Here is a 287,362-nt window from a genome sequence, read left to right as displayed (position 1 = left end):
ATATGTATAAAGAACATTCAAAATATCCACGCCTTCTAAATACAAACACACATTCATATACTCTTCTCTCTATATCAAGGATCATTATTTGATTTTTTGAAATATAATAAAAGCTTGTTGGTGTATTCCTTTCTGTATTTATTTTTTAATTGAAGGCAAATTGCTTTACTATGTTGTATTGGTTTCTTCCATACAACAATGCAAATCAGCCATAATTATACATATATCCCGTCCCTCATGAGCCTCCCTCCACTCCCCCCATCCCACCCCTCTAGGTCATCACAGAGCACCAAGTTGGGTTCCCTGTGTTATGTAGCAACCTCTCACTGGCTATCTATTTCACACATGATGACAGAGGCGCCTGATGGGCTACAGTCTCTAGGGTGGTAAATAGTAAGACATGACTGAGCATACATGCACAGTGTATGCATTAATATGTTGATGCTACTTTCCGCATTCGTCCCACTGTCTCCTTGCCCTACTGTGTCCACAAGTCCATTCTGTACATGTGCGTCTCCATTTTATCCCTGCAAATAGGTTCATCAATACCATTTTTCCTGACTCCATACACATGCTTCAGTATACAATATTTGTTTCTTTTTCTGACTTACTTCGTTCTGTATAACAGGCTCTAGGTTCATCCACCTCACTAGAACTGACTCAGATTCATGCCTTTTTATGGCTAATATTCCACTGTATATATGTAACGCATCTTCTTTATGCATTCATCTGTTGATGGACATCCAGATTGCTCCCATGTCCTGGCTATTGTACATAGTGCTGCAGTGAACACTGGGGTACATGGTCTTTCAGAATTGTGGTTCTCTCAGGGTATATGCCCAGTAGTGGGATTGCTGGGTCATATGGTAGATTTATTCCTCACACTCATATATTCTGCTCCCAGATGTATTCCCTAAGGAAAAAAATCTTAAATTTAAAAAAAAAATTGTGCACAAGGATACTATTCATAATAAAATAGATTAGATACAACTTAAATTCTCATAGTAGGAAATATTCACGAGAGTTACAGAACATCAAGAATATTCTAAGCAATTCCATGTCAATGAAAGAAAACATGGATATACAGGTCTTAACTAAAATCTCCTGTGTATCTCTTGCTAGCTGGGGATTTTGACAAAAGTTCTTGGTCTTCTATTAGCTTTTGAGAACGACAAAGTAGGCCTTGCTAGGCAAAGTAGGCCCTATAATGAAAACAAGTAGATCAACAGCTTAATGAGATATGGGTAACACCATAAACTCTTGGTACTTAAGGTGTTCAGTTCAGTTCAGTTGCTCAGTCATGTCTGACTCTTTGTGACCATATGAACTGCAGCATGCCAGCCTTTCCTGTTCATCACCAACTCCTGTTTGCTCAAACTCATGTCCATCAAGTTGGTGATGCCATCCAACTATTGGTCCCTTCTCCTCCTGCCTTCAATCTTTCCCAACATCAGGGTCTTTTCAAATGAGTCAGCCCTTCGCAGCAGGTGGCCAAAGTATTGGAGTTTCAGCTTCACTATCAGATCTTTAGGTTGGACTGGTTGGATCTCCTTGCAGTCCAAGGGACTCTCAAGAGTCTTCTCCAACACCACAGTTCAACAGCATCAATTCATTGGTGCTCAGCTTGCTTTATAGTCCAACTCTCCCATCCATACATGACTACTGGAAAAACCATAGCCTTGACGAGAACTTTGTGGCAAAGCAATGTCTCTGGTTTTTAATATGCTGTCTAGGTTGGTCGTAACTTCCATCCAAGGAGTAAGCGTCTTTTAATTTCATGGCTGCAATCACCATCTGCAGTGATTTTGGAGCCCCAAAAAATAAAGTCAGCCACTGTTTCTCCATTTATTTGCCATGAAGTGATGGGACTAGATGCCATGATCTTAGTTTTCTGAATGTTGAGCTTTAAGCCAACTTTTTCACTCTACTCTTTCACTTCATCAAGAGGTTCTTTAGTTCTTCTTCACTTTCTGCCATAAGGGTGGTGTCAACTGCATATCTGAGGTTATTGATATTTCTCCCAGCAATCTTGATTCCAGCTTGTGCTTCCTTCAGCCCAGCATTTCTCATGATGTACTCTGCATAGAAGTTAAATAAGCAGGGTGACAATATACAGCCTTGATGTACTCCTTTTCCTATTTGGAACCAGCCTGTTGTTCCATGTCCAGTTCTAACTGTTGCTTCCTGACCTACATACAGGTTTCGCAAGAGGCAAGTCATGTGGTCTGGGATTCCCATCTCTTTCAGAATTTTCCAAAGTTTATTGTGATCCACACAAAGGCTTTAGCATAGTCAATAAAGCAGAAATAGATGTTTTTCTGGAACTCACTTGCTTTTTCAATGATCCAATGAATGTTGGCAATTTGATCTCTGGTTCCTCTGCCTTTTTGAAAACCAGCTTGAACATCTGGAAGTTCATAGTTCATGTATTGCTGAAGCCTGGCTTGGAGAATTTTGAACATTACTTTACCAGTGTGTGAGATGCGTGCAACTGTGTGGTAGTTTGAGCATTCTTTATCATTGCCTTTCTTTGGGATTGGAATGAAAACTGACCTTTTCCAGTCCTGTGGCCACTGCTGAGTTTTCCAAATTTGCTGACATATTGAGTGCAGCACTTTCAGAGCATCTTTTAGGATTTGAAATAGCTCAACTGGAATTTCATCACCTCCACTAGCTTTGTTTGTAGTGATGCTTCCTAAGGCCACTTGACTTCACATTCCAGGATGTCTGGCTCTAGGTGAGTGATCACACCCTCGTAATTAACTGGGTCATGAAGATCTTTTTTGTACAGTTCTTCTGTGTATTCTTGCCACCTCTTCTTAATATCTTCTGCTTCTGTCAGGTCCATACCATTTCTGTTCTTTATTGAGCCCATCTTTGCATGAAATGTTCCCTTAGTATCTCTAAAAAGATATCCTTTTCATTATAGGGGACTGGAATGCAAAAGTAGGAGGTCAGGAAACACCTGGAGTAACAGGCAAATTTGGCCTTGGAGTACAGAATGAAGCATGGCAAAGGCTGATAGAGTTTTGCCAAGAGAATGCACTGGTCATAGCTAACACCCTCTTCCAACAACACAAGGGAAGACTCTACACATGGACATCACCAGATGGTCAACACTGAAATCAGATTGATTATATTCTTTGCAGCCAAAGATGGAGAGGCTCTATACAGTCAGCAAAAACAAGACTGGGAGCCAACTGTTGCTCAGATCATGAACTCTTTATTGTCAAATTCAGACTTAAATTGAAGAAAGTGGGGAAAACCACTAAACCATTCAGGTATGACCTAAATCAAATCCCTTATGATTATACAGTGGAAATGACAAATAAATTTAAGGGACTAGATCTGATAGACAGAATGCCTGATGAACTATGGATGGAGGTTCGTGACATTGTACAGGAGACAGGGATCAAGACCATCCCCAGGAAAAAGAAATGCAAGAAAGCAAAATGGCTGTCTGAGGAGGCCTTACAAATAGCTGTTAAAAGAAGAGAAGTGAAAAGCAAAGGAGAAAAGGAAAGATATAACCATTTGAATACAAAGTTCCAAAGAATCGCAAGGAGAGATAAGAAAGCCTTTCTCGGTGATCAAAACCGTCGGTTCTTCTTTATAGTCCAAAAGCTTTCTTTATAGTCCAACTCTCACATCCATACATGACTACTGGAAAAACCATAGCCTTGACAAGATGGACCTTTGTCAGCAAAGTAATGTCTCTGCTTTTTAATATGCTGTCTAGGTTTGCCATAGCTTTTCTTCCAAGCAGCAAGCATCTTTTAATTTCATAGCTGCAGTCACCATCTGCAGTGATTTTGGAGACCCAAAAAATAAAGTCAGCCACTGTTTCCTCTGTTTCCCCATCTATTTGCCATGAAGTGATGGGCCCAGATGCCATGATCTTAGTTTTCTGAATGTTGAGTTTTAAACCAGCGTTTTCACTCTCCTCTTTCACTTTCATCAAGAGGCTTTTTAGTTCCTCTTCACTTTCTGCCATAAGGGTGGTATCATCTATGTATCTGAGGTTATTGATATTTCTCCTGGCAATCTTGATTCCAGCTTGTGCTTCATCCAACCCGATATTTCACATGATGTATTCTTCATATTAGTTATTATATACAACACACAATGTATTAGAGTGATACGTTTCCTCAGCTCAGATTCTATAGCAGAAGAGAGAAAGTGAGGGAAATACTAAACTATCTTTCAAGCCCCTTGAAAGATTATAATCTGAGATTAAGTTTTCAGCCAAATAGACCTTCAAATAGTGAAACCTGGACCTTTGGTGGTCTGACAAGGGGTCAGGACAAGGCAACCATAGCAGTTTCCAGACCCACAATGGCTGACATGGACAATGGCTGATAGAGCTGGACTTTTAAGGCATAAAATCCACTAACCTGTGGGGACCAAAATGAACTTTGCCCTCAGGAGTCTTTGTATCTCCTGTGGTACCCACAAAGCCCAATGTCAAAGCTATTCCTTTCATAGATTGAAAAGGCCATTGTCAAAACCATCCTCTTTGTATGCATTCCATGTGTTGATCTACTCCATCATCTTTTAGTTGAGCCAAAAAATGTAGTGCCACTGACTGCAAAGACCTTTTTTTAAAATGTACTTATATCAAAAGGTAAATACAAATTCTCCAGTCCCTCTTTTTTTCTTTGCTAGCATGGACAAGGTCAGTAGGCAGCTTCATGCTGAGGGTAAGACAGAAAAGGGCATACTATGTTTAGAGGAAAAAATAATGGTGATAATGTTGGTGTCTGGCCAGGGTGTGCTATAGGGACATATCTTCCCTGATAAGAGAAAGAGGAAGCTTCCTTTCACTAAAGAGAGTCAACGTTAAAGAGGGCAGTGGGAGAAGATGTGGGACTCCAAAGGCAGGAAATAATTTAAAAGGAACTTACTCATAGAGTTAGGCTTAAAGTAAGAATTACTCTCAAAGGAAATGTATGGTGTCATAATTCTGCCTAAAGCTGTCTGGATAACAGTTTAGGAAACCTGCTTCCTCTCTCTTCCTCTAAATCTTGGAGAACAGAGAATTTAATGTCACTGGAGGTGATGGGAGGGGAAGTAGTAGAGATACCAAAACCCCTGGAGCCAGCTTTCCATTTCCCTGGAACTAAAGGTAGCATCAACTCCTACTTTTTACACTTCTTTCCATTAACACAGGTTCTGGCCCAGGCCATGTGAGAATCATCAAGACTCTCCCCATCCCTTGAAAGACTCTGAAACTCCAGCAGAGGAAGTGTGGAAGAGTAAGTGTAAAAGGAGCATCTGTAAAGCTACAGAAGTTATTCTCCCAAAAGTAAGAACCCCTTTTAATCTGTCCCCATTTTAGAAAATTAAAATATTCTAACACTAATAAAAAGTAGCCAACTTTATAGAAAAAAAAAAAAAAACACCTGAAGGTTTTGAGTTTTGTAGGAATGGCAACCCAGTCATTGTGTTAGTTTAAAAATTCTACTTTGTCTAACCTAGTAAGGGGAAAAGATGGCCTGATTAGGTTTCAACTGTTTTCATTTCTGGGGCTCATGTTCTCATAATAGTTCAAATTGAGTAGAAAAATCAGAATATCATAACATTTTAGAGCTAAATAGGCCTGGGAGATCATTCATTCCTTTTCATTTTATGGCAGAGAAATTTCAGAAAGGATAAATGGCTCAAATGTAGGAAGCCAAAAAGTAGTGAGAGAAGCAGTAAGTATATATAATCCATAAAATGAAAATCAGATGAGATGAAATCTGGAGTTTATTATAGAAATTGTCATTACACTTAACCATATTTTCTCTGCTGTTTTGGGTATGTGTTTGTTGTCTCTGATTCTGTTGGTTAGGAATGGAACAAAGTTTTTCAAAATTACTGCTACACTGGAAATCTACAAAAATGGGGACTAGACTATTTTGGGACCATTGTTCAGAAGTGCATTTAACTTAGAAATGGTTACCATGGAGATAAGCACATGGTGTGTGACTCTATAGGTTTCCAGTTGCAGTCTTTTATGCTGCTGAGACATAAAGAGCCAGTATACACACATAGATGCACACGAGCCCATGCACACAGGCACACTGAATTTAATTGTTCCTCTCTTTCTGTAACATAATATTAGATTGATGCAAATGTAATTTTGCAATTTCAGATCGTGAGTTTTAAATCATTATCAGGCTCAAACACATCTTTATTAATCAAAATAGGAGCCATTACACTCAACACATTTTTGCCAGTGAGAAATAAGTTCGTTTTTTCCTGTAGTATAAAAATCTGTGCTTCGTTCTATGCACTCTTGGAAAGCATTTTCTGCCTCCTGCTGGTTGTGGAGGCATTTTCTCTGGAAAAAGTTATTGAGATGGTTGAAGAAGTGATCTCATTTGATGAGAGGTCAGGTGAATATGGCAGATAAGACGAAACTTCGTAGCCTAATTTGTTCAACTTTTGCAGCGTTGGCTGTGCCATGTGTGGCCAGGCATTGTCATGGAGAAGAATTGGGCCCTTTCTGTTGACCAATGCCAGTTTCAGGTGTGGCAGTTTTGGGTGCATCTTATCGATTTGCTGAGCATACTTCTCAGATGTAATGGTTTCGCTGGGATTCAGAAAGCTGTAGTGGATCAGAGTGGCAGCAGACCACAAAACAGTGACCATGACCTTTTTTTGGTGCAAGTTTGCCTTTCAGAAGTGCTTTGGAGCTTCTTCTTGGTCTAGCATCTGGCTTTAGGAAGTGTTTTGGAGCTTCTTCTTGGTCCAGCAACTTGGTAATCACTGGTTGTCACATAAAATCCACTTTTTGTCATGTCACAATCTGATCAAGAAATGGTTCATTGTTGTTGTGTAGAATAAGAAGACACTTTAAAACGATGTATTTTTTTTTTTTTTGATTTGCAGTCAGTTCATGACGCACCCACTTATCAAGCTTTTTCACCTTCCCAATTTGCTTCAAATGCAGAATAACCATAGAATAGCGACGTTAAGTTCTTTGGCAACTTCTTGTGTACTTATAAGAGGATCAGCTTCGATGACCCTCTCATTTGGTCGTTGTTCACTTCCAAAGCCCAGTCTCTGTGCTCCTCATCTTCAAGACTCTTGTCTCCTTTGCAAAACTTCCTGAACCACCACTGTACTGTATGTTCCTAGCAGTTCCTGAACCAAGTGCATTGTTGATATTGCAAGTTGTCTCCACTGCTTTATGACCCATTTTGAACTCTAATAAAAAAAATCACTCGAATTTGCTATTTGTCTAACATCATTTCCATAGTCTAAAATACATACATAAAAAGTTTAAAATATAACCCAGTGCTCTATTATAAACAGAATGGCACAAAAGTTGCATAAAAGTGGGAGGAATACGCATACAAAATAAACAGCAAATAATGTCATTAGCAAAAAAACAATAAAGAGACATACTCACTAAAATGACGTATAACGTAACCACATTTATTTAAGAATGTATGCCGACATCACTCAGCAAAGTTCAGCAATGCAAAACAGCAGTGATTTTTGCACCAAGCTAATAATAAAATTTCATACAGGGAACTTCACCAGCAGTCCAGTGGTTAGGACGCCATGTTTCCAGTGCAGGTGGTTCGAGTTTGATACCTGATCAGGGAACTAGAATCACATGTGTGTGGCCAAGAAAAAAAATTCCATGCAATGCTGATCTCCAGTGATGGAAGAATTTGAAACTTCTATACGTATTAAAAAAGGAATATTGTACAATGATATGAAAATTACTTTTAAAAAACATTGTAAGGTAGCCTAAACCAAGCTTAAAGACTAATAACACACTTAACAAGTAAATAGGATATACATCTTAGAAGTCACTACTCTTTAAAGTGGAAATATAAAAACAAGAACATTAAAAAAGATAGAGTGTATTACAAAAGATTCTTGTTACTTTCCCAAAATTTTCAACAATGTTAGGCAATTGCCTAGTGCTTCTCTGTCTACCTCTATCTTGTCAGCTATGTAATTTCTTTTTTTTTTTTCCTTTTATTTAGTTTCCTTTACCTTTTCTTCAAGAAATATATATGTTTTAAGATGCTTAAATTCCTGAGAGACTGACCACTTTCAGAGGATTACAAAGGAATAAATTTTGATTAAAATTTTCTTTTATTTATTTTTAAATTTTTTTTATAGTGGACATTTTCAAAACCCCCACAATATGTATCCATCAACCAACTTTGATACTTAAACCATATAGTGAATTTCATTACCCAGCTTCCTGCATTATTTTACTTTATGATTCTGTTCAGTTGCTCAGTCATGTCTGACTGTTTGCGACCCCATGGATGGCAGCATACCTGGCTTCCTTGTCCATCACTAACTCCCGAAGTTCACTCAAACTTGTGTCCATTGACTCAGTGATGCCATCCAACCAACTGATCCTCTGTCGTCCCCATCTCCTTCTGCCTTCAATCTTTCCCAGCATCAGGGTCTTTTCAAGTGAGTTAGCTCTTTGCATCAGTTGGCCAAAGTATTGGAGTTTCAGCTTCAACATCAGTCCTTCCAATGAACACACAGGATTGGTCTCCTTTAGGATGGTCTGGTTGGATCTCCTTACAGTCTAAGGGACTCTCAAGAGTCTTCTCCAACACCACAGTTCAAAAGCATCAATTCTTCGGTGCTCAGCTTTCTTTACAGTCCAACTGTCACATCCATACATGACTACTGGAAAAACCATATCCTTGACTAGACGGACCTTTGTTGGCAAGTAATGTCTCTGCTTTTGAATATGCTATCTAGGTTGGTCATAACTTTCCTTCCAAGGACTAAGTGTCTTTTAATTTCATGGCTGCAATCACCATCTGCAGTGATTTTGGAGCCCCCAAAAATAAAGTCTGACACTGTTTCCACTGTTTTCCCATCTATTTCCCATGAAGTGATGGAACCAGATGCCATGATCTTCATTTTCTGAATGTTGAGCTTTAAGCCAACTTTTTCACTCTCCTCTTTCACTTTCATCAAGAGGTTCTTTAGTTCTTCTTCACTTTCTGCCATTAGGGTGGTGTCATCTGCATAGCTGAGGTTATTGATATTTCTCCCGGCAATCTTGATTCCAGCTTGTGCTTCTTCCAGCCCCGTATTTCTCATGATGTACTCTGGATGTAAGTTAAATAAGCAGGGTGACAATATACAGCCTTGATGCACTCCTTTTCCTATTTGGAACCAGTCTGTTGTTCCATGTCCACTTCTAACTGTTGCTTCCTGACCTGCATACAGATTTCTCGGGAGGCAGGTCAGGTGGTCTGGTATGCCATCTCTTGAAGAATTTTCCACAGTTTGTTGTGATCCACACAGTCAAAGGCTTTGGCATAGTCAAAAAAGCAGAAATAGATGTTTTACTGGAACCCTCTTGCTTTTTCGATGATCCAGCGGATGTTGGTAATTTGATCTCTGGTTCCTCTGCCTTTTCTAAAACCAGCTTGAACATCTGGAAGTTCATGTACTGATGAAGCCTGGCTTGGAGAATTTTGAGCATTACTTTGCTAGCTTGTGAGATGAGTGCAATTGTGTGGTAGTTTTTCCTCTGTAAAGAGCAATATTGCATAGGAACCTGGAATGTTAGGTCTATGAATCAAGGCAAATTGGAAGTGCTCAAACAGGAGATGGCAAGGAATCAGTGAACTAAAATGGACTGGAATGGGTGAATTTAACTCAAATGACCATTATATCTACCACTGTGGGCAGGAATCCCTTAGAAGAAATGCAGTAGTCATCATGGTCAACAAAAGAGTCTGAAATGCAGTACTTGGATGGAATCTCAAAAACGACAGAATGATCTCTGTTCGTTGCCAAGGCAAACCATTAAATATCATGGTGATCCAAGCCTATGCCCCAACTGAAGAAGCTGAAATTGAACAGTTCTATGAAGACCTACAACCTTTTAGAACAAACACCCAAAAAGCATGTCCTTTTCATTATAGGGGACTGGAATGCAAAAGTAGGAAGTCAAGAAACACCTGGGGTAACAGACAAATTTGGCCTGGGAGTACGGAATGAAGCAGGGCAAAGACTAATAGAGTTTTGCCAAGAGAATGCACTGTTCATAGCAAACACCCTCTTCCAACAACACAAGAGAAGACTCTATACATGGACATCACCAGATGGTCAACACTGAAATCAGATTGATTATATTCTTTGCAGTCAAAGATGGAGAAACTCTATACAGTCAGCAAAAACAAGACCGGGAGCTGACTGTGGCTCAGATCATGAACTCCTTATTGCCAAATTCAACTTAAATTGAAGAAAGTGGCAAATAACACTAGACCATTCAAGTATGACCTAAATCAAATCCTTATGATTATACAGTGGAAGTGAGAAATAGATTTAAGGGCCTAGATCTGATAGATAGAGTGCCTGATGAACAATGGACGGAGGTTCGTGACATTGTACAGGAGACAGGGATCAAGACCATCCCCATGGAAAAGAAATGCAAGAAAGTAAAATGGGTGTCTGAGGAGGCCTTAGCTGTGAAAAGAAGAGAGGCAAAAAAGCAAAGGAGCAAAGGAAAGATATAAGCATCTGAATGCAGAGTTCCAAAGAATAGCAAGGAGAGATAAGAAAGCCTTCCTCAGCGATCAATGCAAAGAAATAGAGGAAAACAACAGAATGGGAAAGACTAGAGATCTCTTCAAGAGAATTAGAGATACCAAAGGAACATTTCATGCAAAGATGGGCTCAATAAAGGACAGAAATGGTATAGACCTAACAGAAGCAGAAGATATTAAGAAGAGGTGGCAAGAATACACAGAAGAACTGTACAAAAAAGATCTTCACGACCCAGATAATCACGATGGTGTGATCACTCACCTAGAGCCAGACATCCTGGAATGTGAAGTCAAGTGGCCTTAGGAAGCATCACTACAAACAAAGCTAGTGGAGGTGATGGAATTCCAGTTGAGCTATTTCAAATACTGAAAGATGATACTGTGAAAGTGCTACACTCAATATGCCAGCAAATTTGGAAAACTCAGCAGTGGCCACAGGACTGGAAAAGGTCAGTTTTCATTCCAATCCCAAAGAAAGGCAATGCCAAAGAATGCTCAATCTACCGCACAATTGCACCTCACAGGCTAGTAGAGTAATGCTCAAAATTCTCCAAGCCAGGCTTCATCAGTACATGAACTTCCAGATGTTCAAGCTGGTTTTAGAAAAGGCAGAGGAACCAGAGATCAAATTACCAACATCCGCTGGATCATCGAAAAAGCAAGAGGGTTCCAGTAAAACATCTATTTCTGCTTTTTTGACTATGCCAAAGCCTTTGACTGTGTGGATCACAACAAACTGTGGAAAATTCTTCAAGAGATGGCATACCAGACCACCTGACCTGCCTCCCGAGAAATCTGTATGCAGGTCAGGAAGCAACAGTTAGAAGTGGACATGGAACAACAGACTGGTTCCAAATAGGAAAAGGAGTGCATCAAGGCTGTATATTGTCACCCTGCTTATTTAACTTACATCCAGAGTACATCATGAGAAATACGGGGCTGGAAGAAGCACAAGCTGGAATCAAGATTGCCGGGAGAAATATCAATAACCTCAGCTATGCAGATGACACCACCCTAATGGCAGAAAGTGAAGAAGAACTAAAGAACCTCTTGATGAAAGTGAAAGAGGAGAGTGAAAAAGTTGGCTTAAAGCTCAACATTCAGAAAATGAAGATCATGGCATCTGGTTCCATCACTTCATGGGAAATAGATGGGAAAACAGTGGAAACAGTGTCAGACTTTATTTTTGGGGGCTCCAAAATCACTGCAGATGGTGATTGCAGCCATGAAATTAAAAGACACTTAGTCCTTGGAAGGAAAGTTATGACCAACCTAGATAGCATATTCAAAAGCAGAAACATTATTTTGCCAACAAAGGTCCGTCTAGTCAAGGATATAGTTTTCCCAGTGGTCTTGTATGGATGTGAGAGTTGGACTATGAAGAAAGCTGAGCACTGAAGAATTGATGCTTTTGAACTGTGGTGTTGGAGAAGACTCTTGAGAGTCCCTTGGACTGCAAGGAGATCCAACGAGTCCATCCTAAAGGAGACCAATCCTGTGTGTTCATTGGAAGGACTGATGTTGAAGCTGAAACTCCAATACTTTGGCCAACTGATGCAAAGAGCTAACTCACTTGAAAAGACCCTGTTGCTGGGAAAGATTGAAGGCAGGAGGAGAAAGGGATAACAAAGGATGAGACGGTTGGGTGGCATCACAGACTCAATGGACATGAATTTGAGCAAGCTCCAGGAGTTGCTAATGGACAGGGAAGCCTGACATGCTGTAGTCCATGGGGTCGCAAATTGTTGTACATGACTGAGCGACTGAACTGAACTGAGTACTTATTTAATAATGTATTTAAATGAAATTCAGGTCTTTGAAAATCTAAAGTATTTACACCCTTGTCTTTTAAATAAAAAGTATCAAGACTTAACTATCACAGAATGAGATACCTATCCAAAACCAGAAAAAATTATCTTTCACTCTATGCAGTCTCATCCCAAAGTAATATAATTTTGAATACCCATTATTTACAAGAGTCCACTATTTGCACGATGTGGTGATTTCAGTTTCTACTATTCATCATCATAGAATATCTCTAGGGATTTGTTGTTCAACCTCTCATTCATGTCCGATTCTTTTATACCCCATGGACTGCAGCATGCCAGGCTTCCCTGTCCTACAGCATCTCCTGGAGATTGCTCAAATTCATGTCCATTCAGTTGGTGATTCCATCCAACCATTTCATTCTCTGTTGTCCTTTTCTCCTCTTGCCTTCAATCTTTCCCAGCATCAGGGTCTTTTCAAATGAGTCAGTTCTTTGCATGAGGTGGCCAAAGTATTGGAGTTTCAGCTTCAGTATCAGTCCTTCCAATGAATATTCAGAATTGATCTCCTATAAGATTGACTGGTTTGATCTCCTTGCAGTCCAAGGGGACTCTCAAGAGTCTTCACCATCACCACAGTTCAAAAGCATCAATTTTTTGGTGCTCAGCCTTTTTTATAGTCCAACTCTCACATCCATGCATGAGTACTAGAAAAACCATAGCTTTGACTATATGGATCTTTGTTGGCAAAGTAATGTCTTTGCTTTTTAATATGCTGTCAAGGTTTGTCATAGCTTTTCTTCCAAGGAGCAAGCATCTTTTAATTTCATGCCTGCAGTCACCATCTGCAGTAATTTTGGAACCCAAGGATATAAAGTCTGTCACTGTTTCCATTGTTTCCCCATCTGTTTGCCCTGAAGTGATAAGGAGTAGTGGTGGTTTCCAGTTAAACAGTTGCCATCTTAGATCCGTCTATCTCTAGGGATTTTTCCAGAGAAATACATATTCTTTAGGAGCATTTCTAGGGGTAAAAAGTTACTTGAAACCCCTGACTCTATTGAGAGAGGATTGAAGATAAATATATAAGACATGTCATTTTGCTTTGGACCAATTAGTCATCCCTTCCCTTATGGCTCAGCAGTACAGGATCCACCTAGAATGCAGGAGATGCAGGAGACATGGGTTCGATCCTTGGGTCGGGAAGATCCCCTGGAAGAGGAAATGGCAACCCACTCCAGTATTCTTGCCTGAAGAATCCCATGGATAGAGGAGCCTGGTGGGCTATGGTCCATGGTCTAAAAAGTGTTGGACATAACTGAGCACGTACGCAATTAGTTATCCAACTAAATGCTGACACTGAGATACATTTTGAGGGTGAAGTTCCACTGCTTTCTAATACATCCATCAAAAGTCACTCAGTCGGTCCAACTCCTTGTGACCCCATGAACTATACAGTCCATGGAATTCTCCAGACAAGAATACTGGAGTGGGTAGACTTTTCCTTCTCCAGGGGATCGAACCCACAGGGAAGAAGAAATTCTTCCCTGGAATCGAACCCTGGAGAAGAAATTCTCAACCCACTCCAGGATTCTTGCCTGGGACATCCCATGGACAGAGGAGCCTGGTGGGCTATAGGCCATAGGGTCGCAAAGAGTTGGACACAACTGAAGTGACCTAGCATGCATGCATGCATTTTTGTAATTAATGTAATTAAATAAGTTTAAAGGAGAATAAATTCTTGGCAGAAAGTGAAGAGGTCAACATTCCTTGAGGTTCCACTATGGAATGGAATTTTCTGTCATTGACAACCTAGCAATTTTCTAAATGCAACCTCTGTCTGCCTCCACTTCCAGTCTATTAAATTCCTTTAATCTCTCTAATTTGCCAGTTGTCCCCACCACTTTACTGAAGCTCTTCTACATAAAATCATTAGTTGATTTTGTTTTATCATGTCAAGTTTTCTCTTCTTGGGTCTCTGTGTCCTGGCTTCTCTGTAATTTTTTATATCATTGAACAACATTTCTTTAAAAACTGTTTAACCTTTGATAATATGGCACAGGTTTTCTACAGGCCTCTATAACTTATCTGCTTGCTTTTTAGGTCCCCAAGATTTATCCCCCAGAATTTTGTCCTTGGCTGGGTTTTCTTTAAATGGACTCCTTTGATAAATTCATTTCTTGTCGTTCAATCATCACTTCTACATGAATGATCTCATCACAACGCAGATATTCTCTCTTTGCTCACTTACTCATTTGCATATGAAATACTTATTAAGTTCTTACATTATGGAAGGCACTAAGTAAATAAATTATGTTCCTCAACACTGTAGAAAAATATAGATCATAGCTCTCACAAGACTAGCTAGAAACTGTCAGGTCATCTTTGATGAGCCCCTTACTTCAATTCCTATATTTATTCTTTCAATAACTTTCATTTATTTTTAAAAAGTACCTTTTGAGTGATCTGTTTTTTGTATGGGCTTCCATGGTGGCTCAGAGGTTAAAGCATCTGCCTGCAATGTGGGAGACCTGGGTTCGATCCCTGGGTCAGGAAGATCCCCTGGAGAAGGAAATGGTAACCCACTCCAGTATTCTTGCTTGGAGAATCCCATGGACATAGGATCCTTGTGGGCTATAGTCCATGGGATCGCAAATGTTAACACGTCCCTAATGGGTTATTATCTTTGCTTCTTAATTGGTCATTTGACAATTTTTATTTTCTGACCAAATTTTCTTCAGCCTATATAGTAATATTTCTTATCATATCACTCTTACTCTTCATAAACACAAAAAGCCCCAAAATTTCCATCTGGTTTGTGAGGCATCCATAATCTAAAACTACCATACTGTGTAAATTTTATTCCTAAGAAGTCCCTTTCTTAAACAGCTAGAAAGTTCCCCCTGAAACATATATCCTTATCACTTCTGTGTTTTTGCTAATACTAGTTCTCTTATTCTGTGATTTCATTTTTCTCTGCTGATGTTTTTTCCCTCCCAAATGGAACTGTTAACTCTTGGATATCAAGACCAATTTTTAGTTGTTGTTGAATTTTATCTATTCTGAAATACACATGCTTTCATATTATTAACTTATCTGAAATAAAGATACATCTTAATTAACATCAACAATGTCATAAACCTTGTAAAAATATGATTGGCAGTACTTCTTTCCTGGTGGTACATGAAATAATGGTGTGTCTTATAATCAATGGTATTTTAAATTTAATGAAATACCATTTTGGGGTAACCTCACAGTCCTTGGTGAAATATTAAGCTCATTGCAGATACTCCATAAATGGCTGTTGGTTAATTTATTTCCTGGTTATAAAGCTCTGAACCACAAAAGTGGCTGCACTAATTTACATGTCCAGCTTGTTAGTAATTTCAAAAATAAAAACAAAAAAAAAATTTTTTTGCAGTGAAGGTAGGTAGAAAATATAAAAAAGAATGAGAAACTGTGTGGCACCTACTTTAAAAAAAAGAGGCTATCACAAAAGATTGAAATTTAAATTTCTGAATTACACCCCAGGCCCTTTTGTTTCAGGGTTTGGGAAAAAACCTCACTTTGTTTTGTGCTACATGAGATCCTTAAATATTACCACAGACATGCAAATATTAATATCTGAAAGGAAATATAGAAAATTCCTGCTTCTGTTTTGTTGCTTCTTTTGCTTTATTACTATAACCATGCATATATAAGCAAATGATGTTTTATAATCAAAATGCTCCAATAACAAATTCATGTGAGATATTGTATTCATAAAGAAAATTTGCATTCAAACCTGTTTTAATTGGTCTTTAAAAAAATTTAAAAAACTTCCCTGGTGGTAGAGTGGGTAAGAATCCACTTGCCAATGCAGGTTAGATTCCTGGTCCTGGAAGATTTCACATGCCTAGGAGCAACTAAACCCATGCACTGCAACTCTGAAACCCACGAGCCGGAACTACTGAGCCTGATTGATGCAACTATGGGAGCTTGTGCCACTAGAGCCTTTCTTTTGCAACGAGACGCCGTTGCAGTGAAAAGTCTGCACGCCGTAACTAGAGTAGTCCCCACTCTCCACAACTAGAGAAAGTCTACTCGCAGCAATGAAGACCCAGCAAAGCCAAAAATAAATAAATAATTTAAAAAGATTGCAAAGTGAGCAGTGTTATAAGAGGAATTTGATTTTTTTCTGTATTCATTTCAGGCTGTCTCTGTGTTCTCAGTGAAATGCAGAACTAAGACTATTAACTCAAGCCAAAATGGTATGCCAACTGGACTTCCGATTATTTATACATATTTTTATCTATATAAATCATATCTGAGTAAATGAAAATTAGATATTTCCATAGCAATCTTATTATGAAATATGTCACAAGGTGTATATGTGTGGGATAAAGGTGGGCCTTGGGATCAAATAGGCCTGAGATTGAGTACAAGAGCCACTGCTTACTAGCTGTTTGCATTTCAATTATAGTTGTCCCTTGATCAATGCGTGGTTAGGGGCACTAAGCCACGAACCACTAAGAATCTGAGTGTAACTTTACAGTCAGCCCTCCATATCCATAAGATCCGTATCTGGGGATTCAGCCAACCTAGAGTTGTGTAGTACTGTGGTCCAGTAATCATTAACAAAGATCTGTGTATAAGGGAGCTCATGTAGTTCAAACCTGTATTGTTGAGCAGTCAACTGTGCTTTATCCAAAAGTGAGATTCTTGTGATGTCCAGAGATAATACTAGAAAAATGCATAGCATTTGGCATAGACACTTTAAATCTGTTAGGAGAGAGAAATTATATGGTGGACATGGCAACAAATTCCAGAATATATTCAATCCACACTTCCCCCCTTTCCCCATACCCTTTAATTCTTATAAGAACATGCTCCCTCTTCCAGAACAATCCTTTATCAAACCTTTATCAACCAATCCTTATCAAATCTCAGCATAAGCAATGCCTCTCCTGTGTGTGGAACGCTGCCCACTTCCTCTTGCCTGGGTTTTCTAACCTTTTGTTTCTTCTTTCTCTCCTGCCAGAACTCCAACTCCTCTGCCCACAGGCTAGCTTAATGAAAAGGAATCTTTCCCTTAAAGGACTTTTTAGATAACCATATAATACAGTAGAACAAGCACTAGATACTAAGTTAAGGGTGGCTCAGATGGTAAAGAGTCTGTCTACAATGCGGGAGACCTGGGTTCAGTCCCTGGCTGGGGTAGATCTCCTGGAAAAGGAAATGGCAACCCACTCCAGTATTCTTGCCTGGAAAATGGGAGGAGCCTTGTAGGCTACAGTCCATGGGGTCGCAAAGAGTCGGAGATGACTGGGCTCCTTCACTTAAGGGACCAGGGACCACAAGTGATGACATTGGGCAAATAAGTTTACTTCTTGGGCTGTACTGTACTGTAAGTCACTTCAGTCGTGTCTGACTCTGTCCGACCCCATAGACGGCAGCCCACCAGACTCCCCCATCCCTGGAATTCTCCAGGCAAGAACACTGGAGTGGGTTGCCATTTCCTTCTCCAATGCATGAAAGTGAAAAGTGAAAGTGAAAGTTGCTCAGTCGTGTCCGACTCTTCGGGACCCCATGGACTGCAGCCCACCAGGCTCCTCCGTCCATGGGATTTTCCAGGCAAGAGTACTGGAGTGGGGTGCCATTGCCTTCTCTGACTTCTTGGGCTACTCTTCTGTAAAACAGTTGAGTGGCACAGTGTCTAAGCATCCAATGATACTAACATGTTAGTATTACAGTATTATCAGCAGAGACTGCAGCTATCAATGTGTAGTTGACACTTCTACTCATCCATTACAGAATGATGTGGTACAAAGTATATGGGTTTTTGAGTAAGATGGAACTGTGTTCAGCCATTCTTGCTACTAGACGCTAACAAACAAACCCAAACTCTGTGTCCAAAGGCTAGTCTTTACCTTGCACATTAAATGCCCTTCTCTGTAAAAATGTGGTCTATATTGCTGCCCTCACAGAGTTGTCATGAAGCAATGTTTGTATAGTGCTGGGAAATGGCATGTGTTCTCGTTGAGGAGGGTTTTAATCTAGTGTAAGAGCTTGGTCTTCATGTCACTCAACACTGTCAGCAGCATGTGACACAGCTGATCACACTGTCCTCCTTGAAACGCTTTATTTGTACTTTCAAAACTGTCTATCTTTCGTTTTTTCCTGCCTCCAAGATCTCTCTATCTTAGTCTCCTTTGTTGAATCCTTCTCATCTTCTTGACCTTTAAATGAGGGCATAAGTCTGGCTTCTCTATCAACCTTTGTAACTATATCATCTCATTCAGTGTTATGGTTTTAATGGCGTCTTAAAGCTATGAAGTCAAGTGGGCCTTAGAAAGCATCACTACGAACAAAGCTAGTGGAGGTGATGGAATTCCAGTTGAGCTATTTCAAATCCTGAAAGATGATGCTGTGAAAGTGCTACACTCAATATGCCAGCAAATTTGGAAAACTCAGCAGTGGCCACAGGGCTGGAAAAGGTCAGTTTTCATTCCAATCTCAAGGAAAGGCAATGCCAAAAAATGCTCAAACTACTGCACCATTGCACTCATCTGATACGCTAGTAAAGTAATGCTCAAAATTCTCCAAGCCAGGCTTCAGCAATATGTGAACTGTAAACTTCCAAATGTTCAAGCTGGTTTTAAAAAAGGCAGAGGAACCAGAGATCAAATTGCTAACATCCGCTGGATCATTGAAAAAGCAAGAGAGTTCCAGAAAAACATCTATTTCTGCTTTATTGACTATGACAAAGCCTTTGACTGTGTGGATCACAATAAACTGTGGAAAATTCTGAAAGACATGGGAATACCAGACCACCTGACTTGCCTCTTGAGAAACCTATATGCAGGTCAGGAAGCAACAGTTAGAACTGGACATGGAACAACAGACTGGTTCCAAATAGGAAAAGGAGTACATCAAGGCTGTATATTGTCACCCTGCTTATTTATCTTATATGCAGAGTACATCATGAGAAACGCTGGACTGGAAGAAGCACAAGCTGGAATCAAGATTGCTGGGAGAAATAGCAATCACCTCAGATATGCAGATGACACCACCCTTATGGCAGAAAGTGAAGAGGAACTCAAAAGCCTCTTGATGAAAGTGAAAGTGGAGAATGAAAAAGTTGGCTTAAAGCTCAACATTCAGAAAACGAAGATCATGGCATCTGGTCCCATCACTTCATGGGAAATAGATGGGGGAACAGTGGAAACAGTGTCAGACTTTATTTTTTGGGGCTCAAAATCACTGCAGATGGTGACTGCAGCCATGAAATTAAAAGATGCTTACTCCTTGGAAGGAAAGTTATGACCAACCTAGATAGCATATTCAAAAGCAGAGACATTACTTTGCCAACAAAGGTCCGTCTAGTCAAGGCTATGGTTTTTCCTGTGGCCATGTATGGATGTGAGAGTTGGACTGTGAAGAAAGCTGAGCACCAAAGAATTGATGTTTTTGAACTGTGGTGTTGGAGAAGACTCTTGAGAGTCCCTTGGACTGCAAGGAGATCCAACCAGTCCATTCTGAAGGAGATCAGCCCTGGGATTTCTTTGGAAGGAATGATGCTAAAGCTGAAACTCCAGTACTTTGGCCACCTTATGCAAAGAGTTGACTCATTGGAAAAGACTCTGATGCTGGGAGGGATTATGGGCAGGAGGAAAACGGGACAACAGAGGATGAGACGGCTGGATGGCATCACTGACTTGATGGACGTGAGTCTGAGTGAACTCTGGGAGTTGGTGATGGACAGGGAGGCCTGGCATACTGCGATTCATGGGGTTGCAAAGAGTCGGACACGACTGAGTGACTGAACTGAACTGAACTAAAGCTGATTACTCCAAAATTTCCATCTCCAGCTGAGATCTCTTCTATGAAGTCCAGATTCACATGTGTGGCTTCCCACTTGACATTTCCATTTGGTAGAGTAATAGGCATATTAAACTTAACATGTCCCAAAATGAACTTTTCATCTCCACACCATTCCTTTCTCGGTAAATGGCAGATCTACTTTTCAGTTGCTTAGGCCAAAAAACTTTAAAATTATCCTAATCTTTCCCATATCAGTCTACTACTAAAGTCTCTTGGCTCAGCTCTCATATATATCTAGCATCTGACTGTGTCTTCCCTCCCCATCTACAGCCATTCTAGCCCTAGGAACTGTTGTCTTCCATCTGAGTCATTGTAACAGCCTCCTAAAAAACCTCCCTTCTTGCATGTTGCCCCTACTCCTCCTCACAGCCACCAGAAAGATCATCCTTTTACAGCATAAGCTAGCATGTCACTTTATCACAGACTGGGTCCCTGGAAGCAGATTGAGGTAGTGTTTACCATGCAGGACTTTTTAAAGGAGTGCTTTTGGGATCAACATTTGTAGAAGGGACCGGAAGGATCAGGCTTCAGCAGAAGTCAATAGGTTATGCAGGCCCAGTGATAGTCTTGGCCAACCACATGTTGGTCTTTCAAGCCAGAAGGGCTCTTCAGAGTTGTCTCAAGTTGGGCTAAGATAGCCAGGTCTTTATGTTCCCTCACCAGTCAGTCTTGGTTGTGGTCTGTTCCATGAAGACTACAAGTTCAGGCAAGGCAGCCCTCTGTAGCCAAGGCAGTCCTGAAGGGGTCATTACCAGTCAGCCAGTAGCACTTCCAGACAGCAGGTACTCACTGAAGGGGGATTTGAGTAGTACAATGCAGGTTCCGCCACTCCTCTGTTCTCTCTTGTGGCTCTCCGTCTCACTCAGAATCAGATCCAATGTCTTCGCTCTTTCTTTCTACCCTCCTCTCCTCTTTCAACGTTTCTCTTCGTTCACTCTCTAAAGCCACACTTGCCACCCAGCAATTCCTTAAACTTCTCATCAGTACACTCCTGTCTTGGCACTTGTTCCTTCTACCTGCAGAGCTCTTCAATTAGGTATCTACAGGGCTAGCTCCTGCACTTCATTCAAGTCTCTACTCAAATTTCACTTTATCAGAGGAGCATTCTTTCACCAACCTGTAGCAAATAGCACACTGCCCTTTCCTTCTGTTACCTTATTTCACTTAGTTTCTCTTTTTAACTCTTATTTCATAACCCAACATAGTTATAGTTTATTTATTTACTATCTGTCCATCTGCTCCCTCCATTTGGAAATGAGTTCCATAAAAGAGGGGACTTTGTTTTTCTTTATTGCTATATTCCCAGGGACCACAACAGTGCCTGGCACATTGTAACTGCTTGATGAATATTTATTAACACAGTTACTTGAGGGGCAGTGCAGTATTCCATAGTAAACAAGAGCTAAGGCATTGGACTGAAACAAACCTAAATTTTACTTGTGGGTCTAAACTTATGATCTGTGAAATGTAGGATAAATTATTTGCAATCTCTGCATTTGAGCTCCCTCAGCTGTAAAATGTGGGTAATTATAATACAATGGCTACATAATAAATTTGGGGTGAGTCAAATGGGATAAGGTGTGTAAAGTACCTGACATACAACATTAAGAATTTAAAAATTGCTTATAAGCACAGGACCTAGCATCTAGTGTGCTCAATACTTGGTATTTTTTTAAATCACTTCATGATAAATACATGGAATAATATGTGGTCAGAGTAGTTTATGATAAACACATACTTGTTTCAGTTCAGTTCAGTTCAGTTGCTCAGTCGTGTCCGACTCTTTGAGACCCCATGAATTGCAGCACGCCAGGCCTCCCTGTCCATCACCAACTCCCGGAGTTCACTCAGACTCACGTCCATCGAGTCAGTGATGCCATCCAGCCATCTCATCCTCTGTCGTCTCCTTCTTCTCCTGCCCCAAATCCCTCCTAGCATCAGAGTCTTTTCCAATGAGTCAACTCTTCGCATGAGGTGGCCAAAGTACTGGAGTTTCAGCCTCAGCATCAGTCCTTCCAATGAACACCCAGGACTGATCTCCTTCAGAATAGACTGGTTGGATCTCCTTGCAATCCAAGGGACTCTCAAGAGTCTTCTCCAACACCACAGTTCAAAAGCATCAATTCTTCGGTGCTCAGCTTTCTTCACAGTCCAACTCTCACATCCATACATGACCACTGGAAAAACCATAGCCTTGACTAGACGGACCTTTGTTGGCAAAGTAATGTCTTTTCAATATGCTATCTAGGTTGGTCATAACTTTCCTTCCAAGGAGTAAGCGTCTTTTAATTTCATGGCTGCAATCACCATCTGAAGTGATTTTGGAGGCCAAAAAAATGAAGTCTGACACTGTTTCCACTGTTTCCCCATCTATTTCCCATGAAGTGATGGGACCGGATGCCATGATCTTAAGTTTTCTGAATGTTGAGCTTTAAGCCAGCTTTTTCACTCTCTTCTTTCACTTTCATCAAGAGGCTTTTGAGTTCCTCTTCACTTTCTGCCATAAGGGTGGTGTCATCTGCATATCTGAGGTGATTGATATTTCTCCCAGCAATCTTGATTCCAGCTTGTGTTTCTTCCAGTCCAGCGTTTCTCATGATGTACTCTGCATATAAGATAAATAAGCAGGGTGACAATATACAGCCTTGATATGCTCCTTTTCTTATTTGGAACCAGTCTGTTGTTCCATGTCCACTTCTAACTGTTGCTTCCAGACCTGCATATAGTTTCTCAAGAGGCAGGTCAGGTGGTCTGGTATTCCCATGTCTTTCAGAATTTTCCACAGTTTATTGTGATCCACACAGTCAAAGGCTTTGGCATAGTCAATAAAGCAGAAATAGATATTTGTCTGGAACTTTCTTGCTTTTTCCATGATCCAAGGAATGTTGGCAATTTGATCTCTGGTTCCCCTGCCTTTTCTAAAACCAGCTTGAACATCTGGAAGTTCATGGTTCACGTATTGCTGACGCCTGGCTTGGAGAATTTTGAGCATTTCTTTACTAGCATGTGAGATGAGTGCAATTGTGTGGTAGTTTGAGCATTCTTTGGCATTGCCTTTCTTTGGGATTGGAATGAAAACTGACCTTTTCCAGTCCTGTGGCCACTGCTGAGTTTTCCAAATTTGCTGGCATATTGAGTGCAGCACTTTCACAGCATCATCTTTCAGGATTTGAAATAGCTCAACTGGAATTCCATCACCTCCACTAGCTTTGTTCATAGTGATGCTTTCTAAGGCCCACTTGACTTCACATTCCAGGATGTCTGGCTCAAGGTGAGTGATCACACCATCGTGATTATCTGGGTCGTGAAGATCTTTTTTGTACAGTTCTTCTGTGTATTCTTGCCACCTCTTCTTAATATCTTCTGCTTCTGTTAGGTCCATCCCATTTCTGTCCTTTATTGTGCCCATCTTTGCATGAAATGTTCCCTTGGTATCTCTAATTTTCTTGAAGAGATCTCTAGTCTTTCCCATTCTGTTGTTTTCCTCTATTTCTTTGCATTAATCGCTGAGGAAGGCTTTCTTATCTCTCCTTGCTATTCTTTGGAACTCTGAATTCAGATGCTTATATCTTTCTTTTTCTCCTTTGCTTGTTTAAATGATGCTAAAAAGTTCTTGAGTTTTTCATTTTAGAGTGCTGAGTAGCTAGCTGGGGCTAATATCTCACTCTTGTTAATAGGGAGAAATTTGGTTTAAATCAATCTCAAGAACAACAAAAATTTCAATATTTGGTGTTGTGAAAAAGTGTTCTTTAAGCGCAACTTTGTCACTTTATACATAAATTTATACGCTATGTCTAAGTCCATTTAAAGTTGCATTGTCTTTTAGGTGGGCTGAGCAAAGTTTCTATTTAAAGGAATCGGGATTTCTTGAGAAAAACAAATCATTCTTTTGTAATCCATTCTGTATTATTAGAATATAATATATTCTAATTCTCTATATATAATATAGAGAATTCTAATTCTATATATAATTCTATTGTTAGAATATTCTGTATTATTAGAATAATGATTCTAATTAAAGAATCATTCTATAATTATTGTTTTGTAAACGTGGATATTTGCATCACCAATTTCTGAAACTACGTATGAAAAGACTGTTGCAATGCTTCTTATAAAGAGTGTATATTTATTGCATGAAGGCTTCTTCAGCAGTTTTACTGATAACGAAAATGCAGGCGAGAAGTCAGGGGGAAAATGTATTAGGCTCTTGTTTATCTTGTTTATATACAATTAGATAATTAAAAAGAAAAAATTACTTTTGCAAATTTTATTTAAATTATTACTAGTCTACACAACAGTTTTTCTTTCTTTCTTTTTTTTTTTTAAATCGAGTAAATGTTACTCTTGGCAGTAACAGCAGAAAGAAAAGGTGTGAACACAGAAAGCGAAGACTAACTTTCAACGTCTGCTGTAGCCCCCCGGCGGAGAAGGCAATGGCAGTCCACTCCAGTACTCTTGCCTGGAAAATCCCATGGACGGAGGAGCCTGGTAGGCTGCAGTCTATGGGGTCGCTAAGAGTCGGACACGACTGAGCGACTTCACTTTCCCTTTTCACTTTCATGCATTGGAGAAGGAAATGGCAACCCACTCCCGTGTTCTTGCCTGGAGAATCCCAGGGACGGGGGAGCCTGGTGGGCTGCCATCTATGGGGTCGTACAGAGTCGGACACGACTGAAGCGACTTAGCAGCAGCAGCAGCAGCTGCAGGGATAGCATTGTTTTCCGCTAAACAGGAAGGAGAAACAGCATCCAATCGGCATGCCTTTCTCAATGGCCAATCAAACTTCTCCTTACATTGCGGCGCTGGGAAAAACGGAGCCGGGCTTTCTCGTCTCCAGGCGAGTGTCAGCTAGTGTTACCTGCAGGGCCGTGTGCCCATGAGGTTGTTTTTGTTACCCGAACACTAAGGGACGCTAAGTTCGGTCCATCACTGTGCTAGCTGGATTTGCTTGTATTTGTTCCTAGCCACTGCTCAGGTAATGCACTCCCTTAACCAGGAAATTAAGGCATTCTCCCGGAATAATCTCAGGAAGCAGTGCACCAGGGTGACAACGCTGACTGGAAAGAAAATTATAGAAACATGGAAAGATGCCAGGATTCATGTTGTGGAAGAAGTAGAGCCAAGCGGCGGGGGAGGTTGTGGCTATGTGCAGGACCTTAGCTTGGACTTGAAAGTTGGTGTTATTAAGCCATGGTTGCTCCTGGGTGAGTATATTTGATTTGCCGCTAAATCGTTGAGTTCTTTTAACCATATTACTTCTCATTTTTCTTTCTAGTATATAGTAGTCTGTCCTATCACCTAAAAGTGCCAGAAAATTGAAATGTTTCCTTTTCTGGATTTGGAACTTCCCCTAGCTGCCTGGGACTGTTTCTGCCACACTATGAACCTAAGAGGCATGGATTCTAGTAGCGCATAGCAGCTGGTATTTGAATTTTAGAAAAGCGTTTTTCCTGTTTTTTCTAACTTGTCTGGAGGACAACACATTGATGGTGTACTTTATTGGATTATGAAAGGATATAGCCGTAAAAGATTATCAAAGTAAAAATAATGCTTTTATTAGGCAAGACTACAAGTGATGAAGGTTAAAGTTGTAGAAAAGTTAATGCTTGAAGAGACAAGTGCTTGTTTGCCTGCCCTGGGGTTGCAGCTATATGGAGTGCATGCCTCCTGTGGCCACATCTATTCTTGGTGTCTGTTTTTGGACTGTTAAGAAGGTGGATTGTTATTTTATAGCTATGAGTCTGATGGTTTGTGGTTTCTTGTATTATGATAAATAGAGATTCCCTGCACAACGCATAATTTACAAATAGCAAATGAAGCACAGATATGAATGTGCAAACTTGTTAACTTGGCACAAATATGATGCAGTGTTCTTAAAAAATAGTCAACAGTGTTTTAAGTAGGTTTGAATAATTTTTCATTTATGAATAGAGAAATTAAGACTTGGAAAAATCAATGATTTTTCAATATTTATATAGCCAAGCCTCTCTTGTGTAAAAAGAACACTGAACTGGGAGTCAGAAATAGCCAGTGAGATGCTGTGTGATGTGCACACTCCTTTTAAAAGCTCTGTGAAACAGAGATCATCAGCTCCATTTTTCAGATTGGAATTGAACTTAACAATTCGTTAAATAACTTGCACAGCTCAAGTCTGGTAACACTCCTGCTCTCTATCATTAACGTATACTGCCTCAGAGAGTCCAGGCTTTCAGCCTCACTCTTCCTACTCTACTTATAGTAGATGAGCTAGTGCAAGTTATTAATTCTCTCTAGTCCTCCAAGAACGGAGAAGGCAATGGCACCCCACTCCAGTACTCTTGCTTGGAAAATCCCATGGACGGAGGACCCTGGTGGGCTGCAGTCCATGGGGTCGCTGAGAGTCGGACACGGCTGAGCGACTTCACTTTCACTTTTCACTTTCACGCATTGGAAAACGCAGTGGCAACCCACTCCAGCGTTCTTGCCTGGAGAATCCCAGGGACAGCGGAGCCTGATGGGCTGCTGTCTATGGGGTTGCACAGAGTCAGACATGACTGAAGCGACTTAGCAGCAGCAGCAGCAGCAGCAGTCCTCCAATAAACCATCTGTAAAGCTGAAGTAAGGATATCTGCTTATCTTATAGGGTTGTCCTAAAGTTGTTGCAAAAGTTTTTTGAAACATATCAGTTGCAGTATACATTTGAGTTGCTTACTGTAGTCTGTATTGTGTGCATTGTTACATGACTTGTCTTTAAATTCACCAAATAAACATGTCCAGTTAGTTTCTGCAGTGCAGTGAAAAATTGAGTGGGTTATTTAGTTAGTCTGAAAATTTCACCCAGGATTTGCACACTGTTTCTAGGAAAGGAAATATACCCAGGCACATTTTTTGGTTATTTGGCTTCTATTGTACTAATAATGGTTTAAAATAATTATGGTAGAATTTTAAAATATCATTCACTCTTTCAGAGTCTTCATGAACTTTGCTTATTTTTTAAATCTAGACTTATCCAAAGCGGGCTGATCAAGGTAGTATTCTAAGACTGGCATTGGAATCTTACCAGGATCTTGAATGAGTGGTGGGAGAGACTTCTGAAACTAGTCCTTACATGGTCTCCTCTTTGGATCAGGACGTGAGATATTTTCATCAGGTACAACCTCCTTTCTTGGGAGAAGGAGATGGTTACAAGAGAGGGAGACGGTTACAAATAACTTATTCCTGAGGGACCTATGGATGATTACATTTAAAGTTTTTCCAGGTGAATGATACAGGAGTTGTTTCTGCTGCTGCTAAGTCACTTCAGTCCTGTGCGACTCTGTGCGACCCCATAGACAGCAGCCCACCAGGCTCCCCCGTCCCTGGGATTCTCCAGGCAAGAACACGGGAGTGGGTTGCCATTTCCTTCTCCAATGCATGAAAGTGAAAAGTGAAAGTGAAGTCACTCAGTCGTGTCCGACTCTCAGCGACCCCATGGACTGCAGCCCACCAGGCTCCTCCGTCCATGGGATTTTCCAGGCAAGAGTACTGGAGTGGGGTGCCATTGCCTTCTCCTGGGGTTGTTTCTAGGTTGCTTCAAAGAACTTCCTTTTCTCGTCAAAGCAACACAGCTCCCACCTAGCACTACATGAAATTAAATATTGTTTTGGGTGATGGATAAAGAAGGTGGAAAGCTGTACAAATATGATCTGTCCTTTTCAGTTTGCTCATAAATTCACCCAAGCTCCTGCATTTCAAAAATCTTACATAGGCCCTTGAAATACCTAACAGGTTGATAAAAGATCATAGTATTTTTGTCCTTGGTTTTGCAAATTATATTTTTATAACAAATCTCACTAGGACTTTTCTTAAATCCAACTTGATTTGTAAAAGTGGAAAAATCCATTTCTCTTGGGTAGTTTTAAAAGGTACACTTACTTCTTGCTATGTCCATCTTGTTGTTGCTGCTGCTGCTGCTAAGTTGCTTCAGTCGTGTCCTACTCTGTGTGACCCCATAGACGGCAGCCCACCAGGCTCCCCCTTCCCTGGGATTCTCCAGGCAAGAACACTGGAGTGGGTTGCCATTTCCTTCTCCAATGCATGAAAGTGAAAAGTGAAAGTGAAGTCCCTCAGTTGTGTCCGACCCTCAGCGACCCCATGGACTGCAGCCTACCAGGCTCCTCCATCCATGGGATTTTCCAGGCAAGAGTACTAGAGTTGGGTGCCATTGCCTTCTCCCATCCATCTTGTTACAAAGTCCCAAAAGATGACATTTTGAGATCTTTGCTTCAATTCTAGGTGAAAATTTGGGAATCCTTTATAAGGTTATAAGGGTTTCCTTGGTGGCTCAGATGGTAAAGAATCTACCTGCCCTGCCAGAGACCCGGTTTGATCCCTGGTTCGGGAAGATCCCCTGGAGAAGGAAATACAGTCCACTCCAGTTTTCTTGCTACAGTGCATGGGGTTGCAAAGAGTCAGACATGACTGAGTGACTAACACATAAGATTATAGAGGATTTCTAATATCTAGAAAACTCAGTATTTTTAGAAGGCAGAAAATACATTAAATTTGTAAAGCTCTTTATTTTGTAAAATTCTTTCATGAATTTTATTTTACCTTATCATTATAGAAATTTATGCTCCTGTTTCTATCCATTTATGAACATTCACTCCTACAAATTTCCCCAAAACATTTCTCTTTAGAATATTATTTATTTCCCTTTTCAGTAATGTAATAATATCTTTTTGGTTTGTTTCAGTAATAATTATTTTTGTCTATTTCTGTGATGATGAAAATAGAGATTTGTAAATTAAGACATGCTACATCAGAATTTATGCAATATTTGGTATTTTCATTAAAAACAGAAACAATTCTAGAGATCTTACATAGCCTGTTTTTTATGATACATAATGATTGCAAAACACTGAACTTGTTAGAAGTCCCAGCTCCAATAGCATGTAATGTGCTTTCTAAATCAGTTACTTCATCTATAATATTTCCATAATAATTTCTTACAACAGAAAAAAGACAAGAAAAGAAAGAAACATGCATGAATGAAACTCTTTTTTTTCTACCCTCAACTGTCATTATTGTATTTCTTGAAGCTGGATATTTTCATTATTTCCATTAAATACATATACACCCCACACAGAATGAGTTAGTCATTTTCCAGAATTGGTTGTTACATTTTGAAAATGATTACTTGAACCCATTTTTCCTCCTGGAGATGAATAGGACTTCCTACAGAAAACTGAGAAATTATTTTTAAATTATGAGGTACTTCAAATATGTAAAAAATTACAGACTCTAGCAATTACATATCTACCATTAACAAATGTTAATATTTTGATAGGCTAAGTCTTCAGTAGAATGAAGTTGAATGTAGATTCAGTAAGCAGCCTATGAGCTTTGTATTACCAAGAGAACATTGGCCACCCAGCATATTGCTGACCTTCCAGCTACCTAAAATCACATGGTGGAAGCTGGCGGATTTCCCACACAGTTAAAGTGAATAAATGTTTTCTATAGAAATGGAACCTAATTCAGGAAAGTAAAATACTTGAAAACTTTAAACAATAAATGCCCTATTTTTTCAGTTGTGTAACTCATTTTATTTTAACTAGTTATTCTCCTGTATAAACTTGCTTATTAATTAGAGTCATTTTTCAAATGTAGGAGATCTGGAAAGCCAACTTTCACAGGGAGCAACTGGAAAAGGGTACAGCCCTAGCTGTGCATGGAGCGTGGGTGGAACTCTGTAGACCAGCAGTGTTTGCTCTAAGCTACTGAGTGTTCCCGGACGAGCTGGCACTAAAGCATTTTGTGGATGTCTTTTTTAATATTCTTTTCTTCAGTTACAAAAGAAATAGATACTTACTGTAAAAAGTACACGTGAGCATGAAGAAAAAAGTCACCTATAATCTTACTGTAACCTTTTGTTCTATATACTTCCTGCCCATTTTTAAGCATATACATCGTTTTTGTTTTTACAGAAATGATTGATGTTTTGTAACCTGCTTTTATCACCTAATATATTGAAAATATATTTCCATGCAATAAATATTCTTCTACATTTCTCATTTCAAAGGGCCGTATATATTTTCATGGGATCTTCATCAAAAATATTCATCCGGTAAATACTTTTGGATTCTGAAATCCCACTTCTAGGAATTTTTCCTAGAAGTTCTGGATATTGCAAAGATTAGCTATTAGGATGTTCTTCACAGTATTGTTGGTAATACAAAATAAACCCCACAAAAACAAAACAAACAAAAATTGACCCAAACCCAATGCCCAGTTTTTCTAGGAACAATTCCTAGAAGTGGGATTTCAGAGTCCAAAAGTATTTACAGGATGAATATTTTTTGATGAATATTCCTGAATTATCTTTCAAAGAGTTGGACTCAGATGCTCCCAAGGTGTATTTCTTAAAATAATAACTAACACAATTGTTACAAAATTCAGATTAAAAGTCAGGATAATTATTTTTATGTTCAAGGTGATGTGATTTATTTCTTATAGGGTCACAAGATGCTGCTCATGATCTGGATACATTGAAAAGACTCAAGGTAAAAAGAAGTGCTTCAGGAGTGTTCCAAGTTATTTACTGCAGCACTGTTTATAATAGCAAATTATTGAAAGCAACCCACATTTCCATTAGTAGGGAATTGGTTAAATGAACAATGACAGAATGCTTTATAGCTTTTAAAAAACACACACAACAGTCTTTAAATACTGATATGAAAGGATCTTAAGGACATTTTTAAACGGGGCCAAAAATCCCCACAGTGTTGCCTTTGTGTAAGAAAGAGAATAAATAAAATATTTGATATAAATATCTGTCTTATAAGATATAAATATCTTTTAAAAATACCCTAAAAGAATATATAAGAAATGGATAAAGGTAGTTACCATATAGGTGGGCGATAATGGAGTGGAGGACAGGTTGAAGAGCAAGACCTCTTAATTTTTTAAATAAGGTTTTGATTTTTGAATGACTTCAAAAAATAAAATTTTGGTATTGCCTAAATGTGAGGTTTAAGTGAGTTAACCTGTGTGCTTAGCACATACTAAGTACTCAATGAAGGGGCTGTTCTTATCATTCCTATTTTAAAGGGCATCCCAAGGTCAACCATTTAAAGGACCTCTGAAACTTCATTTTGGAAGTATGCTTGATTACTGGAAAGGTTTTAGGTTAGGTCCCCACCACCACATCTTGGGCTTCCCTGGTGGCTCAGATGGCAAAGAATCTGCTGCAGTGCAGGAGACCTGGGTTTGATCCCTGGGTTGGAAGATCCTGTGGTGGAGGGCGTGGCAACCCACTCTAGTATTCTTGCCTGTAGAATTCTATGGACAGTGGAGTCTGGCGGGCTACAGTCCATGGGGTCGCAAAGACTGGGACATGACTGGTGGACTTCCAGCACCACCACCATGACCTGTGACTTAGTACGGTTCTTTTCAAGCAGGATCATTGAATCAATACACATATGAATTGCATTTCCAAGCAGCTAAACTACCTAGACATTGGATGGTTTAATAGCCCACAATATTTGTAAAGCACTTTTACCTTTCAGCAAGTTTCCCCAAGATTCTCATTTTGCCATCTTCATAATCCTGTGATAGATAGGAAAGCTGTATAGATACAGATATATTCTGTAAGTGGTCAGGCCTCATTTTTGATCTTTGGGGGATGTAGAATATAGTTCTAAAGACAGGGCAAACACATCCGTATCATACAACGTTGGAAAATCTATTATGTAATTAAAGGCAGAGTCATATAGCCCTGGCCAGAGGTACTCTTGGAGTGGGAGGGTAACTTGACATAGCCTGAGAGGCCTTCACCAGGGAAAGCAGAAGGATGTTTCAGACAGTATTTTCTAAAAATGTTCTTCCCTTCTGTCTAGAATTCTCCCATCTCTCCTCTTGAGCAGATTAGAGGTTTTTTCCTGTTGTTTTCCTCCACGAGGCAGTTAGGTTTGTAAATAGCTTATGGCTCTCTCTTCATGAGGTCTAGTTCCCTGAATATCTTAATCAATACTCTTTGGGCTGTGGACCACAGAAACCTGAGCAAGGAAGGAGAATGCATATGATGATCTCAGGGTGGGGGGACGAGGGCGGGGGGAGCTCTTTGGAACCTGGGAGGAGAGTGGCTGTGCCAGAGAATAGAAGGCCATCCGCTGGCACATGGCCCCTCTCTGCACATCTGCTCTTCTCATTTGAAAGCAGGGATCTGTCAGCTTCTCAGAACACTTAACACAAAATGGCTGTCTTAAAGCTCTTGAGTTTATGGATTATTCTGTCTCGTACACCTCTTTCTAAATATCTTAGATCAGTCTGGCTTAAGTCAGGTGTCCACCAGAATCCAATTCGCTGTGTTGGGGGAAGGAGCAAGGCACTGCCAGAGCCACACCTGTGAGGATAGTGGGGGCAGGAAAGGCAGAATCTGATCCATTTAGCCTTTGGATTCTCTTAACAAACTTCCCACATGGCTTCTTCCATTTGCTTGGTGGACTCCAGGAAAGGAGCTTGAATGCATAGATGGAGGAGGAGGTTGCTCACATGTGCCATTTGAAAGCAAATCTTTCACGATCATCCCACCTTTCAACCAGACTAATTCATCAGAATTTCTGGGTTTGAGACCCTGTGGCATTGGTGCTTTTTAAAACCTCACTGAGTGAACAATTACCTTGAAACCAAACCCAGTGCCCTGTGGTGTGACTTGCCGTCCAAGTCCAGAAGCAGCAAGAGAATCCAGAACTCAGGGTGTGCCTATTGAACTTTTAAAAAGCTCACTGGATAGTTCTAGTGTGTAGCCACACTTGAGAACGACTGTACTTACAAAGAATACAAAAAAAAAGTAGGGAAATAATTATTGAAAGGGAAGTTATTGCTACTAATGCAAGTCCCTTACTTTAATTTTTTTATGGACATTAATTGATTTATTCAATGGATATTTTAAGTACTTTCTGTGTGAAGTTTCCTGTTCACTCACAATGCTTACTTATAAAAGTGAGTAGGCTAAATATGGTCCCTACCCTGGTGGAGTTTCCAGTACAATGTGGGAGATGAACTCTCGGTGATAAGGGCTATTGTAAGGCACAGAGAGGGTACTATAGGAGTATACGGGCTTCCCTGGGGGCTCAGTGTTAAAGAACCTGCCTGCCAAGCAGATGTGGGTTTGATCCCTGGGTTGGGAAGATCCCCTAGAGAAGGAAATGGCAACCTACTCCAGCCTTCTTGTCTGGGACATCCCATGAACAGAGGAGCCTGGTGGGCTACAGTCCATCCGGCTCACAAAAGAGTCAGACATGACATGGCGACTAAACAACAATAACAGCAAATATAAGTGTGTAGAAATAGCACTTCTGGTAAGGGAGGAGGCAGAGAAGGCTCCCTGAAGGACGTGTTATTCAAGTGTGCATGTGTTCAGTCGTGTCTGACTTTTGTGTGAGTCCTTGGACTGTCGCCCAGCAGACTCCTCTGTCCATGGAATTTTCCAGGCAGGAATACTGGAGTGGGTTGCCATTTCCTCCTCCAGGGGATCTTCCCGACCCAGGGATTGAACCTACGTCTCTGGCATTTCCTTCATTGCAGGCAGATTCTTTACCACTGAGCCACCTGGGAAGCCCAAGTGAGTCATGCTTAAATTACGTATTGTTACAGATCTCAACATCTCAATTTAATTAACCTAATTAATTAACCTAAGTAACCTAATTAGGTTTAATTTTATTAAAACATAATTTTTGAGGTTTAATTAACCTAATTCATGTGAATTTTTTAAAATTATCTTTTTTTTTCTTTTAAGGTGACTCATATTCTCAATGTTGCATATGGAGTTGAAAATGCTTTCCTCAATGACTTTATTTATAAGAATATTTCTATATTGGATCTGCCTGAGACCAATATCCTGTCTTATTTTCCAGAATGTTTTGAATTTATTGAAGAAGCAAAAATGAAGGTAAGTTTGGTACTGATTCACAGTTGCTCAAGAACAGAAATTTTAAAATATTGGTCCATTATCCACTTCTTTCTGTAATGAATATGTAAGAACTATTATGAAATTTCCCTTTCAACAATATTTCATTAATTCCTTTAATTATTCAGTCCTCCAGTTGCTCTTCTTCCAATGATGTACTTATTTTTATTTTCTTGCATTTATTTACTATTACTATTTTGACTGCATTGGGTCAGGACTGTGGCATAGGGGTTTTTCTTGCAGCCTGTGGGCTTCCCTCTAGCTTGGGCTCCAGAGTGCTTGGCTCTGTAGTTGTGTGCAGACTCCAGAGCGCATATGCTCTGTGTTTTGTGGCACTCAGACTCTCTAGTTGAGGAGCACAGGCTCAGTAGTTGTGGCACCTGGGCTTCGTGGCCCCACAGCACGTGGGATCTTTGTTGTAACCGGGGATCAAACCCACATCCCCTTCACTGGAAGGCAGATTCTTAACTACTGGACCACCAGGGAAGCCCCTATTTTTTAACTTTGATTTCTCATCTTCCTATGTCTTCCTAAGAAATGTTAGGATTTAAAATTTTCTGCTCAACTGTGTTGGCCAAAAAGTTTGTTTGGGTTTTTCCGTAACATCTTACAGAAAAATCCGAATGACCTTTTTGGCCAGCCCGATGCTAAGGTTCCTTTTGATCGTCTCTCACCATCTGCCCTCTGACCACTTTGCAAGGTAATCAGGTGAACTCTGGAACAGAGGCTGCTCTGGTCCTTAGTGTGGTTATGAAGATGAATATCACCAAGATTGTTTGAAATGCTGATCAAAAGCTGTCCATTGGTTCTCTGACTTGAGAAGACCCACAGAAAATACAATACTTGAATCTTGGTACTAGATCCAAGGGAACACTCTGACGGGCAGGGCTTCTAGGTTGGCTTTACCAATTATTATGCCTTGACATTATATCATTTTTAGTCAATATATAATTCTTATAAAATTTATGTGAGATAAATAGATGGGAATGTAGAAGCTCTTATAGAGAAAAGTTAACTGTCATGGAGCACTTGGCAATAAACTATAGTTAACATTATAGCTTAATTAAATTCTAATGATTTTCCTTCTACCTTATCTCCTTGCCTTTCTCTGTTTCTTCCTTTCATTTAGTAATATTTATTGAGTGCCTTATGTGCCCAACACTGTTCTAGATACCTTCCTCTAGATTGCTGGAAAAATATTAAACTATTCAACCTTATTTAATAGTAGATATTTGGATTAAAAAAAAAGGAAGAGGTTTTCTAATTCAAAGCCTGATATTGGCCACTCTTTTAGCTTGTGAAAAATTATATAGATCCTAGATTGTCACATGCCAGTGTACCAGCTAATAGTGTTAGGAATAAAAGTGATAATATTTCTGTGTTAGCTGTTTTTCTAAGGAGATGTATAATATGCCTTAGATGGTAATGGAAAAATGTAAACATTATTCATACTTATATTCATATTAGACATATTAGATGTGTCATATTAGACATTAAACATATACATGTTTCAAGTAAAAAGTGAAAGGGATAATAGTTAATTAAAGTGGTCCTTAGTTTGGGTTTCTTAGAAAACAGAACCTGAGGCAAGGATTTAGAGCTGATGCTTCATTTGAGAGGTGCAGTCCCTAGGCAGTGAGAGTGAGAAGAAAGGGAAGTGATTCAGAAAAGGATGAGAAGCAATGTAAGATGATGTTTTTACCCTGCTGAGCACAGCTTCACAATGAGCTGATAGCAAAATAGCTGGTTCCTTGGCAAGGTGGTACCCAAGACGTCCCCAGGCAGGGAATCCAAAGACACTGCACCTCAATACAGATTTTGGGAAAGAGAGAATTAAGAGAGAGAATTTACCTGCCTGGCTCTCTGTCAGCTCCTGTTTCCCATTGGTCAGAGTTTACGCATGGAGAGGTAAATACCCCCACAACTCCAGGTTACAGCACCCCGCTTTTTCAGCAGCCACCTTGAAGCCCTGTGGTGTGACTTGCCATCCAAGTTCAGAAGCAGCAAGTGAATCCAGAACTCAGGGTGTACCGGTCTATGCAGAGACTGACATGGGGGAAGAGCCAGGTATTCTTAGGCAAGCAGAACTCAGTAGGCCTACGGGAAATAGTCAGCCACAGAGGTGGCAGCTGAGGTGGAACAGCTGAGGGTCCATGAGATGATGGCATCAGGGGAATCTGAGGAGATGCCTGAAGTGTTTCTGCTGTAAGATATATCTGAATTCTGTAATATGTTCTGATTTCTCAAGCCTTATGTGTTTTACTGGAACCTTAGCCTCAGCCATAAATTTCCTTACCCTGGAAGCTCTTTATTGTTTAGATAATGCACGTTTAACTTTAGCAAAAGAATTCTTGAATTTTCTTCATTCTATTTTTTTTTCCCTAGAAGAAATCTCTTCATGATTTTGCCTGTTGTATATTCAGGCATTATTAAATGCAATTACTCTGTGAGTTGCCTATTTCAGAACTCCCTTTCTAGGCCCTCGTTTGTTGTTTTCATCTTTTCACAAAAGCTGCCAAATAGGATGTCTTCCATTTCCCCATGTCTTTTCTCATTTTTCCCTGTAGTTATAAAACCCTGTTTGTTTGGTTTCTCTGTCTTTCCTGTATCTCTGCCTAATGTGTTATCTGCCAGGCTTATGCCCAAAGGGACAGAAATACACATGACATGGTAGTAGTAAGATAACCTCCATAGGTTCAAGAGTTCTTTTACTTGAGTATTTACTTGATCCCCTTTTTTATGTGCAGAAGATTTTGTTTGTTAGTACGAACTGTGTATTTGATATTCCACATTTACTTCATTATTTATAAGATGTGATTTTTAAAACATGTAAGTAGTTTATAACATTGGAAAAATATAGATAAGTAAAAATTAAGATCACCCATTTTCACCAATACATATAACCACTTGTAGTATTTTAATGTATTTTTCTATATATCAAAAGACTTATTTTTTAAAAAAGATCTGAACTTGATCTGTCAAAATATATGAGTTCCTTATTCTGAGAAGATAGAAGGGATGTATATTGCTGCCTTTAAGGAGCTGGCAATCTAATTGAAAAGCTATTAATAACAACATGAGAACAAAGCAAGCTACATAAAATGGAAATACTATAATTCTTATCTGCCCATTGCAAAATGGTGATATGATTTTTTTAAGAAAATGTTTTCTCAAAATGCATAACAAACTTTTTTTGCTTAGCAGACATTTATGGAATACCTACTATGTGCCAAAAATTGCGCTAAGTACTGGGCATAAAAAGATGTCTTGGATATTCTTCCTGCCCTCCTCTCATGCAGAGAGACAGGCTTCTTAGAAGCCATGGTTAGCTGGACCAATGAGAGGAAAAACCCTTTTAAGCACAGGACAACAGCAAATGCAAAAGAAAAATTGCTTTATAAATTATTTAATTGTCATTACTTTGAATTCTGGAAAGGGGATATGAAACTAGTAGTTTCTTTGGAAATACTTTCAAGGGCAGTATGATACTCAAGGAATAAGAGGTAAATAAGTAAATTCAAAGGCTGTAGAAACTAACAGAAAAGTATCTGTTACATAAAGAATGTAAGAGAGAAGAAAATACTAACATTATTAAATAATAGCTAAAACTGATTACACTGTAAGACTAAAGCTAGTTTCATTTTCAAAAGCATATATATATAGATCATAAAATAGTGATAACTGATACAACGTCAGAAAACACTAAAAATTATTCTGGAGGGTATTTCTTATTAATGTTATGAGCCCAAGTTTTTTTGGAAAATCTAATTTGTTTTGCGTTAAAAGAAGTTCATTAATAGTGGGACTTCCCTGGTGATCCAGTGGCTAAGACTCCGAGCTCCCACTGCAGGGGTCCCTGGTTTGATCCCTGGTCAGGGAACTGGAGCCCACATGCCACAAGAAATGATTAAAGATACTGCCAGCTGCAAATAAGACATGATGCAACCAAATAAATAAATAAATATTATTTTTAAAAAAGAAGTTCATTAGCAGTGTCCATTGGTTACTGTAATATGATTTTAAAATGTCTTAAGTCTTATTAAAAAGAGCCATTGTACAAAGTGAGAAAAGTTCTGTATATGCATAGTGAATATTTTTGTTTTGCTTTTCTTGTGCAGAAACAGTATCTGGAAATGACTCTGAAATATATAAATATAAACAATTAAAATTGTCTTTTTGATACAAGAATTTTTAAAATATTAACTAATCTTATGAGTCATTTTTCTTTCTTGAAGTGAGACACATTTGCTACACTTGTTATAATAGACTTAGGAAAGGCATTTTGCAATGGATTTATGCATCTAAGAACTACCTTGTAAAATAATCTAATAAGCCATGAACACAGCATTGTTGATGTATGCTTTGGGCAGAGAGTTTTCAGTTGTCAGATTTCTTCTCCCCTTCTCTGTTCCCATGTTGTTTGTGTTGTACGAAAAGAAAAATCAAGAAATGAAGTAACTAAAATGCCTGGTTCTGCAGGGTGTGCTCACCATTCACTACGTTTCATTAAAATCATTAACTTTTAAAAGGCCTGAGATAAGCCAACCTGTATCAGTGCTGATCCATCAGATATATCACATTCATTATTAATGCAATATTACCCCCATCAGCATTGGTCTTGCACTGTGTCCCTTTTCACTTGTAAAGTATCATTTGCAAGTTACCTGAAACGTTTTGCATTTATTGACCTCATGCTGGTGTCTAAATTACCTTTTCCACTTCATGTTGTCATGAGCTATTTGAGTCAACATTTTACTGCCTCATAAGTTTAACTATTTTTTTAGGTCATTTCCCTCCAGAATAAAATAGATCCAAAGGAAGAACATTTTTTCCTTACTGATCATTTTATAGATAGATTTCTAAGCCAGTGATACTAATTTCTTTATTGGAACAGTATATGTACCTAATATGTACATGAGCTTTCTGTGTAGTTTATGATTGTGGTTTTATTTATATTTCCACATATATTTTCTCTGATTTTTCTCTTATTTATAGGCCTGTGGCTACTAAATTACTAGACTTTTATGTGTACTTTACTAGATTACTTCAGGGTAATAAAAGATAATTTCAGAATTCCAAATATATCATCAAAGCATTTCAAACTTGGGAGGTGGGAAAAGAAGGTGTTGATTAATTGATTGATTTTTTTCCCCATTCATTCCCTACAGTGCATTGGTTTCTGATGATTGAATAAATTGAGTCAAATAAATTGATAAAGTGAATATTTTTATTTTATAGTTTTTAAATAGTATAAGATTTCAGTACAACTTTTCTTAAATAAATAATGAAGATTTTTGTTTGGTTTTATTATAGGATGGAGTGGTTCTTGTTCATTGTAATGCAGGAGTTTCCAGGGCTGCTGCAATTATAATAGGCTTCCTAATGAATTCTGAAGAAATCTCGTTTACCAGTGCTTTTTCTTTGGTGAAAAATGCAAGGCCTTCCATATGTCCCAATGCTGGCTTTCTGGAGCAGCTTCGTACATATCAAGGGGGCAAAGAAAGCAATAAATGTGACAAACTACAGGAATTAGAAGAAGCAACAGTTCCTGAGTTACATTATAGCCAATGATGGACAACTGTACTTTCTGAGTTGGTCTCTGGAGCCACCTTCCCTCCTTTTTTGGAGAATAAACTAGTAGAAAGCTCCTTTCCTCATGCTTTTTTTTCAAGTGGAAATAGAGGTCAATTGATCGTCCTAAACTAGAGTATAAATAAATTTTTCAATTATATCATGTTTTCTTTAGTATTATAATGTGGGATTGAATGCTTTGATTTGCTAAGGGAAAATAACAATGTATTACCAATAATTGATTTCTGTAGAAAGAAAAGGTTTGCATTTAACATCTATATTAAAGCATGAAAGATTAAATTAGTTGATTAAAACTTCTGGTAGTTTTCTATGCCAGCAACTATTTCCATGAAAGAAAAAACATGAAGTGCTATTTGATTTACTACTTCAGAAGAAGGCAAATTTCTTTGTGAAGAATTTAAGATGAAAAAACAATACCTTAAACCTCCCCAAAAAGGTAACCAAAATCTGAAGATTTACACAATACCTATGTAGTAGTTACATTATTCACAAAATTTTTATTTCCTTTTATGAACATGCACCCACTTTTCATTTTGATTTTTAAATTATATTCCATGTTTATTTTTAAACATTTTTGTGTAGCTGTGCTCTCTTACATTATTGTGAGCGTATGGTTCTTTAATTAGGTGCTAGTCTCTTACACTGTGTACGTTTTATTCTGGGTTCCTAGCATTCTGTTTTTGGATTCCATGTCATAATTTTCTGAACTCCTTGAATCTGTAGGAAAGTGTTTCAAACTGAAGAATCATTTTTAAAATGTGGTCTGTTTTCTAGTTTGGTATTCTTCTTAGGGAACATATTTTTAAGGAAAGAACACTTACGGTTTTGTAAGAAGTTTTGAATACATTTTTAGAAAGCCCAAAGTCATTTACAGTTTTATTTCTGGCCAGAGGCTTTGAATGGTTTCTTTTTTTTTTTAATTAAGTCTCCATGTTGGCAAGGCTAAGCTCTGTTCATTATGAATTTGCTTAAAGATATGCTTTGAATTATTCAGAATAAAATCCACTTAAAATTAATGATAATAATTAAGATAGAGTTTAAGAGCTTTCAAGTAGATTTGCATGACTTAGAAAATGTCATTGCCCTGTAGATTTTAGTAAGAAAATCCTGAGCTTTCCTTAGATACACATTAGAGAGCAAGCATTTTCCTATACATAAATTGGAAAGTGCACATTGAACACATCTGTGCATTTGAAAAAGCAGGCTTTCTTATGCAGGCAGGAGCAAAAAGTAGAAGCGATAAATGCAAATTATGTTTTAAGATTGCTTATAGCCTGACAAGATGTCATCGTGTGCAAAGCTATGAACTTTCCATCTGTTAAGAAGCAGCCTAAGTATAATCAACCTACAGTAAGCTGTCTGAAGCCTGAAGACAGAATCCTCTTAAATATGAGACTGGTGTATAATATTGTCTTTATAGTTAATATTGCTGAGGATTTGCTGGATAAACCTTGTCTGGTCGCATGTAAGTATTTATTTAAACACATTTTCCTTTGTTATTGTTATTTAGTTTTCAGCCATTAAATGTTGTAAACATGAAGCCTTAAATAGAAACTTATTTCTTATGGATAGTTTATTTTTGTCTGTAGTTATATGTTGTTGCCTGTAGTGATCTGGTTACAGTGCAAACATGTATATTCTGGCACATCTACAGAAGGGCATTGAGCATCAATTTTGTTTTCTTTTAAATGGTAGTAGTTTGCTGTATCTAAAATAAATCAGTGAAGGGAATTCAGTCTTTTAAATGAGGGGTATTATGTAAGGCAATGATAGGTTATACATGTAACATGTTTATTTGGCTTCCCATGAGTTTGTCACTCTGTCATACCTAGTTATTTACAAAAAGGAGCTTTATTACTATGATTCTCTATTCCACATATTATAGAAAAAGTGAAAGTGTTAGTTGCTCAGTCGTGTCCGACTCTTTGCGACCACGTGGACTGTAGCCCACTAGGCTCCTCTGCCCATGGAATTCTCCAGGCAAGAATACTGGAGTGGGTAGCCATTTCCTTTCCGGGGGATGTTCCCAACACAGGGATTAGACCTGGGTCTCCTGCACTGCAGGCAGATTCTTTACTATCTGAGCCACGAGGGAATCCCTCACATATTATGAACAGATCTTAAATATACATCTGTTTTGAGGGAGTGACAAAACTATTTCAAGGACTTTGTGCCTCTATTTTAAAACAGATTTTCCTATTTTAGAAAGTCTCCTTCAAAGGTAAATTCTCCAAAGACTCTGGAATGTAGCAAGTATAAATCATAGTATTGTCCTTTTATCTTACACAATAAACTGGGTGAGTTAACACCTTTACAAGCAAACCCACAATGCATTAAAAAAACAAAAACAAAAAACAAATGTAGTGCAAGGAATTATTTGATTTTTCCAGCTGACCCTAAGTAGTTGATCTTTCTGCCCAAAGCCTCCTGAACATATTTAGTTACCTGTAGTTATTTAAGACTTTAAAGCAGAAGATTTTAAGGTTTTATATTCTTATGTTACATGCAATGGTATTTACAATGAACACATTTTTGGTTTGTCTTCATTGATAAAACAGTTTAAACTTTTCTACTTCAAGTGAAACTTTAACTTACTGTTTTGTATCCATATTTATAATGTGCCCTTTATTGTTTCTGGGTATTGATATACTTTAATAAAAATAATAAATTTACTATTTCTCCCATTAGTATCTTTATTTCTTTGAGGTTATTTGTTTTAAAAGACTTATTTGCCATCAAATTCTGGATTAAAAAAAATCTCGTTGGCAAAATACTGAGTTAGACGTTTTAGAATATAAATTAGTTTAAAGGTCTGTGGAAATTTGATACTCCAGCCACCTCAAGAAGTGAAAAGCTAAAGTCAGTTCTTGTAATTGGCATTACTGTGGGTAAATTGGCAGTGAAAATTCAATAGCATATCTTAGTACTATAAGTCAAGAGAAGATGCTAAATTACTCTCAGATTAAACTGAGATTTATGTTCTTAGTAAAACCTTCTCTGACCACCTTATTTCAAGTGGCTCGCATCCTTAGCACTTCTATCTACCTTTCCCTGTTTTATTTACTGTATATCCCTAATTGTCACCAAAATTGTATATATTTTTCTTTATTTTGTTGCTTTTCCCATCAAAACCTGGGCTCCCCATGAGGGCAGAGATTTTTACTATGTTGTTTGTCTGACCAGTGTGTACCCCGTAACAGGCACTCAAACAGTTCTTGTCAGAAAGAGAGATGGGGGGAAGGAAGGAAAAGAATTGATGCATGTTGCTGTGCCAGCTTAACAGTGCCCACTGCAGGTCATCATTCGCGCCCTGGCAAGTGAGCTGCAGTGTACATCTGCAGCCGTGTCAGACAGTGCCTGAGAATGACAGCAGGAAACGCTAGTAATGGGTCTGAAACAGGGCCGCGTAGGACCCTACACAACAGAACACATGAGTGTCCTTTTTAATTTCGGAATAATTTACTTTCTCTTTTTTGGCCATGCTCACAGCTTACAGGCTCTTAGTTCCCTGATCAGGGATTGAACCCGTGCCCCCTGCAATAGAAGAATGGAGTCCCGACCACTGGACCACCAGGAAATTCCCGCAATAATTTTGTACCAAAGTTATTTAGAAATTAAAAAGTTGATCAAACATTCAGCAAGAGTATCCAGGATATGGTATTTTGCTTTCACTCAAGATATGAAAGAAGAATGGCTTATGTGCCAATTATCCATTTATTGTCTCAGCTCCGACTCCACTCATAATTGTGTCTATAAAAAGGAAGATGGGCATTTACATACCTTTCTCTTGACGGTGGCTGTGATGTGGAGCTTTGTCAGTAGAAGGTGCTGTGTGTTGGAGAGCCCTTTCAGGAGGAAGGGTCATTTCTACTGGGCTTGGTGTGCTTTCAAGGCAGGCTGCTGCATATCAGATAGCCTCCAACAGTGCTCACAGCTTCTCTGCCACCTCGTTAGTCTTGGGATCCAGGCTTCTTCAGCACCCAGTGGCAGCAGCTTTCCCGGGTAATTCCCTGGGGTGGTTTTATAGCAGGGCTTCCCTGGTGGCTCAGCTGGTAAAGAATTCACCTGCAATGGGAGACCTGGGTTCGATCCCTGGGTTGGAAAGATCCCCTGGAGAAGGGAAAGGCTACCCACTCCAGTATTCTGGCCTGGAGAATTCCATGGACTATATAGTCCATGGGGTTGCAAAGGGTCGGACACGACTGAGTGACGTGAAATACCTCCCTGTTGACAGCTTTGCTTGGCATCCTAGAGGGTGCATTTCCAGAAAGTTCTTCCATATCTCTGCCATTCTGTGAGCCATGGCTTCACTCTGCAACAAGATCCAGATTTCAACCCTGGGAGACTTTTTCCTTAAACACTTCCCCAGTGGTGGTGACTGTTCTTTATATCCGCTCTTCCCACGCTATTGTTTAGAGCACTTTACTTCTTCCTTTCCAACCAATCCCTCATTACTCCAACCTTTTTATAGTTAATAAACTTTTATATTAAACTTTCCCACTCTTATTGTGTGGTGTATCTCCTGATGGACCTAGGCTGTCTAGCCTATAATTTACAGTCAATTATTTTCATAATTGTCCTTGTGGAGTGTTTCTGGTAGCAGGTCAAGCTATGTTACAGCCATGCACCTTATGATAATAAAGGCTCAAATGGAAATTAATGTTGTAGGAATATTTTTTGAGAGAATACTTCTGTGAATATAAACAGTGTTCTGTGTAAGGGTATAAGCACAATGACCTGATTTTGCTAATGCTTCTTGTCTACAGAGTGGTGAATTCTTCAAAGTTAAAAAGAAAGCACATAAATAGTGTAATTTGCTATTGCTCTTATGTTTTCACCCAGTCTTCCCATTTGTATATCATACCAGGAGGAGAGGAAATTGCTTTCAGTGCTTGAACTGAATTCTCACTGCCCTCTTTGAATAGTCCAGTTGTACTAATAAATTTGTGAATCCACTTACTAATAGTTGTAATTACTGCTAATGCAACTTCATGAACTCAGGGGGTAAATGAAGATAGCTAATGTCTCACCACTAGTGATGTGTGTGTGTGTGATGTCTATACACACACACACATATATATATATTTATTTTTTTGTAATAGCAAATGCTTTTATAAGTGCTCACAAACAAAAAGTTCCCTACATTTTCTCTAGAATTGGCACACAGCTTAGTATGTATAAGTAATAGCATTACTATGTATAAGTTTTAACATTCTCCCTTTCTTCTTAAAAAAAAAATCTGGTATAATAATTGCCTGTCTTCAATTTTATGACACTCTCACAGCATGTCTTAAATATAACTGATCTTGCTTTGAGAATATCACTAGCAGATTTTCCTAGTATTTCTTCAATATAAAAAAATGATTTTTTTTTTTCACATTCAGGGACTCCCCTGCATGTCAAATACTGTGCTAGGTGCTAGGGATATAATGATAAGCAAAACAGTAAAAAATCCTTGCCCGCATCGAGCTTGCATTCAATGTAACACCACTGTATAATAACAGACACATCTACACTCATCACTCAGCCTTCTGCTGGTTGGATTTTCTTCTGTTTTGACATTTCTGAACCATGGAGGTCTTTCTTTACTAAGGAGAGGTGGGCAAATGACCAAGGGCAGAATTTTCTAAGAGTCTCCTAACACAACCGATCCTGGTTCTGCTGAAGTAAGTAGAAGCCTTAAGAAGAAACACAAAAACTCCTCCTCACCAGCATCTACCTACAATAATAACATTAATTAATAATAATTACCAAAGTTTAAAGAGAACAATTTCCTAGTAATCACCAGAAAAAAATTGACTACAGGTATCAATTATATACTCTTTCTATTACAGAAAAGAGCCCTAAAATATTTTAAAAACTTTCTTCCCCAATGTGCAGTTTTGATCAAGCTACAGACCCATACACACATATTCCTTTATAGGCAGTGAATGTGTTTTATAACTGACTTTCAAAACACCTATAATCTTTTAAAATATTAATCAAGCTGATAATTACAGAAATAAGAGTTGATACTCTTTTACTATTCTGTCAAGGTATGGAGTCCTTGGATGACCATATCTGTATGGGTAAACTGTTAATTAACCATCCTCACAAGAAAGTTGAAAGAATTAGTAATTTAATGTTTATAAACTTTTTTTGTTTCTTTGGAAGATATTGCAATTATTATTACAATAGGATTAAGTTTCAGATACTAAAGAAGTTGCAGTAATAGCACTTAGCTTAATACTAAGTATTCAATTTAAATAAAAAATTGAAGTAGATTTCCAAATGATGAGTAGCCTAGAAATAAAATTTTCTCATTATATAGTCCATATCCTTAGGATAGATTAAGCACTTACTTGTATCTCAAGAGGGTTTTCTTTTTCAGGAAGTACTAATATCTTCTACAATTCTCATTAATTCCAGACAAAAGAAGCATTTGTTAAAACTTTGTTTAAGAAGTACATTTGCTTTTCAGTGGAGTTAAGAAATTGGGAAATCAATAGAATTCAGTTCTGTGGTCTTTTCCTACTCAGTGAGAATGAGCAGCTGTGGACCTTGTTCACAAGTGATGCAGAAGCTACCCAACTGCTGCAGTTTGGCTCCTTGACATTTCATATTCTTGGTGCTGTTGAGGTTAACGCCACTCAGATCAGTTAACAATTGGTCTTCCCTTGCAAAACTTTAGACTTCCCTGGTGGCTCAGATGGTAAAGCATCTGCCTACAATGCGGGAGACCTGGCTTCAATCCTTGGGTCGGGAAGATCTCCTGGAGAAGGAAACGGCAACCCACTCCAGTATTCTCACCTGGAAAATCCCATGGACGGAGGAACATCGTAGGCTACAGTCCATGGGGGTCACAAAGAGTCGGACACGACTGAGTGACTTCACTTTGCAAAACTTTGGTCTTTTATTACCTGTAACTTGATATCATCTCCCCTAATCAATGGCTCTACAATTGAATTGTATGAAAATGTGTTTTCTAAAACTGTAAAGTGCTATACTACTAGTATTATTGTTTTGTTATTTCGAATTAGGAAACATTTTTTAGTCATTCTGGACATTCTTCAGATGCTGCTGTGCTTTTTCTGTAAAATATTTGTTGGCAGTACAGGATATGTTGATCCTCCTGTATAACACAGCCTTCCCTGATTCTGTAGCAAAGAGAAAACTAGCCCTCTCCTAGCCCATAATTCAGGGTGTGTCAGTATTACATGTGTATCTACAAAATTATAGAAATGAAAGAAAGATTAGTGTTTTCCAGGGGTTAAGAAGGTGGTTGCAGCCTAGGGAAGTAGGTGTGGTTATAAAAAGGCAAGGGGAAAGATGCTGGTCAAAATGTAAATATATCAACATTGAGTATCCTAGTTGTGACATTGTACTATAGTTTGGCAAGATGTTACCACTGAGGGAAACCAGGTAAAGGGTACATAGCATCTCTCTACATTATTTTTTACTTCCTGTGAATCCACAAACATCTCAAGATAACAGAGTTTAATTTAATAAAACCATTAACAAAAACCTCCAAGTACCCAACTTCATGAAGCTTACAACTTAGCTGAGGGGAATAGATAATTTTAGAATTATAGAAGTATATATTTCAAATCATAATTTGTCAAGTTAAAAGGGAACGCTCCCCTGAGTGATGTTTGAGATAAGTGCTGAAAGATAAGTAGGTGTTGAAGATCTTCCAGAACTGAGAGAACAAGGCATGTAAAGACCCAGGGGTGAGAAAAAGCATGACATATTGAAATGATGGGAAGAAGAATTTTGGTCTTTTAAGAGCAGTAGATGGGATGGAAAAAATTTGAGCAGGAGAGCAACTTGCTCTGAATGTTATTTTTAAAAGCTCACTTCAGCTGTGCTGTGGAGTGTGGATTAAGGAGGGTAAGACTAACCAGGAAGCTAAATCCATGTATCAGATGGTAAAGCTGGGATTTGGTGAAGGCAGCAAAAATGCAAAGAAGTGGATGCACTTGAAAGGTATTTAGGAGCTATTATTCACAGGATAGGATTGGTGTTGAAAGGATTGGTGTTTAAAGACCATGTCAAGATTTCATTCTTTAGGAACTAGATAGCTGGTGGGGCCATTCTCTGAGATAAATAATTAAATTTTACAGAAAAGATAGTAAGTTTGGCTTTTTCTATTTTATTTTGAAGTGCCTTTGAGATATTAAAGTGTAGATGTCCTATGCTGCTGCTGCTGCTGCTAAGTCGCTTCAGTCGTGTCCGACCCTGTGCGACCCCATAGACGGCAGCGCACCAGGCTCCCCCGTCCCTGGGATTCTCTAGGCAAGAACACTGGAGTGGGTTGCCATTTCCTTCTCTAATGCAGCAAAGTGAAAAGTGAAAGTGAAATCGCTCAGTCGTGCCCAACTCTTCGTGACCCCATGGACTGCAGCCCACCAGGCTCCTCTGTCCATGGGATTTTCCAGGCAAGAGTACTGGAGTGGGGTGCCATTGCCTTCTCTGTAGATGTCCTATAGGCAATTGTATATGTAATTTTGGATGTCAGAGAATGATTTGGGTTGGTGATATAAATTGAGAGTCATTAGGACAATGGAGAAGAAGGCAATGGCACCCCACTCCAGTACTCTTGCCTGGAAAATCCCATGGACGGAGGAGCCTGGTAGGCTGCAGTCCATGGGGTCGTTAGGAGTCGGACACGACTGAGCGACTTCACTTTCATTTTTCACTTTCATGCATTGGAGAAGGAAATGGCAACCCACTCCAGTATTCTTGCCTGGAGAATCCCAGGGACGGGGGAGCCTGGTGGGCTGCCATCTATGGGGTCACACAGAGTCGGACACGACTGAAGTGGCTTAGCAGCAGCAGCAGCAGCAGGACAATGGATGTGAATACTAATACAGAGAAAGAGTTTAGAGTAAGACCAGACCAGAAGATTGAGCCTTGGGAACATTTCTGGGGTAGATAGGGAAGGATAAGCTAAGAAAAGAAACTTAGCCACATGGTCAGAGAGGTAGGAGAGAAAGCAAGAGAGTCAAAGAAATTAGGGAGAATTTCAAAGAATGTTTACTGTGAACTAATGCTGCTAAAAGTTATATGAGATATAAAATAACAATGTCTTGGATTTAGCCTTATGGAGGTCTTTGGTGATGTTGGCAAGAGTTGTTTGGTAAATTAATGGGGGAAGAAGCCAAATAAGCTTATTAAAAGCTATGTAGTAGGCTGAGTGACATAGAAGAGCATTAGGATACATTTCAGTTATTGAATATATATTATATATTGAATATTGAATTGAATATTGAATGATATTATATATCACTGAGTGAATAAGTCAATACATTGTAGCTACTATAATTCCCACTAATCAGATTAAAAAATTAAGTCCTAGAGTTGTTAATGTCATATAACTATTAAGTATTTTTATTAAGTCAAGATTTGCACCTCTCCTCAACAAAATGCTACTTCTCTAAATGAAGACATTATCAAGTAGGAAAAGAGTAATTTTGTCATTGATTTTTCACTCTCATTTATTCACATAAACTGGGAGAGAATGTTTGATCTTTGAACACCCTTGTACTGTGCTTGTGCTTAGTCGCTCAGTTGTGTCCAACTCTTTGCAACCCCATGGACTGTAGCCCACCAGGCTTCATCTATCCATGGGGATTCTCCAGGCCAGAATACTGGAGTGGGTAGCTTTTCCCTTCTCCAGTGGATATTCCCAACCCAGGAATCAAACTGGGGTCTCCTGCATTGCAGGCGGATTCTTTACCGTCTGAGCCACCAAGGAAGCCCAAGAATACTGGAGTGGGTAGCCTATCCCTTCTCCTTATTGCTTTAAAAAAAGAATTTAACTTGGGAAAATGTCAAAATACACACAATTAGAGAATACTATAATCAATTGGCCATCAATAATTATCAACTCATGGCTTTTCTTGTTTAAAGGATTTGTTGAACTATCTTCATCCTACACTGCTTCTGCCCTTACTTATTACAGAGGATTATTTCAAGGAAACTCCCAGACAAAGCTTCTTCTAAAGTAAATCCTATTTTTTTCAGTATCATCCATTTTTCCTGCTAAAACTTCCATGGGGCTTTATAAAAATAATTTATAACACCTGAAAGTTATGTTTTTTTAGAACAGTTTTACATTCATAGCAAAACTGAACAATAGGTGTGGAGATGTCCCACATACCTTCTGCCCTCACATATGTTTAGCCTCCTCTTTTATCAACATCTCCCACCAGAGTGTACATTTGTTGTAAGTGGTGAAACTACATTGAAACATCATTCAGTTCGGTTCAATTCAGTTCAGTCACTCAGTCCATGAATCTTTGCAACCCCATGAATCGCAGCATGCCAGGCCTCCCTGTCCATCACCAACTCACGGAGTTCATCCAGACTCACGTCCATCGAGTCAGTGACGCCATCCAGCCACCTCATCCTCTGTCGTCCCCTTCTCCTCCTGCCCCCAATCCCTCCCAGCATCAGAGTCTTTTCCAATGAGTCAACTCTTCACATGAGGTGGCCAAAGTACTGGAGTTTCAGCTTTAGCATCATTCCTTCCAAAGAAATCCGAGGGCTGATCTCCTTCAGAATGGACTGGTTGGATCTCCTTGCAGTCCAAGGGACTCTCAAGAGTCTTCTCCAACACCACAGTTCAAAAGCATCAATTCTTCGGCGCTCAGCTTTCTTCACAGTCCAACTTTCACATTCATACATGACCACAGGAAAAACCATAGTTATCACCCCCCCGAATCCATAGTTTACATTACTTTGGATTCACACTTGGTGTTCTACATTCTTTGGGTTTGACAAACTTACAATAACATGTATCCACCATGATAATATCATACAAAATAGTCTCACTGCCCTGAAAATCCTGTGTTCTGCCTATTCACCACTCTCTCCTATAGTTATATGTAAGTTTTGATGTTGTCTTTTTACTTCCAACAGGTGTTAGTGAGTGAATGAGTGAAAGTCTCTTAGTGGTGTCCAACTCTTTGTGACCACATGGACTATAGAGTCTGTGGAATTCTCCAGGCCAGAACACTGGAGTGGGTAGCTTTTTCCATCTCCAGGGGATATTCCCAACCCAGGGATCGAATCTAGGTTTCCCACATTGCAGGTGGATTCTTTACCAGCTGAGCCACGAGGGAAGCCCCTACAGGTGTTAAGAACTATCTAATCGGTTAAAAGACAAGTGAGTCAGCTAAACTGATATCTCTTTTGATGTTTGGCTACCCTCTTTCTGCCAGTTGTTTACTATAATGAAATCAGAAAACACTGGTAAGTTTCCAAATATAATCTTGATTTTAATTTGTAAAGATGTAGCTTTGGCCATTACTGTTTATAGTGATCAGACAATGCAAATAACAACTAATTGATTTGCATTTTTTTTCTGGACAAAATCCCTACGTCTTAAACACCACAAAGCTCTTTTGGAGATCACTCGTCCCTGGGCCCTATGAAATCATGGTCTCTCCATATGCTTTATGTGACATCACAATCTACGTCATGGCCTGTCCATGCTACACCAGCTGCCAGAAGCTCAGATGATGGGAACATGAGTGCGACAATGTTGCCTCTCTTGGCTCTCTTTTCAAAGGTGACAAACTCTATTCTTTCCCTAAATTCTTACCAAAGGTGGATATCATTTTTCTTTGCTTCAGTGTCAAAATTCTTTGCTTTTATTTTTAAAGTAGACTAGGAGTGGGATTTAATAATTTAGGTTTATATACAAACATTGCATATTAAATGACATTTATAAATAGGTCGATGAGTATTCAGTGTGTATGATAGACACACAGTAGTTTGGCTGCAAATACATCAAATATATTGAAAATTAATACATTTTGAGACTTCATGTCTCAAATACATTTCTGACTTTTAAAAAATTTGTGTTTAGAAGAAAGTTGAAATGTATATAGCTGGAAACTAATCTTCAGATTGGACTCTCTGTAGCTGTAGGGATTTCACCCAAGTGCTTCAGGGGTTATTTGAAGGTGATAATTGACAGCTGAGGGGGCAAGAATCCTGAGTTAGTGGGACTTGCACTTTTCCTGTTTTTTTTTCTTCCCCTCAACCAGAGTGGGTCTGTTGTATGTATTAAGTATCTGCCCAAAACCTTGTTAAATGAAAGAGTATTCCATATAAGTCTGAAAATCAATGATCTACAAAAATAACACTTTGATGGAATCATATGTCACTGGAAGGCAGCATTCAGAGAACCACAAATCCAGAATAGAAAAAAGGAACAGGTGTTCCACTTTGGCATTTTATTTACCATGTTCAGAAAAGAAAGTAGGAAAGCAAGTATTGCAATTAAGATAATAATATCCATGTACAGAAGACTATGATGAACATGCAGTATTTCTAAAGATTGTAGTTTAACAAGAAACATAAAAAGTAAAATTGTGCTATACAATGGTATTCATTCAAGATAACCCATTTTATCTCATTTTATAGAAATTTCATTTTACCAAAAAAGGATAAACAGAACTACAAATAGGTCTTCAATTTACAATATGTATAATAAGCACTTCTGATAGAATTAATGTGTAAAATTATTATTTTAAACATTTTAAAACATGAAAATTGCATCAAATAAGTTATATCAGATAATTACACTTATTTATATAGAGTTTGTCATTAAAATTTGTTCATTCATTTACTTTTTCAACAGTTTTATTGGAAAGTGATAGAAAAACAGAATAGAAAATATTACGATCCTGTCCTCAAGAAAATTCATCTAGTAGGGCTGAAAAGAAAACTTAAAAAACAAAAACAAGTATATTGTAGCAAATGAGTTGCAGAAATGATGTGTTATACATTTTGAGATGAAACGATTAGCTGGCAGGGCTGGAGCAAGTTTCACAGGAATTTGTAAATTGCGGTGGAAAGCGAAGAGACGCTGAACAGGGGTACTGCTGTGAGCAAGGAGTATAATGTGAAGATCTTTCACAAAATGTTGAAACACTTGCAAAGGGGAATAATGGGAGAATTGATTGGAGCAGAAAGCTAGGGTGAGAGAGTGAAGAGACTGTTTTGAAACTGAGGTTCTCAACCACGCCTGGTGAAGGTAGGGTGACAATATATATTCCTTTTAGGGTGCCTGTTGAATCAGCAAAAGAGATGCTCCTACTGTCCTGTCTTAGTTTGTTTGGGCTCTTTGCTTCCCTGGTGGCTCGATGGTAAAGAATCTGCCTTCAATGCAGGAGGCATGGGTTTGATCTCTGGGCTGGGAAGTTCCCCTGGAGAAGGGAATGGCTACCCACTCCAGTATTCTTGTCTGAAAAATTCCAAGGACAGAGGAGCCTGGCAGGCTACAGTCCACGGGGTTTCAAAGAGTCGGACATGACTGAAGTGACTCAGCACACACACAAAATACCATAGACTGGGGGGAACGTACAAACAACAGAAATTTATTTCTTCAAAGTTCTGGAGGCTGGGAAGTCCAAGATCAAGATATGGCAGATTTGGTGTCAAGTGGGAGCCTGCTTCCTGGCTTACAGACAGCATCTTATTGCTCTATGCTTACATGACCAAAGGGATTGGGGAGCTCTCTGGATGGTTTCTTGTGTAAGAGCGCTAATCTCATTCATGAGGACTTAACCCTCATGACCTAACCACTTCCCAAAGTTCCCAGCTCCCAAATAACATCATACTGGGTGTTAGGATTTCCAACAAATGAACTATGGGAACACAAATATTCAATCTATAGCAATTTCCACCCCCAAAGGATTCTGATTTTCTTCTTGTTGCCTGGGTGAGAATGTATACAGTGTAATGGGAGACACTATTGGCTGGCATGTGCTGCACATGTGAAGCTTGTGAAGTTGAAGAAAAGGAGGCTACTGTAGGGAGTGGGAAGTCAGTGAGAGTTTTGGACAGCCGACTAGTGTGTACAAGGATGGGAGCATTGGATAGTGGTGTTTGGTGGGAGAGATTGAAGGCATGGCGTTCTTAAGAGTTGACTGCAATTGTCTAGGCATTGAGGAGAGAGAAAGAATAGGACTTGGTATCTGAATGTCTGATGGAAGGGAAAATGGAAGCCAGAAAAAGCAAAACGGACCAGGCACTAATGTACTAAGCATATTGTTATTGTTAAGTCACTAAGTCGTGTTCGAATTTTTTGCACTCCCATGGACTGTAGCCTGCCAGGCTCCTTTGTCCATGGGATTTCCCAGGCAAGAATACTGGAGTGGGTTGCCACTTCCTTCTCCAGGAGATCTTCCTGACCCATGGATTAATCCCACCTCTCTTATGTCTCTTGCCTTGGCAGGCAGATTCTTTACCATTGAGCCAACAGGGAAGCCCATACTAAGCTATAACCACCTTTCAAAGTAGGTATTGTTTCTATTTTACAATCTAAAGAGATTTAATACAAATCGAAGTAATACAGGATTTAAGTGTATCAGTTGGACTTTGAATAAATGTCTGTATCATTTTAGACTCTAACATACTGTGATTTTGAATTTCTAAGAGGTCAGTAGAAAAAGGGACAACTGGAATGGGGCTGGTTTTAGGGTAACATGAGTTTATTTTTGAGGCTTGGTGTGCTGGTAGATTGTTCATCAAGCATCTGGGAAAGTATCAGTTGGCTTTAGAGAGAGCTGGGGTTAACAATATTGGATTTTTTTTTTTTTTTTGCATAGACATGACAATTCACGAGGACTCCCAGAGAGAACATAAAGAATTTAAGAAGAGAGGGGACAAAGTCTTGACTATTAATAATATGTCCAGGTTAGAATAAAGTAGGATCAGGTATAGAAAAACCAGAAAAAGATTAGAAAGTTATGGGATAAAATAGGAAGTGTAGCCTCACCAAAAACATGGACAACACTGTCTAGACAAAAAGATGGTCAAAGCTGTTGACTACTGCAGATATCAAGAAGACAGGCTTAATCTGCCCACAAGGAGAAAAATAGCTGGGGATCAGTAGTTTCATAAGATTTACATAGTAGCCAGTATGTAATGAATTAAACAATAAATGTTGAAGTTAGGGAGATAGATCATCTATGAAAATCTGTAGGCTCTAATTTTGAGATCTTGAGAAAAGGAGAGAAAATGTGAGAGAAATTAGTGCATGGTAGCTAGGAGAAAGAGAAAAGACATAGGAAAGTTTCTATGAGAGGGACAAGTAGGCATCTTTATAACTTGATAAGGAAAGAGACAGTTAAAGGGTAGAAGACTGAAAAGCAACTGAAGGAAAGTGGGTTTCTTAAAGGAAAGAAAGAGTTTTAATTTGAAGAATACTAAAAATAGTAAATAATACCTATAATCTACTACTAAAAGTTATATAGGGTAAAATAAGGGCCCTTCTTAAATCCCCTGATTTACAAACCCCTCTCTCATTCTACCTTCCCTGTTAATACTTTGAAGGAATGTTTTCTAGATTTTTCCTTTATTTAAATAAGCATCTCTGTCTCTGTCTCTTTGCATCTGTTCTCAGATGTATACTTTTTGTTAAGTTAAAATGAAATGATGCTATATAATGTTTTCAAATTGCCTTTTTCACATCAACCATGGAGATTTTTCTAGATCAATACATACAGTCACATATCCAATCCATTTTATTCTTTTTAACAGGTGCATGATGTTCTTTTATTTAGCTAGATCATAATTTATATTGAAATCCCTTCATTGATGAACTTTTCTTGGTACCTTTTTTCTAGAAAGGGAATCGCTGGGTGTGGTGGCCTGAATAGAGCCTCCAAAGATATTCACATTTTAATCTCTGGAATCTATGAATGTTACTTTATAGACATGATTATTAACTTAATCACCACAACTGGTTACCACCGTGGGAAGATTATCTTGGATTGTCTGAGTAGCCCTAAATGTGATTACAAAGGTCCTTATAAAATGGATGCAGAGGGGGATTTTACTATACAAGAAAAAGACCATGTGATGACAGAAGCAGAGAAGCAGTGTCAGAGGTAGAAGATGCTATGCCTCTGGCTTTGAAGCAGGAGGACAGGGCCAAAAGCTAAGTACATAATATATGGTTAGCCTTCAGAAGTTAGAAAAGCAAGGAAACAGATTCTCCCTTGGAGCCTCTTGAAGAAACCAGTCTTGTTGACACTTTGGTTTTCGTCCTATAACAATCATTTTGGATCTCTGGCCACTAGAACTATAAAATATAAATTTGTGTTGGTTTAAGCCATGAAGTTTGTAGTAATTCAGTATGACTGCATCTGAACATGATTACATCTGCAAAGACCCTATTTCCAAATAAGGTCACATTCATATGTATTGGAGGTTAGGATCTTAACATTTATTTTGGGGGAGAGAGTTCAACCCATACATAACATCTGTTAAGAAAAAGTCACTTCATCTGTAAGTGGTTTTAAGCTTTGATTTCTGGAAACTTGTCATTTGATGCTGGAATTGTTATTGCTGCTGCTGCTGCTAAGTTGCTTCAGTCGTGTCTGACTCTGTGCGACCCCAGAGATGGCAGCCCACCAGGCTCCCCCATCCCTGGGATTCTCCAGGCAAGAACACTGGAGTGGGTTGCCATTTCCTTCTCCAATGCATGAAAGTGAAAAGTGAAAGTGAAGGTGCTCAGTCGTGTCCGACTCCTAGGGACCCCATGGACTGCAGCCCACCAGGCTCCTCCGTCCATGGGATTTTCCAGGCAAGAGAACTGGAGTGGGGTGCCATTGCCTTCTCCGGAAATTGTTATTACCTCTACCCAAATTAGAAAAATCCTGGCTGGATTTGGGATTTCAGGAAAACCCCAGAGGAAATAGGGAGGATGGTGAGTATTTGCAGGATAGTGAGTTTGGTATGGATCAAAGAGCATCTCAGAATATACACATGTAGCATATGACTTTAATAAAATTAGTAAGTGAGCAAAACTAAACAACACATTTTTTTCCTTTTATTTCCTTTTATTTAAAAAATTTTTATTTTATACTATAGTTGATTAACAATGTGTGTTAATTTCAGATGTACAGCCAAGTGATTCAGTTATACATGTACATATATGAATTCCTTTTCAAATTCTTTCCTCATTTCAGTTATTACAGTGTTGAGCAGAATTCCCTGTGTTACACAGTAGGTCCTTGTTGGGTATCTGTTTTAAAACTAGCAGTGTGATGTGTCAGTCCTAAATTCCCAATTTATCGCTCCTCCCTATCCTCTCCCCTTGTTAATCATAAGTTCTCTATTTTTGTTTTGTAAATGAGTTCATTTGTATCATTTTTTTATTCTGCATATAAGCTATATCATATTTGTCTTTCTTAGTCTGATTTACTTCACTCACTATGATAATCTCCAGGTCCATTCATGTTGCTGCAAATGGCTAAACAACTTATTTTCACACACACATATTGATAAATACAAGGTGTTTGTGTGCGTGCTCTTCAAATAATATCTAAAGAAAAGCAGCACAGCCACTCTAGTGTTGCCTGGAGAATCCCAGGGAAGGGGGAGCCTGGTGGGCTGCCGTCTATGGGGTCGCACAAAGTCAGACACGACTGAAGCGATTTAGCAGCAGCAGCAAACTCTCGCTAACTATGGAAGCGTTACAGTAACTTGTGTTACTATACGACTCAAGCACCAACAAATCAGGAGGCTCTACAGTTGAGCAAGGAAGTCCCGGAATCACAACTTCCACGTTGTTTCATCACTTTACCAGAGAAATTCTTCCCGCCCAAGTAGTCCGAGAAGACTGCTGCCCTATGCCAAAATTGCAGCGCCGGCGCCACAACAGATACAGCGCATGTCCGGAAGTCACGCAATCCCATAAGGTAGCGCGGCCCCACCCGTGGGGAGAGTTTCCGCCATTTTTGAAAATCAGGAAAGTCCGGGGGTGAATACCGCTGCTGCTGTGATGGCAGCCTTTGCCGTGGAACCCCAGGCGCCCACGTTGGGTGAGTAAAAAACTGCTTTTCCTCGCTGGCACTGCGATGCACACTGTAAGCTTGGAAGCGGGCACGCTGAGAGACAGTAATCGTAGGGTCTCGTCTGCTAATTTCAAGCCGCAAAGAGCTAGCCCTTTGGCTCGCCCCCAGGTTCCAAGTCCGCCCCCTTCTCTAGGCGTCGCCACCCTGTAGCTACCAAGGGGGCTCCGGGACGCTGCGGGCTCCGAGGAAGTCGAAGAAACGGCGGTCTTGTGGTGACTAAGCCGCTTGGTATACTCCCCACAAGCCGGATCCAGACCTGTCCATACCTGAGACTTCGCCGGCACGGCAGACGCTATGCTGGGTTCCCGGATCCTGTGAAGCGTTGGTGGGAAGGTCGTCACCTGTGAACACGTGGGTGGGCGGTGCCCTGGAGCGTGGTCACCTTTCACGGCTGCTCGGTCACCTAGGCTTCTCGTTACTGCTTGATTCCAACTCCTCCCGGGATTCGCAAAAGGAATGTGTTGTTAATGGAAACTTGAGTTGTTCGATATTTAATTAACCAGGTGATGGCAACCATTGAGATATTCCCTTAATAGGAAGCCATGAGTTCGCTTCATTTTCTTTATCTTGGGAAATCACTCTATTGTAGAGGATCTTTTTCTCTACAGTACATTCCTCTACATTACGGTCACGTAGTGATTCCAGCCAGTCCATTCTAAAGATCAGTCCTGGGTGTTCTTTGGAAGGAATGATGCTAAAGCTGAAACTCCAGTACTTTGGCCACCTGATGCGAAGAGTTGACTCATTGGAAAAGACTCTGTTGCTGGGAGGGATTGGGGGCAGGAGGAAAAGGGAACGACAGAGGATGAGATGGCAGGATGGCATCACCGACTCGATGGACGAGGGTTTGGGTGAACTCCGGGAGTTGGTGATGGACAGGGAGGCCTGGCGTGCTGCAATTCATGGGGTCGCAAAGAGTCGGACACGACTGAGCAACTGAACTGAACTGAATGATTAAAAAAAATCATTTCCGTTATATAATGGGGGCATTAAAAAAAATCTTGCGTGTCAGCCTTGGATGTCGATTATTGTGTGTATGTGTCGGTTGAGTTGTGGGTTTTGTGAGAACCGTGGAATAGCTTAAAACAGAAAAGAAACCATCTAGTATAATAGAGATGTATTTGAAAATCGCTAAGAGTCGGACACGACTGTGCGACTTCCCTTTCACTTTTCACTTTCATGCATTGGAGAAGGAAATGGCAACCCACTCCAGTGTTCTTGCCTGCAGAATCCCAGGGATGGGGGAGCCTGGTAGGAGGCCGTCTATGGGGTTGCACAGAGTCGGACACGACTGAAGTGACTTAGCAGCAGCACCTAATGGAACACTAAAACTATGGTTACTTCGACAAACAATGCTAGCTGAGTAAGACACACCACTTAACATTTTAGGAGTAGAGACTCGGAAATGGAAATTTAAGACTTGAGGATCCAACAATATAACTTTTTAAGGAAAATTAGTCTGAGGGCTCGGTGGTTAGTGACAGTTTAGTTAAGAGTCCTTTGGCTCTCCTCACTCTGGTTATTTCTGTTGTATCACAATATGTATTTAGATGTGTCAAAAGTTTTTGGACTTAATTTTTAGTATACTTGCTGCTGTTGTTTAGTCGCTGAGTCATGTCTGACTCTTTTTCGACCCCATGAAAGGTTCTTCTATCCATGGGATTTCCCAGGCAAGAATCCTGGAGTGGGTCGCCATTTCCTCCTCGAGGGAATTTTCCCGAGCCAGGGATCCATCCTGTGTTTCCTGCCTTGGCAGGCGATTCTTTACCACTTAGCCACTTAGGAAGCCCATATATGTGTTTTTTTTGTTTTCTTTTGGGGCTGGGAGATGGTACCTAAAACTTTGTACTTTGAGTTTATAAATATATGTTCATAATATGCTTTTGTTTAGACTTTTGATTTGATTTTAGTATTATGTTCTTTGGAAATATGTAGTAGTACCATGGTAACATAGTAACTAGCACTTTGAAGTAATTACAATGTAATACAGCTCTTCACACCTGTTTCAGTATTTGCTTTCTTTTCCTTTTTCATGTGCTTGCATTGTTACTATCAAGGTCTGCTATAATGAGAAATAAGAGGAAGAGTAATTAATTGACAGCATTTGGATAGTACTAAACACAATTTTGAGGCAGTTAAAATTACAGTGTAGTTAATAAAGGCTGTATAAAATATCAAGTGTTTAAACTTTCTGAGTTCCATAAATCACAAATCAGCTTTGTCAGATAATTGAAAAATTAAATTTTCATAAGCAGAAATTGCAAATTCTACATGTACACAGTAGGTTTTGGATTTTAAGGTACTATTAGAATAATAATTGTAATAACTAATATTTGTGAGTACTCATTGTATATTAGGCACTTGAGTTAAGTGCTTTATTTGCTATCTTTCTAATCAAAGCTGGGTGCTGTGATTATGTCCATCTTTCTGAAAAACTTGAAACCAGGTCTCTTGACTCCAGAGCTCATGTTCTCCTTACTGTGCTATTTTGTTTTGAAATTAGAGGAAGTTATAGCTTCCTTATTTTCATAGTTGGAATAATAATATTACCTAGCCTATAAATTGTGAAAAATAATTTTGAATGGATCATCATGAAGTATCAGTTCTCCTCTTAATTGGTGTTCTGTTAGGGAGACTTACTGATTATTCCTAACTTTAAAATGAATGGTTTTAAAAAATTACCCAAAGCATGCTTCTTAGTCGGTATGCTGCCATCACTGTTACTTCATACGTGCTTTAATGTGTGCAGAATTACACTTTTACTACAGAAATGACGTGGTTTTTGTGTATGGGGAAAGAAAAATGGGACATACAGCTAAATCTGTTGTGTCTAATTTGCTTAGACTTTATGTTGGTAGTGTATCCTGTCCTTGTTTTTGGTTGTTACATAGTAGAAACTGCCAGAAATGGAAAGAAGTTGTTCTGTATGTAGTAGGGATTTTTTTTTTTTTTTAGTCAATAAGCAAAAATTTAAAAATAAATGTTGATTCTTAAATCTATGAAATAATGTAAACGTCTGTCAAATATTATTTTGTTAATGCAAAATATTTTCATATTTTTCTGGAAAAAATTTTATGATTTTTAAAATAATTTAACTGTGGTTCTGTAATATTTAACAATTTTTAATAAATTCTCAAAATTGTGTATACTGGTCCTTGTATCTTTTTGTTACCTATTATTACATTGAAGTCCTTTCTCTGTATTTTATTTTCTGATTCATTTAGGATCTGAACCAATGATGCTGGGTTCACCCACGTCTCCAAAGCCAGGGGTTAATGCCCAGTTCTTACCTGGATTTTTAATGGGGGATTTGCCAGCTCCAGTGACTCCACAACCTCGGTCAATTAGTGGCCCTTCCATAGGAGTAATGGAAATGAGATCACCTTTACTTGCAGGTAGGTAAATGTTTGGGCTTCCCTGGTGGCTCAGCCATAAAGAAACTGCCTGCCAATGCAGGAGATGCGGGTTGGATCCCTGGGTGGGGAAGATCCCCTGGAGAAGGAAGTGGCAACCCACTCCAGTATTCTTGCCTTGGAAATCCCATGGACAGAGGAGTCTGGCAGCCTACAGTCCATGGGGTCTCAAAAGAGTTGGACATGACTTAGTAACTAGATGACAACAAAGGTAAATTGCTTAGTGTAGTTTTAAGTACTATCAGTACATGTACTAGAATTTTAAAAAGAAGAGTGAGGCAGCTTTCACCTTCGTCACCTAAAATTATTGAAACAGGTGTAAGCAATGTAATTTACTTTAATTCTAAGAATCCCTAAAAATATGCATACTGCATTATGTTCAATCTAGCATTGATTGTAACACCATTAAGAACCACTAGGAAAGAAAAGCACTAAATATGATACACCATTTGCCATTTTTTTGTTAATTATTCCTATTTCAGAGATGTTAAAGTGTGTTTGGGTGGGGGAGGGGAATATGGTCATTCAGCTTCAGCTGGATTCAGTTTAAAAAACTTGTCTTAATATAATAACAGCAAATATTCAGTCAAAAGAAATATAATTTGTAAATTTGTAGATATGAATTTGACTTCTAGTGTTAGTGAGTTAAGATTCTCACTCACTGTGTTTAGTGAAAGGACTTACTCCACAAACTATGCTCTGCAGTTGCCAGCACAAAATATTGTTACGTAAACAAAACATCTAATACAGGACTCTTTTAGCAAACAAATATTTTAAGAGATAATTTGGAAATTTTGACCATGAGTAGTGAGAGCTACAGAAATGGTTGAATTCCAAATGTGAGCTAATAAGTGTTTTAGTAGATGTTTAAATGGAAATTCTTTCTTTAATTGTCCTTAAGGTATTATTGGGCTTCCCAGGTGGCGCTAGTGGTAAAGAACCCACCTGCCAGTGCAGAAGATGTAAGAGACTTGGGTTTGATCTCTGGGTAGGGAAGATCCACTGGAGGCGGGCATGGCAACCCACTCCAGTATTCTTGCCTGTAGGATCCCATGGACAGAGGAGCCTGGTGGGCTACAGTCCATAGGGTGGCAAAGAGTCAGACACTACTGAAGCAACTTAGCGTGCCTGCATGTGAGGTGTTATTTGTGTTAAAGTGGTTTATAATTTTTTTTTTTTTTTAAGATTTATCAGGGAGAATTATCATAAGTTATAACTGAAGTGCTTCAGTTAGAAACATTATCTTGGACAGATTATTTATTTTTACATATTTCAAGTGTGTTATTTTATTGTTGTAGCTACCATATATTAAGTATTTATGAGCCAGGGAGTATCCTAAGCATTTTATATGTTATCTTATTCTTTTATCAGTCTTAAAGAGTAGTTGGTACTGTCTCTGTTTCTTAAAGGAGTAAACTGAGGCTAGATGCGGTACAGAGCTTGCTGGAGCTCGCTGGTTAGTGACCACAGGCAGTTAAAGATTGGGCCGGTCTCGTTCATTAGCCTGTGCTCTGGTGTGCACGGCTTTTGCTGCACTGTCTTGACTCGGACATTAGTCTTACAGAAGATGTGGGCTGCTCTACTACTTGACACTGATGATTCTCTGACCTAAGAAGGCCTCTTTGTGGCCCCCAAAGTTGATCCTTTTCCTGTATGTTTATTATGTACTTTAATAAATTTTTACTGTGAGAAACATGGGAATTTGACAGTCAAATTCCACATTAAAATATTATATTTTTTCAGGTATATACAAACTAGAGCTGTTTAGTATTCTACTTTCAAGTGAGAAATAGGATTAAATTTGATATTGAATTGTTAAGCATTTTGTAGAGAAAACAAAAGTTGTACGCATTCACTAAAAACTAACATTTCTATATAGTCCTTGTTCTGGAACCTTTTGTTCAAAGGGCAATCTGTGGATCACCAATATTGGCATCACTGGCAGCTTGTTAGAAATTCATAATCTCAGGCTCCATCCCACACGGTCTGAGACAAAACCTGAATTTTAACAAGATGCCCAAGTGACTCTGTGTATTAAGGTTTGAAAAACACTGGGAGACAGGAGTTTAAGCCTTATTTTAAAAATACTAAAGGATCTTACCAGATAGATGGAAGATTTCTTTGTTTTCTCACCTGACTATGCTGTTTGTACATTGTTAGGTGGATCACCACCACAGCCAGTTGTACCAGCTCATAAAGATAAAAGTGGAGCTCCGCCAGTTAGAAGTATATATGATGACATTTCCAGCCCAGGACTTGGATCAACACCTTTAACTTCAAGAAGACAGGTGATACACATATCCTCATTTATGGCCATGCATACTCATTTCATGTTTTCATGTGGTTATACAGTGAGGGTCAGTAATTTGAAATGTTTCCCTGAAGTCTGTTTTAGTATAACTCTGTTGCATAGGAATAAGCATTAGGGACAGGTACCATAGAGTCTACTGTTTACTCTATGGTACACCGTCAGTGGTTGTTTAAAAGTTCAATATACATAGTTTTGTGACAGAACAAATGAAGATCCAGGATTTTATCCAGATCTCAGGTACCTTGTGATGATTTGAGGTCATTATTTTTAGGGATGGTTTATTAGTATAAGATTGATGCTCTTTGGAAGGAAAGTTATGACCAACCTAGATAGCATATTCAAAAGCAGAGACATTACTTTGCCAGCAAAGGTACTTCTAGTCAAGGCTATCGTTTTTCTAGTGGTCATGTATGGATGTGAGAGTTGGACTGTGAAGAAAGCTGAGTGCCAAAGAATTGATGCTTTTGAAGTGTGGTGTTGGAGAAGACTCTTGAGAGTCCTTTGGACTGCAAGGAGATCCAACCAGTCCATCCTAAAGGAGATTAGTCCTGGGTGTTCTTTGGAAGGAATAATGCTGAAGCTGAAACTCCAGTACTTTGGCCACCTCATGCGAAGAGTTGACTTATTGGAAAAGACTCTGATGCTGGGAGGGATTGGGGGCAGGAGGAGAAGGGGACGAGAGAGGATGAGATGGCTGGATGGCATCAGTGACTCGATGGACGTGAGTCTGAGTGAACTCCGGGAGTTGGTGATGGACAGGGAGGCCTGGCGTGCTGCAATTCATGGGGTCGCAGAGAGTCGGCTATGACTGAGTGACTGAACTGAACTGAATACTCTTTTAGAGCTGTTCACTGTTTACTTATTTTACTAAAAATGCTTCCTTCTGCATGTTTTTGAGTGATGGCCTAGTCCGTTCCTGTAGGTGTTCTGATGGTGATGTTAAATCTTGGCTGGTGTGGATGTAGGTGTTCTGCCAGTGTCACTTTCAGTTATGGATTGCAAGGTAGAGATTCTCTGTTTTGATGGGACTGATAGCACAAAAAAGTGTCTAATACTTATGAAGTGCCTGTAGTGTACATGCCCTGATCTCATGTATTATTCATTTAATCCTCACAATGACCCTGGGATGAATGACTCTCTTAGGAGCTTTATCTCATCACTGAGGAAACTAGGACACCAAAAGCCCAAGGCAGCCAGTCTGGTTGAGCCAGATTTTAAACCCAGGGAATATTGACTCTAGAGCCAGTGTTGACAAGAACGATGCTGTGCTAATACTACTATGATTAGTCTTGGTTGTCAGTTGAAAGGTAGTATTGATTTTTGTTTTAAGTAGCAAGTTTAGGAGCTTTTATAGTCAAAAGTTTTCTCTCCTATTACTGTTATGCTTAGTAGGATACAGAAACAAAATGTTTCAGCTGAACTGGTAAGTTCGTTGTATAAAGATACTTCTGCTGTTTGATTTGGAGGAATATTAAAGGCCTTTCTTTAAATCAAATATAGTATATTTATTGGCAAGTTTAAGAAAAGTAGAAAAATCTTTCAGTAAATTTTGATTATAGGCTTGATACACCTGGCTTACTGGGCCTATTTGTAAAGCAAAGCAAAGTTAATTCATTGTGTTAAACAGAATACTTTCTCTTACCAACACTTGCACACCTGCCCTCCTGTCCAGTGTAGTAGCTACTGGCCAAGTGTGGCTGTCGATGCTTGAAATGTGGCTAGTCCTGTAATTAACTGAGATGTTGTTTTGTGGAAAGTTTTAAATCCTTCATTTTAGGTTAGAAGGATTGGTTAAGAAAAGAAGCCATTCATCACACACACAATAAACAGTTTCAATTCTTAATAAAGGCTTATTTGATTAATTTCAATATACTGCCACTAAGAGAAAAGAAATAGAAACAACAGAGAAAAGTAACTGCATACATATCACCAAACTGGGCCGAAACCCACATCCAGACTTGAATAGTGTTGGGAAGTCCAGAGTAACAGCAGTCTGGAGTCCCTTTTAGGGAAAAGAGTCCTGGGCGGTGTGTCCATTCCACGGGTGAGGTTTTTGGGGACTCCTGCTTATAGTTCCAAGCTGCAAAATAATACCATCATCCATTTGTGTGCAAAAATGCAGCTCTGGTTTTTAAGTTTTACATTGCTGTTTCTTTTACCTTATGAGTCATAAGACTTCTTAGACCTTGGGAGGCTGGCTAGGCCTCCAGGGGCTCAAGAAATTACAAATGCCACTCCCTTTCTTATCTAAAGTGCCAGTTGATTTGTTGGTAACAGTTGGTGTGCTTGCTGGCAAGCACATAGCTTGGCATGGTCAGAAGTCAGTCAGAGGCCTGCTCTCCAGCTTCTGAAGCCTGAACAAGACTCCCTCCATTTTATTTATAATTTCCCTAACAGATATACATGCCTACTCTAGAACAGTTACTCGGTGTGGTTTGTGTTGTGTTTGGACAGTATTGTGATAAACTTAACTAAGTCCAGAACATTCTGTTGTATTTTTCTAAAGGTTGATAGATAAATCTGATGTTTAATTTGGTATGAGGACCTCTGGCTTATAAGTTTATGCCACCTTTCATTACTCCTCTGATAATACCTGGAAAGAAAGGGAGTTTATAGTTACTGCTATGTTCAAAATGTTTAAAAATCTTGTGAGCCATAATTTGTAGAGAAAGCTTTTGACTTGAAAGTTGCTAAGAATATTATTAAAGTCCAAATTAGTTTAACCCCCTGAGACTTTGGTCAGCCTCTCTCTCCTCATAAGTTCTCATTAAGAATTGAACAATGAATTTGTATCTCCTTTTAATAATCTCTTGACATTTGGTCTGGTTGTTGGGTAATAACCAGATTTTAGATTTTCTTACTTTAATCAGAATCTATTAAAAAAATTTCTCTCTGTTTACTTCTAGAGAAAGAGCCTTTCTCATTCTTGATTAGCTATTATTGTTTTCTATTTTGTTTATAGAAAGATTTTTCAACTACTTGAATCTTTAATTTTCTCAGATTTAAAGGAACTAGTTTTTGTTACTTTTTACTAGTAGAGACAGAGATACGCAGTTGTTTACTGTGTAGACTGATTTGAATGTATACTATTTCATGGTTTGTAAGTGTCAATTTAGAAATACAATTTTGCCAACTTTCTGTTTTTCAGTTTGAACTTTGATGATTTGAAGAATCACCATTATATCTGTTATTTCAAATACTGTATTTTAGGTACTAAAAACAAATAGCAGTGTTACTGTTAATAAAAATAGTGTCTTTTTACCTAGTTCAGCTTTTCTTATTTTAAACATTATAATATGCCAACGAGTCTGCCTTTTTAGATTAGTAGTGTTCAACTTAAAAAAAAAAATCAACAACAAAACAAGCAAACTTAGAAAGTACTCTTCAATTGTGAGCTAATAAGAGGCGTTGCCAGTACCTGGTAGACATTCAGTTGTCTGTTGAATGAAGTTCTTCAACATTTATTGTGTTTATTTTATGGTTAGAAGTTTGCACTTGACCTGAACACTTTCTTCTGTTTTCGCTTAGGCAAACATTTCAGTAATGCAGAGTCCCCTCGTTGGAGTTGTGACAGCTACTCCTGGAACAGGTAAGCAATGCCTTTCAATACCAGTGGCAGTGTTTTACTCTTTGAATGAAGATAGTAAGACCTTTGTTGGTAATTGCCAAAATTTTGTCTTATTTTTCAAACTTGGAGACTTTCTCAAATGTCAGTAACTTTCTTTAGGAAGGAAATATTTGTATATTGGTTCTTTTCTGAACTTACAGATAAGGTTATGATATTCTACTGAAAAGCATTAAGAATTAAAAAAAATTATGTATTAGTGTCTCCTGAATTGTTAAAACTGTAATTAAAAAAAAAGTTGCAATTGGAAAGAAGAGGAATGCAGACCGAATAATAAAGATGTTTTGAGAGATATTAATGCATAGCTGTAATGAATGTCATTGACTATAAATAGCCATTGATTATATCTCGTTTTTCTTTAAGATTAATGGTATTTCTGTCACTGTCAGCATCATCATAAGCACAGCTTTTCCAACATATTTATGTATTTATATTTATAATCTATCAAATGTTCATTCAGCAAATACTTGGCATACAATCATGTGCCAGGCCCTGGGAAACTGAAAAAAATAGATAATCTTTGCCTTTATGGAGCTTACATTTACTTATGAAATTTACATTTATAAGTAAAGTAAATAGTTTGTTAGAAGGTAGTATATTTTGTGGAGGAAAATTAAGCAGCAAAGGGAAGTAGGAGATAAGGGCTTATATAACTAAGGTAGCGTATTAGTTTTCTTTTGCTGCCGTAATATATTACCATAAACTTAAAAGTGGTTTAAATGATTCAGTGTATTATTTTTACAGTTCTGGAGGTGAGAAATCTGAAATGGGTCTCAATGGGCTAAAATCAAGGCATTGGTAGCCCATGTTAATTTATGGAGGCTCTGGGGAAGAATCCGTTTTCTGCCTTTTCCATCTTCTAGAGGCTGCCCACATTTCTTTCTGGTCCTCTTCCTCCATCTTTAAAGCAAGCAACATTGTATCTTTCTGATCATTCTGCTTCATGTCAAGTCTTGCTCTTTCTCTTTTAAGAACCCTGGTGAAGACTTCCAGCCCTTCTGCATAGTCAGGATAATCTCCCTATTGTAATGTCATCTGATTAGCAATATTAACATCTGCAGTCCTAATTTTCCTTTACCATGTAATGTAAGATTCCTAGGTTTTAGGGATAAGGACATGGACATCTGGGGTGGGAGGGCGTTATTCTGCTTACTACAAATAGTTATGGAAAACTAACATTTGCTCAAAAATGTTTAGGGAAAGTTTTCTAAACAGAGGAAGAAGCAAGTACAAAGGCACTGAGGTGGGATTGTGTCTGGAGTGTTCAAATATGTGTCAAGAAGTTAGTGTGAAATGGAGTGAGGGAGGGGTAAATAATAGGAGATGAGGCCAGAGAGGTAATGGGGGTTATTGTATTAATAGCACTTGGTCTTTACCCAGAAAAGGTAGAAAAAAATAGGATGAGACTGCCCCTGTGATGTGAATAGACTTTGGAGTAAGGGACAAGGTGGAAGCAAGGAGATCAGATAGTTGGCTACTACCTTAACCCAGGTGAGAGATGGGGGTGGCTTAGACATAAAACAGGACAGGAAAGGAGGAAAAGAGAAGCAACAGCAGAAACAGATGAAAGAAGGAATAGCAAGACAGTAGATTTAAATGAACTGAATGGACAATTACATAAACGAAATGTGCTAAACACCCCTGTTTAAAGGCAAAATGGTTGACAAAGTAATACCCAGTGACAAACAGATCTTTTTATCCTCCAGATCTTGATTTCTTCAAGCAGTGTGTGAGCCATCACTGGCAGTGTTCTTTAAAGTATAGATTTCTACTACTGGTTTGTCCAATGCTATTTCTACCATGTTCCTCCAAGTTCTTCCAGCCTCCACCCACTGCCCTATTCTAACGGTATGTCCACACTTAGAGGTATTACAGCAGCATTCTACTTGGTACCAGAATCTGTATTTTTAAAAAACTTTTGCTGTAACAAATTATCACAAACTTAATGGCTTAAAACAACACACGTTTATTATCTCATAGTTTCTGTGGTCAGATGTCTCGGGCAGAGCTTGGTTCTTTAGAGCTCAGATGTTAGCAGGGCTCTGTTCTTTTCTGGAAACTGTGGATGAATCTGCATCCAGGTCGTTGGCCAAATTCAGTTGCATTCAGTTGGAGGACTGAAGTCTCTGTTTCTTTACCAGCTGTCGCCAGAGGTTATTTTCAGTGTCTAGAGGCTGCCCTCGTTCTTTGGCTTCTGGTTTTCTTTCTGTCTTCAAAAGCTGCAATGGCAGATCAAGTCTTTTTATATGCTTTGAGTCTCTCTGACCTCTCTGTTCTCTTGTAGTTCTGATATGACTTTTCTGCCATCTGCTGCTGTTAAGGGATCATTTGATTCCTTTGGTTCATTGCAGTAGTCCACAGTAGTTCTTTATTTTAAGATGAGCTGATAAATAACCTAATTCTATCTGTAAAATCCCTTCACAGCAATACTTGGATTAGAGTTTGGTTGAATTACCAATCAATAAAACTGGGGGACAGAAACTTTGGGGTGATGACTTTAGATTTCTATCACATATCATGGTGAAAAATCGAGGATGTCACCTCTATTTCAGTTACATACTTGAGGTGAAATGTTGTAGGGGAATTAGGTCAGGTTTTAGCTGTCTTAATCTGATCAAACAAATAGGTAGGTGGCAGTGCTTTGTTGTGTGATGATGCCTTGCTACTTGACTGTTCGCTGTAATAGTGACTGTATGGCTGAGTCAGTAAACGACTCCAGAGACTTTGGAAATGCAAAAGCATGTAATTTAAGTAATGTGTTATATGTTTTAAAGCATTTCTTAGTTGTCTAAAAACATACATTATAATATTCTTACTGCTGTCGTGTAGAAGAGTACAGGGTTAAAGCTAATTAAACTTCCTTTTGTTAATCTATTTTTTCTAATACTGTAACTTTTATGAGTTTCTTGTGATTTTAGAAACCATATGTGAAAATATAAAAACTGTGATAGGAAAATATCCCTGTCATAAAATTGGCCACTGGGAGCCACAGCTGCTTCTCCTTTAAGTTTAAAGAATTTATGTATAGAAAGTCTTAATGGGACATAAGTGAAAAAGAATGCTTCTTCTTGAAAAAGAATACTTTTGAAAACATGTTGTAGGCATGAGGACTATGATGCATGGTTGATACTAAACAAGAAATTGAATAAAAGAGTTGAAAAAATTGAGGAAGAATATGTAGACTTTTCGATTTTTAAACTCTTACATTTAATGTTAAATACATGAAAACTTCTATAATTTGTAAATTTTAACTTTCGGAGGTTGACAGCTTTTATAAAGAGACATCACAGGACTTAATGGTATGAATTGCTGGTTTATGCTGAGGTCTTTCGGAGAAGGCACTGGCACCCCACTCCAGTACTCTTGCCTGGAATATCCCATGGATGGAGGAGCCTGGTAGGCTGCAGTCCATGGGGCTGCTAAGAGTCGGACACGACTGAGCGACTTTCCTTTCACTTTTCACTTTCATGCATTGGAGAAGGCAATGGCAACCCACTCCAGTGTTCTTGCCTGGAGAATCCCAGGGAGCCTGGTGGGCTGCCGTCTATGGGGTCGCACGGGGTCGGACACGACTGAAGTGACTTAGCATGGCATTGTATACATGAGTTTACAGTTCCGGGAGTTGGTGATGGACAGGGAGGCCTGGCATGTTGCAGTCCATGAGGTTGCAAAGAATCGGACATGACTGAGCGACTGAACTGAACTGAACTGAACTTGTATCTAATAAGGAGATTTTGGTTAGTTTTTAACTCTCTGCTGCTGCTGCTGCTGCTAAGTCACTTCAGTCGTGTCCAACTCTGTGCGACCCCAGACACGGCAGCCCACCAGGCTCCCCCAACCCTGGGATTCTCCAGGCAAGAACACTGGAGTGGGTTGCCATTTCCTTCTCCAATGCATGGAAGTGAAAAGTGAAAGTGAAGTCGCTCAGTCGTGTCCGACTCTTAGTGACCCCATGGACTGCAGCTTACCAGGCTCCTCCATCTATGGGATTTTCCAGGCAAGAGTACTGGAGTGGGGTGCCATTGCCTTCTCCGTTTAATTCTATAACTGAGGTTAAAAATCTCTTTTAAAATATTATTTCTGGTGCAGGAAAACCTTGGTCATACAACAAAGTAGGTAATCAAGATTAAAGAATTTCAGAAACTTTTTAATCATTATGGCCTCTGGTAAAGAATACTGAATGTTTGCCCTATCTTTCCCCATCCTCACAGATCAGTTTTCTTCTGCTGCTATTTAAGTGTTCCTCTATTTTTCATCCTATTTTTAATTAAAAAATTTTTTTTCTTGAGAAGTTCTTTCATTTACTTGTCAGCCTTTGCAAGTAGTACAGCATTTATATGAACTGAGCTAAAATCCTTATTTGTGTTAGCATACTGTTAACAGATTAAGTATGATGTTTAGATTATAGCCATTTTTGGCTGCTTTTGTTGATGCCAGGAACTCAGAATTCTAATAGTGTTCCTAGAAGAGCAGATAAAGGACTAATTTTTCTGTGAGTAGCTTTTCCCTGACACTTCTTTGTCTGATCTGGGTTAGCTGTTCCTTGAGTGTGAGCCTGTAGAACTCTCTCTGGTAGGCTCTTATCTTACTCCATTACTGGGTTATGATCTTTAGGACAGAGATTCCTTCTATATACCTTCATTGTTTACCTATCACAGACCTGGGTATAAAGGGACATCAGTAAATGTTGGTTGACTGAATGGATTGATGGATGTAAGTTGTAGTGAGTTGAATGGTGGCCCCCAAAATGACATGTTCACATTCTAACTCCTGGAACCTTTTTGTGGCCAAAACATATTAATTTAAGGATCTTGAGAGGGGTATCTCTCAAGGAGAGTAGACAGTTAAGGAGAGAGGAAAAGAGGGGAAGATAATCCTGGTTATTACCTGGATGCAAGTGTGCCCTAAATCCAATCACAGGTTTTCTTAGAGAAATTTGGCACAGAGAAATTTGGCACAGACAGGAGAGATAATACAGAGGAGAAGGTGATATGAAGTGAGGCAAACATTGAAGTATTGTAGCATGAAACTAAATAAATTTTAGTGATTAATTTTAAAAAGTTAATGCCACAGGCAGAAAAATGGTCCCCCAAAGATGTCTGTGTCCTAATAATACCCAGGAGTTGTGAATATGTTACATTTACATGGTAAAGAGAAATTAAGGATGCTATGGAATTGAGATTGCTAATCATCTCATCTTACACAAGAAGATTATGCTGGACTAATAGAGTGAACCCAGCAGAATCACAAAGGTCCTTAAATGGCGAGGACCTTTGTGTTCTCTAACACAAAAGTCACCAGCGTCTCTGGAAGCTACAGGAGCCAGCAGGCAAGGAATTCTTTGATTGCTGGCCTTCAGCAGGTGTTAGACTCTGCTGAAAACTTGTTCTTAGACTTTTGGTTTCCAGAACTTTAAGAGAGAATAAATTTCTTCTGTTTTAAGCCACTCAGTCTGTGGTAGTTTGTTACAGTAGACAGAGGAAACTCCTATATGTATATAGTCTTTTGAGGCAATGACATCCCACACTGATGATTGGAATATTTGTGTCCAACTTGGTGTGGCATAGTTTTTCTTTCATATATTGAGTAAAATTAGCCTTAATCTAGATTATATTAGTTTCTTATTGCTGCTGACACAGATTATCACAGATTATAGTGGTTTCAAGTAACTCATTTATTATTTCAAAATTCTGGAATTCAGAAATCTGGAATAGGTCTCAGTGGGCTAAAGTCAGAGTATTAGTAGGACTCCATTCTTTTGTGGAGGTGCTAGGGGAGAATCTTGTTTTCTTCTCTTTTCCAGCTTTTAGAACTGCCCATATGTCTTGGCTCATGCATTTTTACCAACTTCAAAGCCTGCAGTGGTTAGTTGAGCCTTTATTTCACATCATTTGTTTCCCCTTGTAATTTAAGGACCTTTGTGATTCTGTTGGGTTCATTCTATTAGTCCAGCATAATCTTCTTGTGTAAGATGAGATGATTAGCAATCTTAATTCCATAGCATCCTTAATTTCTCTTTACCATGTAAATGTAACATATTCACAACTCCTGGGTATTAGGACACAGACATCTTTGGGGGACCATTTTTCTGCCTGTGGCATTAACTTTTTAAAATTAATCACCAAAATTTATTTAGTTTCATGGCAAAATAGTCATAGTACCATTGATTGGTCTCTAATTTTAGTGGGATAATATCTTATGTTTTAGTCAAAGTAATAATTGCAGATTGTTTAAAAATAGCACATAGTACTTAGATGCAGTACTATAATGAAATGCTGCAGTCTTTAGCTTTATTCCTCCAGAACTAGCATGTCCAGATCTTAGAGCTATTCCTTTTGGAATTTAGCTTCCCTTACCTGAGTAAGTTGCTGTATTAGCTATCTGTTGTCACTATGACATATTACCACAAGTTCAGTGACTTACAACAGTTTGGATTTATTTTCTTGTAGTTCTAGAAGTCAGAAGTCCAAAGTCAGTTTCATTGAGCTACAGTCAAGGTGTTGGTAAGACTGGTTACCTCTGGAGGCCCTAGAGAGGATCCATTCCCCTGCTTTTTGGTTTTGTGTTTTCCAGTTTCTAGTGGTTACCTATATTCTTTGGTTTGTGGTCCCTTCTTTCAACTTAAAAGTGTACTGTATCACTCCAGTCTTTTTCCATCATCACATTACATCTCTTGTGAGGACACTGGTGGATGTATTGGGGGTCCACCTGAATAATCTTCGATAGTGTTCCCATCTCAGGATCCTTAATCCTAAATGCATAATCTCTTTTGCTATGTGTTCTGGGGATTAGGATGTAGCCATCCTGGAGGGCCATTACTTAGTTGGCTGTATATAATTATATTGCTAATTCTTGATTTTCATTTTTAAAGTTGCTATATTTATCTTAAGGTAATTGAAGATAATTATCTCCCCTGCATTATCTGAATATAATTGAAATATATCAAACTTTATTCCTTTGTCAGTGTTTTATATTACTATGATTATATAAGTGCTGTTTAGTGTTGCATCAAGTAGTATATTATAATTTATCCTTCCTGTAAAATTTTAATTTTTCTTAATAGTTGTTTCTTTTTTCCATTTGTCTAATTTTCTATGTGCCATTTGCTTCCTTTAAGCAACTGTTCTGCTGCTGTGTCTTTTTAAAAATGCTCATAGTTTCATTTTTGTTTGTTTTAAACTGAGAACTTCTAATTCTCAGCTTCTCTTCTGGCTGTTTCCTATATTAGCTTGATGTACAGCTCTTATCTCAGGATTTGCCTTAGCAAGTTTCTAGAGTTGCTCTATTTTTCCTAGTTAACATGTTTTCTTAGTTTATTATCTCATTTTGGTGAAGGACATATTTGAGTACCTTTCTAGGAAAACTTACATGGGAAATAAACTTTAAGACCTTGAGTTTGAAATGCTTTTTACCTTCCTTGTAAGTGGGTTGCTTGTTTGGCCAAGTATAGAGTTCTAGATTGGAATTTTGGAGGCATCATTCCTTTGTCTTCTGGCTTCCAGTGTTCTGCAGAAGTCAGACACAGTGATGGTTCCTAAGCTGTTGTAGGGGCTTGGTTTCAAAAAATTTAAGGTCTCTGTATGGTTAGTGTTTTCAGTTTCACAAATCTGCCTTGGTCTGGGACTTTATCTTTCTGGGGAGTTGGTGGATCCTTTAAATCAAGACACTTAGCCTGGGTTTTGGCAAACTTCCTTATATTTGATAATAGCTTTCCCACTGTTTTCTGTGTTCTCTATCTCTCTGGAATTTCTTCTGTTTGTGAGTGCTGCTGAGATTTCTAAGTTTCTACTTTTTCTATGTTAGAGTGTCTTGTATATCTGTATTATACTTTCTGAAAGATGTCCATAATCTCAATTTCCAGTGCATCTAATAATTTATTTTGATATTTTAATATTCAATGATCTTTTTTGCTGCTGTTCTCTTAAAGTATTTAAAATGTAGCATCCTGTCTTGTTTCATGGTTAAAATAACTTACCAGTGAAGTTCACGTTGGACTTTTATTCCTGTTCATACTGTTTCCTTCTAGATCTTTTTTTTTTTCCTCTCTCCTTTTTCTTTCTTTTTTTTTTAACTCTTATACCTTTTCTTAGTGAAGACATATATATTGAATGAGGCACTAAATAGCTACTTGGAGTCTGTGTGTGTGTGTGTGTGTGTGTTGACAATGGTAGGAAGGGGGAAATTAGTGGAGAGAGGTTATTCTGCCTCTTTTTGGGCTTTGCTGTAGGAGCATTGGACAGTTAGATAAATTTTTGTTGGAAAAATATCTGATTTCAGTATATATAGGTCCTTTCTCTTAAATTTCCCAAAGAAAAATTCTTTAATATTCGGTATTAATGTCTAAGCTGCTGTTCTGAATATAGAAAGGGAGAAGTCTTCTTTTCAATATGCAGATTTTCACTTAGTCTCTTACATAGTTATTCTCCACTGTGACTGGGACCCACCTGCTGCTGCTGCTGCTAAGTCACTTCAGTCATGTCCAACTCTGTGCGATCCCATAGACGGCAGCCGACCAGGCTCCCCCATCCCTGGAATTTTCCAGGCAAGAGTACTGGAGTGGGGTGCCATAGTCCTGAGGTATTGACGTTTCTTTTCCTTGGGGACTAACACCTTGGTGTTTTGGGGGTGGAGTAGCTGCACAAGATGAGGAAGGCCTTGCCTTTTCATCCCTTATTATATACTCTCTTAAACTAGTTTTCCTTGATTTCAACCAGGAGTCTGTTTCACACCTTCTGTGGTCTCCAAAACCTTGGACTTTCCAGAGTGATTGTCATTAGGTACCTGACAAATGCTGGAGATGAATATTGGTGTTCAGTTCATCGTACTATTTTGGATATTGTTATATTCATCTGGGTACAATGCGTTTGTCAAACTGCAAGTCTGAGCATACAGTCCCTGCAAGACTGCTGTATCTTCAGGTGCTGACTGTAAGTTTAGGGGTCCCCAGGGCCACTTTCATTTCAGACTTGCTGGCTGCAAATTCAGGCTTTCCCAAGCCCACTTGAAGGTCTGATAATTCACTAGACAGATTGAGGATCCACTGAAAGTGCAATGCTTACAGTTAGTTTTATTATAGAAAAGATACAGATTAGAACCTTCTAAAGAAAGATCTATGTAGGCTGAAGTCTGGGACTGTTCCAAGCAAGAGCCGTGACGTGTTATCCTCTTGGCATTGACACATGCAGTATGCCCAGAGTATTGGCAAGCAGGGAAGCTCATGGAGCCTCCATGCCTTGAGTTTCCATTGGAGTTTCATCACATAAAAATGATTGCATCATCGATCAAGTGGCTAAACTCAATCTCCATCCCTTCTTCTGCCCAGAGGTGACCTTTAACATGGGTCTTTATGGGTGGTCATTATGGCATGACCGACTTCACTAAAAGTCACCTTGTTAGCATGAACTGTCAGGCTCACTTGAGGTTGAGGGGCCTGCCACAAATAACAGAAACGCTCTCCTGGCTGGGGAAATTTCCTAGGGTGTAGGGGTTATCTCCCGGGAACCTGGAAAGGCCAAACATCTCTTTGGACTGAGACCAAATTCTTTGTGTATGTTGTGCTACATTGTTTCATGCTAAGAAGGTAGCAGCACTGCCAGGGACCTCTTTTTCTCCCAAGTTTCATATCCCATGTATCTATTTAAAATTTCCCACTCTTTCTGTCTCTTATTTTCATTTAGGTTAGTGGTCTGTTTTGAAATAATGGAATCTGGTCTTTCATTGAAGACATTTTCATAAAAGGTAGTAAGTTCTTTTGCCTTCCACTTCCAGTCTGATCTTAAGACTGAGTAATGATTTACCAAGGGAGACACAATTTGATGTGGTTTGATAGGCACACTTTTTCATTATACAAAGCATTGCTTGCAGGTACCAGAAGTCTGATTGAAAGGAAGAAGTAAAATTACTGGACCAATGAAACAGTAACAAGGTGGGGGGCAATTATGCTAAAGTTATGTACATAGTTTTATATTATGTATAAGTGATTTATGTTTTTCAGAGTAGTTGATGAGGCAAAAATTAGATTGCTTATTTGAGACTTAATTTTGATTTATTTTTAAAGGTCATAATGGTTGTCTTATTTTATCCTTCATTTAATTTCTTCCTTGAAGGTTATATATATGATATAGCAAAGCTAAATTGTACCTTCTTAATGGTAATACAGGACATAAAATTTTTGAATTGGCTTTAGATTTTATACTAAAATGCCTTTTTACTATCTCTTTTATTGTGTTAAAGGCATGTCTTTGTAGTAAGAACTAAACTTATTTAAGGTTATCTTTTGTTTTCTACTCTGGAAAAGTGTTAGGGATTCCTCCCAATAGTTTATTTAGGTCTTCCCTGCCTGTAGTACTCTAGGGAGTATGTTGGAGGCAGAGGGTAAGGGAGGGGTGATATTTAACAAATCAGTTCTATGTGGTATATCCTTTCACTAATCAATTCTGTGTGGTGCATTCCTAAAATCTCATGTGATTGTTGAGAGCCTGCGAGGGCCAGGGAGCCATGGCAGAATGGATCGGGTTAGAGCCCCCATTAATCTTAATCATTCCATTTTTTGACCCTGTTCTATTTGCTTTCTTGTTCTTATACCCCACTCCTCACCCCACCCCCCCAGTCGGTAAAGAATCTGCCTGCAATGCTGGAGACCTGGGTTCGATTCCCCGGTCGGGAATATCCCCTGGAGAAGGAAATGGCAACCCACTCCAGTATTCTTGCCTGGAGAATCCCATGGACGGAGGAGCCTGGCGGGCTCCAGTCAATGGGGTCGCAAGAGTCGGACACGACTGAGTGCACTGTCTCTTTGTGTGCTTCTTCATATTTCCTAGCAGGAAAGTTGATAAGTTGATTAGCTCACTTATTAAAGTAGGGTGTCTCATTTTAAATCAGGCTTATTTTAGAAATATTTTATTTTTTTATTTTTTATTTTTTTCAATATTTTATACCTATTAAATGCCTCTGTGATGAGGAAGAAAAGAAGAATTGCTAGGAAAAAGAAAAGTTACCAAATGTATTTTAGCATCCTGTGCAGTTTAACATTCTTTAAGTTATTTACTTTGTATTGTCTCTCTTAAGCATGAATTTAATTTTAAAATTAGGCACATCTATAGACTGAACCATGTAATATACTAGAATTCCATGTCCTTCTTGGATATCCTTTTGTTTTCTCTAGAGTTAATAATAACTGTTCCATACCTTCTTTTGCTTGATTACTGTTGTAAAAATATTTAAATATTTGTCAAGTTTCTGGTTGCTAAATTGTTTTTAGCCTGATTTCTTGACAACTGAACATAAGAGAATCAGTTTTGAGCATCTCTTATTTTCTAGTAGGGGCTAGTATAGTGTTTTGATTAAATAGATTTCTTAATTAGCCTAGCAGATCTGAGGTGATCTGAAATTATTTACTTTTTTCCATAAGGAAAGGCTATATTAATGTGTTAAATTAGATTAATTCTGGTTTCTAAACTTGAGTCCAGATGATGTAAGGGAATTCAAGTTGCATGGCATAAAGAATTAAGAACTTTGAAATTTGTAAATGGTCATATTTTTCCTCTTTAGTTAAATCACATTGTTACATTGCAGTTTTTACTTTATTGATGCCTTTGACTTTTAATTCTGTTGAGGCTGTAGTTTTGGTTTAATACTGCTTGGAGGCGAGAGAATGGAGATCATTCTTGGAAGTCTTATTTTAGATTTGGCTCTGAATATGTTTGTGCTGTTGATGTAAAATAATAATTGTACCAAGTACATCATTCATAGTATTGAATTTATATCTTGTTAAAATAGTTAACTTTTGTGAGTTCTTATCTTTCTAATGTTCCATTTGATTCTTGAAGTAACGTTTAAGTCTACTGTTCCAGGTTAATTGATGGATATAATATAATAGAGGGAAACTAACATTACAGAATTATTGAGCTATCATTGACAGTCAAGTTTAAATTGTATACTATGTGCTGATTTGCTACACTGATATATTACAAAATGATCCTAGTGTTTGCTGACACTTCATCATATTACTTAATTACCATTTCTTTTTTTTTTTTTGTGGTGAGAAAACTCTATTCTCTTAGCAGCTTTTAAGTATGTAATCTGGTATTATTAGTGATAATCAGCATGCTGTACTTAAATCCCCAGAGCTTATTCAACTGTACCCTTTGACCAGAACAACTCCCCTTATCCCCTATCCCCAAGTCCCTGGTAACCACTGCTGTGAGTTCTGCGCTTTTACACTCCCATATAAATGGGGTGATACAGTATTGGTCTGACTTCTTTCACTTACCATCTTGAATGTCATGCACTCAAGGTCCATCCATATTGTCGCAAATGGCAGGACTTCGTTCTTTTAAATGGCTGACTGACATTTCGTTGGACTTACGTAGCACATCTTTATCCATCTATCTACTGATGGACCTTTATTTTGTATCCGTATCTTGGCTGTTGTGAATAGTGCTTCAGTGAACATGGGAGTGTAGATATCTGAGATCCTGCTTTCATTTTCCTGGGCTATATGCTCAGAAGTGGGATTGCTGGATCATATGTAGCTCTATTTTTAATTTTTTTGAGAACCCTCTATACTGTTTTTCATAGTGTGTGTACCAACTTGTATTCCCACCAGCAGTGTATAAGGATTCCCTTTTCTCTAAGTCCTTATCCTTATCTCTCTTTTTTTTTTTAAATGATAGCCATTGATGAATAGCCATGAGATATCTCATTCTGGTTTTGATATGCATTTTCCTAATGATTAGTGATATTGAGCACCTGTCTTTGTACCTGTGGACATTTGTATGTCTTTGGGAAAATGTCTGTTGAGTTCCTCTTTCCATTTTTTTTTTTTAATTGGATTGGTTTTGTTTTGTTTGCTTTTTGCTGTTGAATTGTATGAGTTCCTTATGTATTTTGGAATATGTATCTGCATATGTATTCCTTATCACTCTTCTCTGCATTATGATTTTTTTCTTACAGGATTTTGTTTTCTAACATACTAGGTATTTGCTTGTCTCTCTTCCATGAGAATTTAAGCTCTGTTAGAGATTTTTTTTCCTCCCTTTGGTCTAACTTGGTCACTTTTTGTATCTTTAATACCTGGAATGTCCTTAGCATACATTTAAAGTCTCTGCTTCTCAGAAATAAGTGGTCTTAATAGGACAGAACTTCTGAAATAAAATGAACATGTAAAGTGTTTAGCTTGACATATTGGACATGAAGCACTCATTAATTGTAGTTGTTGAAGGATAAGAAAAGAAAAAATAGAATCAGACATTTCAGATAGAAATATCCTGAATAAGAGAAAACTGCATTCACATCTTAGGGACTAGGGTAGTACTGTTTAGGAGCACACTGGAAAAATAAGGTTGGAAGTATATCGATGCTTTTGAATTGTGGTGTTGGAGAAGACTTTTGAGAGTCCCTTGGACCTCAAGGAGATCCAACCAGTCCATCCTAAGGGAAATCGGTCATGGGTGTTCATTGGAAGGACTGATGTTGAAGCTGAAACTCCAATACTTTGGCCACTTGATGCAAAGAGCTGACTCATTGGAAAAGACCCTGATGCTGGGAAAGATTGAGGGCAGGAGGAGAAGGGGATGACAGAGGATGAGATGGTTGGATGGCATCACTGACTCGATGGACATGGGTTTGGGTGGACTCCGGGAGTTGGTGATAGACAGGGAGGCCTGGCATACCTCCTTCATGGGGTCACTGAGCAGATATGACTGAGTGACTGAACTGAACTGAACTGATATTGTGGAGACCAAGGTATTTGGATTTTGTACTGTCTAATGAGAAGTAATAGAGTATTTTTAAGGCAGAGGTGCCATAACGAAAGTGGTGGGTTTGGAAGATGAGTCCAACAGAAGTCCTTGAGGTTGACTGGAGATCCTTCTGGTGTAGGTTTAACTGGAAATTAATAAAACATTTAGAAATTTGTAATAAATATATTTGCAAAGTCATAAGTTACACTCAAATTTTAATGGTTTCCTCTCATTGTATCAGTTCAGTTCACTTCAGTCGCTCAGTCATGTCCAACTCTTTGTGACCCCATGAATCACAGCACGCCAGGCCTCCCTGTCCATCACCAACTCCCGGGGTTCACCCAGACTCAAGTCCATCGAGTCAGTGATGCCATCCAGCCATCTCATCCTCTGTCGTCCCCTTCTCCTCCTGCCCCCAATCCCTCCCAGCATCAGAGTCTTTCCCGATGAGTCAACTCTTCGCATGAGGTGGCCAAAGTACTGGAGTTTCAGCTTTAACATCATTCCTTCCAAAGAAATCCCAGGGCTGATCTCCTTCAGAATAATTATGATTTGGGTACAGTGTATATTTTGAATTATTTATGGAATTGCCAACTTTTGATATACTTTTCCATTTAAAACTAAAACTTTCATTTAAAATAAACCAAAATGTTTATATTGGTAACTAACTTACTAAATATACTAATATAGGGCAAAGTGTGTTTAGTCCTGCAAACATTGGTCAACCCCGAAAGACAACGTTATCTCCTGCCCAGTTGGATCCTTTTTATACTCAAGGAGATTCTCTGACATCTGAAGATCACCTTGATGACACTTGGGTGACTGTGTTCGGGTAAGGTTTCTAGATAATTTACCTTTAAAGCAACAACGTTTTCTAATGAATATTATCAAATATATTTAAAAAAACTAAAATAGTTGCACAGCAGATACTCATTTCTCTACCTAGATTCACCTAAATTCATCTTTTTTGTTATTGTTGGTACATTTCAGGGTAAGTTGCAGACATCAATATATATCACCTTGACATTTCTTCTCTTCTTCTCTTGACATTTCTTTCCCTTCTCCGGGGGATCTTCCCAACCCAGGCATCGAACCCAGGTCTCCCGCATTGCAGGCAGGTTCTTTACCAGCTGAGCCACAAGGGAAGCCCTTGACATTTCAGCATGTATATTGCTTTTTGATTTTTAATAGTTTTTCCATCATTTTTCTGTTTGCCTTTTCTTAAATTATTTTCTCTTCAGCATATTTGCTGAATATTGGAAGCGGGTTGAACCACTAGACTTAGAAAGCCCCTTCCTTTGTTGAAATTGTGTCTGTGTTTATATTGGACTTTACCAGTTTTGAACTAACAGGTTGAATTGTATTTGTATATATATGCATACTATGTCACAGGATTGGTACTTACTAACTCTAGAATATCGAACATTAATAGAAACTGTGCATGACAGTCCTGGATGCATTTGAATAGGTTTTTAGATCCAGAAAAAGTACTTTAAGGCATCTTAGAAATCATACTGCATCATGAACAGATGAAAAACTGAAGGGGTAGACAGATTAAGTGATTTACTCAGAGACTTTATATCTAGTTATCAGTAAAGCTTCAGCAAAAACCCAGGTTTTTTATTTTCAGGCTGTGATTGTTTATACAGTACTACGTAAGGTTCGTTTCTGAAAGTGTGATGTCCTACTGTTGCTGGACCTTAATTACTATACTTAGTTTTGGGGTGAAAAATACAAAAACCTAAGAGCTTGAAGGAAGAACAGTGCACACAGTATTAGTGTACTTTATTCAGTGTATTTAAATTCAGAGGGATGTGTAAGATTATAGTGAAGTTTTCCTTCTTACCTTTTCCCCGACAGCTACAGTTTTTCTCCTTGTGAGGTAGTTACTGCCACCTGTTTTTTGTGTCACCTTCCAGAGAGAGTTGTTGTTGCTGATTCTGTTTAGGTAAAAAGCAGGGTCATATTGCTCTTCCTTGTTCTCCAGAAAGCCCACACTCAGCCCTACGTCCATAGCCACTGGGCTGACTGCTGCTGCTTTTTTTTTTTCTGTGTTTGTGTTTAAATTTTTGTATTCTCTCATGAAGTGCTTGTCTGTCTGTTTTTGAATGTATCTGTCCACTCAAGTGTCTTCTTCAAGTTTAGTAGTAATGGTGTCACTTTTAGGCTTCCTCAGTAGTTGGGTAAATTAATTGAAGTATTATACTTCTGTAAGTCCTTCATTTTTAAGACTTATCCTTTCCCACCCATATATTTTCTGTTGCTTTTATATTTTAGTAACCCTGCTTATGAGTTTAATTGCAAGAACGGAAACATTTTCTTCTAAGGGATAAAATATCATCTTTTGGTTATAGGGAAGTGCAGCTAAAAAGTACAGCTAAAATACATTATATATGTTCTTCCTTTGATAATTTGACTTTTTCCTTCTGACTCAGGGTCATCATGAAATAACATTTATTGTTTTAGGGTAATGATTTTTTAAAAAAAATTTAATTGGAGGACTGTTTCTTAACAGTGTTGGGTTTGTTTCTGCCGTACAATGGCTGAATCAGCCATAAGTATACATTTTTCCCCTCCCTCTTGAGTAGGGTGATTCTTTGACAGAATATTGGACTGTTTCTCCTCAGAGTGGTCCTAGACTCTTAGATTTATGTTTTATTCCTCAAGTGCAGACATTGTTTCTCTGGTTTTGATATTTTTTTAGTCCTGCTTTGCAGTCACCCTGACTTTTTTGTTGTTTTCTTTGGAGTTAGAAACCTTATATCCAAACTTACATCACATAAAATAAATTTCCAATCTTGAATGCAGTATTTTAGTCACATAGATTTTAATATGTGAAGTTTCTTATTTATTTTTATGACTCACATTTTTTCCTTTAGGTTTCTAATTCAAGCTCCAGATAATTGAAGTTATTGGTTAAGGAAACTCCAGTTTTTCAAGTTGCAAATAGCTGTATTATTTGAACTATCAAAGTTATATCTCATTGTGTTAGTCAAGGCATTCAGCACTTTATGAAGAAGAAAGTAAAAATCACTTAGAATTTTCCATACAGAGATAAGGCCATTTAAAATTTTGGTAGCCATCTTTTTAATTGATTGTTTACCATTGATTCTGGTTCTGAGTTTTTGTTTCAGGAACACATATTTGAGTTTTCAGGTGGTGCTTAATATGTATCGATATGACTCTGTATAATGTAAAGTTCTTTGCTCTATAATAACCATAGTAGTATATTTCCACCCCCCCGCAACAAGCATGTATGCACATACATATACCCACGTAAAGTAAGTTATATGCAGAACTGTGACTTGAATTTTAGAAATTTCAGGGGTGGAATTTGGAGATGGAAAAAAGTAGCTGAGTCAGAACTAATTTTAACATAATTTGCTTTTGGGTGATGGGCAAATGAATAGATTTAACTAATAATAGAGGAAAGCAGAATGATCAAGGGTCTCTTATTAATGTACTAGACAGCTGGGGGGAGTTTATCTTGAAACACTTGTAAGTTAATTTGCATTCAGCATTATTGAAGTTGATTGGGCAAGTTTTTTTTCCCTAGGTTTCCTCAGGCATCTGCTTCCTATATATTATTACAATTTGCACAATATGGGAATATCTTAAAACATGTGGTAAGTCTTAATTCTTTTCAGTTCAAGATTTAAGCTGAGGAAAGATAACCTGTGAATTTGCTGCTGAATGTCTTAAAAGTTTTTCTTTCTTTTTTAAAATTTTCAAAGGATATATCTGTTGGAGTCTGACAGGCTGGAAGTTGCATAGTATTTGATAAAAAGAGATAGAGAAGATAAATGAGAGTTTCAGGCTCCCCCCCTTTTAAAAATAGTTACCAGTCTCTTAAAAAAGATTATGACAAATTTTCCAAATTGAGCTTGTTTTATTGGGGTAAACGAAAGGATATTTCTAACTTTGAGTTCTTAGAGTTTCTTTAGTTTTACAGAGAGCTTTTTTTTTCTTTAAATTACCTTGCACAGTAAATTATAAATAACAAATCTTTTCTTTGTTGCTACAGATTGACTTGTTTAATTCCTACAAAAAAATCAAATCGATGAATACAGTTTAAAAAAAATTTCATAGCAAGTGTAGATAAGACCTTTTTGTAAGAAACAGTTATCTTTTGAGAATTACTTTGCTTGTAGAGAATATTTGCCACATATTCTTTATATAAGAGATTTAAGAATTAGAGATACTGAAATTGTTTAAATAGAATTTTTGTTGAATTCTAGTATACAGCTTTTTACAGGGCATCAGATAAAAAGTAGAAGCAGATTTATTTTTGTATGTTTCTGTTTTCTAATAGAAAATTTGAATTTTATATACTTTATATTTTAATTTAAGAGAAAACTTCATTTTTTGCAGATGTCTAACACAGGAAATTGGATGCATATTCGTTATCAATCTAAACTGCAAGCCCGGAAAGCCTTAAGCAAAGATGGAAGAATTTTTGGAGAATCTATCATGATTGGTGTAAAACCATGTATAGATAAAGTAAGTTATTGCTGATGTAAGGAAAACAGCTTAATTTATCTGAAGAACACAGAACTAAGTACTAACATTGGTGGTGGGTCACTTTGCTTCACTGTGCTGCTTTTGTTTAGTTTTTGAAAATGTGATCGATGATGTTATAGCACTCTTTGATGATAAGTCAATGATATTTAGTCACAATGTTCTAGACATAATATATCCTAACCCCTTCACTCTGTAGGTAGTCAAGAGGTCTTAGGTAACTTACCCAGGGTTGTTAAGGTGAGGCCTACATTCTAGGTCTTTTAACCCATTCCCTTTTTTGTGCAAAGCAACGTCAGATTCAAGTACTTTAAAGGAGTGGTGCTATTTCAGAATGAACTATTCCATAGGAATGGTGAAAAGTGAAAGTGAAGTCGCTCAGTTGTGTCTGACTCTTTGCAACCCTGTGGACTGTAGCCCACCAGGCTCCTCCGTCCATGGGATTCTCCAGGCAAGAATACTGGAGTGGGTTGCCGTTTTCTTCTCCAGGTGATCTTCCAACCCAGGGATTGAACCCGGGTCTCCTGCATTGGAGGCAGACGCTTTAACCTCTGAGCCACCAGGGAAGCCATTGAACGGTAACTGAGGGTTACCTTTTGAAAGACTGAAGCTTTTTTTTTAATGTAATATCAAATAGATTTATTTACATGTATATTTTTTAAAACTTCGTAAAAAATATATTTATTTATTTGGCTGTTCCAAGTCTTGGTTGCAGCATGTGGGATCTAGTTGCCACACCAGAGATTGAACCTGAGTCTTCTGCATTTGCAGTGCAGAGTGTAGCCACTGAACCACCAGGGAAGTTCCTAACTTTTTGTTTTATATTGAAATATAGTTGATTAACAATATTGTGATAGTTTCAGGTATACAGCAAAGTGATTCAGTTATACATACACATGTATTTGTTCTTTTTCAAATTCTTTGCACATTTAAATTGTTACATAATATTGAGCGGCGTTCCCTATGTTATATAGTAGGTCCGTCCATGTTGATTGTCCATTTAAAATATATCAGTGTGGTTATGTCAGTCTCCGTAACGATCCCTTCTGCCCATCCTTATCCCAGCAACCATAAGTTGATTCTCTAAGTCTGTGAGTATCTTTCTGTTTTCTAAGTTCATTTGTATCTTTTAAAATTCCATTTATAGGTGATACCATTTGATATTTATCTTTCTCTATGTGACTTACTTAGTATGACAATCTCAAGGGGTGTCTGTGTTGCTGTAAATGGCATTATTACATCATTTTTAATGGCTGAGTAATACTTCATTGTATATATATGTCACATCTCTATCCATTCCTCTGTCAGTGGACGTTTAGGTTGCTTCCATGTCTTGGCTGTTGTAAGGTGAAGCTCTTTTATTAGTCATTTCTGTTTTAAAATATTTAAATAATACTAAATGTTTATATGGGGCTTCCCTCATGGCTCAATTAGTAAAGAATCTGTGTTCAGTGCAGGAGATCCAGGTTCGATCTCTGGGTCAGAAAGATCCCCCTGGAGAAGGGAAAGGCTACCCATTCTTGTATTCTTGCCTGGAGAATTCCATGGACAGAGGAGCTTGGTGGGCTATCGTCCATGGAGTTGCACTGAGTTGGACGTGACTGAGTGACTCACATATACACAAACAGACGTATATTTATATACTTTTAAATAAACTGAGTACACTTTAAACTTTTCTTTGTAAAAAGATCATGATTTTCTTGTAAAATCATGATCATCTTTAATATATGTGAACTTCTACCTACCAGGCACTGTGCTTGATACTTATATATATACATTAGTGCATGAATTAGACATGGCTCCTGTTATTATAATCTAGGATTGCTGAGTAGTTGTATAATTATTACATTGTGCTGTAACAGATCATCGTAGAGGCTAGAGGAAAATTTGGGGTTACTGGGTATAAAATAGCACTGGACTTTGATCCCCCACCCATCTCTACTTCCCCCAAAATTCTCTTGTCTTTCTTACTGATTTCATAGTGTTTGTTGCTGCTGCTGCTGCTGCTGCTGCTAAGTTGCTTCAGTCGTGTCTGACTCTGTGCAACCCCATAGACGGCAGCCCACCAGGCTTCCCCGTCCCTGGGATTCTCCAGGCAAGAACACTGGAGTGGGTTGCCATTTCCTTCTCCAATGCATGAAAGTGAAAAGTGAAAGTGTAGGCGCTCAGTCGTGTCCGACTCTTAGCGACCCCATGGACTGCAGCCAACCAGGCTCCTCTGTCCATGGGATTTTCTAGGCAAAAGTACTGGAGTGGGGTGCCATTGCCTTCTCCATAGTGTTTGTTAGGAGAGTCTTACTCTTGAGAGTTGATAGTAGATATTTGAGGTCATTCAAGTGAGATTTCTGTTTGAGCATTAGACCTCATGCTAGCTAAGAAGCAGGTATTGTTTTATCAAGTCTAAAATTATTTGAAAGGTGAATTAGATCAAATAAAGTATGCTTCTTTTAATGATGTTTTGTTTGGACGTAGTAGTGAATAAGATGTATTATGTTAGTAAACAGAAGTTCTTTCTTTCTCCAGAGCGTCATGGAAAACAGTGACAGGTGTGCTTTGTCATCTCCATCTCTCGCCTTCACACCACCAATCAAAACCTTAGGTACACCGACCCAGCCTGGAAGTGCTCCTCGGATTTCTACCATGAGACCTCTGGCTACAGCATACAAAGCTTCTACTAGTGACTATCAGGTATTTTAAGGATTGGATAAAGAACATACTTTAAAGGCTGCAGTACATAGTGTGTTTGTTTAACTTTTTCATTGGGTTGATTTGTATGCAATTAAATGCCATTAAATATTTCCTATTGAAGTTGATTACCTTGATGAAACCAATAAACTTTGTGTTTTTAAATTTTCTATTTTACAAATTACAGTTTTGGCCAGTGGAAATTTATCTTGAATTAAAAAAAAAAATCTTTATCATTTTAAAAAACATTTTGAGAGTTGTTATTTTAGTTTTTTCTAAGTTACGTTTGCATACATAAAAAGTTTCTTGTGGACATCTCTGGCGTGAGAGAATGTTAAAACTCTATTAGTTGATAACTAAATCTGATGGTATCACACATGAAGAACCTTAGATTGGAAGTAGTTTTGGTGATCAAAAGAAAACATTGCCTAGCTCCCATTTCAAAACTTACCATTTCAAAAAAGCTTAAAGGAAAAGTTCATTATGTTTATTGAAGAATACTAGAAATATTATGACTCTCATTCAGTATATAATTATCTCCTGCTTAATTAGCCAGGGGTTCTAAACTTGCCCAGCTACAGAGACAAGTCCTAAGACAGCAAATAAGACACTTTAGTAGAGCAGTTGGACTTCCCTTGAAATTTGGGAATCATTCTAGAACTGGCTTAATTTTTCCTTTTAGTTTTTTTTTTCTTTTAATCATCATTTTAAAGTCCTCATCTCCTGTAGCTTTAGTGTTTGTTCATTTTACTAATTGGGCAGCAGATGCACCTTGCTTCGCCAAAGGAGTATAATTTTGCCATTCTTAAAAGCATATGGATCTTCTAACTAAGCCTGTGTTTTAATCTTTAATTATACAATTCAGTGCTACAAATCCATTTTAGTGTTTGGTAGTTTAAAATTAGCTGTTAACTGTAGAATGGACTCTGACACTAAAACCATAACTGTACAATTTTACGTATGTGTGTTTTTTTGATAGGTGATTTCTGACAGACAAACACCAAAAAAAGATGAAAGTCTTGTATCCAAAGCAATGGAATACATGTTTGGCTGGTAGTGTAGGAAGAGCTGAGCCGCCAGCTACAAAGGGGAAGACTGCCACACTAAAACAGAGTTCGCGGGGTGCTGCTGGAACTCTTCGGTTAGTTATATAACCACTCTCGACAGCCTCGTACAGCTGCCTCATACTTCCTTTGGAAGCTTTTTTCTTTAAGAATATAGCAAATTGTAGCTCGCACTTTAAAAGATGCTTGAGATACATTTTAAAGAAACAAATCCCTGTATAGAAGATTTGGGGCTTTCTGTGATAGTGCGTGATTAACTGCAAAAACTCATTGATTACTGTAAGTTATATAATTGAGTTTGCAGTGAGCCTTTGTAGTCTTCATAAGTTGGTGAGGTGAATTTCATGAAGGGTAACTGTATAGCTGCTTCTAACAAGACACAAAGATTATAATTAACAGTTTGAATTAGGGTCTTTTATTAATTTAGATAGTATTTAATATTTTAATTATCCTTGTTTATATTGTCCTGTCCTGGGTGATCATCTTTCAGTCTTGTAAAGCCAATGCAATCTTTTAAAAAACCTGAAGTTTCTTGATAATAAACTTGTCAATTATATGTATTGAGCAGTTTTTGAGAGTGATTATTAATTAGTACAAAAAGTTTGAAGTCTTTGCAGAAATAGAGAAAATATGTCAGGAACCTTCATCTGCCTATAATCCAGCTTTAATAACCACGTAACCACTACTATTTTGCCATGCTAGTTTAATCTCACTCTTTTTGTTTAAAGTATATCTGAGATGTGATTTTAAATACTTGAGGTTATATCAAAGAAAGAATATTTCCATATGTAATTACCATGTCAGTATCTCACCTAAAAGAAGAATAATTTTTTAAGTTCTAATATGTAGTCCTTAAAAAAAGTTTTCCAGTTGTTTGAAAAATTTGTTTGAATTTTACAGTTGGTTGGTTTGAGTCACTATTGAGACCACGTCTACACAGTGTATTTGGTTTTGTCTTTGGAGTGTCTTCAAGTTTAAATCAGAGTTTCCTTGCTCTTCTCCACTGTTCAGTACACCTTGACTTGTTCAAAGTACCATGTGAGTTGCCTCTGTAGAGTCCCACAGACAGAATTTGATCGGTAGTTTTTTTGTTTTACTTATTCTATCATTTGTCCCATATCCTAGAAGTTGTATCTGCTGCTGCTAAGTCGCTTCAGTCGTGTCCGACTCTGTGCGACCCCAGAGATGGCAGCCCACCAGGCTTCCCCGTCCCTGGGATTCTCCAGGCAAGAACACTGGAATGGGTTGCCATTACCTTCTCCAATGCATGAAAGTGAAAAGTGAAAGTGAAGTCGCTCAGTTGTGTCCGACTCTAGCGACCCCTTGGACTGCAGCCAACCAGGCTCCTCCGTCCATGGGATTTTCCAGGCAAAAGTACTGGAGTGGGGTGCCATTGCCTTCTCTGGAAGTTGTATCCAGGGAAGGTTAATTAGATTCTGATCTCATTTTTTTGAGCAAGAATACTTGATGGTAGTATGGGATACTTTATGTTAAACCAGGGGACATTTAGTTCTGGTTGTCCCACTTTTAATAATCCTGAGGTTGGTCATTGGGCACGTGGGCAAAAGCCAGACACTATTGTTGGAAAGGTCGCCATTAACTTTTTATATAACATTTTAAAAAGCATGCATTAATGATACTTGTATGAACCAGTTATTTCATTAAGGTTTGTAAAATGATGCTTTTCTTTCATTCCTATTGCATTTGTTAGCTGTAATTCTTTTCATATGGAATGACTTTGGGCCATTTGGTTATCATGAAATACATTCATGTCAGGATGCCAGGATAAATATTTAATTTGTTTCCTTTATCAGTTTTCAGAGTAATTTTTGGTACCCTGGCAACCTCCACTGCTGTTCTGAGTTAAAAAAACAAAGTTTTTTTTATCCTTTTGTATCACTATGTACTTACGGCTTTAAGTTTTTTTTTTTTTTAATTCATTGTTTGAATTGCTTGCAGACATTGTCTTACTCAAATTATCCTCCTTGGCCAGTGAAAACCTCAAGCTGGCACTATGTAAAAAGGAGGTTTTAATTGACATAATATTTCACTACAGAACATGTATCTAGGTAGTCTGCATATTTCTTTATATAAAGAGTAACTAAAATAACACATTGTGTGGAAGGTTTTGATACCCTTTTTAAATTGCAGCAAACTACTGTGAAGACACCACCCTTATGGCAGAAAATGAAGAGGAACTAAAAAGCCTCTTGATGAAAGTGAAAGAGGAGAGGGAAAAAGTTGGCTTAAAGCTCAACATTCAGAAAACGAGGATCTGGTCCCGTCACTTCATGGGAAATAGATGGGGAAACAGTGGAAACAGTGTCAGACTTTATTTTTTTGGGCTCCAAAATCACTGCAGATAGTGATTGCAGCCATGAAATTAAAAGATGCTTACTCCTTGGAAGGAAAGTTAAGACCAACCTAGATAGTATATTGAAAAGCAGAGATATTACTTTGCCAACAAAGGTCCGTCTAGTCAAGGCTGTGGTTTTTCCAGTGGTCATGTATGGATGTGAGAGTTGGACTGTGAAGAAAGCTGAGTGCTGAAGAATTGATGCTTTTGAACTGTGGTGTTGGAGAAGACTCTTGAGAGTCCCTTGGACTGCAAGGAGATCCAACCAGTCCATCCTAAAGGAGATCAGTCCTGGGTGTTCATTGGAAGGACTGATGCTGAAGCTGAAACTCCAATACTTTGGCCACCTCATGCGAAGAGTTGACTCATTGGAAAAGACTCTGATGCTGGGAGGATTGGGGGCAGGAGGAGAAGGGGACGACAGAGGATGAGATGGCTGGATGGCATCACCAGCTTGATGGACATGAGTTTGAGTGGACTCCGGGAGTTGGTGATGGACAGGGAGGCCTGGTGTGCTGTGATTCATGGGGTCGCAAAGAGTCGGACATAACTGAACTGAACTGAACTGTGAAGACTTGTTTAATTATCTGAGATGAAGTGATACTAAAGAATATACTGGGATGGATGAAAATCATTTATCATTACATTTATTATAAAGTACATTTTATCTGAAACTTTAAAAATCTTTTCCAACTTAAAATAGGATTGTGTTTTATATCCTGTCTCATTACATACAGAACTCAGTTATTCAAGGTAGAACTGGATACTTCTCGCATTAAAACTTCTGGATTTGTAATGAGTTACATTTTTGTAAAAGGGCTGTAGATTTTTGTTTTGAGAGGGCATTTTATTTTCATAGACCTCTGTGGAGCATGAAGTTTGGTTTCTAACTAAAAATATTTGTTTGCTATGTTTGAGTTTGTTCTTTTTACCCAGTATTGTCTCTGACCTTTCTTCGTATATATCACATCATTTATTTAAAGAGAGCCAGGAAATAGATGACATATATGAGTATGTGTGTGTGTGCAGAGTTGTTGGATGTTTTTGCAGATGAACTGTGGTTTTATTGTTGTTTAGTCTCTTAAGTTGTGTCCACCTTCTTGCGACCCCATTGACTGCAGCACACCAGTCTTTCCTCTCCCTCACCATATCCCAGAGTTTGCCTGAGTGCATGTGCATTGAATCAGTGATGCTGTCCAGCCATCTCATCTTCTCTTTTTGCCTTTGGTCTTTTCCAGCAATAGGGTCTTTTCCAGTGAGTTGGCTGTTGGCGCATCAGGTGGCCAAAGTGTTGGTGCTTCAGCTTCAGCGTCAGGCCTTCCAGTTAGTATTCAGGGTTGATTTCCTTTAGGATTGACTGGTTTGATCCCCATGCTGTCCAAGTGACTCTCCAGAGTCTTCACCCGCATCACAATTCAAAAGCATTAATTCTTCGGCGGTCAGCCATCTTCATGGTCCAACTCTCACATCTGTACGTGACTGCTGGAAAAATCATAACTTTGGCTGTATGGACCTTTGTCAATAGAGTGGTGTCTTTGCTTTTTAATACTCTGTCTAGGTTTGTCATAGTCTTCCTTCCAAGAAGCAAGCGTCTTCTAATTTCATGGCTGCAGCGATTTCATCCACAGTGATTTTGGAGCCGTAGAAGAGAAATCTGTCACTGCTTCCGCTTTTCCCCCATCTGTTTGCCATGAAGTGAAGGAACCGGATGCCATGACTTTAGATTGTTGAATGTTGAGTTTTAAGCCAGTTTTTTCACTCTCCTTCACCCTCATCAAGAGGCTCTTTAATTCTTCTTCACTTTGCCATTAGAGTGGTATCGTTTGCATATCTGAGGTTATTATTTCTCCTGGCAATCTTGATTCCAGCTTGTAACTCATCTGGTCCAGCATTTCACGTGACGTACTCTGCATATAAGTTTAAATAAACAGGGTGACAGTATACAGCCTTGACGTACTCCTTTCCCAGTTTTGAACCAGTCAGTTGTTGTATGTAAGGTTCTTACTTTGCTACTTGACCTGCATACAGGTTTCTCTGGAGACAGGTAGGATGGTCTGGTATTCCCATCTCTTTAAGAATTTTACACAGTTTGTTGTGATCCACACAGGCAAAGGCTTTCATATAGTCAATGAAGCAAATGTTTTTCTGACATTCCCGTGCTTTCTCTATGATCCAGCAAATGTTGACAGTTTGATATCTGGCTCCTCTGCCTTCTTCTAAACCCAGCTTATACACCTGGACGTTCTTGATTCAAGTACTGCTGAAGCCTAGCTTGAAGGATTTTGAACATAACCTTACCATGGCAAGTGAGTGCAGTTGTCTGGTAGTTTGAACATTCTTTAGCCCTGCCCTTCTTTGGAATTAGGATGAAAACTGACCTTTTCCAGCCCTGTGACCACTGCTGTGTTTTCCAAATTTGCTCACATATTCAGTGTAGCACTTTCATAGCATCATCTTTTAGTCTTTTAAATAACTCAGCTGGAATTCTGTCACCTCCACTAGCTTTACGGCTAGTGATGCTTCCTAAGGTCCACTTGACCTCACACTCCAGGATGTCTGGCTGTAGGTGAGTGATCACACCATCATGGTTATCTGGGTCATCAAAACCTTTTTTGTACAGTTCTTCTGTGTGAGAACTCTCCACTATGATCCGTCTGTCTTGGCTGACTCTGCATGGCATGGCTCATAGCTTTATTGAGTTACACAAACCCCCCCTTTGCCACGACAAGGCAGTGATCCATGAAGGGAATGGTTTTATTACTATTTTTTGACAATAAGAGTGAAAAAATGTAGAAATCTGTTTAGGAGCTTAAGTTCTACAAAGAAACCAATCTTGGTTAAAAAGATAGTAATTTGTAGCTTCCAAGTTTGCAGTTAAATCCCCTCATTCCTTTCTGAAATGTTTTTTCCTTTTTTCCCCAAATGTCTTAATTAGGTTTCATAGAGTGTTGTAAAACTAAGGAGTACTTTCCCTTCCATTTTTCCTGTTGTTACCTGATCTTAACTTTTTTAATGTTCTTACCATTCATTTGTCAAATGTTTACTAAGTGTTTGTCTTATTCATTATGCTAGTTGCTGGAGATTGAGCAGCAATAAGGCATAGGACTTTGATGTTTTTCCCCCGAGATTCAAGATGATTAATTTATTTAGTGTTCCCTCTACTCCCTTGCCATTTTCACTCTTGTTTACCCAAAGTTTGGGCTTCCCAGGTGGCACAGTGGTAAAGAGACCTTTTGCCAATGCAGAAGCAAGAGACACGGTTTCATCCCTGGACCAGGAAGATCCCCTGGAGTAGGAAACGCAACCCACTCTAGTATTCTTGCCTGGAAAATTCCATGGACAGAGGAGACTTGGGGGCTACAGTCCATAGAGTTGCGAAGAGTCAGACGTGACTGAGCACGCACACACGCACCCCGAGTTTCCCTTGTTTATACTTCTTTAGTCTCACTACTTGTATTGGTTCTCCATCCCCCTCATCTTTTCCCACACTATGAAGAAAGAATAATAGAAAAAATAGAATACTAGAAAAAACCAAACTGTTCTGTTGCATTGTGATTTTTAAATCAAAGTTTAAGTTTGATGTACAGCTTATCTTTTAACTTGCATGTAAAATAAAGGTTATGGCCATTGACAAATCTTGAGCTAGATGACATTGTATTTTGATTTTTTCTTTTTTTCCTTTTCAGTTTTGTGTTTTCTAACTCATCTGTGTTTCACATGTCCAGAGTAACTTACATGGCAAATGCTCCACATACTTCTTTCCTTCTATTCATAGTTCTAGACACTTTCATGTTATGACACTAGGGAGAAAAGTGGGTCTCTGTTTCTCCAATATCCTGTGAATTGGTTGGCAATAGCTATGTGATGTAGGCATGAAGACACTCCTGTGATTTACACAGTTAACCTTAAATATAAATACTCTTAAATCTCAAGTACTTTCCAAACATTTTTAAAAAATCTCAATATGTAGGAAAAGACTAAGCGTAAAATACACTAGTACATTGTAGGTTCAGTCAGACTTGAAAAGGGTTGAGATTTCTATGTGATGTAGAAATCTGAAGTTAAAGTTCTTAGTAAGCTTGTACGACTTCTGGAAGTTAATGAAGCAAAAGTGTAGGTATTGTGACTCAGAGATTCAGCTTTGGAAGTTCACCTCACATTAGTAAATAAGTTGAACCAAAATTATTTTAGCTTAAAATTTTACTAGGTTGTTAAAAAGTAATGTCATGATGTAAGGTGAAAATAATCCCTCTGACATTTTTAAATAGCTTTCCAAAGTGGGTATCTGACTATCTTGGTCTAATACTCATTTTCTTGACTCAGTGTTCTTATATTAATTTCAGTAAAAATGCTGATAGCCTATACAGTTCAAATTACTATAATACTAGCTGGGTGATTAAAAGGTAGTGTTTAAAAAAAAAAAAAATAAATAAAAGGTAGTGTTTAAAGTTACTGGAATTTGCTTTTTATAATGATTGCCGCCGCCAAGTCGCTTCAGTCGTGTCTGACTCTGTGCGACCCCACGGTCTGCAGCCTACCAGGCCCCTCCGTCCATGGGATTCTCCAGGCAAGAACACTGGAGTGGGTTGCCATTTCCTTCTCCAATGCATGAAAGTGGGAAGTGAAAGTGAAGTCACTCAGTCGTGTCTGACTCTTAGGGACCCCATGGACTGCAGCCTACCAGGCTCCTCCATCCATGGGATTTGCCAGGCAAGAGTACTGGAGTGGGGTGCCATTGCCTTCTCCCTTTATAATGATTAAAAGCATAGATTTTGGAGTGAGACTATTTTTAACTCTTGTGCTTGTCTGATAACTATATAACCTTGAATAAGTTATTTAACATTTTTTGTGCCTCAGCCTCATCATGTATAAAATGATGATAGTATATTCATCATTGGATTGTTAGATTAAATGTGATTTACATGTAAATCACTTAGAATAGCATCTGGCATGCACTATGCATCCATTAAACATTAACTATTAATAGTTAATATGCTTGCTAATTAGTCTCATTAAAAAAATGAGTATGTGATAGATTAAAGATGGCTGCAAATTTTTGACATTCCTCCCTATTGAGCCACAGGATCTAGTTCTCCTTCCTGTGTGTGTGTATGTATGTGTTTAACTGATATAATACAGTGATATAATACAGTTTAACTGATATAATACCATAATAATGGTATGCCAGGCCCAGAACTAGCCTACTAGAAGATCAGCAACTTCCACCTTGGTCTCTTGAACTCCTGATCTCCCAGGTGAGAAGACCCATTATCCCGTGGGAGAGATATGGAAAGGGCCTGAGACTGCATGGAATGGGAGAGGGACTTAGCTCTCAACAAAGCCTTCTGTTGACAAGGCACCAAGTATGCCAGTGAGGGTGTCACAGACTCTTAGCATAGCCTAGCTGCCAGCTCAGAATCACCAGGAGCGCATTCATATCGTGAAACAGGAGAATTACCCATCCAAGACTTGTATGAATTCCTGAATTCACAAGATCGTGAGATATAAGAGTAAATGGTGGTGGTTTCAAGCTACTAAGCTTAAGGGAGGTAGGTTATGGAGCAGTTGAAGCAGAAGGTAAGAACACATTACACATGTCTTGCCTAAAATCACATAGATATATAGTGATAGCAATTGGACAGAAACTCAGATCCTTTAGAGCACAGTGTTGTGGAATTATAGTGTATTTTCTTTAAAACTCAAGATTATTTGATTTTTAAATCATTTAAGATGCATTGGAGTTGAGAAGTGTTTTAACGAATGTCCTAGATTCCAGTTGGTGGTTGTAAAAGAAGCTATTATGTAATAGAATATTTAAAAAGAAAGTATTAAAAACTATACATGAGTTATTTTTAGTCATAAAGTTTCTTAAGAATTTACAATATATAAAGCATCAACTCAGCATAAATTTTATCACTGCACACATTTAATTGTGAATATTTAAACATCATTAAAGTTTGATAAATTCTTCATTTAAATGTTATACATTCTGTTTGTGCCAGCAGTTACTATCTAGGGTTAGGCTTCCCTCGTGGCTCAGCTGGTAAAGAATCCGCCTGCAGTGGAGAAAGACCTTGGTTCGATCCCTGGGTTGGGAAGATTCCCCTGGAGAAGGTAAAGGCTGCGCACTCCGGTATTCTGGCCTGGAGAATTCCATGGATTCTGTAGTCCATGGGGTCTCAAAGAGTCGGACACGACTGAGCAACTTTCATTCATTTATTCATTCATTAAGGCAGAGGGAAATTTGGGGCACAAAGGCATCTCTTGCCCAGAGGACACATATGGATGGTTTAGCTCCAAGATTCTGCAGTTTGAGAACTCTCAGGGCAGAGTATTCTGGAGTAGAGACCCTGACACTGGGAAGAGACTCAAAACCTTTTTCTGAGGTGTGTCAGTGAAACAAGTGTTTTTGGAGCCTTTGGGTCATATCTTAAATGATCAGGTTATTGATTAATCAGTAAAGATACTTTTATAAATTTAAGCCATCTGTCTCTTCCTGGCTCTTTCTTGTAAGTAGCTAAGTCTTGCAGAAGTAGTTTTTGAAGTGTAATTTCAAGTGGAATTAACTGGTTTTTGAAGACATCCACTCGTGTTCCTATTACTTCAGAAAAATGTTTAACTCAAACTGGGGATGTGCCTCCACCTTGTGGTGACTGTTTGAAGTGTCCAAAATGAAAAAGTTTTAGAGTAAACCTGAGGTAAAAAGGCATTGCTGTATTCAAGCTTTTGGAACTAATGACAACTTTTTTACATCTTTGTTTCTTTTTGCCTTTTTTGTTTGTTTTTTTGTGTACTTGGTGTTAGTCTTACTGTATCTTTACTTTTATCACAAAAGATCAAAAGTATTTTTTAAAGGGAATGGACATTTATAAATAAGTCATTTTTTCCCAGAATTTTCTTTTGAGCTAGAATAAAAGAAATATTGATCTTAATGAATTAAAATATGAAAACACTGAGTAATGTCATTGGTTTAAAAAGGATAAATTGGTTAGGATCAAGAGAGATAATTCATTATTTCAGGCAGCTCTATGGCAGTTCACTTAACCTACAAAAAGAACATAGAACACGTACGTGTAATCCCATCCATCCATCAATATTTGGAAAACTTCGTTCAACTACCAATTCAAGTAATACTTATTGAGTTCCCAGTGTCTACTACAGGGCTTCCCCGGTGGCACAGGAGTTGCAGGTTTTATCCCTGGGTGGGGAAGATCTCCTGGAGTAGGAAATGGCAACCCGTTCCCAGCATTCTTGCCTGGGAAATTCTGTGGACAGAGGAGTTGGGTGGGCTACAGTCCAGGGGGTCGCAAAAAGGGGGGGTTGAGCTGGACACGTCTCAGCAACTAAACAACAACGTGTTTAATCAGTAGTAGCCTTGGGTTACATCAGAGGGATAAAGATGCTCTTGTGGAACTAATACTCCAGCGGAAAGAGACAACAGGAAATAATCATAGTAAATAAGTTACAGTTCAGTTGCTCAGTTGTGTCTGACTCTGCAACCCCATGGACTGCAGCACGCCAGGCTTACTGTCCATCACCAACTCCCAGAGCTTATTCAAACTCATGTCCATCAAGTTGGTGATGCCATCCAACCATCTCATCCTTGGTCATCCCCCTTCTCCTGCCTTCAATGTTTCCCAGCATCAGGCTCTTTTCCAGTGAGTCAGTTCTTTGTATCAGGTAGCCAAAGTATTGGAGTTTCAGCTTCAGCATCAGTCTTTCCAATGAACATTCAGGACTGATTTCCTTTAGGATGGACTGGTTGGATCTCCTTGCAGTCCAAGGGACTCTCAAAAGTCTTCTCTAACACCACAGTTCAAAAGCATCAATTCTTTGGGGCCTCAGCTTTCTTTATAGTCCAACTCTCACATCCATACATGACCACTGGAAAAACCATAGCTTTGACTAGACGGACGTTTGTTGGCAAAGTAATGTCTCTGCTTTTGAATATGCTGTCTAGGTTGGTCATAACTTTCCTTCCAAGGAGCAAGCGTCTTTTTTAATTTCATGGCTCAGTCACCATCTGCAGTGATTTTGGAGCCCCAAAAGATAAAGTCGGTCACTGTTTCCATTGTTTCCCATCTATTTGCTATGAAGTGATGGGACCAGATGCCATGATCTTAGTTTTCTGAATGTTGAGTTTTAAGCCAACTTTTTCACTTTCCTCTTTCACTTTCATCAAGAGGCTCTTTAGTTCCTCTTCGTTTTCTGCCATAAGGGTGGTGTCATCTGCATATTTGAGGTTATTGATATTTCTCCTGGGAATCTTGATTCCAGCTTGTGCTTCATCCAGCCCAGCGTTTCTCATAATGTACTCTGTGTATAAGTTAAATAATCAGGATGACAATATACAGCCTACTTCATATACTCCTAAAGGGTAATAGGTGTTATATGGGGTAAAAAAAAACAAACACTGGCACTCATGGTAGACCTCATTAAGAAGGTGAGATTTGAGCAAAGACTTGACAGGGATGAGATTTCTAGATGAATCTGGGGAAGAGCTTCAGCCAGAGGGAACAAAAAGGACAAAGGCAGGAATTGTGTGTTCAAGGAAGGTAGGGTTGCATGAGCAGGGGAAGACTAATAGAAAAAACGATCAGAGGTAGTGGAGCCTCGGATCACATAGAATCTTAGAGACCTTGATAAGGGCTTTCCCTTTTCTCTTTGTGGTAGACACTATAGTGGTCCCCAGAGACATGGTGTCCTGGTCCCCAGAGTGTGGGAGTCTGCTACTTACATGGCAAGGGGGCTATGCAGATGTGATTAAGGATATGGACCTTGACAATAGGTAAACATGAAAAGATACTGAACATCACTAATCAAAAGCAAATCAAAACCACAGTGAGATACCACCTCACACCTGTTAGAATGGCTATTATGAAGAAGACAAAAAATGTCAAGCATCGGCAAGGATGTGGATTAAAGAAAATCCTTGTGCATCCTTGGGAGGAGTGGAAATGGGTGCAGCCATCGTGGAAAACGGTATGGAGTTCCCCCCAAATTAAAAACAGAACTGCCATGTGATCCAGCAGTCCTACTTACGGTTATTTATTTGAAGACAACAAAAACACTAACCTGAAATATATGCACATCTATTTATTGCAGCATTATTTATAATAGCCATGATGTGGAAACGACGTGTGTCCATTGACATATGAATGGGTCAAGAAATGATGGGGGGTTATATATGTATATGGTGGAATATTATTCAGCCATGTGGCTCAGCTGTTAAAGAATCTGCCTGCAATGCAGCAGGCCTGGGTTTGATCCCTGGGTTGGGAAGATCCCCTGGAGAAGGGAAAGGCTAACCACTCCGGTATTCTGGCCTGGAGAATTCCATGGACTGTATAGTCCATGGGGTTGCAAAGAGTTGGACACGACTGAGTGACTTTCACTTTCTTTTCATGACAAGTGAAATCTTGCCATTTGTGGCACTATGGATAGAACTTGAGGGCAGTATGCTAAACGAAGTAAGTTGGATGGGGAAGACAAATAATGTATAATCTCACTTACATGCGGAATGTTAAATGAAACCAAACAAACAAGCTCACGGCCTAAGAGAACAGATTGGTGGTTGCCAGAGGTGGGGTGTGGGGGAACAAAATGAGTGGAAGGAGTCACAAGATACTGTACAAACTTCCAGGTATAAAATAAGTCATGGAGTGTAATGAACAGCATGGAGTTAATAATACTGTATTGCATATATGAAAGTAGCTGAGAGAGTAGATCTTAAATGTTACCACAAGAAAAATAATTTTAACCATGTGTAGTGATGGATGTTACCTCGGCTTATTATTGTGATCCTTTTCTATTACATACAGCTATCAAGTCATTGTTACACACATGAAACTAATAAAATGTTATATGTCAATCTTCAATTAAAAAAATTTTTGTAATTGAAGTATAGTTGCTTTACAATGTGTTTACAATGTATTAGTTCCAGGTGTACAACAAAGCGATTCAGATATAACTCTATATATGAGAGAGATACTGATATATTTTCAGATTCTTGTAGGTTGTTACAAAATATTGAATATAGTCCCCTGTGCTGGGCAGTAGGTCCTTGCTGGTTATCTGTTTTGTATATATAGTAGTCTGTCTGTGCCTTAGTCGTTCGGTTGGTCCAACTCAGTGCAACCCCATGGATTATAGCCTGCCAGGCTCCTCTGTCCATGAAATTCTCCAGGCAAGAATACTAGAGTGAGTTGCCATTCCCTTCGTCAGGAGATCCCAAACTCCTAATATATCCCTCCCTCCCCTTTTCCCCTTTAATCATCAGTTCAATTGCTCAGTCATGTTCGACTCCTTGCGACCCCATGGAATGCAGTATGCTGGCTTCCCTGTCGATCACCGGCTCCCAGAGCTTGCTCAAACTGATATCCATCAAGTTGGTGATGCCATCCAACCATCTCATCCCCTTAATCATATCTCAATTTTAAAAAGTAAGCAAGCAAGCAAGCAAAGAAAAGGGTATGGGCCTTGAGTTGGGAAGAGTATATTGGTTACTCAGGTGGACCCAATTTAATCAGCCCTGAGACTGCTCAGAGGATCCCCTCCTCCTCCCAAGTCAGAAATAGAGCTTCTGAGAAGAGCTGCCAGCTGACAGCAAGCAATTGGAGACAGTCCTACAATTGCTGAATTCTGGAATCAGCCAGAATGGGTAAGAAAACATTCTCTCCTGAAACCTTGGAAAAGGAACGCATCTCTGCTAACTTCTGGATTTTGGCCTTTTAAGACAGACTCATTTGAGCTCTCTGGACTTCTGACCTGTTGGATCTGTGAGTTAATAAATGTGCACTGTTTTAAGCTGCTAAATTTGTGATAATTTGATTTGACAGTAACAGAAAACAGCAATTGAATCCTTTCTAGTAGAGGAGTATTATGATAGGATTTGCGTCCTTTTTACTAATTATGCAAATTTCTGTGCTCTCTTGACACAATACAAGTAGTTTTTATACAGTTAATCTCTCACTAAAGTTAATCACCTTCTGACTTTGGTAGTTGAAAGCTGAGTAATTTATATCCTTAACAGCAGATACTGTTTTGACAGTTTGAAAAGCCTTTTTACATTTTCTTAATTTCAGCTTTAATAGATATTTCTTTTTCAAGAAGTCCAGATTAATATGATCTGGAACATTTAAATAATTTAAAGTTACTTTGTTCTCTGGGAAAAATGACACTATCTGTAGCAGTCAGGCTTGAATTGTCTCTGAAGCCAGTATTTACCGCTTCCTTTTTAGCCTCTTTTTTGCATTTTTTTCTTCCCATAAAGTAAGTCCTTAATAAAACTGAAGTTACTAAAGAGTAAAAAAGGAATAAAAAGCTATTAAGATTGTCTTTAAACGGCTGTCTCAATATTTCTTAAAATTTGGATGTATTTTCCATAGCATTCCACATTGGCTGTCTCAAGCAGAAGCAGCATATGCATTTTTTGAGTCAATTCTCAGTAAATAACTCTTCTAAGTTTGTATAGAATAATAGCTTACTAAAACCTAGTTAATTTGAGGCACCACATTTCAGCTCGGAACCACAGAGTTTCTCCATCAGCTATGGATAAGAAATTGTAGTTCTAAGGAAAACCTCTAGGCCAACATGCAGAAAGGCCCAAAATGGGACTTGGCAGTTACTCCCAGAATGTTCTTGCAAAGAGATTTCCTCAAAATCATCTGTATTCAGTATATTAATACTATACATATTGATGGAAACTAGTCCTCTATTGTGCTTTTGTGTTTCAAAATAATTGAACAACTCTGCACTAGGAGGACACTAGCTTTAAAAAATCATTTTGAAGTGGTAGAACTATAGTGAGTAAACATTCTTAGGGACAAACTCCCATCTCTCTGGAGAAGAAAGAATTTAATCCTCTTTCTTTGTGGTGAAGTGCTGGGCACAGTGGATATTACTACTTCCACAGCTTTATAAAGTAAAAAATATGAAGTTACTTTACTAAGTTTCGTTTATGCATTGTAAATTGAACCAAACATTAGGCAATTTGTTCTCTTAAGGGTCAATAAAGCCTGGTCACACTGAATCTTTAGCGTAATACAGTTTCTCCTGGCAGCAAGTTTCTGTTCCTACTGAAGCCCTAACTCCAATGTAACACTGTCAGATTTAAGTTTTGAAATAATATTTATTATAATATTTGAAATATTAATGATCAGTATTATGATTCATTTAGGAAAGAGAAGTTAGTACTTTGCATTAGTGAAAACCAAGGATACTGAGGGCTTTAATGTGAAATTTAAAGTAAACTTATTCATAATGAGTTAAGAAGCTGCATTCTGAGATTTTGGGGGACCCAAACTCTAGTCAGACCTAGAACATTCCACTTCTGCAAATTAAGACTTTATTATTAGATTGCCCTTCTAATTCAGTCCTAAGAACACTATGATCAATTACCTATGCCAAAGGTATAGATTTATTTCAAGTTATTCTGATTAATGCTTTGACTTTACTACCGTTTATGGCAACCACATCAGCCTGTTTTTGAAATTAAGTATTGCGACTTGGTCACTGTCACTCTGCTACTGTCCCTATTGAATTCAAGGAGCCCGGTTCAATGGCAGCAGTTCCTCTGTCTTTTCTGGCCTGCAAAGAACAGCCACCTCAGAGCTTTGAAGATGCTGGGGTACCCCTCATGAATGTTTATTACATGGTCTTGGTGAAAGGAGTGTCCTTGGGACTCTTCAGGAGATATACAGAGTTGGGGCATAGATGAGCAAGTCTAACATGATGAATTCATTCTAGCATCCAATCTATCTAAGCCTTTGGTATCTTCCTCTTCCAGATTTTCCAGAGTATTATCTGGGGACCCTTTGGGGTTGCTGAGAGCCTTGTTTAGTATCTGTGAACTCAAAAAACTTTTTTCATAATAATACATTATTTTGCCTTTTCCATTCTTACGTGAGAACTCTAGAGTTTTTCAGAGGATAAATAATATGTGATGATAATATCTCTATGATGGCTAATGGAATATGTGGTTGTGTGTTCTTGTGTTCTAAATTTGGTGACAGGGGACTTCTCAGTGTTTTCTAAGGGTGTAAAGAGGTCCTGAGACTAAAAAGTATGAGAACCAATGCACTATAATCTCTCAAGGAAGTTCTCATTTCAACTTTATTTAGAGTGAGCTACCTTTGATTTCATAGATTTTTCTCAGTTGTATTTTTAATTGTACTGATTTCTGCCCTAATATTTAGTTTTTTATTCATTTTCTTTAGTTTTTTTTTTTTCCTGGTTTCTTAAGATAGACCTTAAGTCATTGGTTTCAGATATTTCTTCTTTTCTAATTTAGACACTTGATACCATACATTTTTCTTTAAGTATTGCTTTAATGGTATTCTATGCATTTAAAAATGTTGGATTTTAATTTTCATGTAGTTCAAAATATTTAAAAATTTCTCTCAAGATTTCTTCTTTGACTTATTTATTTAGAACTGTGTTGTTTACTTACCATATATTTGAGGATTTTCCAAACTCCTTCCTATTGATTTCTAGATAGTTCTGTTATGATTTGAAAATGTAATTTTATGATTTGTGTTCTTAAGATTAGATCTACCTGTGGCGGATTCATTTTGATATTTGGCAAAACTAACACAATTTTGTAAAGTTTAAAAATAAAATAAAATTAAAAAAAAAAAGATTAGATCTTATTTGTTTTATGGCCTTGAAGATGATCTGTCTTGTTGTATGTTTCATATACATTGGAAATAATTGGGAATAGACCATATATTAGAATGTTTCAGAATAATACAAAAAAAAAATGGTGTATGCAGTGGTAGATAGATAACAAAAGAGCCCAATTATTCACCTTATATCCCCTTTGGAATGTGACTTTGCAGTTTCTTGCATCACAGAGTGAGGTCCATTTCTCCACTCTTTGAATCTGGGATGGTTTAGTGAGTTGCTTTGACCAATGGAGTCAATGGAAATGATAGTGTAAAAGTCCTAAGTCTAGGCCAACCCTTGCACTCTTCTTTCTCTCTCTTGCAATAATCCTGCCATCACCATAAAAGCAAGCCTAGGTTAGCCTAGTGGAGCATGAGAGAGCAGGTGGAACAAAGTTGAGACCTTCCAGGTATTTTGAATCCACTCAAGTTTGGCCCAGATCAGCAGAGCTGCCTGGCTAACCCTAGCTGATGACAGGGATCTGAGTGAAGTGGGCTAAGACCTGACTGCCCAGCTGACTGACAGGAGAGACAGAAATGGTTGTTATTTAAGATTCTAAGTTTGGGGGATAGTTTATTAAACTGCATGTGATAATTGATAATTGACACATGGCCCAGGTTTAAACTTAGTTACTCAAAACATGTTTACATGAAAACACGTAAAAAAAGAGTTACAGACTCAGGTAATTAAATTCAAAGTACAGTATTACAACTTTTGTGGCGACAGAAGTTCATAGTTCTTCACAAAGGCACATCTCTCCCTCATTCTACCTTTGATTACCTGCATCCATAAAAAAAAAAAATCCTATTCAGTAATGCTTTTAGACAGAAACAAATGAAAGACTGTTTAGTCTAATGATTCAGTGTGCGCACTCTGGGGATAGAGTCTGCCACCCACGATCTCTATGATCTTGAGAGATGATACTAGTGCCTACCACATGGAGCTGTTGAAAGGGTGAAATGAATGAATGGTTATTAAGTGCTTAGAAGAGTGCACGGCAAGTAGTAAATACAGCTGACCCTTGAACAAGAAGGACTTATACTATGTTGGTCCACTTATACTCAAATTTTCTTCCACTAAATGCATACTAGAGCAGGATGCCAATCTGAGGTTGGGTTAAATCTGTGGATGCGGAACTGTGGATACTGAGGGTTCGCTGAAAAGTTATACCTCATCTACTGCGTGGAGGGTTGGTGCCCTTAACCCTGAGGGTCAACTGTATTACAAAAATAAACGTTAAGCAAGTTATTCTTAGTTTCATTAAATGCAGACATCCTATTACTGGGAAATTACAAAGCTTATGCACTTAAATTACTTCATAAAGAAGTCAGTCTTCAAGAGTAATTTTATCAGTAAGTTTGATATATCTACTATGCTTGAAATATTTTATTCTATTCCCAGTCACAGCACTCAAAATGCTACTGAGACTCACTTGCTGGTAGAGAGTGCGGAGCAGGCAGTAGAAAAGTAATAGCACTTACGGGTCAGTTCACAGAGCAAATGTACCTTCTGTTAAATGTTCCAAAGAAGGCTTTCTGGAGTGATTTTAGAATATAAAAGTTTGAGGTTAGCAATTCTGTGACTATGAAAAAAAAAAAGCCCCTGAACTCCTTGCAGCTTTAAAAACATTCTTAAGATTTTAGCTTTGGTTTTTTTGCTGGGCATAATGCTAATTATATTACCATTCAATTGTAAGGCCCTTTTCTTCCTGCTAAAAATAGTGATATTTGAGGCTCCTAAAATAGTTATTTACATTTATATTAAGCTTGATAGATGCTGCTTTAATTTTTTTATTTTTTAAAACCACAGTTTGTGTTAAAGAGATTTTTCTAAAGTGTGAAAAAATATTTTTATAGGGATTGCACTGTCAAAGGTCAGAAGGAAATATAGTATAACTATGTTCTGTAGGTATATGTCTATATTTGTACTTTGGTTCTTTCCGAAAAGCATTTGAAGTAACTTCTAAAAATATACTATTACAGGATGAAAATTATTTAGAGGGAACACCAATTGAAGAACGTAAAAGGAAATTGTTTCTTCCTTTCGTGTATTCCTTTCTTTTTCTTTGCTTTTCTGTTTAAGAATATTTTTGTATGGAGTAGAAAATCAGATATTATAGAAAAGTTGATAACACCAAATTTATAATAAGGAGACTATATATTCTAAGAAGTTGCTGACCCATTTGGAGGTTGAAGCAAAGCAGAATTTTCAGGACTAGAAAGTCATCAATAGATATGATATAATGTCATATCATATATTAATATCTATCTAATACACAGTTAACTCCAATTTATTGATTACTTTTTGGGATGAAATAGAGCAAAAGGCTTGAGGAATTCTGTGGTCTCCTTGATGTAGAATGTATAGAACTCATCTGTACAGTGTACATATTTCTAGTTACAGCACTGAGTTATGTTTTCCAAATGTAAAATCTCCTTAAGGCAGTGCTGGACAGAAACTAATTAACTCCATATGCTGAGAAACTGAAGCAAAAAAAGGGTATTTATTTAATTAGACTTGAGTCACAAAAAAAACTTTTAATTTTTATCTTTCAATAAAGACTATATAAATGATTTCACAGTAAATATTTTAGAAAATTTTAAAATGAATATTTAAATGGTCTCACACCTAAGAAATCAAAAGCAAATAAATTTGTAGGAAAAAAGAATGTTGGAACGGTTGTTTCCTAATCTGTTTAATGCAATTAGTTCTTGAAGAAGTTAAAAGTCCAACTAGGAAGGATTTTGAAATTCTAGACAAAGTACTTGAAGAAAATAAGCACAGGAAAACATATGCAGGTAGACTGTAGTGATCATTATAACAGCTACCACGTAGTATCACAGTATACCATAAGTATCACAGATTTAAGAACTTCTGGTCTGGCTCCTGATTTGTAAGGATGGAAGTAGTATTATAGACTGATGAGTACGGAGGGCTCAGAGCATCTGAAATAGTCCATAAGACACAGCCTAATAGGGGGAACAGAAACTTTATAACCAATTGGGATATATGATTCAGTTCAGTTCAGTTCAGTCACTCAGTCGTGTCCAACTCTTTGCAACCCCATGAATTGCAGCACGCCAGGCCTCCCTGTCCATCACCAACTCCCGGAGTTCACTCAAACTCATGTCCATCGAGTCAGTGATGCCATCCAGCCATCTCATCCTCTGTCGTCCCCTTCTCCTCCTGCCCCCAACCCCTCCCAGCATCAGAGTATTTTCCAATGAGTCAACTCTTTGCATGAGGTGGCCAAAGTGCTGGAGTTTCAGCTTTAGCATCAGTCCTACCAAAGAACACCCAGGACTGATCTCCTTCAGAATGGACTGGTTGGATCTCCTGGCAGTCCAAGGGACTCTCAAGAGTCTTCTCCAACACCACAGTTCAAAGCATCAATTCTTTGGCACTCAGCCTTCTTCACAGTCCAACTCTCACATCCATACATGACCACAGGGAAAACCATAGCCTTGTCTAGACGGACCTTTGTTGGCAAAGTAATGTCTCTGCTTTTGAATATGCTATCTAGGTTGGTCATAACTTTCTTTCCAAGAAGTAAGCGTCTTTTAATTTCATGGCTGCAATCACCATCTGCAGTGATTTTGGAGCCCCCAAAATAAAGTCTGACACTGTTTCCACTGTTTCCCCATCTATTTCCCATGAAGTGATGGGACCAGATGCCATGATCTTCATTTTCTGAATGTTGAGCTTTAAGCCAACTTTTTCACTCTCCACTTTCACTTTCATCAAGAGGCTTTTTAGTTCCTCTTCACTTTCTGCCATAAGGGTGGTGTCGTCTGCATATCTGAGGTTATTGATATTTCTCCCGGCAATCTTGATTCCAACTTGTGCTTCTTCCAGCCCAGCGTTTCTCATGATGTACTCTGCATATAAGATAAATAAGCAGGGTGACAATATACAGCCTTGACGAACTCCTTTTCCTATTTGGAACCAGTCTGTTGTTGCATGTCAGTTCTAACTGTTGCTTCCTGACTTGCATATAGGTTTCTCAAGAGGCAGTCAGGTGGTCTGGGATTCCCATCTCTTTCAGAATTTTCCACAGTTTATTGTGATCTACACAGCAAAGGCTTTGGCATAGTCAATAAAGCAGAAATAGATGTTTTTCTGGAACTCTCTTGCTTTTTCCATGATCCAGCGGATGTTGGCAATTTGGTCTCTGGTTCCTCTGCCTTTTCTAAAACCAGCTTGAACATCTGGAAGTTCACGGTTCACGTATTGCTGAAGCCTGGCTTGGAGAATTTTGAGCATTACTTTACTAGTGTGTGAGATGAGTGCAATTGTGCGGTAGTTTGAGCATTCTTTGGCATTGCCTTTCTTTGGGATTGGAATGAAAACTGACCTTTTCCAGTCCTGTGGCCACTGCTGAGTTTTCCAAATTTGCTCTCATATTGAGTGCAGCACTTTCACAACATCATCTTTCAGGATTTGAAATAGCTCGACTGGAATTCCATCACCTCCACTAGCTTTGTTCATAGTGATGCTTTCTAAGGCCCACTTGACTTCACATTCCAGGATGTCTGACACCATCGTGATTATCTGGGTTGTGAAGATCTTTTTTGTACAGTCCTGTGTATTCTTGCCACCTCTTCTTAATATCTTCTGCTTCTGTTGGGTCCATACGATTTCTATCCTTTATCGAGCCCATCTTTGCATGAAATGTTCCCTTGGTATTTTCTTGAAGAGATCTCTAGTCTTTCCCATTCTGTGGAAGGTTGAGAAGAATTTTGTTTGGCAGTATTCTTGGGGACTGATCTCTTAAGAAAAGAAGCCATCATGGAATACAAATCTATAATCCTAAGAGGTTGGTAAGAAGGATCAGAATTTGAAAAGATACAGACACTGTGAAGACAGTTTAATAATAGCCATGTGTGTGGCACTTCAGGAGGAGAGAGAAATGTTAAGAAGAATTTTAGGCAACATGCTGTGTGATGTGTTATGTAAAACTTACCTGGTAAGTGCCCCTTTCAGGAAAATCATGGTAAATACATAATTCTCAAGGCTCATGCAATACTTGGGTTTTTTGTTGTTGTTGTTGTTTGTTTCTTGGTTGATAAGCATGGCTTCATGGAAGCCCCATTATACTTTATGTGTCTATAACCTTTTACCTAGGGTTATCCAGAATATTTCCTTTTAAAGGAACTGTTCTTCCTTCTAAAAACTCAACATGCACATCAAAAATTCTCTAGGAAATGAAAAAATTTTATCCAAAGTTTGGAGATAAGAATACAATATTAATTCATTTTTTAAAAAGAGAGAGTAGATCAGTGTCTCTTATAGATACCTGCTGCCTGACACTTAATATCTAACTCCTTTTTATGGGCATACTGTTTGTTACGGAAATAATACAAACCAAATTCTTGTAGTTTTCTAGGTAACTGATATCATAACCTTCTCTATTTTAAAAAAGTGGAATCTACTTCATCACCCTGTACTTACCAGTGTAATGAAGTATATTCAATAATGTTCTCATATCCTTCACCATCCACAGTTGTAGATTGAGTAGTATTGGAGAAGAAGTTCCTGGGGTCTAATAGAGAGGCATATTGTAGACTATTAGTCATGGTATATGACAAAGCTCTCAGAAGCCAACTGAAATATAACAAGTGGCAAGCAAAATCTTCATCATTATTTGGTAATTGCAGTAAGAAGCATCTTTCTTACTTACTTAATTTTCAAGGCTACCTAAAATCATGCCAAAGTAAGGATCAGTGGTAGTTATTGCCCTGAAATACCAGCACAGCCCTACAGCTCCCTTTCTGTAACATGTTTTATTATGCCTCCCTTACAGGGGTTTGGCTTCCCTGGTGGCTCAGACAGTAAAGAACCTGCCTACAATGCAGGAGACTTGGGTTCAATCCCTGGGTCAGGAAGATTCCCTGGAGAAGGAAATGGCAACCCACTCCAGTATTCTTGCCTAGAGACTTCTGTGGACAGAGGAACCTGGAGGGCCACAGTTCAGGGGGTCACAAAGAATCGGACATGACTGAGTGATTAACACTTTACTTTTACTTAACAAAATAAACAAAGCCCTAATTGTAAAAATGGGATAGAAGCCAACAAAAAATATATATTAATATGCAATGCACGTGTATTTCAGTATGTAAATCCAAGAACACAAGCACACTGGAAGACATGATGACACCATGAGGGGCTTGCACATACACAGAAAAGCGTGCCGAGTGCCCTAGCTAAGGAGGCAGATTGTGTTGTACTGGTAAACTGAGCAAGCATGCCTGACGATAGTATAATTTTCCAAAATGATAAGCAATTCTTGGTTAAGTGCCAGATAAAAATACTACATGTTTTGCTTGATTTTCTTAGTGCCTTCTATGTGATCTTTGATAAAAGAATGCAAAAAATACTTTGTATTTACATATAAAAATGGAATTAGTTTCTGGGCCCAAGTAATTATAAACAGGTTTTTACCTACAAAAATCTTGATTTTTTTTTTTTTTTTGACATTTCATAATTTGTGCAGTCCTGGTCCTCATATTGTGGTGTATCTGGTATGTCTAAAGGCCACTAGCATCCCTCCCAATTATTTTGACAACCAAAAACATTCCAGTCAGTTAGCTAACTGACATATTCACTAACTACCTAGTAACTACTGAAAAATAGTCCTGTCTCGGTTGAAAACGTTGGTAGGAAGAGGATAGATACAACAATTACTTGTAGATCTGTCTCCCACAAACAATAGGCTCCTCTTGGTGGTTTTAACCATTACTTTTCTTGTTTTGACTTTTTCATAGGCTAGGTCTTTAAATATTGCATCCTCCATACATAGCTAATTTCTGAAACCTTCTAATAAAACCCCATCCCCTGGAAGTGTTTGTGAAAAAGTGTATTTATTTATGGGTGCGCTGGGTCTTCGTTGCTGTACGTGGCTTTCTCTGGTTGAGGGGACTGAGGGTTAGTCTTCATTGGAATGCACGAGCTTCTCATTGAGGCGGCTTCTCGTTGCAGAACATGGATTCTGAGGTGCGCGGGCGCAGTAGCTGAGGTGCACAGCCCCAGCTACCCTATGGCATGTGGAGTCCTCCCAGACCAGGGATTGAACTAGTGTGCCCTGCAGGGGCATTAGTCCAGGTGGACTTTCAACCACTGGACCACCAGGGGAGTTTTAAGTGAAAAGGTTTCATAGATAACTAGTCATAAAATAAAACTTGAGTGTGATAGGCAGAAAAATGGCCCCCCAAAATGTCCATGTCCTAACCCCTAGAATCTATGATTATGCTACCTTACCTGGTAAAGGGGACCTTGCAGATGTGATAGAATTAGGGATTTCAATTATTCTGGATTATCTGGTTGGTCCCAATGTAATTGCAAAGGCAGTAATAAGTGAAAGGGGGAGGCAGGAATGTGAAGAGTTAGAGTCAGAGATTGAAGATGCGGTGCAGCTGGCACTGAAGATAGAAGGAGGGGCCCTGACCAATGCAAGGTGGTCTCTAGCAGCTGCAATAGGCAAACAAATATTCCCCCGGAAATTTCATAATAAACATAGTCCTGCTGACACCTTGATTTTAGCCCAGTAAGACCCATTTTCTACTTCTGACTTCTGGAATTGTAAGATAGTAATTTTGTGCTAAGTCATATACTCACTGATTCCCTTAACCTCCAAGTCGAACAGCTGCGTCCATACCCATAGCTGTTTGAGTTGCTGAGTAGTTCACATCAGTTGGACTTTCACTGTTTGTTGGGATTCAGCACTAGTTCTAAACTGAATAGGCAAGTCAAATACAATGGTATTATGTATTTCTTTTCTGAAGCAGGTATACCTAAGAATGAGAAATATGGGCTGCTCTTGTCCCTCGTTTCTAGTTACAGCTATTAGGAAATATTCAAGCATAATTTGAACAAAGTGACAGTTTTCTGTATAGGCAGACTTTATTAATAGCATTCAAATTAGCATCATTAGTTTAGGGACTGTTTTATTTAACTGTATCCTCAGTCCCTCACAGAGTACATAGCATTGAGTAGATTTTGAACGAATGAAAGGGTGTTACTTATAGCTTGTCAGAGAATTACTTACCTTCTAGTACCTCAGCACATCACAAACTTATTTCTCTGAAATTATTTAATGCCCTTCTCTAGGGTTTAGAGAGAATAAATATAACACCAATCAATTTGAACAATATGATTTATTTACAGTCCTTAATTTGCTGGTAGGTCTCCTTATCTGATTTTTCTTTTCCTTTGATCCTCTGCTTTTCTCCATTTTTCCTTTTCTGCTTGAAAAATGACCGATTCTTAGGGCTGCAAACACTTCCTCTTAGTAGTTGATTTTAAAGCACGAGTATTACTAGAAAAATTCCACTAATGAGATATAACATTAAAAAACTACAGTAAAATATAAAATCTGGGGTTGTTATAGCCATAATATTATTGTTTCTCCTGCTATACAATTTAAAAGTTGTTTGTTCATTATAAAAATTTATATTTCTACCTTGCCTTTCAATACCATCTACCTAACCTTCAATGTATTTGTAGTTTGGCTTAGAAAAGTCCATGTTCCCCCATCATAAAAACACATTTAGTGCAAATGAATTGACTCCTTTCTTCATACAGCAACTCTGTATGATTAATGAATTAGTCTATTAAACTTGGAATTGAAGAGGAACAATCAATGGAGTAAATATTTTTGATCCATTAGGTACAACATTAACTTTCAAGCAAGCCTCTTTGGTGAAGCTATATTTTCATATAATGTTTTCAGTGTGTTATTTGATAAGAAGAAAAGTTCTCAGTAAGGTCGTGGTACGTAACTATTAATAAGCATTGAAGTCCTAACAACATTGGCTGTCAAACCTGATGTATTAATGTGAATTAAGAAGGTTTTCTTCTCCTAAGAAGAAAACAGATTGTCATAGGTTAAACAATGATCAGCAAAACAAAGGCAATGTCAGCTTGATAGAAAGCCTTCAATTTAGAGGAGTGACCTTTAAAAGGGAATGCATAAATAATCTCAGCATAATCACTTGATGCAGTATTTTGGGTTTACAGTTTATGTTGCAATAAAGCATATCTATTGATTTGATTTTTAAAAATTTTGCCCTTCAGGAAATCACCTCAGATTTTAAAATTAAAGCAAAAGACAGTAATGACCACAAAATATGAATAACCAAAACAATCACAGAATGAAATACTGGTTTGAAAAAGTCACCCTTTAAAGACATCGTGGAAAGTCAAAGTATTTTCAACTCGGCTCCAAATTACACAGAGCAAGTAGAAAATAGTTGTTGGTATGGAGCTACTAAACCTATATATTTTTATTTTATTTTAGTTTTTTGGCTATGATGTGCAGTATGCAGGTTATTAGTTTCTTGACCAGAGAGGGAACCTGCGCCCCCTGCACTGGCAGCATGGAGTCTTAAGCACTGGACCACCAGGGTATTTTTATCTTTAGTAATCCCTAGTTCCAAGTTGATCCATGGCTTCTGTTACTTAGAATTGTGCAAAGAGGACTAATATAACATTTTATTTTATAAAATAGCAAAAATAACCCTTCTTCCATTCAGACTGAGCATTAGATTTAGTACCCCAAAGGAAAGGAGAATGTTAAAAGTGGAAGCCTGTTTGTTCTCGTTCTAGAACATGTGGAAAAGACCTATATCTGACTTATTTTCTCCAGGCTGATAAATTTGTAAGAAAGCAAAAAAAAAAAAAAGTAGCTTTTGTTTATTGTTACAACAAGCATGTAATGCTTTTGTAGTAAAATATGCAAATGAATACACAGATAACTAAGAAAATAGGCAGAGACTTGCTTTTCTGGTCACATGAAACATTTACAGGGACATGAAAGTTACCTAAGTTTTGGTTTGCTAATGTGGCAACCAATTTGATATTTATTTTAACATGCTGTTTCTCAAATAACTTCAGCTTAAAATATCCAGTATGTCAAGGTGCCATATTTGGGGGTAGCATGTCCTGAGCCCTGTCAGAGACATTTCAACTCTGGAGGCTTTCTATCCCATTTAACCAGTTAGGAGACCACACTTCTTATCCCAACTAACTAGCTGGTTGAATTAACAAGTCAGTCTCTCTGTATCTTGTTTGCTTATCCATGAAAACACAGAAGTAAATTACATGATCTATACAAGACTCCGACCTTAAAAAAAAATTTATGAAATAAAAATATGCATCTTCAAAATTAACTTCTAGCTCAGAGAGTGTTTCTGTTTTCTTGTCAGTTAACTTTTTAAAAAATATATAGTGTTCTTTAGAATGAAACTACTGGATATTAAAATTCCAATTGTATTTTTAAGGAGGGACTATATACCTTACCGAAATACATATATTATATACATATTTTTTGGCCTCAGGTTGTTAGCTTGTTGAGTTTGAATTTTCTATTATGCTTTTGAACACTCCTCAATTTTACATATACCCTTTGTATTTCAATAAAATTAAACTAAATGTATGTCACTTTGCATGTAGGAACGAACAAGCAAATAAACAGTATATAGCCACATATTTCAGTAGATTAAACTGAGCTGAAATTATCCTTCATGCTGGCACTATAATAGGCTATTGATCTCAGATTGCATTTTTCTGTTTCTCTATAATTGAATTTTGTTCACAAATGAAAGAGTGTGTTCATTTTCAGGTTGCATTTAGTGAAATAAAAACTGCATCTGGGATCAGTTTTATCATGTGCTCAGTGGAAGACTAAGCCTTTCATTGAATTCAGTATGGAACATTGTGACTATTAAAAAAAAGTATACCACCTCCTTGGAAGACATTTTTTTCCAAAAAAGCTAACATTTAAATCTTCATTGTTTTAAAAAATTCTGCATAATTATACCCATACATCAGACTAGATGCAAAACTACAGAACTTTTTCCTATGAGTGAAAACTGATATGATGCAATTACATAAATTAACCCATTTATAGGAACTAAAAGAAATTTAAACTAAAGAAGATAAGACAATTTAAAAACAAAAGGATCTTCAAGTAGAGAATAGTTGTTTGCCAAAACTAGAGGTGATTTTCTGACTTAGGCTAGACCTTCCTTTGGAAATTTTTAATATTAATGAGTTGGAAATTTTAGGAAGAGATAGAGAGAGAGATCATTCTGTTGTTTTTGAGATTGCACCTAAGTACTGCATTTTGAATTCTTTTGTTGACTCTGAGGGCTACTCCATTTCTTCTAAAAGATTCTTGCCTACAGTAGTAGATATAATGGTCACCTGAATTAAATTCACCCATTCCAGTCCATTTTAGTTCACTGATTTCTTAAATGTCGATGTTCGCTCTTGCCATCTCCTGTTTGAACATTTCCAATTTACCTTGACTCATGGAACATTCCAGGTTCCTATGCAATATTCCAGGTTCCTATGTATCAGACTTGACTCCCATCAGCAGTCACATCCACAACTGGGCACTGTTTTCACTTTGACTCTGTCTCTTCATTGTTTCTGGAGTTATTTCTCCACTCTTCTGCAGTAGCATATTGACACCTACCGACCTGGGGAGTTCATCTTTCAGTGTCATATCTTTTTGCCTTTTCATACTGTTCATGGGGTTCTCAGGCAACAATGCTGAAGTGGTTTGCCATTCCCTTCTCCAGTGGACCATGTTTTGTCAGAACTCTCCACCATGACCCATCTGTCTTGGGTGGCCCTACATGGCATGGCTCATAGTTTCATTGAGTTAGACAAGGCTGTGGTCCATGTGATCAGTTTGATTAGTTTTCTCTAATTGTGGTTTTCAGTCTGTCTGCCCTCTGAGGGATAAGGATAAGAGGCTTATGGAAGCTTCCTGATGGGAGAGACTGCTGTGGGGAAAACTGGGTCTTGTTCTGATGGGTGGAAGCCATGCTCAGTAAATCTTTACTACATGATCAGTAAATCTTTAAATCTGTGTGGATCAAAACAAACTGGAAAGTCCTTCAAGAGATGGGAATACCAGACCACCTTAACTGCCTCCTGAGAAATTTGTATGCAGATGAAGAAGCAACAGTTAGAACCAGACATGAAACAGCGAACTGGTTCCAAATTGGGAAAGGAGTACACAAGGCTGTATATTGTCACCCTGCTTATTTAACTTATATGCACAGTACATCATGCAAAATGCCAGGCTGGATGAAGCACAAGCTGAAATCAAGATTGCTGGACAGTGAAGAGATGGAGTCACAGTGAAAACAATGCCTAGTTGTGGATATGATTGGGAGAAATATCAGTAACCTCAGTTATGCAGATGATACCATCCTTATGGCAGAAAGTGAAGAGGAACTGAAGAGCCTCTTGATGAAAGTGAAAGAGAAGAGTGAAAAAGCTGGCTTAAAACTCAACATTCAAAAAACTGAGATCATGGCATCTGGTCCCATCACTTCATGGCAAATAGATGGGGAAACAGTGGAAACACTGACAGACTCTATTTTCTTGTGCTCCAAAATCACTGCAGTTGGTGACTGCAGCCATGAAATTAAAGGACACTTGCTCTTTAGAAGAAAAGCTATGACCAACCTGGACAGCATATTAAAAAACAGAGATATTACTTTGCTGACAAAGTTCTGAATAGTCAAAGCTGTGGTTTTTCCAGGAGCCATGTATGGATGTGAGAGTTGGACTATAAAGAAAGCTGAGCACAGAAGGATTGATGCTTTTGAACTGTGGTGTTGGAGGAGAATCTTGAGAGTCCCTTGGACTGCAAGGAGATCCAACCAGTCCATCATAAAGAAAATCAGCCCTGAATATTCATTGGAAGGACTGATGTTGAAGCTGAAACTCCAATACTTTGGCCACCTGATGCAAAGAACTGACTCATTGGAAAAGAGCCTGATGCTGGGAAAGATTGAAGGTGGGAGGAGAAGGGAGCAACAGAGAATGAGATGGTTGGATTGCATCACAGACTCGATGGACGTGAGTTTGAATAAGCTCAGGGAGTTGGCGATGGACAGGGAGGCCTGGCATGCTGCAGTCCATGGGGTCGCAAAGAATCAGACATGACTGAGCAACTGAACTGAACTGAAGAGATATCATTTAAAGACATTTCCATGTTCTTTATTCTTTATCACTTGAGATGCTTCCAGTTATATTCAGAGATTAGCCACACCACTTTCAGTCCTTTATTTGAAAGTGACAGTCTTCAACTGTGCATCATGTCCTGGGTCTCAAAGCTCTTCATTTGTTCTTTGGTGATTGTGTGCAGATAACAGAGGGTCTAATTTTCATCCCATGGCCTTGTAGGGGACACAATTACTGTTGAAACAAAGTGGGAACGTTTCTGACCCTTTCTGAACTTTCTTTTGGTGGGAAAGGGGAGACATGTGCCACTGGTGAAATTCAGTGACAGCATTCTCTCAGGACTCGCTGTTCAGGCCTCTGGGAAAGCTTCCCTACTTCTCTTGCCCAAAGTCCTGGAAGCAAAATGCTGGCAAGATGGTGTGTTGTGGTGATGTTCACATTAGAAAGAACACAGCTTCAGGGCATGGAGAGAATGTGAACAGAGGAAACACAAGAGAAGAAAGATGAATGAACTGAGCAGATCCTTCCTAGCGGAGAGCATGAACACTGTAGTGCCATTTCCTTGTCTCACCTTGTGTTCCAGCGTGTGGGATTGGAAGTACTCATGAGTTAGTATTCTCAGTGGCTGCACGTGGTGGCTGAGGAATATTTTGGAGTGGTAAACAATTTGTTTTATTCTTAAATTTTATGCTTCTTTGTTTAGATACAACATGTATTAAGTTGATACCACATTGACAACTAGATGGCTAGTGAAGGCGAACATTGGGAATTTTTTTTTCCTAAAGTATTTAATAATATTAATAAATGTTTTAAAAGTTAAATCTATTGACATTAAATAATTTCTATTAAAATTAACCCATTAGTGTGGGCTTCCCTCATAGCTCAGTTGGTAAAGAATCCACTGCAATGCAGGATGCCTTTTAAATTTAAGAAATAGTTTTGCATATTTTAAGATGAAAATAAACTATAAGATATATGAGGAATAATTTAATTTTTTAACATTTACTTTAACTCACATTTTAATACAAATATATCCACATTTGAGGGGCTTCCCTGATAGCTTGGTTGGTAAAGAATCTGCCTGCAATGCAGGCGACCCTGGTTTGATTCCTGGTCGGGAAGATCCACTGGAGAAGGGATAGGCTACCCACTCCAGCATTCTAGGGCTCCTCTTGTGGCTCAGATGGTAAAGAATCCGTCTGCAATGCAGGAGACCTGGGTTCACTCCCTGGGTTGGGAAGACCCCCCAGAGAAGGGAAAGGCTACCCACTTGAATATTCTGGCCTGGAGAATTCCATGGACTGTATAGTCGATGGGGTCACAAAGAGTCAGACATGACTGAGCGACTTTAACTCCCTCACTCATCTACAATTGAATCCTTTGAAAACAATTATATTTACTTTTTAATTCTTTAAATCACTGGGGATCAACCAGTACATCAAGATTGTGATAAAAATAGAAAAAAAGTGGAATTTTACTTTTTAAACACGTCACTTGAAAGTGAAGCTCAGGAAAGAAGAAAATGGTAGGGGGTGGGGGGCAGGAAGAGAAAATTTACAAAGAGACAAGACAGGTTGCTTAAAATTTTAAAAGCTAGAAATGAAAAGTTTCCTTTGAGCATGACCTATGTAAAAATCATGAATAAGATTATAACTTTTTGTTTAATGACAATTTAATTATTGGTCAAAGCAAGGCAAATGAGAAAGAAAATTATCCCCATCAAACCCACAGTTTGAATAGGTTGTATGAAATCCCGAAACTTCATATTCTTAAATAAAGAAGGTTTTAATTACTGGTTAAAATGATGAGTATATATGTTAGCTTCTAGTTGTACTCATGCCCTGGTTCCTCCTGTGAAGGATGGATCTTTCTATCTCTTCCATTCTCTCTAAACTCATTCCTTTCAGGCTTTTGTCCCCACAGCTTCTCTGAAACTACACTAGACAAGGTTACTAACGTCTGGCACCTTTTCAATTCCATGGTCAGTACTCAGTCCTCGTCTTACTTGATTTTGTTGTTGTTGTTCATTTGCTCAGGTCATCTCCAACTTTTTGCAACCCCATGGACTGCAGCATACCAGGCTTCCCTGTCCTTTACTATCTCCCAGAGTTTGCTCAAACTCATGTCCATGGAGTTGGTGATGCCATCCAACCATCTCATCCTCTGTCCCCACCTTCTCTTCCTGCCTTCAGTCTTTCTCAGCATCAGGGTCTTTTCCAGTGAGTCAGCTCTTTGCATCCAGTGGTCAAAGTATTGTAGCTTCAGTTTCAGCATCAGTCCTTCCAGCTTACTTGATTTAACAGCAACTAATACAGCAGAGCAGTCACTCGTCTCCCCTTGATACATGTTTATTCTCTCCTAGGACAGCATACTTTCTTATTTTCATTTTATCTTATTGGTTACTCCTTCTCAGTCCCTTTTTCTCTCTGTCTTCTTAATGCTGAAGTGCCCAGTGCTCAATCTTAGGCCATCTCATCTGTGTCTGCTCTCAGTCCTTAGGTGAGCTCATCTATTCTCATGCTTTGAAACATCATTTTTGCTGACAACTTTCAAATTTATATCTTCTCTCCAGCTTTTCCCCTAACTTCATGTTCAAATATTCAACAGCTTAATTGACATCTCTCCTGAAGATATTTGATATATCATGTTTAAAATGTCTAAACTGAACTGCTCATGCTAACCCCCAAAGTTGTTCCCTTTGCAGTTCTATATGTTAATGAATGATAACTCTATTCTTCTGGTTGCTCAGGCCAAGTGACTTGTAGTCAGCTTTTGACTTCACTCATTCTCTCATAGTCCTCATTTTATTCATCTCTTAGTAAATCCTGCTAGCTCTATTTTCAAAATATATCAAGAATCCCACGAAATCCTTTTATTACCGTTGCTCTGCCTTGTTCTACCCCATCATCTTTCACTGCGTTAGTCTCCTAACCAGTCTCCTGTTTCTACCCTTTATTCTTTCGTGTGTGTGTGTGTGTGTGTGTGTGTGTGTGGCGGTGGGGTGGGGAGGATGGTTGTTCAGTCATGTGTACTGTTTGTGACCCCACGGACTGTAGCCACCAGGCTCCTCTGTCTATGTAATTTTCCAGGCAAGCATACTGGACCGGATAGCTATTTCCTTCTCCAGGGGTTCTTCCTGATCGAGGGATCAAACCTACGTCTCTGGCATCTCCTGTGTTGGCAGATGGATTCATTACCACTGTGCCACCTGGGAAGTCTCTTTCTTAGTCTTATTTTTAAGTGCTTTCTTTAGTACCAGACATCCACTTAATTTAAAGCACTTAATCCTGAGACTTGTATAACCAATTTGAACTTTTTGAAGGATATATGCAAGCTTCATGAACATGGCCTCCATTATTCATTCATTTGACAAATATTTTTTTCTTGAGTTTATATTAAGGGACAGGCCTTTTGTTTAGTCCTGGGAATATAAGCATAAATAAAACATAGCTGCAGTCGAGAGAAAATTACAGTTGAATAGAAAGGAAAAGACAGCAAACATCTCTCTTTACTATGAGAGATGGCATAGGGTGGGTAATTAGTTTGGATTTAGACATGTTAAATTAAGGGTGCTTTTGGGATATTCAAGTAGAGATAAGTGGGTCTGGAGTTTATGAGAGAGGTTTGTATTATTGTCACATAGGAAATGAATAAGGTCACTCAGGAAGAATGTGGAAAAAGGAGATTGAGTCTAATTTTGTAAAACATTTATAATGGGAGGGAAAGAATATAGGGAATGTTTCTTTGGACATTGGGTAGTATTGGGCGTCTCAGGTTGCTGTGAAATTATTGCTTTGGTCACTGGAATGTGAACAGAAATGATGTGTATCACTTCTGGGGAGGAGCTTTAAGAGGCAATACAGGAGTCAGCTGGTTCCTTTTCCCTTGTCCTGATGATTATAAAATGCTTTGAGCTGAAGCCTCTGTCACCCTGATCCCCTGAATGATTATCAGTATCAAAGTTCCTTAAGAGTGGTCCCAGACTTGCAGCGTAATCGAGGGAGACACTTTTGTTGGGTGCACCAGTGTTTTGTTCGTTACAACTCATAACCTTTTGTATCCTAATGATTCAGAGAGGGCCGTAAGAAAGAGAGATTTTCAAGGAGATTCAAGAAGAAAAATATGGAAAAATTTTCAAGAAGATAAAGACATCAAATGCTTCATCACCAGACAGAGATTGAAAAGTGTTCATTTGATTTGGCATTTAGGAGGTCATTTGCAATTTTAGTAAGTTATGCAATGTGAAAGAAACAGTGTCTTTCAAATGACAACCAAAGGGAGAAAATCCAGATCTGAACTGCAGAAAGAGTGAGGCTCTTACTACCACCATTTCCTTGCCTCTCATTTACTTTGCCAACATCAGTAATTGCTTATGAGTCTACCAATTTCTCCTTACCATTTCCCTGATCACTTTGAACTTACATACCACCCTCCTCCTTCCATCTTTCCCTTCTACCCGTCTCTGTTGGGGCCCTTTAGATTCTGTGATAACTTCCTCCATTCTTTCTTAGTAGAACTTCTTACAAGGAAAGCATATAGTTTTAATTGGCACTTTTTCACCTCTTCAGCCTATTGCAAATTGACTTTTGACCTCATTGATTTAGTGAAATGGCTCATGGCAAGGAAATTTTTCATAAAAACCATATATAATTAGTTTTTAAACTTCCTGCATAAATCTCTTTAATTTTATATTATGACACAGTACACAATTATTCGCTGAGTAGTTCATCTCCTCTTAGCCAAAGAGAAAATTGAAACTGTCAGTCAAACTGTATGGAATAAGAAATAACATTTTTATTAGCAGTAAACAGAATCTTGTACAATAAAAGTATTTTTGTGTCACTTGAAATATTACCTTTGGTTGCAAGTTTTGAAAGTATTCAAGGTATTTTCTGTTCTTATTTATTTTAGTTGGGATTTTGATTGCAGGCAGCTTGCTTTTTATTTTTTTTCCTCCTGCCTTACAGTCACGATACTTGAGCACATATATAATGAAGCCTTGTTCAATTTGAGACTTCTCTATACTAATGCAATAACATTACAAAGATTTTGTTCATTTAATCCTCAAACAACTTTTTTGAAGGGTTTTTATTTCCCCCCTATTTACAGATGAAGAAATGAAAACTCAGAGAGGAAGATAAATTACCATAGTTACATTGCCACAGCTTATGAGTGTGTGTTTGCTCAAGTCTGGGTCTTCTGATTCTGAATTTAGAGCTGTTTTTACTATCCTCAGCTGCTTAGATGTAGTAGGAGTACATAATTAACAACATAGATACAGTAACAATTCAAAGGAAACTAATTTTTTAAATGGACATTTTTATTCAAAGATGGCAAGACCATACATTTCTCCTAATTTATTTTGTCAAGATCTTATATATTGAATGAGTTTAGATATTAGATGAGTTTAGGTTGGCAGTAAAGAACTGTTGTGCACTTTTGTAGATATTCTTTTGTATCATTCTTCTCTGAACAGACATGGTTACACTGTCTTTAACATAGAAATGGATGTTTTGATACTCTTTTTTGTTTGTTTTTGTTTGATACTCTTCAGCAATGAGAAGAGGTTAAAGAAGTTTGGGTAGAACTAGTAATTGGATATGATTGTTATCTTAAATATAGCCACCAGACTGTTGATTTAAGTTTTGGTCTGTCCTAAAATATTCATGACAAAATTTTGTCAGCATCTCTGGCTCTTTTATCTGTGTCTATGAATCTTCCCTGGTGGCTCAGAGGATAAAGTGTCTGCCTGCAATGCAGGAGACCCAGGTTCGATCCCTGGGTTGGGAAGATCCCCTGGAGAAGGAAATGGCAACCCACTCCAGTATTCTTGCCTGGAGAATCCCATGGACAGAGGAGCCTGGTGGGCTACAGTCCACGGGGTCTCAAAGAGTCGAACACGACTGAGTGACTTTACACACACACACACACACACACACACACACACGAATCTTCAAAACAATACTCTGTCTGTAAGGCTGATATGTATATGATTAACATCTAGGCTCTCAAGATAATTTTAAAAATTAAAGGAATAGATATGTGAACACTAGATTCAAAAACATTTCTTTACTTTTTGCACTTCAAATTTATATTAATAAAAGCCTCAAAGGCAACCTCCTTGAGAATATGCACACTCTTACTGGAAACACTCCAGACAATAAGATTAACATTTATTGCTGACTCAGCAAGAAAAGAAATTCAGAGAATTTGGTTCTAGAAGGGAGGTAGAACAAACAAACAGGATGAGCAATCATTTGCTGAAATAAATAGAATTGTTTAGTTTCAGGCATGTTTAAATTGAGAATGACAGAGGTTTTCTTCCAGGAGCTAAGAGCATGATCAAAAACCTGGAGCTAAAAGCATATTATGTGGAAAACAGTGAAGGCACCTGCTTCTCTACAGGAGGTCGACAGGTACGGTAAGGCCAGGTTGTAGGGGCTGCTGTAGGTGTTAGAATGCATGCTGAATGCAGCAAAGAACTTTTTCTGTTCAAAGACATTTCTTTCTCTGTTTTATAGAGATGTAATTGACATACAGCACTAGTGATATTATAATATCATTGAACCACAGTTCAAAAGCATATGTATTGATTCATTGATATTTATATGTGCATTGTTGTATAAAACAAAATGTTTGCCACAATAAACTTAGGTAACATCCATCACCTCACATAGTTACACAGTATTTTGCTTGTGATGAAAACTGTTAGAATCTATTCTCTTCAGTTCAGTTCAGTCGCTCAGTCGTGTCCGACTCTTTGTGACCCCATGAATCAGAGCACACCAGGCCTCCCTATCCATCACCAGCTCCCAGAGTTCACTCAAGCTCATATCTATCGAGTCGGTGATGTCATCCAGCCATTTCATCCTCTGTCATCCCCTTCTCCTCCTGCCCCCAATCCCTCCCAGCATCAGAGTATTTTTCAATGAGTCAACTCTTGGCATGAGGTGGCCAAAGTACTGGAGTTTCAACTTTAGCATCATTCCTTCCAAAGAAATCCCAGGGCTGATCTCCTTCAGAATGGACTGGTTGGATTTCCTTGCAGTCCAAGTGACTCTCAAGAGTCTTCTCCAACACCACAGTTCAAAAGCATCAATTCTTCAGTGCTCAGCCTTCTTCATAGTCCAACTCTCACATCCATACATGACCACTGGAAAAACCATAGCCTTGACTAGACGGACCTTTGTTGGCAAAGTAATGTCTCTGCTTTTCAATATGCTATCTAGGTTGGTCATAACTTTTCTTCCAAGGAGTAAGCATCTTTTAATTTCATGGCTTCAGTCACCATCTGCAGTGATTTTGGAGCCCCCCAAAAATAGTCTGACACTGTTTCCACTGTTTCCCCATCTATTTCCCATGAAGTGATGGGACCGGATGCCATGATCTTCATTTTCTGAATGCTGAGCTTTAAGCCAACCTTTCCTCTTTCACTTTCATCAAGAGGCTTTTTAGTTCCTCTTCACTTTCTGCCATAAGGGTGGTGTTATCTGCATATCTGAGGTTATTGATATTTCTCCTGGCAATCTTGATTCCAGCTTGTGCTTCTATTCTCTTAGCATCTGTCAAAAAATGATTGAGTATCGTTAATTATAGTCATCATGTTGTATATTACATCTGTTGGGCCTGGTTTTGAAATTTGGAAGGAAGTAACCAGACTCAAGAAGCTTAGCTTCTTTTACTGTTTTACAAAGTTTTGGTTTCATAGACTAGTGAAGTTCCTAAAAGAATTCATGAGGACTAGCATATAGTTGTCAAGTATTTATTTACCTATGGAAGGATGTTTAAAAAAATCACCATATTTTTATCTTCACTATTTCAGAAAAGAATTGAATTTTAACCTCAAATTATAGGTAGGAAGGGCAAGAGTGTCCTTCCAGAGTAAAGGACAGAACATTAAAAATGAATAATCTTGGTGTTATTAAAGACTTACTTACTGCATTGTCCTTATTTTCTCATTTCCTCTTTCACCAGTGATTCTTTGTCATGTACTTGCATGACTCCTCAGATCGATGGCTGAGATTTACTGAGCTAGGAGAATATTGTAATTATTCAGGCATAAGATGATAAGAACCGGGGAAAGGAGCAGAAAGAACAAGTGAAGGGAAGGAAGATGACAGTGAGAGAATGTCAGTACTGGTGACAGGCTGATGTAGGAGAGAAAGGGAGAGGGTGAAAGATGCCTGCCATACTGCACTGTGCCCTGATAATTTTTATAGTCACATGGTGTGTAACATTGCCCTAATTAATCTCGTAAGATATCTTTTGGAATGGCATAGCAACCGATTGATGTCTTGCTGTTGTCTTCATCAAGACTAGAAATGCAATTTGCTTGACATATGAAGATCATGTTTTTATTGGTGATTGATGAGTTAAAATATTTCTCCATCTACAGGCAAACTGATCTTGAGTAAGATTTTAAAGGAGGAAAGAAAGTTTATTTTAAAGGAGGTTAGAAAGCTACCTTGATGAACCACCATCAGATAGTCATATCAAGATTTCACAGGTTTTTTTAAAAAACAATAACCAGGATTCTTAACGTTTAATACTGATGTTTTGTTCTTGAGTCTTGAGACTGGCCATTTAGCAATTGCCAGGTTTTAGTGCTGTAGTTGAGGAGTTTCTGATTCTTCTTCTTTTTTAATGGGATGATGCTGTGATATAAGAAGAGGTATAAGAGTAGTGATATTTATAGAAAAAGAGCAAAGATGCTTTGTGACTTTGGAAATTATATTTCAAGGTTACTCACAAGAGGATACCTTGTTTAGGAAAGAAGGTTTTTTGTTTTTTTTTTTCTTTAGAGGAGGAAATGTGTTCAGAAATAGTTAATGGCAACTGTGTTATTTACTGGATGTTGATCTACAGCATTAATTTAAGATGTACTTTATCTATGATTCTAGACTTCTTTTAAATGTCAAAATCTGGAAAGGCTGAACTGGCTCACTCCACTGCTACATAATAGCTAGTATTGTCTTTGCTGCAGGGCATTTAAAATGAAATTTTGAGGTACATTGAAAAAAGTCACCAGTTCACTTACTATACAATATCTTGGAATGTGAATATCTGAAAGAAAAAAATTCAATAAATGGAGTTACTTGCTGGAATTCACAACACAATAACTAGAAAAGTTTTGCAGCTTTGATCATAAAAGAAATGAGTTGTTTAATTTTATCCTTAAGTGCTGGTACACAGTTTCAGCACCCAGTAAGAAGTCTGCATGCATTTAAATAGCTTAAAACAATTATTAAAAGAAAGTTGCTAGAAATAAATAGCATTTATATAAAAAGGAGACCAAGTTCAAAGTGCTACTGCTTTAAAATTTAAAAGAAGAAGAAATTCGAGTTCAGAACAGGATGTAGGATTTAGTAACAATTAAAGTAATTTCAGTCCCTTAGTTCCTTTGTGATAGCTATGTTCATCATTTAATTATTTTACAAAGAAAGGAATAGAAATGTTACTTGTGATTCTTATCAACACTTGTGACTGAAAACTTTGTTATGTGTTGTAAATACTTATGGCCCCAAATAGCTATTTGATTTACAGTTTAAGTATTGAAATATAATGAAATAGTTTCTACTGTGTTTGTAATCACTGCAAGAACAGTATGAATCATCTTTCAAATAAAAATACTTCCTTTCTTGACCTTTCCCAAAGATGTTTCAAAGTACAAGAATGCCACTTTTTTTGGTCTGATGTCCCCAGACCTTTATTCATCATCTTGAAGGTGATTATTTTCTTAGTTGATCCTAGCCTTGCCAACGAATTCTATCTAGAGATTTAAATATATTATTAACTTAGAAAATAAATTTCAAGCTACTCATGCTGTTTTACCTAGAATTATTACATTATTAAGAGTAAATATCTTATTAAACTCAATAGGGAGCCAGAAAGTGAATAAACAAGATTTATTTCTAAAGGAGGTACCTGAGTGTATATAAAATAACTAACCAAAAAATTAAAGTTAATAAAACGGGGCAGCTAAACCATATAAGTCAACAAAATTTATATTGAAAAGACCTTGTAAATATTAACTTCAATTTTCCTAGATTGCAATATGGAATTGCTATTATCTGAAGTCAAAACAAAACATGTGAGATGCCTGACATTTCAGCAGAGTTTGTGTGTGTCCTGAACCAGCTACACTTTTTGAGACACCATTCCAAGTGCTCATATTTACTAGCCCTTTAATCCTCAGAGCACCACCTTGGTTTGGAAGCTCTAGCTATACCCATCTTCTAGATGAGAGAAGTAAAATGTAGAGCTCCAAATGGACAAATACTGCTTGGCAACTGTGTGGTCTTGGGTTTGAGTCGTGTTACCTATTGCAAGTATCTCATGATTTCTTCTCATCCCCTGTACTCCTTCTGTCACCAAGTACTATAATTTCATTATTTTTTCATATCGTTCTATCTTCTCCTTTTTTGGGGTTCTTGCTATCTACACCTGAATAACCATCATATTATGGTCTAATAGTTTAGTAAATCTAAGACATCATTCTGAGGGCTTGAGAGGATTTGTGATAAAATTTTAGCACCCATCCTCTTAGCCTATTAATCCAGTTCTGGGTTTCAAAAAATGGTTTGACTCTTTGTGACCCCATGGACTGTAGCCCACCAGGCTCCTCTGTCCATGGAATTCTCCAGGCAAGAATACTGGAGTGGGTTGCCATTTCCTTCTCCAGGGATCTTCCCAACCCAGAGATCAAACCTGGGTCTCCCACATTGCAGGCAGATTCCTGACCATCTGAGTCGCCAGGGAAGCCCTCTTAGACAAAAGCTATTATTTATATACTGTCATAGGAGCCACTATTTGTAGTCACTTTTAAAAATTATTAGAGTATCGTTGTTTTACAATGTTGCATTAGTTTCTGCTGTACAACAAAGGGAATTACCTATATGTATAATCTGTCTTTTGTCACTTTAATTCACAGGCCTCAGATACTGAACCTAAGAGGGTAGAGGGAAAATTTTTTTTCTTCTCTTTAATAGTGTTAGACGAGCTCTAGCTGTATGAACAAGCAGAGTTATGGCTCTTGCTTCTTTGATAAAGAGATGAGGGCTTGCCAGCTCTGGCCTCTTGCTTGAAACCATTAGTTTGAGATGTCAGTTTGCATTGCATTAAATTTCTGTGCTATGCTACATGGACTCTTTTGCCAGAACTTTCCAGCCTTTCACTGTTTGCTTCTCTCCTTTGCCTAACAGGAACATATGGTTACTTAAATCTAAGTTAATCTAAATTGGCTAGTGGCTATCCTATTGGACAGTCCAGATATTGAACACGTCCATCACTGCAGGAAGTTCTGTTGTCTAGCACTGCCTTAGTTTGTTGCTAAAGTACTTGAATTGTGAGTAGACATAACAACATCACCTCTCAGCCTTGTGTTCCGTTGGCTGTATTGCTTTCTTGACATCTAAATGAAATTTACAGGCAAATAGGCTCAGCTAATGGAGCAATAATCCATATTTAATTGTCATATGCTTTTGAAAGATAGTGAAAAGGGTGAAGTATTAACTACCTGTATAAAGCACTAAGGAACAGGAGCTACTTGGCTTAGCTATGAAGAAGGAGGAGATGATGTTAGTATAGTGTTCAGAGGAAAGGGAAATCAGCTGTAGTGATGTCATGCCAGGGTTGAGTTGGCTTACTCTGGCTGGCCAGGTGAGTGTGCTTTTCCTCCCATGCCATTCCTGACCTCCCCAGTGAAAGAGATTTCTGAGATAAAATAATAATAGTTGCTCAGTATATGAGATTGATCTGTGAATTGTGTGGTTGATAGTGCTAGTTGAAGTTACTAATTGCTATTGCTATTGCTAAGTCGCTTCAGTCGTGTCCGACTCTGTGCGACTCCATGACGGCAGCCCATCATGTTCTACCGTCCCTGGGATTTTCCAAGCAAGAACACTGGAGCAGGTTGCCATTTCCTTCTCCAATGCATGAAAGTGAAAAGTGAAAGTGAAATCGCTCAGTCGTGTCCGACTCTTAGCGACCCCATGGACTGCAGCCTACCAGGCTCCTCCGCCCATGGGATTTTCCAGGCAAGAGTACTGGAGTGGGGTGCCATGAAGTTACTAATAGATGAGGCTAAATATAGCAAAAATTATATATCTTTTGTTTTGTAGAGCTTTCTTAAAAAAAGTCATAGTTGAGGTTAGAGAGGTTAAGTCTGTGGTATTTATATTTCCTCTAGCAAACTCTCAAAGAAAGATAAACTCAGTTCAGTTCAGTTCAGTTGCTCAGTCGTGTTTGACTCTTTGTGACCCCATGAACTGCAGCATGCCAGGCCTCTCTGTCCATCACCAACTCCCAGAGTTTACCCAAACTCATGTCCATTGAGTTGCTGATGCCATCCAGCCATCTCATCCTCTGTTGTCCCCTTCTTCTCCTGCCCCAATCCCTCCCAGCATCAGGGTCTTTTCCAATGGGTCAACTCTTTGTGTGAGGTGGCCAAAGTATTGGAGTTTCAGCTTCAGCATCTGGTAGTTAAATAATCCTAAGGGTTAGATTACATGAGCAGTCCAACCTGCTTTAAGTAAGCATTTAAGCAATTCTTGTTAAACAAATAATCTATTTTACATTTATAACTCTATTCAGATTTGCCCCCATAATGAATGTTCAGCCAATAACTTTTCACCCACCATGATGACTCTTGAAAGTGATACCATTTTGATCAAATGATTCTTCTTTTTTCCTGCTAAAGTGACTTGTTCACCAAAAGATACATTAAATAAATCTACTATGAAAAGTGACATTTAAACATTATAGTATCTTTGCCACACTGTGGACGATACAGTCCATGGAATTCTCCAGGCCAGAAGACTGGAGTGGGTAGGTGTTCCCTTCTCCAGGGGATCTTCCCAAACCAGGGATCGAACCCAGGCCTCCACATTGCAGGTGGATTCTTTACCAGCTGAGCCCCAAGGCAAGCTTTATATAGTTTATAAAACTATAAAGAGTGACATTTCAACAGTATGGTATCAGGCAAAGACACATTCGGCAATTTACTTGACATAATTTCTGGGTAGAGTTTATCATACAAAGCATATTTCAATCGCCTGCCAATAATGGACGAGTCCAAAACATTTTGCTTTGTGTGTGTAGGGGAGGGGAAAATATCTTTCCCCTCTAACCTCCTAGGTTCTCTCTGGCTGGGGCCCTGACTGGCGAAAGATAGATTAACAAAAGGAAAGCATACAAGTTTGTTTAACTTCCTTATGAAGCCTCCCATGTCATGTAAAGCTCATGTTTTAGGTGATACGGGAAGCTTCATAAGAATATGAAGACCTAAGTGAAGTGAAGTGGCTCAGTCGTGTCCGACTCTTTGTGACCCCATGGACAGTAGCCTAATAGGCTCCTTTGTCCATGGGATTTTCCAGGCAAGAATGCTGGAGTGGGTTGCCTTTTCCTTCTCCAGGAGATCTTTCCGACCCAGGGATTGAACCCGGGTCTCCCTCATTGTAGGCAGACGCTTTACCATCTGAGCCAAAGGATATACATGATATCAAAGGATATATATGAAGACCTAAAGATATGGTTAAATCTGAATACTTTTATACTAGATTTGAAGAAGGAAATGGCAACCCACTCCAGTATTCCTGCCAGGAGAATCTCATGGACAGAGGAGTCTGGTGGGCTACAGTCCATGGGGTCACCAGGAGTCGGACATGACTTAGTGACTACACACACATACTAGGTTAGATGAAGAGTGGGAAGTTATGAAAACTGTGTTAGGACAAAGGGTATGAGCTAAGGCTATAAACTGGGGGAAATTAGCAAGGCCTGTCCATTCACATTCCTCTCCAGGTCCTTCCAGCTTTAGGGATAATGGTGATTCTTTCCTCAGGGTTTGCGGGGACACCTCTCACATGATGGTTACAAGACCTGGCTCAGGAGAGAAAAGATCCGAGAGTCCTTTCTGCACTTGGCATTTCTCAGATTCCTTTAGTTTAAAACAACCTGCCAAGGCACTGATTTTGGTGTAGTGTGTTCTGAATTCCATTGTGTGCGTCTATAAGGAGGGAGATGAAGATGTAGTATCTTCTATGCATCTTTAGTCTGTTATGCCCTCCCAACCATAGCCTATACTTTGCCCCAAAGGTGTTTTCTTTTTTTTTTTGGCATATGGCTTTTGCAGTTTAAGTGCAAAAAATAATCGTCAGCCTCCAGATCTGAAAAATTGATGAAGAAAATATTTTAGAAATAAGAGAAAAGGACAAGTACAGTAGCACTGCATTTTATATACAAGTTGTATTTGTTTACCTTCATGTTGCTGTTCATTACTAATATAAACTTGTTTTCTTCAACTGATATATTTTTCTAGCTGTGAAAATTGAGTATCTTGTGTTGAGATGAAACACATCACAACTTTCCCATTAAATTTAATGGGAACACATTTAAGAAAAGTTTAAAAGCTCGTAACGGCAGGGTTTTCAAGCACTAATGAACATCACTAAGCAGGGGATAGGTGTACTTGAAAAGCAGCACTTTGACTGGGACACGCAGTGACTGCTAAGCCCTGTAGAAGATCCTGCAGTTTGAGGCGCCACACTGTAAATGAGAAGTCTGGACAGTTTTGTTATCATTTCTGCCTAATATTTATCTAGGTTGGATTCTTTTGCCATAAAGCTGTCAAACTTTCCACTCTGCTTTTCTATTTGCCTCTTTGAATGGGCTCCACAAGAGCTAGCGGTATCACCAGCCTTTGCTAAATTAACATTATTCTCGCTGCAATTCACTAGCATTTATGAAATAATTCAGATGGTTGAGATTCTATTTTCCCCCCACATTTAAAATTGTTTACTGCAAATCTTTGCTTTATGTTATTTAGTCATAAAAAGTTTTGCTTTAAGCTATTTTCTTTCTCAAGAAATCTTTAATAAAGCACCAAAATACTGTTGAAAAACCCTTAGCTATTCCTCATCTCATTGTTTTTTAACATCTTATTTCTTGGAATTACATAGGGCAATTTAGATAGTATAAAACTATATATAACTTTTTCCCAAGTTATATATAGTAGTAAAAAGTTATACGCAGTGTTTCCCAAGTTATATGCAGTGGTAAAAAGAATCCTGCCAATGCAGGAAACATAAGAGATGTGGATTTGATCCTGGATTGGGAAAATCCCCTGGAGTAGGAAATGGCAACCCCCTCCAGTATTCTTATCTGGAAATTCCATGCATAAAAGGAGCCTGGCGGGCTACAGTCCACAGAGTTGCAAAGAGTGGGACAAGACTTAGCAACTGAACAACAAGAACAACATAGCTGTAACTATATATGTATATATATTTTCTTTCTAAAATGTTTGGGCCATATTTTTAATACTGCGTTAAAAAATCCTGTTTAGTGCTTCTGATGTATGTGAATATATCTCAGTAAATCTGGTTTCCTGAGCTAAGTTTTGAGGGCCAAATAACTTGATAAGCTTTCATTGTAGGTGGATATGAAATGTGCTGTGTTTCTTCATAAGTACTCTTCCTGTGTGCAATGGAAAAATCTTCTATTAGGACTAGTGGTCATTTTATTGTGGTCATATATTTGTACCTCTAAATATTCTCAGGGAGAGGAAGACAAAGAGAATATCAAATTATCTCATTCAGTTACTTATTTGATGGAGGAAGAAAGTTAAATTTAATGACTAATAAGATATACATGGCTTCCTGGTCATAGATTGTTGAATAGCAATTTTTAGGTTTAAAATGTGAGACATTATTAATCTCATCATAAATGATTTTAATCAGTGATTGTATCATTGGACAAAATAAACCTTTAATAAATATTAACATTGATTTGTACAAAAATATATTATTTGGGCTTCCCTGATAGCTCAGCTGGTAAAGAATCTGCCTGCAATGCAGGAGACCCCAGTTTGATTCCTGGGTTGGGAAGATCCCCTGGAGAAGGGATAGACTACCCACTGTAGTATTCTTGGGCTTCTCTGGTGGCTCAGACAGTAAAAGAATCCATCTGCAATGCGGGAGACCTGGGTTTGATCCCTGGATTGGAAAGATTCCCCAGAGAAGGGCACGGCAACCTACTCCAGTATTCTTGCATAACAGAGGAGCCTGGTGGGCTACAGTCCATGGGGTCACAGAGTCGGACACGACTGAGCAGCTAAGCACAGCACAGCACATGTATTATCTACTTTAATAAGCATTTTATTTATTGAATTTATGTATATAATGATGTGAAAGACATTGATATAAAAACTGAGTTGTGAATATCCTGTGTCATATCACCATAAATATAATTGTTTAGGTATCAAACATGTGTCTTAAAGTAGTTTCAATAGATTTATTTTTGATATTAATTTTTGCTTATTAGCCTTTTAAAGTATAACAGCTTGGATTTTTAAGTATTTAGGCCATGCCAACATGAGCTAACTACTCAAGCAAGAATGAAAAATACTTTGGTTTATATCTGGATAACTTTAGACCAAACACATCCATTAGTAGGGAAAAGTTTTTTCAACCTAAACTTTCTTCTCTCCCCTGTTTTTAGGGCTTACACTGGCTGAATTGTCTGTTTAGTTTCTACATTCATTCATTTATTGTCATTATATTGTGCATTCAGAAAAATATTAACTGTCTGATTAATCCTGTGTAAAATCTCTAATATTTCTTAAATTTGTGAATTACAATTTTTCTGAATTAGCTCCTTTAAAAATTCAAGTTCATTCATTAACAATTCTTAATAAATCATTATAATTAACTGCAGTGCAATTCTATGCTAAGGAAAATATTTTATTTGGATAAAATATTTACTCAAATTTTTGTCATAAATTAAATATTTACAATGAAGTCTGTGTGTTCTTAGTCACTCTTAGTCACTCAGTCATGTCTGACTGTTTGCGACTCTATGGACTATAGTCCACCAGGCTCCTCTGTCCATGAGAATTCTCCACGCAAGAATACTGGAGTGGGTTGCCATGTCCTCCTCCAGGGGATCTTCCCAACCCAGGGATCAAACCCAGGTCTCCTGCATTGCAGGTGGATTCTTTACCATTTAAGCCATTGGGGAACCCCAAGAATACTGAAGTGGGTAGCCTATCCTTTCTCCAGGGGATCTTCCTGACCCAGGAATTGAACCAGGGTCTCCTGCATTGCAGGCAGATTCTTTACCAACTGAGCTACCAGGGAAGCCCATAATGAAGTATACAATATATTATTATCCAAACAAATAGAAAATTCACAGCTTATTGAATACTCAGTATAACCTGATATTTTAAAAATAGAATTATGTCATTTCCATTGCTGTTTCCTTAAAAATATTTGAATTACCATGATGCATCATAAGGAGGATATGAATATCTTCTTTAAGGGTTAAAAAAATCAGGAGTCTATTGCCTGTCATCTATAGAATAAAGTAAAAATGGGAGTGGGGATTTGACTTTGAGTTAAGATGGATTATGTGTTAGTCACTGTGCTTTAGAGAATGAACCTCAACAGCCCTTTGAGGTAATTATTATCTCCATTTTACACAGGAGAAAATAGAAGTTCAGTGTAGTTAACTAATTTGCTTAAAGTCACACAGTTAGTAAATGGCGGAATCAGCATTTGAACATGGTATATCTCATACCAATTTTTTATACTGTAGGGGAGCAAAATCTGCCACCCTGAAGTGTTTCTTTGGCACTGAGGACTAATTTAGGTTGATTATTTTTAAGACCACAAAGACTCAGGAAAAACATTTAACCTTCCCCCCAACTGCCTGAAAGAATGTAGATAGAGGACCTGTTTCAGGAAGGGCCTATCAGCTTCAGTTCAGTTCAGTTCAGTCACTCAGTCGTGTCTGACTCTGCGACCCCATGAATCGCAGCACGCCAGGCCTCCCTGTCCATCACCAACTCCCGGAGTTCACCCAGACTCACGTCCATCGAGTCAGTGATGCCATCCAGCCATCTCATCCTCTATCGTGCCCTTCTCCTCCTGCCCCCAATCCCTCCCAGGATCAGAATCTTTTCTAAGGAGTCAACTCTTCGCATGAGCTGGCCAAAGTACTGGAGTTTCAGCTTTAGCGTCATTCCTTCCAAAGAAATCCCAGGGCTGATCTCCTTCAGAATGGACTGGTTGGATCTCCTTGCAGTCCAAGGGACTCTCAAGAGTCTTCTCCAACACCACAGTTCAAAAGCATCAATTCTTAGGCGTTCAGCCTTCTTCACAGTCCAACTCTCACATCCATACATGACCACTGGAAAAACCATAGCCTTGACTGAACAGACCTTTGTTGGCAAAGTAATGTCTCTGCTTTTCAATATGCTATCTAGGTTGGTCATAACTTTTCTTCCAAGGAGTAAGCGTCTTTTAATTTCATGGGTGCAATCACCATCTGCAGTGATTTTGGAGACCCCAAAATAAAGTCTGACACTGTCTCCACTGTTTCCCCATCTATTTCCCATGAAGTGATGGGACCAGATGCCATGATCTTCGTTTTCTGAATGTTGAGTTTTAAGCCAACTTTTTCACTCTCTTCTTTCACCTTCATCAAGAGGCTTTTTAGTTCCTCTTCATTTTCTGCCATAAGGGTGATGTCATCTGCATATCTGCCTATCACCTTACATAAGTGTAATATCAACTAGGTGTGGTAAGGGCTTTCCTGGTTGCTCAGCTGGTAAAGAATCCACCTGCCAATGCAGGAGATGCAAGAGAGAGACTCTGGTTCAATTCTTGCCTGGAAAATCCCATGGACAGAGGAGCCTGGTGGGCTATAGTCTTTGGGGTCACAAAGAGCCAGACATTACCAAGTGCAGACGCACATATGAGGTAGGAGAGACCAGGGGAACCTGCAGTCTATTTTTCAAAATTTCTCTCTGTGACAAATTTCTCTTCATAGTGTCTGGACACCCAAAAACATTTGTTTACCAAACATTTGCTTTTCCAAACATTTGTTTACCAAACATTTGTGAATTACCTTCTTCTCTTTTGAAGTATCAGACTAACTACCCTCAATATCATCTTTTGTCTTTAGTTGAAGATGGTATTTAAGGCAAGAGTTTTGGCCATTTTGGTGAGTTACTCAGTTTTCCTGGGTCTCTTGTATGTATACATGATTTTAAACTTTTGTGCCCTGGCACCACAGTCCTTTATGTCTCAACACGGAGAAGAATTCCGCAAGAGCAAAGTGGTAAACAAGAAGTGATTTATTAGAATAGGGTGCGTGTGAGGCTTAGAAGTGGGTGAGAAATGCCAGCACCCAGAGAACTTAGTGGGCTACAGTTTTATAATCAGAGGAAGAGAGAGGGGCGGGGGAAGATCTTTATTTTTCTCAAGTAGCAGTCAAAATGTTTCTATCATCTGCTCCTCCTCCAGGTAGGGCAGGGAAGTTTACTTGGCTCTGTATGGTCAGGCTGGGACTGTCATACAGCACTTTGGAAAAATATTTTCAGGTTTCAGTAACAATTGAGGGTCTTTCATTTTGAAAAGGCACCTTTCCATAAGCGATTGTTTTTTGTGTGCACAGTCTATTTTGGGGGTTGTTAACTTATTGAACTCATCGAGCAGGATGTGGGTATTATGCCTCCTTTGTTTTATTGTTTTGGGGCATGTCCAGTGCTCCTGTTGCATGGCTTTGTTGCTAAGCAAGCTTGCTTGGTTTTGTGTTAAGCAAAGCTGCTTTCTCAACTAATCTTTAACTTACAGGAGTTTCCCACATTTTTTCTTCTTACAATCCCCTAGTGGGATTAGCTATTTAATCACCTATTTGGACTATTTTATTCTGTCTCTATCACTAGCAAAGGCTTTTTTCACCACACTTCAGTGAAGACATTTGGAGAATTAAACAGATCCTATGCAATGTAAAATCTGAAACAAGGTCTGGATGATTTAATGGAACTCATTTTGTTTATCTGTTGAATAATACAATACTACTACTACTAGAAATTAGGATTTACTGAGCTCTTTAGAATACTGAATATCTTCTGTCATTATTTCTCATTTAATCTTTACAACAATCTATGAATTTCCCTATGTTGGAAATGAAGAAATTTAGTTATTTAGACAGTAGGAAACTTCATACAACTGGAAGAGCTAAGTTTTGAATAAAAAACTATGGCTCTAAAGTTCTTGCAAGTAATCATGAAACCTCAGTCAGTTCAGTTCAGTCGCTTAGTTGTGTCTGACTCTTTGTGACCCCATAGACTGCAGCACGCCAGCCTTCCTTGTCCATCACCAACTCCCAGAGCTTGCTCAAACTCCTGTCCATTGAGTTGGTGATGCCATCCAACCATCTCATCCTGTGCCGTCCCCTTATCCTCCTTCTTTCAATCTTTCCCAGCATCGGGGTCTTTCCAATGAGTCAGTTCTTCACATCAGGTGGCCAAAGTTTTGGAGCTTCAGCTTCAGCATCAGTCCTTCCAATGAATATTTAGGACTGATTTCATTTAGGATGGACTGGTTGGATCTCCTTGCAGTCCAAGGGACTCTCAAGAGTCTCCTCCAACACCACAGTTCAAAAGCATCAATTCTTCAGCTTTCAGCTTTCTTTATAGTCCGACTCTCACATCCGTACATGACTACTGGAAAAACCATAGCTTTGACTATTTGGACCTTTGTAGGCAAAGTAATGTCTCTGCTTTTGAATATGCTGTCTAGGTTGGTCTTAGCTTTTCTTCCGAGGAGCAAGCGTCTTTTAATTTCATGGCTGCATTCACCAACTGCAGTGATTCTGGAGCCCAAGAAAATAAAATTTCTCACTGTTTCCATTGTTTCCCCATCTATTTGCCATGACTTGATGAGACCAGATGCCATGATCTCAGTTTTTTGAATGTTGAGTTTAAACCAGCTTTTTCACTCTCCTCTTTCACTTTCATCAAGAGGCTTTTTAGTTCCTCTTTCTTGCATAAGGGTGGTATCATCTGTGTATCTGAGGTTATTGATATTTCTCCCAGCAATCTTGATTCCAGCTTGTGTTTCATCTAGGATTTGCAATGATGTACTCTGCATATAACTTAAATAAGCAGGGTGACAATATACAGCCTTGATGTACTCCTTTCCCGATTTTAAACCAGTCTGTTGTTCCATGTCCAGTTCTAACTGTTGTTTCTTGATCTGCATACAGATTTCTCAGGAGGCAGGTAAGGTGGTCTGATATTCCCATCTCTTAAAGAATTTTCCACAGTTTGTTGTGATCTACACAAAGGCATTGGCGTAATCCATAAAGCAGAAATAGATGTTTTTCTGAAACAATACTCCATTTTTAACCACGAAACATACTCTTTTTAGCAAGTGAGGATTTTAATACTGTGATTGGATTGAAGAGTTGTAAAAGGACTAAGGAGATTAAAAATATTGCTGTACTTGCTCTTACAGTCTCATTAATCAACAATCTAAAATAACGATAAGGGAACTGAATCCTCAACTGTTTTTCATTCGAGCCAAGTCAGTGAGGGTACCTTTTCCAAAAACTACCTGAGAAAGTCAAAAGGAGATGGATGAGTAACAAAGGACAACCTAAAACCAGATTTCATTTTGACAATGCTCTGAGTAATGCTTAATAGCTTTCTGTTGGTCGTACGGCTATGAACAAAATCCTTACCAGGACCTCCAAGTCTATGTATTTTCTAGCCTCTGATTTTTTCACCATCTTCTAGTTCTTAAACTGCTCACGTGTTCTCTATCAGGAAATTTTGCACATTCTGTTCCCTCTGTCTGAATTCAACATGGTACACTTAGAAACTCACATTTCAGTCAGTACTGTTCTGTATGCCTGTCAGTTCTATGCAAGGCAATGAGAGAGATATGCGGTACAGTAACATAGATTTTTGTCTCAGATTAATTAAAATCTTGTCAAAAGTATGTGTAAACATCTTAAAAATGAATTAAAGACAAAATAATAATTCTGGGAACTAATATTAATAGACGGAATATCACAAGGTACTTTGTGATTTGATGTCCAATAAATAGTATTAATAGTACTAATAAATAGTACCAGTCAATCCTAAAGGAAATCAACCCTGAATATTTATTGGAAGGACTGATGCTGAACTGAAACTCCAATACTTTGGCCACCTGATACGAAGAGCTGACTCACTGGAAAGGACCATGATGCTGGGAAAGATTGAAGGCAGGAGGAAAAGGGGACGACAGAGGATGAGATGGTTGGATGGCATCACCAACTCAAAGGACATGAGTTTGAGCAAACTCTGAGAGATGGCGAAGGACAGGGAAACCTGGCATGCTGCAGTCCATGGGGTTGCAAAGAGTCGGACATGACTGAGCAACTGAGAAATAACAACAAATAGTACTATGCTTCCCTGGTAGCTCAGAGGGTAAAGAATCTGCCTGCAATGCAGAAGACCCTGGTACAACTCTTAGGAATACCAGTTTGGTAGTCTCGAGTTTCTTGAACTCTCACAAAGTAAAAGGTCACAGTAGCCTACTTCACAGTCGTACAAGTTTGAATAAGATCCAGTTGGTGACTGGCCCTAGTTCTTCTTCTGTGGGTGGAAGGAGTGTGAAACTAAGTAGGAAATGTGACTGGGAAATTGCGGTGGATGGTTCCAAGTCCCCAGTTTTCTCCCCATAATAGACTGATAGAACCGGCATGAACTTACTAGAAGATTCTTTGAATCCCTGCCACTGTCTTGGAAATTCCAGATAGTCAGAGCTGTCCCTGTTCATAATTTAGCATGAGTTTACCCCTACCTGCAAGGTGGTGCCAAAGGATACTGAGATTAGAAGATTTTGATGTGCGCAATTAGGCTAATAGGACTCTTGTATGGCTAGCTTTACAGGTTTACACATTTCATTAACCATTACTGTAATGTAACCCATATTTTATGTTTGATTTTTTGATACCAGTTATTGCATTATGTCAGTATGATTTTCATTTTTAGTTAAATTAAACTGATGTGTTTGTTGCAAAGATCAAACGAGATAATCAGTGTAAAGCACTGTGATACAGCCTAACACACAGAAAACACAACTCAGAAATTGTTGGTTATTATATTATTAGTAATGTTTGAATATCTGGTTCAAAGAACATTTATAAGTGATGCTAGTTGAAATATTTAACAACTGCTATGGCATGGACACTGGGCAGTCAGGACAAATATGGCCCAAAGCATTAACCCATTATTCTCTCATCATAGGAGGTTCTTGGGGTCCCATGAGAGAGGTTGAATGGTTGGAGAATTTAAGGGGGACACCTGGAGATTCAAGCCAATGATTCAAATGGCATAAAATGATTTCAGTATTTTAAATAGCTACATTTTACATTTGATATATATTACAAAGAATATGAAAATATGTCTTTTCTTTCTCACCTTAGTTTTGGTATGGCACATTTTTATTTCTACCTTGGCCAACTGTACCTGGCTAGTCATGTATCTCAAGTTTGAAGAATGTTCACATTCGTTTCTCTTTAATTTAAAAAATCATTTTGAAATACTTTAATACTTTTAAAAAGTTTCAAAAATAGAACACAAAATTCCCATATATCTTTTCAGGTACTCCAAATGTTAGCATTTTATATACTGCTGTATAATTATAAAACCTGACAATTAACATTGATATAATACTAATATCTAATCTAAGGGCCTCTGAAAAGTTTCATCAACTAGATAATAGTATTATCATGGTCTTGACAGTTTTTAAGCATTGGCGAGTTATTTTATAGATTGTCACTCAAGTTGGGTTGTCCTGATCTTCCTCATGATTTATAGTCAGTGATGCATTTTTGGCAAGAGTATCACAGAAACATTTTTGTGTTCTTAGTGCATCACATCAGGAGGCAAATGACGACAATTTGTCCCATTATGCCTGAACTCAAATTATATCACCTAATTAAGGTGGTGTCTGCCAGCTTTCTCCTCCACAAAGTAACTATTTTGTTTCCATTTTTGAAAAGATATTTTGAGACTAGGTAAACGTCTTCTTTTTCACACATTTTTTGCTCACAGTTTTAGTATCAGTTGATAATTCTTGACTGAAAAAAATTTTACTGTGGTATTTTACAAATGGTGATTTCCATTTTCTTTGTACTTATAGTAACTGGAATTCTACTTTAAAGAAGGGCTTTCTCTTGTATTCTATTTATTCATTACTTATTTATATATGTCTGTCCTTGTGGATTCTTATTTTATTCTGTTGATTATAATCCATTTACTGCGCAAGCGCAGGAGGGCCTAGAGGAGCTATCCCACGTTGAAGGTCAGGAAGGGAGGCAGTGAGGAGATATCCCTCATCCAAGGTAAGGAGCACGGGCTGTCTTTGCTAGAGTAGCCATGAAGAGATACCCCACGCCCAAGGTAAGAGAAACACAAGTAAGACGGTAGGTGTTGCAAAAGGACATCAGAGGGCAGACACACTGAAACCATACTCACAGAAAACTAGTCAATCTAATCACATGGACCACAGCCTTGTCTAACTCAATGAAACTAAGCCATGCCCATGGGGCAACCCAAGATGGTCGGGTCATGGTGGAGAGATCTGACAGAATGTGGTCCACTGGAGAAGGGAATGGCAAACCACTTCAGTAGTCTTGCCTTGAGAACCCCATGAACAGTACGAAAAGGAAAAATGATAGGATACTGAAGGAGGAACTCCCCAGGTCAGTAGGTGCCCAATATGCTACTGGAGATCAGTGGAGAAATAACTCCAGAAATAAAGAAGGGATGGAGCCAAAGCAAAAACAATACCCAGCTGTGGATGCGACTGGTGATAGAAGCAAGGTCCAATGCTGTAAAGAGCAATATTGCATAGGAACCTGGAATGTCAGGTCCTTGAATCAAGGCAAATTGGAAGTGGTCAAACAAGAGATGGCAAGAGTGAATGTCGACATTCTAGGAATCAGCGAACTAAAATGGACTGGAATGGGTGAATTTAACTCAGCTGACCATTATATCTACTACTGCGGCCAGGAACCTCTCAGAAGAAATGGAGTGGCCATCATGGTTAACAAGAGAGTCCGAAAGCAGTACTTGGATGCAGTCTCAAAAACGACAGAATGATCTCTGTTCATTTCCAAGGCAAACCATTCAATATCACAGTAATCCAAGTCTATGCCCCAACCAGTAATGCTGAAGAAGCTGAAGTTGAACGGTTCTATGAAGACCTATAAGACCTTTTAGAACTAACACCCCAAAAAGATGTTCTTTTCATTATAGGGGACTGGAATGCAAAAGTAGGAAGTCAAGAAACACCTGGAGTAACAGGCAAATTTGGCCTTGGAATACGGAATGAAGCAGGGCAAAGACTAATAGAGTTTTGCCAAGAGAATGCACTGGTCATAGCAAACACCCTCTTCCAACAACACAAGAGAAGACTCTCCACATGGACATCACCAGATGGTCAACACCGAAATCAGATTGATTATATTCTTTGCAGCCAAAGATGGAGAAGCTCTATACAGTCAGCAAAAACAAGACCAGGAGCTGACTGTGGCTCAGACCATGAACTCCTTATTGCCAAATTCAGACTTAAATTGAAGAAAGTAGGGAAAACCACTAGACCATTCAGGTATGACCTAAATCAAATCCCTTATGATTATACAGTAGAAGTGAGAAATAGATTTAAGGGCCTAGATCTGATAGATAGAGTGCCTGATGAACTATGGAATGAGGTTTGTGACATTGTACAGGAGACAGGGATAAGACCATCCCCATGGAAAAGAAATGCAGAAAGGCAAAATGGCTGTCTGGGGAGGCCTTACAAATAGCTGTGAAAAGAAGAGAAGTGAAAAGCAAAGGAGCAAAGGAAAGATATAAGCATCTGAATGCAGAGTTCCAAAGAATAGCAAAAAGAAATAAGAAAGCTTTCTTCAGCCATCAATGCAAAGAAATAGAGGAAAACAACAGAATGGGAAAGACTAGAGATCTCTTCAAGAAAATCAGAGATACCAAAGGAACATTTCATGCAAAGATGGGCTCAATAAAGGACAGAAATGGTATGGACCTAACAGAAGTAGAAGATATTAAGAAAAGGTGGCAAGAATACACAGAAGAACTGTACAAAAAAGATCTTCATGACCCAGATAATCACGATGGTGTAATCACTGACCTAGAGCCAGACATCCTGGAATGTGAAGTCAAGTGGGCCTTAGAAAGCATCACTACAAACAAAGCTAGTGGAGGTGATGGAATTCCAGTTGAGCTCTTTCAAATCCTGAAAGATGATGCTGTGAAAGTGCTGCACTCAATATGCCAGCAAATTTGGAAAACTCAGCAGTGGCCATAGGACTGGAAAAGGTAAGTTTTCATTTCAATCCCAAAGAAAGGCAATGCCAAAGAATGCTCAAACTACTGCACCATTGCACTCATCTCACACGCTAGTAAAGTAATGCTCCAAATTCTCTAAGCCAGGCTTCAGCAACATGTGAACCGTGAACTTCCTGATGTTCAAGCTGGTTTTAGAAAAGGCAGAGGAACCAGAGATCAAATTGCCAACATCCGCTGGATCATGGAAAAAGCAAGAGAGTTCCAGAAAAACATCTATTTCTGCTTTATTGACTATGCCAAAGCCTTTGCTGTGTGGATCACAATAAACTGTGGAAAATTCTGAAAGAGATGGGAACACCAGACCACCTGATCTGCCTTTTGAGAAACCTGTATGCAGGTCAGGAAGCAACAGTTAGAACTGGACATGGAACAACAGACTGGTTCCAAATAGGAAAAGGAGTTCGTCAAGGCTGTATATTGTCACCCTGCATATTTAACTTATATGCAGAGTACATCATGAGAAACGCTGGACTGGAAGAAGCACAAGCTGGAATCAAGATTGCTGGGAGAAATATCAATAACCTCAGATATGCAGATGACACGACCCTTATGGCAGAAAGTGAAGAGGAACTAAAAAGCCTCTTGATGAAAGTGAAAGAGGAGAGTGAAAAATTTGGCTTAAAGCTCAACATTCAGAAAACGAAGATCATTGCATCTGGTCCCATCACTTCATGGGAAATAGATGGGGGAACAGTGGAAACAGTGTCAGACTTTATTTTTTTGGGCTCCAAAATCATTGCAGATGGTGACTGCAGCCATGAAATTAAAAGATGCTTACTCCTTGGAAGGAAAGTTATGACCAACCTAGATAGCATATTCAAAAGCAGAGACATTACTTTGCCAACAAAGTTACATCTAGTCAAGGCTATGGTTTTTCCTGTGGTCATGTATGGATGTGAGAGTTGGACTGTGAAGAAGGCTGAGTGCCAAAGAATTGATGCTTTTGAACTGTGGTGTTGGAGAAGACTCTTGAGAGTCCCTTGGACTGCAAGGAGATCCAACCAGTCCATCCTGAAGGAGATCAGCCCTGGGATTTCTTTGGAAGGAATGATGCTAAAGCTGAAACTCCAGTACTTTGGCCACCTCATGCGAAGAGTTGGAAAAGACTCTGATGCTGGGAGGGATTGGGGGCAAGAGGAGAAGGGGACGACAGAGGATGAGATGGCTGGATGGCATCACTGACTCGATGGACGTGAGTCTGGGTGAACTCCGGGAGTTGGTGATGGACAGGGAGGCCTGGCGTGCTGCGATTCATGGGGTCACAAAGAGTCGGACACGACTGAGTGACTGAACTGAACTGAACTGAACTGATCATTATTTAGGCTGTTAAATTTTGCTCATTACCCATAGGGATTGGTTCCTAGATCCTGACACGTTGTCCTTTCTGTTTTGCATGTGTGTGTGCATGTGTATAGTTCCTTTCTTTCTGGAACGTCAAGATATTCTGGGCCAGTACTTTCACTAACCCAGCCCTAGAATCAATTGTTTCTCCAGAGTCCAGGTTGTTTTTTCTGAAGAATAGCATTTATTTGGGTTGGCCAAAAAGTCCACTCAGGTTTTTCATTTTCATCTTAGAGAAAAACCCAAATGAAAATTTTGGTCAGCCCCATAAAAACCAAGATCTGGGCACTAGGAGTGTGTATTGGTACTGGAATATCATTGCTTTTAGACCTTCTAAATGGACAGAGTTAGGAAAGTATACATACACACCCAAGTTTGTTTATCTGTCTGTCTATCTCTGTTTATCTATCTGCCTATCTATGGTGGTTGTTCAGTTGCTAAGCCATATGCAACTTTTGGCAACCCCATGGACTGCAGCATACCAGGCTTCTTGCTGGAGTTTGTGCAAACTCATGTCCATTGAGTCTATGGTGCCATCCAACCATCTCATCCTCTATTGCCCCCTTCTACCTTAAAAATAATAAATTTATATTAATACCTCCAGGTCCAGTATAATACCATTTGATCATTCTAGCCTTCCCTCTTTCCTTATTTGTAGCTCTATTCTCTATTCAGGAAGGAACATGGCCTTCATTATTCATAATATATTTATGGATTTGCTTGATACTGGAATACTTAAAAGTAGTTTCTGAATTGCTAATCCATACCCCTGTGTAAACAAGGCAACTTATTTGAGAGTGATATTGGAATATTGTTTTCAGAGTTTATGGTCAAAATACTGTTTTTCCAAAGTTACATGTTAGTTTTTTCTGTTCTGCTTTCATATGGTTATGCTATTCATTGGTAATACAGTTAAGATTATCTGTTTCTGTCTGCATTCAATTTTAATTATTAGTACTTGTTGATTTTAATTATTTATTAATTGAGAAATGTAAACATTTGAAGTGATTCTAAAAGTCAAACTGTAAAATAGATAAACTCAGGAAAGTATCATTTTTCTTACACATTCTGTTTTTATTTTTAAATGCATTTTACCCCAATTTCACTTATTCCTTGTGTGCAGCCAACCTCGTTAGACTCTGGTTTAACGTCCTGTGTTTTATTTTGCACAGTTGGGTAGATATATATGTGGGTTTCTCTTTCCTCGTCTTTCTTACAGGAAAGTAGCATACAATAGAGTCTTCTGTACCGTGCCATTTTTCACTTAACAACATATCTGGGAAATCATTTGTATCAACACATAGAGACTCTTCCCAATTTTAATAGCTGCATAATACTCCTTTGTGTCAATGTTCCATAGTTTATTATAGTTATGTTCTATGTATGGACATATGGGATGTTTTCAATATTTTGCAACTGAAAATGGAACTGAGTAGAATAACTGTCTGTACTTGCATTTCTATTTCTCAGTCTTTTAAAAGAAAAAAGTATCTGGCCTCTAGTATTTACTTACATTTCTATAATGTTACAAAAATATGTACTCTATCTATAAGAGTAGGCAGACTCTTTCAGTTCTTGTAGCACTAACCCAGCTGCAAAATCATAACAAATTTATACATTAAATATCAATCAATCCATAAAAGCAAATAAAATTCAAAGTAGCAATACTATTTAATATGATATGATAGAGGGTGATGTTTATCTGAAATTGAATCATATTTTATAAGAAGAATTTTGGTAATGATGGAAATAGTGTCATATATAGTTGATGACTCACTTCTATTTCTTTTCTGTGTACTGAGAAACTTCATTCATATAATACCTTTGTGATTCCATTTATCTTCACTTGACATCAATTTGATATCGTGTTCACTTGTGTTCCTGTAGTTTTGGTGTATAACAACTAAAGCTATAAATTTTCTGCCTTAGAATATGTATTTTCATATCAAAATCCTGTCATTTTATCAAATACTTTATCCTCTAATTGTATAAAATTCTTTCAATTGTGAACTATCATTACAAGAATAAAAATTTGACTTTGTAGCTAGTAAAATAATTTAGTTCAATGCAGAGTTAAAAGCGGGATGATTTCATTCTCACATGAAGACTTGCCAACTTTATGGCAGCCAAACATCAACTCATTAAATGTTAAGTATTGCTATTTCTGCTTCTCGAATGTTGGTGAAAAATTTCCCACTACAAATGCCTAGAAATGCTTGAGAAAATAGAGCAAATATTTAAAAAATATGCTTGGATGGACTTAAAAGAGTGTAAGGAGGAAATCCTCAGGTGCCAGAGGAAATAGGAGTATAAGCATCAGAGAGAAAGGTAGAGACATGGACAGTGAGAGCCTGGAGGAGGTCTTGGGCCAGGTAGCAACTGGAGGCTTGGGTGTGAGAACCTACATACGGATGTGAGGATAGGCATCGGGCTCTGGAGCTAGAGAGTTGGAGGTAGGACCCATGCATAATTCCCTATTGACAAGTTATATTGCAAGAGTAAGGTCAAAAACATCCATCTATTAGGATGGAGGCTGAAGGAAATAAAAATGAAGATTTCCTCTTCTATATTTGGTCGGGAGAGAACCAAATATAAATTTCGTATGAGAAATTTAAACCTGGGACTAGTTTTCAAATGGATTTGGAATTTAAATTATAGTACCCTGATTGTTTAGAAAATTCTAAACTGAGAAACTAACATAAAAATGTATCCCCAGCACAAAGGCAGATATTTATATCAATGGAAAGGACAGAAAGCCCAGAAATAAACCCATATGCTGATGGTCAGTTAATCTATGACAAAAGAGGCAAGAATGTACACTGGAGAAAAGAGAGTCTCTTCAGTAAGTGGTGCTGGGGAAACTGTACAGCTCCATGTCAAAGAATGAAGTTAGAACATTCTCTAACACACAAAAATAAACTAAAAATGTATTAAAGACTTAAATGTAAGTCTGGACACTATAAAATTCTTAGAGGGAAACAGGCAGAACACTCTCTGACATAAATCACAGAAATATCTTTTGGGATCCATCTCCTAGAGTAATGGAAATGAAAATAAAAATAAACAAATGGGACCTAATTAAACGCATAAGCTTTTGCACAGCAAAGGAAACCACAAACAAAATGAAAAGATAACCTACAGAATGGGGGAAAATATTTGCAAGTGATGCAACTGACAAGGGATTAATTTCCAAAAATATACAAATAGTTCCTACAACTCAAAATGAAAAAAAACTAACAACCCAAACAAAGAATGGGCAGAAGATATAAATAGACATTTCTCTAAAAAAGACACAAAGATGGCCAAAAGGTACATGAGAAAAATGCTCAACATTGCTAATTATTAGAGAAATACAAATCAAAACGACCATGAGGTATCACGTCACACCAGTCACAATGGCCATCATTAAAAAATCTACAAATTATAAATGCTGGAGAGTGTGAAGAAAAGGGAACCCTCTTAACCCTATTGGTGGGGATGTAAACTGGTGCAGCCACTATGGAAAACAGTATGGAGTTTCCTTAAAAAGCTAGAAATAGAGTTATTATATGATAATACAATACCATTCCTGGGCAAGTGTCGGAAGAAAATCATAATTCTAAAAGATACTTGCATTGCAGTGTTCATTGTAAATAGCCAAGACATGGAAGCAACCTGAATGTCTGTTGACAGAGGAATTGATAAAGAAGATGTGGTACGTATATGTGTTGGAATATTACTCAGCCACTAAAAAGAATGAAACCATGCTATTTGCAGCAATATGGATGGAAATTGTCATACTGAGTGAAATAAGTCAGACACAGACAAGTATCATATGATATCACTTTTAGATGGAATTAAAAAAAAGGATACAAAGGAACTTATTTACAAAATAGAAATTGACTCACAAATAAAACAAGCTATGGTTACCAAAGGGGAAAATGGGGGAGGGATATATTAAGAGTTTGGGATTAACATAAATACTACTATAAAATAGGTATCGAACAAGAACCTACTGTGTGGCACAGGGAACTGTACTCAATGTTTTGTAATAATCTACAAGAGAAAAGAATCTGAAAAAGAATATGCATACACAGACACACACACACACACACACACACACACACATAACTGAATCATTAAGCTGCATAAGCTGTAGCACAACAAAACTGAGAAAACAGAGAGAAGGCTTAAGTCATACTTGGACCAAAAGCAGAACATAACTATAGATTTATCAGAGATTGAAAAAGCCCTCAGGGAAGGGAACCAGAATAGAAAGAGACACATGTACCCCAAGGTTCACTGCAGCACTGTTTACAACAGCTGGGACATGGAAGCAGCCTAGATGTCGCAGATGAATGGATAAGGATATTCTGGCACATATACACAAGGCACTATTACTCAGCTATAAAAAAGAATGTATTTGAGGCAGTTCTAATGAGGTGGATGAAACTGGACCCTATTATACAGAGTGAAGTAAGCCAGAAAGAGAAACACCAATACAGTATATTCATGCTTATATATGGAATTTAGAAAGACAGTAACAATGATGTCTACACGCAAGACAGCAACAGAGACAGATGTAAAGAACAGACTTTTGGACTCTGTGGGAGAAGGCGAGGGTGGGATGATTTGAGAGAATAGCACTGAAATGTGTATATTACCATATATAAAACAGATGACCAGTGCAAGTTTGATACCTGAAGCAGGGTATTCAAAGACGGTGCTCTGGGACAACCCAGAGGGATGGGGTAGGGAGGGAAGTGGGAGGGAGGTTCAGGATCGGGGGACACAGTAATACCCATGGCTGACTCATGTCTATGTATGGCCCAAACCACCACAATATTGTAATTAGCCTTCATTTGAAATAAAGTTAAAAAAAAAAACCCAAAAACCAAGGGAAAACCATACGTAAATATATACTACTGAATTGGAAAAGGTAAAAAAAAATGGACAATTTTGTAGGAAATTTGCTTATAAAAGTACAAAAAATTATAAACATAAACTGTCAAACAAGAAACGGAATCAGTAGTTAAAAATTTACAACATACACACATTCAACAATGCACATTCATCTAAGTACATATTGTTTAACAAGCAAATTTTAACCATCTTTCACAGAAAAAATAATCTCTAATTTTAGGAATTTTTCAAAAATTTTCTAAATGTAAGTCTCTTTAAGTCACTTTATGGGGAGAAGGCAATGGCACCCCACTCCAGTACTCTTGCCTGGAGAATCCTATGGGCGGATGAGCCTGGTAGGCTGCAGTCCATGGGGTCTCGAAGAGTGGGACACGACTGAGCGACTTCACTTTCACTTTTCACTTTCATGCATTGGAGAAGGAAATGGCAACCCACTCCAGTGTTCTTGCCTGGAGGATCCCAGGGACGGAGGAGCCTGGTGGGCTGCCGTCTATGGGGTTGCACAGATTCGGACAGGACTGAAGCGACTTAGCAGCAGCAGCAGCAAGTCACTTTATGATGCTAATATACCTTGACTAAAAATGCTGAAAAAAATTAAAAAGAAATATTATAGGACCATTTCCTTTATGAACACAAAGCTAATTTCTAAATGTAATATTGGCAAAAATAATTTAACGATGAATAAATAAGTCATAGACATCTTTCTCTAATGATAATCATAATAGCTAATATTTATTGGATACTTTTGGTGAATGTTTATTACAATGCTCTGAAGGAAACTAAGTTTCAGAAGAGTTACATAACACGTCCAAAGTTATAACTAGTATTAGAGCAGCATCACTATAAACTCAAGGACTCTACACTTTCCATTTGATTTATCAGATCAGATCAGATCAGTCACTCAGTCATGTCCGACTCTTTTCGACACCATGAATCGCAGCACACCAGGCCTCCCTGTCCATCACCAACTCCCAGAGTTCACTCAGACTCACGTCCATCGAGTCAGTGATGCCATCCAGCCATCTCATCCTGTCATCCCCTTCTCCTCTTGCCCCCAATCCCTCCCAGCATCAGAGTCTTTTCCAATGAGTCAGCTCTTCACATGAGGTGGCCAAAGTACTGGAGTTTCAGCTTTAGCATCATCCTTCCAAAGAACACCCAGGGCTGATCTCCTTCAGAATGGACTGGTTGGATCTCCTTGCAGTCCAAGGGACTCTCAAGAGTCTTCTCCAACACTACAGTTCAAAAGCATCAATTCTTCGGCGCTCAGCCTTCTTCACAGTCCAACTCTCACATCCATACTTGACCACAGGAAAAACCATAGCCTTGACTAGACGAGCCTTTGTTGGCAAAGTAATGTCTCTGCTTTTGAATATGCTATCTAGGTTGGTCATAACTTTCCTTCCAAGGAATAAGCGTCTTTTAATTTCATGGCTGCAGTTACCATCTGCAGTGATTTTGGAGCTCAGAAAAATAAAGTCTGACGCTGTTTCCACTGTTCCCCCATCTATTTCCCATGAAGTGATGGGACTGGATGCCATGAGCTTCGTTTTCTGAATGTTGAGCTTTAAGGCAACTTTTTTACTCTCCACTTTCACCTTCATCAAGAAGCTTTTTAGTTCCTTTTCACTTTCTGCCATAAGGGTGGTGTCATCTGCATATCTGAGGTTATTGATATTTCTCCCGGCAATCTTGATTTCAGCTTGTGTTTCTTCCAGTCCAGCATTTCTCATGATGTACTCTGCATATAGGTTAAGTAAACAGGGTGACAATATACAGCCTTGACGTACTCCTTTTCCTATTTGGAACCAGTCTGTTGTCCCATGTCCAGTTCTAACTGTTGCTTCCTGACCTGCATACAAATTTTTCAAGAGGCAGATCAGGTGGTCTGGTATTCCCATCTCTTTCAGAATTTTCCACAGTTTATTGTGATCCACACAGCAAAGGCTTTGGCGTAGTCAAGAAAGCAGAAATAGATGTTTTTCTGGAACTCGCTTGCTTTTTCCATGATCCAGCGGATGTTGGCAATTTGATCTCTGGTTCCTCTGCCTTTTCTAAAACCAGCTTGAACATCAGGAAGTTCACGGTTCATGTATTGCTGAAGCCTGGCTTGGAGAATTTTGAGCATTACTTTACTAGCGTGTGAGATGAGTGCAATTGTGTGGTAGTTTGAGCATTCTTTGGCATTGCCTTTCTTTGGGATTGGAATGAAAATTGACCTTTTCCAGTCCTGTGGCCACTGCTGAGTTTTCCAAATTTGCTGGCATATTGAGTGCAGCACTTTCACAGCATCATCTTTCAGGATTTGGAATAGCTCAACTGAAATTCCATCACCTCCACTAGCTTTGCTCGTAGTGATGCTTTCTAAGGCCCACTTGACTTCACATTCCAGGATGTCTGGCTCTAGGTCAGTGATCACACCATCGTGATTATCTGGGTCGTGAAGATCTTTTTTTTTTTTTTTCATTTTTTTTTTCATTTTATTTTATTTTTAAACTTTACATAACTGTATTAGTTTTGCCAAATATCAAAATGAATCTTTTTTGTACAGTTTTGTGTATTCTTGCCATCTCTTCTTGATATCTTCTGCTTCTGTTAGGTTCATGCCATTTCTGTCCTTTATCGTGCCCATCTTTGCATGAAATGTTCCTTTGGTATCTCTGATTTTCTTGAAGAGATCTCTAGTCTTTCCCATTCTGTTGTTTTTGTCTATTTCTTTGCATATATAAATTTGATATTATAAATTTATACTATTGCATACATCTATAGAATCTCTATATTTATAGTATTTCAGAGTTGGCTTACTTAAATATTTCTAGTGGTTGGATAATAGGTTATTGCCCAGCTTTTCTATCGTATGTTGAGAGCTCACTTCCTCTCTCTCTACCACATGAGGGCACTATACGAAAAGACGGTCTTCTGTAAACCAGGAAGTGTGCCTTCACTCGACACCAGTTCTGTTGGCACCTTGATCTTGGACTTCAGAGCCCAGGGCCTCCAGAGAAGTGAATGCTTGTTTAAATCACCTAATTTATGGTAGTTTGTTTAGCAGCCCGAAGTGAATAAGACAGCCATTAACTGTCTGATTACTCTCAAAAAAGACTGCAGTGACTTAGAGTGACCCTTTTTTAAATGAGCAAAATTTAAGAGCTGTACAAAAATGTACAGATATTAAGATCTGCAGATGTCCAAATATAATTGGCTACCTGGCTCTGAGAAATCTTAGATTGGTAAATGTATTTGTATATATAGGCTCTGATGTGACTTTTTCTTAAAGAGTGATAAGAACAGAATCAGTTTTGTAACTCCTTTCTATAATTTTCTTATATTTTTCCTACTGAGCAAAGATTTCAGAAATAATGAAAATAGGCTATTATAAATGTAAATTATTTTTACGTGGCATACCATGGATATACGAGAGCTTTGTATCTGCTATTGCACTTTCAGTAATCACATATTTTCTTTTTAATTGCCTTTGCTATTATTATTTGTCCTAGAAGAGACATTTTCAAATGAATTGCTTAATGATATAATTAATAAATAATAAAAATTAATAAAACTTTCAAATATGAAAAAATAGGAAAAATAGTTCAATAAAATCCTATACCCATTACTTAGATTACCAGAATTTTGCCATATTTGCTTTATTTTCCTCTCTTTTCCGTCTTTCTTTATTGATTTAGTTTAAGGCAGATTCCAAATATAATATCAATTGAGACATATAAACTTTTGTATTCACTTGTTAAATAAGAGATATTTTCCTATAGTTTCATTTTCAAAATTAACAACAATTTAAAAAATTAATTTCACCCAATGTGCAGTTCATAATTACATTTCTCTAACTTTTAAAGGTCTCTTTACACATTTTAAAATTTGATGGTTGTTTACCTTCAGTCTTTTTTCATATAAAGCAATCTCCTCATTAGCTTTTTCTCCCATGCCATTGACTCTTAAGAGCCTGACTGATCACCTAGATTCTGAATTTGTCTCTCTTCACTTTTTTTAATGTTACAATTGTTCCTCCTTTCTTACATGTATTCACTGTGAGTGAAAGTTCTAGTGTTTAAGTAAATTCACATTCAACTGTTTTTGGGCAGACTACTTCTAGATGATCTATGTGATTTTATCACACCGCATCTGGAGGCATGATGTCAGGGTGCCCATACATGCTGTAAGACTGAGAGTTTTTATAAGTGTCTGGTAGTGACAGCCTGATGCCTCCCACTGAAAAGCTCACCATCAACTTGTTACTTAAAGGTTTCATTCATTGATGAAAATTATCTAAATCAGTGACTTCATTTGGGTTATGAAATGGTGATATTCTAATGTTATCATTTCTTTGACATGTATTAGCTGGAATTCTTCTGTAAAGACAAAATTTCTCTTCTGACTGAGTAGAACCATTCATGAATACTTCAATCAAGTATAGAAGAAAACATAATTTAATACTTTTTATTTATATGGATGTTTATTTCAATGTCTATATTTATATTCTGATTCAATATTTAGACTCATGATGGAGTCCTGGAGACTTACTTTATCATGTATTCAATTACACATTAACATTAGAATTGGAAATATGTATTAAAATGCTACCCAGTCTTGCCACATGGTGTTTTCCTCTAATGCTGTTTTTAGGATTGTTCTAACTTTTTGCAAATCCATTGTTTTTCCCCTCTAAGATGCAAGGTAAAAAGCAATTATCCTTAGCTTATTGCCATACGCTTATACAAAGGGTTAGGAAAATCAGATACATGGGTTAGCTGAGCATCTGTCATTCTTCTGATTTGCTTACCAGCTGTCTCCTCGGGAGGCAACTGTCCAGCATCTTTAAAGCACTGCTGCTCCTAAAGCACCTCTGTTAACAGATGGTGGCTTGAGGGATCTCATAGTTCATCATTAAATGTGGATGTCAAAAACTTCTGAACATGTTGGGAGGAAATTGTTTAATTTTTTCTATTCTTAGGTGCTATCTCAGTTAAAAAAAAATAAAGTGTTGTAGGATAGTATTAAGGACATCTGAGGGAAAGAAGTGTGAAAAGTATGTCAGACACCTGTTAAGGGACCTGATTTTATGATTCCAGCAAGTGCTATTATTCATCCCTTCCATATCTACTGTCAAATTTTGAAGAACCTTCCCCATTCCTTGGTGTCACCAATATCCTTAAAACAGGTGAATGGCAGAAAATGCAAAACCTGAAATTATACTTAGGGAAACAGACTAATCCAAATTGAGGAAATTCTACAAAGTAATTGGCCTATAATTTTTAAAACTGTTAAATTCATGAAGATCGAGGAAAGTCAAAAGAACTGTTCCAAAGTAAGGGATGCCGAAGAGAAATGACAGCTAAGTGCAATGATTCAGGATCGAATCCTTTTATATAACTGGACAGCTGATAAAATTCCAGTGAGGTCTCTTGATTAGGGATATAAGAAAATTCTTTGTACTATTCTTGCACCTTATCAGTAAGTTTGAAAATATTACAAATAACAAGTAAAAACTTGAATAAAATAATAAAAATAGATTTAAAGAAAAAAAAAACAGGTGAATGTATGTGTTTGAAATCATTCCAAGACTGCCTTGGATAAATGATATTTTAGATAGGATAATATTTTACATGAGTGTTCTTGGGGGCTCAGATGATAAAAAATCTGCCTAAAAAATGCAGGAGATTTGGGTTTGATCCCTAGGTTGGGAAGATCCCCTGGAGAAGAGAATGGCCACCCATTCCAATATTCTTGCCTAGAGAATTCCATGGACAGAGCAGCCTGGCAGGCTACAGTCCATGAGACTGCAGAGTTAGACATGACTGAGCGACTAACACACACACACACACACACACAAACACAGTGTCTTTCAAAAACTTTTAAATGCTGGGCAGCTAATTGCCAAAAGTCAAGTGAATGACATTTTAAGAAGTTAAATGCTACCAGATAAATAAAAGGCTTTAAAATGAAAGTTCATGGCTATTAACAGAATTTCTTACTTTTGAGGCAATGTCTGTTCTTCCTAATTCAGGCTCAGCAATACCAACCATTTGTGGATTTTTGAGTATGTCAGGCATTTTCTTGTCTCATGGCCTTTATTTCCTGAACTTGCAATGATTCTTTTTCCAAGACATAATTTTGTTCCAGATTTTACTTCAGTTAAGTGTTACCTCTTTAGAGAAACTTTCCCTGCATTCTGTCATGGTCTGTACCATTACCCTGCTTTACTATTCTTCCCAGCACTTGAAATTCTTGTTTATCAAATGCCTTTTCCATGAGAATGTGAGTTCCACAAAAATGTGCTGTATTCCAAGACCTGGAACCTAGCCAGGCTGAATTGTTTTGGTTCTGAGTTATAGAAAATGCAGTCAAGAGAGCCTCAACTATAAGGGTGTATACTGATATGTTAAAAGAAGCCTCAGTGTGACTGTCATGGGGGAGTGGCCTCTCAGAACTTTTTCTCCATATCTATGCTGCCATCTTTGGTGTGTTATTCTTTTGCCCTTATATTTTTTGATTCTTGGACATAAGATGGAAGACTCAGTTCCACGTGTTATGTTTTGAGTCTGGGCTGAATGAAGAGGAAAAGGGTGATACTAGCAACATTTGTCACTTTCTTGAGGCAACAGAGTTGTTCATAAACTCCCCCGGTGGCTTTTGCTTATATCTCATTGAATAGAACCATGTCAGATGGCCACTCTTAGCTGAAAGGGAGTCTGAAAAGTGAATACTCAAAATATCCAAATGCTATAGCAGAGGTAAGCAACATGGAAGGGTCTTGGGAGTGGCCATGGGGATAGCTAGCTAATAGTCTCTACCACAACAGCCAAAAAAAGTTCACTGAGTCCATGTCATGTTGTGTGTGCGTGCTGAGTCATGTCCAACCCTTTGCGACCTGATGGACTGCAGCCCACCAGGCTCCTCTGTCCATGGAGTTCTCCAGGCAAGAATGCTAGAGTGGGTGGCCGTTTCCTACTCCGGGGGAACTTCCCAAACCATGGATCGAACCCTCTTATGTCTCTTGCATTGGCAGGTGAGTTCTTTACCACTGGTGCCACCTGGGAAACCCCATTTATGAGTATAAAGCTTCAACTAGAAAATACATGTAAAATGTAAAATGATGTCGTGTAGGACCTAGCACTTTACTGGAAAAAAAATTCCAAAATGTACAAATAAAAATAAGTAAAAAAACCAAACCGACAGTTATTCAGATTTACTTTTTGTGGTTTTAACTATTCTTCAGAAAATAATATTCCATTTGGTGCAATATGTAGGCCTTTTTAACCTCTCAACAAAAAGCTGGTCATTTATTTCATTACACGAAATAAAGTAAGGCATTATTTTTAAAATGGGAAAAAATACTTGAGTAGATTATCGGTAAGTCTCAAGACAATTCTGCTTAAAAGAACAAATGGGTTGAATGGTTTAAATTATGAAATTTTATGAGACTAATACAAAAGTGTAGCCTGTCATTAGTTTTTTGTGGTTCATTAGTTACAGTGCTTAGAAGCTGAATGCCACCTGGGTAAGGACATATGAGATTATTTTCTGCAGTCATGTCTATCTTGATATAGTGCTGACTCTGTTATTCTTGCATCTAATGTATTCAAGTTGGCGTGGAAGTGAAAGACGTAATTCTCATTACATGTGCTAAGCCAGGCGGCGAGGGAAACAAGCCTGACTAAATGCTTGGATTTCACCCAATGGTGCAGCAAACTAATGTTGTTTCTGAAAATGAAAACTGTGTCTGTATTTGTCAGCTGGAAATGTCCAGGGCTTTAGAGAAAGTATGCAATAAATGGAAGACACTGTTCACTAAGTTAACCCCTGTGAATTCAAAGGCACTGAGATGAAGTTCTCTATGAATAATAAAGGTGCTTGTTGTTAATAACATAGAACACTTTGGTGATTTTATGCTGAAGGACACATCGTTTGACATTTTTATCTTAACTTGATGCATTCCTTGGCAGCAGCAGCTAATAAAATTAGATTTTTTTTTTTAAGTTTCTCAAAGTGTTCAAATAGCTCTTGTAGGTCAATTGTATTGCCTATAGTTTTAAAAAATCCGTGTCTCCAATAGTTTCAGTTATATTTCCTTATAAACTTAGAACTTTGTGATTTAAAAAATTTCCCACTGTGTTTGTGATTAGGATTACTCTTATTGTTAGTGCTGCTTTGATTTTGAATTACCTCAGAATTACATATTTCTATTTTCTCATGTGCTTAAAAGGTTTTCCATCTTGTTTTTCACTATTTTGTTCCCATTCACTGAAGTTATAAAATACCTGATTGTTTATTAGAGTATGTGATTTTTTTTCACTCAGTTGTGTCTTGTTCTTTGTGACCCCATGGACTATAGCCTGCCAGGCTCCTCTGTCCATGGAATTCTCCAGCAAGAGTTCTGGAGTGGGTAACCATTCCATTCTCAGGGGATCTTCCTGACCCAAGGATTGAACTTGGGTCTGTGGTAGTTTAGACGCCTATTATTCAGTTCAGTTCAGCTGCTCATTGTGTCCGACTCTTTGCGACCCCATGGACTGCAGCATGCCAGGCCTCCCTGTCCATCACTAACTCCCAGAGTTTACCCAAACTCACGTCCTTTGAGTCGGTGATGCCATCCAACCATCTCATCCTCTGTCGTCCCCGTCTCCTCCTGCCCTCAATCTTTCCCAGCATCAGGGTCTTTTCAAATGATTCAGTTCTTTGCATCAGGTAACCAAAGTACTGGAGTTTCAGCTTCAACATCAGTCCTTCCAATGAACACCCAGGACTAATCTCCTTTAGGATGGACTGGTTTGATCTCCTTGCAGTCCAAGGGACTCTTAAGAGTCTTCTCCAACACTACAGTTCAAAAGCATCACTTCTTTGGTGCTCAGCTTTGTTTATAGTCCAACTCTCACATCCATACATGACCACTGGAAAAACCATAGCCTTGACTAGATGGACCTTTGTAGGCAAAGTAATGTCTCTTTTTTAATATGCTGTCTAGGTTGGTCATGACTAACAATTACTTATTAGAAAAGTAGTAGGTTTTACTGACAATCTCACAATAAAGTTGACCTCCATCAAAGATTTCTTATATTTACTTAAAATTTGGAATACTGTTGCAAATGAATGTTGTGTGAGAATAATTAACAGTGTAAAGTATTCAATCCTGTCGATAGTATTAATATTTTAGCTATTTCTTCAGGGCATTTACATCTCACATTCAATTAATAATCTTTTCTTTTAATGTACCTGAAACTCTCTTTTCTAAATATTCTGTAATTTCATGCATTGTTATGAACATATTGAATATTTCTATGTAGAAAATGGGAAAGACAAATATTCTTTAACATAGTTAAACAGTCCTCAGTTTTAACTTTCATGGAATATTGTAGAGTGTTCATGGGAATATCATGACTGGTTTCCCATCTACTCTGGATGCTTCAGAGTAAATGTATGAAGTAAATGGTTAAAGTGATCCATTACAGTGCTTTGGAGTTTATTGAAAATCAGGATGAACATAGAGTGTGTCTGACTTTCAGTTGGGGCCTTTGTTCTGGGGGTTGAAAGGGTTAATATGAATGTTTTTGTAGTAGTGTCTTTACACAGTATTCAGCAGTCTTTTGCCAATGGGTCTAAAAATCTCTCTTACATGAGTTTGACAGTGCTTCAGTTCAGTTCAGTTCAGTCGCTCGGTCATGTCCGACTCTTTGCGACCCTGTGAATTGCAGCACGCCAGGCCTCCCTGTCCATCACCAACTCCCGGAGTTTACTCACACTCATGTCTATCGAGTCGGTGATGCCATCCAGCCATCTCGTCCTCTGTTGTCCCCTTCTCCTCCTGCCCTCAATCCCTTCCAGGATCAGAGTCTTTTCCAATGAGTCAACTCTTCGCATGAGGTGGCCAAAGAATTGGAGTTTCAGCCTCAGCATCAGTCCTTCCAATGAACACCCAGGACTGATCTCCTTTAGGATGGACTGGTTGGATCTCTTTGCTGTCCAAGGGACTCTCAAGAGTCTTCTCCAACACCACAGTTCAAAAGCATCACTTCTTCGGTACTCAGCTTTCTTCACAGTCCAACTCTCACACCCATACATGACTACTGGAAAAACCATAGCTTTGACTAGATGGACCTTTTTGGTAAAGTAATGTCTCTGCTTTTCAATATACTATCTAGGTTGGTCATAACTTTCCTTCCAAGGAGTAAGTGTCTTTTAATTTCATGGCTGCAATCACCATCTGCAGTGATTTTGGAGCCCCCAAAATTAAAGTCTGGCATTGTTTCCACTGTTTCCCCATCTATTTGCCATGAAGTGATGGGATCAGATGTCATGATCTTAGTTTCCTGAATGTTGAGCTTTAAGCCAAAATTTTCACTCTCCTCTTTCACTTTCATCAAGAGGCTTTTTAGTTCCTCTTCACTTTCTGCCATAAGGGTGGTGTCATCTGCATATCTGAGGTTATTGATATTTCTCCTGGCAATCTTGATTCCAGCTTGTGCTTCCTTCATCCCAGCATTTCTCGTGATGTACTCTGCTATGAGTACTCAGTTTGGGCATATACTTAGTCATCTATATTCAATTACCAGACACTTACTGAGCACCTATACTCATCTCTGCTAAACCTGCCTGTCTTCTTTCTCCTGTCTGGGTTTTATTTTAGTGAATTTGTGAAGTGTTCATTTGGGAACTTGTGGTGAATTGTGTCCTAGTGGGATACTCGAGTCTCCCTTCTGCTCCTAACTCTGGGTGGTATGAAGGTCACAGGAAGAAACTGGTAAAAGTTATTGTATATGGAATGAATATGGGTTTTGAGATCAAATCCTTTTTGGAGGTTTGAAGATTTTGGAGCTGCATTTCCGATTCTCATGTAAGATTTTGAAAAATATGCAGGAGCATAGAATCTACTGCCTTTTTAAATACTCAAGAGAAAAATAAGGCTGAAAAAAGCCAGAATGCTAGTACCCTGCACATTTTCTCTTGTTTACAGGCTGGTTCTAGGAGCTGTTCCTATAAAGCTCTTTCCCGCTGCGTCTCATCTTCCGTATCTCATTCCCGTAAGGAACCTCTTCAGGCTCTGCCTCGGGGACCCAGTCATCCACTTGGCCTGTCCTTTGCAGACCCTTTGCTTCAGGTGCAGTTCTTTCCCTTTCTGCGATCTAGAATTGTCCCTTATCTCCTGAGCTCACATGAACTCAGATTTCTACTTTCCTGGAAACCCTGGTCTGGAACAAAGACCTGAGCCGCCTCCTGGCCCATATCAGCCACAAAATAAGCCTCCATAGATGGACATAAATTTGAAAATGTATTTATTATATAATTTTCATGACTAAGAAAACATAGATTTGTTCAAGTATTACTTCAACAATCAACATTAATGCTCTGATGAAGAATTTTGGCTTCACCAGCTTTTTTTTTTTTTTTGTACTCATTATCTTACAGTTTTGAAGAGCTTAAAGAGAAAGTTAATCTCCGTAAAATGTCTTCTCAGAGATTTTAATGTCTCTACATCAATTCCAAAGAAAGAGTCTTTTAGAAAATAACCTACCTGTACTTTGTGTGTGCCAAAGTCCATTAAAATGATATCAGAAGCATGTGTGGAGAGCCAAGTTTCCAAGGGCTTGTTGTTGTGCAGTGTGAGCCAAAACACAGCTTTCTGAAATGAAACAGATTTATTTAATAATAGGATGAACAGAACAATAGGAGTCACAGCAAGAGACAAGTGGGAAACAGGTGGCACCGAATGGTGTAATCAGTATGCCAAATGAAGGCTGATGATGTTACTAAATCACAGCTATCAATCAATGTGGGAGTCCCTATAGCATATCATACTCCTGAAGAGGAAACAACCCTGTTCACAACCCTTCTGTAGGAGGTGTTGCTTACTTGCTGCACACACTATGGCCACAAAATATTGACCTTATGGGAATTTTCTTTCCCAAAGAGTTTTCCATTTGAGTCTATGGGAACTCAAAGCCAGTGCTCTATTTTAACCTAGAGGGGTGAGATGGGGAGGGAGTTGGGAGGGAGGTTTAAGAGAGAGGGGACATATGTATATCTATGGCTGATTCATGTTGATGTATGGCAGAAACTCTCACAATATTGTAAAGTAATTATCTTCCAATTAAAAAAAATGAACGTTCGGTTCAGTTCAATTCAGTCACTCAGTCGTGTCTAACGCTTTGCGACCCCATGAGTCGCAGCACGCCAGGCCTCTCTGTCCATCACCAACTCCTGGAATTCACTCAAACTCATGTTCATCGAGTCGGTGATGTCATCCAGCCATCTCATCCTCTGTCGGCCCCTTATCCTCCTGCCCCCAATCCCTCCCAGCATCAGAGTCTTTTCCAAGGAGTCAACTCTTCACATGATGTGGCCAAAGTACTGGAGTTTCAGCTTTGGCATCATTCCTTCCAAAGAACACCCAGGGCTGATCTTCTTCAGAATGGACTGGTTGGATCTCCTTGCAGTCCAAGGGACTCTCAAGAGTCTTCTCCAACACCACAGTTCAAAAGCATCAATTCTTCAGTGCTCAGCTTTCTTCACAGTCCAACTCTCACATCCATACATGACCACAGGAAAAACCATAGTCTTGACTAGATGGACCTTTGTTGGCAAAGTAGTGTCTCTGCTTTTCAATATGCTATCTAGGTTGGTCATAACTTTTCTTCAAAGGAGTAAGAGTCTTTTAATTTCATGGCTGCAGTCACTATCTGCAGTGATTTTGGAGCCCCCCCAAAATGAAAAGGTCTACCATTAAAAAATATTGACTATAATTGTCAATAGGGAATGCTGTGTATAAGTCCTTTTGTCTTTGTTTCACAACAGCTTTACTCAGATATAATTTACATGCTTAAATTTATCCTTTTAAAGTGTAAAATTTAACAGTTGTTAGTTTATTAATAGGGCTGTGCACAGACAATTTTAGAACATTTTCATTACCTCTTAACAGAAACTCTTTACCCATGTACCCAAAGTCATTCCCCATTTCCTCCCAATTCCCCAGCCCCAGGCACCTACTCATTATCTTCTGTCTTTATAGATGGCCTGTTCTGGAAGTTCCATATAGTGGAATCATACAATATGTCATATTCTCAGGACTGGCTTCTTTAACTTATGTTTTCAAGGGTCATGTATGTTGTAGCATGAATTGGTAGTCCATTCCTTTTCATTGCCAAATAGTATTCTACTGTGTGGAGAGGTCACATTTTATTTATCTATTTATCAGTTGATGAATTTGGATGTAAGTGCCTGGACAAGGATGCATTCTTCCTGTAATAAAATATTTAGAGTTGTTGTGCTTCAGTTTGTATAGAGAGTGAAATAGTTGAACAAAAGAGTAGAAAAGTGGGAATCTGAGCTTGTGAAAAGGAAAAAACAATTTTTTAGAAAACTGATGTTTAATGCTTAATTTAAAAATTTCCACAATATTAATGTGCCACAATTGGGGTCATTTAAAAAAAATTGTATGTATATGTTTTTCTTTCTTTTAAAAAACTTTCATCTATTTGGCTATATCGGGTCTCCGTTGCAGCACAGGGGAACGGCAAGTGGTATCAGCATACTATCAACGGCAGTAGCGTGCTGGGCTTCATTGCCCTGAAGCATGTGATATCTTAATTTCCTGACCAGGGATCAAACCCACATCCCTTGCATTGGAAGGTGGCTTCTTAACCACTGACCACCAGGCAAGTCCCGTTTGTCTTTCTTTTTTTGAGTGCATAATTTTGGTTGTTCTTGAGCATCTGTAGCCCTGGGTTTGGCTTTGGAAGAATAGGAATAGATGCAAGAAGAGCAAAGATAATACTTACCTGTTGATGTTCAAAAGGAAGACTTTGAAGGATTATTGTCTTCAGAAAGGATTCTCTAAACCCATTATCTTTCCTTTTAGCTTATCACGGTCTAGGCTTGGTGGGTTGCTTTGGGTGATGTTATATGCAAGAAGTTTAGGTAGGAAGAGGAAGTGGGCAGAGCTTGTCCTTTCACACCCTGGGAAGAAAGGAAGGTTCAGGCAAGAGGGTAGTGATGGCTGGACTCAGATGTCCTAGGGAAGGAGAGGCTTAAATCTGTGAGGGAACAGCAAGGGCAGAGGGGCTCTTAGAAATACACTGCCTTTCTCTTTCTTTGTTAGGGCTCTACAGGAAGGCTATCTCTGAAGTTCCCCCACAAAACACTTGAGACACAGCCACATGAAAGTAAACTTGATTAAAAAAAAATGGATTAAAATAGAGTGGGGATTTGAAATATAGATTTCCCATATGATGTGGACTCTGGAATTCTAGCCAGCCTGCCAAAGAACCCTCTGTGGTGGGGTTGCTCCATGGACTGGGAGCCTGATGGAAGATGAGTCAGAGGGTTTGGGGCCCGTAGTCAGCCAGGGATGAGAAACACAAAGCCGTCAAGGAGGATTCGGATCTGAGACGACCAGCCATGCAGTGCAGTGGCAGAGCGGTTTGATGCAGCCATATGAATTGACTGCCAAGAAACTGTTTTAATATATTCAAATGAGACTGAACTTATATGAGACTGGACATTTGGCAAGTCATTCTATCTGTCATTATCCATGTACATATTTTTTGCTTACCAACAGGTAAAAATAGGCTAGTCATTACAGATGAAATGAAGAAACTACTTTTTCTCTGCACTTCAGCCTTACAGTGAGATTTAAAGTTTGTGACTCATTTACAGATATACAACTATTATCTGTTATTAGACTATACCATAGTTCTGGTACTAGTTAAATCCTTCTCAGCAGATATTTTGAAATTCTGGGAAGATGTAGCAAAGAAAAACCTGTCCACCTAGTTATTTTTGTAATCATATTTTCCTCTCTTAATTACTAATTGTGCCTCCCTGTCTAGAGTTTAAAGAAACAGGTGGCTGCCTTAGCTGGCATGCTGGGTATGAAAAGGGAATTTCAAATGAGATATCTCTCCATTCTGAGACGGACTCTTTATTTCCATAATAGCTTGAAACACTCTGAGGATACTAATTGGAATTGTCTTTTTTTTTTCAAGATCACATCTCTGCCACGTATTCTTTTTTGTCTGTTCAGGGTAAGTCTTTCCATGTCACTCTGTCAGTTTTCACTAGATATCTGTTGAGTTTTGGTTGAGCAATCATATTTTTGAAACAGGGATTCATAGAAATACCTAGTTTGGAATCTTCTTTACAAAAGGTCTCTCTTGAATGGAATGATTGTCCACAGACTTTTGGCTTCATTGGTGTCATTTCGCAGGCTAATGCTTGGACAGCTCACAATTTTCAAAGTAGGAGAGATTTTATTGGGGGCAATTTTACTGGGGGTGACTGTGTTAGTTTGCTATAGCTACCATAACTAAGTACCACAGACTAGGTGACTTCAACAACAAAAACCTATTTTCTCACATTCCTGGAGGCTCTGAGATCAAGGTGTCAGCCAGGCTGATTTCTTCTGAGGCGTCTCCTCTTGGCTGGGGATGGAATTCTTTCCCCTTAGTCTTCACATCGTTTTGCCTTCTATGGATATGTCCTAATATCCTCTTATAAGGATACCAGTCATGTTGGATGAAGGGCCACCCTAACGGCCTCACTGTTACTTAATTAGATACAGATACAGTGCCTGCCTCCAGGTACAGTGGCATTCTGGAGTACTGGAATTAGAATTCCAACATATGAATTTGAGGAAGACACGATTCAGCCCATAATACCGATCTTTAGTGAGTTTTACTCATCGGAGGGACTGTCATTCCTGTTTTACTCTTCAGATTCTTTGAGTTATTTTGGAGTTCTTGTAGGGGTGCTCTGCCTGTACTCCCAGCCCAAACACTAACACTAATACTCCTTCCCAAATAAATCTTACACTGTTTTTCATGAAAATTTCTTGGGGCTGCAGCTGGAGATGAATGCTACAGCCCTCCTGAATGTGTATCAGTTTCAACAGAAAGACAACATCCCCATTCAGCCTTCTCCTGTGGATAAGCCCAACTGTTTTAGCTTTGTAAGGCTGGGTTTGTAAATATAATTCCTTTCTCTTTCCACCTTCCAGAAATTTGTGAAAACATTAGTACATCAGTATATCATGTCTGTAGAAGGCATCCTTTCTTGACTTTATGGTGCCATGGATTTCTTCTTTTACAAAAATCTACTTTTACTAGTTATTTCAAGGAGAATTTGGGAGGAAAGAGGAATATGTGTGTTTCTTATGGCATATTGAGTTTCCCTGGTGGCTTTGATGATAAAGAATCTGCCCACAGTGCAGGAGACCTGGGACCAATCCTTGGGTAGAATGGCCACCCATTCCAGTATTCTTGCCTGGAAAATCCTAAGAACAGAGGAGCCTGGTGGGCTATAGTTCATGGGGTTGCAAAAAGGCAGACTCACTGAGTGACTTTCACTTCATTATGGTGTGTTGAACCAGGTGTAAACTATACAATTTTAAGCTATTATGTTTGTATCTCTAAGTGTGATTTATATAGAAACATTGTATATGATGTTACTTAATCCTTAAAACCATCTTGAGAGCTAGCTGTGATCTGGTCTGACCTCTTTGAGGCCGGAACCCTTTACTGATGCATTAAAGATGATGACCATGATGATACTCATCACCGAGCTTTCAGGACAGAAGACTCTCTGAAAACTGTTTATTAGTCTAGTGCTAAGTTCTATAGCATTTTTAGGCTTGGGCAACTATGCCCTCAGCATAGTTATGCCGTTACAGTGGACTGCAATGCCCATTCATCTCTTGCCAGAAATGTTTTTGCGTATAGGTCCCTAAGCTACTGGCTTATTTTCACATTACTACTTTGTGAAATTCCTCTCTTAAGGATTCACTTATATTAAAAAAGTTAATAAAAGTTCTGAGATTGGTTGCTGCAAGACAGTATTAAATAGAATACGTTCAAATGTTTTTTTTCCTTTGTACAGATACATCCCTTTCAGCTGATTAAATGTACTGTTTGTGACCAATGAACATAAGGAAAAGTGCTCTACTTTAGTATGGTTTCTTAGGCTGATAGATTTGATTCATATTGCTTTAATGTGCTGGGATCTTGCAAGATTGAGGATTGTTGATGCACAGTTAGTGCAATAATGTCCTTACAATAATGCTCTTGTGCCATTTTTGTTTCGTTTGCCTCTTTTACTTCTTTGTCTATTCCCCTTTACTTTCTGCTGTGTCTCTTGGGCTTGGATTACACATCTGAATATTCAGCGTGGATTTGGTGCATCAGATTTTTTATATGCCCAGGTCAATGATCAGCTCTGATATGTGATCAGTGTTTCCAGACTGATTCATAATCCTAGGTGAGGGAGAGAGTCTGTGTGTTCAGGATCATTGAATTTCTTAAGAATGGAGAATTAAATGAAAGCTCAAAGCACAGTATCTGTTAGATTTTAAAACCCTGAGAATTTCAAGGGAAACACTCCATATGTATCTTATCTGTTTATAACTTTCCTTGTCAAAATGTTTTGCTGTTAAGCTCAGAAGTGCCCAGGATGTCAGTTAAGTCTTTTAAAGTCTCCTCATTTAATTGTGTAGTAGGAAATTGTATTTCGGAAATTTTGGCCAAAATTGTATTTTGGCTCTGTCTCTCTTCTAAGTCCTCCATTTCTCAGCAGTTAGTTGTTTTTAATCATCCCCAAATCAAGGGATTTAAGATACAGATCCATTTCATATTCTTATTAAAAATTGTCCAATGCTATTATAGCCATATAAATAAGAAGAGACAGAGAGTCACCGTTTGACTTAAGAATCTTAAGGGGAAAGGAGAAATAAAATAGAAAAATAATTTTCCATTTTTTCTAAGATTAAGAACTGAATTCTTCAATCTGTAGGGAAGCAGCTCTTACTGAAGTTAGGGAATCTTACTTCATGAGTGGAAACAATGTTAAAAAGACCTTTAATAATTCATGGTAAAATCAACAATAGTTGCATATTGTGTAATTCAAAATTGATTTGTAATAATTTGATTGGCTGCCCCCCCCCACCTTGTTGTGTTGTTTGGTGTCAAATAAGAGGTGAATTGTAGATGAAAGTTATCCTATAGTCATTGGGATGCTTCTAAAAGGATTCTCTTATATCCATTGCATCTTACTGCCAATACAAATGAAGAAAATAAAAATTAGAATTCCAGAAAACTTGTGGTCTCTTTTCAAATTTCTACTGTTCCCTCATAGCTCAGTTGGTAAAGAATCTGCCTGCAATGCGGGAGACCTGGGTCGTGAAGATCCCCTGGAGGCGGGAAAGGCTACCCACTCCAGTATTCTGGCCTGGAGAATTCCATGGACTGTATAGTCCATGGTGTGACAAAGAGTCAGACATGACTGAGTGACTTTCACTTCATTTCACAGTAAGTTGAGTATACTCTTGATAATTTTCTTTGCATAAATATTTTAAAACTTTCAAGTGATATATATGAATGAGTTATATGGAACAAAAATTATTTTAAACAGATTTGATTATAGTAAAAAAGATATAATCCAATATTTTCAAATATGAAGATAAAATTCTCAATAGTGTTGATAATTCTTTATCAGATGACTCTTATGAAACCTTTGAATTTTGTTTTTTATCCTCTGGAATAGGTTCTCTGTATGATTTTATTCAAAATTCAGAAAAATGGGTGTTAGGGATAAATATTTTCACTTACTATGTTGTCTTACAAAAATATATGCTCAAAAATTGCACCAGAAGAGATGGTGTCATTTCAACTAAATGAGATCTTTTCACTCAGTCTCTTGTTTTTGGTAAAATCACAAAGATAGTAAAACAGAATCCGATACAGGATCCAGGCCTTACTTCTTGCACCTGTGAGGTTTCACTTTGTCTCTGCTTCGTAACACTGGGCTTAAGCAACCTATCTGAGCCTGTGTCCTAATGTATAAAAGAGGAGGACATAAACTTTATACTTCACCAAGAGTCGCGAAGATTAAATACATTCTCCAGATGTATACTGCCTGGATCAGGGAGACTTTTCAACGAACGGTAGCTTAGGTTATTTCATTGTTGCTACTACTACCACTGAAGACAACAAATTTCCCCATTCAGAATGATTTCAGCAGCTGTGTTTGTATTATCATGTTCTTTGGTACCTGAAAGTCACACCATTTCTTTGAGATCAAGATATCATTTTACTTTCTTTTCCAGATGATTTTTAAAAAGTAATTGTTGATTAGTTTTACATTGGTAGGTGATTAAAAAAGTAACTTATGATAGAATCAAACCAAAGTTTGTCATTATGATGAACAGATTCAAATATAGATTGAAAGGCAGTACCATTTTTAAGAGTGTTGGGGTTGTAACCCAGAGAAATGAGCACAAGGTTTCCCTGTCAATATTGTATGAGTTCCAAGAAGTTAAGGCCTTTTCTGTCTCTCATAACCAAAGGACAATTCAAAGGGAAGTGTTAACGTGAGAATTTTTCTTTTTATAAAAGCAAAGGAAAAGAAAAAAAAAAAATTGCTGCCAAGAGAGAAAGAGAATTGGAGAACTGTGACAAATCCCTCTGGGGTCAGGAGTGTTGGTGCGATGACAAGAGGTTAAAGGAAAGTGGGAACAATGGGAAATCAGTCCTGAGCCTGAAGCTAATCATTTGGCTTCTGAACAAAAGGGGGGAAGAACCAATATTTTATAAAGGGAAGAAAGCCCAGGGAGCTGATGCACAAGTACGTTCCTTTATCCAGGAACAAAAAGTCAAAGTGAATTAATAGATGATTTACTGGAGCCTGAGTGGCATCTGAGATAGGCTTACATAAACAAGTTTCCTTTCCCAGATAGTTGAAATGATGTTATAAAATGTTGCCTTTAAGAAAACATTTGATAATATATTTTCAGACTTTTGAACATATTCTTTAATTTCCATCTTTTCCTTCACAGTTATAAATATATGGGTCTTTCTAAGCCCAATGAGTATCTGACCTAAGCTAAAGATGTGTTGTTTTCAGGAAGCCTTGAGCTTGCTGTTTCTTCCCTCAATTACATTAATAATACTCAATTATAAAGAAATAAAACCATTGTTTGAAAAGCTACATTGGCATTAACTAATATGAAATGTTCACTGGAATATTTGTTAGAAACCTGGATTCTATGGGGAAAGGTATTTTAAAGGGGTCAGAGTATAATGTAGGGAAGTATAGGTTGCATGAAATTTGAAGAATCTCTTTAGTGGATCCCTAATGTAAAACCCTTTTCCTATAAAATACTTCAGTATTTTTTCAGAATTGTTTGCTAGATTTGGAAATCAGCATTGTTCAGTTGTCAATAATATAAGATATTTCCATTATACAACATTTAAGTGAAATGATTGGGAAAGGGGAGTTAGAGATGAGATTTAAGTCTTTTTTACGAGGAAACTCTAGAAAAAGACAATGCTGAAAATATCAGACTTTAGAATGTCCTCTTTTCTTTCTTTTTTTGTTTTTTTTTTGGCTCAAAACGGAGTACACATCTATTTGGTACTCAAATTTAAGTCACTAGCTTTGTGGACTATTTTTTTCTTCTCTTTGTGGCCAGAATGGAGGCTATACTGGAGCAAAAAGAAAGAGGAAGAGAACTCAGTCAATTCACGGCTGCTCATGCTGTACCAAGCACAGTCAGTAAACATTTGGTTAACTCATCAGGGAAAAGTAACTTAAAACTCTTAGTTGACAAAATTTGCCATTCAACTTAAGAAAAATAACCACTAGTTCCAAATAGGCACAACTCTGTAAATAGGAAGAAAAAGAACCTAGGATCCTAGATGGAGCCTAGATGAACCTCAGTTCAGTTCAGTTCAGTTCAGTCGCTCAGTCATGTCTGACTCTTTGTGACCCCATGGACTGGAGCATGCCAGGCTTCCCTGTCCATCACCAACTCCTAGAGCTTGCTCAAACTCCTGTCCATTGAGTCCGTGATGCCACCCAATCACCTCATCCTCTGTCATCCGCTTTTCCTCCTTCCTTCAATCTTTCCCAGCATCAGGGTCTTTTCCAATAAGTCAGTTCTTCGCATCAGGTGGCCAAAGTACTGGAGCTTCAGCATCAGTCCTTCCAATGAATATTCAGGACTGTTTTCCTTTAGGATGAACTGGTTGGATCTCCTTGCAGTCCAAGGGATTCTCAAGAGTCTTCTCCAACACCACAGTTCAAAAGCATCAATTCTTTGGTGCTCAGTTTTCTTTATAGTCCAACTCTCACATCCATGAGGCTTCCCTGGTGGCTCAGATGGTAAAGTGTCTGCCTTCAATGCAGGAGACCTGGGTTTGATCCCTGGATCAGGAAGATCCCCCAGAGAAGGAAATGGCAACCCACTCCAGTACTCTTGCCTGGGAAATTCCATGGATGGAGGAGCCTGGTGGGCTATAGTCCATAGGGTTGCAAAGAGTCGGACGTGACTGAGTGAGTTCACTTTTCACATCCATACATGACCACTGGAAAAACCATAGCTTTGACTAGATGGACCTTTGTCGGCAAAGTAATGTCTGGTTTTTAATACAGTGTTTAGGTTTGTCATAGCTTTTCTTCCAAGGAGCATGCATCTTTTAATTTCATGGCTGCAGTCACCATCTGCAGTGATTTTGGAGCCCCCCAAAATAAAGTCTGTCACTGTTTCCATTGTTTCCCCATCTATTTGTCATAAAGTGACAGGACCAGACACCATCATTTTGGTTTTCTGAATGTTGAATTTTAAGTCAACTTTTGCACTCTCCTCTTTCGCTTTCATCAAGAGACTCTTTAGTTCTTCGCTTTCTGCCATAAGGGTGATGTCATATGTGTATCTGAGGTTATTGATATTTCTCCTGGCAATCTTGATTCCAGCTTGTGCTTCATCATATATTTTGCATGATGTACTCTGCATATAAGTTAAATAAGCAGGATGACAAAATACAGCCTTGACATACTCCTTTCCCAATTTGGGACCAGTCTGTTGTTCCAAGTCCAGTTCTAACTGTTGCTTCTTGACCTGCATACAGATTTCGTGGGAGGCAGGTAAGGTGGTCTGGTAGTCCCATCTCTTTCAGAATTTTCCATAGTTTGTTGTGATCCACACAGTCAAAGGCTTTGGCATAGTCAAGAAAGCAGAAGTAGATGTTTTTCCAGAACTCTATCGCTTTTTCAATGATCCAACGGATGTTGGCAATTTGATCTCTGGTTCCTTTGCCTTTTCTAAATCCAGCTTGAACATCTGGAAGTTCATGGTTCACGTACTGTTGATGCCTGGCTTGGAGAATTTTGAGCATTACTTTGCTAGCATGTGAAATGAGTGCAATTGTGCAGTAGTTTGAACATTCTTTGACATTGCTTTTCTTTGGAATTGGAATGAAAACTGACCTTTGCAGTTCTGTGGCCACTGCTGAGTTTTCAAAAAATGCTGGTATATTGAGTGCAGCACTTTCACAGCATCATCTTTTAGGATTTGAAGCTCAACTGGAATTCCATCACCTCCTTTGTTAGAAGTGATGCTTCCTAAGGCCCATCTAGATGAACCTAGATGAATCCTAGATGAACTTAGGATCTTGATGCTACATCTACTCTGTGCAAATTGGAGTATATCACATAATTTAATTGAGCCTCAGTTTCCCCATTTGCAAAGTAAATTGAATGAAGTGTTCTTCAGGATCACTTTGGACTCTAAAACATTGATTTTATTTTTGATGTTCAAAATGTTGGAAAGTGATTTTCATAAATAAGTTACAAACAAGGTACTGTGAAACTTCGCAAGAGGAAATTGCTTCTAACTTCAAACTTCATGGAAAAACCTATAGATATATTTGCATAGGGAAGTAAAAAAATGCTTTTGGGTTAGAGGAAATGGCAAAGATAGCAAGCAGAAAACGGTGAGGCCATTATAGAGAACAGTGGTTAAACTTTTTAAAAGATTCATCCCTTTTTCTTTCTTTTTTTTGAGTTTCCTTCATTTTTTTTTTGAATTGGATAATAATTGCTTTACAATTTTCAGCCATACAAAAATGCTAATCAGTTATAATATATATATATATATATATATATATATATATCTCCTTTCCCTTGTGAGCCTCCCTCCCCCTTCCAGTTCCACCACTCCCCCTCCAGGTTGTCACAGAGCTCCAGGCTGGGCTCCCTGTGTTATATAGCAGCTTCCCACTAGCTAGCTATTTTACACATCGTATTGTATGTATGTCAATGCTACCTACTTTCTTAATTTGTCCTACAATCTCCTGGCCCTGCTGTGTCCAAAAGTCCATTCCTACATCTGCATCTCCATTCTTTCCCTTCAAATAGGTTCATTAGTGCTGTTTTTCTAGATCCCATATATATGCACTAAGGTACGAGATCTGTTTTTCTCTTTCTGACTTACTTCACTCTGTAAAACAGGCTCTAGGTTCATTGACCTCACTGCAACTGACTCAAATCCATCCTTTTTTATGACTGAGTAATATTTTATTGTATGTATGTACTACATCTTCTTTATCTATTCACCTGTTGATGGACATGTAAATTGCTTCCACGTCCTGGCTACTGTAAATGCTGCAAAGAACATTGGGGTACATGTGTCTTTTTTAATTGTGTTTTTCTCAGGGTATATGTCTAGTAGTGGGGTTGCTGGGTCATATGTAAGTTTTATTCCTAGTTTTTAAAGAAATCTCCCTATGAAGAAGGAATTCATAGGGCCTGGACTCCATCTTAGGCCTGGTCATGCTGATCATGCTCGGCCACCTTTCCAATGGACTCTGAACTCTGTGTTTAGTGCCTATGAAAACAACAACAGAAGGATAAGACCCCCTCCAGACAGGGGAACCTTGAAGATCGTATCTAGGTTACTCATTGCCTAAGAGAAAACATACACTAACTACCCCTTCCTCCAGACAGGCCATAAATTTTTCTGTATCTATCAGAGTGTAACCTCGGGTTTAGGATTATTGGCTAATTGTTTGACTGTTTGAGCACATAGCATGTGAATGATGGGGTTATTGGGATTGTATTTTCCTTGGTTTATGTAAGTCTCAAGGAATTCGGAGTGGTGGGTTCGGCACGTACATATGGGGTATAAAAGATTTTCACAAATGCTGGTCAGGGTCCTTGGCTAAGAGGAGACTCTGCCTTGGGCCCGCCGGTGTAATAAACTGCACTCCACCATCTGCATTGTCCTTCTGAGTGAGTTTGTTTCCCAAAACGCATGGCTACAACACCTGCTGTTCCCCATAGTGACTGTATCAATTTACATTCCAACCAGCTGTGCAGGAGGTTCCCTTTCCTCCACATTCTCTCCAGCATGTATTGGTTGTAGACTTTTTGATGATGGCCATTCTGATCTGTATGAGGTGATACCTCATTGTAGTTTTGATTTGCATTTCTCTAATAAGGAGTGATGTTGATCATCTTTTCATGTGTTTATTGGCCATCTGTATGTCTTGTATTTGGACATGTCCTGTATTTGGAAAAATGTCTGTTTAGGTCTTCTGCCCATTTTTTTGAGTGAATTGTTTGTTTTTCTGATAGTGAGCTCCCTTTTCTCTTCTTTATAAAAAAAGGAAAAACAAACACAACAAAACCTCTCTAATAAAAAGTCCCAAGTAAATAAGAACCAAAGATTAAAGTAAAAAGATTTTATTTCTGATATGCAAAAGAAGCTCACTGAATAAAATTTGTACAACACAAAAAATTTAAGGGAGAAAATAAAACACATGTAATTCCAACAAGCAGAGACAATTACTGTTAATATTCTGATATTTTGGTGTACTTCCTTCTAATCTTTATTTTAGGCATAAATATACATATATTTGTATAATTATGCTTCCATTCTACACTTTATTTCATTATCTGTTTCAGAACATAATATATCATATGGATTGCTCCCACTTGACTCATTTTTGGTACAGTTTAATTCTATACTTCTCATTCTGCTTTGTCAGGGAAAGGCTTTGTCCTTAATGGTACTCTAATGGGTCTCTGGAGTAAATGGATGCTGAGGTTTGGTCATAATAGGAATATTTATTAAGATATGGTGGGTACTTTCCACCCCAGAGAATCTATTCATTTGGCATGGCACTCTAGCTTCCTGGAGAGCAAGAATGAATCTTGGGTACCACTGGGGCACAGTATTGGACTTGAAGTAAGTGCTTGTGTTTGCTGAACTACACTTTTAGTGTAAATGGTTCTTTTAGAGGAGGGCCAAATGCAGACTTGTCTTTCTTGCTGGAGACTAGAGGAAACTTCTGTGCATTTGGCAATTCCTGATCAAAGACAGCATTTCTGTACTTTCTGGTGTTTTCCTGTATGTAGTACTTTTATATATATCACTAGAGGTGTGTGTGGTGATTTAAGTGGAGGCATGGAAAAAAATAATACATCAGTAGAAATATACTTTAATATGTACTAGTAAACATATAACTCAAACATCAACCTTGTGATTCCAAGCATCTTACAACTTAGAAAAAAGCTAAATTCAACTTAAGGAAAAATGTTAAGTAAATAATAAGACACAAGAGTTATGAGGATAAGGTAAAAATTGTGAAGGTTGAAACGCAATGACAAATGTTTGGAAACATAGCTGAGCTATATGTCCTGGATTAGGCAAGGGTATGAATACCTTTCCTACTTTCTTTGCTACTTCCTTTCACATGAGAGGAGATACTTACTATCTGTATGTGTATTATTTCAGGTTAAAAATATTCTTTGCATTCCCGGTTACTCTCTTACTGCTGTTGAGCAGATCTGAAAGGATTTTTTCCAATCTCCTCTGAGAACATCAGTTATTGTCAACATCTTATCAAGCACCATTTGCTGTTCTCTGTTTTTTTTTTTTTTAGTTGTTAATTATGACATTGTAATTGCTTTTGTATTTCCATCAAGAATTGTCAAGTGTTTTATGGGAAAGCTGTGTCGTTATAGTAGTTGAAAATATTTAGCAATATATCTATAGCCATAGATTCTAATTCAGGCTCTGCATAACTAGCTATGAGACTGGAGATAGGGAGTTCTGTTATTGGTAAAATGAAATAGATTCTCTCTCTTGGGACTTCCTTGGTGGCTCAGTGGTAAGGAATCTGCTTGCCAACACAGAAGACTTGTGTTCTGTCCCTGGGTCAGGAAGAAACCCTGGAGAAGGGAATGGCAACGCACTCAAATATTCTTGCCTGGGAAATCCTATGGACTGGCAGGCTATATAGTCCATGGGGTTGCAAGAGAGTCAGACACGACTTAGCAACTAAACAACAACAGAAACAACAACAACAACTTGAGTTGTTTATAACTCTAAAATCATCTTTTGTTCCTGTATTTCTGACCTCTGTGTTTAAATATATTATAGAGTTAAGGTCGTCCTCCTTTGTACTCTATGGTCTGCTGTACTGGGCTACTTGGAGTTCCCAGAAGTCACCACGATCTGTGCGATTTCAGTTTTGCTTCATCTCTCCTGTTTTTGAATATTAGGTTGAAATTCCATGAAAATAGAGCATTTATATCAGATATGAGAATCGCCCTGCCCATTCTGTGCTATGAAAGATTCATTCTTAAACTCTGATTCAAACAAATAGTAATCAGGACGAAAGTTTATAATTCCCTAGGAGGAATCTCTTAATGTCCACACTTTAGAGTTTGGGAGCCCAAAATTCTTTCTATGAAACTTGGTATTATTCAGTGTGATTTTTGTATGCAGAGCCTATTATTCAGAAGTTTAAGCTTGACTTAGAAATTCATAATGTATGTATGCACTGTTTGTGTCTTACTCTTTGCATCCTCTGGACCGGAGCCCACCAGGCTCCTCTGTTCATGGAATTTCCCAGGCAAGAATACTGGAGTGGGTTGCCATTTCCTACTCCAAAAAATTAACAAAACTTAGTTCTTTGTTAGCGGAGAAGGCGATGGCACCCCACTCCAGTACTCTTGCCTGGAAAATCCCAAGGACAGTGGAGCCTGGTAGGCTGCAGTCCATGCGGTCGCACAGAGTCGGACAGGACTGAGCGGCTTCACTTTCACTTTTCACTTTCATGCATTGGAGAAGGAAATGGAGACCCACTCCAGTGTTCTTGCCTGGAGAATCCCAGGGACGGGGGAGTCTGGTGGGCTGCCGTCTATGGGGTTGCACAGAGTCGGACACGACTGAAGCGACTTAGCAGCAGCAGTTCTTTGTTAGACTTTTAAGTTTAGCTTGCATATCTTATCCATTTGGTTTATAAGCTTAGAAGATGTTAATCACATGTAAAGAGCCTTTGGTTAATATTTGTCCTAATTTAGTTAAGCACATCCAGATATTATAAAGTACCTCTATATATTTAACATACTTTATAACTTTATATATGTTCCTTTGACCTAATAAATCTTCCCAAATACTGACCAGTTTTTTGTAATTCTAAAAAGTTAAATTTAGAAATATGGTCAACATACATGTTCAATGCTTTTTATAAAGTTAGTTATATAGCAACTTAAAAAATTAGTCTAAATCAATCATCCAATTATATATTTCAAATTGGAAACACAAGGCTGTCACTCTAATAATTCTAATTTTTCTAAATATTGCAAGTACAGAAAATACAAATATGGACAGACTCTTTTCTAATACACGGATTTAACATCATAATTTTGATTTTCTTAAACATTTGAATTGTGTTTATGGAGAAGACTTTTGTGAGTCCCTTGGACAGAAAGGAGATCAAACCAGTTAGTCCTAAAGGAGATCAACCCTGAATATTCATTGGAAGGACTGATGCTGAAGCTGAAGCTCCAATACTTTGGCTACCTGATGTGAAGAGCCAACTCATTGGAAAAGACCCTAATGCTGGGAAAGATTGAAGGCAGGAGGAGAATCAGGTAACAAAGGATGAGATGGTTGGATGACATCTCTGATTCAATAGATATGAGTTTAAGCAAGCTCCAGGAGATAGTGAAGGACAGGGAATCTGGTGTGCTGTAGTCTATGGGGTTGCAAAGAGTCAGATAGGACTTAGCAACTAAACAACAAACAACAACAAAACATTTCCATACCTAATTTTAAATTTTCTTGGGGTTGAAAAATGTGAACTCATTAAATCAGTCATTACCATCACAGTTAACTGAGGTTACTTTGACCAGACATTTGTGTCTACTCACTTATGGGAGCCACTGAGTCACTTTGAAGGTGAAAGTGTTAGTTTGTCAGTCGTGCCCATTCTTTGGGACCTGATGGACTGTAGCCCACCAAACTCCTCTGTCCATGGAATTTTCCAGGCAAGAATACTGGAGTGGGTAGTCATTCCCTTCTTCAGGGGATCGTCCTTATCTAGGGATTGAATCTGGGGCTCTTGCACTGCAGACAGATTCTTTACCATCTGAGCCACAAGGGAAGCCCTGTTGGTAGTTGCTAAATCAATAACTCAGTGACTCAAACAGCATGCTCATATAGCTCATGTCCATGGATTTGAGTTTTACAGGTTGCTTAATTCTTTGGTGTGTTCAGAGAAATCTACAAGTTTTCTTTCATCAGCATAATCACTTGATAGATTTTACATTTCTTATCTTCTATGATAAGTACATATCTTTCCCTTCTAACTCACTTTTGAACTTAATGAGATTCTAAGGTATAAAATATCTTTTCTGAATAAACTTAGATTTAAATTGCATAAAAGCTTAGAATCTTCATTTTTCCTATTTTTAGCTGCTCAGAAATAGTAAAATGACATCTGGTTGACATTGGATGTTTTTCATGCTTTTATTTGTCTTGCAGTCCTAATGTAGGAGATCTATGACTGGAAAGAAAAGCTCTGGCCTGGGTTTTGTAGACCCTCCCTAACTTTAGTTAAATGGCCTTTAGTTTGTTCCTTTTTCCAGTAGTCAAGTATGGATGTGAGAGTTGGACTATGAAGAAAGCTGAGCGCTGAAGAATTGATGCTTTTGAACTGTGGTGTTGGAGAAGACTCTTGAAAGTCCCTTGGACTGCGAGGAGATCCAACCAGTCCATTCTAAAGGAGATCAGTCCTGGGTGTTCTTTGGAAGGACTTATGCTGAAGTTGAAACTCCATTACTTTGGCCACCTCATGTGAAGAGCTGCCTCATTGGAAAAGACTCTGATGCTGGGAGGGATTGGGGGCAGGAGGAGAAGGGGACGACAGAGGATGAGATGGCTGGATGGCATCACTGACTCGATGAATGTGAGTTTGAGTGAACTCCGGGAGTTGGTGATGGACAGGGAGGCCTGGCGTGCTGCAATTCATGGGGTCGCAACTAGTCGGACACGACTGAGCGACTGAACTGAACTGAGCTGAACTCAGGGTCAGACAAGATTAATACTGGATGCTGAGTTCATTCTAATGAATGATTAGAATTCAGACACCTTTAATTCTTCTCAGATGTAATATAGAATTCAGACCAGGTCTAGACTGAATACTGGGAGTAAGAGAAAAATGTGATTGGAAGGAAGAGGCTCCTGACTAATAATATCTCTCCTCTCACTTCAAACTTAAGCTCTGTAGGCCCATGTTGTCTAGCTGAGTTGTTGGTCCAATGCCAGGGCAAGTAGGCACTCGCATTATCCATTGTTTCTTTAGAATAAGCTAAGTAGGAAAAAAAAAAGCTTTCAAAATAATAAACGATTTTGTATATTTCCCAGATGCTTCTTGATGCTTGGTAAATGATGAATAAGATTATAAAGCTTTATTTTGGGAGGGGAGTTCTGCGGGAGAATGGATACATGTATATGTATGGCTGAATCCCTTTGCTGTCCACCTGAAACTATCACAACATTGTTAATTGGCTATATTCCAATATAAAATAAAAAGGTTTTTGAAAAAAGTGTTTTGCTCCAACAAGAATAAGTTATTATTTAAACACTAAGATGCTGTTTTTGGATGTTGATGAGGGCTAAGTTTACTTTTTTTTAAATTAATTTTTTATTGAAGGATAATTAGTTTACAGAATTTTGTTGTTTTCTGTCAAACCTCAACATGAATCAGCCATAGGTATACATATATCACCTCCCTTTTGAACTTCCCTCCCATCTCCCACCCCATCCCACCCCTCTAGGTTGATATAGAGTCCATGTTTGAGTTTCCTGAGCCATACAGCAAATTCCCGTTGGCTATCTATTTTACATATGGTAATGTAAGTTTCCATGTTACTCTTTCCATACATCTCACCCTCTCCTCCCCTCTCCCCATGTCCATAAGTCTATTGAAGACTATGGAAGACAGTATGGAGATTTCTTAAAAAACTAGGAATAAAACCACCGTATGACTCAGCAATCCCACTCCTAGGCATATACACTGAGGAAACCAGGGTTGAAAAAGACACATGTATCCCATTGTTCATTGCAGCACTATTTACAATAGCTAGGAAGGAAGGTTATGATCAACCTAGATAGCATATTCAAAAGCAGAGACATTACTTTGCCAACAAAGGTCCATCTAGTCAAGGCTATGGTTTTTCCAGTGGTCATGTATGGATGTGAGAGTTGGACTGTGAAGAAGGCTGAGCACCGAAGAATTGATGATTTTCATTTCGATATTTGGCAAAACTAATACAATATTGTAAAGTTTAAAAATAAAATAAAATTAAAAAAAAAAAAAGAATTGATGCTTTTGAACTGTGGTGTTGGAGACGACTCTTGAGAGTCCCTTGGACTGCAAGGAGATCCAACCAATCCATTCTAAAGGAGATCAGTCCTGGGTGTTCATTTGAAGGACTGATGCTAAAGCTGAAACTCCAATACTTTGGCCACCTCATGTGAAGAGTTGACTCATTGGAAAAGACTCTGATGCTGGGAGGTATTGGGTGCAGGAGGAGAAGGGGACGACAGAGGATGAAATGGCTGGATGGCATCACTCACTCAATGGACAAGAGTTTGGGTGAACTCCGGGAGTTGGTGATGGACAGGGAGGCCTGGTGTGCTACAATTCATGGGGTTGCAACGAGTTGGACATGACTGAGCGACTGAACTGAACCTAACTGAGAACATGGAAGCAACCTAGATATCCATCGACAGATGAATGGATAAAGAAGTTGTGGTACATATACACAGTGGAATTTACTCAGCCATAAAAAGGAACACATTTGAGTCAGTTCTGATGAGGTGGATGAACCTAGAGCCTATTATACAGAGTGAAATGAGTCAGAAAGAGAAAGATAAATATCGTATTCTAACGCACATATACGGAATCTAGAAAAATGGTTCTGAAGAATTTATTTACAGCAGCAATGGAGTTTAGTTACTTTTTGATGGCAGCATTGGGCTTTACTTTCTTTTAGCATCCCATATGGGTTAGTAAGATTGTTGATAGGGGTTGGAATCTAGTCTAAGTATGCGGAGGGCTTTGACTGACCTGAGAGAGAGATGACCAGCCTCAGTCATATTAGCATCAGGGCCCATCTAGTCAGACTCTAATGCAATTGTTTAGTCTGTCGGGACACAACTTTTTGTCCGGATTGACTTTTCTTCTTTCTTACAGTTTTGTATTCTTTATTTTGTGCCCTTATATTCCTTGCTTTCTTTTAGGTTGATAAGAAGCTATTTTCAGAAGTCATCTTGAAAAATTTGTCTTTTCTAATATGGGGCTAACCAACACTCCACTGCACCCAACCCCTCACCTTAAGAGAAAGCATTTTTTTGTGTTTTACTTAACAGATTTGATGTCTTTGAGTTTACATTTCCTAAGCACGGGGAAAATAGGATAAGTCTAAATGAAGTCTTAGCTGCAGTGAACACATTTATGACTATCCTCTTAATGTGGATAGCATTTTGTTCTAATAACAGGTAAGGCTTCATTTCAAGGGCACTCTCTGGGTAAGGCAGATTCTTCAATTCCTCTGTGTTTTGTTCAAGCTCATTGTGTGTCTGAATGATGAAAGGGAGAATGGATGTGTTTATACTCCTCAATGGCTGTCAGTTGTAATCAAGTTCAAGTAGCAAACAAAGCTCAAAGTGAATGAACACAAGGGTGTCATCTATCAGTGGCATCTTCATTTTTGAGCTATTGTGCCATTCACATTAAAGGCAACAGACAGACTCTGTGGTAAGCAAACACTGCGTATCTAAGTTTAGTTCATTCAGATTATTGTGGATATGTCATTAACATAGGAGTGACCTGGAAGGGAGCCAGTTTCTCTGTTCTGTATCTAAAAATGGATCACTGTCCTGCTGAGAATACTGTGAAACTAATGTAGAAAATCATTTATTATGGAAGGATACAGTTCTAAAGGCTGAAATCCTCAATCTAGATATTAGAGCAAAAAATGAGGGAGGACTTGTTTGCAAAGTTTCTTTGATTGAATGACTAGTTTTTTTCCTCTGGTCTCTCTTTAAATGATAGTCTACCCATTTTGGGGTGAATATATTATTATAATTGACATCAATAAGAATCAAGAGTTAACATAAATAACTTTTTTTTCCAGGAAAGACTCTTAGCTGTAAAAAAACCAACTGATTCAAATAACTCAAGTGAAAATTATTCACTGAAAAAGACTAAGAGCTTGTGGAATCTGAGAAGAGTAAATAAGCCAAATTGAGTTTCTAAACCTGAGGTCAAGAGATGAGCTTCCTTGTTCTGTCTTTCCTTCTCTCTGTGTGTTTTTTCTCTTCTCTTCTCTCTGAGTTGACTTTCTGTGCTTATTCATCTTGCACAGGGACCCATATGGCCATCTCAGCTATGATTTTACATGATCTGTTAACTCCAGTGCCTATATCAGGCAGACTTGATTGAGTTCCAGGGCCTCAGTTCCAAATTCCATACAGATGAATCTGACTGATTATTGGTAATACACTGGCTTGACTTAGCCCAGGGTTCCCTTCCTGACTAATCAGGTACATTCAAGAATGATGAACGATGGTCCTGTAGACTTGAGTATGTTAGCTGTGGTTGGAACAGGCAATAATAAGCAACCTGCTAAGTCTACAGGGACTTCCTTAGTGGTTTAGATGATAAAAATATGCCTGCAGTGTGGGAGATTGAGGTTCAATCCCTGGGTCAGGAAGATCCCCTGGAGAAGGGAATGGCTACCCACTCCAGTATTCTTGCCTGGAGAATTCCATGGACAGAAGAGCCTGGAGGGCTACAGTCCATGGGGTTGCAAAAGAGTTGACATGACTTAGTGACTAACACATTTCTAGTATGTATGGTGTGTCTGAGTCAGTGACCTGAAAACTTTTCTACCAAGACCCACAGGAGGAAATACATTTTTTCCCCATTTCATCCCAGCATTCATCTGTGTGTTGATTTTTGAAGCAATACTTCTAATTATAGGTGATATACTCAAGTATTTCCTTTTTGGTTTCTTTCCATCCCAGTTCATCCCATTAAATAAAGACATGCTGCTCTTGTCTCACAAGATTGATTTCATGTTCCACTAATGAGTTGTATATTTAGTTTCAAAAGCATTGGTCTGTATTTTTCTTTATATTGCTTCCCTTTGTAACCCTTATTATAATTGGCTCCCCTATTATATTTTGTAATTTCCTTTGCAGGAGAGATCACAATTAAACTGCCTCCCTTGCTAAACTGCAATCCATATTGAAGCAGAGACTGTGTCTGTCTTGTTTACTGCATTCCCAGCACCTAACAGAGCTCCTGGCACATAGTAGATGCTCAATTGAGTAAATATTGATGAATGAGTAAATGAAGATCCAAACAGATGGCACCCTTAATGGGCTCACCTGGTTCTTTGCAAGAAGGAGATTCAGATACATATAAAACTGGCTACTCTGGTATAGCCCCCTGATAGAAAAAGCAGATAGAAAGGCCCAGCAGGAGACTCAGTGGAGCAAGGAGGGCAGGCCAAAGAGCGAGGTTTCCGTATCATCACCAACTGCTGCCTGAAAGCAACCCACCAGGGAAAATGTACTGTCATAGGGGAAGAATCAGTTTCAAGCCTGAGCTCAGACCTCGGTTCACCTCACCTTCATTCCACAAAACTGCAATGCCTTTTTGGTTGGCTTTTCAAAATTTCAGTTTTGGTATTTTCATTTTATCTTTATAGCTCATGATAGAAGCAGAGAAAGAACCACATAATATCTTGATTAAAAAACAAAACAAAACACGCCACATTATCTGTTTTCCAAGGAGACAAAGACATCTGGTTGGGAGATGGATTGCACACAGAGCTCCATTCCCTTTCTTTTTGTGAGCCTTCTCTTGGCAATCATTGACTCCCATCACATCAAGATTCATTTAACTCACTTCTGCGATTTACGGCTTCTACTTGTCTCTAGCAGTTGTTTGAAAAACTACTCATTATACATGGCTATTTTTAATGGTGTCTCATATTTTCTTTTCCCATTTGCCAAGATCTTAATCTGCAGGACAATTGAACAATTACAGTGGTTTCATTTATAGACCTACTAAATGATCTGGGGGTACAAAGCTGTATTTACATACAAAGCAATTCACAGACTGATAGGTTTTCTATCATAGCTCACTGGCATCTGCAAAGCAGGACTGAGAATTCTATTATTTTAACTCTCAGCCAGTTCAATATGCTCTAAATATTAATTTATAAGGTGAGAATCCTACACTTTTCTAAATAGTCAACTTACTATTGGATTAAAACTGTCAAAGTACAACTTAATACATTCAGTTATGCATATGATCTAATGCATAAATTTATCATCTATATGTAATTACAACTCTTTTAGGAGGGAGAATTTGTATCTTAGGCCAGTATTTCTGAACTCTTTTTTTGTATGCTGTATGAACTTGCAGGGCACAGGAGAGGGAGGAGGGAGTTTCCTTCTGTCATTTATAGTTATTCCAGCTTTAATCAAATAAGCATGGAGAATACATGGGGCAGGTATGACTTTTGTCTATGGAACCTGAGTGAATGAAGCTCAAGACTTGTGGGGAAAAGTCCTGCTCTTTTGGTTCAGTCCCATTTGGTTCCTTGAAGACAGTGGCTCTACACACTTTGTGCCAAGCTTAGGATGGGAATATTGGGGGCTGGGATCCTTGGTCTCTTTCATTCGAGACCTTACCAATTCTCCTGGCACTCTGTGGGAGTGGGGTTCTGGTTTCTGCTCTATGCTGCTGCTGCTGCTAAGTTGCTCAGTCATGTCCGACTCTGTACGACCTTATAGACGGCAGCCCACCAGGCTCCCCCGTCCCTGGGATTCTCCAGGCAAGAACACTGGAGTGGGTTGCCATTTCCTTCTCCAATGCATGAAAGTGAAAAGTGAAAGGGAAGTTGCTCAGTCGTGTCCGACTCTAGTGACCCCATGGACTGCAGCCCACCAGGCTCCTCCGTCCATGGGATTTTCCAGGCAAAAGTAGTGGAGTGGGGTGCCAGTGCCTTCTGCTCTATAGTAATCCATAAAACTCAATCTCTCTTAAGGCCCATTGGAGAAAAATAAGTACATGTTACTATTTGTCATTCAGTATATATTTAAGAAGTTAATAACTACACATACATACACATGCAACGATACTATGCTCTTTTTCTCCCTGTATATATACTCTCTATGTATATACACTACAAATAATTTATCTTTGAAGGTCTGCTTAGCTGAGTTTTTTTATGTTTGAGAATTATTTATTGATTATACAAAACATGCATTTGATATAGAAGTCATGTAAAATGTTATATTCTAATACGTTAAAAATATCTTCTACTGGGGAAAAAAATAAAAATATCTTCTAATAATATTACGCTTTATTTTGAAAACAGCTACACCTTAGAGATAGATACTAAAATGTATATATAGAAAATGATCTGCTGTATAGAATTGGCTTCAAAAATGATTGGGAATACAGGGTAAACAGAGGGTTTATACATGAGACACACAGCTATGTTGCTAATAATCTCTTTTCCTCTATATATGTTTGACATTTTCCTAATAAAAGTAAACTATGTATATATTGTAAATACATGTCTTTCTACCCTGCACTCCCACACCCACAGGGAAAACTGGTGGGAATGTGATGCAGATCTCACAGTCATGGAAGGCTGCCAATACATGCCACGCAGTGTAAATGCGGGGCCCTCGTGCCCTAAGTTGTCACACCTCCCAATCACTTAGTGGCACTAAAGTGCATGCATTTACTTCCAGGAGTGTTTAGCACATGTTTCTATTCATTTCCTCATCATTAAATCTCAATCGGAACAGCACCGGGTGCCACAAGCCGAGAATCAGGTGAAGCTTGCTATGAAAATAAATGCAGAAATTCCTAATTGTGTCTATTCTAATAAAATGAAAGGGAACATTTAATGACTAATTTTCTTTTAGGAAATAATGTCATTGACAGGATTATAGCCTGCTGTCCAACATGCCTACAGATTATTTAGGTACAAAGCAAAGCTAGGTTTTCCCCACAGCTAACTCCACAGGAATTTGCCCATACTGCTCTTTTTGATGCTCTCTTCCATATCACCTAATGATTCTCTCAGGGACCCCCTAGACTGATCATGTACAGAACTACAAACATTTATATAATGCAGTTGAATATATGATATATAAAGTTTATTTTTTTTTTCTAGTTGTAAAAATTTTATATTTGAAGACATGTTTACTAAAAGGTATTTCATTTATAAAGCTTTAAACTCTCCTTAGTTTATCAGAAGGTTTTGTTTCATATTTAGCATTTATTAGGAGATAGATTTTCCAAGTAGACCGTTTTCATCTGAAATATCATTAAGAATTGGGAATTGTAAAGAGGAAACTTTTTGTATTCTTTCACATCTTGGGTTTTCCATTTGCTTTTTCTTTGCCTGAAGCCCCGTCCTCACCTCTCCTTGGCCAGGGGAGGAATTTTTGTCCCTTTTTCAAGGGTTCGCTCAGTTTTGATCTCCTGCTTTTTTATGTCATCCCCACACAATGATGGCTTCTCACTCAGGATTATCTCTTCATTGTTCTTTTTTTTTTTTTTAAAGGATACTAATTTTTAAAATAATTAGTTATTTATTTGGCTGTGCTGGGTCTTCGCTGCTGCATAGGCGTATCTCTAGCTGTGGTGAATGAGGCTAGTTTCCAGTCGTGGTGCATGGCTTCTCGTTGCAGTGGATTCTCTCGTGGAGCAGGGCTCTAGGGCACAGGCTCAATACTTGTGGTGCCCTGGATTAGTCGCTCCGTGGCATGTGGGGTCCTCCCAGACCAGGGATCGATCCTACATGTCTCTTGCATTGGCAGGTGGAGCCACCAGGAAGGCCTCTCTGCTGCTGCTCTTACCTCACTGTAAGAGCATATGTCACTGTTGCCCTTACCTCATTGAAAATTTTGCATTTTCCTATTAGATTATAAGCTTGTGGACAGCACATAATATAATTTATTAAATCGTTGGGCTGAGTTGTGTGATAATCTCTCCATCCTTTCAACAGAAAGCTGCTGAAATAAAGGAGAGATTTCACATAACAAATACCAAAAAGTAAGAAAATGTCAGATTTGAGGGAAATGTTGAGCAAAAAAATGACCTTTCCCCCCAGATAATCACTAAATATAACTTGCTTTTGGGGAAAGATAAAATCATCTTGAACAGAATAATTGACAAGAACATTTGTCCTCCATTGTCACATCCAGTTGGAAAACTGCATCTAATAGTTTATATTCAATACAAAACTTGAACTCTTCCAAGGATAAGTTGATTTTCTTCTTTGCAACAAGATACAAGTTACTTTAGTACTTCATAATAGAATAGAAGAATGATTCAAGTTTGCTACATGAAAAATATGCTAGGAGAGAAAAAGATTTTACAGATAAAGCACAATCCTACAGTAAGCCAGAGGCTCACTAGACACTATTGCTGCGTAAAGAGTAATGGGGTGCTTGTACTGAATGCAGTGTGGCTGAGGAGTTCCAGTGGTCTCATAAACAGCAAAACAAGTTCAAGTCATTCCCATGAATTTGTAATTGAATTTTTCAGGATGCAATTTAATGTAGGAAAGGAAACAAGTTTAAAGTGTAAAGTTTAAAAATAAAATAAAATAAAAAAAAAAAATGAAAGACAGTAAAAAAAAAAAAAAAAAAAGGAAACAAGGATAAAATGTTTCAAACAAATTTCAGCTTTCAAACAAGAAAAATTAGTAGAGATTAAATATAAATAGAGAGTAGTTTTCAAGCATCTTGAGATAGCAAAAGTCCTCACTCATCTAATTTAACAGTGAAAAACATATAGTACCAGCTTGCGGTAAAGGACTAGCCAGCACAGAGGAGATGGGACACATTTTACATTTTAAATGAAAAAAAAAAAAAAACAAAAAACGAATGATATTGCTGAAAGTTGTTAAGAATGTATCTAATTTTTTTTTTTTTTTTTGCCTTTTTTGTGAAGACTATGAAGCTTTAGGAAAAATAACTGCAAAGCCCAGATTGTAGGTAGAGAGCTATAGAAGCCTCCAATTCCTAATCTGGAAACTATTAAAGTGTATTCAATTTTACTACATGTTATTAAGAATCAGGTTGCTGAAAATATTTATAAATTTGCTGACTCGTGAACTTTTTCTACCAAAACATGAGCTGAGAGTGTCGAGAGTACAGTGAGTCTATCTGTGTGAATAACCTTTAGATTTTCCAATGTCAAATTTCAGTATTTGTTGTGGTGTCCAGAGTATGGGTTGTACTGTTTTCTCTCATTATGTCAGTAGCAGGGCAGAGACACACCTGTTGAAGTGACTCATTCGAGCTCCATTAGCACTACACCACCAACTGCTTTCTGGTGGACCGTCAAGGTTTTGAATGGGGGTTGGCTGACATTTTTTGCTGAGTGCTGGATGAAACTTTTTTCTGAGATTTCCAGAACTTTCTGAGCTCTCAATTACCACCAACTTTCTTTGGAGTTTAGAATTAGCGTTGTTTCCAAATACAACCAGCAGGTGGAGCAATTTACTTTATTTATACTCCAACTCATATAAACAGGTATTTGACTATTCTTTGTCTCTGTTTATCTATCTGTTCAAACTTAACTGTGTGTTTCAGAACTCTTCTTCGCATATTTGGAAACAATATATCACACATAATCGATTTCATTTTAGAAGAGCCACATTCGTTTGTGAGGGTCTTAATCTGGACTTGCATTTTTATTTGTTTTAGACATGTGTAACAGGAAGACAGGAGAGGAGAATGTTCATTATGGCAAGAAGTACACCGCTTCTTTTTCATCAGTTTCCCTCTGCAATTCATAATCACATATTCTGCAAGATGCGAGGGAAGCTGGTTTTGATGTACCCATGGAATTCAGCAATTCCTAGCTATAATTTTGACAGTCCTTTAATAACAAACTTTAAAATTCTGATTTGGGTAACGGACTCCAACAGAGCTTTCAAGTTGAAATTTATGGAATCATTTCAGCGATTAGACTATTCATCCTATCTCTTGTCAATAGAAGATGGTTTCCTGTAGAAGATAACTAATAACTTTATAGAATTTGGGGATGTAATAGAATGATATTGTTCCCTGGAGGTCACACTTGCCAACCAAATGGTAATAACTTTTATTACAAGCCTGAAATAGTCTATAAATGTTTCATTAAATCCTTAAAAATGTGCAGTTATTAATTCTACACCCTCTCTTTGATTTCTGGCTACCACACTGAGACAGATGTGTTATGCCTGGGAATCTGGAAAACTCTATTGTGCTTAATTTATCACCTGTAATATTTCCTAGTGGGATTATCTGAATACATGTGGGTTTTAGTAAGCTTCTTCTCAGAAAATTTCATTATTACTTTAAATGCTAGGCTCTGCATCCAAGTTCTGCCTTAATCTTCCTCTCTCTCCCAACGTGTACCTACTGATTTTCCTTGCTTAAGGCAGCAGGTGAAGTGGAGAGGGAAGACATTGCGTTTTCAGGCAACCTCAGTCGATTCAAAAGCATTTATGAGGCTTCTGTCTGTGCAGGGCACTGGCGTGGTGCTGAGCTGATTGAGTTAAGAAAGAAACAGACAATGTCCTTGAGGCAGAAAAGCTGCCAATCGCTGACTCCAGGGAGAAAGATTTTTATATCTTCAATATGGGCTAAGTTGCTGTTGAGCAGACTATGTGGATGTCTGAACAAGTAGGGGATGCCCAAGCCATACCTATGGTTGTAGAAAACAGACAAAAGTTTCGCTTATCAGACTGCAAGGAAGCACTTTAAATTTCTGAGAAATTAGTATTATAGAATACTTCAAAACAAAGTATCGTTTTGACTTTCAGGTTAACTCTGTAACTAACAAAATATTGCAAAATCGAAGGCCCTTCAGGGCTCAATTTAATGGATAGAGAATAGAATTTGAAAAGGTAATAAAACAGACTCTCACACAAAGGTGCTAGGATTTTGCATTTGAATAACACTCTGTTGCTATCACCCAGAGCATCTTTTCTCCTTCCTAAACCTTGAAAAGGACCTTGGCCCTTTGCTTTTCCCTCTCTTTAGCATCATGACTATGCATAATATGTCATCTGTACAATACTTGTGCATAAGCAGTGAGTAGGGAGATATTTTGGGCTTGACCCATTTTCCTGAAGGAATTGTTCTATTCTAAGTTCTTTGGTTACAAGGCACAGGAACCCATTCAAATGGTTCATGAAAAAAGGGGTTTTTAAAAAGAACAGAATCTCATGTGTATAAAATGCAGAACAGTAGCCAGGTCTTATAATAAGTGTCAGAGTGCTATTTTCTTTCTCTTTTTTGTATATGTTACTTTTAATACATGGTCCAAGGTGAACTTGAAGAGGTCAGTTGAGGTCAGTCAAAGCTCGATCATGTGAGGCCTTGAGAATGTGATAAGGGCTGATCTAGTGGCCATAAGTGATCGAGAGGAATAAACCCTTAACTGAACTGAGCTGATTGGATTCTCTCTCAAAAATGTGACTTGAGACACCAGTTAGTTTGTGTATGTCTGCTGAAATACTAATAACATCTAATATTTGTCAGGAGCTTAGAGTCCTAAACTATCATCCTAAGCTGTTTTCACGTTCTAACTCATTTTTCCTCACAGCTATAGGCTATGGATTAGTGTCATCCCCATTTTACAGATGAAAAAACTGAGGTACTGAAAAGTAAAATAACTTGCAGAAATTGACAAAGGATGTCGTGGAGCTAGTATTTAACTAAGGCTGTCTGACTCCAGAGCCTATACTCATAGCCACTTCATAGCGCTGCCTTCAAAGTGTTAGTACTGGAGGTGGTTCTGGGCAAGCTAAAACTACATTAAGTCAAAGTGTAGGAGACATGAGGGGGAGGGCAGAAATCATGAATGAACAAAAAGAGCATGTAGAGAAGAGCGTGGAGCATTGATCATGGCTGTTACCCTACCACCTAGACTGAACAAGTCTTAGTACACAGCAGCTGCTTATGGAATATGCACTGAATAGTGAATGAATGATTTCAGCAGACGCTGTGGGTGTGACATACCCCCGAGAAGACTGTGTGTGCAGGGTAGGGATCACCGAATGATTTGTTTTAACCTGCTTCTTTAGAAAATTATATTATACATATATGACATGAGGACCTTGTCCTTTTTTAAAAAGTAAAGCTCTGGGATAAAGGGAAGGATAAAGTTCTTTAGGATCACCTCTCCATCCTTGTGCCTTCCTTTCCACTCCCCAGAGAAGGTCCAGATTTTGATACCTAGATGGTGGTAGAGCTCTGGATAAGGACACCAAATCTTTGCATAACCTCATGGGGAAAGCTGGCTGACAGAAATATTGAACTGTTTTCAAGGTGACACCAGCTTCTATTGTGTTTAGCTACTTATATTTTGGGAGTATTTGTTAGAGTGTTTAGGCTTCCTCTAGTTAATACTCTCGTCAATGAACTATTCAGTTGCCAATCACCAATCAAACAACTATCCTCTTCTCTATGGCTAGTCAGATAAGAGGAGGTCATCTGTCACAAGAACTAGCCTGCCATTGATAAGATGCTTAGTACAAAAATCTCTGCTTGAGTAGAGGTGATGCTCACCAATAAGATTCTACCTTATTGAGCATTTGAAAATGAGATATATCCAGAGTTGACATTTGGCTGCAGGGATAGAAGCAAAAAGAGACCTTGAGAGACCCAAGGTAGGAGACAAAGGTATGAGCAAGTGTTATATTACGAAGCATATTAATGTGGAGGAAGTTGGTCAGTGGCAAAAGCAGCAGAATCAGGGGCAAAGAGGACTGAGTCCTAATAGTGTGTGTTCTACTGCCTCTTGCTGCTGAGGGGTGGTGGGATAGTGTAAGGCTGGAAATACATTGGAGCATCTTAGTTTATGAACAGCATCCCGTCCTCTGTGAGGCTCAGTCAAACTCTGTGCAGGGTCTCTGTGTGATTCCTGTCTCCTCTGCTCCCATGTGTTTCTTTACAACAAATCTACTTTCCTTGAGGTGGTCTGAGTGAATTTCTACCAACCAAGCTTACAATGGGAAAAGACTGACAAATTGTTATTCTAAGTTTGTATAGATTTTAAAGTGTTAGTCACTCAGTTATGTCCTACTCTTTGTAGCCCACCAGGCTCCTCTGTCCATGGAATTCTCCAGGCAAGAATACTGGAGTGGATAGCTGCTCCCTTGTCCAGGGGATCTTCCTGACCCATGGATTGAACCTGGGTCTTCCGCAGTTTAAACATTAAAATATTAGTTTAAAAAGTAGATATTGACATAATGATAGATTTCTGACATACTATATGCTTATAAAATTATGTGCAGTTTATTATTTTTTGGTCTTTAATTTTTTCAACAAATACATATTAAGTATTTATTTTTTGCCAAATTGTTTTTGTTAATAGAACAGAAAATGAAGTGAAATTCACTCAGTCATGTCCAACTCTTCACAACCCCATGACATGTACAGTCCTTGGAATTCTCCAGTCCAGAATACTGGAGTGGGTAGCATTCCCTTCACCAGGGGATCTTCCCAACCCAGGGATTGAACCCAGGTCTCCTGCATTGCAGGTGGATTCTTTACCAATTGAGCCACAAGGAAAGCCCAGTAGAACATAAAAGAGAGTGAAAATCAGAAGTGGATTTGAGTTATTCCATTTCTAATTTTGATTATTCTCCCAATAGATTTCTTATTCACTATGCCCACACTTGATCTGGGGTCAGACACACCTTTGTCTATATTTGTCTTGGGTCTGGTCCTCTACAAGCTGTCCTTTCAAGATGTACTCCTAGGATGCTCTCCCGGATTCTGCTGGTACATATTAGCCATGTCCTGCAACTCTGAGTGAATGATTGCTTTCTCCCCTTAGCAAGGCTATGCTAAGCTTTGACTCTGTTATTGTCTTGACTAGAGAGGAGAAATGGGCCAGATTTGAGGAAGGCATGTATTGTCTTGTGAAGCATTTGGCTCTTGTTGAGGCCTCTGCATGGTCTTCAGGCAGTACATCGGGCTCTTTCATTCTCTAACAAGGGGAATTAGGCTTCTTACGTGGGCCCACAGGGTTCTGGGGAGTCTGAGAGTTCAGTGTTCTTGAGTGGCTATCTCTACTCTTAGAAGCCTTGAAAAAATGAAAGTGAAAGTCCGTTGCTCAGTTGTGTCTGACTCTTTGTGATCCCATGGACGTAGCCCACCAGGCTCCTCTGTCCATGGAATTCTCCAGGCAAGAATTCTGGAATGGGTTGCCATTTCCTTCTCTAAGGGATCTTCCTGACCCAGGGATTGAACTCAGGTCTCCTGCATTGCAGGCAGATTCTTTACCCTCTGAGCCACCAGGGAAGCTGTAGACTCCTTGGAAAGGTCTTACTCTTTCCCTGACTGTATAGAAGAATTGCCGCGCTGTTAAACTCAATCTTATCAGAAATTCTCTACTCTTACAATTAGGTTCCAGGCCTGGTCTTCAGTATGGTCTGTCCTGTGAGTGTAGGAGAGGAGCCTCTCCATAAACGTTGCCCTGGGCGCCTTCTGATTTTCACATTTGCCTGAAGTGGCTAATTGGCTGAATTGAGCCTGTCATTTCCTCTCTTCAGTGTATCAATACCACTCAAGAACCAAATAAATCTCCCAGTCCTGATAATTACTGTTTCCTCCATTTGTGACAAATGCCAATGATATCACAGAGGCCACTGCATCCCTTCTACATGTAATCTGTTCCAAGTCACCACAGGTGAAGTCCTTGGTAATTGCCATGTTGTAGCATGCCAGAAGGCTTCAGTGTTCACTTAACCCAGAGATGCCTTGTTGCCATCTGGCAGGGGAGTGATCCAACTTCAGAATCACATCCCAGTGCTGCTGTCTCCTCTTTCTCTGCCCAATCATTAATTCTGGTGGGCTGGGGAATGACTAGTTGGTGAGAAATTAGAGCCAGCTTGGCTTTGAAAGGAAGATGAAAAGTAGGGAGACAGAGAGAAGGGAAATGATGAACAGGGCCTGGAAGAAAATGAACTAGGGTTTTATGGCAGAGAGAAAATAGCTGGCAGAGAAAAGGAGGGTAAAAACACAAGGCCCTGAACTAGTGAGAGTAGATGGAGTGCTTCTCTTGAGATGAGAGGGAGGAAAGGAAAAGATACACGCAGATAAATTTGTCAGTGGTAATAATATAAAGAATTGAGCTCTTTCTATGTGCTTGTGTGTGTGTGTGTGTGTGTGTGTGTGTGTGTGCATGCACATGCTCAGTCATGTATGAGTCTTTGCAACTCCATGGACTGTAGCCTGCCAGGCTCCTCTGTCCATGGGATTTCCCAGACAAGAATACTGGAGTGGGTTGCTGTTTCTGCCTCCAGGGGAATCTTCCTGACCCAGGGATTGAACTCACCTCTTAGTGTCTCCGGCATTGCAGGCGAATTCTTTACTGCTGAACCCCTGGGAAACCGTGTGTGTGCTTGGCACAGCTCTAAATGTATGGGCAGAAATTAGTTTTCACTTAATAGCATAAGAAGACAATTTAAAAAAGTTTTCCATCAGGTCTTTGATATCATTTAGTATAGCAAAATGGGAGAAAATAACTCAAGTGTTAAAACATCATTTTCTTGCTATTAAGCCCCATTTCCTTCTGTACTTTTCTTAAAACAGTTGGATTTATATTTTTAATATTTATAGCCAAGGATTAGAAAATGCCTTTCATTTCATAAGGTTCCTATTGTTTCAATCTTTCTCTTCATCATTACCTCTTTATTTTTAATTTAATGGGCAGAGCTAAAAATAAAAATGGTCGAGTATACGGCACATTGTATGTGGAACATGAATGAAGAGCTGTGCACATTTCTTTTTCACCAGACATCTTGATTCGATGGTCCAGTAGGCAACGATTTATTGTGGTGGTTTCAGCAGAGATCTTTAAGAAAGGTGAGGCTTTGCCCTGAGCGAAAATGGCAAAGTTAACAAGCAGCTATCCAGTGTCTTCACCACTGCAAATAAAGGTGGAAGGATGCAAGAGATAATGTAATGAGACATGCTCAGTTTGAGAGGTCTTTGGAGTATTCTGTTGTGATGGATACCGAGCAGAATCTTGTCATTCCCTGTATCCCTATGTGGTGCCTTTCGCCTAAGGCCTGTGAGAAGCTCTCTATTACATATTCCACTTCTTTATTTGGTGAATGACTAATCTCATGATCATTGTGATTGAATTACTGCAAGTAGCACATGTTGCTAGCTGCTAAGTCGTTTCAGTCGTGTCCGACTCTGTGCGACCCCAGAGACGGCAGCCCACCAGGCTCCCCCGTCCCTGGGATTCTCCAGGCAAGAACACTGGAGTGGGGTGCCATTTCCTTCTCCATGTTAGTCCACTAATAAGAGCAAAGCTTATGAGTCAAATGTTAGGGCTTTGTTTCTAATCTTACCCAGCAACATTATTTAGATGATACTGGTTTTAAGTGGAGATTTGCCTATAGCATCACTAAGTGCCTCAGATGGTAGAGAATCTGCCTGCAGTGCCTGAGACCTGAGTTTGATCCCTGGTTTTAAGTTGATGGACGCTTGTAAACTTTCACGGTACAAGCTGTTTTTCTCTGCAGATAGCAATGGTAGTCCTTTTTGGCACATTGAGAAGAGATGAGTTAAGCAGCAGCACTTAACTAAGATAACTGAGTTTCTTATTTCAAATAACTCTAAGTAATAAGTTGATAAAACAGAACCTGTGAGGTACACCTTCTATCATTAATATTATTAATAATTTAAAAATCGGTCCATTTTTTGGGCTAAAACTTATTATGTATCACAGCTTATTATAAAACCAGCCAACTTTGAACCCCATCAGAGAAGGTTCAGTTATTGAATGATGTTTAGTCATGAAGTCGTGTCTGACTCTTTTGCGACCCATGGACTGTAGCCCACCAGGCTCCTCTGTCCATGGGATTTCCCAGGCAAGAACACTGCAGTGGGTAGCCAATCCGTTCTCCAGGGGATCTTCCTGACCCGGATGTTGAACCCAGGTCTCCTGCACTGCAGACAAATTCTTTACTATCTGAGCCACCAGGAAGCCTTCAGTTACTGAATGCTTCTTTATAAAATTGTTTTATCGGCAGCACTGACTCTGGCAATAGCATTAAAGTAAGGGTGCAGTTTCTTTTTGTTTAATCAATAGATGAAAAAACTCCTGTGAACAACTGCATAAGGGAAATTATTTAGCATGGTTTGAATTTGTGTTCTCAAATCTATTGATTAACAGAACAGAGAAATGGGTCTTTTGTTGAGAAACTTGCAAATAAGCTGCTAGGCATTTTCCTTTTAAGCTGTTGGGAACACCTACTAAAGGCTAAAGGTCATAAAAAGAATTTAGCTAACAAAAAGGTTTATCTCATTCAGTTTTAGCCAGTCATTAGGATCGATCAACTGTGATGGTGCTTATCCATACTCACTTAGAACTATCATTATGCTATTTTCCTTTTTCAAAAAATTTAACATTAATTTACTGTTTTGGCTGCATCAGGTCTTAGTTGCAGCATGTGGGATCTTGTTCTCTGACCAGGGATCAAACCCAGGCCCCCTGCATTGGGAGTGCAGAGTCTTAGCCACAGAACCACCAGGGAAGTCCTGGGCTATTTTCTTTTAATTTAGTGACTTGATGTTAGTATGCTTTGTTGTTGCTGTTGCAGTTTATATAGTTGCTGCTGTAGTTGCTGCTTTAGCTCATTCTTATTTGACTCTTTATGACCCCATGGACTGTAGCCCACCAGATGCCTGTGTCTATGGCATTTCCCAGGCAAGAATATTGGAGTGGGTTGCCATTTCCCACAGGGGAGCTCCCCAGCTCAGGGAATGAGCCCCTGTGGCAGGTGGATTCTTTACTCCTGAACCACCAGGTAAATCCACGTTAATATGCTTATGGTGGCTTTTAATGAGATAAATGGGAGAAGGCAATGGCAGCCCACTCCAGTACTCTTGCCTGGAAAATCCCACGGACGGAGGAGCCTGGTAGGCTGCAGTCCATGGAGTCACTAAGAGTTGGACACAACTGAGCACTTTCTGGGGCATGTATTGTCCAGGACAGTCTTGGCTGCAAATGGTGAAAAATCAGTGAAAATAGTTTAAGTGATCCTGGGAATATGTGAGCAAGTGAAGGCATTGTGAACGTTTCCAGGTTTTGCATAAATATAGACAGACGATCTAGATGGCAAAACCAAAAACCTATTGATAATATTTACCACAGAACTATGTGATAAACTATCTCTATAAGCTTATAGTCTTGCCAAAGGACTTGAGCTCAAGTCTGATGCCTCTAGACTGAGCTGTCAATTTCTGGAAATAAGAAAACAGAGGATTATGTTGAACTGTACCATGAATGTGCAATCAGTAGACTCCAGACTGGCAAACTAGACAGGTCAAAATATCTTGGGTTCTTAGTTTTAAAGCTAAAGAAAAAAGGGGTGGAGATAGCATGTACATTAAAGGGAGTAATGATATTAAATTTTAGTGGACAAAGATGAACTACAGTGCCTTGGGATGTGCATGTAGGTGGCAAAACCTATGAAGAACAGTGAGGAAGTGATTACTATAAGTGAAGATAGTGGTTACTTTCGTTGGGTGGGGGAAAGAAGGCTTTGAGGTAGGGATAGGACATATGGAGGAACTTCTGAGATCACTGGCAAAGTTTTACATTTTGACTTGGATGATGATTTGAAGAGTGGTGTTTTATGTGGTCTCTCCTGTTTTCCCCTGATGTTTAATGATGTTGAACATCTTTACCTGTTTACCATTTACATTTCTTCTTTGGAAAACTGTTTAATCAGAGATTCTACACATTTTAAAATTGGATTGTTTGTTTTTTTTGCTGTTTGCTTGTATATGTTCTTTACATATTTTGGATATTAGACACTTATCAGATATATGATTTGCAATTATTTTCTCTCACTCTGTAGGTTACCTTTACATTTTGGTGATGCTTTCCTTTGCTGGAGAAGCATTTTAGTTTGATGTTGCTGTACTTATTTTTGCTTTTGTTGCTTGTGCTTCGGGTATGGCATCCATAAAATCACTGCCAAGACCAATTTTAAGAATCTTTTCCCCTTTGATTTTGTCTAGAAGTTTTATGATTTCAAGTATGTTCAAGCCTTTAATTGTTTTGAGTTAATTTTTGTGCATGGTGTAAAATAGTGGTCCAGTTTAATTCTTTTGCTTGTGGCTATTCCGTTTTCCCAGTACATTTTTTGAAGAGACTTTCCTTTTCCCATTATATATTTCGACTCATTTATCATAAATTAGTTGACATTTCATATGTTGGTTTATTTCTAGGCCCTCTATTCTGTTCCTTTGATCTATGTGTCTGATTTTATGCCAATATCATACTGTTTTAATTATTATGGATTTGAAATATAAATATAGTTTATGGCATGTGATTTTTTTTTCCTCAAGATTGCTTTGCCTGTGCAAACATATTAATTGAAGGAATTTTTAGAAGTACAATAATAAAGGAGTTGATTCTCCAGTTATATCAATTGACTTGATATTGAGTTATTATATCAGGGTTATTATACATATTATATAATATATATGAACATTATAATAAATAAAATAACAGCTTACTTTTATACAGCACTGTGACATGTCAGGCACTGTTCTAAGTGCCTGTTTTACTATGTACTTTTGTAATTCCCACTTTATAGAGGTGATTTTGAAGTGTAAAGGATTGCTCAGACACAGGAAATTGGAGAAATAGGATATCCATAGTGAAAGTGAAAATATTTCTTGCTCAGCTGTGTCTAACTCTTTGTGACCCTATGGACTGCAGCCCATCAGACTCCTCTGTCCATGAGATTTCCCAGGCAAGAATACTGTGTGGGTTGCTGTTCCCTTCTCCAGGGGATCTTCCTGACCCAAGGACTGAACCCAGGTCTCTCAAATTGCAGGTGCATTCTTTACCGTCTGAGCAACCAGGAAAGCCCTGCAGGCGACTTAACTCCAGAATCACTTTATTTTTTTAGAATAGTAAATATTTCAATATTTGTTAGAGATGTTATAATAGATATTAATTGAATACCTATATCTATATGTTTTTCTAATCCTGAAACTTTGCTTCTCAAAATTTTCTTTGTCTTCTTTCCTGACAGGAAAGTGAATTTTGATTCATTTTTTTTAAGTTTTGCTTTGATTTGGATATTGAGGTAAAGCCATGAGCACAAGAGAAGCAGGAACAGATATTCCAATTTACAAAGATATTTCAAGAAATAATTTCACAAATTATATTCTACCAAATCAACTATGATACATTCCAAAGGCACTAACCTTGGCAGCATTTAAATTTCAACTTGATATGCATATATGTGTGTGTATATATATATATACACACACACACACGTATATATATATATATATATCTGGGGGTAGGAATCACTATTTTAAAAAATGCATAAATAGGGCCTATCCTTTTATTTCTATACAGCTATATTCTTAGCTTATGGACTACCCAATGAATTAAAATCTTCACTGGCAATTAATTTATTTTGTCCACTGTGTACATGGCATTTAAGTAAACCTTGGGAAAAGAAGCCCCAGCATGAACACCACCCAATCTTGATATGAACACACTACCTTGGGTGGTGGATAAGTTAGAACTCTTAGTTGCATTTGGCAAGAAGAATTCAGTAAAAAATGAAAGGTTGCTTTTTAGGGGAGAAATATTCTTTTTTTTTAAATTTAAATATTTTAATTGGAGGCTAATGACTTTACAATATTGTATTCGTTTTGCCATACATCAACATAAGAGTAATGAATGATGAAGAAGGACTGGGATTCAACAGACCCTTAGGAAAATTAAGATTTGAAAGGTTGGAAATTTACATCTCCTATCGGTACCACTTAGTTTTTCTGCATCAGTATTTTTCTCTCATCAAACCAGACTCCTTTCACTGTTCTGGCTCGTAGCTCTACTAAGAGCTTCCAAAATTACATATTAAAGCTTCAGGAGCTACAGAGACATAAGATGAATCTCTTGGAAAGGGACTGTTTGACTCAGCCTGGGTCAGCTAGTTGCAAACTCCTGGACTCATGAATGGTGGCAGAACAGTTTCTGTAGAAAGCATAAAGATGGAATGTGAGAAGGGATAGTTCCTAGAAGAAGGTATTTGGAATGATATTCTCAGAAGAATGGAATGGAGCCTGAAAATAAAAAATAGTTTTTCACTATAGAAATGGAAAATAAATACCAATATTTTATGCCAGTTTTGACAAAATGCTAAATATGATTTTTGTCTGCTTTATTAAGGTATAATTTACATAAAGTAAAATTCAACATTTAATTGTGTAGGTTGATGAATCTTAACAAATGATTATATTTGAGCAGTAACTACCACAATAATGATGTAGAGTATTTCCAGCACCCCCAAAATTCTCTAGTACCCTTTGCAGTCAATTTCCTCCTCTAAGTTGTTGAGTGCATTGACCTCAGTTGTTTATACTACTATTTTATTATTCTTTTAATGTCTGAAATTTCTCGAGTGATACTCCCTTTGTCATTCCTGTTATTGGAAATTTGTATCTTCTCTTTTTTTCTTGATCAGTCTGACTAGAGATTTATCAATCTCGATATTTTCAGTGAATCAATGTCTAATGATAACTTTAAAAATAAATAAGTTAAAAATCTTAAACTTTAAAAAATCTTAAAATTTTTTCAATAAAAAATTTTAATTTAAATGTTTGTAATTAAACTGTAATATAAATATAGATGTTTCTGAATTAAAATGTTCATTCCATGGTGACTGGAAAGATAGCACAATACATTTATAATTTATTATTTTTTCTCCTTTATATTTCTATAAATCAACACAAGAGTGTTATCTTCAAAGTTGTTTTTCTACTTTTTAGATATACCATTTACTAATAATATATTTATGAAATACAAGAAACAAAGTTCCACAGCCTCATCCTATATATCTGGCAGGCTTAACTTTTTGAAATGTTCATACTTTTGTTGCTACAGTCATGCATAGAAGTGAAACATTTCTTCCTCTGTCCAAAATGTTTCATGTCTCCCTCTTTAAATTTTGAGCTAAGCTTGATTGACACCCTTGAAAAATCTATGCCACAAATAATTCAATTTTCTTTTTAAACTTTTAACAAAATCTTTGACTCATTTCTTTTGTTTTTGGAAATCTCACAGTGGTGTATATATGTATGTGCATGAGTATGTGTGTGTGTGCATGTGTGTGTGTGGGTGCATGGGCATATATGCATATGTACAATACAAAATTGAAAACTTGAAGAAACAAGGATTTCTCCCACTAGACAGCCTCAGATATTCCAGAGAATTTGAAAGATTCTTGTAAGAGCTCTTAAAAGTGGTAATAGCAAGATATTACTTAGCCCTTTAGGATTAAGGAAAGACAGATATTTAGAGATGATCACTTTTAGTAATAAGGTCCTTGGCTGACCAATGAGAGAGTAGGGAGGAATGAAAGGATTAAGTATGATTCTGATTTACATCAGAATCTGTTAAGTCCATTGTTGGAGGTGGGGTTGGGGGTGGGAAGCTTTAAAAGAAGAAAGCCCTTTTCCTCTTCCATATAGGATTAGAATGCTCTCTTTAGAAATTAATCCTTTCCTTTGAAAGACATGTTTAGTTGTGTTGTGTTGTGTGTGTGTGTGTGTGTCAATGTGAACTTTCACTGAGAGAGAATTACATAGAACTACATAGAAAGCAGTCCTGGAGGGCCAGGACTGATCCCGGACTGTTCGAAGGGACTTGGGTTGTCAAAGACCGTCATAGATTGTCCTCTTGGAACATCAGGGCTTTCTAATGGATTCACTGGAAAAAATGAGCATCTTGAAAGAAAAGAATGGATCATGGAATGATATCACATCCTGTAGTTGCTAAGCGGAAGTTTCCTGAGAGACAGATCATACAGAGAAGCAAGACAGAGAACGGGAAACTTGATGCCTGTGTCATCTTGCATGGTATTATGGGAGAAGTCATGGTTAGCATTTGCTTAAAATAGTTTTAACATCCATGTCTGAATTTCTTTTAATTACCCAAACTCCAGTAAATTCTGATTCATTTATACAGTCGAGTGTAGTGAATTTGTGGAGAATTAATGGAAGGGCTCAATTGGAAGGACAGCATGCCTGCTGTTCAGCTGGGGCTGGGCTCCATGCAGGTCGAGTGGCAGCTGTCATGGACGCTGTGTTTAGGAATGTCCAGGCAGCAAAAAAGTGAGCGGTGGCTCACGGCATAGTTATCATCAGAGATGAGTATGTGACTTAGAGGCTCAGTTTCAGGGGGGACAACTTGTTAAGGCTACTTCATCTTCTCTGGTTATTCTCTTCTTGGGCATGGATTGGTGAAGGTCTCTCTATTGAGACACACACACACACTTTAATCAGTTTAACTGAACTATGTGCTATATAGTATTTATCCCTTTGGGTTGTAAAATTCTCAAAGACAGAGCCTTTATCTTTTTTTTAATGTGCAATACAAATACTTAATATGGTTCTATATATTGTGAGGTACCTTAATAAACACTTATTTATTGAATAACTTTTTATTGCATTTGAGGAGTTGCTTAGGTCATATCACTTCGGGATTTCCTCCTTTTTCCTTCCTTCCTTTCTCCCTCCTTGGTTCCCTTCCTTCCTTCTTTACCATTTTTCCTCTCTTTTCCCCTCTCTTATCTCTCTTTTTTTTTTCTAACCTTTCTGCTGAGAAGACTTTTATGTTGCTTTAGGCCATGTTTTATAGAATTAGCTTTGTGTTTATTTTTTTGAATTCTATGTTCTAGTAAAGGGTAGCATTTTCAAAGTATTTTTCCAAAGGTTGCACTTATGTTATTTTCAAGTTCATCTCTTGATTCAAGTAAGTACAATTACCTTTAAATAGACTATTATTTGATACCTGTCAAAGTCATTGAAAGATCTTAAAATTATAGCCCAGTATATCTCTTGTCTTATATTACACCAATGATAACCCACAGAAAGTCAGAGGGTTTCTATGAGTAAATTTGATTTTAAATGAAGTTTTATTGAACCTGTCCCACTCAAAATTTCTTAACTTACAAAATACTGAATGAGTCTGTTTCTCTTGGGAAAAATAAAAACAGTATTCTGGACTGAAAGAAATTCATTCTATTATTCAGCATCTTATTTGTGCCTTTTGAGTTATCATGAACTATCATATTTATTACTTATATGATTTGCTACTTTTGTGAAGTAAAAGCTTTTCAAGGTAAAATTTATAAATATATAGCATTTTCAATAGAGTCGGATACGACTGAGCACCTTCACTTTCACTTTTCACTTTCCTGCATTGGAGAAGAAAATGGCAACCCACTTCAGTGTTCTTGCCTGGAGAATCCCAGGGACGGGGAGCCTGGTGGGCTGCCGTCTCTGGGGTCACACAGAGTCGGACATGACTGAAGCGACTTAGCAGCAGCAGCATTTTCAATATAATAATATCTTTATCAATACTTTCCTTTAAAAAGTATATTTATGTAGTTGGTGAAGGCACAAAGAATAGCGGGAAAAATTCCTTCCTCACTGCTGGTTTAGTAACAGTGCTGGGTAAGGAGAAGCCAATGGCATAAAATCAAGTTCAGGATTCTGCAAGTTACTAAAGTATTGATCTCTGTTAAAGGGAATTTTAGTCCTGAGGGTTACTGCCAAGCATCTGCAAGGTGGAGAGCTATTTCTTGGTTCTTGACCATGTGTATGGTTTCAGTATGTAGGTGGAGAAAAACTCGGTGGGAAAGATTCCTCTGTTGGCAGCAAGCAATGGGCAGTCATTACCTTTCTTGGAGAGAAATGAGATAGGGTGCTCAATGGAAAGGGAAGTGCTCTCCTGGAATATGTGTCTCACTCTGATAGTTAAAGCTTTGGGGAAAAAGTCCACTATTGGAATATACCCATGTAATCCTTCCATCCATTCATGTATCCATTTTGTCATTCATTCACTCATGTAGATGCTGGCCGATTGGATGAAGCTTTTTTTCTGTTAATCCCCAAAATGAGCTGTCATCTGAGACAGGTTGTGTTCTGTGTTTCCCTTTTTGCAGATGTCAAGGACTTGATTTCCTTTCATTTTAACATTTAAAATATATTTCTTTAAAATTATGAAAGAAATTAATGTTCAATACTGAAGAAATGTAGACTAATTTGAAGAAGATTGAGAAAAAGCTAGGAAAAAGAATTCACTGTAGCTCCACTACACAAATAAACATTGCTAACTTTCTTTAGTTTCTCTTTTCTGATATGCTGAAAAGTTGGAACCGTATTAACTTCATCATCATAAGGGCACAAGTAGTAAGTTTGTAGTATATCAGCTTCCACTTTAGGCTCTGTATTCTTGGGATCCCATGTAAGGACACATAGCTGATTTAAGCAGAAAAATAAAATTCACTGAAGATATCAGATAGCTCATGGAATATCTGGGAGAGACAGAATCAGACTTGGAGGCTACAGAGTTGGAAACATCACCCATATCATACCATAGGGTTGCTTTCTTAGCGACCCCATGGTTGCCTCCAGGCACAGATCCCACAAAGTCTATTGCTGGACCTCTGCCACCGCTACTTCTGACAGCTAAATGCAGCCGCTCTCACCTTACTAGAACAGATCTTATGAAATGCCTGTTGCTTCAGCTGCATTTGAACTGAAGATTTGCAATACTACTTCTGAGTGTCACAGCCAAATCTTCTAGCCTTTACCCTGACTGTAAAGTTTCCTTTACAGGAAACTGACAAAACGAGCTCCTGGCATGGATTGAGAATATGGCAAATTCTCCAAATATAAGAAGAGCTTTGAAAGGTACCAGTGACCCTTACACATGAAAAATGCCCAATAAAATTTCCCCATGGCTATGCAACATTGCTATACCCTCTTTTCTTTTTTTTAAAACGTCTAAAAGAAGATCAACAATAGCAACAGCCAAATGCTCCATCCTATTTAAACCCAACAAACTCTTGAATAAGTAAAACCTGATGCACCCTTTCTCTAAAAGCAAGACAGCATAGAATCTCACTGGGCTTTGCATCCAGCTCCATGTGCAGTGGAGCTGTCAAGTCTTTAGCTTATAGTAGTTCTCCTGTAGTTTCATTGTGACCCTTTCATGATATCCTATAACATATGGATTAAATTATAAAGTAAAACCCAGCAATAAATAAAATAAAACACATACACTAACAAAAATGGAAATGTTAGCAAAATCCTCACATTGTTTATGTATTTTACTCAAAACATTCTTAGATATTCAAAATAAAATTAACCACCAAGAGTAACAATATCTATTTTGTTTTTTCAATATCATTATTAAAGTGTGAGACTAAGCCTTCTTCATGTCCAAAATCTAAAGATTGTTTTGGCATCTTGTATCCTAGTGATGCATATGAATTTCTTTTGTTTTTGAATGTACTATGATATATACTGTAAGAGTTAGAAATGCTTATTTCCTTTAATTGGAGTCCTAGGGTGTGGCTTGGAGAAGGAAATGGCAACCCACTCCAGTGTTCTTGCCTGGAGAATCCCAGGGACAGAGGAGCCTAGTGGGCTGCTGTCTATGGGGTCTCACAGAGTCGGACACGACTGAAGTGACTTGGCAGCAGCAGCAGGGTGTGACTATTTTCTACAGGAAAAAAGGTCCTCTATTTTATTGCTGTATCATGTGTAATTTGAAGGTAGTGTGGTAACAATTAGGGATCCAAATATAAGTTAAAATTAAAAATATTGTAGTGCTAATAATACCAAAAATTTCAGTTGAAGGTGAGCATCAGAAGGAACTTTTTTTTTCTCACTGTGGTTTTTTCTTTTTAATTAATTAATTTATTTTAGTTGGAGGCTAATTACTTCACAGTATTGTGGAGGTTTTTGCCATACATTGACATGAATTAGCCAAGGTGTATATGTGTCCCCCCCATCCTGAACCCCCCTCCCACCTCCCTTCCCACCCTATCCCTCCGGGTGGTCCCAGAGCACTGACTTTGGGTGCTCTGCTTCATGCATCAAACTTGCACTGGTCATCTATTTTACATATGGTAATATACATGTTTCAGTGTTATTCTCTCACCCCACTCCAGTACTCTTGCCTGGAAAATCCCATGGACGGAGGAGCCTGGTAGGCTACAGTCCATGGGGTTGCACAGAGTCGGACATGACTGAGCAATTTCACTTTCATGCATTGGAGAAGGAAATGGCAACCCACTCCAGTGTTCTTGCCTGGAGAATCCCAGGGATGGGGGAGCCTGGTGGGCTGCCGTCTATGGGGTCGCACAGAGTTGGACACGACTGAAGCGACTTAGCAGCAGCAGTAGCAGTGCTATTCTCTCAAATCATCCCACCCTCACCTTCTCCCACAGAGTCCAAAAGTCTGTTCTTTATATCTGTTCTTCTGCTGTCTTGCATACAGGGTCATCGTTACTGTCTTTCTAAATTCCTTATATATGTGCTAATACACTGTATTGGTGTTTCTCTTTCTGACTTACTTCACTCTGTATAATAGGCTCCAGTTTCATCCACCTCATTAGACCTGACTCAGATGCATTCTTTTTTTTATAGCTAAGTAATATTCCATTGTGTATATGTACCACAACTTCCTTATCCGTTTGTCTGCTGATGGACATCTAGGTTGCTTCATGTCCTGGCTATTATAAACAGTGCTGAGATGAACTTTGGGGTACATGTGTTTCTTTCAGTTCTGGTTTTGTCCATGTGTATGCCCAGCAGTGGGATTGCTGGGTCATAAGGTAGTTCGACTGAGAGACTTTTCACTTTCATGCATTGGAGAAGGAAATGGCAACCCACTCCAGTATTCTTGCCTGGAGAGTCCCAGGGACAGAGGAGCCTAGTGGGCTGCCGTCTATGGAGTCGCACAGAGTTGGAAACGACTGAAGCGACTTAGCAGCAGCAGCAGCAAGGCAGTTCTATTTCCAGTTTTTTAGGAATCTCTACACTTTTCTCCATAGTGGCTGTACTAGTTTGCATTCCCAACCACAGTATAAAAGGGCTCCCTTTCCTACACACCCTCTCCAGCATTTATTGTTTGTAGACTTTTTGATGGCAAGCATTCTGACCAGTGTGAGATGGTACCTCATTGTGGTTTTGATTTGCATTTCTCTGACAATGACTGATGTTGAGCATCTTTCCATGTGTTTGTTAGCTATCTGTATGTCAGAAGAAACATTATCACATGTATTCATGGCTTAGGACACATATTGGGACTATTTTAACTTATTCTTCTAAGTGATAATAAAAAAAACTTCTTTTGAATTGGATTGTGTGATTCATACTCTGTTTATATAGCTTAAAATGTGGAAAGCATGCATTTTATTTTAACACAGTTAACTAAGGAGTCATAGCTCTGAAATGAATGAATGTTGGTATGTCTCACTCAGCCTTACCTCTTCCAAAACTTCCCTTTAGAATAAAAGGTCCTAAAGCTCTCGTGAAGTTTAAGTTTTAAAATAAAGGTTTTTTTTCTCCCCATTAAACTGGACTATGACCCATAAAAAAGGTTAAAAGAGCCTGACCTCTATCAGTCCGTGCTTATGTCACAGTTGAACTAAACAAAGCTTGTGGAGCAGGAGCGCCCAGCAGTGGAAAGGATGAGGCCTCTGGGCGGAGGGGCCTGCTCCTCCATCCTGGGCCCTCCATCCTGGCCCCACTACTGAACAGCTTTGACTTTAGGCCAGGTGTCTGACTGCTCTGAGACCACTTTCCTTATTTATAAGATGGATCATCATCCCTCATTTGTTGGTGGGCTGCAAGCATTATATGAGGTAACTATATGTGTGAAGTGCCCAGAAGAGTGCCAGGAACCTGATGGTCACCTGGACAAAACAGCTGTTGAGCTACTCAGTGTATACGTGTATCAGTCTCTCAGTTGTGTCTGACGCTTTGGGACCCTCTGGACTGTAGCCTGCCAGGCTCCTCTGTCCGTAGAATTTTCCAGACAAGAATACTGGAGCAAGTTGCCATTTCCTCCTCCAGGGGATCTTCCTGACCTGGGGATAGAACCTGCATCTCCTGTGTCTCCTCCATTGGAGGCAGATTCTTTACTGCTGAGCCACCAGTGAAGCCCCTGAGTTACTTTACCTTCCGCTTTCTCATTTTCTCATCTGTGTGTCTTATAATCTTTATCTTCCAAGGCCATTGAGATGACAGGAGAGAAATACAGGGTATGTATGTAGCATTTGGCTTTTAGTAAAGGGTAGTTATTTAGGGTTTTTATGTTCCAGATAACATTCTCAATGAGGAAAAATGCTACTTCTTTTTTGTTTAAACCTGAAGAGTTGATTGTTTATTGTATTTCAGTGTTGCAAAATGGACATAAAGTTGGCTGGAAAATAAATTGTTACCTGAGGAGGAGCAGGGCCAAATGGAAGTGTAATATATTCACAGAATTAATATGTTAACTTGGTAAACAGCAATGAAATGAGAAGGCAAGTCAGGTTGTAAAGAGTTGAGGCCAACTGGGTAACACTATTTGTTGAAGAAGGTAGAATAGAACCAAAGTCTCAATTAAATAGGTCTGATGATGAGGTGAGTACTTGTCATAGTTTGGGAGAATAACTGCCAAGGCCCAAGTTACATAATTGGGCCAATTTAACCTACAGGAATTCTAGCCTGTCCCCATGGGCTCTCATTTTCCCCAGGAAAGTGACAAAGGATTGCAGGATAACTTTCTCAGCTGACTCATCTGGGTCTAACAAACAAGGCAGCCTGATGTTTCTGATGAGGAAATTATACATGTGCTTTTTTTAGGGGGAGGGGGATAAATATGGATAATTTCTGGCTCCCACTAGGCCATTTTTTTTATAAAAAAGAAAACATATTCCAATCAAGCAACAACAGGTGATCTTTTCAAACACAATCTCCTCTCTCACCACACCCCTTCTCCCAGGCTGGCACTTCCCCTTCTCAGCAGGCAGGATCACTCATTTTAAAAGTTAGGGCTTTCTATAGAATAGATGATAGAAACTCAATTTGAATTAACTGGGGTAAGAGATGAATTTATTGGTTCATAAAATTGGAAAGGCAGGGGTGTAAGTCAAGATGATCAGATCGAGAAGCTACTTTTTCTTTTCTCTCTAACATTTGCCTTTGTTTCTCTGTAGCTGTTGATTTATTCTTCTCCACTGTAAAAGGTGAAAGCAATTCTTCCCTTCATTTTCAGTTTGAAAAGTTCTAGGGCTGGACTCATTTCTGTCACAGACTTAGGCTTCAACCATGTACTGTGTGGCCACGGAGATAAGGTTAGTTCCCATTCAGATTGCACGTATGGGAGAGAGGGGAGATGTTATATTGTTCGAAGGAAGGGACCGGGTGATGGGCAGCCATTCCCAGAGTGAGCCCTGGGAGTTACCATGAGCTGGGTAATCCATCTCCTCGGTCTATGGTTAGTTAGCACCTTGCACCTAATGCTTTTCTTTTTCTTTCCAATTTCTCATGCCCTGCACATTCTGCTGGGGATGAGCCTTACTTAGGAGGCTCCCTTTGTGTACTTGTTAGAGCAGGTGTGTTGAGTACTTACAGTGCGCCTGGCTTTGGAAGGGATTTGGGGATACAAAAACTGGTTCAACATGATCTCTGTCCCCAAGGGACACATGCGCATGCACTCAAAAACGAGGATGTGCAAGCATTGTGTAACCTCTGCTGCAAGGCTCTGATGAATATTTTTAAACTTAATTGTGTAGTTAAACTACTGTAATCATAGTTTTAATTTATTGGAATTTTCCTCTCAGTGTTTCTTTGTATGGTACTCTATGGATCAAATAAGACTCCAGTGAGCTTAGAGCTGTGGAAGCTGAATGGTTGAATTCTCTGCTCCCCCATAGCCTCAGAAAGCTACATGTGTGTGTAACGACCTGTGGGCTAGTTGCCCTGGTAACACATGTGCATTCTGCCAGACCCTCAGAAAGATGTTATCTCTAATTAACCTTAAAATTAACAGACTGATGACAAAAATTTCGTAACAACTCAGAAGGAGAAGCAGAAAATATTCTGGAAACTGTAAATCTGAGGAGACACTTGTAAACCCACTGAGATAGTAAAACATTATGGGATTTCAAAAGGCTGAGAGACTACAGAGCATGAACATTAGAACAATAATTGAGTGTATTTTTCCTTCATTTTGATCCTCATATGTAAATGTTTTGAAGGAAATTAGAAAAGAGGTAGTTAAAAATGTATTTAGTCCAACATCCTTTACAGTAGATGCTAGGTACTACATTAAAAATGGAATCTACTTTTAGAGAATGACTAATTGCGTATTTTGAGCTGTCTCCTAATTCTGTCTTGGGAGTTCATTTGATTAGGTTTCCCAAAACTTACTTTATTCTCCAAAGCCAAAATGAATGCTTTGTCACACATAACTCATTATTTTGAGTCATAAAATTGGGTGGAATAAATACTTTTCCTAGCCTTATTGGGATGTAACTGAAATATAACATTGTTTAATTCTAAGGTGTACAACCTAGTGATTTCATATACATATATATTGCAAAATGATTCCCATGTATCACTTACATTACATGTATCACTTCACATAATTACAATTTCTTTTGTGTCCGTGCTGAGAACCGGGAGTTGGTGATGGACAGGGAGGCCTGGCGTGCTGCAAATCATGGGGTCACAAAGAGTCAGACATGACTGAGCGACTGAACTGAACTGAACTGAGAATGTTTAAGATCTATTCTCTTAGCAACTTTCAAATGTACCACACGGTGTTGTCAGCTATAGTCACCATGCTGTATATTATATCCCCAGAAAGTAATCATCTTTTTACTGGATGTTTGTACTCTTTCACCACCTTCGCCCATTTCCTCTATTGGCCACCCCCAACCTCTGTTCCTGTCAACGACCAATCTGTTCTCTGTTTCTGTGGTTTTAGATTTCATGTGTGAAATAGTACTGTATTTGTCTCTCTGCATGTGACTTATTTCACTTAGCATTAATAACCTCAAGGTTCATCCGTGGCAATATTTCCTTCTTTTTATGGCTGAAAAATAATAAAATACGGGTAATAATAAAAAATGATTGTGGTGGTGGTTTTAGTCACTAAGTTGTGTCTGACTCTTTGCCACCCCATGGACTGTATTCTTTAACTTTTCATCTGATTTCATGTCTTGGCTATTGGATATAATGCTGCAATGAACATGGAAATGCAGATATATCTTCTTGATCCTATTTTCATTTCTTTTGGGTATATGCCCAGAAGTAGAGTTGCTTGATCATACAGTAGTTCTATTTTTACCTTTTTGGAGAACCTTTATACTTTTATAGTGGTTGCACGAATTTACATTCCTACCAGGAGTGCACATGTTTCTTTTCTCTAATTCCTTACCAACCCTTATCTCTTGTCTTTTTTGTGATGGTCATTCTAACACGTGTGAGGTGAGATCTGTTGTGGTTTTGATGTGCATTTTTTTTAATGATTAGTGATATTGAGCACCCTTTCATGTAACTGTTAGTCATTTGAATATCTTCTTTGGAAAAATGTCTATTCACCTCTTCTTCCCATTTTTAAATTGGATTATTTGTCTTTCTGCTATTGGGTTTTTTTTAAAATTTATTTTAATTGAAGGATAATTGCTTTACAGAATTTTGTTGTTTTCTGTCAAATCTCAACATGAATTAGCCACAGGTATACAGGAAGGGATATATTCTATTGGGTTTTATGAGTTTCTTATTTGTTTTTGACTTTAACTCCTTATAGATATGCAGTTTATAAATATTTTCTCTCATCCTGTAGGATGCCTTTCATTTGCTGTGCAGAAGCTTTTTACTTTGGTGTACTCCCATTTGTTTCTTTTCACTTTTGCTGCTTGTGTCATGTCTATAAAATTGTTGTCGAGATCAATGTCAAGGAGCTTCCCTCCTATGTTTTCATCTAAGAGTTTTATGGTTTCAGGTCATACCTTTGTCTTTAACCCACTTCAAATTAATTATTATGGTGTAATATATTTTATTATTTTTCATGTGAATATCAAGTCTTTTTCCAAACCATTTATTGAAGATACTATTTTTTCTCCATTGACCATTCTTGGTTCTCTTTTCAAATATTACTTGACTGTATATGCATGGGTTTATTCCTGGGCTCTGGATTCTCTTCCATAGGTGTCTGTTTTTATGACAATACTACATTGTTTTGATTACTATAGCTTTGAAATATAATTTGAAACAGAAAGTATGATGCCTCCAACTTCGTTCTTTCTCAAGATTGCTTTGACTTTTCAGAGTCTTTTATGGTTCTGTAGGATTTTAGGATTGTTTTCTATATTTTTGTGAAAAATGCTATTGGAATTTGATAAGGATTACATTTTTTTACTGTTTTAAAAAGTTTATTTATTTTTAATTGTAGGATAATTACTTTACAATGTTATGTTTCTGTCGTACATCAACATGAATCAGTCATAGGTATACATATATCCCACCCTCTTAAACCTCTCTCCACCTCCCATCCCATCCCACCCCTCTAGGATGTCACAGAGTGCTAGGTTGAGCTCCCTTCATCATTCAGCAAAGTCCCACTGCCGATTTATTGTACATATGATAATGCATATGTTTCAGTGATTTTACATATGGTAATGCATATGTTTCAGTGATTTTACATATGGTAATGCATATGTTTCAGTGCCAGGCTCTCAATTTGTCCCACCCTCTTCTTCCTTCCCTGTGTCCACAAATCTGTTCTCTATGTCTGCATCTTTATTGCTGCCCTACAAATAGGTTCATCAGAACCATCTTTCAAGATTCCACGTATATACATTGATAAACAATATTTGTTTTTCTCTTTCTGACTTATTTCATTCTGTATAACAGTCTCTAGGTTCATGTACCTCACTACAATGGACTCAAACTTATTCCTTTTTATGGCTGAGTAATATGAAACTCCAGTACTTTGGCCACCTCATGCAAAGAGTTGACTCATTGGAAAAGACGCTGATGCTGGGAAGGATTGGGGGCAGGAGGAGAAGGGGACGACAGAGGATGAGATGGCTGGATGGCATCACTGACTCGATGGATGTGAGTCTGAGTGAACTCCGGGAGTTGGTGATGGACGGGGAGGCCTGGCGTGCTGTGATTCATGGGGTCGCAAAGAGTTGGACACGACTGAGCGACTGAGCTGAACTGAATATTCTATCACATATTTGTGCCACGACTTCCTCATCCATTCTTTTGCTGATGAACATCTAGGTTGCTGACTGTTGTAAATAGTGCTGGAATGTATTGTGGCACATGTGTCTTTTTGTATTGTGGTTTTCTCAGGTATATCCCAGTAGTGGGATTGCTGGATCATATTCCTGTTCTTTTTATTTATTCCTGGCTTTTAAAGAAAGCTACATACCGTTCCCCATACTGGCTGTATCAATTTACATTCCCACTGACAGTGTAGTGAGAATGCACTGTGGAGGAAGGTTCCCCTTTCTCCACATCCTCTCCAGCGTTTATTGTTTGTAGATTTTTTGATGATGGCCATTCTGACTGGTGTGAGGTGACGCTTCATTGTAATCTTGATTTGTACTTCTCTAATAAAAGTGGGAGAAGACAATGGCACCCACTCCAGTACTCTTGCCTGGAAAATCCCATGGATGGAGGAGCCTGGTAGGCTGCAGTCTGTGGGGTCGCTAAGAGTCAGACAGGACTGAGCGATTTCACTTTCACTTTTCACTTTCATGCATTGGAGAAGGAAATGGCAACCCACTCCAGTGTTCTTGCCTGGAGAATCCCAGGGACAGAGGAGCCTGGTGGGCTGCCATCTATGGGGTTGCACAGAGTCAGACACGACTGAGGTGACTTAGCAGCAGCAGCAGCAATAATAAGTGATGCTGAGCATTTTTCATGTGTGATAAGGATTATATTGAATCTATAGATTGCTTTTGATATTACGGACATTTTAACAATACAAATTCTTCCAGTTCTTGGACATGGGATATTGTCCCATTTACTTTAGTCTTCTATTTCATTAATGTCTGACAGTTTTCAGTGTACAGATCTTCACCTCCTTGGTGATATTTATTCATAAGTATTTTATGGTTTTTGTTTCTAAATCCCCCTTGTAAATAGGATTGTTTTCCGTATTTTTTATCAGATAATTTGTTGGTAGAACAGTTTTCCCTCATTATCTGTGGAAGATTTGTTCTAAGACCATTGTACCAAAATTCAAGGATGCTCAAATCCCTTATATAAAATGGTGTAGTACAGTTGGCCCTCCTTATTCTCAGGTTCTGTATCTACTGACACTGAGGGCCAACTTTGTATGGAAATATCACTGATATTTGTGTGTCAATTTTGTCTCCTGCAATGTTACTTCATTTGGTGACTAGTTCTAAGAGTTTTTGGTGGAATTTTTAGGATTTTCTATATTTAAGATCAGAATATCTGCAAGCAGAAACAATTTTTCTTCTTTTTTATGATTTGGATGCCTTTTCTTTTCTATCTTTTTCTTTTTTTTTGCCTAATTTCTCTGGCTAGACCTTCTAGTTCTGTACAGAATATGAGTAGTCAAAGTGGGCACCTTGTCTTGTTTTGTCTTAGAGGAAAAGCTTTCTATCTTTCACTCTTGAGTGTGGTTAGCCGTGGGCTTGTCATACATGGGTTTACCATACTGAGGTATATTCTTTGTCAATTCAATTCATTGAGAGATTTTATCATAAATAGGTATTGAATTTTGTCAAATGCTTGCATTGGTATCTGCACATTTGAGTAAGCAGTCTTCTCGTCCAGACTTTATAGATTCACTTTGGCAGGGAGAGTCCTTCACCAGTCACTCAGCTTTGGATAATGTCCTACCTAATGGGTCAGCTAGTGGTGTTCTTGGGCTAGTGGGGCTTGCTTTCAGTCCCCATTTGGGCAAAGATACCACCCATGCCCAGGTCAGGGGATGCCACTGTCTGGGCTCCATGTTTAAGTAGGTTCACTGGGTGGGCTCCCTAGTTGTGGGAGACTGCTGACCATGCTCTGCAGTCAACCGGGGCTGCTAACTTGGGCTCTCAGTCCCCTCTGGTAGGGTGAGTTGGTCGGCTTTTCCCTTGCAGGGTTGTGCCACTCACTGGACTCTTCGATTAGGCAAGGGCTACAGCCGTGGCTCTGAAATTGCTCCTAGTCAGATGGAGTCTTAGACTGTGATCCCCAACCTGATGGTGCTGCTGGATGTACTTGGTGTTCAGGTGGGACCAACAGCAGGGCTTTGAGCTTGGATAAGACCTCTAGGTGTGCTCTGAGGTCAGGTGGGGATGCAGACTATGCCCTGAAGTTGGGCAGGGCCAAAGGCTGGGCTTCACAATCAGGGAGACTGATAAATATGCTCCTCTGCTGTGGAAGGTCACTGGTCAGGCTCCCTGGTCCAGCAGGGCCTCCATGTGTGTCCTGCAGTTGAGTGGGACTTGAGACTGTGCTCTACAGTCAGAGGGGCTGCTGTCTGGGCTCCCTCATGAATTGGGCTGCCAGCTTTGCTCCACAGTTGGACAGGGTCACTGACTGATATTCTTTCCTGGGCAAGACTATAGGTGTGTTCAGTAACTGGGCAAGGCCTGGGCTGGGCTCTGCTGCTGGGAGGGTGGTACTGCCCTAAGTGTCAGCCTAGGCCTGACCATAGGCTGCCCAGAATCACTGTTCAGGCTGCTTAGTTATACGAGGCCAGAGGAGGCACCTAACAGTCAGACAGGACTGCTGGCGAGATGCCTGACCCCAGCAAGACTGTAGGATGGGCTCTGCGGCTGTCCAGTTTCTGCTCAGGCCTTTTCCTCTCATGGGACTGGATACCATAGCTGACAGTTAAGTGGGGCTGTGAATTTAGTTCTCTGCCTGAGTCGGGTCGTGGAAGCAAGCTTGCTGGCTGGTGACTGGAATTAGGCTGAACTGCCCATGGAGCTTGCTGGCTGGAGAAGAGCCACTGGCTGGACTCTGCAGGTGTATGGACCTCTGACTGGCCTCTCCACTTGCTCACAGATGTGAAGAGGATTGTGGTGGGCCAAAGTCTGAGTGTTGTTTGCTGTAAGTCATCCTTCTACTGAGATAAAGTGCAGCCTGAGCAACCCTTAGCATCTGGCTGTTGCTATGTGCCATTAACCCCCCAGCTTGTTACCAGGCAACGGTTTCCATGGGACCCATTACTGGTCCTGCCTAACTGCTGGTGGGTGCCATAGCAGGCCGCTCCCCCACGAAACCAACTGTCAATGAGTGACTGTTAGTGGGCCATTCAGCCAATGGTGGCAGAGTGGTGGTCGTCAGGTGGAGAGTGAGGTAAGAGGCCAATCCTGGCCTTCTCCCCAGGACCTTCCAGCTCACTGGGCTTGAGCTAATGGGCGAGCTGGGGGCCCAGGGAACAGGCTGGGGGTTTCCTGCAGGGCTCCAGAGCCCTTGCCAAGGCTGCCCACTGGCTGGACCCAGGCCTTGAGGCACCGGTGAAACTTTCCCCCTCTTGGCCTCTGAGACCTAATAGCAGAGGCAGTCCATCTGGGTCATAGTCTGTGAGACCTGCCCCCGATGTTTGGGTGGCCTGAGGAGCCTGAGGGCCACTTGGGTCCTGGGTGCCTGGCTCCTTCAGTGATGATGGCTGGGCAGGGTCTGAGGATCTGACCTTTCAGTTCAGTTCAGTTCAGTTGCTCAGTCATGTCCGACTCTGCGACCCCATGAATTGCAGCACACCAGGCCTCCCTGTCCATCACCAACTCCCGGATTTCACCCAAATTCATATGCATCGAGTCGGTGATGCCATCCAGCCATCTCATCCTCTGTTGTCCCCTTCTCCTCCTCCCCCCAATCCCTCCCAGCATCAGGGTCTTTTCTAATGAGTCAACTCTTCACATGAGGTGGCCAAAGTATTGGAGTTTCAGCCTCAGCATCAGTCCTTCCAATGAACACCCAGGACTGATCTCCTTTAGGATGGACTGGTTGTATCTCCTTGCAGTCCAAGGGACTCTGACCTTTAGGGAGCTGCCAATTGAGATATGCCTCCTCTTAGCTAGGATTGGACACCCAGAGGGTGAAAGTTACACCTGGGAACCTTGCCCTTTCTTGTCAGAACAAAATAACACCTGTTTTGGGGAGATTTACAGGAACATCATTACCTGACCATGACCTGACCTCAAGAACAAAGGCCCTGACACTTTGAAGCTTACAACTAACCATGTTCCTCCTTCACGTTTTCTAGGAAAGGGTTTTGCTGAGAGCTGTCAGGAGTTTGGGGTTTTTAAGGCATGATCCACCCATCTCCCTGCATGACCCTCAATAAACCTTTATCTGTTCCAAACTCCAATGTTTTGGTATTGTTTGGCCTCACTGTGCAACGGGCACATGGACTTGAGTTTCAGTAACACTATGTGTCTGTCAGATCCTCAGTGGTCAAGCCTTGCGGATTTTCCCAGCGTTCCCAGAGATGCGAGTCCCAACTGGGCTCCTTGTGAAGTGTCCCACAGGCTGTGAAGCTGAAGTCCACCCTGGGCTCTGTCTCTCCCACTGGCAGAACCACGGCCCAGGCTGGCCATCTCCCTCCCACAGGGAGTGCTGTGCCGAGTAGTCTCAGGGAAGGTGGCTGTGGTTGGAGGGTAGCTGCTCCTCTTACCCTTCCAGTGTAGTCTTCCTAGAGGACCCTCATTCTAGAATTTTCACATCCTAGAGGACCCCCATTCTAGAATTTTCACAGTGATGTCTTATCTATGATTAGTTGCTAGTTGGTCTTTTTGTGGTGGGACTGAAGAACAACTGATGTTGCCATCTTGATGATGTCACTCCCTGGGTGAAGTGTCTTGACACTTCAGTTTGTATTGGGCATGTTTTGTGCAGAAATGGGAATAACTTACTATTAAAGGGGCCACTGGTTCTAATATATAAAATTGTTGTAAACAGATATAGCTACTGTATACTTTTTGTGCCCGAATGTATGAATGACAATCAGGCATTGAAACCCTCCAGGGAAGAAGGGAGGAAAGCTCTCCTGATAAGAACTCCCAGGGAAAGTTTACAGAATTGACTAGGGAACAGATGCTGTGAAGAAGTGGATTAGTGTACATAAATATTTACAAGGAAGACAAAACATATTCAGATGCTTTCTCACAGTGAATCAAACATAGTTGAAATTAGCCAGCACTGGCATCTCCTTGACTTTTTTCTTGTTTTTTTATCTAGCCTCCCTCTTCCTTTGGTGGTTTCTTGGCAGCTCAGCATAAATACTCAGGAAATATCTCTGAAGGCTTATTCCTATGAAAAGACAAGATGAAAGTAGATTCTTCATGCTCTTAAATCAGTTGGGCTGCTTAATATGTTGCTAGTACAAAAAATTTATTCAGCCTTCAACAAATTTTTCATGGCTTCCTCATTTTTCCTTTTTCTGACATAACTTCTGTTTCATGGTGAATGAAATCTTGCTTTCAGCAATTTCAAAGTAACTTCACCTTACCCACATGATTTTAGGGATCAGAGAAGAGGCCAGATTAAATATTAACCTTCAGCTATGTTGTTCATGCTGACACTCAGGCAAATCTTGAGTTTTCTGGGCTGATGTTTGACAGGGGATCCTATTTCTTCCAGCTATAGGCTAGAAATTATAGAATTTATGCAGAGTTGAGGTCTACTTTGTGTGAAATTAAATGATCAAATGAACACTGGAAACTTTGCAAGGCATTCTTTTTTTTTTTTTATTAACCAAGTAAAGAAATCCCCTCTGTTAAAAGCTTCGAAGTTTTTGTTCTATTTTTGCTTTTCTTTCTATCTTTCTCTCACTCTTTTATTACTTTTTCTTTTTAGTAGTGATAGGGTAAGGGGAGCAGGTGTTCCTAACTGTAAATCCTGCATCCCTGATGGGGTGGTTAGGTTGTCTAAGATTTTCTGACATCTTTGTGGATTGTCTCATAGCTATAGGACATTATTTTCCCTCTATGATATATGGGTTGTGAAGTCACTGAGTTGACTATATTAAGTACCTGGGGATTACTGGGGGTTGTAAAAGAGCATGGTATGACCACAGGGTACAACATAGCAGTATTGGTTCAGATTCCATTGACAGGCAGAATTGTGTATTATGTTTGAACAATATAAGTAGAGTTAGGATCATGGCTAGAAGTTAAATTATTTTTTAATTCTTCCATTGTAATTTACATATACTTTCCTGTAAAAATATTTTATTCTTCGTAGTAGATCTGAAGTTGCTTTCTTCTCAAAGCTTAAGTTTTATAATGTGTTACTGTCATTCCAACCTAGTAGTAGTGTTTTCTTTAATTACTGTCAGAGCTGGGAATCAGAGCTTTGGCATAATTTCTTGTTTCAGCATATCACTTGGCTCTCTAGATAGATTTTATCTACTTAATTTTTACTTTTAAATAATATAAAAATCTTTTTCTTTAGAAAAGAAGTGTACTTAACTTTTTCATAAAAGAAAACTGAGATGATAAAAACCTAAGTATAATAAACTGGTGGACTGACAATTCAAAACTTCTATTAGAACCATATAACACTATTTTTTTTGCTGCTTTTTTTTTTTAACTTTGAAAGACAGGCATTATTGCGTTTCTACTTTCCTAGGGTTTGGGCATTGTCACAATATTCTCCAGGCTTTCAAAAGTTTGATAATAACTTGATCCAATTGTTTAATTGCCCTAAAATCCAAGTTAGAATTGAACAAAAGCAATTTGATAATCTTTATCTAGATATATTCCACTTTTATAACAGCAGTCTTGGCTTAGGTTTTGACTACTTTTGTGTTCAGAGGATTAAATGACCTCTTGGTGAAAATCAAAGTTAATAAAATGGTTAGCATTTAAATGATTTTTACCCTATAGCCTATATAAAGTTTCTTTTCCTATAAGGGACAATATTTTTCTGAAGTGTTTTTATGCCTAATATTGAAAGATTCACCAATCCCCATAGAAGCTTCCTGCTGAAACCTCCTGTAATGTGCTGCGAAAGGGTCTACAATAGAGCCTCTAATTCCTTATTTGTACTCCTGTCTCCTCTCTTGCCTTCCTTTTCACCTTTTCCTTTTCTCCTTGACCCTGAATTCTTTTCTTATCCATCGAAACTGCTCGAATCCCTGCTGCTAAGTCTCAGCGAGAGACTCTGTTTCCTGCAGAGGGCAGGAAATGTTGCAGCTCCTCCTTGATTGATAAGAGGTGCAGAGCCCTGCTGAGCAGCTGCAATAAGCAAATCCCTGCTTCAGTGGAAGTGGGTGTTTTTAAGCTATTGATCTCCACCTGAGAGTTTGCCTTATGCAGAGTCAGAAAGGATGACGTGGCTTATTGATGTGGTCCCTGGCCAAGCAGTGGTCATATACACTGCAGAGTGATCATGCAAATTTGGAAGGGGACCACTAAATATGAAATGATGGCATTCGGTCATGATTCATGTTGATAATAAATATAGCAACATTGCTATAGTGGCCTTTATGTTCAGTTGTTTTTGTTATGATTATTGTCGTTCAAGAACTGCATTTTCCAATTAATGGAAGTACTTTAGGTACATTATCTATAATAATCACTTTTAATGATAACAATGAATATGGAAATTAGGCTGGAGCATAAAATTAAGGATATTTGAATAATTATAGTGCAATCAAGTCAAAATTACTGATGTCTTTATTTGACACTGGATTTTGTGGAAAATAGCACAAGAACACATGTGCTTTGGAAGCTGAAAGTACATCAGATTTTGACAGCACAACTGCATAAATTACCAAGTAGTTTGGGTGATTTTTTTTCTTCCATAAATCTCCAAGTAAAAATAACAGTTGCAAGGATGATTTTTGAACTAAATTAGAATGAATAAACCAATATGCAAGCAACTTCTTAAATATGTTTTCTCTCTGAAAGCAAAGTTGTATAATCTATGTTTAACACAGTGCCTAGGTAATGGTAAAATATTGTTTTTAATGTTTAAAGAGGGTATATTATCTGACCAATAAAACTGACTAGAGTGAATTGTGTTGAATTAAGTCAGTAACCAAGCATATAAAATGCATTTGGTTGGAGGGATTAGTAGATATAAAAATGTAGTTTTATGTATTGGAAATACTTTTTTATCTCATGTTAGTGTAAGCATGTAATAACTCAGTGGATTTAGAAGCATGTGTCTCAGCCAATAATATCTATGATGATACATACAAAATTAGGAGGCGTAGGCTGTGAATATTCTATTTTCTTGAGAACACAAAGTGAGTCAAGGACAAAATGGGATAAAATGGGAGTAAGGCAAATGGGATAAAAGTCTAGGCTCAACCCACTCCTAGTTTCTTCAGTAAGAGCAGCCCATCTTTTCTGTTACTATATTAAAAAACAATTGGGGATAACTGGCTGTTCAAATAATGTCCCCCCTCCAAAAAATGTGCACACTTTAATCCCCAGATCCTATTTAACATGTTACTTTGCACATCATAAAGGACTTGTAGATGTCCTTAAGGTTATGAGCTTTAAAATAAGGAGATTATACTGGATTACCCAGGTAAACCCCATGTAATCACATGAACCCTTTAAAGCAAAAGAGAAGGCAGTAGAGTCAGTCAGAGAAATGTGGCAGAAGAGGAAAACAGAGAAGATGATGCAGGAGGTGATGTCAGATTCCGAGCATGAAAAGGGTTTGATACACTGTCCCTGCCTCTGAGATGCAGGAGTCCTTGTGCAGAGAAAAAAGGCTTTAAAAGTTAAGGGTGGCCTTTAGCCAGGAGCCAGGAGCCAGGAAGGGAATAGGGACTTCAATTCTGCAATGGCCAAGACCTGGATTTTGCCAACAACCTGAATGAACTTGGAAGAGGGTTCTTCTGAGAGCCTCCAATAGGAGTTTAACTTGCCAATATTTTGCAATATTCCTGTGAAACCTGGAACAGAGAAGCCATTTGAGGCAAACTTCTTACTTACAAAACTGTTGTTTTAAGCTGCTGAATTTGTGGTTGTTAGGGCAATGAAATTAATACAGTAACATTGAGTAAAATGTACAACATACATTTAAAATGTACACTTGATGAATTTTTCTCCTGCTAGATTCCCAAGTAACCATCAAATCACTATATAGGATACTAGCAGGAGGAGATCAAGATAGTGGAATAGGACACAGCGCTCATCTCCTCCCACAAATACATCAAAAATACATGTATGTGTGTAACAGTTCTCATAGAATACCTACTGAGTGCTGGCGAAAGATCTCATACAATCAAAAAGGCAAGAAAGTCCACTAGGTAACCAGGTAGGATGAAAGAGGCAAAAAAAAAAAAAAAAAAAAAAAAAAGGAATTAATTGAGACAGGACCTTTGCCCCTGGGTGGGAACTGTGAAAGAAGAAAAGTTCTCTCACCCTGGGAGCCCCCTTCACTGGCTGGGAGATCAGCTGGGACAGATAGGGAGCTTCGGAGGCTCAGGGGAGAGTGCAGCCACCCACTTGTGGAAGGCAGAACCATGTAGCCCAGATGGTCCTGGCCACCTTGCTGCACTCCCCAGCACAAGAGACACGTGTGCTCATGCGTAGAGGGCAGGGGCTGAAACTCAGGCTTCAGCCGACACACCCAAGGAGGGGACTAGGGCTGGCTGCGTGGGGACAGCCCAAGGGGACTGGAGTGTTGAACAGTCAGACCAATCTGCAACTTCAGGATGTGCTCCAGACAGAGTCCAGGTCCCCACTGTTAACGCAAAATAGCTTAAAAAGACTGAAATGTAAGACATGATATCATAAAAGCCCTAGAAGAGAACACAGGCAAAACATTCTCTGACATAGAGCATGCCAATGTTTTCTTGGGTCAGTCTCCCAGACAGTAGAAATAAAAGCAAAAATAAATAAATGACCACCTAGTCAATGTACAAGCTTTTGTATAGCAAAGGAAACCATAAATAAAACTAAAAGACAACTTATGGACTGGGAGAAAATATTTGATGTGACAAACAAGGGCTTAATTTTTTTTTTAAATACATGCAACTCAATAACAAAAAAACCAAGCAACCCAATCAAAAAAGGGGCAGCAGACCACTCTTTGCACTGCTGCTGCTGAAGACCTGGAATAGGGAGGGGCCGGCATTATAATCAATGATGTTTTTCAAAAAAAATATATAAAACTTTTACCAGAGCAGTTGCGCATTCCTCTTAACCACTCTTCAAAATTATTAGTGTATTTTAAATGACTACTATTAGTGTATTTTAAATTACTACACAATAAAAATGTTATTGCTTTCTGAGTCAACATTTTTCTTGCAAAACTAAGTTTTAGGTGTTTCCATTTTTAAGAAGATATTTCCAAAACTAAGGTTATCTGTATTACAAGATTTCTGTCTTTTTTGTGCCCTCTGTGAAGAGGCAATTATTTTCCTTCTTAAAACTACTTTCTATTCTGCATTCACACAAAAGTTCCTCTTTGATGACTAAGAGGAACCCAGAGCTATGAGGACAGCATCTTTATCAGCTATAGGTACATATTCTTCTCTTCATCTTGATGCTGTTGACAGATCACATCATTGCCCTTATTCCTTCTTGTTCATCCTTACTTGCTTTTGGCTTGTTGCAGAAAGCATTTCCAGACATTTTAATATTGAAGACTCTTTGTTTCCCCCCATGCCCATTTCTTCTATGATAGATGAAAATAGAATCTAATACTTTTCTGTTGTTCTTTATTGACTAGAGAAAAGTAAACAACCAGATTGTGCTCAGAGCCTGTCTCCTGCCTCATTAGGTGCCGGGGGTAAGCAGATGGCGGCAGAATTACATGGCTCTGCAGAAACATCTGATTTATGTTCATGAGCAAGTGATGGTCTTCAAGACATGAGCACCAAAGTCATAAGTGGTGCCATATTTATCATAAAAATGAAAGATATTTTCTTATTTGTCATGAAATAACCCATGCATGTAATTCCTTTGGTTGGGGGGGGGGGAATAAATAGTTGGTTAGAACAAATTGATTTTTAAAAATCATATTATACAGTTGTCTTTCCAAAATCAGTGATTTGGTTGCCTTGGCAAAAATTAAACAAAAATTTTAACATCTATATCTCAGAAGAGTGTGAAAGTTCAAATTTCCCTAGCTTAAAGTATGATCATTTTATCCTATTTTAATAGAAAAGCTTCTACACTTGGAAGATTGCATGGTTCCGTTTCCCTTATAGCAAAATTCTTATGTTTAGAAATGTGTATCTTTAAATGATTTCACTGATGATAAGTGAGCACCACCAAACATCCTCTGATAACAGAAGGGCTGGATGGATGAAGGTAGCCTTTGTAGATCTGAGATTAAGTAGAGGATGCTTTTTGGATTTATTAGACAATAATAATAGCCTTGCATTTTGCAATATTTTACCATTTACAGATGGCTTTTTCTTAATAAGCATAGCGGGTAGTCTTCAGTCTTTTTAGGGCAAGAACCACATCAGAAGTTAATTTATGTGGCTAGTAAGTGGGAGAAAATACAGTTAAAATTTCAGTTTCCTATGCTAGGGTCCTAAAGTCAAGATCTTAATTCTAATCTTGATTTCAGTTATTTACAATTGCTTTTCCAAAAGTCTGTGAGAAGTGTCCCTTAATGACTTAGCATCCTTGGAGTATCAAATCTAGAACTTGACTTCATAGGCTCTGGGTTCTAATTTAGATTCTTTTGTCATAATTCAGGAAACGTGCCACCTTCAATGGGTTCCATACCCAACAATCAGCAAAAAGATTTCTCAGGGGACTACAAAATGCAAAGTATCATATTAGATGCTATGGCACCAAGAAGTAGGAAAAGTTGTGTCTCTCTAAGGAACTTGTAGTCAGCTTTTGGAGACAAGGTTTATTGTAAAGGTTCTATTCACATTGGCATTCAGTTCAGTTCAGTTCAGTTGCTCAGTCGTGTCCAACTCTTTGCGACCCCATGAATTGCAGCATGCCAGGCCTTCCTGTCCATCACCAACTCCCGGAGTTCACTCAAACTCACGTCCATAGAGTCGGTGATGCCATCTAACCATCTCATCCTCTGTCATCCCTTTTTCCTCCTGCCCCCAATCCCTCCCAGCATCAGAGTCTTTTCCAATGAGTCAACTCTCCTCATGAGGTGGCCAAAGTACTGGAGTTTCAGCTTTAGCATCAGTCCTTCCAAAGCAATCCCAGGGCTGATCTCCTTTAGAATGGACTGGTTCGATCTCCTTGCAGTCCAAGGGACTCTCAAGAGTCTTCTCCAACACCACAGTTCAAAAGCATCAATTCTTCAGCACTCAGCTTTCTTCACAGTCCAACTCTCACATCCATACATGACCACAGGAAAAACCATAGCCTTGACTAGATGGACCTTTGTTGGCAAAGTAATGTCTCTGCTCTTCAATATGCTGTTTAGGTTGGTCATAACTTTCCTTCCAAGGTGTAAGCGTCTTTTAATTTCATGGCTGCAGACTATCACACTGGCATTAGAGTATTATAAGGCAGTTGGTTCACTGCATCTTTAAAGCTGAGATCTCTTATAGTCCTTTCCTCGTTTTTTCTTTTTTTTTTGGTGAGAACTCAAAGTTTGGAAAATTAAAGTGACTTGTAATGAGAGTTCTAAGGTAGATTGATAACAGAGGTGTGCTAAGGCTAGGGTGCTTTGGTGCTTAGCACCAAAAAGTTGAATGTTTTTCTATTTTGCCCTCCTGAGCTGCTATAGAAGTTGGGCAGACTGTTAATGCAGTATACTCCAAGAAGGAAAAGTCACCCATTCTAAGAAAAGCCCATGCAGGATTAGATATCTGAGCTGTTCATTGAAAGATGTGCAATATTTAGATAAGTGGAGTGGAAAAGGCTTTCCAAGGGACCAATAGGATGGATTAGCAGATCAGGGATTAGACAATATAAATGAAGTAGATGCTTTCTTCTGTTGAAAATAATTGGGAAGGAAAGCTTGGAAATCTAAATAAAGAGTGAAATCATGGTAACATATTATATTTATTTCATAGTGGAGAGCAGAACTGATTATAGTATATGAGAAACTAAAATAAAAGAGGCCAAGCTGGAGATTATTTAGGTATGAACGATGGTGAGGGCTTCTCTGGTGGCCCAGATGGTAAAGAATCTCACTGCAATGTTGGAGACCTGGGTTTGATCCTTGGGCGGGAAAATCCCTTGGAGAAGGGAATGCTACCCATTCCAGTATTCTAGCCTGGAGAACTCCATGGGCAGAGGAGCCTGGTGGGCTACAGTCCATGGGGTCGCCGAGTCAGACATGACTGAATAACTAACACTGTGAATGATGACAGCCCAGTGGACAGGGTCATTGTGGAAATGAAAAGAATGGTATAGGTGTAAGAACTCTTGAAGGAAAGATTGAAAAGTATTAACAACAACTTGGATTGGGGAGTGACAGAGAAAATGCAGGCAAAGGAGTTTAGAAGTTTGAATTTTAATGGTGAAAACAAATGAGACATGAAATACATGAGCATAAAGGGAGAAATTAGAAGGAGAAGCCAGTTTTGAGGGGAAAGCAATAATTTTATTGGTCTTTAGGTGGAGAGTGTAATGACTAAGTAGAAAAGTTTAGACGATAGAAAGACACCTTTATTCAGTAAAGAGATCACAGACTTGGAAATTATCTACTTTAGAAAGTGGTCATTGAGATATAGCAGTGAAGTTAAACTCTGAGGACTGGAGTGTAGGAGAAGAGCTTTGGGAAACACCTAAGTCTGGGGGAGGGAGCAGGGGAGAGAAGTCAGTACAGGTAGTCTAGCCCCAAAGGCTCTGGGTTGGCCTGGAAGCAGGAAAATCAAAGTGTGAGACAAGAATTCAGTTTCAAAAAGAAGGAGGTGGCTAACTTTAACAAGAGAGTAAAAATGTATTTATAAAGTTTTCTGTTAAAAGAATATGAAGGAGAAATATAATAATCCTGATAGACTGGGTCCAAGAAGTCTATCAAAGATTGTAGGAATATGTAAGTAGGAGACATTTCTAGAGCTTGGTCAGCTAGCTCACCATGTTTCCTAAAATATAAACAAATCCAAGAAAATAAAACTTAAATAGATGTATGAAAAACTTTTTCACTGTTGAAAGTATCAATATTTCTTTGTTTCATTTTCATTTTTTTATGCTGTTAAATTTTCACTAAAATTTTTTAAAAGCAGAATTCCTAAAAAGAAGGTAAAGGAATTAGTGTTCTTTAATTTCTCTGGGGAATATTACCCCAAAGAAAGAACAAATACATTTTGGCAGGTAGACAAAAGGAATTTATTTTCAGAGAAGAATGATTTAGTAATTCTAATTTAGAATATTTGAAGCACAGTATCTTCATTTCCTAAACCAATTTGAAAAAAATAAAGATATTTTAAAATTAACAGAGCATTTTAAAAAAATTGGTGAGAGTAGACAGAGGTGTGAATTATAGCATTAGATGTGTGGAGAATTTAATAAGATGTTTAGTAAGTTTACTGTGAACTCTTGACATTCCAAGTTAACATAATTTTCATTTTCTTTTTTATATCTGCGATTAGAACACACTTGGAATTAATTTCTAAAGCTTCACTTGCCTTTGAGTATCCTACTGCTTTGTACACATCTTCATGTTTACTGTCAAATGATAGAAAAATATTTTATACATGAATTATTTTAAAAATCGTAAGTAAAAAACAAAGAAATTTATTTCCTACATTTGTAAATAACTTCCTAAATTTTGTGGAATGCTTGTTAGGACTGAAAAAATAAATCTGTTAAGATTTTGAAAGATTATACTAAAAATTTTCTAAGCCCAGATACATTAAAAAAATAGTTTGTTCCATTTTTTCTGATTTATATTAGAATTATTTTGCATTGCTCATTCTTATTTTGGATGATGGAGTTGAATAAATGTTATTAAGGACCTGAATTTCTGGAATATAGTCTACACAGTAGATAAACAGGTCTACTATAGATTTGAACTCTGGACTCCTATATCATATGGGAACTTTTTGCTTTCATAAAACCATATTTCTCCCCCCTAGGATTTCTTAATTTTCTATCTCAGAGTCTACTGCATCTGTATCTTATTCTAAATGTGTGTGTATTAGTCACTCAGTCGTGTCTGAGTCTTTGTGACCCCATGGACTGTAGCCTGCCAGGCTCCTCTGTCCATGGTATTCTCCAGGCAAGAATACTGGAGTGGATTGCCATTCCCTTCTCCAGGAGATCCTCCCTAATCAGGGATAGAGCCCAGGTCTCCTGCATTGCAGGTAGATTCTTTACCATCTGAGCCACCAGGGAAAACTTTATTCTAAATGGAAAAGGTCAAAAGTTGGGATATTTAGAAAAATTTTGGACCGCGATATTTAATTTGACATGTATATAATGCCTGTATAACAAACATGTAGCAAGATTCAAATACAATAATATCTCCTCAAACATGAGATCCCGATATAAAAACTTGAGATCAGATGAAGTAACTTTGCAGTTCCTTTTGGTAACTTAAAGATTTTTAGATTTCATTGTATGCAAAGTGTGACCAGTAATTCTGGAGATACTTAGAAAAAAGACAATGGGCAGTTGGGATATTACAAAGGGAAGTAAAGCTAATAGGAGAAAAGGAGCAGAATGTTTTATAACAGCTAGGAAAAATACTGAAAGATTTTTCAGAAAGAAAAATAAAAGAAAAAGTGGGCTTTAGAAAATTTCCCATAGCTTCCAGGAGGAAGAGAGACTACTTGGTTGAGACCTCAATGTGCTAAGCCCCTGGGGAGACCTCGGAGAGATGAGTGAGGCTGGCAGTGGGGAGACGGGGGTCCATTCTGAGTCATAACTACTGCATTCAAAATGGATAACCAACAAGGACCTACTGTATAGCACATGGAGCTCCACTCAATGTTATCTGGCAGCCTGAATGGGATGGAGGTTTTTGGGGGAGAATGAATACATGTATTGATCGCTGAAGAAGGCTTTCTTATCTCTTCTTGCTATTCTTTGGAACTCTGCATTCAGATGTTTATATCTTTATTTAAAACAGAGACATCACTTTGCCAACAAAGGTTCGTCTAGTCAAGGCTATGGTTTTTCCTGTGGTCATGTATGGATGTGAGAGTTGGACTGTGAAGAAGGCTGAGCACCAAAGAATTGATGCCTTTGAACTGTGGTGTTGGAGAAGACTCTTGAGAGTCCCTTGGACTGCAAGGAGATCCAACCAGTCCATTCTGAAGGAGAGCAGCCCTGGGACTTCTTTGGAAGGACTGATGCTAAAGCTGAAACTCCAGTACTTTGGCCACCTCATGTGAAGAGTTGACTCATTGGAAAAGACTCTGATACTGGGAGGGATTGAGGGCAGGAGGAGAAGGGGATGACAGAGGATGAGATGGCTGGATGGCATCACTGACTCGATTGATGTGAGTCTGAGTGAACTCCAGGAGTTGGACTCCCTGCTGGACAGGGAGGCCTGGCGTGCTGCGATTCATGGGGTCACAAAGAGTCGGACACGACTGAGCGACTGATCTGATCTGATCTAATCTGAATACATGTATTTGTATGGCTGAGTCCCTTTCACTGTTCACCTGAGACTACCACAACATTGTTAATTGGCTAGACCCCAATACAGAATAAAAAGTTTAAAATTTGAAAAAAAAGCTAAAAAGACCATGGTCATTTAGATACAGTCACAGACAAAGAAAAAAGATACTTTGAAGTATTTGTGTTAGCTGCAACAAAGCTTAATTATAATAATTTATAAGCATGTTATTAATACTGGAGAAGAGAGATGGGGAGAGAAGGAGATTCTGAAAACTTGGAGCATGCAAGTGTATAATAACTGTTATTGCTAATCGTGATGTATAAAATGCTTGGTTTAGTACTGGTAACTTTATTTAGGATGCTGTTTTCAAAATTTTGTTTTACAAATGTGAAGGTATTTTTTTAGCTTCCTCATGGATTTAGCTGTGACATTGTTTTCTCAGCTCTTTTTTTCTCTTATGGCTTTAATTTATTGACTGTAAATTACACCACAGGAATTTTTCTCAACCTGAGCCCTGTGGTTTGGGAGAAACTATTACATGTTTCAAGAAAAATCGGGACAAATTTGTATAAAGGGATTTTAAAAGAGTAAAGCCGGACATTCCTAAAGCAATTTTGGCTGATTTCCAGTACCCTAAAGTAATGCAATTTAAAATCAACATGTCTAACCTACCAGTGAACTTTCAAAATAAAAATTTCCACCGATTTGGCGATGAGACAATCTCTCCCCTCCCAAAATTCAAGCATTCTTATCTTAGAAGCTGAGATTCTCTGCTAAGAGCCTGGAGTAACCTCCTTTAAGTCCCGGCATATAAATGTGAAGATAGATACACCTTTATGTAACCCTGGGTCCCAGGATTCACCAGCCCTTGAATCTAACTGATCTCATATTAATAGCCAAATTAATGACCACATTCCACAGCTCTGAGTCACATCTCCATATCTCTTCAAATAGCACTGAGGGATGCCCCAGGGCATATGGTCCTCAGATACAAGTATGCTGACGTCTTCTGCTTTGGTCTCCTCACCCAGAAGCTCTGTCACAGCTGCTGTTCCTAAGGGTACTTCTCTCCATGTGGCCAGCACCATCTGTACTCTCTTCCCTTACGTGTGCTCAGGTTTCACTTAAGCCCCACATACACAGAGATGGCTTCCCTGTTCCTTCCCTATGACTGCGTAAAAGCTCTGTATTCTCTGCCCTTCCCTCAACCCCACCATAGCCTTTTGTATTTCTTCCTTGCAGACTTGCATTCTTGTAATCATTTAAGAGATTGCTGTCTTTCTTCAATTTTAAGACATGCTCTGCCACCAACATTGTTAAAAATTTTGATAGTTCTTACAATTGAAAAAAATCATTTTTTTTTCCCCTTGAGGGATGGGATGGGGAGGGAGGTGGGAGGGGGATTTTTTAAAAAATTCATTTTATGTGATATGTAAATATATTATATGTATTTTTTAATCATGGAGAAGTTATTGAAACAATGATCTTATAATTAAGGGTATTTCGCAACTTGCTTGGAATCTGTTTTGGAATGTGATTGGGTATGAATTTATTAATTACTCATCCTTTTAGTTTCTACCTTATTTGACATTGAATCCAGGGAATTTCTTTATCAAATTGTGTGTTATTTATTTATAAAAAGTACTCTATAATGTTAAGGTACACATGTCACAGTCAGACCTGGCTCTTATCTTAGTTATGCTATCTGAAGTCATATGGTGTGTATATAAAATTGGTATATGGTATAATATGGTATTATCTATGTTTATAATTGTTTTTTTTCATTTATGAGACAGAACACAAATTTAAAAATGTTAAAAAATGTTGGAGTGGGTATGTCTTAAAGTTGAAATATATGAGTTGCCAGTCCAGGTTCGATGCACGATACTGGATGCTTGGGGCTGGTGCACTGGGACGACCCAGAGGGATGGAATGGGGAGGGAGGAGGGAGGAGGGTTCAGGATGGGGAACACATGTGTACCTGTGGCGGATTCATTTTGATATTTGGCAAATCTAATACAGTTATGTAAAGTTTAAAAATAAAATAAAATTAAAAAAAAAAAAAAAAAAAGAAAAAAAAAAAAAAAAAAAAAAAATAAAGTTGAAATACAGAAATCATTTAAATAATTAGAGTATACATGCAGATTGTAAATATATGTTTATATATATATACCTATGTTATTTGTTTTTTTCTTTTCTTCCCTTCTGTGTTCTCATCTATAAGAAACATTCCTTTCCAGTTATTAGCATAGCACCCTCAGGTAGAAAATTAGCTACCTATGGAGAGGGACCATTTATTTATTCAGCAAATAATCATTTTTTGCCACTAATCACCATATGAGAATGTTGGCATATATATACAAATATATATGTAAATATATCTCTATCTATCCATATAGTGTTAGATCATATATAGTGATGACAGGAGTTCCTGTGACAAGGAACAGATAATAATAAATAATAACATACAGTAATAATAAGTAGAACAAATGATTACATTATGCAGCAAGTGCTTAAATAGAGACAGATATGTAGCTGAAAGTAGCTGAAAGAGTGTGACTGACTTCCTGGAGGAGAATAGGAACTTTATAGAATGGGTAGCTTGAAGCTATACCTAAATGAATGGGTTATTATTTACTAAATTCATACTCAACACATTTCCAAAAGCAAATTGCAAAATACATACTATGCAACAAAATAAGCAATAGAAAGATAATTCTGTATGATTAGAAAATAAAGTTCAAATAATAAAAGGGAACCAGAGGAAGGAAACTCTGAATGCAAAACTATTTGCCATAAAGTCCTACACAGTTGCCCATTCTGTGTGTGTGTGTGTGTGTTAGTCATTCAGTTGTGTTTGACTCTTTGTGACCCCATGGACTGTAGCCCGCTAGGCTCCTCTGTCCATGGAATTTTCCAGGCAAGAATACTCAGTGTGTTGCCATTTCCTCCTCCAGGGGATCTTCCCAGCTCAGGGATTGAACCCACATGTTTCCTGCATGGCAAGCAGATTCTTTACCATCTGAGCCACCAGAGAAGCTACCTACATGATTAAGTATTATAAAATTCTAATGTATACCTATGTGTAAACTGGGAATCGTGGAATGGTAAGACAATCTGTTTTCAATAACAAATCCAGTGGTTGTACGTAGAATGGATGGAGAGTTGAGACAAAGTGCAAGACTGGGTGTAGAGCAGCCAAGAAAACCAGTTGGGAAGCCCCTGGGATAGGTGTGTGCGGCTATGGCAATGGGGCCGTGCAGTTAGGGAATAGATTTTGGTTCCAGTTGATCAGGACTGCTTTCACTTGTGTTTTGTTTTCCCCTCAATGGTCATATTTTTGTTTTGTTGTTGTTCAATAGATATTGCTAGGGGGACCACAGATCTGATATGTTAATATCTTGTACATTATATTTTGGGCTATAACCTCAAGGACTACACTCAAAACAGAGTATGGTATGTTGTGTTCATCCGATGACGCTACTTGGGAGAGGTAAAATTTCTCAAGGTTTTGTCAGCTCTGAATTTGTACCAGAAGATCTAGAATTTGCTTTTGATCCCCTGAAAAGAGATGAATAATTTGACTTAGCTTCTGAAATTATGAGAGGTGTGCACACCTTTGTATTCTAATAGCTGAGAAGTTATGACTTGGTGACGTGGAAATTTTCAGTTGTAATTTCACTTTTAATAACTTGTTCTGACCTAAGCAGACATGTCTCAAGAGAAAGGAAAATATAGATACTGTCTGGCAGGAGTGTACAACAAGCAACATAATGTGATTTCAGATCAGGAGATTCACCACAAAAATTGGTTAATGCATCTCAAGGTGGGACAGGCTTAAAAGGAGTTGGGTTAAAAGTCCCACAGAGTTCCTTTAAAAGGTGATTTTTCTAGTCATCCACCCTTCTCCTCAGCATTCTGCCTCTGTTCCTCATTGATACTTTCCTTTATAAATGTAAGTGTGCCTATACTGAATATAAATTGTGAAAAAGTTATATGAGTTTAAAGTATTAATGATTTGTTAGGCCATTATTTTGAAACAGCCAAAAAAAAAAAAAAAGATCATTATGAGAGAAAACTAGAATCCCACAGAAATTTTATGACAAAAGTGCCTCTGTTTAATGATTTGTAAAAGAAGTAGGAAGCATTTTCAGTGAAAACTGCTAATTATTTTGGTTTTCCATAATGAAAACCTGTGATGATGTTTAAATATCTCTGTTCATGAGTCTACGCTGTTACATTGGTACATTTGTTTGCTTTGTCTATTTTCTCACTTTTCTGCATCAAATAAGACAGTATCATGATAAGTTAAAAGTTTTTGGGAAGCGATGGCAATAATGTCTTCACTATGAGAACTGATGACTTGTGTTACTTCAGAATGAGAAGAGAGTCATCCTTTCGGTCTGGTATTTCATTTATCATCATGTATCTTTGAAGATGTTTCTTTATTCTGCTTTGTCAGAAACATCCACAAATCAAATAACTATTGATATACTCTTGGTGACTTATGTCTAGAAATAAATTTTAAAGGTTACTGAAGAAATTAACCTTGGTAACAATTGTTTTTGCCATGCTAATGGCTCTTAAGGAATGATTTAATTGTGCATGTCTTTGGAAGGCTTCTCAATGACATTGCTGGTCAAACAGGAAAAGGGACAAGGTTCTAAGGTCAAAGACCAGAAACAGCGTGTTCCTGTCATGCTCAGAGTTCAAGAATTTTTGGAGCCATAGGGATTGTGAGTTTATGGACCTTCTTCCACACCCCCTCCCCCTTTGCCTGTTGTCTGCTTTGCCTTTGCTTATGCTGACTTACTGCTTCCTGAGTTCTCCTCATAAGCCCTTTAGTATGTGGCAGAGGAATGCAAGAGCATTTATAGCTAGGCTCATAAACTTCCTGCCTGTGTCACTGCTGCAGATTTAGGTGTGCTGATTGATCTTTTACCTAGAGCGCAAGGCTCTGTACCTGTCCAACTAGTTCTGTCTGCCCTCATCGGCATCTTCTCAGCCCTCACCCTAGTGCCAATCAGGTGTGTGTGTGCCGCCTGATGCAGTATCACAGTGGGCAGACCCTCATCTGCCTTGGAAGGTGTACCAGCCAGGTAATCCTGTGGTCTCAGGCTTCTGACCTTGTCTCTTAGTTTAGAAAGTCGCATTGACTCTATGGTGTTTATTCTAAAATTTGTGGACAAAGAAAAGTCCTCCTTCTCATCAGGTGCTTTGAGAAATGGCAATACTAGCAATCATGGAAAAATATAATTAGATAGTAAATTCCTCTGAAATTGGCTAGATAAAAATAGAGATGGAATACTGAATACCTATTTTGTGCTGTGCTTTTTCATGGACTTCTTGTTGGAGAAGTTCCTTTATGTTTGTTGTCTGTGTCTTCACTTTGCCACCCTCTTTGCTGGATGGCTCGCCTCCCATATTTACTAGGCTGCTTGCTATTTTACACATTTGGCATCATCCCAGTTTAGGCTGTCTCTGGGAGGGCCTGAGATTTCTGTAGGTACGAGGGCAATGCAAGTGGTAAGGAAGGAAAAGGAATGGCTGAAAGTCATGATTGAGAAAATGCACAGAAAGACTTTAAGGAGGAATTACATTTCTTGGATGATGCCATTTCTCCCTCTGCCTAGGAGTCATCTGCTTTCCCTCTTCTTATTAAATATTCACATAGTCACTATGGATGGCTAGTGTGATACTTTCCATTTTGAAACATATAAAATTATATTCTAACAGAAGAAGAAAACTTCCTTCTAGAGATTTCAGAACACCAGTGGTACTTCCAAGATATTTTATAAAAAAGACATCTCTGTCTAGTTCTCCCTGACTCACTGGTGAACAGTCTGTACCATCTCTCAGCTGTGTCTTTCTCTGGTGGCCTTATTCTCGGGCACACAGTTATGTAGTGAGAGCTTCCCACTCTGTAGTGAGAAACACAGCACCGGAAGCCCTGGGTACATGGGCCTTAAGTTAATGATCTTAGAGAAAACATGAGCGCCTTCACAGCAGGCTTCACAAAAGTTCTGGAGGCATTTTTGGTTGTCCTGCCTTGGGGCATGTACTCCTTTCCGGGACTGGGTCAGCCTCCCCTGAATCAAAGAGGATGAATTAAAGAGGATTACTGCAGGGAAAGTGACTCCCCCAAGGAAGAGCATACTGGGCAGACACACAAAGGTCTGTTTCAATGAATATGATAAAAATGTAGCTAGCTGAGGGAGGTTATTAGGAAATCAATTAGGTAGGAAAAACTTAAATCTGACTTAGCAGCTGATGCAAGGGTGATTTTGTCCTGGGTTGTTTTCTGTCCCACCGTAATGAAGACTCTTACGGGCTCACAGTTTTATAGGTTTCCAAGTGGGAACATTTCTTTTATCTAATCTGGAGTATATAAATAGCATTCTCCCTTTATATTTACTAAGTAGACTTTTTTTCCTCTAAGGCAGTGATCTTCATTATAGAAAAGTAATAGATTAGTCATTTCAAATTTAGATTACACAGAATTATTAATTTTGTTTAATTTGTGAAGGCTAGAAAAGCAGATTGATACAAAATGAGAAAATATGTCTTCACAATTTCTAATAATGAATGAGAATAGTCTTCATCAGTACTATAACGGCAGCTAATTAATAGCTAGTTAATAGTTATGTATATTTATAAATGTTTAAGTGTTTTAAAAAGTTTCACTAGAATGTAACCATCCTTGTGGAGTCAGGCAACGCCTAATACGTACATGCACACATATACTCAGTCTCATTCACATGGCTAAAATGAGTGCTTTTCTTGAAAGGAAGAGAAAAGAAATGGTTTTGTTGCTCAGTTCTCTGGGAAGAAGATTATTGAGACAGGAGGATGAGGCTGCAGTGACTGAGCCGCTCTGGGAGGGTGATGGGGTAGAGAGAGATGGCTAAAATTTTCCATCCCTCAACAGTGTCACCGTAACTTCTAGGGGTCATAAACATACAATTTGAAAAACACTGAAATAAAAATCAGTGATGGGATTCAAATCACTTTATAGCATTGCTGCTGCTGCTGCTACTAAGTCGCTTCAGTCGTGTCCAACTCTGTGCAACCCCATAGACGGCAGCCCACCAGGCTCCACAGTCCCTGGGATTCTCCAGGCAAGAACACTGGAGTGGGTTGCCATTTCCTTCTCCAATGCATGAAAGTGAAAAGTGAAAGTGAAGTCGCTCAGTCGTGTCCAACTCTTTGCTACCCCATGGACTGCAGCCTACTAGGCTCCTCCGTCCATGGGATTCTCCAGGCAAGAGTACTGGAGTGGGTTGCCATTGTCTTCTCCGCTTTATAGCATTACTCACAACTAATTCGTAAGATGGATCCTCATCTGTGGTTTTCATATATAGTGTTAGACACTTAATCGTGTCCGACTCTTTGTGACCCCATGGTCTGTAGCCCTCCAAACTCCTCTGTCCATAGGATTCTCCAGGCAAGAACACTGGAGTGGGTTTTCATTCCCTTCTCCAGGGGATCTTCCCAATCGAACCCATCCTGCCATTGCAGGCAGATTCCTTACTGTCTGAGCCACCAGAAAAGCTCTTTGTGTATACAGGGTGATACTAATAATATTTGACAATTGATATGACATAGGCACCCAACCAGCACTGCCAGAGAGAGCAGACTCCAACTGTAAACATCTGGAACACCTTACAGGTATGTTTCAGCTGGCTATCATCCCTGTATACCCATATGCAAAGTTATGAATAATTTCTATTGACAAATATTTTATCTGTCAAAATGCATACTCTATTTCCATTTCAGTCTATTTTATTTAATGTCAAAATGATCACTGGTAAGAAGTTTTATTGGGAATTTTGTAGTTTTCTAGCTATTGAAATGGCAACCCACTCCAGTGTTCTTGCCTGGAGAATCCCAGGGACGGGGGAGCCTGGTGGGCTGCCGTCTATGGGGTCACATAAAGTCGGACACGACTGAAGGGACTTAGCAGCAGCAGCTATTGAAAACATACATGTATAAATTGTCACTAGATATTCTACCTAAAGACTATATCTTTTGGAATATTAATTATCTAACTAATGGTTAACATTAAGTCTGCAAACATTTCTAGGCTCCTAGTGTGAGCCAAGCAGTGTGTTGGTTTTTGGGTATACAACAAATAAGGACAAGGTTGCTACCCTGTGGACCTTATAGCTTCACCAGGGAGATAGATAACAGAGAATTCCAAAGCAGAATAATAAAGTTTGGTTTGAGGAAGTTCAGGGAGCTATGGAAGCAGTGAGCAGTGGCACACACACCTGGGATCAAGGAAGACATCCTGGTCGCTAAACTGCAACCAAAGAATGCATCAAGAAATGGGAAGGATGGAGGAAAAGAGCAACGGAAAGAGACTGGTTCAAGCATGTGTGAAGTTCCAGAAACTGAGGACAAAATATCTTTAATAACCCAAAAATGGCTTAGTATAGCTCGGTGTATGCCTCTCTGCCTTTGCTCATGTTGTCTCTTTGAACTGGGTTGTCCTTTCTCTTCTCATTCACTGGGAATATCTACATTTATTTCAGAATTTGGATTAAATATTCTCTCAGCAAAATTTCCAGAGAAGGCAATGGCGCCCCACTCCAGTACTCTTGCCTGGAAAATCCCATGGATCGAGGAGCCCGGTTGGCCGCAGTCCATGGGGTCACTAAGAGTCGGACACGACTGAAGTGACTTAGCAGCAGCAGCAGCATCAAAATTTCATGGATCCTCTGTGTAGAGCTGAGGAGTGTATCCAGGATACAGTTTTCTCATATTGGCTGTAACTCCTGATGCCTCATTTAGCTTGTACATTATTTGAAGGTAGGAGCGTTATCATTTCTGTGTTGGCACCTCGAGTAATGCTATCACAGCACGGATGTTAAGAGTTCAATGCACCTCTCATCCCTTATTGTTTTTATTACTCTCTTCCAATATTTCTAATAAACTACATTGAGGGAGTTTATGAGGGACTGCTTGTATGCATGCTCAGTCATGTCTGTCTCTTTGTGACCCCATGGACTATAGACCAGCAGGCTCCTCTGTCCATGGAATTTTCCAGGCCAGAATACTGGAGTGGGTTGTCATTTCCTACTCCAGGGGATCTTCCCAATCTAGGGATTGAACCTGCCTCTCTTGCCTCTCCTGAGTTGGCCAGTGGCTTTACCACTAGCACCACTGAATTGGGAATGAGGTTTTTGGAAGTGCACTAATTTTGCACCGTGTACCTGGCCTCACTTTATCACCCAGTTACAGATAACTAGTCAATAACCCACAGGGTTGAACACAGGTAGTGATAAAAAGCCCACAGCACGTGACAGGAAGTGAGGGGCCAACTTTCTGCCTTTAGGCATGTAACCCTGCCCACCAGTAAAACAAGAATTCCAGGAATGTCAATCAATATCAATAAATGTCAGACTCTGACCAATTCTATTAGTCATTCCTCCTTCCCATGCTAAAAGGACTATTGCAAACAAAATTTTCTCAGCATCTGTAACCATGTATACACATAGTAACTGAAAATCTGCAAGTTCTATTCAAGCAAAAGTTGGCTGACTGTCTAACTGAAATATTGTACACTGTTGGATGGATGATTGAATTGATAATTTAAATGTGCCATTGAACCCTGAGAATCTATGTTCCTTTATATTTGACATTCATTTCACCTGAAATTATTCAGTATCCTTGGGATTTGGTAGGTCTGGACCAGGGATTATTTCAGTTCATAGAGAGGGACCAGGCCAATGAGGAAATTCTGTTGCTCTTAGTTTTGTTTTCTTTCACTCAGTATTTGGCCTCGCTGCAAGACTGATGTAGATTGGTTGCAAATTGTAACCCCAAACTGTAAGCATCAATGTATATGCATGAACAACAATGTGGTTTTTGCTTAAAGAGAATCTGTGAGCCCTCTGGTGCATTGAATATGATCTGGTAAGCACCAAGCTGTAGGACTGAAACTTTAGTTGATTTCTTTAATAGGTGTGATCTCTATAAACTATCAGAAAGGCAATGGCACCCCACTCCAGTACTCTTGCCTGGAAAATCCCATGGGCGGAGGAGCCTGGTAGGCTGCAGTCCATGGGGTAGCGAAGAGTCGGACACGACTGAGCGACTTCACTTTCATTTTTCACTTTCTCGCATTGGAGAAGGAAATGGCAACCCACTCCAGTGTTCTTGCCTGGAGAATCCCAGGGACTGTGGAGCTTGGTGGGCTGCCGTCTGTGGGGTCACACAGAGTTGGACATGACTGAAGTGATTTAGCAGCAGCTATAAACTATCGGGGCTTCACAGGTGGTGCAGTGGTAAAGAATACACCAGCAGGAAATGCAGGAGACATGGGTTGGGAAGATCCCCTGAAGGAGGAAATGGCACCCCACTCCAATATTGTTGCCTGGAAAATTTCAAGGACAGAGGAGCCTGCTGGGCTACAGTCCATAGGGTTGCAAAGAGTCAGACACGACTGAGTGAGTATGCATGCACTATAGACTATAACTGTCAGATAATACCTATCATGATTTTGGAGAGTAATCTAAATCTTGATTATTTGCCTGAAAAATACAGACAGAACAATAATTCTTAAAATATAGCATGTTTAATGAAGATGGGTAAATGATCTCATTGATTGGTGTGCACTTAGCAGACAATTTTGGGTGTAGCAGGATGTGAATACTGTAGGAAGGAGTGCTGAGTCTCTTACCTTGAAGCTGTGTAGCAAGCACACATTTCTTCCTGCTTATTTCCTTGTATATTTATGTATAACACTTTTATTTAGGATGAATTTATGGATACTGAGGGAAATTATGGGAGGGGAGTGGTAGAGGGGCCAGCTAAATTGCACAATCCAACTTTTGTGCACTTTGTGTAACCCTGCCAACCAGTAAAATATGAATTTGATATTTGCCTTTGTTTTTTACTGAAAAGAATGATTCTCAGTCTTTATATTGCAAAGTTTATTTTAATTTTATTTATTAGAGCAACAGTTGATATTTTTCTGGTACCATTAATTCAATAATTCATGGAAGAATTTAGATTTATTGGTCATACTATGTAAATAGAATTATAATGGAAGGGCTAAAATATTACAATTCATTGTGGCTGAAATCTGTAATAGTATTTTATAAGAAATATATAAAGTGATATATACCTTTTAACATTGGATTAAAAAATAAATACGTTGTTTCACATGAATTTCTAGTCAGGAAATTGAAATTTAGCAATTTTGAGGCAATTGAATTAAAAAAGATTGACACATTTATTGTTGGATAATGATATAACCAGATGTTCAATACTGAAGTCAGATTTATTATATTCTTTGCAACCAGATGTGGAGAAGCTCTATACAGTCAGCAAAAATAGACTGGGAGCTGACTGTGGCTCAGATCATGAATTCCTTGTTGCCAAATTCAGACTTAAATTGAAGAAAGTAGGAAAAACCACTAGACCATTCAAAGGGGCTTTCCTGGTGGCTCAGATGGTAAAGTGTCTGCCTGCAATGCAGGAGACCCGGGTTCGATCCCTGGGTTGGGAAGATCCCCTGGAGAAGGAAATGGCAATCCACTCCAGCACTCTTGCCTGGAAAATCCCATGGACGGAGGAGCCTGATAGGCTACAGTCCATGGGGTCGCAAAGAGTCAGACATGACTGAGACTTAAATTGAAGAAAGTAGAGAAAACCACTAGACCATTCAAGTATTACCTAAATCAAATCCCTTATGATTGTGCAGTAGATGTGAGAAATAGATTTAAGGGATTAGATCTGATAGAGTGCCTGAGAACTATGGATGGAGGTTTATGACATTGTACAGGAGGCAGTGATCAACCATCTCCAAGAAAAAGAAATGCAAAAAGGAAAAATAGTTGTCTGAGGAGGCCTTACAAATAACTAAGAAAAGAAGAGAAGCAAAAAGCAAAGGAGGAAAGGAATGATATACCCATTTGAATGCAGAGTTCCAAAGAATAGCAAGGAGAGATAAGAAAGCCTTCCTCAGCGATCAATGTAAAGAAAGAGAGGAAAACAACAGAATGGGAAAGACTAAAGATCTCTTCAAGAAAATTAGAGATACCAAGGGAATATTTCATGCAAAGCTGGGCTCGATAAAGGACAGAAATAGTATGAACCTAACAGAAGCAGAAGATATTAAGAAGAGGTGGCGAGAATACACAGAAGAACTATACAAAAAAGATCTTCATGACCCAGATAATCATGATGGTGTGATCACTCACCTAGAGCCAGACATCCTGGAATGTGAGGACAAGTGGGCCTTAGGAAGCATCACTACAAACAAAGCTAGTGCAGGTGATGGAATTCCAGTTGAGCTATTTCAAATCCTGCAAGATGATGCTGTGAAAGTGCTGCACTCAATATGTCAGCAAATTTGGAAAACTCAGCAGTGGCCACAGGACTGGAAAAGGTGTTTTCATTCCAATCCCAAAGAAAGGCAATGCCAAAGAATGCTCAAACTACCGCACAATTGCACTCGTCTCACACGCTAGTAAAGTAATGCTCAAAATTCTCCAAGCCAGGCTTCATCAGTACGTGAACTCTGAACTTCCAGATGTTCAAGCTGGATTTAGAAAAGGCAGAGGGACCAGAGATCAAATTGCCAATATCTGTTGGATCATTGAAAAAGCGAGAGAGTTCCGGAAAAACATCTACTTCTGCTTTATTGACTATGTCAAAGCCTTTGACTGTGTGGATCACAACAAATTGTGGAAAATTCTTCAAGAGATAGGAATACCAGACCACCTGATCTGCCTTCTGAGAAATCTGTATGCAGGTCAAGAAGCAACAGTTAGAACTGGACATGGAACAACAGACTGGTTCCAAATAGGAAAAGGAGTACATCAAGGCTGTATATTGTCACCCTGAATATTTAACTTATATGCAGAGTACATTATGAGAAACACTGGTCTGGAAGAAGCACAGGCTGGAATCAAGATTGCCGGGAGAAATATCAATAACCTCAGCTATGCAGATGACACCACCCTTATGGCAGAAAGCAAAGAGGAACTGGAAAGCCTCTTGATGAAAGTGAAGGAGGAGAGTGAAAAAGATGGCTTAAAGCTCAACATTCAGAAAACTAAGATTATGGTCCCATCACTTCATGGAAAATAGATGGGAAAATAGTGGAAACAGTGACAGACTTAATTTTTTGGGCTCCAAAATCACTGCAGATGGTGAGTGTAGCCATGAAATTAAAAGATGCTTGCTTCTTGGAAGGAAAGCTATGACCAACCTAAACAGCATATTAAAAAGCAGAGACATTAGTTTGCCAACAAAGGTCCATCTAGTCAAGGCTATGGTTTTTCCAGTAGTCATGTATGGATGTGAGAGTTGGACTATAAAGAAAACTGAGTGCCGAAGAATTGATGCTTTTGAAATGTGGTGTTGGAGAAGACTCTTGAGAGTCCCTTGGACTGCAAGGAGATCAAATCAGTCCATCCTAAAGGAAATCAGTCCTGAATATACATTGGAAGGACTGATGCTGAAGCTGAAACTCCAATATTTGGCCACCTGATGTGAAGAACTGACTCATTTGAAAAGTTCCTGATGCTGGGCAAGATTGAAAGTGGGAGGAGAAGGGGATGACAGAGGATGAGATGGTTGGTTGGGTGGCATCACTGACTCAATAGATATGAGTCTGTGTAAACTCTGGGAGTTGGTGATGGACAGGGAAGCCTGATTGCTGCGGTCCATGGGGTTGTGAAGAGTTGGACATGACTGAGCTACTGAACTGAACTGAACTGAATTATATATCCTTGTAAAGTTTAAGGCTCTTGCTTCCAATTTTTTTTTATTGGTATTTAAAAAAATATTTTTCAAAAAAATGGAAAACTCTCTGGCTTGTTATCTTTTGTTGTATATTGTCCCCCATGATCTTATTTTCCTGAATAACTCTATTGAAATTGCTTCAGCAAACTTGCCAGGTAACAACTTTTCACTGATTGATGATAATCCAGGAAGAAAAGTTCTTTATTGCATTTATTTCTACTCTATTATTTGTGCAATTATGAAAATATCTTAAAGTATAACACTCATATGGACAATTACAAAATACATCAAATTATAGTAAAATAAATTATTATAAAGCAAACATCTCTGTAATATATTTTAGGGTCCAAAAATAGAGCTTTCAAGAATCTGATCCTCTAAGATAATTTCTCCTAGTGAGAGGGTATCACTAAAATGACTCTTGTGATTAAAATGCCGTGGCATTTCTTTCGCATTTAACCATCTATGTATGCATTCTGTAATAATAGAGTTTGAAATTTATATAAATGGAACTGTACTGTGAGTAATATTTTTTTGCATGTTCTTTTGTTATTATCATCTTTAAGATTCTTTGATCTTTTACTTTGTTTTGAGAAACTTTGTTTTCCATGTGAAATAATTGTCAGGATTGCTTGGGGTTTAGTTTTATGCGTCATTAGCAGTCATGGGTCTCATCTCTTTTCTTCCCAAGTTTTGTTCCTCTTGTTGATTGTTTTAATGCATAGTTACAAAGAGATTCTCACTTAACTGCCATGATCCTGTTTCATTTTCAGAGGAGTTTTGAGTGCTGTTTTTTTCTACCTCTTGGATTATCATATAAATTTATTGAGTGCAAAGATTTTGAACAGAAGGGAAAGGAATAGATGCTGCCCTTTAGAATGATTGAATAAACTTACTAGAGAAACATATGGTATGAAGTATGGCATGAAAGGAGCTGACTGATAAAAACATGATTTCAGGGAAAAGCGCATCTGTTTACAGTTTCAAGAAGAGAATCAACAAAGGAAGAAAAACAGTTGGCATCTTCTTATATAGTAACCTTTTGTCTCTGTTGCTTGGAAAATTCCGTATTATGACAAAACAATTGCAAACTTATGACAGAGCAAGAGAAATAGGTAATTTTGATTGAACAATTTTCTGCATAGAATCCTTACAGATAAGGAATGTGATTGTACATATATTATAGAAAAAGAGAAAAGTAAGAGCAGGTTTTTATTTTTTAACAGGGGCAATCCTACTGTTGACTGCTACTTGATTCCCCAGATCCAAGATATTTTTCCCCACAAATATTTCACCTACATGTTTCAAGATACTTTATGGGGAGTCTCAGAATAAAGATTTAGCCAACAATTTGTTCCATGAAGTCAATAATAAAAGTGATGTTGGAATTCACTGGGAGTATTAAGGGCAAAATAAAACATGAGCTTCCATTAAAATAAAGTTATTGTTAATTAAATTCCAACTTATTCTTTTTATTCTCTAATTTTAAATGTGGAACAACTACTCACCAAGTCTCTCAAGGCAGAAATAAGGAATGATCCTAGAATTGCCTTCTTTAGCTTACATACTCTCAACTATCAAATTCTGTTGCTTCTTTCTCTTAAACATTTTTTCAGTTAGAATTTCTCTTCCCCCAACCCCCATCGTTACTAACTCAGTTTATGGAAGCATTTCTCATCTATTTGATTTGAAATTATTTTTTGCCTCCTCTTTTTAAGATTCTTTTTCCTAGGCATTTCCAGAGGGAAATTCTAAAACTAATCTTAGATTGTTATTTTTTTGTTTAAAATCAATGTCTCCTGTTTAAATTCCCTCTTGACCTTTGGGATAAAGTCCAGTTTTGATCTCCTTAGCTGTACAAACAAGATTGATCCCTTTTCACTTCCCCACATATACCTAAGTGTCAGCCATCTCAAAGGATATACACCCTGGTCTTTCTTGCCTTAGTGCCATTATATATCTGTTTAATTTGAACATCCTCATCTTCTTTTTCATTAGACTAATTCTTACTTATTTAAGGTGAAATCAAGTGACTTCAGGTAATCTGTTAATTACTCACATTGTCTTAAGAGAGCTCCCTTTACATTTTACATTTCTGGTGTGCGTGCGTGCTAAGTCACTTTAGTCGTGTCCAACTCTGTGTGACGCTATGGATTGGCCTGCCAGGCTCCTCTGTCCATGGGATTCTCCAGGCAAGAATACTGGAGTGAGTTGCCATGCCCTCCTCCCGGGGATTGTCTGGACCCAGGGGTCGAATCTGCATCTCCTGCAGCTCCTGCATTACAGGCTGATTCTTTACCTCTGAGCCACCGGGAAAGGCCACATTTCCTATAGTTATATCAATTATAAGGTCTTTATAACATTACTGATACTGTGTGTTCCTGAATGCCTGTCTCTGCCATTTGTCTGTGAGCTTCATGAGGTCAACTTGTATTTCCAATGTTAGGATTCTATATGAGGTATGATAGGTACTCAGTATACACATGCAGGAATTGGGTAAATGCTTAGAAACAGAAGCATCCCGAGGCAGGAGGAACAGACCTTTCCAACCAGAGGCAGGGTGCCCCTGAGCCCTTTCACAGATCAGCCTTGTTATCCCAGTTCATAGAAACTTAGCTAGTTTTATTTATTTCTTTGTTTCACTATATGTTTTTCCCTTTCTGGTATTACTTGGTTTACCTAAGCAGATCCCCTGCTCAGACAGTTATAATTGAAATTGTTAAAGCATTTGGAAATGAACCATGCTTATATGTAACATTCTCAAGGATTGTAATAATTCACATATGATGTTATTTGTATTACAGAACATACTTTAACATAATCATATAAATCACTATCACTTATATTGTAATTTTATCATCTAAGTCAATTTCTAGAGCTATGCAACATTTTAAAATCTTTTCATATTTTTCAGTGCTGGGATATTATAAAGAATTAATTTTGTGCTCTTTATTTATAAGGGCCAGAAAACAGTCTTTAGAAATTGATATTAGGAGTTTTTATATAGAGATATTCCCCTTCATAGTCATATAAATGTTTCCCTTTTACTTAATTTATATTTTACTGGAGTGTCCTTTTTGTTGCATACTCACCTGTTGTTTTTTTTTTTTTTTTTTTGATATTTAATATCAAAAGAAATCTTTTCTCTAAATGCTGAAAAAAAATCTTAAAAATTTCCACTATAAGCCAAATTTAGATTTGTTTGGTTTTTCTAATCAGCTTTTTCTAAAATTAGTAGTAGTAACCAAAAATTCATTCAAAATATTGTGGAGAACTCAAATTCAAATTATGTTTATATTCTGTCAAAGACCACGATCTGCTCTTTGAGAATCTTCTGTTGTTTTGCTTAACTCTTGAGAACATTTTGCATCTTGCCTAAATTAAATTGTTTTAATAACATTAGATGGCATTGACATCAGACTGTTGTGAGGTTAAATATACATGTGCTTCAGCAAGATGTTTCTTCTTTGGTAATATAAAGAAAAAATTATTTATAATCTCTGAAATATTTACAAAAGAATTATTATTACAAGCACAATTGTGTCCATGTCTTCTTGGAACAAATTCAAATGATGTGTTGTACATGGCCAATAGAACGCTCCTGGATTTTTGACCCAAATTTTGGCTTATGCACCATTATCTTTACTAGTATTAGTGTAGCTCTCAGGTGGGGCAGTGGTAAAGAATCGGCCTGCTAGTGCAGGAAACTCAAGACACACAGGTTTGATCCTTGGGTCAGAAAGATCCCCTGGAGAAGAAAATGGCAGCCCACTCCAGTATTCCTGTCTGGAGAATCCCATGGACAGAGGAGTCTGGTAGGCTGTACTCCATGGGGTTGCAAAGAGATGAGCATAACTGAGTGCGTGCACACTCACACACACACACACACACACACACATAGAGTGTAATGTAACTATCCTAAATTTGCCCTGGACAATAGTTTGAATCAATGACTAATGCGGAAAGCTATTTTTGTGGTTTACCTAGGTTGAAATTTGAACTTTCTATAACAAGTATAAAACTAAAGAAAAAAAAAATCAACTTCAAGGATAGGGCTATGGGAATTGTTCAGGTGCCAAGTCTGACTCTTTGCCAACCCATGGACTGCAGCACACCAGTCTTCCCTGTCCCTCACTAATTCTTGGAGTTTGTTCAAGTTCCTGTCCATTGAACTGATAATGCCATCCAACCACCTCATCCTCTATTGCCCTCTTCTTCTGCCGTCAGTTTTTTTCCAGCAACAGGGTCTTTTCCAATGAGTTGGCTGTTTGCTTCCAGTGGCCAAAGTATTGGAGGTTCAGCTTCAGCATCGGTCGTCCTAATCAGTATTCAGGACTGATGTCCTTTAAGGTTGACTGGCTTGATCTAGCTATGCAAGGGACTCTCAAGACTCTTCTCCAGCACCACAATTTGAAAGCATCAGTTCTTTGGTGCTCTGCCTTCTTTATGGTCTGTCTCTCACATCATCTGTACATGACTACTGAAAAGATCATAGCCTTGACTATACGGACCTTTGTTGGCAAGTGATGTCTTTGCTTTTCAATACACTATCTACTTTTGTCATAGCTTTCCTTTCGAGGAGGAAATAGACCACTCTATTATAGACTGCCCCAATATAGTGTAGGCTTTAAAGGGATATATTGTCATTGGAGAATTAAAAAAAATAACAAAATTGGCTAAAAGCTGGCATGCTTTGAATGGTCACTGTGGACTGGCAATTGTAATTGATAAATGTCATTGATAAAATCCTTCTCTCTTTAAAAAAAAATCAGTCTTTTGTTTAAGTCCTAAACAATTGCTACATTTACTATTGAACTTTAATAATGCATAGTCACATTAGTACATTTTATTTGTTGTTGTTTAGTCGCCAATTTGTGTCTGACTCTTATGACCCCATGGACTATAGCTTGTGAGACTCCTCCATCCATGGGATTTCCCAGGCAAGAATACTAGAGTGGGTTGCCATTTCCTTCTCCAAGGTATCTTCCTGACCCAGGGATTGAACTCTTGTCTCCTGCATTGTTACGTGGATTCTTTACCACTGAGCCACCAGGGAAGCCCCAGTACATTTTATTACTTAACCTTTAAAAAAGCATTATATATAGGAATTCCCTGGTGATTCAGTGGTTAGGACTTCGGGCTCTCACTGCTGAGGGCCCAGGTTGAATCCCTGGCCAGGGAACTAAAATCCCACAAGTTGTACAGTGCAGCCAAAAAATAAATAAATTTTAAAAAAGCATTGTATTTCATGGAAGCTAATTTTTGGAGCTTTCAATTATACTTTTGGCTCCTAACACATATTGGACTCAACTATACGTTTTGAAAGTAAGTTATTAATAATTTGAAATTGTTTAAGCTGCTTTAGACTCATTCCTGTTTTTAAACCCCATTACCCTTTCTTTTCTTATTAAAATTTATTCTTAGAAATAATTCTGAAATTCATTCAAATTAATGATAAAGCTGATGGATAAAATTTTGTAATATGCTCAGGGACATTGATATTTTATCAAGTTACACCAAAGGAATAAATATGCTTTTTAGAATTCACATGTCATTTAGCTGGGTGAATAGACTAGATATTTATAGAGTGGAGCAGGGATCTTCTTGAAGTAACTTTGATCTATAATATATTTCATTACTATAATCTCTCTACTTACTTATAAGGATTTTTATGATTGTGTGGTTTTTGCTAGCCTTTATACGTACTCTATAGAAATAATTTTACCTTTTATTTTTAAAGACCATTCTGGTTTGAGCTCTAGTATTGTTGGCATAAGCACAATTCAAAGAAATCTGGAGGACCCAAAGCACGAGATAGTAAGAATAAACTTTGGGTTTCCCAGTGAAAATGCCATAATGACCAAAGGTATTTTTTATTTAATTAAAAGGAGGCATTTATAGAATGTTATCAAGATATCTAAAGCTAAGGAATGACATTTATGTACAATAATTTAAGAGAACAATCAGCTCCTTTCTGTAGATGAACTTTTCAAAATATGGAAGTTTCATTAAACCCAGAGTTCATGTGGAGAAAGTGCAAAAGGCAATAGAAGACTGTTCCTATTAGATTCCTCTTCTGCAGCTCATAGATTTCAATACCACAGAGATTCCTTGAAATGGAATTGGAGATATGCTTATTTTATAATTTACAAAGAAAGAGAACTTCAAGAATTTTTTTGCTAAGTGTTGATAAATTGCTGTATTATATTACTGTTTGATGCCATAACGTACCAGGAGACTATGTCATTCCTGGAATTAAGTAAAAGGAACAAACTGGAGGATACTTGAGTTTTTAGACATAAAATAGAGAAACCATATATATTTCTTAAATAGGAACATTGTTTTTCTGGTTTCAGAGAGCCATCACAAAACCTCATTGTGCTCATCTTGACTAACTGGCTAGCACTCAGAGAAATCAGTCAGAAACAGAAAACTAGATGACAAAGAGAGATCAAGAGCAAATACTTCAGAATAATGATGTCTTTGATGAGTCTATTACATTGGTACCTTTAAACCATGGGAAATCTCCATGGGGGATTGATGAATGATGGGTAATAAGAATTTAAACAAAGACCCTTTAAGAGGGAATCTTTCATGGTAACTGGAAATAGAATAAAAGAAACCAAAGGCAGGTCTCTGTGCCAGGTCAAAATAATAAAGGTCAAAATAGGATCAAATAGACAAGCTATGCAGGGCTCTCTGAGAAACTGGGGGGTGAGAGAAAGATTCAACAGTGAAGCTATTTGCATTAAAAACTACAAAATATTGAAAAGTTAGTGAAAGATGTACATTTGAGGCTTTTAAAAATACAGTAGAAAAGTAACTATATTTAAGAATATCTTCCTTAATTTTGAATTTAAAGAACAAATTTGTTTTATAGTGTTTATCTATAGTATTTTCCCATGTCAGGTGTTATAAGAAGTTTATGCTTAAAACATGTTCTCAAATATTATTTGCTTATTCTAAAACATTAAGAGCCCAAAGTGTAAAATTTTAAGATTGTGGTGTTTTATTTTTAAAAGTACTCTAAAACATTTAAATATTAACAGAAAATTTTTTTTATTATAGTGGCATATTGTTTTAACTCTTGAATTAATGTTAATATAGTAGCCTTGTGTGAGCCTGAAAATGCAATACATTTTTACTGATAGACAGCCACTATGGAGAACAGTGTGGAGATTCCTTAAAAAACTGGAAATAGACATGCCTTATGATCCAGCAATCCCACTGCTGGGCATACACACTGAGAAAACCAGAAGGGAAAGAGACACGTGTACCCCAATGTTCATCGCAGCACTGTTTATAATAGCCAGGACATGGAAGCAACCTAGATGTCCATCAGCAGATGAATGGATAAGAAAGCTGTGGTACATATACACAATGGAGTATTATTCAGCCATTAAAAAGAATACATTTGAATCAGTTCTAATGAGGTGGATGAAACTGGAGCCTATTATACAGAGTGAAGTAAGCCAGAAAGAAAAACACCAATACAGTATACTAACGCATATATATGGAATTTAGAAAGATGGTAACAATAACCCTGTGTACGAGACAGCAAAAGAGACACTGATGTATAGAACAGTCTTATGGACTCTGTGGGAGAAGGAGAGGGTGGGAAGATTTGGGAGAATGGCATTGAAACATGTAAAATATCATGTATGAAATGAGTTGCCAGTCCAGGTTCGATGCACAATACTGGATGCTTGGGGCTGGTGCACTGGGAGGACCCAGAGGGATGGAATGGGGAGGGAGGAGGGAGGAGGGTTCAGGATGGGGAACACATGTATACTTGTGGTGGATTCATTTTGATATTTGGCAAATCTAATACAGTTATGTAAAGTTTAAAAATAAAATAAAATTAAAAAAAAAAAAAAAGAATGCTTTGGAATGATGCTAAAGCTGAAACTCCAGTACTTTGGCCACCTCATGTGAAGAGTTGACTCATTGGAAAAGACTCTGATGCTGGGAGGGATTAGGGGCAGGAAGAGGAGGGGACGACAGAGGATGAGATGGCTGGATGGCATCACTGACTCGATGGATGTGAGTCTGAGTGAACTCCAGGAGTTGGTGATGGACAGGGAGGCCTGGCGTGCTGAGATTCATGGGGTCGCAAAGAGTCGGACACAACTGAGGGACTGAACTGAAGAATGCTTTATAAATTAAGAACACTAATTTTTTAGGTGTTTTTAGGTATTACAATGTTTTTCCATCAAAATTTTTTGTAATGATGAGTACTTGTCGGTTGAATACTTTACTCAGCTCCCTGGACTCTGCTTAATGATGGAGTATCAACAGTGAACAGGATCACATCTGTTAATAGCATAGGCAGACTCCTTCATCAGCTTCTTCCTCATACACTATGCTGAGAATGTCCTTCACCATCCCAAGATTTAATAAATATTTGCCTATTTTTCTCCTACCCCTTGTATGATTTCAGTTTTTACATTTAAATACTTGATATATTGAGAATGTATTTTGGTATGTGGACCCTTGAACTTTTAAACAATTTTAGTAGCCTAGATCCAAATAAGATGTTATACAATTATAAGTAAAATATTTACATATACTTAGAATCTTTTCTTGTGGTTATTTCTGAGTAGTGTATGCTAGCATTTTCTTTCCTCAACCTTCTTTCCTCATTTTGTTATAACAAATTGGTAGGGGGTGTTTGAGAAACTGGGCAATAGGAAATTGGAAGGCATGACTCTGAGCTTAGGTGTGCCATAGCTGAAAAGGCCAAGTTAGAAAATGTATTTCTCAGTACAAAGCTAGAGCATTTTTAAAAAGCAGACACTCCTGTAAAGTTTAGCTAATGTAAATGGTTTTATTAGACATGTCACATGAAGACTAAATTGGATTTCATTCCTCATCGTGATTTAATAATCTCATGTGCAAGTTTGTGATGCCCTTTAGTGTGATTAAAGATCTAAATTAAACTTAAGTGTTTATTATTTAATGAGAACATTTTAACAGCTAATGTAGGGCTCTTTGCTGATCTCAGGGTCATAGAATTCAATTGTTTCCTTCCTAAGAGAATTTTTTCTTTTAAAAATGAGAAGTGATAGGACTCTACAGGGTATATAAGCAAATGCACTTTTCTTTATATTCTGTAATATCTCACATCTCACTAATCTGGTTTAATGGTGGAGATGGAAGAAGACACCAAGTTTGAACTAAAAATCCGAGTTTAATTAATAGAAATAGGCATCAAAAAACTTGAGACATATTTAATAGACTACTGACCTTGAACTGGACACAACTTCTGACTTTCAGTTTCTACATGTGTAGGATGGTTATCATACCAGATTCCTTGGACTACTAGATCTTCAGAGAACACACATGATAATGCATTTGAGTCTTTGCAAACTAAGAGATACTGAATGCAACTTCTCTATTGTTATTATTAATTTAAGTATGGATAATAAAAGTGAACAGTATGCTTGCTCTGGGTCTCCTTTAAAGAATAGATGACTCACTTATATTGACTAAATATATTTGAATAATATTAATACAATGAGTTAGAATTTTACAAAGTCTGACTATCTAAACAGGCTAGGGCTTCCCTGGTGGTGCAGTGGTAAAGAATCCGCCTGTTAATGCAGGAGACACGGGTTAAATCCCTGGTATAGGAAGAGCCCACACACTGCTGCTGTTGCTAAGTCGCTTCAGTGGTGTCCGACTCTGTGCGACCCCAGAGACAGCAGCCCACCAGGCTCCCCCGTCCCTGGGATTCTCCAGGCAAGAACACTGGAGTAGGTTGCCATTTCCTTCTCCAATGCATGAAAGTGAAGTCACTCAGTCATGTCCAACTCTTCGCGACCCCATGGACTGCAGCCCCCCAGGCTCCTCCGTCCATGGGATTTTCCAGGCAAGAGTACTGGAGTTGGGTGCCATTGCCTTCTCCAGCCCACATACTGAGGAGCAACTAAACCCATACCACAACTACCGAGTCTGAGCTCTGGAGCCCCAGAGCCGCAATTACTGAGCCCACGTGCTGCAGCTTCTGAAGCTTGTGTGCCCTAGAGCCCGTGCTCTGCAACAAGAAAAGCCACCATAAGGAGAGGCCTGCTCACAGCAACTAGAGAGTAGCCCCCACTCACGACAGCTAGAGAAAACCCTCGCAGCAGTGAAGACCCAGCACAGCCAAAATTAAATAAATAAATAGATTTGAAAAAATCTTAAAAAATAAACAGGCTAAAATTTTGTCCTGTAATTCTAATTATTCTAGCATGTTTTTGAGCTGTCACCAACTTTAAGAAAAGTTTTATATGTGACATCAGTAAATATTAAAACAGTATTTCAATCATTATGTGCACAGCAGTTAACATTTCTCTCATGCATGTATCTGATTTCATTTGGAATCTTGGTTTACATTCATTTTGCTATTAGTGACTAGTTTAAGTGTGATAATGAGCAATCTCTCATTTTTTCACTGTATCACCTTCCTATGAAATTCTGCATTTATACCTGTACTATTTGTTAAAATCAGAAAAAAAAACCACATGCAACTTTGTCAATTTTGAGTACAGATGTATTTTTTGTAACTGCTTTTGTTACATAATATCTCTGTAATCTTAGGTAAGTAAGCTAGTTAACTGCTTTGTGCCTTAGTTTTCTTCATCTTAAAAACCAAATGTAGTGATAAGCCTACTCCATTGGCTTATTGAAAGGCCTAAATAATATATTTAGAACATAAACTGGGAAAGAATGAGCATTCAATAATTTTATTGTTTTATCTATAACTATGCTAAACATTTAAGAACTTCATATGTTGCTTTCTCTGTGGTCTATGTAATTTTGAAAGCATAACAAAATAATATGTAAACCTTTAGATGAAGCTAATGCAAAATTCCAACTTCAGTGTACACCCACCCATATAAGTCAAAGTGGTCTTTAATGAATTATAGGTTATTTTTAGTCGAGGAAGTAAATAATGGTAATTTCTACTCACTCATTTCCTTGGGGAAAAGCAGACTTATATTAGTTTATTCTTATTTATCCCAGCCTCGTCTCTGCTGGTATGTGTCTTGGCCAGTCAATAAGAATAGCATTTGATAATTCATATTGTGTAGGCAGTCAGCTCCTAGGTGTTTGGATGAGGAAAGGATGAGACTGTTCACAGAGGTATGCTAATGATGCAAAAGAGGAAAAACCATCCCTGAGCTCCAAGTAGGATATGAATTATCTGGATAGACATTACTGACTCCTAAATTGTGTCCTATGATGCCTTGGTAATTTAGAGAAGGGAAAAAGCTGTGGACTGGACTGGTCAGGAATGTGCTTTCCAGAAATTAGATTTGAACTCTGTCTTCACTGAACCACTCACTCATGGTGTATTAATCTCCTAGGGCTACAGTATCAAAGGGCCACAGATTGAATGGGTTAAAAAAACCCAGAAATTTATTCTCCTGTAGATCAGGAGGCCAGAGGTCTTACCACTTTGTCAGCCAGCTTAGTTCTTTCATGGGCACTCTGCAGGAGAATCTGTTCCAATGCCTTTATTGTAGCTTTCAATGGCTCCCGACAATCCTGACATTCCTTGGCTGGTCGCTGCAAAGCTCGTCTCCCGTATGTATTCACATGGCCTTTTCCCTTGTAATGTGTCATCTTCTCTTCTTACAAACACAGCAGTCACACTGAATTTAGGCTGTATCCTAATCCAGTATGACTTTATCTTAACTTGATGATATCTATGAAGAACTTATTTCCAAATATGGTAACAAGTATCTTATGTGGGGGGGTGGCAACACACAATTCACTCAACAATACAGAGAGAGAAGAGAGATGACTATCCAAGGCGAGAAAGATAGTGTGAGTATAAGCAACACATTTGTGAACTTTTCCTAGTTGCTTCTGTTATTTATATGAATTTCATCAATTTTCATGGTATCTGAGCCATTCATTAACCAATCTGTTTGCTTCCTTTTAAAGAAAAAATACTGAAATTTCAACTTATATTTGTTTCACTATTTAGTTGTTTTTGTTTGTTTTTTTGCTGTCACTAGAATATAATTTAGATGAGATTTTATTATTTTTGAATACAGTAAAATTCAAATGTAATCCTTACTTGAAAAGAATAATACTAACAACAAAATCAAAACAATCCCATTAGTTTGCACAGTGGTTCTAGGACTAGTATTTTCTCATATTTCAGGACAAAAATTATCATTGAGTTTTCTGATCAGTTCTTCCTATTTCCCTATTAGCAGAAGTTTCCTGATAAAACAAAGCAAATAAGGTCCTACACTTTCAAGGAAAAAAAATCTGGTTTGAAGAATTAAGTGAACAAAATTGTACTGAAACTGACAAGTAATGTTTAGTCAAAATGAAAGTAAGCATACATGAACTCCTATCAATGATGGAAAATCAATGATGAAAAGTTTTTTTTTTAATGTGTCCATTATCCTAGTTATTTCTTCTTATTTTTAATAGAAAAATGTTAGTATGGTACTGCAGAACTGGAGACTGAGTCTCCTTCTATCCAGAGTAGCACTGCAGGATAATTTGTCCACATCCCCTTTTGGATGAACAATTGGAAACACTGAACATGAAAGGAAATAGTAGTTGAATCAATATATTACTTTGCTTAGCCTTTTGTATAACTAATGTTTATTGCAGATAATCATATATTTCATGAGCTTCTGAAGTCACAGAAATCTATCTTTATTTTCTTTAAGCAGTTTAAACCTTTCGTATACCACTGAAAATCTTCAATCAATGCATTTAAGGCCATCCATGAATAATAATCTAATTAAGGAGGAAAATGAGCAGTTAATAAAGGTCAATGAGATAATCATTCAATTATGCTACTGAAAAAATAATACAATTCTTTGTTATAGAATAGGTAGCCAATCATAACAAAATATTAAATCATCATGAAATAGCTAAAGGAAACAAATACTTGGTCTTGGTTGTATCAAAAGTATATCAGTTTGCTAATCAGAATATATCAATCAAAATGAAATATTAATTTTAGAGGAAAATTCAAATGTGGACATTATTAGACTTTTTTTTAGAATGATTTAAAAATGAAATTCCCTTTATCTAGGGAGTGGAAAGATACTGTAACTTTATGTTTCAAACAACAAACTACATTAATGGAAAATATCTGCACACTATACTAAGACTAGACATGTTACTGGGTGTAACAGCTTTTATATCTTCATTTTATTTTACTCTCATACATCCATAATTTACATGGAAAGCTCTTAAAAAATAATCTGCAAAGAATGAGCTTCTCAGATGACTGTCTTGCCTCCCTGTGAAAAAGGTAATCATCCATAGCAGAACCACTTCTATCTACAAATCAGTCATTAGAGTTGGAAGGTCTTAAGCCAAGGGCAAGAAGGTGTTTTTTTTTTTTAAATCAGCCTTCTAAGTTATCATCACTTTTGATTAATATGATATGTGCACATGGAAAAAAAATTGTGGACATATTTAGATAGACAGTGACCTAAACCCTATTATGGTTTGTCTTTCCTACATAAAGCCAGGGATTGACTTAGAGGTATGCAATGGATGCATCTGCAAGCCTGGGTTACATCAGAAAATCTCCGATAATGAGAAACTCTTCAGCACAGAGTCATTAGTCCTTCCAGTCATTTAAATATGGGCACAAATTACCTAAACTTTTGTGCTGCTGTTGAACATTTCAGGTTTCAGACAACAGAAAAGTACATGAAATGAAGCCATTTTCAGTTTTAAAACAAATGACCTCAAGGACTATCCCCCCTCCCCCACGCAAAGCATTGCTACTGTGAGCAATTGCTTAAAACAAAGCAGTATCTAATAATTTGAATCTTATAATGTAACTGTTGATACTAATTTAAAAATATTTAAATGATATTCAGGCTGGGTGTGAGAGACAACGAGACAGAGATAGGAAGACACACAGGATATTGGGATATTGGGATATTGCACAAAGTCTTAAAAACACACCAATGCCCCATCCCCTGCCCCATCCCCCTCTTGCCCAGATACACTATAGTATAGAGTATCTTGATAAGTCTTTTACCTTTTGCCTGGATCTGATTTTGCTATTACTTAGTTTTTTATATCTTTATTTATTCCCTAAATCACTCTTTTGTATCCTCTTTTTATGGTCTGTTTTTTTGATTTCAAGTTGTCATTTACTATTTGTCTCCATGTTTAACATTTACTCTATAGTGTCTTAAACATGTCGGAGTAAAGCATTAAATAAATCTGGCAAACAGCTCTTTGGTCCATGCAAAAAAATAATACTGAGAGATTCTGGATTTTAATTGCCTCTCTAAAGTTGAGCTTCTAAATTCCAGGCATATAAAATATTACATGAACATATACTTGTTATTCCTGTGCCATACTGCTTGTATTTTGTATTTAACAAGGGAATTATTGCCAGCAACTTTGCCTGTTGTAGATAAAGTTCTTTGCTCACTAATTTTATAAAATAAGGTTAGAGAGTACACTTATTTACTAGAATTACTTTTTAAGAAAAACTCAAATCATAACCTCATGTTATGGTTTATACCTTTTCCTGGATCCTTAGATTCATGTATTTAATTCATATATTTGACTGCCTGCTTGACATCTCTGCCTGATTATTTAGGAAGATGTACTGAGCAGGACCAAACTCTCTTGATTCCCCTTCCAGTTCCCCTCCAAGGTCCTCTATCCATTTTCCAGGCAAGAACACTGGAGTGGGTTTCCATTTCCTCCTCCAAGGGATCTTCTTGACTGAGAGATTGAAACCACATCTCCTGGGTCTCCTGATTTGGGAGGTGGATTCTTTACCACTGAGTCACCAGGAAAGCCTGGTTTTACCATAGAACACTTGAAATATCTGCTTTTTTGCTATCCCATATCTTTGCTACAAATGATATTTGACTCTCATGAACCCTCATGACTACCAAAATTTGGAACCCTCAAAATTTGGAACCCTTGTGACTACCGAAATTAGATTTTCAATGCTTATCTTTTCCTGGATCCTTAGATTCATGTATTTAATTCATCTATTTAACTGCCTGCTTGACGTTTCTACCTGGTTATTTAGAAAGATAAACTCAGAAGGACCAAACTCTCTTGATTCCCCTTCTGGTTCAATCCATCCACTAGTTCTGCTCTCCTCCCCAGCTTCCCTATGTCAGAAATGGCACCACCATCTGCCCTGTATAAGTCCAAAATCTAGGAGTTATTTTAGATTCTTCTGACCCCTTCCTTCACATCCACTCTTCAACAGGTCTTGTCTATTTTACCTCCAGACTATATCCTCAGTCAATCTCATTCTCTCTTCTTGTGTTACTACACATCCTAATCCAAACTACCACCATCTCCTGCCTAGGCTACTGCAATATGCTTCTAATATATGCTCCCCTCTTCCAACCTGGACCTCTTACTATCCATTCCTCACAATACCCAGAGTGATATTTTTTAAATACACAAGTTCTATCACATCCTTTTTCTGTTGAAAGTTCTCCAGTAGCTTCTCACTGCTAAAAGAATAGACCCCTAACTCCTTACCCTGGCTTACATATTCTGGAGGCTGTCTACCTCACCAACTATGACTCATACTGTTTACTCCTTGCCTACTACTTTTAAATTAAATAGGTTTTTAGGTTTCTGTTTTTCATGCTAATCATGGGCCTTCCTTAGGCTTTTTGTACTAGCCAAACAGTGCTCTACTTTCAGTGGCCATTTCTTTGATCTCTAAGCATTGTTGGCTCTAAGCAGAATTTAGCTTAAATATCACCTCTTCCTAAAAACTCCCTGAACAGTGTGAAATTGCCACATAATCAATGATTGTATTAGTCAGCGATTGCTGCAACAGTGCTTTGTAGCAATCCACCACAAATTTCAATACCTTACAACAACAGTTACTTATTTTTCTTGCTCACAGTTCAGTGGGTGAGCTGGGACAGCTCTCCCTCAGGCTAACGGTTAGCTGGGCATTTCTTCATGCTTCTGGTCAGACTCAGCAGTGCTCCACATCTCCCATTCTCCTGCCCAGTGGTTCCCTGAGACATGCTCTTCTAATGGTCGTCACAGGATCAAGAGGCAAATTATAAACACACACTTCAGGGTTTTGTTTCCTGTCATATCCGCTAGTATTCCATTGGCCAAAGCAACTCGTATGACAAGGTACAATGTCAGTAGAGCAAGAGACACATACTTCCTCAGATTCCTATAGTCAGGGAGAATGAAGAGTCCGGGGACTCAGAAGAGTCCATCTCATATCTCATTGGCTTATGCAGTGTCTTGTACTCATACATAAGCCAATCACTGGAAAGTCAACAGAGTTACAATTAGATCCCAGCTGGGCATCCGGTCCTATCACTTCATGGGAAATAGATGGGGAAACAGTGGAAACAGTGTCAGACTTTATTTTTTTGGGGCTCCAAAATCACTGCAGATGGTGACTGCAGCCATGAAATTAAAAGATGCTTACTCCTTGGAAGGAAAGTTATGACCAACCTAGATAGCATATTCAAAAGCAGAGACATTACTTTGCCAACAAAGGTCCGTCTAGTCAAGGCTATGGTTTTTCCTGTGGTCTTGTATGGGTGTGAGAGTTGGACTGTGAAGAAGGCTGAGTGCTGAAGAATTGATGCTTTTGAACTGTGGTGTTGGAGAAGACTCTTGAGAGTTCCTTGGACTGCCAGGAGATCCAACCAGTCCATTCTGAAGGAGATCAGCCCTGGGATTTCTTTGGAGGGAATGATGCTAAAGCTGAAACTCCAGTACTTTGGCCACCTCATGTGAAGAGTTGACTCATTGGAAAAGACTCTGATGCTGGGAGGGATTGGGGGCAGGAGGAGAAGGGGATGACAGAGGATGAGATGGCTGGATGGCATCACTGACTCGATGGACTTGAGTCTGAGTGAACTCCGGGAGTTGGTGATGGACAGGGAGGCCTGGCGTGCTGTGATTCATGGGGTTGCGAAGAGTCGGACACGACTGAGCGACTGAACTGAACTGAACTGACTCATTCCTGCAGCATATGGTCACTTGCAGAATGGAAAAAAAATAAGTTAGGATTCAATAAAGGAAAAGGGGGTGCACTGGGACGACCCAGAGGGATGGAATGGGGAGGGAGGAGGGAGGAGGGTTCAGGATGAGGAACACATGTATACCTGTGGCGGATTCATTTTGATATTTGGCAAAACTAATACAATTATGTAAAGTTTAAAAATAAAATAAAATAAAAAAAAAAGAAGAAAAAGACTGTTGGTAAATCAATTATAAATTAACATCAGCATATGTAAATTAACACCAGAACCTTAATAGATAGTAGATATAGTTAATATAACCATGCTTACATTGATGGAATATATATATATATATAAATTATTGTTATATTATTAAAATATTATATTATTTAAAATATTATATAATATATAGATATGTCATTCCAGAGTAAGAGTTTTCCATTCTCACCATCTTTATTATGATACCTGATGTTTTGATTTACTAGCTAGAAAGTTGAACTGTGCTAGTCCTGTATGACTATTATGGTCCAAATTTTGGTTCCCATAACAGATAAATAAACTAAGCATCTTCTCTTCAGAAATGATTTTTAAAAAAGGATTAATTCTGTATGGATATGATCACTGTATATTTTGTTAGAGAGTGATAATCTTCAAGTTTATCAATTTTTTTTAAGCACTAAGGCTTTCATAGGAGAAAATCTATGTAGTTTCTAATACTGCCCTCTTGCTAACAGATTCTTTTCTCCAAATTCCACATGCTGGTAGAATTGATTCTCAAGTAGAGCTCATAACTTCACCCATTTCATAGATGATCAGTCAAGGTTATACCTTTTTGCCCTATTTCCCCTGGTGAAACTTCTATTTCATGCTTCAGAGACTAACTACTATATAGTGGTTCCTGACCTCTGTGACCTGTCTGATAAGATCTTTCCTTATTTCAGCTGTCTGTGATCATAATAACTTTATAACAAATATACCCGATTGATAATCACAGACCACAAGACCACAAACTCCATCTTCCCAGATTAACAAATGATGGCACAGCCCTTCACATGTAAAAAGTCTCATAATATCCATTCTTTCATTTATTCATTCATTCTTTCAAGAATTAATGAGCACTTAGAATGATTCACTTTTCATTGATTCCTGTTTTAGACATAACTAAAATGTTAAGCCAGGTCAAACTGAGATAATCTTTGAAAATGTGACATTAAAGTACTAATTAGTGGAATGAGTATTTAGCAGCGACCTTGAAAGAGGAAATTTACATGCTAAGGATCAGGAAACCTGATCCTAACTCTTAGAGAGAGTTGCAACTGCTTCCCCTCTCAAAAGGGACATTCAAACTAGGGAAATTATTGTAATTTCTTTCGTCAATGTGCGATTTTTAAATCATGGTAATTTGCATAGATGCTATAGATTTAATTTTTTTTCTTTTGAGAGAGGGAAAATTTGCCTTTGGTCAGTTTCTGTTATAATTAATCAGCATGTTTTATACCATTTTCCAATATGTAAACATAGTTTCCTACTAGTTTCAGTTCAGTTCAGTTCAGTCACTCAGTCATGTCCAGCTCTTTGTGACCCCATGAATTTCAGCACGCCAGGCCTCCCTGTCCATCACCAACTCCTGGAGTTCACTGATACTCACGTCCATTGAGTCAGTGATGCCATCCAGCCATCTCATCCTCTGTCGTCCCCTTCTCCTCCTGCCCCCAATCCCTCCCAGCATCAGAGTCTTTTCCAATGAGTCAACTCTTCACATGATGTGGCCATAGTATTGGAGTTTCAGCTTTAGCATCATTCCTTCCAAAGAACACCCAGGACTGACCTCCTTTAGAATGGACTGGTTGGATCTCCTGGCAGTCCAAGGGACTCTCAAGAGTCTTCTCCAACACCACAGTTCAAAAGCATCAATTCTTCAGCGCTCAGCCTTCTTCACAGTCCAACTCTCACATCCATACATGTCCTACTAGTTTAAAGGACATAAAACATTGTTAATAATTATATAAGCACCAGTCGATGGCAGGATTTATAAGTAGAGCCCATTACTTAAGACAAGTGTGGTAAACTTTATAAATTCTACTGTTAATATCAATTCTAAAATGTTCTAGGCCATATGATCAGAATACCCTACTTTAAAACCAGTTTATTCATTTAAAATGTTATCCATTCAAAGTGACTGAGATCTAGTCTTACTTTTGCAATATATTATCCGTGTGATATTAGTGAACTTCAATCTTCACATCAGTCAAATAGGGAGTTCAATTACTCTTCCTGCACTATAGACTTATTGAGATGATAAAACGAAATAGAAATATGTTAAATGTCCTTGGAAATACAAATGTGATATACAAATTTAAGTTTTTAAAATTTTTTAATTATTGGAGTAGATATGACCTAAGCATATGACCTGAGTTCAGTTGCTCAGTCGTGTTGGACTCTTTTTGACCCTATGGATGGCAGCACACCAAGCCTCCCTGCCCATCACCAACTCCCAGAGTTCACTCAAACTCATGTCCATTGAGTCAGTGATGCCATCCAACCATCTCACCCTCTGTCATCCCCTTCTCCTCTCGCCTTCAATCTTTCCCAGCATCATGGTCTTTTCCAGTGTGTCAGTTTTTTCCCATCAGGTGGCCTAAGTATTAGAGCTTCAGCTTCAGCATCAGTCTTTCAATGAATATTCAGGATTGATTTCCTTTAGAATGGACTGGTTACAACTCCTTGCAGTCCAAGGGACTCTCAAGAGTCTTCTCCAATACCACAGTTCAAAAGCATCAATTCTTTGGTGCTCACTTTTCTTTATAGTCCAACTCTCACATCCATACATGACCACTGGAAAAACCATAGCCTTGACTAGACGGACCTTTGTTGGCAAAGTAATGTCTCTGCTTTTTAATATGTTTTCTAGATTGGTCATAACCTTTCTTCCAAGATGTAAGCATCCTCTAATTTCATGGCTGCAGTCACCATCTGCAGTGATTTTGGAGCCCCACCCCCCACCCCAAATAAAGTCTGCTACTGTTTCCCCATCTATTTGCCATGCAGTGATGGGACCGGATGCCATGATCTTAGTTTTCTGAATGTTGAGCTTTAAGCCAACTTTTTCACTCTCTTCTTTCACTTTCATCAAGAGGCTCTTTGGTTTTTCTTCACTTTCTGCCATAAGGGTGATGTCATCTGCATATCTGAGGTTATTGATATTTCTCCCAGCAGTCTTGATTCCAGCTTGTACTTCATCCAGCCCACCGTTTCTCATGATGTACTCTGCATATAAGTTAAATATGCAGGGTGACAATATACAGCCTTGATGTACTCCTTTTCCTATTTGGAACCAGTCTGTTGTTCCATGTCCAGTTCTAGCTGTTGCTTCCTGACCTGTATACAGATTTCTGAGGAGGCAGGTAAGGTGGTCTGGTGTTCCCATCTTTTGAAGAATATTCACATTTTGTTGTGATCCACAGAGTCAAAGGCTTTGGCATAGTCAATAAAGCAGAAATAGATGTTTTTTTTGGAAACTCTCTTGCTTTTTCTATGATCCAACAGATGTTGGCAATTTGATCTCTGGTGCTCTGCCTTTTCCAAAACCAGCTTGAACATCTCAAAGTTCATGGTTCTCGTACTGTTGAAGCTTGGCTTGGAGAATTTTGAGCATTAATTTACTAACGTGTGAGACGAGTGCAAAGGTGCGGTAGTTTGAGCATTCTTTGGCATTGCCTTTCTTTGGGACTGGAATGTAAACTGATCTTTTCCAGTCCTGTGGCCACTGCTGAGTTTTCCAAATTTGCTGACATATTGAGTGTAGCACTTTCACAGCATCATCTTTCAGGATTTGAAAGAGCTCAATTGGAATTCCATCACCTCCACTAGCTTTGTTTTTAGTGATGCTTCCTAAGGCCCACTTGACTTCACATTCCAGGATGTCTGGCTCTAGGTGAGTGATCACACCATCGTGATTATCTGGGTCATGAACATCTTTTTTGTACAGTTCTTCTGTGTATTCTTGCCACCTCTTCTTAATATCTTCTGCTTCTGTTAGGTCCCTACCATTTCTGTCCTTTATTGAGCCCATCTTTGCATGAAATGTTCTCTTGGTGTCTCTAATTTTCTTGAAGAGACCTCTAGTCATTCCCATTCTATTGTTTCCCTCTATTTCTTTGCACTTATCACTGAGGAAGGCTTTCTTATCTCTCCTTGCTATTCTTTGGAACTCTGCATTCGAATGGGTATATCTTTCATTTTCTCCTTTGCTTTTCACTTCTTTTCCTTTCACAGCTATTTATTTGTAAGCCCTCCTCAAACAGCCGTTTTGCTTATTTGCATTTCCTTCTCTTGAGGATGGTCTTGATCACTGCCTCCTGTACAATGTCATGAATCTCCGTCCATAGTTCATCAGGCACTCTGTCAGATCTAGTCCCTTTAGTCTATTTCTTACTTCTGCTGTATAATCATAAGGGATTTGATATCACATCAAATACCTGAATGGTCTAGTGGTTTTCCCTACTTTCTTCAATTTAAGTTGAATTTGGCAATAAGGAGTTCATGATCTGAGCCACAGTCAGCTCCTGGTCTTGTTTTTGCTGACTGTATAGAGCTTCTCCATCTTTGGCTGCAAAGAATATAATCAGATTTTGGTGTTGACCATCTGGTGATGTCCATGTGTAGAGTCTTCTCTTGTGTTGTTGGAAGAGGATATTTGCTATGACCAGTGCATTCTCTTGACAAAACTCTATTAGCCTTTGCCCTGCTTCATTCTGTACTCAAGGCCAAATTTGTCCATTACTCCAGGTGTTTCTTGACTTTCTACTTTTGCATTCCATTCCCCTAAGATGAAAATATCAATAACCTCAGATATGCAGATGACACCACCGTTATGGCAGAAAGTGAAGAGGAACTAAAAAGCTTCTTGATGAAAGTGAAAGAGGAGAGTGAAAAAGTTGGCTTAAAACTCAGCATTCAGAAAACTAAGATCATGGCATCTGGTCCCATCACTTTATGGGAAATAGATGGGGAAACAGTGGAAGCAGTGTCAGACTTTATTTTTTTGGGCTCCCAAATCACTGCAGATGGTGATTGCAGCCATGAAATTAAAAGACGCTTGCTCCTTGGAAGGAAAGTTGTGACCAACCTAGATAGCATATTGAAAAGCAGAGGCATAACTTTGCCAACAAAGGTCTGTCTAGCCAAGGCTATGGTTTTTTCAGTATCATGTATGGATGTGAGAGTTGGACTGTGAAGAAAGCTGAGCACCAAAGAATTGATGCTTTTGAACTGTGGTGTTGGAGAAAACTCTTGAGAGTCCCTTGGACTGCCAGGAGATCCAACCAGTCCATTCTAAAGGAGGTCAGTCCTGGGTGTTCTTTGGAAGGAATGGTGCTAAAGCTGAAATTCCAGTACTTTGGCCACCTCATGTGAAGAGTTGACTCATTGGAAAAGACTCTGATGCTGGGAGGGATTGGGGGCAGGATAGAAGGGGACGACAAAGGATGAGATGGCTGGATGGCATCACCGACTTGATGGATGTGAGTTTGAGTGAACTCCGGGAGTTGGTGATGAACAGAGAGGCCTGGTGTGCTGCGGTTCATGGGGTCGCAAAGAGTCGGACACAACTGAGTGACTGAACTGAACTGAACTGAAAGTGAAAAGGACATCTCTTTTGGGTGTTAGTTGTAGAAGCCTTTCACTAGTGATGTTCAAATGTGAAAAATATTCCACATATTTTTCATGTTTGTCTTCCCGTCTCAGAATCTGCCCCCTCTCCTCTTCAGTCATTTCCAGTTTAAAGAAGCTTCATTTCAGTCAATTTGAGATACTGTATGTGAAGTTCTATTTCAAAGCCCCTTTCCTGGATTCAGATAGAGCTCCCAGACAGCTGCAGAGTTCCACTGACCAAAGACAACCTTGTGTCTGAACACATCCTCCGCCCTTCTTCCAGCTCCCTATGTCCACTCAGCTGTAGAAGCTGCAGGGTGTGTGTGTGTGTGTGTGTGTGTGTGTGTGTGTGTGTGTGAATGTCTGTTCCATGAGAGACCATGATTTGGTGGTGGCAATTGTGATCCCCTCTTGTGTTTGTCATTGTTATTTTTCCTTCTAATACCAGCTGTCTGTTGGCTTCCTCTGTGCCTCTGGCCCTTTGGTCATCACATTTGTGAATTCTGGGGAATCTGCCTTGGCTTCCTCTTAGCTAGTTCTCCAATATGGGTGACTCTTCCTAGTTGTAGCCACTCTTTATCATCTTGGCAAGAAGTCTCGCAACTGGAATCTTACCAGTTCAATGGGCAGTCCTTATAGAATACCAGCAGATGGCTTAAGTACCACTTGCTTCAGGGGTATTTTTTTTAAACTCAGGGAGTTCTTAGTCATCCATGCAGGCTAAGCAGTGGGGTTTCAGACCATGCTGGGCATTTCAGCTCTCAGCTTCACGTATAGACTTTCCCCCATATTCTGACAGAATAAAGTCCATCTGCAGGCTTGTGGCTCTGTAGTTTGAGGTCGAGGGTAAAGGGAAAAACCCATCCCCAAGGGAAGGAGGCTGGAGGTGAGTCAGTGACCTTTGATAACTCACAAGCTCTCTACACAGATGGCAGAGTTGGGAGAAAGCACAACATTTTGCCATAACCTTCCCTTGGAATGCTGCTACTTTGAAAACTTTTACTTATGTATAATGTTATTTATGCTGATTTTCTTTCAATTTAGGGTGTGAATTATGCACTTCTTTTTGTTCTCAGCTCTGAACTGTTTCCAGTGTAGTCTCCACTCTAGGTGGAAAGCTCTGGGGGAGCAGAAATGTTTTCCAAATCTAACCTCAAGTTACACTTTTATAAATACTTAATCGTCCCATGCACCATAACATTTGTTCATGTCTGATTAAAGGGCCTGGCCCATCAGGCTATCAGCTGTTTACTTACCTGTTTTACCTACTTGGCTGGAGCTTCTCGAGTGCAGAGGCTGCTCCGAGGTGGTGCATAGTATGTGCACAGGAGTGTTGCATGAATGAATAAAATAGGTGAATGAGTGAATGAAAGAAACGCTGGCTATGAAAGGACAGTGCCTTCCTGTACTTCCAGGAACAGCTTTCTAGACAGCAAATAGTGTTCCTGGTAGAAGTTTGTTGTTCTTTTTCATCAATGATGATTTTATAAGTTCACCTCAGCATACATCCACTTGCCATATACTGAGTACGATGCCTATGAGTATCCAGAAAATAGTTTTCTTTTCTATAGAAAATATTTACCTTACTTCTCCCAGAAGCCAACAGTAGCATGAATGCAGCATAAAGGAAACAATGGATTAAGCTTCTTCCCTGCCAACCTACTTACATGCCTGAATTAGTATGACTTAACGAAAAATGTGAATCTAGAGGTGGTTTCCAGGTGCTAAGATCCTCTTGTGTTTGAAGGGAGAGCATTTAGAAATCTCCTCTGAGGCTGTAGCAGAGCTATGTCCTATTACATAATTTCAGCCATGATCATTTAGTAAGTCTCATTTTTATAATTTCATTCACTGAAGGAAATTTATTTGGCTCATTTCCTCTTAATCTTGTGTACACTTGTCTTTTCTTTTTGATTTTAGAACTAATATTAACTTTTAAAAATTGGGCTTAAGAGACATCGCAGTAAGTTGCTTCATTATACTTGATATTTTGGTGTCATTGAAGTGTATACTTTACTCCTAGAATTCACAGCATGTCCTCACCTTACCAGATTAGCTGTTCAGTTAACATCGATAAATTTGTTGGCTGGCTGTGCTCCTCAGCAGATGCAAATGCTTAGTTATTTGCAAGGTTCACAATGAAGTCTGATTTGAGAAATCCCTGAGTTCATATTCATGTTGTTTGTAATGTAAATTTTCTGTACTAGTTCCCTGCTTCTGAAAGCTTTCCCTTAGCTTTGTTTTTGGTACAGCATGACACACTTGTTTTCTCAAATTTTTCTTTCACATCTAGCTTATTCTGTTTTCATTCAACACACAACTAATATGTCTCAGGTAGAAAACAGCATGTTTTTCTTAAGAGGCCTACAACTGAGAAAGACAGAGGCTGACTAGTATCCCTAATTCATTATAAGCAGCCTGGTGACAGACAAGCAGAGAAGGTTTGGTTTAGATGGATCTGTGGTTGAACATTTGCAAGCAAAACTGGACTGAAAAGGCATAGAGGGCAGGACAGAGCTGGGTATTGAAGAGGGAGCTGTTAGGTGGACTTACCTGGAAAAGGGTCCAAATGAAGATGTGAAATCAGAATAGTAGAGGTCAGGATAAAAATGATCCAGTCCATGGAGGAGAAAGTTGATATGGATAACTCAAAGTAATATATTGATTTCACTTAATCTATTAGTGTGTATTAGACCTTAAAAATAACTGAGAAAAAAAGAGAAGTGAAAAGCAAAGGAGAAAAGGAAAGATATAAGCATCTGAATGCAGAGTTCCAAAGAATAGCAAGGAAAGATAAGAAAGCCTTCCTCAGTGATCAGTGCAAAGAAATAGAGGAAAACAATAGAATGGGAAAGACTAGAGATCTCTTCAAGAAAATTAGAGATACCAAGGGAACATTTCATGCAAAGATGGGCTCAATAAAGGACAGAAATGGTAGGGACCTAACAGAAGCAGAAGATATTAAGAAGAGGTGGCAAGAATACACAGAAGAATTGTACAGAAAAGATCATCACGACCCAGATCATCATGATGGTGTGATCACTCACCTGGAGCCAGACATCCTGGAATGTGAAGTCAAGTGGCCTTAGGAAGCATCACTACGAACAAAGCTAGTGGAGGTGATGGATTTCCAATTGAGCTCTTTCAAATCCTGAAAGATGATGCTGTGAAAGTGCTGTACTCAATATGCCAGCAAATTTGGAAAACTCAGCAGTGGCCACAGGACTGGAAAAGGTCAGTTTTCATTCCAATCCCAAAGGAAGGCAATGCCAAAGGACGCTCAAACTACCACACTATTGCACTCGTCTCACACGCTAGTAAAGTAATGCTCAAAATTCTCCAGGCCAGGCTTCATCAGTACGTGAACTGTGAACCTCCAGATGTTCAAGCTGGATTTAGAAAAGGCAGAGGAACCAGAGATCAAATTGCCAACATCCACTGAATCACTGAAAAAACAAAAGAGTTCCAGAAAAACATCTATTTCTGCTTAATGACTATGCCAAAGCCTTTGACTGTGTGTATCACAACAAACTGTGTATATTCTTCAAGAGATGGGAATACCAGACCACCTGACATGCCTCCTGAGAAATCTGTATACAGGTCAGGAAGCAACAGTTAGAACTGGACATGGAACAACAAACTGGTTCCAAATAGGAAAAGGAGTGCATCAAGGCTGTATATTGTCATCCTGTTTATTTAACTTATATGCAGAGTTGCTGCTAAGTCACCTCAGTCATGTCCAACTCTGTGTGACCCCATAGACGGCAGCCCACCAGGCTCCCCCGTCTCTGGGATTCTCCAGGCAAGAATACTGGAGTAGGTTGCCATTTCCTTCTCCAATGCAGGAAAGTGAAAAGTGAAAGTGAAGTCTCTCACTCGCTTCCGACTCTTAGTGACCCCATGGACTGCAGCCTACCAGGCTCCTCCGTCCATGGGATTTTCCAGGCAAGAGTACTGGAGTGGGGTGCCATTGCCTTCTCCTATATGCAGAGTACATCATGCAAAATGCCAGGCTGGATGAAGCACAAGCTGGAATCAAGACTGCTGGGAGAAATATCAATAACCTCAGATATGCAGATTACATCACCCTTATGGCAGAAAGCAAAGAGGAACTAAAGAGCCTCTTGATGAAATTGAAAGAGGAGAGTGAAAAAGTTGACTTTAAACTCAGCATTCAGAGAACTAAGATCATGACATCCAGTTCAATCATTTCATGGCAAATAGAGGAGGAAACAATGGAAACAATGACAGACTTTATTTTCTTGGGCTCCAAAATCACTGCAGATGGTGATTGCAGCCATGCAATTAAAAGATACTTGCTCCCTTGAAGGAAAGCTGTGATCAACCTAGACAGCATATTAAAAAGCAGAGACATTACTTTGCCAACAAAGGTACAAATAGTCAAAACTATGTTTTTTTCCAGTAATCATATATGAAGTGAGAGTTGGACTGTACAGAAAGCTGAGTGCCAAAGTATTGATGCTTTTGAATTATGGTGTTGCAGAAGAGTCTTGAGAGTTCCTTGGACTGCAAGGAGATCCAACCAGTATATCCTAAAGGAGATCAGTCCTGAATATTCATTGGACGGACTGATGCTGAAGTTGAAGCTCCAGTACTTAGGCCACCTGATGGGAAGAACTGACTCACTAGAAAAGACCCTGATGCTGGGAAAGATTGAAGGCGGAAGAAAAAGTGGCCGACAGAGGATAAGATGGTTGGATGGCATCACTGACTCCATGGACATGAGTTTGAGTAAACTCCGGGAGTTGGTGATAGACAGGGAATCCTGGCATGCTGCAGTCCATGGGGTTGCAAACAGTCGGACATGACTGAGCGACTGTACTGAACTGAACTGATTAGTCTGTAAGGGCTGTCATAACAAAATCCTACACACCAGGTGACTTAAACAACAGGAATTTATTTTCTCATACTTCTGGAGGGTGAAAATTCACAATCAAGGTGTAAGCAGGTTTGATTTCTTCTAAGGCTTCTTTCCTTAACCTGCAGGTCCTCTTATGAAGACACCAATCAGATTGGATTGGAGTCCACCCTAACCTTCATTTTAACTTAATCACTTCCTTAAAGGTCCTGTCTCTAAATATAGTCATATTCTGACAGATTGGCAGTTAGGGCTTCAACATATGAATTTTGGTGGTGGGGGTGGTGGAACATAATTCAATCCACTTCACATAGGAACAAATAATGCTTTAAAGATATATCACTATGAAGTTCATCTGTAATCCTACAATAGTGCTTTCCAAACATTAAAGTATACATTTCTGAAGCCCATCTCCTCTCTATTAGTTCTGATTCAGTAGATCTAGGGAGGGGGCTGAGAATGTGCCTCCCTAAGTTTCTAGGTGATACTGATGTTGGTGGGCAATTAGAGAATAGATCAGTGCTTGTTACCTGGTAACAAGCAGAAGGAAGTAATATAAATACGTGAGGTGAGCTGATTATATAAGAGAATGGAAAGCTGTGTGTCTAATCATGTGTGTATACAAGAGTTTTTCTAGAGTAGATATCTCTAGATATGGCTATGTTTGAAGATTTGAACTTTATTTGGCATGGTCAAATTGCTCTCCAAAGTACTTATAGTAGTTTTCACTGTCCACCAGAAATATAAAAAATCCCATAATATTTTTTCTTTAAATTAGAAAAAGTTGATATTAAGCAGTAGGACAAAATGTCTTAATAGTGGGTTGAGTGTGTTTATTTTCTTATGGGATTTTTTTTGTATGTTTGAAATATTATATAATTAATCATAAAAAGTTTAAAAAAGATGAAGGGCTAAATAAAAACACAGAGAGAATGTTAGGGATGGTGGCAAGCTGGAGAGCATGACCTGTCTAAAGCAGAAAAACTCTGTTTGGCTCTGGCTAAATATTGCAGTGTAATATGGCATTGTGAAATCTGCAGAATTTTTAAGAGAAGACTGAAATTCAAATTTTTAAGTGAAAATTTCCACCATTTAAAACAAATTGTGGACTAAATGAAATATTTGTGTCTAGAATTTGGCTGATGGGACACTGGTTTTTTTAAAATTATGGTTGTCCGTTAATTTAGTTCAATTTTTTGGTCACATCACACAACTTGTGGGATTTTAGTTTCTGACCAGGAATCAAACCCTTACTTTCCTCTGCTGTGGAAGTGCAGAGTCCCAACCACTAGACCACCAGGGAATTCTGTGGTTTTGATCTTTTCTCCTCAGTCTTTGAATGAGGAGCTCACATACCACGCTCCCCTCCCAGATCCCTTTCTGGAATTTGTGGGAGGTTATTTATTGCAGTCTGATTTTCCCACACTTGGCAAAAGCAAGTACAAATTGTTAATATGAGCTGTTTAACATCTAGATTAAAAAGCAATAAACAACTTTGTTGTGAATGGCTTTTTTTTTTTTTTTTTTTTGTGAATGGCTTTTGAAGCCCAGAACCTACAAATAGGTCTCAATAATTTTCTGTTTCCATAAAATAAAGCCCCAACATAGCCAAGTATCTAAGATTTGTTTTACTTTTAATATTTTATTTTCAATTATCCTTTGCTTATACCCTATGTTCAGACCAAACTGAACTTGCTATTTTCCAGAGGAGTATAACAGAAATTTAGAGCCAAGGCTCTGGAATGGAATTGACCTGGTCTTGAAATCAGTCTTCATCATTACTTGCCACATGACCTTGGCAAGTTATTTCATCTCTCTGATCCTTATTTTCTTTACTGGAAAATGGAGACATCACATTATTCATATCATAGGTTTGTTAAGAAGATTAAATAAGACTATATACAAGTTCTAAGTACATGCCGGGCATTCAATAGGCATTCGATAAAGGTTAGCTCTTATTATGATCTGTAAAATCATGCTAATAACATCATTACTGTGAGGGTAGAATTAGAGAATACTTGTAAGGTGGTAAATGAAGTGCCAGGCAGAAATTGTAGCTGTAGTTTCTATCTTTGTGCTTTCTCACCTACCCGTACTTATGTGAGTCCCTCTGATTTAAGGTCCTTTTCTAGTCTCTGCATGTTCACATTCTACCTATTTTCAAATGTCATTTCAAATGCCACCTCCTCCAGAGAGTGGTCATTCACCCATTCAAAAAATATTTATTGAGAACCCTCTTCTGAACCCATATCATTTTATATTGGTACTTTCATTTTTATACTTGTAATATATATTGATTAAAAGAAATAAAAATGTCAGTTTTTGGAAGGCAGGGTATATTTTTATTCATCTTTATATCTTCTACTCTGTCTAACATAGGGCTAGACACATAGTAGGCAGTAATTTTTTTTTTCTAAAAAGGAAATAAACTTTTTTTTAGAAATTCTCCTTCTCTGACTGGGTGGGGCAGGTGTGTGTTTGTGTGTGTCTATTTACGGTGGCAGATGTGCCTCCAACAAAAGATACAGGAATTCAAAATCTTATGAGGTATTATGCTCATTAGTGCTTCTAAATTCTTTTTTATTTTTATTTTTGCAAATTTATACAAAGATCAACATGTCCAAGAAACCTTTACAATTCAGTGACTGGGAATTTGTATCATCAGAATTAATAGGATAATGCACTGTAAACTATCTTACTCATTCAAGAAACCACAGACTTGCCATTTAAAAAAAATGGCTTCCAAATCAGCAAGAGACAGATACACTTAAAAGCCTCCTAAATTATTTAAATTGTTTGCTAAATCCTTAATAATATGTAATGTAATTTATTCTACTGATTAGAGTATTTCTTGATCCCAGGAAGGCTCCATTGGACCTCTGCCCCTAATCATTATGTGAACTTGAACACGTTATTTTACCTCTCTAGATATGATTCCTCATATGTGTAAGGGACAAATCATTAGCTTGAGACTGTACACTGATTTCCTCATACTATCCCAGGCTCTGAAGAGTGAATCCTATAACTGACAAGTCATTTTTACTTCTTCTACACCTTCCAAAGGACCTTTAAAAGCCATTTGGAAAAAGGCTAATAGAAAGGTAAAGGAAGAAAAGGAAAGTTCAGGTGTGCATCTTATGAATAAAAAATTATTTAGGGGATATTTTGGAAGGATGTATGGTACTAGAAGAGTTATGGGGTGTCAGAAAGTGAATCTGAGTACAAGAATTTGAGTAAATGAGGCCATGAATTGTGTTCACAATGAAACAAGATATCAGTACCATGACTTCCTCTTGCCTTGGCGTTTCCGTAGAGGTCAAAAGGCTGACAGCATTGTTGGGGACTCTCACATCCTAAAGTGAGGTGAGTGCCACCTTACATTCTACATTCTAACCTAGGTGGCACTTGAAAAGTGAGTGGTCCAAGATGAATTTTCTTAGTAATAATCCATCACCCGTATTGCATCCATATAAGAGGGTGAGGCTGAAGAGGCTGAGAGAGAATATTTGTTGGAGGAAGTTGTCTTGTGTTAGATTGTTCTTCTTCACCATCTGTGCCCCCAGCACAGGTAATGGATAGGAGGAGAACTGCCCTTTTGAAAGTCTGTCTGTGTTCTTTAGCAGAAGACGGACTCCAGAGCTGGTATTTAACTCATGTCTGAAAGCGCAAGAGGTAAGAAGCTGGCGCTGGCCCTTTCTGGTTATAGAGGAATGAAGGCTGTAACAGAAGCAAGCTGCGTTTCCACCAGTGGTGGGGCAAAGGCAAGATTTCTCAGGGACGGGTGTGGAGCTTACGGATATTGATAGAGACTTCTTAAAAACCATTCTGCCCAGGAAGACCATTAGACAGTGTGGTCCAAAGAAGAAAAGGTGAACACAGGGAATGGAATGAATTGCTGAAGCAGCTGGCTGGAGAAGAGGCACTGCATGCCCCTGGGAGGATAGTCTTGCTGTCTGAAGTTCCCAGTGAGGAGATCTGTGAGGTGTCTGCCAAAGTCTCCTCATGTCCCTCCATAAAAGAAAAAGATTTGCCTTGGATATTGGTCACACATGTAGGACACAAATCCCAGATCCTGACTAGGGCAGTCCCGTGAGCCAGCTGCTCTTCTACCTCTTCTTTGGCTTTATGCTCTGGGCTTGGAGGGAGTAGCATATGGGAGAGGAAGAGGGCAGACCTTACCACATAGCTTTCCTCATCCCTTGGGCTTCCAAAGCAGCATCAGATAGGATTTGGGGGAAGGAAGATGTTCTGAATTGCCTTTGATTTTTACACTGGCTTGGACAGACTTATGTGATTTTTATGTTGGGTTACACTTTTAAAAAATGTCAAAAAATAAGCTTCTACTTATTTAATTTGTAATAGTGACTGGAGTAGCTATGGAATCTGGGATTTCATCCAGAAGGGTCAAAGAATGAGTCCATGAAGCTGGCTTAATGGGGAGGAGTAAGAAGAATATGGTTTCTTTCATGTTTGAAAGAGTCCAGCTTACTTATTTAGTTACAGTGGTTTATGAGAAAAGTAAGTAAAAAAGGAATTAAAAATGTATGTTTGATCATTAATTGAGATGTAAAGCATGCCACTGTTCTGAAACTGATTCACATGAGACTCTGGGTGTGTTAGAATTATGTACATAAGATAAAGGAAATGGATTAGATGATCATTCAAGTCTCTTCCAAGACTGTATTTCCATGACTTTTAAAACCAATATGGTGGCTCAGAGTGACTTTAGAAAAGAAACTCTAAAAGCTAAATATCCTAGCTTGGAATTCAAGAGCAGTGTTTCAATATGTACTAGAGTTGAATTTATTTCAGGAATTAGATTCCAAAATTACCAAGTAGGGTACAAATCTGGAACACCAGGAATTATTCCTGAAGATCTATTAAACTGTTTGTAAAGTATACCTGGTATCACTTTAAGAATGAATGACTGCATTTTTCTAAATAGTTCATCACCCCTTTATTCGACAATTCCTTTATGTCCTTTGAACTTCAAGTACGTGTCCTCTCCTGGAAAGTCTTTGATCTACTTCTCTCTGTGTGGTGTCATAGATATATGCTCCCAACACATTGTGAACTTCTCGATCACAGCAGTTGGCAGTCTCTTGTAAACATCTGTTTATTGTTGTAGGACACTTAGCTACAGCAGAAGAATGTCCTCCTAGAGCACTGCAAAGGGCCACATAAATGTTTTCAGAGGTTCAGGGATGGCTACTTTTATTGGAGTACAGCCAGTTAACAAACAACGTGTTAGTTTCAGGTGTACAGCCAAGGGACTCAGCCATACATATACATGTATCCATTCTCCCCCAAACTCTCCTCCCATCCAGGGTGCCACATAACATTGAACAGAGTTCCATATGCTATAAGTAGGTTCTTGTTGATTATCGGTTTTAAATATAACAGTGTGTATATGTCCATCCCTAACTCCCTAAGGGATGGCTTATTTTTAAGAATGATACCTAACGTGTCTGGATTTGGTAGCCCCATGGTCCAGTTTTGGGTTACAGCTACTTAAGAAAATTAGATTTAAACAGTAAAAAGGAGAGCAATATATTAAAAAAAATTTATGTTGCACAATTAAACTATGATCATCACAATTAAACCATGGCTTGTGGTCTGATTTCTTTCTTTTGTTTTTCGGCTAACTTTCATTTGCTTTTATGACAATTTCTTGGCTTGAGATTTGCCATGGGAGATCAGTGAGCTACAGTCCACCCAGATAAAATCTTATTCTCTAAGTTTTTCTTTTTTTCATTTTGATTTTTAAAATTGGAATATAATTGCTTTACAATGTTGTGTTAATTTCTGCTGTCCAACAACCCTCTTGAGCCTCTGTCCCCCCCACACGCCCCCATTCCACCCCTCTAGGTCATCACAGAGCAGTGCTCCCTGTGCAACACAGCAGCTTCCTGCTGGCTATCTATTTTACACATTGTAGTGGGTATATGGCAATGCTACTCTCTCAATTTGTAATGCTCTAATTCTTTAATAAACATTGGTATGTCCTATTTGACTCATACAACAGAATATGTAACTTAAATTTGTTAAACATAATAACAACAAATCCTTATGAGCACACCTCTCCACTAATAATCATCAAATTACTTATAACATTGAAGATATTTGTGCTTCTCACTCTCTTGTTTTTTTGACAGCAATAATATTCTGTATTACTTTGCTTTAGAAAAATTACCACATATAAATATAAATGATGCATTTTCAGTTTTGCTTATTTCAGCTGTATTCGATGGCATGCTATATGTAGTGTTTTGTGACATTTTTTTAAAAAAGTAATATTATGCATACAAGAACCATCTAATACTATGTGCAGTATGTATTAGTATATAGTTGAGTGTATTGTATATAGCAATTAGCCTATTTTCACAGCTAAATAATATTCTCCACCTTTTCTAATCTCCATTTGATGGAGACTTGGATTTTTATCAATTTCTTTGCTACATGAACATTGCTGTTATTAACATTTTTGAACATGTCTCATGCTACACATATATAGGAGTGTCTAGGATATGTGTGCTTATTGATAGAGTTCAGAACACATTACTCCAAAATATGGTATCTTGGCAGATTAAATATTTTAAGCTGAAGGAGTCTGAGAAATGGCATGTGCAGGAAGGAACTTCCCCTGAAACACATGTGAGGTGCTTTCCCTATGCCCAGAGGAAAGTACATCCTTATCTCCAAGATGAAGGCAATGGCACCCCACTCCAGTACTCTTGCTTGGAAAATCCCATGGATGGAGGAGCCTGTTAGGCTGCAATCCATGGGGTCGCTAAGAGTCGGACACAACTGAATGACTTCACTTTCACTTCTTACTTTCATGCATTGGAGAAGGAAATGGCAACCCACTCCAGTGTTCTTGCCTGGAGAATCCCAGGGATGGGGGAGCCTGGTGGGCTGCCTTCTATGGGGTCGCACAGAGTCGGACACAACTGAAGTGACTTAGCATAGCATAGCATAGCATATCTCCAAGATACCAAGAGGAATCTGAATGAATAGGCCTTGCTGTTTCCCCTAGATTGGCACTTAATTCATTCTCTATTTTGGTGAGCAGAAATTTTTATTTTAATGTTTTCTAACTTTTAATAAATGATAGCTACTTTTTACTGTTTCACTCTTTCCCTACCCTGAGAGCATGAAGATAATCTACTGGGTTTTCTTCTAAAAATTTGGAAATTCTGCTTTTTTCTGTTTAAATCTTTAGTCCATTTGTGATAGATTTTTGGCTTTGCTATGAGGTAGGAATTCAGTCTTTTTTCCCTGAAGGATAACTAATTTTCCCAGCTCTGTTTATTGACTGGCTTCTCATTGATTTGCAATGTCATCTGTCTTATATAACAAGTTTCCTTATTTGTATAAAGTAATCTAATATCATATTAATATTACCTTGATTTTGAGCTCCTAGAATGAGAGTCAGTAGTTTAGATGTCAAAGTGTTTGTGATGAGATAAAAGAAGACAGATTAATAAAAACTGATCTTGAGTAAGATCATTAAATGATGAATGACAGCATAATATCTTTGCTAGAAAGGTTTTTTTGTAACTTATTTTTTACTAAAGTTTACAAATATTTTCTTAAAGGGAATTATTAAGACGATTAAGAATGCCTTAATATCATTTGCCTGAACATATGGACTTTTAAGTTCTGAATCTTGGGAGAATTTAACTCAATATATCTGAGCACAAATCATTGAAACCAAAAAGCTTGATTGATATTCTTGATGAAGGATAATTTGAATAAAATTCAAATTGATCACATGGACTTAATAATTTCAAATAAACATTTCTGTGCAGCAGATTTCTCCTGGTACCTGAAAGGACTGGGGGGGAAGAAAAGCAGCTGCTGAAGTTAGAAACTTTGCACAAAACTTGTTCATGAGAGATATCTCACCTGACTACTCAGCCAAAACGTTTGTTTGCCAAGTTTCAGATAAGCAGTCAAACTTAATTTTTTTTTTCCTTGAATGGATTTATTATTAAAGGAATTACAAGTTCTGAGGCAACACTGCCCTCTGTAGTGAGCAGATTACGACTGTGCTATTTTTTTTTTTTTTTTTTTTGTAAATTGCTTGACTTTCAAATTTTGACCCTTCAGGGTCAAGTTTCATACATATGTCTTAAATTGACTGAAGGAAAACTCTTTAGTTACTGTCTCCTAAATGGCAAATTTAAACACAATGATTTTATTATAAGACTCATCAACAGGCTTAATGTGTTTCATCTGTTTTATTCTTTACTGTTTACTAAGTTAAGCTTCCCCAGTGGCTCAGCAGTAAAGAATCCACCTGCAGTGCAGGAGACACAGGAGACAGATTTGACCCCTGGGTGGGAAGATCCCGTAGAGGAGGGCATGACAATTCACTCCAGTGTTCTTTTTTAAAAATTCTTATTTATTTTTAAATGGAAGAATACTTGCATTACAGAATTGTGTTGCTGCTGCTGCTGCTAAGTCGCTTCAGTCGTGTCTGACTCTGTGTGACCCCGTAGACGCAGCCCACCAGGCTCCCCCGTCCCTGGGATTCTCCAGGCAAGAACACTGGAGTGGGTTGCCATTTCCTTCTCCAATGCATGAAAGTGAAAAGTGAAAGTGAAGTCGCTCAGTCGTGTCCGACTCTTAGCGACCCCATGGACTGCAGCCTACCAGCCTCCTCCGTCCATGGGATTTTCCAGGCAAGAGTACTGGAGTGGGGTGCCATTGCCTTCTCCACAGAATAGTGTTGGTTTCTGCCAAACATCAACATGAATCAGCTCTAGGTATACATATGCCCCTGGAGAATCCCATAGCCTGGCGGGCTACAGGCTGCTGCTGCTAAGTCGCTTCAGTCGTGTCCGACTCTGTGCGACCCCATAGACGGCAGCCCACCAGGCTCCCCCGTCCCTGGGATTCTCCAGGCAAGAACACTGGAGTGGGTTGCCATTTCCCACTCCGATGCATGAAAGTGAAAAGTGAAAGTGAAGTCGCTCAGTCATGTCTGCCTCTTAGTGACCCCATGGACTGCAACCTAACAGGCTCCTCCATCCATGGGACTCTCCAGGAAAGAGTACTGGAGTGGGGTGCCATTGCCTTCTCCGGGGCTACAGTCTATAGGGTCTCAAAGAATCAGATAGGACTGAAGTGACTTAGCATGTATGCACACAGGTTAGCTCTAGTGATGTAATCATTTAGCATGTGGTTCTTATATGTTCTTTAATTCTTAAAATAACTTCTCTGGGTCAGTCCTTTCTCTCCTAAACCATCTGAATATCCTTGTTGAGCAATCAGATGTTCATTTTCTGCCCATTCCAATGAGATAGGATAAATTTCCTAGAAGGTGTTCTGTCTCCTTGTTTTCTCTTTTTTCTCTCTCTAGAGACAACATCGCTCCTACTAGCTCTTTTTGGGGCACTTTCCTAATATTTCTTTGTACTCCAAGGCTCTTGGAAAGCTCCGTTCTCATCTGTCCACCCTCCCAGAGATCAATAAGAAGCTTAAGACCTCCCAGACTTGAATGGAGTCATATTATACAGGATACCTACTTATATTAGAACTTTGGATAAGTAATGAATACTATTTTAGTATATGTCCTCAATATTGGGGGACTATATACTAAGTACTAAAAACCTTTCATTTTTAAGATCTGAAATTCAGATTTAACTGGTGGCTCTGCATTTTTATTTGCTAAATCTTTCAACTCTTTCCTTGCCTCCAACCAACCTCCTGAAAGCAACCACTCAAATCTTTTGACCTAAAAGATGTGGTGGAGCATGTGGTACTTTCTGCTTTTCTGGTTTTAAGGTCTCTTCAAAATTCCTCCAATAGTAGCCTGCTGATATTCATCCATAAGTATGGGAATAGGAGAAAGGAACTACTTCCGTTTCATCTTTTCTGGGCTGAACTGATTGAGCCATAGTAAATTTCATTCCTATACTCTCCTTTGCCTGTTGTAGATTTCTCTCTACAATCAGATTTCCCTGATTCTTTTTTTTTTTTTTGTACTGTCCTCTGTATGTATCCCAGAAACTCCTGGTCTATAAAGAAACTCTGGAAAGAAGGCTGAAAATAAAGATGAAATAGGATCCTGGGCCTGGAGCAGGACTGGGTATGAGCTATGAGGATGGAGGTTATGGAGCCAATGCCACTATTTCTTCCTAAAACTCTGGCTGCTGATGTTTTTTCTGGAGATAGCTTAAAACTCTGTAAACTTTAGACTTAAAAACTCTGCCCTTCAAATTGCTGCAAGTCTCTTACCACTCTTTACCAAGTTATGTTAGAATCAATAAATTAAATGTAAATGACTTTATTTTGGAGGTGGGCTGGATTTATATACTACTTGCAGTAAAAGAAGTGATAAAATGAAGTAGCATATAAAGCAGATTAATCTGAAAAATAAAACTGGTTAATTTGAATCTATGTCTAATGGTAAAAACAAAGAGCTATATTTTCAGTGGTTGTAAGTGGTGGTTTCTTTCTCAGAGTAGGGGAAATAAATTTGGAGAGTTTGATAATACTCAGCCTTAAATAGATAGCCATAATAAAGATTTTACACAGCACAAAATCTTTTAAAATATATTAGAAATCAGGAAGAACTTGTCCTTAATGGATTCTCATGAGGATTGTATTTTAATCCATAGAAGTACCCTTCCTTTTTATTTTTCCATATATTCAAATAAAAAGTTTAAATAAACTCCAGTGGGACTACATTATGGGGCCATTCTGATGTCATTATGTTCTGACATTATCTGTGGAAGTAGTTTCTTAAAAATTTTTTATTGGAGTACAGTTGATTTACAACTTTGTGTTAGTTTCTGGGGAAGAAGTTTTAAAGTATTTCATTAGATAAATGCCTCGATGAGAGTACGAATAGTTAGAGTGATAATTTAAAATAGTGCAAGGGAATTGAGGTAGAGTTACCCATGATAATGAAAGCTACCTTCATTTGGAAAAGCAAGTGCTCCTATCAATAAATATAGTTCTGATTCCATAACTGAATTTGTAATAATTGGAATTATATTATTTAAAATGGTGGCAGTGTATTTTCTTGGTACCAATCAGCCAGATCTTCAGCTAAAGTCAAGCAGAAAATTGGAATAATTGTTGAGGGGTATTTAGATAAAGAAGCTGCCTTTATTTGAGTTAATTATTCCACTAAAATAAAATAACCAATCATCACTAGATTTTGTAGAGATGCTGTCTGCCCTTTGCAGAACTTCCACAAAAATGACTATGTCAATCAGATGCTTGGTAAGCTTTAGATATACATCTTAACTTCAGGCCCTTATCTAAAATGGCTGCTTTGTTTGTTTGTTTGGTTTTTTTTTTTTTTTTTTTGGTAATTTGTCTATCAGGTACTAGCAATTGAACTTGTGTCAACAGAAGAGTTAAAAAAAAAATCATTTATAAGTGATATAGCACTCTCAGAACAAGTGAAGTACATTGTGTGATAGTCCCTGGCTCTAATTTGATGCCTAAAACAGTGTTGGTCAGACTTGAAAGTGTCTAAGAATCTTTGGGATTACTGCAGATGTGCCTAGGGGATTTTGACATAGTAGATTTGGGTTGAGATTTTAGAATTTTAACTTTTAACAGGTATCCTAGACTGCAGATGTCTATGGTTCAAAGACCATACTTTGGAAACACTGACTTATTGCTTTCAGTTGTTTTCTACATTGGCCATTCTTCTGCAATTCTCCTTAAAGCCTAAACAACATAAGACAGACATAACCTGGGTGCAGCATATGGGGTCAGAACACGGAACATCCATCTACTCTCTCCTTTTCTACTCAATTTCATTAACTTAAATAAATATTCATTTGCCAGTGGAGTGAGGATAAAGGTATCTAAGGGAAGAGATGGTAGACCTGAGTTAAAAAAAATATATATATATATATAGCCATTAAGAAACTTGAAAGCCTTGTAATAATAAAGAAAATGAATTAACTTTGTTCTTTACTGTGTCCCAGGCACTTAGACCAATGCCTATCACTTCACCTATGCTCAAGAAATATTTGTTGACTGTGTAATGAATGAATTACAAAGCAAAGTGCAATTAAGTGATGTGAATATGTGAACAACAATCTAGACGTGGGTGGAACAGGATAGGAGACTAGTTGTGAGGTTACTGATGTTTCCAAAATCATGTCATCCCTGTAATTTGCTTCCCTCCAAACCCCACCTCAGGGCTTCCCTGGTGGCTCAGCTGTACAGAATCTGCCTGCCAATGCAGGAGATGCAAGTTCGACCCCTGGGTCAGGAAGATCCCCTGGAGAAGAAAATGGCAACCCACTCCTGTATTCTTGCCTGGGAAATTCCATGGACAGAGGACCCTGGTGGGCTACAGTCCATGGGGTTGCAAAAGAGTGGGACACAACTTAGTGACTGAACAACAGCAAACTCCACCTCTCATACCTCTCATGTGACTCACAGAATACGATAATCTTACCAGCTCATAGAATTTTTAGTGAGACTTTTCTGAGCTAGAGGTCCAGTGGACACTGTGGAAGAATGGGTTGGCAATGAGCAGAGCTGTGGCCGAATCTCAGATCTAACGGTGAGTGGCTCATGGAGTAGCTGCTGTTCTGTCACTCAGCTGTGTTCAGCTCTTTGTGACCCCGGGGACTGTAACCCCCCAGGCTCCTCTGTTCATGGGGCTCTCCAGGCAAGAATACCGGAGTGGGTTGCCATTTCCGTCTCCAACCATGTGACAGAGTGTCCTAATTTCTCCATTTCAGTGGATTAGCGGGGACAATGCAACCTCCCTGATTCACAGAGATGGTAGATGAAAACTGAGAGCATAACTAGGGAGGTACTTAACACTCGAGAGGGAGAATAAAATGAGATATAAAATTCTGAGTTCCTGGGATGCCTTTGTTACTCACTACATACACTTTTCTCAGAGCAGGACTTATTCAAAATTGTAGCTCAGGTGACCCCTTCCCTCATTGTCCTCCATGAATCGCTCTAGCTACTCAAAGCTTTCCCATTATATTACTTTCTCTTTCTGAGAAGTACCTTCCAAATTCTACTCTCCTCTTCTCCCCTCCTCTTAAAATCCATTCTGTTGAAGCAATGTTTTTATCTATGGTTGATTAATTATATGACAGTTTTAATAATTAATCATATCTTAGTAGGTTACTTTGCTTACATGCTTGTGTGCTAAGTTGCTTCAGTCATGCCTGACTCTGTGTGACCATGTGGACTGCAACCCACCAGGCTCCTCTGTCCATGGGATTCTCTAGGCAAGAATCCTGGAGTGGGTTGTCATGCCCTCCTCTAGGGGATCTTCCCAACCAGGGATTGAAACTGCGTCTCTTAAGTCTTGTCTCCTGCATTGGCAGGCAGGCTCTTTACGAGTGCCACTTGGGAAGCCTCACTTCACTTACATTCTTATATTTTAATGAAGTTGTATTCATAAAAATAATTTTAATTATAGAAATTTTTGGTACTATGGCAAATAAAGGGAATACATTTCTATAGGTAGGCCTCTTTAGTCCTCTGAAATTATATAATTTATTCATTCACTTAAAAAAATATGTGCCAGACTCTCTTAGGAGCTGGGGATGTAGCTAGATAAATCGGTTTTGGCTCTCACGGAGCTTACATCCAATAAAGATGAAAATGAAAGTCAGTCAGTCATGTCTGACTCTTTGTGACCCCATGGACTATACAGTCCATGGAATTCTCCAGGCCAGAATATTGGAGTGGGTAGCCGTTCCCTTCTCCAGAAGATCTTTTCAACCCAGGGATCAAACTCAGGTCTCCCACATTGCAGGCAGATTCTTTACCGTCTGAGCCACTAGGGAAGATAAAGAATACTAGAGTGGGTAGGCCTATCCCTTCTCCACCAGATCTTCCCAAACCCAGAAATTGAACCGGGGTCTCCTGCATTGCAGGTGAATTCTTTACCAGCTGAGTTACCAGCTGCTGCTGCTGCTAAGTCGCTTCAGTCGTGTCCAACTCCGTGCAACCCCATAGACGGCAGCCCACCAGGCCCCGCCATCCCTGGGATTCTCCAGGCAAGAATACTGGAGTGGGTTGCCATTTCCTTCTCCAGTGCATGAAAGTGAAAAGTGAAAGTGGAGTCGCTCAGTCGTGTCCGACTCTTCACAACCCCATGGACTGCAGCCCACCAGGCTCCTCTATCCATGGGATTTTCCAGGCAAGAGTCCTGGAGTGGGGTGCCATCGCCTTCTCCGGAGTTACCAGGGAAGCCCCCAAATAAGCAAAATATCAACCAGCAACCATACACTACAGAATTTAGACAGAATGGTGTGAAAGAGAATGGCAGAGTGCTTATTTTAGGCTGCGCACTCAGGAAAACCTGTCTGAAAATCTGACTTTTAAACTCAGATCTGAACAACATGGAGAAGCCAATCAGGTGGAGATCAGAGTGAAGAGGATCTCGGAAGAGAATGCTGTAACAGTATAGTACTAAGGCAGAAATGTGCTTGATGGGCAGGCAGGCTGGGGAAACAGCAGAGCTGTAGGGGAGAGTGATATGAGATCAAGATAATCAGGCCACAAGATGTACAGGGCTGTGTAAAGTGGGTGAGAAGTTTGGATTTTATTTAAGTGCAGTGCAAAGTTATTGGCAACTGTTCAGCTAGAGGGTGTGTTTTATTTTTGAAAACCCACTCTGGCTGCTGTGGGGAGAATGGCTTGTGGGAGGTGCAGAGATGAAGCTGAGAGACAGGTTGTGAGGCTGCTGCACCATCTGGGTGAAAGATGATGGTGACTTTAGTAGAATGAAAAGAAATGGTTGGATTTATTGTGTGAGTATTTGGTAATAGAGTTAATGGAACTTGATTATGAATTAAATGTGGGAGTTGAGGAAAAAAGAATAACATTTACTGTGCCTTCATACGATACTATTTCCATCTACAATTATGGTAATTTTGGAAGATAATTTAAATTCTTTGGTGATTTTGGTTACTCTTTTGTTATGTGTGTTCTGTTGCTCAGTTGTGACTGTCTCTTCTGTGACCCCATGGATTGTAGCTCACCAGGCTCCTCTGTCCATGGGGTTTCCCAGGCAAGAATACTGGAGCGGGCTGCCATTTCCTCCTCCAGGGGATCTTCCTAACCCAGGATCAAACCTACATCTCCTGCATTGGTGGGCAGATTCTTCGCCACTGCGCCCCCTGGGAATTTTTCCAACTGGGCATTGTATTAGTCTTCTCTGGCTGAAATTACAAAATACCATACACTGGGTGACTTGGACACTTGTTTATTATAGTTCTGGAGGCTGGGAAGTCTAAGATGAAGATGCCAGCTGATCCAGGTCTTGGTGAGAGTGCTGTCCTTGGCTTGCAGGTGGCCTCCTTCTCTCTCTTCTACTTCTTATCAAATGATAACACTATCATGAGGTCCTCACCCTCATGACCTCATCTAACCCTAACTAATTCCCAAAGCCCAATCTCCAAATACCATCACAATGTGGGTTAGAAAGAACTTCATAGGAATATTGAGAGTAGTCCACAGCTAGCATCAAAAAGATAATCAAAACGATGTATGTCTCAGTCAAATCGAAACTCCTGGCCAATTTTTCTTGATAAATTACAAGCAAAGGTTGTGCATGAGCAAGATTGCTCTGTTTGTTGTTTTATATTGTATGTCTTCTTACCTAATGTTATTTAAATCAGGTAGATTACCTCTGAGAACTCTCCAATCTGAGATACATAATTTCATGAAATTTCTGTCATCACCAGAAATAGAAATTACTTTTATAGATTATTGACATTATTTGGATTTAACATGGTGAAAAAATTTTGACAGTTAGGGAAAGAGGAGAAAATGCTCGCAGGATATGATATGAACCCCGTGGTTGCTGAATTCTGCCTTTGTGATATTGCATAACTTGCCCAGAACTTATGACATATTATACAAAATAGCCCTCACTTCTAAAATCTTTTCTAACCTAAAATAGATAGAAACAATGAAGATCAGATAAAGACCCTGCAGCCTGATTTCCCCTTCTGTATCTGCCAAATCTTCAGCTGGTAATAGATGACTGTGCAGAGGCACAGGCTTCTTATGCTTTTCTCTCCTCTGCCATCAGGGAAAAAGATCAGCTCAGATCAACGAAGCAGAGCTGAAGGTCAGAGCAGAGTGATGAAAAACATGGTCAGAAAGAAGGAACCAGATTTCAGTTGAATGTTATCAAAATAGCAGTCAGCTGACAAGCACCCTTTTATATATAAGGAACTTTGTAGGCACTGGTAATGATGCCATTAGTAATTTTTAGACCAGAAATCTTCACGTCAATATGCAGTATTTATTCACTGAG

The 287,362-nt window shown here is 38.5% G+C and overlaps 2 protein-coding genes and 2 long non-coding RNA genes across 5 annotated transcripts; 3 read left to right on the top strand and 1 right to left on the bottom strand.

The window, feature by feature from the left end:
- The first annotated feature begins 24,933 nt into the window (after positions 1–24,933).
- Positions 24,934–41,240, top strand: DUSP19 (dual specificity phosphatase 19). 2 transcript variants are annotated; one of them, XM_055572003.1, is made up of 4 exons: positions 24,934–25,368; positions 30,641–30,687; positions 34,042–34,076; positions 39,408–39,544. In XM_055572003.1, the coding sequence occupies exons 1-3, from the start codon at positions 25,143–25,145 to the stop codon at positions 34,072–34,074; spliced, it is 306 nt and encodes a 101-aa protein (XP_055427978.1). In that variant the 5' UTR covers positions 24,934–25,142; the 3' UTR covers positions 34,075–34,076; positions 39,408–39,544. The 2 variants fall into 2 exon arrangements, with proteins under 2 accessions (XP_055427978.1, XP_055427977.1); XM_055572002.1 differs by having other exon boundaries at positions 24,940–25,368; positions 33,924–34,076; positions 39,408–41,240.
- Positions 41,241–43,472: 2,232 nt separating this feature from the next.
- LOC129647683 (uncharacterized) lies at positions 43,473–46,405 on the bottom strand. Its single transcript, XR_008712428.1, has 3 exons — positions 46,028–46,405; positions 43,907–43,998; positions 43,473–43,751 (listed from the first exon to the last, which is right to left on the bottom strand). It is a non-coding gene; the product is annotated as an uncharacterized LOC129647683 (long non-coding RNA).
- A 10,950-nt stretch (positions 46,406–57,355) lies between these two features.
- On the top strand, positions 57,356–89,462 carry NUP35 (nucleoporin 35). The gene is made up of 9 exons (XM_055572001.1): positions 57,356–57,511; positions 60,769–60,939; positions 63,118–63,245; positions 66,797–66,857; positions 81,326–81,467; positions 84,192–84,261; positions 85,007–85,135; positions 87,677–87,841; positions 88,818–89,462. The coding sequence occupies exons 1-9, from the start codon at positions 57,472–57,474 to the stop codon at positions 88,893–88,895; spliced, it is 984 nt and encodes a 327-aa protein (XP_055427976.1). The 5' UTR covers positions 57,356–57,471; the 3' UTR covers positions 88,896–89,462.
- Positions 89,463–97,038: 7,576 nt separating this feature from the next.
- On the top strand, positions 97,039–231,617 carry LOC129646181 (uncharacterized). The gene is made up of 3 exons (XR_008711734.1): positions 97,039–100,240; positions 101,538–102,036; positions 229,333–231,617. It is a non-coding gene; the product is annotated as an uncharacterized LOC129646181 (long non-coding RNA).
- The last annotated feature ends 55,745 nt before the right edge of the window (positions 231,618–287,362 follow it).

Source organism: Bubalus kerabau, chromosome 3, assembly GCF_029407905.1.
Source record: "Bubalus kerabau isolate K-KA32 ecotype Philippines breed swamp buffalo chromosome 3, PCC_UOA_SB_1v2, whole genome shotgun sequence".
NCBI lineage: Eukaryota > Metazoa > Chordata > Mammalia > Artiodactyla > Bovidae > Bubalus > Bubalus kerabau.
The sequence above is the reverse complement of the archived record's forward strand: the minus strand, read 5'-3'. Positions and strand labels throughout refer to the sequence as shown.

What these genes read in the sequence shown, in the direction of transcription:
- DUSP19 (XM_055572002.1), top strand. Translation starts at nt 25,143, where the DNA reads ATGCACTCCCTTAACCAGGAAATTAAGGCATTCTCCCGGAATAATCTC. An exon ending in TAAGCCATGGTTGCTCCTGG is followed by an intron (nt 25,369 to 30,640) that starts GTGAGTATATTT and finishes TATTTCTTATAG; the next exon opens with GGTCACAAGATGCTGCTCAT. An exon ending in TTGAAGAAGCAAAAATGAAG is followed by an intron (nt 34,077 to 39,407) that starts GTAAGTTTGGTA and finishes GTTTTATTATAG; the next exon opens with GATGGAGTGGTTCTTGTTCA.
- NUP35 (XM_055572001.1), top strand. Translation starts at nt 57,472, where the DNA reads ATGGCAGCCTTTGCCGTGGAACCCCAGGCGCCCACGTTGG. An exon ending in CTTTAACTTCAAGAAGACAG is followed by an intron (nt 63,246 to 66,796) that starts GTGATACACATA and finishes GTTTTCGCTTAG; the next exon opens with GCAAACATTTCAGTAATGCA. An exon ending in CTTCTACTAGTGACTATCAG is followed by an intron (nt 87,842 to 88,817) that starts GTATTTTAAGGA and finishes TTTTTTTGATAG; the next exon opens with GTGATTTCTGACAGACAAAC.